This window comes from Pogoniulus pusillus, chromosome Z (assembly GCF_015220805.1).
Source record: "Pogoniulus pusillus isolate bPogPus1 chromosome Z, bPogPus1.pri, whole genome shotgun sequence".
Classification (NCBI taxonomy): Eukaryota; Metazoa; Chordata; class Aves; order Piciformes; family Lybiidae; genus Pogoniulus; species Pogoniulus pusillus.
Window position 1 is genome coordinate 11,701,652 of NC_087309.1, and position 243,793 is coordinate 11,945,444.

The following is a 243,793-nucleotide window of genomic DNA, read 5'->3' on the forward strand; positions in this document are numbered from 1 at the left end:
TGGGCTTGTTCAGGTGCAGAGAAGGAGGGTGCAAGAGGTGGCTGTCGAGTTCATGGCTTTTAATTTTGACAGATTAAAATTGCCTCACTCAATTTTAGTCAGAACAAATAGGATGGGAGGATGGGTGAGGGTGGCCTTAGGAAGCCTGCCGTGGAGGATGGAGGGATTCACTTATCTTCTCATATTCTCTCATCCTCAAATATGCTTCTGTTACTGGCATCTCATGAGAGATTTGGGGAGCACAGTTCGCTCCCTGTGATTCTGGGAGAGGAGCAGAACCATCCTCCCCTTCCATTGCCTCCATGGAGATGCAGAGACTGTGAGTGCCTTTCCCTGCCTTCTGCTGCCTCAGTCAGCAGGTCTGCCCACTTTCTTCATGCTGAAATCAGGTTTTCTCTCTGTTCTGCTGACCCACTTTAGGCTCTTTGAAGGCACAGCGGAGCTCCCCGGCGGCTGCAGTTCTGCCTTCAGGGGACATGGACGGGTGGTGGAGCTGAGCGGACAAAGCAGCAGCGGCATTCCCAAAGCGTACGGGAGGAGGGTGGCTTTGGAGGTGCCGTTTCCCTTGGTTTGCTCTCCTGTGTTTGGTCGCATGTTTTTCTCTCTTAACTGCTGCCTAGGGTGTGGGGTTTGTTTGTTTGGGGTTTTTTTTTGTTTGGTTTGGTTTGGGTTTTGTTTTAAGGAGGTTTTATTTCAGGGCTGCTGGAGCAGCCTGCAGTGGGATTTCAGACACAAGCACTCACGCTTCATGCCTTAATAGCACCTGACATAACCTGGTCATAGGCACGAGCAAGACACAGATCATCCATCCCCCACTGCTTCTCTGTCCCTATTCACTTCCCCTGTATGTAGGGCATTCTACATCCCAGGCAGCATCTGCTGCCTGAATCCCTTCAGGAGACCAGGGGGACTCCTCCCTACTTCCCCATCTTTTCCTGGGGTGTCAGTTTCACATTCAGCTGCTGAATTTGGGGCAAGGGTGGCTCTTTCTTAGTGTGTGGGTGTTGATGCCAGCTTTGCGCCAACTGTGCAGGGAAGATTGCAACTCTGTGGTAGTAATTATGTGAGCCCAGCCAAGGAGTGATGGTAGGGGAGAGGAGCTGCATAGTGAGATGACTCAGGGTTGGGATGATGCAAGTCTGGGGCCTGACTTTCTCTTTGCAGGCTGCAGAAACATCACTCAAAAAAGCTGGCGTCTAGGTTGGGGAATGATATACCGCAGGGCTGCAAGTCTTCATTCTCTGCTTGACACTGGCTCTGCTTCCCACTGCAAAGGCCTTCAGAAAAAGCGTGAGACCATTTGTTTTTACTGTTTTTCTTGGTATTTGGTGATTTCCTGCTTGGCTGGAGGATCTCAGGTTGTGTAGGAGTAAACCGAGAACTTCATGAAATGCTGTTTGTGGTGGTTGGACTCAATGACCTTAAAGGTCTTTTCCAACCTGAATGATTCTGTGATTCTGTGATGAATTCTCTGTCAGATGGCCTTTGTGAACTTCTATTACAAATTGTTTTTATTTCCTTCAGTTTCCCTTTAAACAAGAAAAGCAAATTTGTTTTGCATCCAGATTAACTTGAGTAAATATTCCTGTGTAGACATGCCTTGGGATGTCATAGGATCTGTGCCTGTGCAAAGCTGGTTTGGGGCTGTGGGAGCAAAGCTGCCTTTGACTGACCACCTCTGACCATACAGCACAGGAGATGGTAGCTTGTGTTTCACTGTCATACTTTTCCATGAGTGGTAAATTAAACTGTAAGGGCAGAAGGTCACCCAGAAAGGGGACTCATTGCAGCATTCCTTGTGATAATGCTCAAGGTCTTCTGCATGCAATTGTTTGATCTGTGGTTGTGATGCAGAGATGCTCATAGCCCATCCTTCCTTCTCCTAAATTCTATTTTGAGTCCAGCTACTCAATCATATAAGGAAAGGCACAAAAAGATGGATGAAGGTATTTCCCATACATGGGCATCGCTGTTCATGCTCTGTGTAAGGACAGTTGGATGCAGGTTTTGCCCTGTAGCAGATGACATCACTGTGTATTAAAGCAAAAAAAAAAAGTGCTTTAGTATCTGTTCTATGGACAAGATGTATTTCTACTTTTATAACATCCCTTGCTGCCCACCCCTTTTCTTCTGGCTTATCCTCATGGTGGCTACTCATAGCACAGGACTTCTTCCCTCTAAATCTCATTGCTGGTTTCCTCATTTAGCTTTATTACTCACTGAAGACAACAGGGAGCTTTTAAAAATTCTTAGAAACTGTATTTGGTGGAGTAAAAGTTTTCCCAAGGTAGTTATTTCAGTCCTGGCTCTTTGCAGAAAAGCTGCTGTTGGGACACCTGGCGGTTTATGGTGCACATGCAGAGGGTCTTCATCAGACCTGTGGTTTCATTTTTCTCACATGATCACTCCAGGACTGAAGCTTTGCAACGAAAGCAAGAGCAAAAACCCTTCTCCACACACAGTAGTAATACTTCATGTGTATTTATAGAAAGAACTACATGTTTTTTCCTGTTGTTCTTAAATTATTGGAATAAGGGTGATAAGAGTTACTCAAACATCATTCTTTCTCTCTGTGCATTTCTCCTCTGCTTTCTAGTAACTCTGTGTGATACTGAGATGGGGTGGTCGTTTTTGGATCATCATACTCCTGCTGATAGGGCAAAGATCCTGGAAAACCTCCTGCATCATCACGTTGCTGTGTTTGTGATGTTGTCAGTGGCATTTGTGCGTTTCTTGGACACTGGTTTCAGAGTTTGTGCTTTGCCCTGTGAGCATCAGAAATAAGACCTTGTGTCAGTTTTGAACTGATCCTGGACTAAATCCAGCAGAGCCAAGCCCTGAAAGTAGGCTTTTTCCTCTGCTTCCATGGCAGGAAAGGAATTGTACAAGAAGCTCAACATTTATGCTAGAAATAGAGTGGTTTAATCTTTAGTAGTTTCTCCATGAATTAGCTGCATATATTTTTCCCCTGTGCCACGACTGACTTGCTGGAGGCAGAGGCTAGATTTCTTGCAGGGTGTGGTTTTTCGTGATCTTATTAGTTTAAGCAGAAATCAGATGTCCAGGTTTCTTCTCATCTAAGTACAGATGCTCTCAAGAGTTTTCACTCTTGCATTCAGTGCATAAAAACTGGAAGTGCTTTGGCAGTTCAGGCAACCTTCAAGTAGATGTCTAGAAAAATCTAGTGAATTGTTCCTTAAAAAAAACAGCTTTTCACTGGTGCCTAAAAGCTGTATTTGAATGTATAATATAGGCAATAGAAGTGAGCTGAAATCAACCCACCTTGTAGTTCATATGGTGCCAAAATATCTAGATAATATAATATCAGGTTGCCCCAAGATGGCACTCTGTGTGCACATCACGTTAAAGTAATACTAGGGTTGCAAAAGGCCAACTTTACTATCTAGATACTGCATACTTCTTCTCCTGGGTAAGCCAGAGGTGACAGGTGTGTAAATGAGTATTGCTACACAGCCCTAGAGTGTTGATCAATGAGGGCAGCAAGAGCATTGTCACTGGTGACACAGGCAGGTCCATGACAGAAAGTGAACTAGTGGTTGGTGCCCAAACCATGACCAAACAAGGGGACACAGTCTCAAATTGTGCCAGGGGAAGTATAGGCTGGATGCTAGGAGGAAGTTCTTCACAGAGAGAGTGATTGGCATTGGAATGGGCTGCCCAGGAAGGTGGTGGAGTCACCGTCCCTGGAGGTGTTCAAGAAGAGCCTGGATGAGGCACTTAGTGCCATGGTCTAGTTGACTGGCTAGGGCTGGGTGCTAGGTTGGACTGGCTGATCTTGGAGGTCTCTTCCAACCTGGTTGATACTATGATTCTATGAAATGTTTTTATCCTTTCACATGCATCTTATGTATTGATAATGTGGTGTCATTGCCAGATACTCATAATACTTTACGCAATTGTTTTGCCATTCCTTTATCTCCTCCCAGAAAGATTAGTTGTGCAGGGCATACTCCTCCAACAGAGAAGGGAGTTGCACCCTAAGCAAAACCTGACTGCTGAGGAAGCAGAGTTTCCAAGAGGTAGGTCCAAAATAATGAAGTCCTTCCTTTTCCTGTGCTGGAGGAAAAAGTGCTGAAGTACTCAAAACAGTGTCAGGATAGTTAAGTGGTACCTTAACTCTGTGGTACAGACACATTTTGGAAAATCTTAAGCCCAAAGGGATTAACCAAAATGTATTCTTTAGTGGACAGAATATTGTCAAATATGTGTTTAATTTTGTTTGGTGTCTTAAGTTGCATGTGAGTGGCTTTTCCCCCCTCCCCCCTGCTTTCTCCTTGCAGTGCACTCTTTATGATTCTGCTTTAATAATTTTTCTTGTCTGTCTGGAAAACTGAAAAAGAAAATTTTTAAATAATTAAACTTTTCCCCTTATCCACATTCTCTGTGGCTGTCATCTGTAATTCTTTAACGATGTGCATGCTTTGAATAAACCATGTCTTTTTAAATGTCTTGTAGAAGGAAAAAAAATCTTCCTCTTTTTGCACTGTGTTTTTATAATAACTTTTATCGGACGATGACTGAAAATTTTTCACCACTTTTGAACTTTCTCTAATGAAATGAGATAAAATCTAATTCTGCATTTCACATTCTTCATGGGTCAGATTGATCCTTCATTTAATTAAACACAGTTGTGTTTTGTAGAAGAAGGAATACTGTACAGGAAGCACTTGGCCCCGAACCCTTTGCAAGTAGCTGGCAACTAGGTATAGTCCCAGGTGTGTGGATGGAGGTGGATCCTATTGCAGCCTTCTTCGTGTGGGTGCAAGATGAAACCTGTAATGGCAGAACCTTTTCTGGAGAAAGGTTGCTGGCTACAGATGCTGCAGCTCTGCTGAGTACTGTCAGTTTGCTCAGGATGCTCACCCACCTTTGCCTTCAAGTGTCACCTGAAGGACACTAGCTGCCTTGATTGCATTGCTCCACAGCTTTGACAGGATGCATTAACCTGAAATTTGATGTGGCATGACAAGACACCAGCTTCTGCTCCAGCAGCAAGACTGTTCACGTGCGAAACAGTCTGACAAAGTCTCCTAGGATGTTTGAATCATATCTGTGCGTAATGGCCTTGTGCAGTTAAATAGAGCACGCTGCCCAAGATGAAAGTCAAATTTAAGAGCAGACTTGTCTTCCTCTCCCCTCCTTCCTCCAGCATTGCCCGTTTCACCACCTCAATGGGATGTCTTCCCACCTGCCCATCACTCCTCAAAACACACAAGCCCTCCTCCTTGTGTGGTGTAACTAATTTGATCTGCTGACTGAGCTCTTCTGGGGCCTTTAAAGTGGTGCCAGCTACTATGTACTAAACGTAGCATGGCAGCATTTCAGAGTAAAGCTAAAACCCCAAATCCAATAAGCAAGGAAATAACCATAAAGATGAAGGCTTCCATTCTGTCCATCAGCTTGTGGCCTGATGGGGCAGCTCTGTGATAAAAATTGGCTGTGGACCATATGTTAGAAGTATGAAGACTTCTTTTTTTTGTTTTCCTTTTTAAGCTTAGATTCATGAATACATGCTTTTAAAGAAAATCTTACAGGAAAATCACATTATTTTCAGGGATGAGCTTTCAAGCAGTATGGATTCATTTCTTTTTCTGCTAGGATTAGCAAACAGCTCTTTCTAAATCCCTGTTAAAAATGGAAGGGTGGTTTCCCCATCTCAGATTTTTGTTCTTTTGAGATTTGCATGAAAGAGAAATTCAGTGTGTGTGTGTGTGGGGGGTTCTGATGGTGCAGGGTATCAGCTCTCTTGAAAACCAGCAGAGCATTTTTACTTTCAAAGACCCGAGCAGATGTAGATTTGTAAGGCTTTCATGGTGAAAATATTTTGTGAAAAGAATAGGCTAAATAATTTCCTATTTGTTTCTTATTGTTTGGTTTGTGGGGAGAAGAGGAAAAAAAAACCAAACCAACAAACTAAAAAATACTCCTCCAAAACACAGCTACTGTAGAACATGCTGGGGCACAGTGTGGATGTGGCCAAATTGAGGAAAAAAATAAAAGAACAAACATGGAGGAGTCCATCCATGATACTAGGAATGAGAGAAGCTAGTTTGTAGAAAAGAAGAAATGGATGTTCCCCAAGGATCAATGCTCGGCCCAGTCCCATTTAGTATCTTTATTGATGATCTGGACGAGGGGATTGAGTCCAGCATCAGTAAGTTTGCAGATGCCACCAAGCTAGGAGCAGGTGTGGAGCTGTTGGAAGGTAGGAGAGCCCTGCAGAGGGACCTGGCCAGGCTGGATGGGTGGGCAGAGGCCAATGGGATGAGATTGAACAAGGCCAAGTGCAGGGTTCTGCACTTTGGCCACAACAACCCCAAGCAGCGCTACAGGCTGGGGACAGAGTGTCTGGAGAGCAGCCAGGAGGAAAGGGACCTGGGGGTGCTGGCAGATAGTAGGCTGAAGATGAGGCAGCAGTGTGCCCAGGTGGCCAAGAGAGCCAATGGCATCCTGGCCTGCATCAGGAACAGTGTGGCCAGTAGGACAAGGGAGGTTATTCTTGCCCTGTACTCTGCACTGGTCAGGCCACACCTTGAGTGCTGTGTCCAGTTCTGGGCCCCTCAATTCAAGAGAGATGTTGAGGTGCTGGAACGTGTCCAGAGAAGGGCAACAAAGCTGGTGAGGGGCCTGGAACACAAACCCTATGAGGAGAGTCTGAGGGAGCTGGGGGTGTTTAGCCTGGAGAAGAGGAGGCTCAGGGGGGACCTTATTGCTGTCTACAACTACCTGAAGGGACATTGTAGCCAGGTGGGGTTGGTCTCTTCTGCCAGGCAACCAGCAACAGAACAAGGGGGCACAGTCTCAAGTTGTGCTTGGGGAGGTCTAGGCTGGATGTTAGGAGGAAGTTGTTGGCAGAGAGAGTGATTGGCATTGGAATGGGCTGCCCAGGGAGGTGGTGGAGTTGCCGTTCCTGGAGGTGTTCAGTCAAAGCCTGGATGAGGCACTTAGTGCCATGGTCTAGTTGATTGGCTAGGGCTGGGTGCTAGGTTGGACTGGCTGATCTTGGAGCTCTCTTCCAACCTGGATGATTCTATGATTCTATGACTCTATGAATGGGCGCGGGAAGGTCTGTGATACTCTAAAATGGCAAAGCAGTATTTCTTTTCTGCCAGGGCATCCTGAGGAAAAGCTGTTCTTACAAAGTTTCATCAGACCAATTTTAATTTTATTTTATCATTATTGAAGAAATAGTAATAATAAAAAAGGAGGTAATTCAGCAGTGTGAGGAGGATTAAGTATGGATAATCCATTTTTGTGACTCATTCTGATAAGGAAAGGCTCATCGGCTCCCTGTAGCCTTGCATCTGAAGACAGTTGCTGACAGATTGCACAAAGTATGTCTCCCCATTTTTAGGACCCTGAGACAGCATCTTGCAAGCAGATAAAACCAAATAAAACCTGACAAACCATCTTTGTACTGGAGAGATGAGAAGAAAGATGCAGATAGTTTCTGTTGCGGGATTTTAATGTGAAGCTCTGAGGAAAGGCATGGAGCTATAACTTAAGCTCTTTAAATGTTCTTTTAAACATAAAAGATCTCAGTTAATTAAAAGTTATTGCATAACTGTTGCTGGGGAGTGAAAAGTTTATTTTTAATTGTACTGCCTTACATAATGGCTGCACGATGACAGAGGCAACATGATGAAGTGATGGTGATTTAAGTATACCTTTTTTAATACACTGAAATTACAATGTGTGGTGTTGATGCATTCACTCATCCTTGACTTGTAGGGCTTGCCTGGACCTGTTCTGTGGCCTGTCTTTCAGCACTCAGCTTTTGAGGACAGTATCAGTCTGTTCCGTGCTTGTACAGCCCACAGCCATGGTGATGATTTCTTAAATGTGGTGTTCATCAAGTTAATAAGTACTCTTGTCCACTTTCAGCTTCTCCTTTGATCTTGAAGTGTTTTGGCCAGCAGACTGGGACACATGCATCTGTAACTGAGATGCCCCAAAATGACTTCTATGATATGTCATAATTGTGGATAACCTATTAAGCTGCATGATTTCCTAAATAATTTAGTTAACAGTATTAAAAAAAAAAATTAATTTATTTTCCTTGATACAGTAAACTGCTGGCTTTAAAAGGTGGTAATGCAACAAGATTAAGTAAATCAGGACAGTTAAAGGCTGAGAGACCTGGGGTTTGTTATTCTGGAAAGGAAAAGACTGAGAGGGAGTCTAATGTATATACTTACATGAGGGCTGGCTGTGAAGAAGGGAGGGACAGCCTCTTCTTACTTGCACCCTGTGATGGGACAAGGCGTAATGGATGTAAACTAAAGCACAGGAAATTCCATCTGAACATGAGAAAAAATTTCTTTACTGTGAGGGTCACAGAGCACTGGAACAGGCTTCTCAGAGAGGTGGTGGAGTCTCCTTCTCTGAAGAATTTTAAGACCTGTCTGGATGCATTCCTGTGTGACCTGAGCTAGATTGTATGGTCCTGCTCTGGCAGGGAGATTGAACTCGATGATCTATGGAGGTCTCTTGCAACTCCTAACATCCTGTGATCCTGTCAACTACAGAAGAGTTGCTAACACAATAAAGGAAAATGAGCTGGCCACTTCCATGAAAGATAATAAAAAGCACTTTTATAAATGTATCAATGCTAAAAGGAAGGGCAAGAAGAGCCTCCACTCCTTACTGGACCAGGAGAGGAACACTATAACTGATGACGAAGAAAAGGCTGAGGTCCTGAATGCCTTCTTTGCCTCAGTTTTCAACAGTAAGGAGGGAGGAGTTCAGGGCAAGTGGCCTCTTGAACTGGGGGATGGGGTCAGGGAGCGGTGTGTTCCCCTGGAAATTCATGAGGAATTAGTTCAGGACCTGCTGAGCCACCTGGACACCCACAAGTCCATGGGACCAGATGGGATCCATCCCAGGGTGCTGAGAGAGCTGGCAGCTGAGCTGGCCAAGCCGCTCTCCATCATTTTCCAGCAGTCCTGGCTCACCGGAGAGGTCCCAGGAGACTGGAAAATGGCCAACGTGGTCCCCATCCGCAAGAAGGGTCGGATGGAGGAACCTGGGAACTACAGACCTGTCAGCCTGACCTCAGTGCCAGGGAAACTGATGGAGGAGGTTAGCTTGGGGGTGATAAGAGTGCACCTAAGGGATGGCAAAGGGCTCAGGTCCAGCCAGCATGGGTTTAGGAAGGGCAGATCCTGCCTCTCCAACCTGATCTCCTTGTATGATCGGGTGACCCGCTTGGTGGATGTGGGGAGGCCTGTGGATGTGGTCTATCTGGACTTCAGCAAGGCCTTTGACACTGTCCCCCACAGCAAACTGCTGGCTAAGCTGTCAGCCCATGGCTTGGATGGTAACACTCTGTGCTGGGTTAGGAACTGGCTGGAGGGCCGGACCCAGAGAGTGGTGGTGAATGGTGCCACATCCAGCTGGTGGCTGTCACTAGTGGTGTCCCTCCGGGATCAGTGCTGGGCCCCATCCTCTTTAACATCTTCATAGGTGATCTGGATGAGGGCATGGAGTCAGTCATCAGCAAGTTTGCAGATGACACTAAGCTGGGGGCAGATGTGACTGAGTTGGAGGGCAGAAGGGCTCTGCAGCGGGACCTTGACCGCCTGTACAGATGGGCAGAGTCCAATGGGATGGGGTTCAATAGCTCCAAGTGCAGGGTGCTGCACTTTGGCCACAACAACCCCATGCAGAGATACAGGCTGGGGTCGGAGTGGCTGGAGAGCAGCCAGACAGAGAGGGATCTGGGGGTGCTGATTGATACCCACCTGAACATGAGCCAGCAGTGTGCCAGGTGGCCAAGAGAGCCAGTGGCATCCTGGCCTGCATCAGGAATGGTGTGGTCAGCAGGAGCAGGGAGGTCATTCTGCCTCTGTACTCTGCACTGGTTAGACCTCACCTTGAGTGCTGTGTTCAGTTCTGGGCCCCCCAGTTTAGGAGGGACATTGAGATGCTTGAGCGTGTCCAGAGAAGGGCAATGAGGCTGGTGAGAGGCCTTGAGCACAGCCCTACGAGGAGAGGCTGAGGGAGCTGGGATTGCTTAGCCTGGAGAAGAGGAGGCTCAGGGGTGACCTTATTGCTGTCTACAACTACCTGAGGGGAGGTTGTGGCCAGGAGGAGGTTGCTCTCTTCTCTCAGGTGGCCAGCACCAGAACGAGAGGACACAGCCTCAAGCTGTGCCAGGGGAGATTTAGGCTTGAGGTGAGGAGAAAGTTCTTCACTGAGAGAGTCATTGGACACTGGAATGGGAGGTGGTGGAGTCGCCGTCCCTGGAGCTGTTCAAGGCAGGATTTGGACGGGGCACTTGGTGCCATGGTCTAGCCCTGAGTTCTGTGGTAAAAGGTTGGACTTGATGATCTGTGAAGTCTCTTCCAACCCTGATAATACTGTGATACTGTGACTAGAAACTACATTTTTGTTTATGACTTAAGAAAAAAATGATTCCACTTACGTTTCACTTTAAAATACCTCCTATGAAATTGAACTATAAAACGCACTGGGTTGGAAGGCAAATTTAAAGGCCATCTAGTCTAATCCCCTTGCAGTAAGCAGGGATATCCCCAGCTAGATCAAGCTGCTCAGAGCCCTATCAAGCCTGACCTTGAATGTCTCCAGGGATGGGCCCTCTACCATCTCCCTGGGCAACCTGTCCCAGTGTTTCAGCACCCTCACAGTAAAGAACATCTTTCTAATCTGAATCTACCCTGCTCTACTTCAAAACCAGTGCTCCTTGTCCTAGTGCTACAGACCTTTGCAAATAATCCCTCCCCAGCTTTCTTGTAGGCCCCTTTCAGACACTGGAAGGCTGCTATAAGGTCTCCCTGGAGCCTTGTTTTCTCCAGCCTGAACAACTTCAAGTCTCTCAGCTTGTACTTGTAGGATAAGTGTTCTAGCCCTCTGATCATTTTTGTGGCCCTTGTCTAGACCTGCTTCATCAGGTCCATGTCCTTCCTGAGTTGAGGGTCTCAGTAGTCCAGATGAGGTCTCACCAGAGTAGAGTGGTGGAATCATCTCTCTTGATCTGCTGGCCACACTTCTTTTGATGTCGCCCAGGATACAACCAACCTTTTGGGCTGCAAGTGTGCATTTCTGAAAGAGGTGGTTGAGTCACCAACCCTGGATGTGTTTAAAAGCCATTTGGATGTGGTGCTTAGGGATATGGTTTAGAGTGCACCTTGTAGAGTAGGGCTATCGGTTGGACTTGGTGATCCTGAGGGTCTTTTCCAGCTGGAATGCTTCTGTGACTGATTGTTGGCTTGTGTTGAGCTTTTCGTCCCCCAGTACCCCCAAGTCCTTTTCTGCAGGGCTGCCTTCAGTTTCAGGACCTCTCAGCCTTTATTCGTAATGGGGATTGTTCTGACCCAGGTGCTCTTGCCCTTGGTGAACCTCATGAGGTTTGCCTGGGACCACCTCTCCAGCCTGTCTAGGTTATTTTGGATAACATCCTGTCCCTCAGGTATGTTCTCTACCACTCAGCTTGGTGTAATATGTACACTTGGAAACGGTACAGTTGTCTACATCACTGGTAGACTCCTGATGGACACTACTTCTCCATCTGTTAGCTACTAATGCCAGCAGTCATAGAATAGAATAGAATCATAGAATCAACCAGGTTGGAAGAGACCTCCAAGATCATCCAGTCCAACCTAGCACCCAGCCCTATCCAATCAACTAGACCATGGCACTAAGTGCCCCATCCAGTCTTTGTCTGAACACCTCCAGGGATGGCAACTCCACCACCTCCCTGGGCAGCCCACTCCAATGCCAATCACTCTCTCTGCCAACAACTTCCTCCTAACATCCAGCCTATACCTCCCCCAGCACAAGTTGAGACTGTGTCCCCTTGTTCTATTGCTGGTTGCCTGGGAGAAGAGGCCACCCACCCCCCCCACCCCCCCCCCCACCTGGCTACAATGTCCCTTCAGGTAGTTGTAGACAGCAATGAGGTCCCCCCTGAGCCTCCTCTTCTCCAGGCTAAACAATCCCAGCTCTCTCAGCCTCTCCTCATAGGGTTTGTGTTCCAGGCCCTTCACCAGCTTTGTTGCCCTACAGTCCACCCAATGAATCCCTATCTCTCCATCTTAGAGAGAAGGATTTTGTGGGAGATTGTGTCAAAGGCCTTACAAAAGTCCAGACAGATGACATCCATTGCCCTTTCCTTGTCCACTGATGTAGTCACTTGATTGTAGAAAGCCACTAGGTTGGTCAGGCAGGACTTGCCCCTAGGGAAGCAGTGCTCACTGTGCTGTATCACCTCCCTGGTCTCTATGTGCCTTATTAGATCTTCTAAGAGGGTCTGTTCCATGGTCTTCCCAGGCACAGAATTGAGACTGACAGGTCAGTAGTTCCAGGATCCTCCTTTCTACTCTTAAAAATGAGTGTTGTTTTTCTCTTCTTCCAAGTCACCAGGGACTGCCATGACTTTTCAAATGTCATGGAGTCTCTGTGTGTCTACTCTGTGTTTACCAGCAATGGAGAGGTGTCAGTGTCATACTTTGGGTCATTATAGAATTTGCCCTCTTCCAGCACCCTCTGAGATGAGGACTGCTAGTGGTGGCTGAACCCAGTGCTGGTCTATAGCCTGAACATTGAGCCCCAGTAGTGTGTTCTGAAGTGTGATGTTCAGTTTATCAAGCACAATTATTGATCTGGAGGAGCCATCACCAACAGATCAAGCTGAACAGACAACCAACAAGGAAATGGCAGCTTGTAGAGTGGTCCTGGCTTGACCCTTGTTTAGACTTAAAAAGGCTTGTTTCTAGCCATGAGCAAAGTACTGTCCCTTTGCTTTTGCTTTGACAAGCAGCTTTACTACAACAGGACTGCTGATGACAGTGATTACTGTTGAGCTGGCCTATGTTGTGAAGGATTTTTAAGCTAAATGATGATAGACACTTGTAATAGCTGCAAGGAAATCTAGTGTGAGGCTCCATGACTTTGTGGCCTCAGTCTGCCTTCCCCCTCTCCAAATTCTCTTATTTCTCTAAGTACCCAAGACTTTCTTGAGCTAGAGAGGAAAAGCTGGTATTGATTTGCAAGCTGACTCAACGTGGCTTTCAACAGAAACTCCTGGCTATAACGTATTTCTGACAAAATCTTGTTAGAGGTTGAGAGCCTGCTTCGTGAAGGCATTTGTTAATTAATACTTCCCTCTGTCTCTCACGGCTTTGATTTTTAATTATTATGTTTTTTATTTTTTTTTAATGGCAGCCATCACAAAGGATTTAATTTTACTGATTTTTAAACTCTTTTGTCTTAAAAAGTGTTTGCCTGGAAAAGCATATGAAATTGAGTGGCTGTAAAGACTAATAACCACAGATGTTTTCAGTAACAGGGAATTCACAGAATCACATCCATGTTCTATAATTCTGTGATTCAGTGCACTTACATATGATGTTGTGCTGGTTTGAAGCTAGATAGAATGTTTTGGGGAGAAGAACTAGATTACAGGCAGTGAAAAGAAAACAGAATGATGTCTACCTTACTCATAGGCTTGCTTAGAGATACAAGAGCAAGAATCGAAACATAGATAACTCACTTCTGCTGTGGAACTCCAAGCTGCATTTCTCTCTAGCCTATCTGCTGTCTCTCAGATTAATCCACTTTGCTTCCTAACCCCCTGGCTGAACCTCCATTCTTCCTTGGGACTGGGGTAAGGTTGATAGGGGTAGGGGGAAGGTGAAGGGGCAGTTGGGAGCCTCTCCTGGGGACTCAGGTTTCTGGGAGGGCTGTTGTGTTTCTGTATTACCTTTTACCTTGCACGTTTCTGTCTATAACTGTATATACTGTAAATATCTGCTTGTACATTCTGTTAAGCTGTAAATATAAAGCTTCATTCAATTTCCAGAGCCAGTTGAGTCTAGTCTGGGTGATTTCCAAAGTGTGGGGGCGCAGGCAACACCCAAACCATCACAGATGTTAGAAGTAGCACTGCCCTGATGAAGCCTGTCAATCCTTCAGCACACCAGAACCATTACCTCCTCAAAGGCTCTTAATCTCTTCTTTCCTCTCTGTGAATTAGTTGACCTTCCCTATCAGCAGGAAAAGAGCAAGTCTCTGTTACACAAACTCTGGTTTACTGAGCTCAGCCCTGAAAATGAAGGTCCGGGAATACACTGCTGACATTGCCTTGCTTGTGTATCTGTATCCCAGTGATGGGCAGAGCTTGGTGTCCTGCTTTGCACCTTGCCTTGATGATACTGAACTTGGGAGGTTTGTTAATTTGAGATCCGTTAGAAACCAAACCAAGGTAGAACTTAGATCCGTTTTTGTAAGGGAGCTTTTGTAAGATTAGCTTTTGCTAATCATTAGTTGTCTGGTTTGGCACTTCAAAGATCTTTTTCTCAGGAGCAGGAGACATTTTGTGGGTTGGGAGTGACCAATGATTTATTCTTTTGTTTTTCTAACTCATGTGTTTCCTCCCCCCCTAGACATAACCAGAAAGGAGGAGGCATCATCTGGCAAAGGCACACTTAGGTTAAGTTCCATTTTGCAGGAAATGTTTTTCCTCAGTTGTTAAAAACAGATTGAGGTTTTTTGACAGCACAATGTGGTGTCCAGCCCATGTGTGGGTGGCAGGGAAGACTTTTGTACAGGGGTACCAGATGTTTTCCTCTGCCTTGGGGAATTTCTTTGAAAATACTTATCCTTCTGGTGTGATCTGCTGCTGTACAAACTTCAGAAACATAGATGGGTGCAAGACATGCAAACTGCTTGTGAATGCTGAGCCATTACTTATATACATCTGGAGCTCAATAGGAAGCCAGGAGATCTCACTTGATCTGGGGCTCCGGGACCAGCCAGGTCTCTGAGTCATCATCTCTGATGCATCATTACTGCAACTGATCTGAGTTCATTGTCAGCCTGTGACCAATGCATGTGGTGCATGTGGTCACTGGTGGTGATGGCTGTTGTGTTTTGCTCATGAATTTTCTTGCCTGTAGTGGTACTATGGGAACAGTTGTTTAGAATCAGTCAGGGTTGGAAGGGACCACAAGGATCATCTAGTTCCAACCCCCCTGCCATGGGCAGGGACACCCTACCCTAGATCAGGCTGCCCACAGCCTCATCCAGCCTGGCCTTAAACACCTCCAGCCATGGGGCCTCAACCACTTTCCTGGGCAACCCATTCCAGGCTCTCACCGCTCTCATGCTCAACAGCTTCTTCCTCACTTCCAGTCTGACTCTCCCCACCTTCAGCTTTGCTCCATTCCCTGTAGTCCTGTCACTCCCTGATAGCATAAAAAGTCCCTCCCCAGCTTTTTTGCAGGCCCCCTTCAGACACTGGAAGGCCACAATAAGGTCACCTGGGAGCCTCCTCTTCTCCAGACTCAAGAGCCCCAACTCTTTCAGTCTGTCCTCATAGGAGAGGTGCTCCAGCCCTCTCCTCCCCATCCAGCCCTCAATTTCTGTCTGAATAGCATGATTTCTCCTAAGCCAGTTTGCTTGGGTACTAGAAGTATCTACTTTATCCTTGAAGTCAAGGCAGAAACTTTTCTTCCACTGATGTTTATTTTACCCATGCCTTAGTGTGAGTATCGAGTGCAACTTAAATGTCTGTTGTCTTCCTCTGGGGTTTGAGGTCAGTACAGAGAAAATATGTCTGCGTTTTTACTGAGGGTGCAGCATTCAATAGGAGTACACTCAGTCCTTGAGGGGAACTGTTTTATTTCTGCTGGGTATCTGATTTTACTCCAAGGAGACATATAGACCAGAAAGTCAACAAGGGATTTTTGGGAATTGTGGGATCCAACTGCCCTTCCTGGAGCAGGACCAATATGCTTAGGCCATCTCTGATGAATGGATCCTAGCATAGTTAGTCTGTCCTTTAAAAGACCTAAGAGGAGGACATCACACAAGATCTTTTACAGGCTTCTTCCTACGCACCCTGTCCTTGCAGCTTTTTTTGTTATGTGTAACCTAAATGTTCTGTGCTGACAATTAAGCTGATTAATTTTTGTTTTACTCTCAATGGGCATGGAGTACAATTGACTGCCGTCCTCTTTATAACCTTACACAGCTTTGAAGGCTGTTATTATGTCCAGACCTCTGTTTCTGAGAGTAATTTCTTTTTTTCTTCTAGCCTTTCATCAGAAACACACAGCTTTGCAGTAAAATCCAAAAAATGGAATATTTTTATTGGTCACCTATTAGGCTGTCTTAGAAGCTTTTTTGCTGTATACAGTGGAGATGATTCATGGAAAAATGCTGGTTATAATCTGAGATGGCCGTTGTTATTTCTGAGCCTCTTTATAAAGATGAATTTACCAGGTATGATTGCATGTGTAGCAAAATCCAGCCAACCAAATGAAAACTCCACAAAAGTTACAACACCCCCCCCAAAAAAAACCCCAAACAAACAAACAAACAAAAATCCTACAAAACCAGCAAAAAAACTCCTTTTAAGAAAAAACACTACTGAGATACTCTTCATACAATAGCAACTGTCAGCCTGACCGCAGTGCCAGGCAAGGTGATGGAACAGGTCATCTTGAGTGCCATCACAAAGCACCTACAGGATGGCCAAGGGATCAGGCCCAGCCAGCATGGGTTTAGGAAGGGCAGGTCCTGCCTCACCAACCTGATCTCCTTTTATGATCAGGTTCCCTGCCTGGTGAATATGGGGAAGGCTGTGGATGTAGTCTACCTGGACTGCAGCAAAGCCTTTGACACTGTCTGCCACAACAAGCTCCTGGCCAAGCTGGCAGCTCATGGTTTGGACAGATTCACTCTGTGCTGGATCAAGAACTGGCTGGAGGACTGGGCCCAGAGAGTGGTGGTGAATGGTGCCACATCCAGTTGGCAGCTGTCACTAGTGGTGATCCCCAGGGATCAGTGCTGGGCCCAGTCCTGTTCAATATCTTTATTGATGATCTGGACGAGGGCATTGAGTCCAGCATCAGTAAGTTTGCAGATGACACCAAGCTAGGAGTAGGTGTGGATCTGTTGGAAGGTAGGAGAGCCCTGCAGAGGGACCTGGACAGGCTGGATGGGTGGGCAGAGGCCAATGGGATGAGATTGAACAAGGCCAAGTGCAGGGTTCTGCACTTTGGCCACAACAACCCCAAGCAGCGCTACAGGCTGGGGACTGAGTGGCTGGAGAGCAGCCAGGAAGAAAGGGACCTGGGGGTACTGATAGATAGTAAGCTGAAGATGAGGCAGCAGTGTGCCCAGGTGGCCAAGAGAGCCAATGGCATCCTGGCCTGCATCAGGAACAGTGTGGCCAGTAGGACAAGGGAGGTTATTCTGTCCCTGTACTCAGCACTGGTCAGGCCACACCTTGAGTACTGTGTCCAGTTCTGGGCCACTCAATTCAAGAGAGATGTTGAGGTGCTGGAACATGTCCAGAGAAGGGCAACAAAGCTGGTGAGGGGCCTGGAACACAAACTCTATGAGGAGAGGCTGAGGGAGTTGGGGGTGTTTAGCCTGGAGAAGAGGAGGCTCAGGGCAGACCTCATTGCTGTCTACAACTACCTGAAGGGACATTGTAGCCAGGTGGGGGTTGGTCTCTTCTGCCAGGCAACCAGCAACAGAACAAGGGGACACAGTCTCAAGTTGTGCCGGGGAAAGTACAAGCTGGATGTTAGGAGGAATTTATTCACAGAGAGAGTGATTGGCATTGGAATGGGCTGCCCAGGGAGGTGGTGGAGTCACTGTCCCTGGAGGTGTTCAGTCAAAGCCTGGATGAGGCACTTAGTGCCATGGTCTAGTTGACTGGCTAGGGCTGGGTGCTAGGTTGAACTGGGTGATCTTGGAGGTTTCTTCCAACCTGGTTGATTCTATGATTCTATGAACTGAAGTTCTTGTTTTCAAAATCTAATATGCAATGATTCAGGGACTATTTTTCTCCCTTCTGACCTCAAACCCCTGCTGCAGAATTTGGGCTTTTCCAGAACACCCCCAGGCAGCTTTTCTAATGTTGAAGCAACCAATGAGAGCTGAGATTGCTCTGTGGATTTGAATTATTTCATGCTATTTTCTTGCACACCGTATGAGTGGGTTTTCTAGTTACTCTTTCCCAACAGCAATGTAAAAACAGAGGGGAAAAACCACAGTAGTACCAAATTTATTCAACAGCCTTTATAACGTGGATACTGACTATCTCACTAATATTTTCAGCAAAGAAAGGAGGCACCACCGCAGACCTGCAATTAATATTTCACTTGAGGAAAACATTGTGATGTAGCTGTCCCTGATCTCCATATGTGCAAAATCAGATTTTTCTCAAGCATTATTTTGCAGTCTGCTTTAGTTTCTTGGGAGAAGTGTTGCAGCAGCAGAAACTGGTATTTAGGTTATAAAAAGCACAGTTCTACCACATTGAGGGCCGTTTGTTCTGTGTGATGTGGTGTGGCCTATGCTCTCTTCAAATTATAGACAGCCAGAGTTGAATGCAATTGCAGTGCCAAGCTGTAGCCAAGTCAGTGGCTGCCTGGCCTGGCCTTTTGGTTGCCCTTCCATGCTATGTGCCCCAAAGCTTGGGCTTCTGCTATGAAAAATATGGGGTGGGCATCTACCTGACTGGGCTGTTGCTTTTACTTCTCATGGCATGGATCTGGGAGCTGCTGTGGAAGGATGTGGGTGCTCATGTCAACAGAATGGAAATGCTGTGAGTGGCCATGCAAGAAAAAACAAACGCTTGGGGTCTGGCCATTATGAAAGTGTACAGGCAGGATCTGCTCTTCCAGCTAAGTTAAACTGCAGTCTGACCTAAGGACATGCATATTTGGAGGGCAGGGCCTTTTTGTTTTCCTTTTTAGTCACTTTCCCCAAAAATCTTTCAAGTACTTTCTTCCAGAGACATATAGATGAAGAAAGCTCATAGACACTGCCTTGTTTGACACAAGTGCCTAGCAGAGCAATCCATTCGGGGTTGTAGCTTCTATGCAGAGAATATTGTACCTGTATTTGAGCCAGAGTGCTTTGTATACCAGAGCTCCTGCTGCCCAGAGATGCTGGAAGAAAACTTCATAACAGGTGGGGTGCTCAGAGTTTTGGATGAGGGCTTCTGTTCAGTACAGGCTGTGAACTCTGGATAATGAAATCAAAAAACTGTGTCTACTGAGAGATGCTTAGTATATGTACTTAGGTTTGCATTCCCACCTGTTTAGAAAAGTGAAATTATGCTTTGTAAGTCAGGGTGGGCTTTTTTAAACTTTTTTTTAACTTCTGTTTCCATCACTGTCATGTTGTGGATGCCACCAGGTGCAGGTGATCATCAAACCACCATCACATTCCCATCTGTGCAGCAGTGTACCCTCCTGTGTGTCAGGGACCCAAGAGGGTTGTTTTTGCACATGTGCTTCTTATTTAGGGAAGTACTTGAGATTTGCAGACCTGATGGGAATTGAAGTGTGCTTTCTCTCCTGTAGTAACCACCATTTTCTGTCAGCTAAGTCTGCAAATCACTGTCTTTCATAAGAAGACACATTTTTGTGGAGCAATAACTGCCAAAACCCCAGAGCTGCTCTGCACTTAGAGACAAAATATACCTTCGCTAATTCAGTGTTTCTAAAGTAGTTGTTTACTCAAGCTGGCACCCAGGCTGCCTTTCACCCTGACCAGCAATGGCCTCCCACCCCAAGAATCTGTCTGGAATTTGTTTTCTTAAGAAGTAATCCTTGCAAATCTTCATCTCAAATTGCAGTTTGCTCTTTCCCTGCTTTCCCTGATTTTGCTAAGCACAGGTATCCTTGGTATTCTTTTCCTGTCTGTCTTCCCTGTACTTCAGCCAATTCCCTGCATTCTGATCTGTAATCTTTTCTTTATCCCATGGTCTTGTGTTAGTTATTCTAGGTTCTGCACACGATTCATTTATCATGCAGAACAATTTTAATTTGGATCAAGAGTGAGCATATTGCTGCATCTGCTGAATTAGCATATGTGCTATGTAAGTTGTTCTCTGGCAGCCCAAGAGAGGGCAGCTCTTGTGTGCTCTGCTCTGGCACCCAGCATGTTCTGAGCCTCCCACTGATGGTCAGCTCCACCAGGGCAGAGGTATCTGCAGCTCTTCTTGATACAGGGGACACGCTGTTAAATTATGGCAGTGGGGACTTACATGTGATACAGATTACAGGGAATTATAGACTGATGCACCTTAGGACAGCTCAGAATTCTCCAGAATTGTGTTGGGAAACTGGTTGGACTGAACTTGGCACAGAAAACACCCAGTGTATGAGCACGGGGCTCAGCCTAGTACAGATGAGGGTTCTGCAGAGCAAAGCTGAAGATGTTTATTTCATTTGTGTGTTCATATATAATATTTTTGGCCAGAGTCCAGGCAATTCACCAAATTCTGTTAACAGTGTGATCCTAAGGGGATTAGCTAATGACTTTCCACAGTGATTGGGTAATGACTTTCTGGAAAGTGAGAGCTCAGCAGAAAACAATCCTGGCAATTACTGTCTGCTCATGTCAGTATCGCAAGTGCTGCAGAGCTGCCTCATGAATGAAATGGCTTAACTTTGCAAATTAAGCCTGTCTGTGTCTCCCCAGCCTCCCTACAGAGTCTGTTACTTTTGTCTGATATGGGAATACCTCTTATGCTCCAAACTCTTTGGCAGTGTGAGTGGTTATAACCTCTCTGAACAGATTCTAGCTTTGTCTGCTGTGAGAGTGTTTTTCATGGCATACCCTGGGATCTGTCAGCGTTTCAGGTGCTGTCCCATGGTGCAGCCAGGCCCTGCAATGGCTAGTGGTACATTCATGTCATCCCCAGGCTTTGCACTGAGAGTGATGCACAGTATGGTACTGAAAACAGCCAAAAAGCATCTTGGTTTAGAGGTCTGAATTTCTGCTCTGGGCATCTTACTCTGGGACTGGGGAGGCAGTGCTGCTGGCAGGGAGGTTGCTGGAAAGTTCCCCTTCCTGGCAGGACTTGGCTGCTGCACCACTGGAGGTGTTTTCCCCAGCTATGCTCTCTGCTCACAGATTTCACAGACTGCATGGGGTTAGAAGAAATCCTCAAAGATCATCTTGTCCAAGCCAACTATCAGTGAGCAGGTAAACCTCCCAACTAAATCAGACTGCCCAGGACCACATCAAATCATCTCTAGGGATGGAGCCTCAGCTACATCCCTGGGAAACCTGTCCCAGTATTTTACCGCTCTTGTAAAGAACTTCCTCCTCATGTCCAGTCTAAATCTGCCCAGGTCCAGTTTTAAACCACTGCTCCTCTTGCTATAACTACAAGCCCTTCTAAACAGTCCTTCCCCAGCCTTCCTGTAGGTCTCCTTCAGTACTGAAATGTGGCTGTAAGGTCTCCCCAGAGGCTTCTCTGCAAGCTGAACAGCTCCAATTCTTTCAGCCTGTCTTCATAGGAGAGGTGTTCCTGCCCTCTAATCATCTTTATGACTCACCTCCGGACCCGCTCCAGCAGGCTTATGTATTTCTTGTGCTGGGGACTCCAAAGCTGAACACAGTACTCTAGGTGAGGTCTCAAAAGAGCAGAGTAGAGTGGCAGAGTCACCCCTCTTGACCTGCTGCTCAGCCAAAGCCTCTGTCCCAAAGGTAAGTTTGCATGCACCATGGCAGCCCTGGGAGGGAGGGTGATGCTGTCAACCAGGGTGAGATGGCCAGAGGAGGGATTTTCAGAGGGCAAAACTTGCCTTGCTCTAGTGCCTTCTTCTAATCTTCTGCTGCTTGAGAGTGAAACTAAGTGGCCAGGCTTAGTAGGATTCTGCTGGAGAACAATTTAGAGCAACCTGGCTCTTGTGCTGGATGAGTGAATGAATTAGTTGAGGCAATTAAAGAGGCAGGAATTATAAAATATGTAGTTATTTTATTTCCAAAAAGCCCCACCCACAAAGTATATACAAGCCAGGTAAATTTGGGTTCTAATTCAGTTGGGAAAATCTTCACAAGTATTATTATGGGTAATTCTGTAATTTAGGAGAATCAGAAAATTGGAAAGGTTTAGCCACAAAATGGCTTCGCCCCACTTATAAATAGGCACCCTGAAACCCTAGGGAAAGTCTGTTCTCATGGCAGTGGAGTGGAATTCAGAGATAGTCCCTGACTCCTTTGCAGCAGCGTGCAAACTGCTTGGTGTCTTGGTAGCCATTGAGAGGCTTCTAGATCTTCCCAGACTCTAGCAGGGTTCTGGGAAAGAGGCAAACAATCTCTGACCTCATCCTGGTTCCTCTTGGCATGGAGGTTTGCAGAGGTGCAGGCAGAGATCTCTTGCAGATGTTCAGAGAGCACGGTGTCGGTGGCACTTCTCACCACGTTGTGAGGCACTTAATGCCTTCTCCTGGTAATCTTGAGGTACTTAAGTTTCCAAGTAGTTCAAGCCCAAAACATTAGGGCTAAACTGGTCTGAAGCACAAAGCAGAGCAGAACGCATTGTCCAAGCCAAGCGCATTGAAGCAGAACATGTTGCCTGAGCAGAGCAGAAAGTAAAGCAGAGCAGCACATGCCAAGGCAGAGCAGTGAGGCAGAAGCAGAACAACTACTTGCAATTTAGCTCCATTTATATTATTTCATAGAATCATAGAATCACAGAATCAACCAGGTTGGAAGAGACCTCCAAGATCATCCAGTCCAACCTAGCACCCAGCCCTATCCAATCAACTAGACCATGGCACTAAGTGCCTTACCCAGGCTTTTCTTGAACACCTCCAGGGAGAGTGACTCCACCACCTCCCTGGGCAGCCCATTCCAATTTGCCCGAGTGCAATGGCTGCTTTGGCCACAGAGATTCACCAATCAGAATGGCATTTGCAAAACTGACCATGGTAGGTGAAAGCAGGGCTTGCTCACCTTTATTTGGGCAAGACACCAGCAAGTACCTAAACACCTGTGGGTACCTGTTTATGGCTTTGGGAGGGGACATAGTGGCCCAAGCCTCTGTTTTCCTCCTGCCCTTGCTTCCCCCATCAGCAGAATAGTGGAGCAAGCCAGGACATGTTTTAGGCCTGTTAGCTTTCTACATCAGTGAGGATGCTGCCATTATTAAATTCACCATTTGGCCCTTTCATTTTTTGAAAGTAAAATCTTTTAATGTCTAAATTCCAGTAAAAGAAGGTATTTTCGGCATCCAAAAGCATCAGAGGTACCACTTGTGATGTGGCTGCCCAGGGAGGTGGTGGAGGCACTGTCCCTGGAGGTCTTCAAGAAAAGACTGGATGAGGCAGTTAGTGCCATGGTCTAGTTGACTGGCTAGGGCTGGGGGATAGGTTGGACTGGATGATCTTGGAGGTCTCTTCCAACCTGGTTCATTCTATGATTCTATGATTGTATGATTCCTGAAAGTGTGTGGTCAAGTTGTGAGGAAGTCTCTAAGCAGATCCCTGACTGAAGAGCTGGAAACAAAAGGAGAAATGTAGACTCTCACAGGTTAGCAAAGGGCAGAAAGAGAGGAAGTTTCCAGACAGAGGTCTAATCTCTCTTCCAGAAAGGTGAAGCATAATCTCACATTAGCCATTACCATATCTGGAGCAGAACAGTTATGCTACAAGAACAATGTGGTGAAAAACACATGTATATAGCCAGGAAATGACCTGACCCATATCAAAATACAGGGCTTTATTCTATCCTGTAAGCAAAGAAGAGTGTGCAGTCCAAGCTTCCGGGCATTTGCAGGAATTTGTTCTTCTCTGTGATGATTTGGGTGTTCTCCGCTCCCCCACACTTTAGAAATCACCCAGACTAAACTCATCCGGCTCTGGGAATGTGAATGCAGCTTATATTTACAGCTAGCACAAAATACAAGCAGATATTTACAGTATATACAGTTATAGACAGAAATATACAAGGTAAAAGGTAATACAGAAACACAACAGTCCTCCCAGAAACCTGAGTCCCCAGGAGGGGCTCCCAATCTCCCTTCCACCTTCTCCCACTCCTCTCTACCTTACCCCAGACATTGTCTTGTGCCCAAGGAAGAATGGAGGGTTGGTCAGGGGGCTTAGGAAGCAAAGTGAGATTAGTCTAACATGAAGGGTGGTTGTGGCCAGGAGGAGGTTGCTCTCTTCTCTCAGGTGGCCAGCACCAGAACGAGAGGACACAGCCTCAGGCTACAGCAGGGGAGATTTAGGCTGGAGGTGAGGAGAAAGTTCTTCACTGAGAGAGTCATTGGACACTGGAATGGGCTGCCCGGGGAGGTGGTGGAGTCGCTGTCCCTGGAGCTGTTCAAGGCAAGATTGGATGTGGCACTTGGTGCCATGGTCTGGCCTTGAGCTCTGTGGTAAAGGGTTGGACTTGATGATCTATGAGGTCTCTTCCAACCTTGGTAATACTGTGAATACTGTGAATACTGTAAATAGAGAGTAAGAAGCAGCTCAGCCAGTTCCCCAGCAGCAGCCCAAGCGAGAGTGGTTATCTGTGTTTTTATTTCTCATTCCTATACATCTCAGCAGGCCTATGAGGGAAGCAGACATCACCACTGTTTTCCTTTCACAGTCTGTAATCTAGTTCTTCTCACCAAAACATTCTAGCTAGCTTCAAACTAGCACATTTCCCTAAGCACCTGTTTTGCCAAGAAAGCAACATTTAAAGGATGTTTTCCAGCTGCATCTGCAACTGCATACTTCAGTCATTGTTAGGCATAATTACTCTATTTTACCATTTCTCTTATGCTCACAGTACTCATCTTTAAGAGTCAAAGCACATGACTGAGATACCTTCCTGGGTCCCATCCGAGGTACTGCTGATTGCTGTGTCCTGTTTGTTTTATCCCTGTTGGTTGATGCCTGGTGTGAAAACCAAGTAAAACCATCCAATCTGTAGATAGCAGGGTTTGTAAATAAGAGCAATGTGCCACAGTTTGCCTTTCAGTGTATGGACTGTATCACATATATCTTTAACAAATGTTTAGGAAGAGGAAAAATTGCAGGGATGCAGTATATAGGAGGTAACTCTATCTGTGCTGATAGAATCATAGAATCAACCAGGTTGGAAGAGACCTCCAAGATCATCCAGTCCAACCTAGCACCCAGCCCTAGCCAGTCAACTAAACCATGGCACTAAGTGCCTCATCCAGGCTTTTCTTGAACACCTCCAGGGACGATGACTCCACCACCTCCCTGGGCAGCCCATTCCTGCTCATTCCTGTTTCCCACTACTGTTGGACAGTCTGAAGCAGAGTTGGTAAGTTTAATTATAAAGGTATAAAATTAAAAAGTGTTAGTAGATCCTGATGGTGAGCCCAGAGAAACACATGATTAAGAAAATTCTCACGCTTGTTTTCACTTGTACATTTTGGAGAGTTATTTGTGGTGTGTACAAATATATCCTTCAAGTGGGAGTGAACTCACCTCTCCCATAGCTGCTCTATCCTCCTTCCCAGCTGTCAGGGACCTCCTTCCTTGCAGAGTATCACGTCTTTACCAGGTTTCAGGGGACTCTGTTAAACTGAAATGCAATTCTACCTCTTTGTTTTGACAACTCTGCTTTTTCCACTCATCTTCACTTACAATACAAAAGTAAATAGTTTTAAATGAAAACTATTTCTTCCTCCACAGAAAGAAATGTTTTTAAAACCCAGTGTCAGTTCTTTCTCTGAAGACCAAATATGATATTTTTGAACACACAAACCCAGGAGATTGTAATGCAGACTGATTTCCAGCCTTGGATTGTAGCAGCCATTGCCAGCTGTTGTCTGCAGAAACCTCCTATTGTGTCACCCTGTTGTGAGCCCACTGTCATCTCCAGTGATGCTGAGAATGGTGTCAAGTGCATCCCTTCACACCCTGCCTTGGAATCATAGAATCAGCCAGGTTGGAAGAGACCTCCAAGCTCATCCAGTCCAACCTAGCACCCAGCCCTACCCAGTGAACTAGACCATGGCACCAAGTGCCTCATCTAGGCTTTTCTTCAGCACTTCCAGGGACAGCGACTCTACTACCTCCCTGGGCAGCCCATTCCAGTGGCAAATCACTCTCTCAGTGAAGAACTTCCTCCTAACATCCAGCCTAGACTTCCCCCAGCACAACTTGAGACTGTGTCCCCTTGTTCTGTTGCTGGTTGCCTGGCAGAAGAGACTAACCCCCACCTGGCTACAGCCTCCCTTCAGGTAGTTGTAGACAGCAATGAGGTCAGCCCTGAGCCTCCTCTTCTCCAGGCTAAACAATCCCCTTTCTCACTTCTCCCAACTGTCCCCAGGAACAAGTCCCCACCTCTGCCACTCATCTTCCTGTGATCTGGCTGAGCATAGACACATTGGAAGCTGTCCCTTTCCCTGTGCTTCTTGTCACTCAGCTGATTTTGTCTTTCCCTGGTCTGGAGGCAGTCTATGCTGCCTTATGGCTCTCAATGTTGCATGTATTCCTCCAGCTGTTCAAGTTGCATGTCTCTCACATGCTTTTACAGATTGTGAGTCACCACCAGTGCTCCTGAGCTCTCCTGCACCTGCAGCATCTTATTGCTCGGGCTAATTTTTTGCTATTTGAATTCTTTGTCCTGATTTTGCAGATTATAAATTTAAATGAAGGGGCCTCTGATTTTCCACTCTTCACTGCTCCCAGCCTCTTACTGCATAGTAAGCGACCAGCTGACAAACACTGCTTGTAACATCATGCATATTCCTGCTAACATTGTTGACAGCAGAGCTCATGCATAAAAAAAAATATGCCATAAAGCATAGGTAGCTTTGCAGACTTCTGCTCTATTTAGTGCCCAATTCAGAACATTGGTCAAAGCTCCTCTAAGAACAAGAGATGACATTTTCCCATCTGCTAGCGTGAGGGGAGGAGTTTGTGCTTTGAAGAGCAGAATAATTGTTAGAAGGCAAATCATCAGGCTGAAATTCAGTATGGTCCACAGGTAATTGCTCCTGAGTTGCAAATGTGTCCAGTGGGTATGGGCTGTGTAGCAATGCTGACGGAAACATGTATGAAGGCTTTTTCATACAGCCATCAAAGCAGAATAGTAATTTTTCTGACCATGACACTAAGTAAGACAAGCACTTAATAATGCTTTAAAAATGATGAATAAGGAGAAAGTTGCCATGCTTCTTATTTAACCTATCTTCTTCTAAACCACTCCAGTTTGTAAAATCAGAGATTCAACTTTGGGGTCTGCAGCCATGATGGTCCTGTGGCAGGTAGCTGCTTTTCTGCTGTTTGTTGGAAAAATCCTAGAATGTTTTTTGTCTGGAAATGATATTTAGAAGACATCTAGTCCAGTGCCCATACAGTAAGCAGGGACATCATCAGATTGTTCAGAACACCATCTAGCTCGACCTGGAATGTTTCCAGGGATGAGGCCTCTACCACCCCTTTGGGCTACCTGTTCAAGTGTTTCATTGCCTTCTGTAACTTTTTTTCCCCCTTGTATCTAATCTAAATCTACCTCTTTTAGTTGCAAACCATTACCCCTGGGCTAGCTGCAACAGATGCTGCTAAACACTCTGTCCCCATCTTTTCTTATAGGACTCCTTTAAGTACTGAAAAGCCAGAACAAGGTCTCTCCAGAGCCTTCCCTTTTCCAGACTGAGCAACTCCAGCCCTCTGAAATTGGCATCATTGGCAAGCTGTTCCAGCCCTGTGATAGTTTTGGGGGCCCCTGTGGACCCATTCCACCAGGACCACATCTTTCTTGTGCTGAGGGCACCAGAGCTCAATGCGATCCTGCAGGTGGAGTCTCAGCAGAAGAGAGAGGTAGAATCACCTCCCTTGACCTGCTGGCCACGCTTCTTTTGATGCAGCCCAGGACAGGTTGGTCATCTGAGTGGTGTGCACATTTGTCAGCTTGTGTCCACCTTTCATACACTTGTACCCCTAAGGCCTTCTGTGTAGAACTGGTCTCAGTCCCTTCATGTCCCAGCCTGTGTTGATACTGGCAGTTACCCTGACCCAGGTGAAGAACCTTGGACTTAGCCTTGTAGAATCTCATAAGTCCACTTCTCCAGCTTGTCCAGGCCTCTTTGGATGGCATCCTGTCTCTTAGACATGTCAGCTGCACCAGTGACCTGTGAACCTGCTGAGGGTGCACTTGATCCAGCTATGTCATTGATGAATATATTGAACAGTACTGGTCCCAGTACGACCCCTGAGGGATGCCAATTGTTACTGAAATCCATCTGGAAATTGAGCCATGTATTCATTGCAAGATGTGACTTTGTGACGAGAGCTGCCTCTCAGTTTGGTAAACTATCCTCCTGAATCCAGGGTGGAACTTCTGCAGTCACATCATCAAATGACATCAGCACTCTCTGCACACTAGGGAGACCTGGTTTCCCCCTCTCTGGACAAGACCTCTCCCACTTTATGGGAGAAAACCACTATCACTTCAATGGGCAGAATTATGTTGGTCCTTTCAATGATATTGTGCCTCAGTATTCAGTGCAGCAGGGACCTACAGCCCAGGTCTTGGTTTACATTCCCTGCAGAACATAAATATTGAAAGTATCTGACACAAAAAAGATGAAAATGGGATCCATACAACAGGCCACATGCAATCCCCTTCCCTGTGAAGGATCTGAATTCAGTATGACAAACCTGTCATACTGCATTTAGAGAATGGCCCTCTACCATACATTCTAGGTGAAAGACAGGCAATTTTCTTGCTGATTTTGTGGACAAAGTCTAAGCCCAGTCTTCCTTTCCCATTGATCTTCATATGCTAAGGACATTCCCAGACAGAGACAATGTGGGAGTATGTGAACACATGAACGAAAAACCACATGCACACAACATGATTTTATTTTTGGCTAAGACAGACAAACCTCCTTTCTTTTTTAAGTTCAACTCTGTGTGTGACTTGTCCTGTGTTTGTTATGCATTTGTGGGTTGACAATGCAACTGGAAAAATCTTTTGTTTCTCAGTCTTTGCTGTCACTTGAGTAATTCGTTTCAGTTTGATAATGTGTGATGATAGACCTGTGTCAAATTTGAGCATGCAGATGCCTTAGTGTTGTGGCGGGGTTTCTCTATTCCTCCCCTGTTAGGGGGAGGTGAGAGATCAATTTGAGGCAGTTTTGATTTTTTATAAAATTATTTATTAAAATTAATATTTACAAATTTACACCACCCCCAACCACTATGAAATTCAAGTTCGTTATGCAAAGTTATGAAAATAGCTTTGGGATATATTTACAGGGATTGATTATTAAAGGGAAATATCAAAGTATTAACAATTATTGACAGAGAGAAAGATTTCTTAGGCTTAATGCCTCTTAACAGCTCTAGTGTTTGCCCAGCGAGGGCTGAAAATATGAGTGCTCCTCAGATAGAGGTAACTTATATTACAGAAGAATTGAAGCTTACTTACGTGTGCTGTTCTTAAGTATTAATCATTAAATCACCCTCCCGGGAATCTGTCTCAGTGTGTGCCCAGTACTGGGGTCTTGGTGAGCTGGAGTCTGTCCCGGCTTGCAAGGGATGACAAAGCTTTCCCAGTCTCTGGGGTAAATTGAGTTTTCTCTAACCTTCACTCCTGGGGTGATCTCTGCCTCGGAGCTGCTGCTTCTGGAAGCCGTGTGTCCAGGGGTGATCAGCTGGCAGGATTCCAGGTGCAGGAGAAGGATTTGCCTGTGTTGCTTCTGACACAGTGTGGAAGCTAGCAAGCTGTGTTTGCAGGTTTGCAGACTGTCTGAGGGTCTGCTGAGCTCTGGGTCTTTCCAGAGTTACAGGAGAGCTGGCAAGCAATATCTATGCCGTGCTGCAGGGAGATTTAACTCCACAGATGAATCAAGATAGCTCTGGGCTTTAGGCAGGGGGTCTCTTGGCTCCCCATATATGTATGGTGCAGGCATGAATGTGCTCTGCTTCTCAGAGGGCTTGCAGATAGCTTGGCTGTGCCTTGAGATCAATGCATGAGGTCTAAGCCTCTGTAACGCTTGCAAGTGAGCAAGGCCTGATCCTGTGTCTAGGCCAATGCAAGCAGGTCAGGGCAGCAGGATGCTGCTGTGGATCAGAGCTGAGTCTGCATGCTCTAAGCTTCTGAACTGGTAAACAGTCTGGATGGTCTGATCGGACTGACTGACTGAGCACGTGGTGCTGCTGTGCACCCCTCTTTATAGGCTCTGGGCCGAGATTCATGGCTCGTTGGACATCTAACATGACCAATCAGGTTGGCCATAAGACAAACCTTGCCCCAATAGGCAGTAGAGATATGCCTGGACCCTCCCAATAGGGGCTTACCTGCCCGGACCTCAGGGGCACACGGGCTGGGTGTGTGTGTGTTACACAATTTGTTTGCTGCCTCATGGGTCCTGGCAGAAGAGCATGTCTGGGCATGTAGAGGCATAGAAAAGCCTCAGTTTTGGGCTTAGACTGCATTGTGCATCAAACCTGTATGCCAAGTGATCAGCTTCTTCAGCTGCAGAATCTTAATCTTTTTAAATGAAAGCAGAGAATGTGGCATATTTGGAAGATATGGGCTGCATGCCCTGTGTCACCATCCACTTGCACAGGTTTGGATGTTTCATGGCACCATGCCACTGGTTACACAGAGCAGTGTCACTCAGCCATCTGTGCACACGTGTTTCCATCACTGACTACCCGAATTAGATTCATTCCAGAGGGTAAGGCCACATTTGGAGTACTGTGTCCAGTTCTGGGCCTCCTAGTTCAAGAGGGACATAGAATTACTTGAAAGAGTCCAAGATTGAGCCACAAAGATCATAAAGGGAATGGAACATCTCTCTTGTGAGGAGAGACTGAAGGAGCTGGGGCTCTTTAGCTTGGAGAAGAGGAGACTGAGAGGTGACCTCATCAATGTTCATGAATATGTACAGGGTGAGTGCCAGGAGGCTGAAGCCAGGCTCTGCTTGGTGATGCCTAATGACAGGACAAGGGGCAACGAGTGGAAGCTGAGGTATAGGAAATTGCAGTTGAACATGAGGAATTTTTTAACTGTGAGGGTGCCAAACTGGAAAAGGCTGCCCAAGGGGGTTGGTGTCTCCCTCTCTGGAGATACTCAAAACCTGGACGTGTTCCTGTGTGATCAGGTATAGGTGATCCTGCTCGGGTAGAGGGTTGGATTGGATGATCTTTGGAGGTCCCTTCCAGCCCTTAACATTCTGTGGTTCTGTGCATTTGATGGGATATACATGGTTGAGGGTGATGGCATTTAGTATTCCTAATATGTAATGTCACTTTGCACCAAGCTATTTCAAACACACTTACAAAGGTGATAGATCTGCAGAAGTGCTATACCAGTGAGTTTGGCTTATTAGTGCGTGCACTGGCTCTTCAGGGTATCCAGGCACCTGGCAGCAATGCCTTTTTCAGCAGAAAATATTTAAAGCAGGCATTTTAAATGCTCCAGTATGGGGCTGTCTTCTGGGAAGAAGATATTTATGCTGACCTGCCTCTGTGTGTCTATTGACTGCTCTTTGTGCTGTCAAAATACCAGCTGGCTTTGGGCATCTGCATTCAGTCCCACACCATGAATGAACAAGTGCCATTTGGTTGAGTCCCATAAACAGCTTTTTTTCATTCATGGAAAATACAGTAATTATAAACACACTAGTTTAATTAATGGCAGGTTAGTGATGACTTAATTAATGCCAGGTTAGTAAATGATGCATGGAGGAGAAGTTAAAATTTACTAGAGGCTGTTGTTGTCTAGCTTTTAATTGAATTAAGCATGAATTAAACTGTGCCTCTTCCCTGACCCTGGAGGAACAAGGTTGGTGCACTGGAGTGTATGGATGTTACTGATTTCAGAGAGCCTTGGTTAAAGGCAGTACCAAAATGCCCTGTGACCGAAGTCCACCCTACCATAGATCAGGCTGCCTAGAGCACCATCCAGCCTGGCCTTAAACATCTCCAGGAATGGGGCCTCAACCAGCTCCCTGGGTAACCCATTCCAGGCTATCACCACTCTCATGCTGAACAACTTCCTCCTCACATTGAGTCTGAACCTGTCCGTCTCCAGATTTGCTCCATTCCCCCTAGTCCTCTTACTCTGTGACATCCTAAACAGTCATAGAATCATAGAATCATAGAATCAACGAGGTTGGAAGTGACCTCCAAGATCATCCAGTCCAACCTAACACCCAGCCCTAGCCAGTCAACTAGACCATGGCACTAAGTGCCTCATCCAGGCTCTTCTTGAACACCTCCAGGCACAGTGACTCCACCACCTCCCTGGGCAGCCCATTCCAATGCCAATCACTCTCTCTGCAAACAACTTCCTCCTAACATCCAGCCTGTGCTTCCCTCGGCACAACTTGAGACTGTGTCCCCTTGTTCTGTTGCTGGTTGCCTGGGAGAAGAGACCAACCCCACCTGGCTACAACCTCCCTTCAGGTAGTTGTAGACAGACAGCAGTGAGGTCCCCCCTGAGCCTCCTCTTCTCCAGGCTAAACAGGCCCAGCTCCCTCAGCCTCTCCTCATAGGGTTTGTGTTCCAGGCCCCTCACCAGCTTTGTTACCCATCTCTGGACACCTTCCAGTACCTCAACATCTCTCTTGAATTGAGGGGCCCAGAACTGGACACAGCACTCAAGGTGTGGCCTGACCAGTGCTGAGTACAGGGCAAGAATAACCTCCCTTGTCCTACTGGCCACACTGTTTCTGGTGCAGGTCAGGATGCCATTGGCTCTCTTGGCCACCTGGGCACACTGCTGCCTCATCTTCAGCTACTATCTACCAGTACCCCCAGGTCCCTTTCCTCCTGGCTGCTCTCCAGCCACTCAGTCCCCAGCCTGTAGTGCTGCTTGGGGTTGTTGTGGCCAAAGTGCGGAACCCTGCACTTGGCCTTGTTAAACCTCATCCCATTGGCCTCTGCCCACCCATCCAGCCTGTCCAGGTCCCTCTGCAGGGCTCTCCTACCTTCCAACAGATCAACACCTGCTCCTAGCTTGGTGTCATCTGCAAACTTACTGATGCTGGACTCAATCTCCTTGTCCAGATCATCAATAAAGATATTGAACAGGACTGGGCCCAGCACTGATCCTTGGGGAACACCACTAGTGACAGCTGCCAACTGGATGTGGCACCATTCACCACCACTCTCTGGGCTCTGCCATCCAGCCAGTTCCTGACCCAGCACGGAGTGAATCTGTCCAAACCTTTAGCTGCCAGCTTGGCCAGGAGCTTGTTGTGGCAGACAGTGTCAAAGGCTTTGCTGCAGTCCAAGTAGACTACATCCACAGCCTGCCCCACATTCACCAGGCAGGGAACCTGATCATAAAAGGAGATCAGGTTGGTGAGACAGTACCTGCCCTTCCTAAACCCATGCTGGCTGGGCCTGATCCCTTGGCCATCCTGTAGGTGCTTTGTGATGGCACCCAAGATGACCTGTTCCATCACCTTGCCTGGCACTGAGGTCAGGCTCACAGGTCTGTAGTTTTCTGGCTCCTCCTTTCGACCTTTCTTGTGAATGGGTATCACATTGGCCAGCTTCCAGTCTTCAGGGACCTCTTCAGTGAGCCAGGACTGCTGATAAATGATGGAGAGTGGCTTGGCCAGCTCAGCTGCCAGCTCTCTCAGCACCCTAGGGTGGATCCCATCCGGTCCCATGGACTTTTGAGGATCGAAGTGGGTTTTTTTGTAGGCCCCCTTCAGACACTGGAAGGCCACAAGAAGGTCACCTGGGATCCTCCTCTTCTACAGGCTGAACAGCCCCAACTCTTTCAGTCTGTCCTCATAGCAGAGCTGCTGCAGCCCTCTGATCATCCTTGTGGCCCTTCTCTGGACACGCTCCAGCATCTCCACATGTTTCTTGTTTTGGGGGCTCCAGAACTGGATACAGTGCTCCAGGTGGGGTCTTACTAGAGCAGAGCAGAGGGGGAGAATCACCTCCCTCGAACTGCTGGCTACACTTCTCCTGAGCCCAGGATCTGGATGGTTTTCTGAGCTGCAAGTGCACACTGCTGGTTCCTGTTGAGCTTCTTGGCCACCAGCATGCCCAGGTCCCTCTCTTCAGGGCTGCTTTCCAGCCAGTGAAGTCGGTCACACTAGGGTGCAATGTTTCTTGCTGTGGCTTACAAACAAACAAAAAAATGTAACCATAGAAGGATGTGTTTTAATGAAATCATTAACAGGGGTATTTGTAAAAGCATTTGATGAATGTCAAGTTTCCAGGAAGCTAGGCAGTTTGGAGAAAGATCAGACTTTTGAAAGATTCAGTTACCTGCAACTATGCTTGAAACACATGAAGCGTCAACAAGAAAGAATAAGGTAACCTGAAAAGTCATTTACAAAAATGTGCAAAGAAATTTGAAGGTCTAGAAAAAAAAATAAAAATCGAGACACAATGGACAAAGAATTTAACAAGAAATTCTCAAAAAGAAAGCAACAGAATGTAGAGATCATTGGTCTTGGTGATGCTTATGCCCTTCACAGTGCAATGGGTGCTGGCGATGATCTTGCTGGTTGGACAGGTGGTGTTGCAACCCATATGAAGGCTTTGTTAGTTGTTGGAGCACTTTGCATGCCTGAATCTAAGTGTGATGTCTGTGCAAGAAGATGCTGATGTTCTCTTCAAAGCTCTAGTGCTAGCACTAGTTAAGGTACTGGAAGGTGTCCAGAGAAGGGCGACAAGGCTGGTGAGGGGCCTGGAACACAAAGCCTATGAGGAGAGGCTGAGGGAGCTGGGGGTGTTTAGCCTGGAGAAGAGGAGGCTCAGGGGGGACCTCATTGCTGTCTACAACTACCTGAAGGGAGGTTGTAGCCAGGTGGAGGTTGGTCTCTTCTCCCAGTCAACCATCAACAGAACAAGGGGACACAGTCTCAAGTTGTGCCAGGGGAAGTATAGGCTGGATGTTAGGAGGAAGCTGTTGGCAGAGAGAGTGATTGGCATTGGAATGGGCTGCCCAGGGAGGTGGTGGAGTCACCATCCTTGGGGGTGTTCAAGAAGAGCCTGGCTGAGGCACTTAGTGCCATGGTCTAGTTGACTGGCTAGGGCTGGGTGCTAGGTTGGACTGGATGATCTTGGAGGTCTCTTCCAACCTGGTTGATTCTAGGATTCTATTAAATATTAGTGCTAAGGGTGGTGACACTGTAATACTGTATGACATGCTTCTCTTTGGTTTCCTGTTGTAGGTGAGTGTTTTACCTCTGGTGCTTTCCTGGGAGAAATGCTGATGGCCAGAACTGAAGCAAGCTAAAACTATTAAGTCTTGCTTGTGTGTGGTGATGTTAATATCCTTGGTGGACTCTTGAATTAACACTACTCCTCTCCCACAGTATAATGCACTTGAATATAAGTTGCTGCTGATGTTACTGCTTGTTACACTAAAACATTTGCATTAAAATAGTGGGGAAGAAAGGGTGGCTTAGCTTTGATCTCTGATACCGTTAGGAGTCAGCTGCTCTTTCCTGCTTCAGAGAGCTTCTCACAGCTGTTGAGAGAAGTAGTACTTAGCCCTAAAATGCTAGACATATCCCCCAGGGCTGGTGGAGAAGAGGTTGTGAATAATTTGACTTGAAGTCAAGGTGGTGCTCGGTGGAGCAGGAAATTAGGAGTGCTATTTTTAAATGCTGAAGAACTTATTAAAAAGCAGTAATAGTTTTCATTAGACAAAGAGCTTTGAGTATGGGAGGCTTGTGATTTGAGGTAGCATCATTCATCAAGTGTTTCTTTGAAGACTGCCAAGTGAATCTGTCTTTCTTGAAGGGTTGGTGACTATCAGAAGAATTAAGTAATGGATGTGTATCTTAGTGACATAAATCCTGTCATGCAAAGTGTGTCTCTCTAAATTGGCAGCTGGTGTTGCCACACATTAACATTTAGAAGAAAATGAAAACGACAATTTTATTTAGTGTGAGAATAGAATCATAGAATCAACCAGGTTGGAAGAGACCTCCAAGATCATCCAGTCCAACCTAGCACCCAGCCCTATCCAGTCAACTAAACCATGGCACTAAGTGCCTCATCCAGGCTTTTCTTCAACATCTCCAGGGATGGTGACTCCACCACCTCCCTGGGCAGCCCATTCCAATGCCAATCACTCTCTCTGCCAACAACTTCCTCTTAACATCCAGCCTAGACCTCCCCAAGCATAACTTGAGACTGTGTCCCCTTGTTCTTTTGCTGCTTGCCTGGGAGAAGAGGCCAACCTCCACCTGGCTACAACCTCCCTTCAGGTAGTTGTAGACAGCAGTGAGGTCTGCCCTGAGCCTCCTCTTCTCCAGGCTAAACACCCCCAGCTCCCTCAGCCTCTCCTCATAGGCTTTGTGTTCCAGGCCCCTCACCAGCTTTGTTGCCCTTCTCTGGACACCTTCCAGCACCTCAACATCTCTCTTGAATTGAGGGGCCCAGAACTGGACACAGCACTCAAGGTGTGGCCTGACCAGTGCTGAGTACAGGGGCAGAATAACCTCCCTTGTCCTGCTGGCCACACTGTTCCTGATGCAGGCCAGGATGCCATTGGCTCTCTTGGCCACCTGGGCACACTGCTGGCTCATCTTCAGCCTACTATCTACCAGCACCCCCAGGTCTCTTTCTTCCTGGCTGCTTTCCAGCCACTTTGTCCCCACTAACTAACGTACTAATTTTGCCCAGTCTGTATCTTCTAGTCCTTTTTCTTTTGCTCTGTGTGAACTGTTTTCCAAGAATGTTGAAGATGAAAGATGTGGGCTCTCATAGCTATCCTCTTCTATCATCAGCTAGAAGATGGCCCATGGACATGGGTTTGCAACAAAGGAGGAATAACAAAGGAGGTGAGAGGTCTGAAACACAAACCCTATGAGGAGAAGCTGAGGGAACTGGGGTACTTTAGCCTGGAGAAGAGGAGGCTTAGGGGTGACCTCATTGCTGTCTACATCTACCTGAAGGGAGGCTGTAGCCAGGTGGGGGTTGGTCTCTTCTGCCAGGCAACCAGCAACTGAATAAAGAGATGCAGTCTCAAATTGTGCTGGGGAAGGTCTGGGCTTGATGTTAGGAGGAGTTCTTGCCAGAGAGAGTGATTTGCCATTGGACTGGGCTGCCCAGGGAGGTGGTGGAGGCACCGTCCCTGGAGGTGTTCAAGCAAAGCCTGGCTGAGGCACTTAGTGCCATGGTCTAGTTGACTGGACAGGGTGACTGCTAGGTTGGACTGGCTGATCTTGGAGGTCTCTTCCAACCTGGTTGATTCTACAATTCTGTGATCTCAGGCATTAGAGAAGAAAATTCAGACAGCTTGGGTAGAACTCACTGTGAGAATTTACAAACAGATTCTGGGCAACCCACATCAGTGGAGATTTAAAAAAAAAAAATGGTTGTGGAGGAACCTGCAGGGACATATTGGTTCAGTTCGACCCTATTTCAAGTAGGGAGATCAAGCAGAGGTCTGTTGAGGTACCTTCCAAACTAGGTTAATATGCCTCCTCTGACAGAAAAAGGGCAATCAACCTTCAAAGGTGGTTAGACTAGGTTAAAATCAAGAAAGCAGAAGTCCTACCTCCCTTTGTCTGTGCCCAAGACAGAGAAATGTGTTAATGCAAAGAATATTTGACATTAAAAAATTATGTACAACCAGAGCAGAGTAAGGTCCCGATCCCCATGGCTGCAGAAAGTCGCTTTGATTTTTTTCCAGACCTTTGGGTTTCTTAACAGCGAGTTCCTTGCCTCAGGGCTTTTCAGAGAATGGGAAGTCTGAAGCTAGCAGGTCTTGAGATTAATTTTATATTTTACAGCTTAATGTAAGTCTAAGAGATTTTCTTGGAAGATGTGAAGTAATCATGATAATGTCTACACAGCTCCGCTGAAATGCCTCGACCCTGAACAGGTCATAACCTTCAAAAAAGAACTGTTTTCCATTTTCTTAAGATATCTTTTATTCCTTAGCTTTGTGAGACTCTACAGTTCCCTAGAGTGTGAACAAAAGTTTTGTATTTGGTGCTTCAGGAAGATTTTTCTGTTTATTAGTGCTCAAGATCTCTCCAAAATGGGGATGATTTTTGAGGTGTCATCACTTTCATCACCTGATCATGCATGTTGCATAGGTCCATACATGAGAGATACTCTTCACTCTTCAGGCACTCTCACTGAAATTGTGGTATTATACATAAGTAAAACTAAGAAAGGTTTTTTTGTCACTGATTTTTCAATGGAAAGTTGATTTGGGAGACCTTGAAACCTAGTATCCCCAAAAGACAGTTACAGCACTGCATGGAACTTGGTTTGTAGCAGGAAATGAAAGATAGAGATGACCTAAGAGCAAGCTGTTGTAATATGTTTGGAGGGGAAATACAGGGTCAGGCACACAGTGGAGTTTGCAGAGGGTAAGTATTCATGAAGGTCAGCTGAGGTGTGATAATCAGGGCTCAGTGATTGCCACTGATGACCTAACAGAGCTTAAATCCAGTCTTTTGGAGGGCTCTTGTCCTGCCGACTGTTGATGAGTGGTCCTACAGCCTAATGCTTGCATGGCTGGGTTTCCAGCCTGGTTATGTGCAGCCATCAGCCCTCCATCCCATGGAACAGTGGGAGGTGATTGGCCTCCACCCAACTACTGTCTCCATCCTTGTCATGAGTACGGGCATGAGGACATAGAATCATAGAATCAACCAGGTTGGAAGAGACCTCCAAGATCATCCAGTCCAACCTAGCACCCAGCCCTAGCCAGTCAACTAGACCATGGCACCAAGTGCCTCATCGAGGCTTTTCTTCAACACCTCCAGGGACGGTGACTCCACCATCTCCCTGGGCAGCCCATTCCAATGCCAATCACTCTCTCTGCAAAGAACTTCCTCCTAACATCCAGCCTATACTTCCCCCTGCACAAGTTGAGACTGTGTCCCCTTGTTCTGTTGCTGGTTGCCAGGCAGAAGAGACCAACCCCCACCTGGCTACAGCCTCCCTTCAGGTAGTTGTAGACAGCAATGAGGTCCCCCCTGAGCCTCCTCTTCTCCAGGCTAAACACTCCCAGCTCCTTCAGCCTCTCCTCATAGGGTTTGTGTTCCAGGACAGTGTACATTCCTGAAGCTGCAACAAAAGGCCTGCTCAATTCTGATGACCTGTTTGGGCTCTGAGCTTTCTGGTAGCCAAATTGTCAGATTTTGAATTTCTGCATTCTCACCACCTACATTGTGTTTCCTCTTGCTTCCAATTAAAAAAAGCAAACTACTTCCCTGTGCCAGATCAGGTTTGTTTCTAATCTAGTACTTGAAAAAATAAGTCTAAAGTTTGCCGCCTATGGCTTTTGGAAACCATTGCTTTTAGAGTGAACCACTGCATTAGTTCAGAGTAATTTAGCGTTTTAGGCATGGAAAGCAGAGCAGGGCAGGTTTTGATAACAACACTCACAAACTAATGCTGTCAGGAATTGAGGGTAGAAGAGGAAAGGGCAGTGGGGAGATGGCTGAGAAGCAGGTGTTTGGTGTGTGCAAGGGGTAGGCTGAGACTTGTTTACTGGAGGAAGAAAGCAAACTCACTGCCTGAGAGCATGGTCCTACTCTTGATTCACTGTGTGCCAGTTGAAAAGCACAGCCTTGCTGGATTTCTGTCTGCTCTCTTAAATAAATATCCACTCTCCAAAGCCCTTACTGTGTTAAATGCAAAGGTTGGCATTGCAATCCACGTTCACAAGGTGTTTGAAGTAGTGAAAGATCGGTGCCTGCTTGCTTGACCTTCATTAAGACACACTGCAGTGATTTCACCTGAATGTAGTGTAGCTGCTTTGGGCTGTCACTGAGCTATTGCCCCTCATCAGGGGTCCTCAGTCCCTGATTTGAGTTGTGAGGTTGGTCAGCAGTTTGGGAAAGGAATCTGCACTTCTGCAACCCAGGAACTGGTTAGTGCCCATGTGTTGGGGTGGTGTCCTAATAAACTGTGTCCGTGTGCCTAATGAGGCTAAACCTAAGCCTTGGACATCTCCTTCCATCTTAAAATTATCAACAGCAACATAATGTATCTGGGCAAACTTATTCCTGGAAATTTTTTCCCTCTTGTTCTCCAAGTTTTGTACTTCTGCTTTGGAAGCTGGTCTGCTTTATTTTTATCTTTCTCATATGACAATCTTATGACAAAGGATGCTTGCCTTTATTTTTTTTTTCCTCCTTTTTTCCTTTTTTTTTTTTTTTTGGTGTATGTTAAATATAACATTTTTTAATGAAAGATGAGCATTTTTAAGATGCAATGGTACAAATACTGGTTTGGAGTGCAGAAGGAGAGCAACTGTCCTATCCCCAAGAGGACTTGGCAAGGCTGTAAGGTTGCAAGCCCCAGGGATAAGTAGCTGAGATGGCTTAAGCAAGAGCTTGATTTTCATTTATGTATCTATTTTTTAGCAGTCACAGAATCATAGAATCAACCAGGTTGGAAGAGACCTCCCACATCATCCAGTCCAATCTAGCACCCAGCCGTGTCCAATCAACTAGACCATGACACTAAGTGCCTCCTCCAGGCTTTTCTTCAACACCTCCAGGGACGGCAAATCCACCACCTCCCTGGGCAGCCCATTCCAACACCAATCATAGAATTTTCTTCATAGAATCATAGAATCAACCAGGTTGGAAGAGACCTCCAAGATCATTCAGTCCAACTCATCACTCTCTCTGGGAAGAACTTCCTCCTAACATCCAGCCTAAACCTCCCCCAGCACAACTTGAGACTGTGTCCCCTTGTTCTGTTGCTGGTTGCCTGGGAGAATAGATATTGTAACCCGGTTCACCAGGCCTGTTCAAAGAAAACCAATCCCAAATATCTCTTGCCAGGGTGTGGTTTTAAGAAATCCTGTTTTAATTCTGCTTCTTTTCCTACTGGATTCCTGTTACAGTTTGCACTTGCAAGCTTTTCATAGAAGTGGTGAGAAACTTCTATTGGTGTGTTTTGTCAGTGGAGAATAGTGAGTCCATAAAATAGCTGTTCCTTGTGGGAAAGCCTGCAGTGGGAACTCACACGGTGTGTTACTCTTCACGGCAGGCAACACCTCCTGTTCTGGCTTGCCTCCTGCGATGCACGTTGAGCGTGCACCCATGGAAGTGAGGACTGGCAGGATGGAAACGTGTGTTCAGCAGCCTTGTCTGAGGCAGCAGTGTCAGTCACTCAAGACACTTCAGCTTTTTAAGCCTGAAGACAGGGGACAAGGCAAAAGAAAAGGAAGCACTTGTGGATTTTCTGGTGTAGTTCTTGGAACTGTGCAAGTGTTTTAATCCAATTTTCCAGTCTCTTTAAAAGGCCGGGGATTTCCCAGCGGATGAGAATTCCAGTTTTCTACTAACTCTGATCTATTGTATTTTTAAGGGTTTTCCAACTTGAGTCTGGTGATCTGGCTTCAGTTTTCTTTTTCTGAGGGAAGCACTGGGACGCTTAAATAATTCAGGGGAGAAATTACACGCGCTCAGTGAACAGCTGCAAAAAAAAATAATGAAAGGAGCTTAAAATCTAGGCCTCCTATCTCACTGCAAGATATTTCCTTTTGAAGGAATGCATTTTTAATTAGCTTTTAGAAACCAGCTACCATGCTGACATACACATATTGCTTAGCGTTTCATCATGGGACAGAACAAAGAAAGTGAAACCAAAGTTACAAACTATTGTGCTAAAATTGCGAAACAGATGTTATGATACTAAATCAGTTCACCTGATAGAGCCCAGAGTTGCAAGACTGTCACACTGCTGTTTTCCAGATGACACGAAGATAACTGAATGAGTTTCTATGCTTTGCAGCAACAGAACTCCCATGTAAGAGCTCTCCTGGCTCTGGTAAAATGTTAAAAAGGGAATAAAGAGACAATTTCCCTTTCCAGGTAACAATTGTGCTGTGCCTGTTTAAATTTGTAGCCTTTTGTGGTCTCATTCAGCCTGTTTTCCTACCAAATTCCAGGGGTGGGGTTTGGATTGTGGTAGGTCTCTGCCACTCTCACAGTATCACAGTATCACCAAGGTTGGAAGAGACCTCACAGATCAAGTCCAACCCTTTACCACAGTGCCCAAGGCTAGACCATGGCACCAAGTGCCACATCCAACCTTGCCTTGAACTGCCCCAGGGACGACGACTCCACCACCTCCCCAGGCAGCCCATTCCAGTGTCCAATGACTCTCTCAGTGAAGAACTTTCTCCTCACCTCGAGCCGAAATTTCCCCTGGCACAGCCTGAGGCTGTGTCCTCTCATTCTGGAGCTGCACCTCTGACTCCTGCCCTTGGTATTATCTAAACTGTCAGCCAAAATATGAAGTAATGCAGTAATCTGAAGGGAGTCTTGTGTATTTTAGTAGAATTAGTGGAAGAAAAGTAGGTGAAGACAAACAGAGGAGGACTTTGCCCTTCTGAGGTTTGTGTTGGAGGGGTCAGCCCGGCTCATTTTGAGGCTGATGATGAATCTGCTATTGCTACATGGTTTCTTGATGCCGTCACATCATTAGTTTGAGTTTTAGGTGTTACAGTCCTTCTTTAGCACCTGAATGGAGCTCTGAGACCGACTGATCTCTGGTGGCTGCAGATTTGCTGGGGGAGAGCAGGGACAGAGATGTGTTACCATGGCGTTCTCTCCTCCCTGAGGAAATCCTTCCACATGTTGAGGTTTCTGTTGGGTTTTGAGCCAGTTTATGAACAGTTTTGAAGGTGACTGAATAAGACAGAGGTTGCTACACCTTCCATCTGCACCTCCCAAGGGCGGATCAGCTTCAGCAGAGCAAATCCTCATCTTCCACCTGCTGCCATCAAGATGCAGATGATTGTTTCTGACTTTATCCCATGCCCTCTTTTTTGTTTTGTTGTCGTTTTGGAGGAGGGTGCAGCTAAGGGTCTTTTAAAAGTTGTAACACCCTGCTTCTCCCTTCCTTACCCATCCTGTCCACACGGGGCTAGTTACCAACTACTTGAAGAGAGAATCTATTTAGTCAGGTCCGTGCTTGCTTGTTGCCAGAACAGGAGAACACGGGGCTAGCAAAGCAGAATAGGGTGTACCTGCTCTGTCTAGTAATGGCTGAAAACAACACTTAATCCTGCTCTGGCTCTCTTGCTGCCTGCTGGCAGCTACTTGGGAAGAGTTTCTTGCTGCAGTTTAAGAGTATTTCCATCTCTCTGTTGTTTTCCTTCTTGGTGCTGGGTCTTCCCTCCCTGGGGTTTGCTCCTGATGAAACATTTATCAACACAGCACTAGAACTGACTTTTTTTCCCCCCTTTGCTTAGCTACGTAGTGCAGTGGTGTGGCTATGAAATATCTCTGTTAATATCTTGCTTCGAATGCTGTAATGATTTTGAAAGCTGAAAGTGCTTGACAAAAGGTTTTTCAAGTATGGAGAGGTGGGCTGAATCTGGACTGTCTTGTGCTGAAATACAAGTGGAATATTGAATATGTTTCATAGAGTCTTTGGGAATATGCTGGTGACAGTACATACATATTTTAGCTCCTGATCCCAGAGTATCTCTAAGCACATGGTAAAAGAGATGCATTAAGAGCCTGACAATGTAAGCAATATTACGTAGCTGACTAAGTGTTTGAAGGATTAGTACTTTAGTTTTCACTATCTGGATTTTTGCTTATGCTTCTCTTGCTTTTTTTTCTTAAAACAAAACAAGATCAAGAATGGTGTGGTCAGCAGGAGCAGGGAGGTCATTCTGCCCCTGTACTCTGCACTGGTTAGACCACACCTTGAGTCCTGTGTTCAGTTCTGGGCCCCCCAGTTTAGGAGGCACATTGAGATGCTTGAGCGTGTCCAGAGAAGGGCGACGAGGCTGGGGAGAGGCCTTGAGCACAGCCCTACGAGGAGAGGCTGAGGGAGCTGGGATTGGTTAGCCTGGAGAAGAGGAGGCTCAGGGGAGACCTTATTGCTGTCTACAACTACCTGAGGGGAGGTTGTGGCCAGGAGGAGGTTGCTCTCTTCTCTCAGGTGGCCAGCACCAGAACAAGAGGACACAGCCTCAGGCTGTGCCAGGCGAAATTTAGGCTGGAGGTGAGGAGAAAGTTCTTCACTGAGAGAGTCATTGGACACTGGAATGGGCTGCCCGGGGCGGTGGTGGAGTCGCCGTCCCTGGGGCTGTTCAAGGCAGGATTGGACGTGGCACTTGGTGCCATGGTCTAGCCTTGAGCTCTGTGGTAAAGGGTTGGACTTGATGATCTGTGAGGTCTCTTCCAACCTTGGTGATACTGTGATACTGTGATATATGAGTGCTGTGTCCAGTTCTGGGCCCCTCAATTCAAGAGAGATGTTGAGGTGCTGGAACATGTCCAGAGAAGGGCGACAAAGCTGGTGAGGGGCCTGGAACACAAACCCTATGAGGAGAGGCTGAGGGAGCTGGGGATGTTTAGCCTGGAGAAGAGGAGGCTCAGGGGCGACCTCATTGCTGTCTACAACTACCTGAAGGGAGGCTGTAGCCAGGTGGGGGTTGGTCTCTTCTGCCTGGCAACCAGCAACAGAACAAGGGGACACAGTCTCAAGTTGTACTTGGGGAGGTCTAGGCTGGATGTTAGGAGGAAGTTGTTGGCAGAGAGTGATTGGCATTGGAATGGGCTGCCCAGGAAGGTGGTGGAGTCGGTGTGCCTGGAGGTGTTGAAGCAAAGCCTGGATGAGGCACTTAGTGCCATGGTCTAGTTGACTGGCTAGGGCTGGGTGCTAGGTTGGACTGGATGATCTTGGAGGTCTCTTCCAACCTGGTTGATTCTATGATTCTATTTGAGTCCAACATTGCAGCAGTGATTTGGTTTGTTTTTTGTTTTTTTTTTTAGTTTTGAAAAGTCTGTTTGGTTAAATGAGGATGACTTTGAAGATTAAGCTTAAGGATAGAAGGTTTTTGAGGAAAAGAAGGATGTGAGGTGATTTGGTTTGTGTCTTTTAGTGGTTATATCCCATTACAGATGAGACTACTTATGAAGAGAGTTTACATGGGGGAGTCAGACTGTCAAATGTTCTTAAATCTTTGGCATGGCTTTGAAAACTTGCCCAGATTCTTTTAAATATATTCTGTAATTACACACATGAAAGTGCTTACCATGCTTCTGTAGGTCCAATTTATGGTCATAAGCATACCAAGAGTATATGGGCTGGTAAAGATTATTATGTGCATTTGCTCTGAATGGACTTACTCTTTTGTTTCTTTCATCCCAGTGCAAACATTGGTTCAGAAATGTCAATATTTATAGTGCATGAAGGCAAGGCTTTACTTTCTAGGCTTTGCTCCTTGTCTTTGCAGAGACAGTGACTGCATGAAAACATATGATTAAGTAAAACATTGAATCATCATTTATAGACCTTAACATTTATTTATGCATTTTTAGTTGGCACTCAATTCAGCACTTGAAGTCTCTTTAAAGCACCAAAAAGATAAATAAGAGCAGCCACGACAGTAATTTCTGTGCTTGAAAACTTTGCCCCAGACTGTGTGAAGCTTTAGTGAGATCGTATGTGGTGTCAGTGGGTAAAAAATGGGTTTCCTAACCAATATGTACTGGTAACAGGAACCCTGAAGAGTGATGCTGATGTCTGCACAGTGTTTATTTGGGCTGTGGCATCTGAGGTCTGCTGAAGCTTGTATGGAGACTTCCAGACCAGCCCCTAAACTTCAGTGGTTCTGTGATCTCCTGAAGTTGTCCTGAGAGCACAGGCTCTGCTGGTTGGATGTAGGTCCTGAAGTCCTGAATGAAGATACTTTTAAAAATACTTTAAAATTGCCAAAAACATGGAAAAACTTACATTTCAAGAAGCTGAGCTTGCTCTGTTTCTAGGCTGTACTCTACCCTCCCTTACCTTAACAGATAATTTTACATCATCCAGAAAAAGCTTCTTGAGAGGAACTGGATCAAAAGCTGCAGTGTTCTATCCTGTCCAGCTATTGCTGAAACTAGAGGAACATCCTGGGCTTGGTTGTGTGAACCCTCAGAAGCAGTCATAAAATCTGAGTCCAAATGTATGATTTCATGTTGCCTTAGGAAAGAGAGAGGTGACTAAGGCTGGTTTCACACTGACTTTCTGTGTGAGCACTTGCTGAGCACTGCTTACGTCCTTGGTGTTGTTAAGGAGGCTGAACACACTGTGTTGGCTTCTGACAACCATATGATGGTTTGAGACTCCTGAATCCCTGCTGCAAAAGAGGTCTGGCCACAGAAGGAAATGGATGCTGTGGTTAGCATCAGCAGCATCTTGTCTCTGAGAGGTGACAGCTCATTGCTTCCAGCGAGCTTCTACCAGCAGGGTTAACCTTCAATTTGGGAAAGAAAAATGCAGTCTGGCATGCATGCTTTTGCTGTAGTTCAGCTGGAGTTTAAGAGGACAGAGACAGGAATGTCAGGCTCATGATTCAGTAGCTTGTGTCCTTCAGAGGTCACAGTTAAGCTCTTGTTGCCACAAAAACCTCTGTATTGACTTGAGAGGAGGAGTAGAAGCTAAACTAAAACTGAGGAGTGCAGAAACTGAGCCTCTGGCTACGGAAATCCTGCATTTCGGGTGCACCATGCTGCTAGCTATGGTCAGAGCAATGTCCTGATCTCAGAGACGCACTCCTTAAGATAGTGATGGATTGAAAGGAAATGCAGTTACTGCCTCATAGTAGACAACACTGATAGAGACATAAGTTGTTTTCTGGACATCATTAGGATAAAGAAGGTGCAGTTTACCAAGAAGTGAAAAAGACAGGGGAAAGATCTTCTCTGAAAGTCTTTTCTTAAACTCTTTTTGGCATAGTTGCCTGGAGCACTCACAGTAGGCTGCTAATTTTTTGCACTGATCAGGTCAGATTGGAGTTGATTAAAGGATTTTGGGAATAGTGATACAGATTTTTGTTTTGTTAAATCTGATGGTAATAATAATAATATTCAAGAGAGATGTAGAGGTGCTGGAACGTATCCAGAAAAGGGCAACAAGGCTGGTGAGGGGCCTGGAACACAAACCCTATGAGGAGAGGCTGAGGGAGCTGGGGGTGTTTAGCCTGGAGAAGAGGAGGCTCAGGGGTGACCTCATTGCTGTCGACAACTACCTGAAGGGAGGCTGTAGCCATGTGGGGGTTGGGCTCTTCTCCCAAGCAACCAGCAACAGAACAAGGGGACACAGTCTCAAGTCGTGCTTGAGGAGGTCTAGGCTGGATGTTAGGAGGAAGTTCTTCCCAGAGAGAGTGATTGGCATTGGAATGGGCTCCCCAGGGAGGTGGTGGAGTCATCAGCCCTGGAGGTGTTGAAGAAAAGCCTGGATGAGGCACTTAGTGCCATGTATTAGTTGATTGGGTAGGGCTGGGTGATTGGTTGGATGATCTTGGAGGTCTCTTGCAACCTGGTTGATTCTATGATTCTATGAATAATAATACTGCTGGTCTTAATTCAGAATTAGGAGGTAGTACAAAGCAGCTTCTTATCTATTAAAAAAAAAATTAAATGTGGAAGTAACACCATAAAATCACACCAGTCCATCTTCCAGCTGTATTCAGTTTGCACATTTTAAGCTCTTTATTTTCTTGGTACTTACCAAAACTTAATTTAAACAATTTGTTTGAAACATTCTTTTTTTTTTTTTTTTTTTAATGTAGTGTTGCAATATTAGAGTACCACACCTGTGGTTTGGGGAGTTTGTTTGGTTTTTTTTTTTTTTGTTATTGGGTGTTTTGATTTGGGGTTTTTATTTGGGATGTTTGTTTGTTTGTTTTCCGTTCAGTTCTGGATTCACAGAATCACAGAATTAACCAAGTTGGAAAAGACCTTTGAGATCATTGAGTCCAACCTATGATTCACAACTCCTGCAGACAAGGCAGTCCAAACTTAACATGTTATTTGCATCTTATGAATAATTATTGCAGAGGTCTTTCCCGCAGGAAGGTCTTGAGAAGGCTGAACTTGTTTAAAAATAATTACAGATCTACAAAGCCTTTTTGGTCTCTTATGTCAGTATTGTTTTCAGAAAGAACTGGAGTGTGGCAGTAAATTCCTATAGGAGTGTTCAAAATGTTCCACGGAAGCTCAGTTCTTTTCCTCAGAAAGCCTTGCAACTGAGAAATTTGGGGTTGTGGCTATTGAAGTGTAAGTAGATGAGTGCTTATTTCAAAGTCATGCAGGAGTAAGTGACAATAGTGAGGGCTTTTGAGAACTAGGTCACTTATTTAGGTGTCTAAATGTAAATTTGAAGCCTTGACTGTGTTACTTCTATGTAGCTTTGACTATTTCTCTGTGTGTGTGTGAGAGAGAGAGAACTGTGCTATTTTAAAACCTGGTAAGGAGAAATTTCTATGAATCTGCATACTTAAAATTAGATTTCCACTGTGGTTACACAACTGTGAAGTAAATTCCGGAAAGCATCACTTGGACCTAAATTATGTTACTCCAGAGTTTTGCTTCTGTATAAATGATGTCAGAAATTAATTCAAAATGCCCTGTGAGTTCACAGTGGTGCTTTTCAGCACGAGCTCTGAACTGTTCAGGAAGATCCAGAGAATGATTAGACACGTTGGTGTACAGAGGATGCTCAACAGCTGCAGAATTGTATGGGTGCCATACTTGGAGGAACTCTTTAAATACAGCTCTTCCATCATTCAGCAAGCTTACAATAACTTGTTCCTTAAGCAAGCTTTTTCTATTCTGCTACAGAAATGAGTCATCTTTAAGGTCTCATGGGTAGATATTTTTAAGTATCTAGAAGCTACAGAAGTTTGCTTTGATACAGTCTGGGACATTAGACCATGTGAGAATTAGCTGATTTCAAGTCTTGTCTTTGAAATAAGTAATTTCATTTGGATTTAAAAGAATGCAAGAAGGCAACCCTGTCTTCCTTCAATCCTAAAAGTATATTCAGCTTAAAAGAACACTGGAAAGATTTTAAAAGTCATAGAGAAGTCTCAAAGCTTTTCCCTTGTCCCACCTGACCTGGCCTTGGAGAAGAGGCTGGCTGCTGGAGACAGGCTCTGTAAAAAGAGGATGTGGACTAAAGAGAATAATTTGAACATACTAAAGGACTTCTGTATCGATATCAGAAAGATTTTTAGATTTGATGCTCTCATTAATAATGGATGACCAGACAGATGCTTCCTACCCTGCTGTCTTCTTTTTTGGTTTATCTGAATGATGGTGGAAAATAGTCTGTTATTTCAAGACAGGCAGTCTCTTGGTCTAAAAGCTTACTGTGTCCCTGAATCTCCTCTTGCACCCCAGCAATTTTAGCAGGTCAAAAAATACACTTGCTTGGTTTCCTCACCAAGCTGAGAAGTTGTTGTTTAATATGCAGAAAACCTAAATCATGAAGCTGAATCATTGTGGCCCTGGCTCCATAATTTCTTGCCACGTGCAGCACAACTGGCTTCTTCTTTACCTGCTTTCACACTGTTGCATGCCCACTTTAGTGTCCCAAAAGGCATCACACTTTCTCTCCCTAGAGACCCACCGAATGTAGGCTAGACTCCAGCATCATGCAGTGAGGGAAGGACTTGTACCGCCTGACCTGGCTTATTAACTGGAGCTTTTGGTCATCACCACACTTCTAAGTTTTACTGTTAGCTGCTAACACACAGCAAATGTTTTTGAGCATTCACCTATTCATACTATTAATGCAAATAAACTCCTGTCATATTGCTTATCCAGTGGAATTCCTTTCCAGAATATCATGAACCCTCAATTTTGGTATTCATCCAGTATGTTTTGGAAATGTGTCTCTTTGTAGGAACTTGGTCATGTTGTGTGGACATAGAAATAAAAGGGCAATGTTTGGTTTTGAGGGAGCTCAGGCTTTTTAGCTTGGAGAAGAGACAACTAAGGGGTGGCCTCATTCATGTTTATAAATATGTAAGGGGTGAGTGCCAGCAGGATGGAGCCAACATCTTCTCAGTGATGCCCAGTGACAGGACAAGGGGCAGTGGGTGGAAGTTGAGGTGTAGGAGGTTTCTTGTGAACCTGAGGAGGAACTTTTTCACTCTGAGTGTGACAAAGCACTGGAACAGGGTGCCCAGGGAGGTTGTGGAGTCTTCCTCTCTGGAGATTCAAGAACCATCTGGATGCAATCCAGTGTGGTCTGCTCTAGGTGATTCTGCTCTGGCAGGGAGGCTGGACCAGATGATCTTTCAAAGTCCTTTCCAGGCTCTGACATTCTATGATTCTGTGATTCTAAAGCAGCTTCTCCTGAGTGGTACTGCAAGAGAACATACCTAATATTGTTTTAGTGGTGGAAGCTTCTGCAGAGTTTACAGTGGTTTTAAAACAACTGTTCCTGGACTGAGAGTGATCCAGTGTGTTGCAGTGTTGTTATCTTGTGCTCAGATGATCCAACGTGAACATAGAAGGAATTACAGAAGCCTCCCTCCTCACCATCCAGAGGAGGATGGCTCCCTTCTGCCTATTCTGTGCCTAATAGAACAGCACAGACAATGGTGGGGGAATGGCAGTGCTGAAGGAAAAGAAGGGCTATTCATCACAAAATCACAACATGATAGGGGTTGGGGGTAGGGGAGATGTCTAGTCCAACTTCCCTGCTAAAGCATGTTTTCCTAGGTAAAATTGCAGAGGAACACATCCAGGTGGGTTTTTGAAAGTCTCAGGAGAAGGAGACTTCACAAGCTCTCTTGTTCTGCCACCTTCAAAGTAAAGAAGTTTATTCTCACGTTTAGATGGCACTTCCTGTGTTCTAATTTATGCCCATTACCCCTTATCCTATCTCTGGGTGCCACTGAAAAGAATCTGACCCCATCCTCTTGACACCTGCCCTTTAGATATTGATAAGGATTGATAAGATCCCCTCTCAGTCTTCTCTTCTCCAGGCTAAACAAGCATAGGTCTTTTAGCCTCTTGTAAGAGAGGTGGTCCAGTCCCCTGATCATCTTTGTAGCCCTCTGTTGGTCTCCTGTCAGTAGCTCCCTCTGAGGGTTTGGGTGTTCCCTGCCCCTTCCCCCCCCTCCCCTCCCACTTTGGAAATCACCCAGACTAGACTCAGCGGCTTTGGAAATTGCATGAAGCTTATATTTACAGCTTAGCTCAATATACAAGCAGATATTTACAATATATATACAGTCATATGCAGAAATACATAAGGTAAAAGGTAATACAGAAACACAACAGCCCTCCCAGAAACCTGAGTCCTCAGGAGGGGCTCCCAACCACCCTTCCACCTTCTCCCCACCCCTTTACCTTACCCCAGACTTGCCTTACATTCAAAGGTGAGTTTGGAAGATTGGCCAGGGGGATTAGGAAGCAGGTGGATTAGTCAGGCAGGTTAGAGGGAGAAGTGTATCCCAAAAAGCCCAGAGAGAGAGACTCTCATCTGTGTTTATATTCTTACACATCTCAGCAAGCCTATGAGTGAAGCAGACATCATCATTGTTTCCTTTTCACAGTCCATAATCTAATTCTCCTCACCAAAATATTCTATCTTCAAACTATCACATTCCCTGTCATTCTTGAACTGGGTAGTGCAGAATTGAGCAAAATACTGCAGATGTGGCCTCACTGGGGCAGAGTAGAGGGGCAGGAAAATATCCCTTGACCATTTGGTCATATTCTTCTTAATGCACCCCAGTATACCACTGTCCTTCTTGGCAACAAGACCACACTGCTGGTTCATGGTTAACTTGTTGTCCACCAGAATTCCCATACCCTCCTGTCCTGTATCTTTTGCCAGTGTTGACCCAGTGTGATGCTTGGCAGGGGTATATGTGGTACTTAAAGGTTTTCCAGTGGTGCTGTGGCAATGGGAAGACTTCAGATGAGGCTGCATGGGATGCATACATTTTTGCATCTCTGTTACCTCTTTATGAAAGTGGGGACAGTCCTGTTTCCTTAACTGAAGGTTTCACTAATCACCAGTGCTCTGGTGTGCTAGTTTGAAGCTAGCTAGAATGTTTTGGTGAGAAGAACTAGATTACAGGCTGTGAAAGGAAAACAGTGGTGATGTCTACTTCACTCATAGGCTTGCTGAGATGTATAAGAACAAGAAATAGAAACATAGATAACCACTTCTCCTGCTGGTGAGCTCCAAGCAACATCTCTTTCCCTAACCTCAACTTCCATTTCTTTGACTAATCCACTTTGCTTCCTAACCCCCCTGGCTGAACCTCCATTCTTCCTTGGGACTGGGGTAAGGTTGAGAGGGGTAGGGGGAAGGTGAAGGGCAGATTGGAAGCCCCTCCTGGGGACTCAGGTTTCTGGGAGGGGAGTTGTGTGTCTGTATCACCTTTTACCTTGTACATTTCTGTATATAACTGTATATACTGTAACTATCTGCTTGTTTATTGAGCTAAGCTGTAAATATAAGCTTCATTCAATTTCCAGAGCCAGCTGAGTCTAGTCTGGGTGATTTCCAAAGTTGGGGGGGGGGGGAGGCAGGGAACACCCAAACCATCACATCTGGACACTATGAGAGCACTTGGTAAGTAAGTATCTACTACAGGCAGCCCCTTGTGTGCATTGCTGTGCTGGTGGTGAGGTATCCCAGACAAACACACAGCTAAATTTTTACCTAACCGTTCTGCCCTTTCAGCTGTGTGACTTCTTCTCCACGCATTTTGCATTTTTGTATTTGGCTATTTCAGTGTCCTCTTGGTGAACTGTTCTCAGGGCTTGCTTGAGCTGACACTACAAACATCCTGTTAATTACCAGGTTTGATTTAGGAGGTCTGGATGTTTGCACAGGTCTTTTGATTTTTGATGTGGTTGATATAAATACCTGAAAATCAAAGCAGCTAGGAAAACATTGCAAGGAACCTTTCTCCAAGAGGTGATAGAAAGTTTGCCACTGTCTTTATGTAGCTATGCTATGTGAGATGTTTTTTTCACTTGTGCCAAAAATTTGTCTGTTTAACTGCATGTTTTATAGTAAGCTGCATCTGATCTTATTCAGATATCTCTGTTTGATGTAGCCACATATCTTTCAGGAAATAGAGAAAAAAGTGCACTTGAAAGATGTCATGCATCTAGTCTGAAAATGAAGATCTACAATAGGACAGATAAGTATTTCCTGAGAGTGCTTATGGAGGCCATGGTGACAAGCTCAGATGAGGATTCAGCTGATGTTAAGGAACAGAAATCTCAGCTTTCAAGTCTTTTTATTCCCTTTGGTCACTTGTGTTGAGGTCAAACCTAAGGCTGTGGTTTGACTGTGCAGCTCCTACAGCTGGATTAAAAGCACTGGGGCCATGAGATATAAAATGCTGACTGCTACAAAACTCATTGTCAATTGAAGTTTGTTTAAAATCTCTCAAAGCCTGCCAGTGTAAGATTTATTTTTTTATTGCCAAGTTAAACATCAGTAGTCTTCCTGTGGCTGGCATAAAGCTGGCCTGTAAATGTGCACTCTGGCTAATTCAGCAGAAATATTACCATGTGCCCAGGTGTGAGCTGTACCACTGGACAATCCAGAATACAACAGATTCACTACTGCTCTGGAGGATTTCATCCTTGGACCCTCAGAGCAAAACTGCCTTTTGTCAACAGTGTGTCATTTACTGGGAAAACTCAGTTCAGTTCTTTGATGTGTGTTTGGTTTGGCTTTTCTTTTCTTTTCTTTTCTTTTCTTTTCTTTTCTTTTCTTTTCTTTTCTTTTCTTTTCTTTTCTTTTCTTTTCTTTTCTTTTCTTTTCTTTTCTTTTCTTTTCTTTTCTTTTCTTCTCTTCTCTTCTCTTCTCTTCTCTTCTCTTCTCTTCTCCTCTTCTCTTCTCTTTTCTTCTCTTTTTCTCTTCTTTTCTTTTTCTTTTCTTTTCCTTTTCTTTTTTCTTTTCTTTTTTTCTTTTCTTTTTTTCTTTCCTTCTTTCTCTCTATCTTTCTTTCTTTCTCTCTCTCTTTCCCTCTTTCTTTCTTCTTTCCTTCTCTTTTCTCTTTCCCTCTTTCACTCTCTCTCTTTCTTTCTCTCTTTCTCTCTCTCTTTCCCTCTTTCTTTCCTCTTTCCTCTTTCCTTCTGTTTTCTCTTTACCTCTTTCACTCTTTCTCTCTCTCTTTCTCTCTCTCTTTCTCTCTCTCTTTCTTCCTGCATCTCCCCTCCCCTTCCTTCTTTCTCCTTTCCTTTCTTTATTTTCCATTGTTACTTTTCCACTATTAGTTGCTAACTAATAAGTAGAAGAAATGAAAGCCATACTGGGATGGGAATTTGGAAATGAACATCTTTTGCTGGTAGTGGATTTCTTCTTCTAGTGCTGAAATGCCCAGATGACTTTAGCAAAACAAGTACAATGCCTTCATCTATATATATAAGATTAACTGTATCTGTCAAACATAACCTTTAAAGCAATTATAAAGTGATCTCGCTCAGGGGATAAAAAGAATTTTTAGCATAACAGTATGTGTGTTTTTCTGGAGGTTTAGGCTAGGCTGGAAATGCCAGTGGGGTTATCCTGGAGGATTGTGTGTTGGTTGCTTGCACAAATCACCTTTTAAAATTCAGTAATGGGACATTTTAATGACCCTCAATATTTCCTTTCCCCACAGTGGGAAAGTGATTATCGAAATTCTTTACATCACTCCTTTGAGGATGATGTAGAAAGAAAAAGCTCAGTTTATCAGAAAAAAAATGAAACAAACCAATTCTGTTTATGCCATGAATATACATATAAGCTTTTTTGACAGCTCCAGCCTCAACTCCTATGAAGGAATTGCTCTTACTCTTCTGTAAGCAATAATGAAGATTGCTCTTCCTTAAGAAAGCCTAAAAGAGGCAACCTCTCTTCACCTATGTCACCCATGTTTAACTCAGTATTTCAAATTAAAAGTCTGGAAATGAAGAAAAAAGTGTGTTACTTCCTGAGCTGTAACTAAAAACTTTCACTGGGAAAGGGAGAATAAGATATCCAGTTCACTTAGGTGGGTGGTATTTCAGCCTTTGAGAGCACATCTTCTATGGAAGAAGAACAGGTGAAGGCTGGTTTTTTACTGTCTGTAAATACTCAAGCAGGAAGGTGAGAGAAGCTGATAAACACAAAGGAGAGCAGTGTGGGCATAAACTGATTACAAATACATTTAAGCTGGAACACAGACCATTTCCAAGTATGCAGTGTGGTGGGACAGCTTTCCAGAAAATTAAGAGATGCAAATCCTCCTTAATTTAAAAGTAAATCTGCCTTAGGTTGATGTTTGTAGACTTTATTGAAGGTGAAAATATTCCTGTGAGTGCTGGGGACCAGATTCGTTGTCAAACAGGATCCCTGATGGCTGATGACTGCTCAGGGAGGGACCAGGCTGCCCCAGTCACTGGATGGTGGTCACGCATCTTTGGGAAAAGGAACGTACCTGAGTTCAACAGAAAGTGGTTGTTTGTTCTGTGGTTGGATGGGGAGGAGTCATCATTGGCATTGCTGGGTGAGAAGGAGACATTATTTTTTCAAGGTGTTTGTGTCAGCACCCTTATTCTCCTCTGAGAGCACCTAACCCAAAAGGAGGATGCCCTTCGTGAACTAAAGATTGGCTGTGAGCCCCTGCAGCAGAGGAGTGTAAATCTGAGCACTACACCAAACACTCAGCATGGGGAGGGTCTTTCTAAACTGAGATCCTAAATAGAGGTAATCTCCTGGTTTACTCAAAGCAAGTATAAATGCCAGGGTGGGCATAAAACTAGAGTCTTTTGTACATAAGTCCTGTACTCCATGCAAGGCAATGGAGCAGTTTGGCAGGTCTGTCACCTGCAGAAAGTAAGCAAAGTGATTGTGACTCCACTAAATTTTCTCACGTGCTTCTTGAGCCTATGTTGGTGGAAGCCAAGAGGAAAAATCAATTTCATCTTAATGCTGAATTTGCCATTTTTATCAGGCAGGCCTATTTTTTCCCCTTGATGAACAATTTGCCACGTTTCTATTTTTTGCTTCTCTTGGCATTGGGCAGCTCGAGCTGTTCTTCTCACCAGCACAGAGGTGTTCTGCTCATTGCTGCATAGCCTGTTTCATCTAGAAGGAATATTTCCTATTTATGCTTGTCAGTATTTTTCCTGAAGCCAGAAGGTTTTGTTTGAGAAAACCAAATCCCTTGAAAGTACTGTATAATTATCTTCATTATTATCTTAAATGTTTGCCATGACTCTGCAGTGAGCTCAGGGGTGTAGATAGGCAACCCACAGTGTATTGATGCCTACACTCTTTCCTGTGGGGAGGAGGAATGGAGTTTTGAAGGCTCTCTGTCTCCAGCAGCATGGAACAAGCCTTCATCCTGTGTCTTTGGAGGGATGTGTATGCATGGAGGGGAGCCTTCCAGCAGTGCTGCTAAATGAATGAGGTTTTCTGGGGGATGCAGATGCTTCTGAATCCTGCCCATCTAACTGCAGGCTTGAAGATGAGGTCAGCATCAAGTGAACTTGGCCAACACAGGGGAGATTTGGAAATTCTGGACCTGAAACTGTGAGTTGCTTTCAAGGAGCCTCAAGTTCTCCAGAGACTAGGGTGGTGTGTTTGCTCTGGGGATAGTTTACAAAGGTCAGCTTACAACATGCCCACCCAATGTCAAAATTAACCACCTAAGAGCAAAACTCTTCAAATTATTAGGCCAAAAAAGGACTCAAAGTGTGATATAGTCTGATCACCTCCAGAGCTTGAATGGTTTTGAACCCTTTGTGGTTACTGGTTGCTGTACTGGTGCTTGCTCTTGAAGCAAATGATAAAGGTGTCTTTGTCATAACTCACTGGATATTGCTTACAGTACGACCTCTTATTATGCTCTCATCAAGACAAAAACGATGCTGACAACACAAAAGTAAGAGAGATTGAAATTCAGAGATCTCCTCTCTCCCACAGCCCAAGAGAGACTGTCTCTAATCATAGCTCCTGGCAGATATTTAACCCACTGCAGAGGTCATGAATGATGGAGACTCTATTCACTCCAGATAGTGTCCTCTAGTGCTTTGATATTCTTCATCCTTGTTAGCACTTCTTAGCTGCTTATGTAAACCTACCCTGGTGTGATTCAAATGCATTACTCCACCACAGGCAAGGGAAGTAGACTTCCTTTTTCCACTTGGTAACTGTGGGTTGGTTTTAAACATGTGAGGACCTTTATTCTGGCATCCCTAGCTGCAATGCTTTCTCCTTTTGAGACTAGAAGGCCCTGATTTCTCGAGTATTTCCTAGTAAGCCATGTTTTCTGGTCATGTCAGAGCTGTGTTCCAACTGGCTAGTTTTGCTGCTGAGATCTTCCTCCTACAAGGCCACAGAGATACTTCATGCACCTGGTAGGCTTTGTCTCTTTTGACACATCCTGAGACAATGACCCTTCCTTTTCCTCCAGCAGTCGGACTTCATTGACAGCAGTCATTCACTACAAACTCTGCATCTCTTCCTGAACGTTTGCCACTTAGCCAACTCAGTCTAGGTGTGATTAGATGGATAAAGAACTGGCTTGATGGCTGCACCCGAAGAGTGGCTGTCAATGGTTCCATGTCCCAGTGGAGGCAGTGACAAGTGAAGTCTCTCAGGGATCAGTCCTGGAACCACTCTTGTTCAACAGCTTTGTCAGCAACATGGACAGGGACGTTGAGTGCACTCTCAGCAAGTTTGCTCACGACACCAAGCTGTGTGTGTGGCTGACAGCTGGAGGGAAGGGATCCATCCAGAGGGACCTTGACAGGCTGCAGAGGTGGGAACAAGCCAACCTCATGAATTTCAACAAGGCCAAGTGCAAGGTTCTGCTTCTGGATCGAGGCAATCCCAAGCACCAATGCAGGCTGGGCAGTGACTGGCTTGAGAGCAGCCCTGAGGAGAGGGACCTGGGGGTGCTGGTGGATAAGAAGCTCAATATGAGCTGTCAGTGTGCTCTTGCAGCCCAGAAAGCCAACCAAATCCTGGGCTGCATCAAGAGAACTGTGGCCAGCAGGTCGAGGGAAGTGACCCACCCTCTCTACTCTGCTCTGGTGAGACCTCACCTGGAGTACTGCATCCAGTTCTGGAGCCCCTGTTACAAGAGGGATATGGCTGTGCTGGAAGGTGTCCAGAGAAGGGCCATGAGGATGATCAGAGGGCTGGGGCACCTCTCCTGTGAGGAGAGAATGAGGGAGTTGGGGTTGTTCAGTTTGGAGAGGAGAAGGCTCTGAGGTGACCTTATTGTGGCCTTTCAGTATCTTAAGGAGGCCTACAAGAAAGCTGGGGAGGGACTTTTTAGGATGTCAGGTAGTGATAGGACTAAGAGGAATGGGACAATGCTTGAAATGTGTAGATTCAGACTGGATGTCAGGAAGAAGTTATTCATCATGAGGATTGTGAGACCCTGCAACGGGTTACCCAGGGAGGTAGTTGAAGCCCCATCCTTGGAGGTGTTTAAGGCCAGGCTGGATGAGGCTCTGGCCAGCCTAATCTAGTGTGAGGTGTCCCTGCCCACGTCAGGGGGCTTGGAACTAGATGATCCTTGTGGTCCCTTATTCTATGATTCTATGACTTTGCAGTTGTCTTTGCTGAACTTTATCTCTTTTTTTTTTTTTTTTTACTTTTAATTTTATTTTTGCCAACATGATTTTAGATGCTAATCCTGTTCTCCAGTCTGTCTGCTTTGTGTAATCTGCAGATTTAATAAGTGTGCTCTCTTTCATCGTCTGGGTCACTAATGAATGTGCTGAGCAGAAAACTAGGCTATACAGATCCAACAGAGCTCCACTCACAGTGTCCTGTTTTCACAGAATATCATTAATAACTGCTCCCTGGATATGGCTTTATAGTAATCTCATTTAATCACCTTTTCCTGATTTATTTATGAGAAAGTTGTTTGAGATGGTGTCAAAAGCTACAATAAAGCCCAGATAAATGTTATCTAACAACTTCTCCATTACGAAAAGAAATTAATTTGATATGATACAATATCGTTCTTGTCTCTTCTGTATCTGCTGCTGGTTATATTTTTGTTATCTTCCACATACATTCCAGCTGTTTGTTTGCTTGTTTCAGAGCTTTTCAGAGGTTTAAAGGTAGACTGATGAATGTAGCATCCTTTTGCTGTTTCTTTTTCTTCTCCTGAAAACAGGCACTGAGCTTGCGTTCTTCCTGACTTCTGATTCTTTACCTGTCTGAGCTTTCAGTGGTGCAGGTCCTGCCTCACCAACCTGATCTCCTTTTATGATCAGGTTCCCTGCCTGGTGAATATGGGGCAGGCTGTGGATGTAGTCTACTTGGACTTCAGCAAAGCCTTTGACACTGTCTGCCACAAGAAGCTCCTGGCCAAGCTGGCAGCTCATGGTTTGGACAGATTCACTCTGTGCTGGGTCAAGAACTGGCTGGATGGCAGAGCCCAGAGAGTGGTGGTGAATGGTGCCACATCCAGTTGGCAGCTGTCACTAGTGGTGTTCCCCAAGGATCAGTGCTGGGCCCAGTCCTGTTCAATATCTTTATTGATGATCTGGACAAGGAGATTGAGTCCAGCATCAGTAAGTTTGCAGATGACACCAAGCTAGGAGCAGGTGTTGATCTGTTGGAAGGTAGGAGAGCCCTGCAGAGGGACCTGGACAGGCTGGATGGGTGGGCAGAGGCCAATGGGATGAGATTGAACAAGGCCAAGTGCAGGGTTCTGCACTTTGGCCACAACAACTCCAAGCAGCACTACAGGCTGGGGACTGAGTGGCTGGAGAGCAGCCAGGCAGAAAGGGACCTGGGGGTACTGATAGATAGTAGCTGAAGATGAGCCAGCAGTGTGCCCAGGTGGCCAAGAGAGCCAATGGCATCCTGGCCTGCATCAGGAACAGTGTGGCCAGTAGGACAAGGGAGGTTAATTTTTCTCTTGTACTCAGCACTGATCAGGCCACACCTTGAGTGCTGTGTCCAGTTCTGGGCCCCTCAATTCAAGAGAGATGTTGAGGTGCTGGAACATGTCCAGAGAAGGGCAACAAAGCTGGTGAGGGGCCTGGAACACAAATCCTATGAGGAGAGGTTGAGGGAGCTGGGGTTGTTTAGCCTGGAGAAGAGGAGGCTCAGGGGGGACCTCATTGCTGTCTACAACTACCTGAAGGGGCACTGTAGCCAGGTGGGGGGTGGCCTCTTCTGCCAGGCAACCAGCAATAGAACAAGGGGACACAGTCTCAAGTTGTGCCAGGGTAGGTATAGGCTGGATGTTAGGAAGAAGTTCTTCACAGAGAGAGTGATTTCCCATTGGAATGGGCTGCCCAGGGAGGTGGTGGAGGCACCGTCCCTGGGGGTCTTCAAGAAAAGCCTGGCTGAGGCACTTAGTGCCATGGTCTAGTTGACTGGCTAGGGATAGGTGCTAGGTTGGCCTGGCTGATCTTGGAGGTCTCTTCCAACCTGGTTGATTCTATGATTCTATGATTCTATGACACAGCTTCATCTGATTTTGTAGGGAATTAAAAAGGTGGTTTTGTTCCATCTTGCTAGTTTGAAAATATCTGACTTGGACAGAGGAGTGATTCTAACCTTGGCATGGGCAGAGAAGAGGACAGTACACCTTTGTAGACATAGTGTGTCACAGTATTTATTAACTGTGTTAATCCTCTGTGCATAGGAGGCAGTTTCAACAAGGACTAAGCAAAAATCAAACCAATGTTGCCTCTTTCAGTGTCATTTTTCAATAACTTTCTGTCTGAGTAACATTCTTAGAATCATAAAATCAGTCAGGGTTGGAAGGGAAAACAAGGGTCATCTAGTTCCAACCCTTCTGCTATTGGCAGGGACACCCTACCCTAGATCAGGCTGGCCACAGCCCCATCCCACCTGGCCTTAAACACCTCCAGCCATGGGGCCTCAACCACCTCCCTGGGCAACCCATTCCAGCCTCTCACCACTCTCATCACCAACAACTTCCTCCTCACCTCCAGGCTGACTCTCCCCACCTCCAGCTTAACTCCGTTCCCCCTAGTCCTGTCATTCCCTGATAGCCTAAAAAGTCCCTTGCCAGCTTTTTTGCAGGCCCCCTTCAGACACTGGAAGGCCACAATAAGGTTACCTGGGAGCCTCCTCTTCTCCAGGCTGAACAGCCCCAACTCTTTCAGTCTGTCCCTATAGGAGAGGTGCTCCACCCCTCTGATCATCTCCCTTCCAGGCAGTCTTCTTGGTATTAATATACATATAAATTTAGGATAACAAATGTTGGTGATTCTTTTCATATTCTCCAAGTTTAATTTCATTTTTTATGCCCTGATATTTCTAGTAGTTCTGCTTGTGTGACATACTGTCTTTTTAAACTGCTGTTCAGTAACCTTTCAGTGTTCTTTCTTCTTGTCTTTGAGGTAAATAAAAAGCTCATGATGCAGCCAAGTCTTCTGATGCTTCCTCTCAATTGAGATGTTATTGGTGCCTGTGCCTTTTAAGCACAAAATATTTTTTTTCCTTCTAGAAGCTATAGCTCACTTCAACTTCTTTTTAATTTAAACTCCCCTCCATGAATTCTTGCCTAGCAGGGTTTTCTGGTTTGTGGGGTTTTTTTTGCCTTTTTTTGTTTTGCTTGTTTGTTTTGTTTGTTTTTTGGTGGGTTAGTTGGAGGGTTTTTTTAATATGCTGCAGCCAGGCATTTCTGTTTTGCTGTCTCCAGTCTTTGCCTATGGCAGAGTTCATCATTTCACAGGTGCTGTTACGCTAATTTCCTTCCACCTTCCTACTTCAAACTCATCCCTCTCTGGAGACACTTAGCTACTTATTACTTGACTTATCAGTTATGTGAAAATATTGCTCCAAATGCACCAGGACTCTCTTTCCTGCTGCTTTCCTTTCCTAGCTGACATCTCACATGTGTATCATAGAATCACAGAATCAACCAGGTTGGAAAAGACCTCCAAGTCCAACCTAGCACCCAGCCCTATCCAGTCAACAAGACCATGGCACTAAGTGCCTCATCCAGTCTTGTCTTGAACACCTCCAGGGATGGTGACTCCATCACCTCCCTGGGCAGCCCATTCCAATGGCAAATCACTCTCTCAAATTACCATTACACTCCCATTACCATGCAATCATAGAATTGTCAGGGCTGGAAGTGACCTCAAGGATCATCTAGTTCCAGCCCCTCTGCCATGGAGTCAGTTATCCAATAGCCTAATCCATGGTCAATCTGTAACTATGTTATCACCTCTTCTTTTTAAACCTATGCAAGGAGGTGATGTGCAGCCCACAAGCTTGAAGCTTTGGACTTCTGCCTTCTCGGTGCACAGCTCAGTGAGCTGCATCTGCTACTAGAAAACAACTCCTGGAAAGAAACCAGTCGACCAGACTTGACTTGAGTCAGGGTTTTCCCTTGTTTCTCAGATCCTCATGATCCTAGGAGAAAAAAAACCCCACTCTTTCCTCACATCCTTTCTTGTGAACCTCTGGGCTGCCTCTGTGCTTCCCTCTCTGGATTGCAGGAAACTGGTGAATTCAGCTGCATAGGTCTTGTGCTGACAAACTGGGTAGGCACCTACCTGCAGGTAGCCCATCTCAAGCCACCACTGCCAGTAAGACGAGGGACCCCATTGCCTGTGCTAACCCTTTGTGTTTGCTGCTGCCTGTTGCTCCTGCAGCTTGGTGGGGATATAAGTCAAAGAAATGACTGAACTAAGCCTATCCCAGGGAAGAAAACAAAACACGGGCATGGAGAAAGGCAGACCTGTCTCCAGCATCAGCATTATCATCAAACAGCTTCAAGTAATGGTGAGGCCAGTGCCGCGCCATAACCCTTCAATGGTCTTTGGGGTCGATTGGGTTGAAATGTTTCCTTTGAGAGCATCCCTACGGCTCATCAAATCCCCTTTTTACGGGCAGGTCAGGAGCTAATGGTGACCTCTTATTCCCTTGCTGAGAAGAGCAGCTGGTGCCCCCAAGTGGTAAAGCGCAGGAGGAGAGGCGATCTGGCCGTGCAAGCCCGTCTCTGGGCTTGTCACCGGGGGGGGGGATGCTGGGCTGGGGCTGCTGGACGTCTGCGGTATTTTCTAACGATGCTGTTTCCCCTCCTCCCCCGCCCCTTTGCAGGACAAGATGATATGGTGAGCGTGGTGGCAAAGAATCATCATTCCCAGCGGAGCTGGGACCCTGACAGCAGGCGTCCCCGGACAGCAGTACGCGCTCCACACCGTTTCGTCCACTGACCTTTCTGCGGGGGCGGCTGAAGAGTGTTCACAACAGACATTCTGCCTTGGCTGTGCTTCTGATCAGCTCGAGTGCAGAAAAGGCTCCTGTGAGATTACATGGGGTTTACTTTGGATCTGCATCCCCTAATCAGCATGGCCCCAGAGACTGCAGGGGATCGCAGTGGGTGGCAGAGCCGAGGTGTGGGGAGCCGACTGGAGTCAGGGCTGCTGCTGTGAGGGGATGCACAGGGACGGCAATGCCCATCACACAGGACAACGCAGGGGTCTTCCTCCCCCTCCTGTGCCAGTGGCTGCAGAACAGTTGTCGCGAAGGGGCTGAGGGTGCAGAGCAGCAGCTCTGCCGCTCAGCTGTCCAGAAGCTGAGGGAGTACATCCAGCTCAACTTCTCTGTGGATGAGAGCAAACTGCAGCCAGGGAGCTGCGGGACTTCAGATACTGAGATCTGCACCATGTACCTGGCCCAGGAAATGCAAAAAAATGAGGTTCTTGGGTTGAGCTTTGGGAACATCCCTGCTCTGGGGGACTATGGGGAGAAGCGTCGGGGAGGGAAGAAGAGGAAGGGACATAAGGGGCCAGTGCTCGACGTTGGGTGCATCTGGGTGACAGACTTGAAGAAAAACAGCCCTGCCGGCAAGTGCGGGAGAGTGCGCCTGAAAGACGAGATACTTTCTCTGAACGGACAGCTGATGGTCGGCGTGGACGTTACTGGTGCAAGGTAAGGGTGAAAGAGCAGCCACCAGCGGCCGCTTCACACAGTGCGTGGCGCAGGTCACAACGGGTGATGCATTTATATCCGAGAGCAGAGGTTTAACCCTCTGCTTTAAAAGCCCGTGGGGGAGCTCTGGGCTCCTTCTTAAGGCCTGTAGAAAATAAGTTACAAAGGCAAATCAATAATTAGCCTACACCTTCTAATTGCAGACCCACAGGAAAAGTTTGAGGAGTCGTTATGTCAAAAAATAGTATGTCATGGTCATTGGAGGGTCTCCACTAAAACAGGAGTCTTCCTGGGTTTGGATAAAACTGTTTCCTTAAGTCAAAATAAACACAGGCTCAGCAGAGCTGGAAGATGTTTTGCAGGTGCATTTCATTTTTTGCTGAATCATTTGAATTGAGAGACACTTTTTTTTTTTTTTGACAGCTAAATGCTGCCTGAAACTTTTTCAAAGCAAGACACATTTGTGTTTTCCAGATTAGAACAACTTCATTTTTAATGAATTCCCTTTGATTTTACTGCATTTGCTCTATTTTGCTGTCTTCTGTCCCAGAAAACCTGAAATCTTTAGAAGTTCAAATAAGAAATGAAGGTTCTTACAAGGATATAGACTATCCCTGGGTTGTTGTTTTTTTTGGGGGGTTGGGGTTTTTGTTTGCTTGTTTTTTAATTTCAGCTACTGCATACTGTAAAATGAGTCACTGGCACAGCTTTGCCTTTTGTAGACCAGCAAACTTAACATTTCCTTTTGCAAAGGCAAAGATATTTCTCTTCTAAGAGATAAATCCACACATAGAATCCACATAAAATCAACCAGGTTGGAAGAGACCTCCAAGATCATCTAGTCCAACCTATCACCCACCCCTAACCAATCAACTAGACCATGGCACTAAGTGCCTTATCCAGTCTTTTCTTGAAGACCCCCAGGGACAGTGCCTCCACCTCCCTGGGCAGCCCATTCCAATGGGAAATCACTCTCTCTGTGAAGAACTTCTTCCTAATATCCAGCCTATATCTACCCTGGCACAACTTGAGACTGTGTCCCCTTCATTGATACCTGAGGTTGCAGCTTGCTGTGGAGCATGAAATCCTCCACATCTTGCCAAAGGGCTTCATTTTGGGGATAGACAGTTTTGGAAACCACTGGTGGAATAGCCTTTATTTATAGGAAGCTCTGTTATCTCCAGCCTGTGTAATCCAGTATGTTTTGTGTGCCTTAAGAGTAATACACAATTTTAGAGCAGCTGAGAAAGTACTCCAAAAAGTGAGATTTGCTGCAGAGACAAATAACAATACTTAGCTGAATTAAACTATATATTGAGAAAGAAAAAGAAAAAGAAGAGTTGGGTCTCACAGGACAAATCTGTAATGAATGTGGCATTGAGGGTTATTTATCTGCATCACTGACGGTTATTTATCTGCTGCTTTACTTGTTGGGTTTGCAAAACCCTCAATGCCCCTGGTAGGGTAACACTTGCGAATTATAATCCTGCAAAGTGCATGGATTTTGCTCCCAATTGGCGATTTGAGGTGACTACTGCTCCCAGTTCTGTGATGTGGCAGAATAAAAGCAGTAACTCCTGAATCTCTGGGTGCTGGACTCTTCCCCTTGTGATATTGCAGATGCAATAACAACTCCCTCTAATTTCAAGCCTGTAATTCCACGAGTGTATAAATAACAGTACTGTGGCAGTATCCACCAGTGACATAATACTCAATGGAGTCCAAAATGTTTGGATATCTGTACTTTATATCTCATCTATGAAGGCTTCACTTTGGCCTTGTTCCTTCTGGAGAGCGCCGTCATTAGACCAGCAAACTGTGGCTGCTACTAAAGAGACCAAAGTGCTCCATTTTCCTCAGTTGAATTTTGGGTTTGGCCATTATGAAGGCAGAGTTGTTGGTCGCAACAGCGACCAAAGCATCCTTGCCTAACTTACTGCCAACTGCTATTTGGCAAGGATTATGTTGATGGATGACAGACTGGGACCTTGAGGACATTCTCAGTTTGGAGTGCTTGGTTTTGGTTCTTGATGAGCTGACTGGTAGCTCCATACCCATGTTATCACTTTGTTCATCTGATTGTACCAGACTCTTCTGACAGTCATTCAGTAAGTTTCTTAGAAGGTGACCTTATTGTGGCCTTCCAGTGTCTGAAGGGGGCCTAAAAAGGGCTGGGGAGGGACCTTTTAGGCTATCAGGGGGTGATAGTACTGGGGGAATGGAGCGAAGCTGGAGGTGGGGAGATACTGTGTGTGATACTGTGATACTGTGATTTAGACTGGAAGTGAGGAGGAAGTTGTTGAGCATGAGAGTGGTGAGAGGCTGGAATGGGTTGCCCAGAGAGGTGGTTGAGGCCCCATGGCTGGAGGTGTTTAAGGCCAGGCTGGATGAGGCTGTGGGCAGCCCGATCTAGGGTAGGGTGTCCCTGCCTGTGGCAGGGGGGTTGGAACTAGCTGATCCTTGTAGTCCCTTCCAACCCTGACTGATTCTATGATTCTAAGGGACATAATGCAGTTGTGGTTTATATTAGGCTGAAGGGCAAGATCAACTTGTCTTCTGGGAAGAATGTGTTTCAAAGAAGCAGAGTATTTCCATATTGCTCCTGCAGTGGCAGTAGCAAAGCTGTTTCCCTTTTTGTTCCTTTCAAGGAACAGCACATTGTACAGTTTTTCTGGCTCGTTTTCTGCCTAATTATCTGCCTAGGGTGAGAAACTCTTCCAGGTGGGTACAAAGGAGTTTGAGTGCTGTGATTTGTGGTGTGACACACTTAGTGTAGCCTGTGCCTGGTCAGTGAAATTTAAAATACTGCCTTAGCTCCTGTACCACCAGGCTGGATTAGATAAGCAAAAACACTGCTTGCATGTTCCTCACCTGCCAAGGGTGCTAGGGCAGCCCCATCTTTTCTGGTGAATGTGTTGTCCATGCTGGTGCTTTCAGGTTGGCACTCACGATTTATTTCCAAACAACAGGATATTTTGCATGAGTCTCATGACTGCTGCTTACCTGGGGGTGATTATCATCTTTGCAGCAGGGTTGGTAGGAAGCATGCTCACATATCCTGAGCTTCACCTCACCTCCAGCTCAACCCCACCGAGCAAACTCTCTTTGTTCCAAGGACCTGAATCAATACACTGGATAAGAGAAGAGGAGAGGTAGGAGCATGCAGTCCATTCTGCTGGCTGTCATACGAATGTAGTCAGCCCCTAGAGGATGTGGGGACAGATGGCTGGAGCCATAACAAATCACACAGCCCTGGACAGTGTGTACTCTTTCAGCATCTACCTATGTAGGCCATATGCCTACTGGTCCTCAGGTCTTGGAATGGTGATGGGGTGAGACACAGTGCAGAAGAGCAGTGTGGCAATTCTGAGAGGAGCTGGCTGTGGATATCACTCATCTGTCTCTCCCTGCTAGGGAAATTGCATCCAATTTCTCTAAAGAAAAGTTATTTGTTTAAATTCCACCTGATTGCAATGTAAACAGCAAAACCAGATTGATTATTGCTGAGCTTGTTTCATCCCCCCCCCTTCTTTTTCATTTAGAGAAACATTATAGAGTAACATAATCATCAAAGCTCTTTACTTAACAGGGTATTATTACATTAGAGAGGAATGATGTAGGTGGTGGCATTTTTTTGTGATGTTAGTGACTGAGGGAAAATTATTGCTCTCTTCAGAGTTACGAAATTGTGTGTCTATCAAACACAATTGCAGGGAAATGAACAGTATTGGAGTGCTGAATAAAGGTTAGTCAAAACTCTGCATGTTTATTTTCCTTCTGTCTATACAACTGTATCTCCAAAACACGTGGGTTATGTTCCCCCAGACAACAACTTCTTATGTATTTTGGAACTACTCCTCTCATTTTGGGCTATTACTCATTTACTGGAGGGAGGCTGTTAGTATCCCTGCAGATGACAGATGAATCTCTCATTTCTGGAGCATGACCGAATGGGGCTCCATTGAGCAGGTCCTAGGAGGATTGCAAAAGGATTATTTTGTCATGAATATCATTCATTTTGAAATATTTGATAAAAAAAAAAATCCCATCAGGAATAGCTGCAGTGCTTGGACACAGCTTTTATATATACAGAAGATCATAGAGATCATAGAATCAACCAGGTGGGAAGAGACCTCCAAGATCAGCCAGTCCAACCTAGCACCCAGGGCTAGCCACTCAACTAGACCATGGCACTAAGTGCCTCATCCAGGCTTTGCTTGAACACCTCCAGGGATGGTGCCTCCACCACCTCCCTGGGCAGCCCATTCCAATGCCAATCACTTTCTCAACTTGAGACTGTGTCCCCTTGTTCTTTTGCTGGTTGCCTGGCAGAAGAGGCCACCCCCCCACCTGGCTACAGCCTCCCTTAAGGTAGTTGTAGACAGCAGCGAGGTCTGCCCTGAGCCTCCTCTTCTCCAGGCTAAACACCCCCAGCTCCCTCAGCCTCTCCTCACAGGGCTGTGCTCCAGGCCCCTCACCAGCTTTGTTGCCCTTCTCTGGACATGTTCCAGCACCTCAACATCTCTCTTGAATTGAGGGGCCGAGAACTGGACATAGGACTCAAGCTGTGGCCTGACCAGTGCTGAGTACAGGAGAAGAATAACCTCCCTTGTCCTACTGGCCACACTGTTCCTGATGCAGGCCAGGATGCCATTGGCTCTCTTGGCCACCTGGGCACACTGCTGCCTCATCTTCAGCCCACTATCAGTACCCCCAGGTCCCTTTCTTCCTGGCTGCTCTCCAGCCACTCAGTCCCCAGCCTGTAGAGCTGCTTGGGGTTGTTGTGGCCAAAGTGCAGAATCCTGCATTTGGCCTTGTTAATATATATTGTCACGGAGGAGTATTCTGCCACCTACACCGATTTTGGCAGAGGGGAGAAATTAATTGGTGTGAGATAATCTTCTATAAAAATAACATATTTATTAACTTCAGTGTTCTGAACTCTCGCCACTCCCAACCACTGTATATCAATATTAAAACAATTCTACATGGTTATGAAAACATTCTAGGATCAATACCTACAGTAACTTATTAATAACTAGCAAACAGTTCAAATTATAAAAAGAGAAAGGATTTTTCCCCGTGGCTTAATGCTGCTTGGGGTTTATATACTATTCGCCCAGCAGAGCGAGCTGGAAACTGTTTCTGCTCTATGGCAGAGGCAACAGATATTTACAGAGGCATTAAAGCCTTTACTTACAACTCTTATTAATCATCAATCACCCTCGAGGGCTATGTCACAGCCTATTACTAATGTCCAAACTTCAGGGGAGCTTTGCCTGTGGACTTTGAGGCTGGAATCCTCCTGGCTTCTGGGGAAATGATAGTCTCTGACCTTGTGCTACTGGGCTCTTCTGGGCGCTCTCTCCAGAGATTCTTAGGCAGGACCTCAGGAGCAGAGGCAGGATGCTGTGCTGTCTCAGCACAATGTAATGCTGGCTAGGCAGGCCGAAAGCTTGTGCAGACAATTCAGAGTCTGCTTCCTGGTAACTCAGCGGCAGAGGTGCTTACCAGGCAATGATAGGCAGTGGGCATGCAAGGTGTGCACGGCTGCTTGGGAGACTGCACTCTGTAGGCAAAGGCAGGCAATACAGGATCTGGTCCTGATAACACAGTGGCATGCAAGTGTGCACAGCTGGCTGGGAGACTGTGGGCTCCACGTATATATAGGCAGGCTTAAGTGAGCTCTGCAAGTGAGTACGCAGGCAGGGGAGCCCGAGCTATGCAGGGGAGTCCAAGCATGAGCAATGGAGTCCGAGCACATTGTTTACCTGTGTACCCCTATTTATTAAAGGTGGGCCAAGAATAATGGCCCTTTGGCCACTAGAATGACCAATCAGGTTGGCAGCCAGCCAAATCTTACCATAATAGGCAAAAGCCACAGGCCTGAACTTTCCCAAATATGGGGATCACATGGGCTTACACCAGGGAAGCACAAGCTGGGCGTGTGGGGGCTTACACAACATGTTTACAAACAGGGATCTTGGGCAGAAAACACGTCCAGGCAGGGCAAGGCATAAATAAGCCTATTTTGGGGCCTGCAGACCCTCCACAACACATATATGTATATGCACACACACACACACACACACACATAAATATAATCTTTAAAATCACTGCAGAATAATTTCCAAACCAAAATTGTTTTTGAAGAAAGCAGACTAAGATACATTATGATTGATGAGACTATAGTATAAACATGAGACCTTATGATAATTTTGTCATCGAGGAAGCCCAGCCACTGCTTCAAAACACCACATTTCTCTGCCAAAAATGACCAAACCTCACCACATGTGGGAATATAGTCTGAGAACTGGCTTCTTTTTAACTTACACCTTGGTGTCGCTTCCGAAAGATTAATAGAGAAAGAAAGGGGTTTGGGTTTTGTTTTGGTTTTTTTTATGCCCACACCTTTGCACAGTGTCTTCTTCAGCCAGTCTCCTGTGGGAGTTTTTAGGACTCCTCCTCAGCACAAGATACAGCATGCTGAATGTCAGGAAAATAAGTTTGTTTTCAAGGATGCTGACAAAGACATTCAGAAATCAAACGTGCAGTGCAGTGTGAACTTCAAGTGTCAGTACTGAAGGTGAAGCTTTTAGCCTGACCTGAAGCTGGGGGTTTCCAGCAAAGCCAAGATCATTCCTGAGTGCTTGTTGTTACTGCCTGTTGTGTCTATGTGCTTAAGGATAGCTGGAAGTATGAAGGGTAATGTCCTGGTCCTCCTAGCATGTCAATGCTATTAGTAGTTGTGTGATGTATGGACATTTCTAAACACAGTCCTGCATCTCTGTAAGTGCTAACAGATGATTACAGAGCACAATACTGAACGTCTAACCAAATTACAGGTCTCAAAATGTGCAAAGCACTTTGTGCTGCTTGCCTGTGGCAGTCAATAACAGTCTCAGGCTCAGCTGGATGAAATTTTGAGGTTCTGTATCAAATTAGTTCTTGCTGATGCGGGAAAGGCAACATGCAGTCCCTATCTGTATTTGGAGTTACATTCTGCTCTGAACAGCAGTCTTCAGGAGGGTGCTCTTTGCCACCTCGTTGGGAGCCCTGCAAGGCAAGGGCTGGAGAAGGTGAGGCTCAAGGGAGACCTTATTGCTCTCTTCAACAACCAAAAGGGAGGCTGTAGCCAGGTGGAGGGGGTGGTCTCTTTTCCCAGGCAACCAGTGACAGAACAAGAGGACATAATCTCAAGCTGCAACAGGGCAGGTTTAGGCTGCATGTTGGGAAGAAGTTCTTCTCAGAAAGCGTGATTGGCATTGGAATGGGCTGCCTGGAATGCTGATGGAGTCACCATTCCTGGAGATGTTTAAGAGGAGACTGCAGGAGGTATTTAGTGCCATGGTTTAGTTAATTAGATGATGTTGGGTGATAAGCTGGACTTGAAGATCTCGAAGGTCTTTTCCAGCTCGGTTAATTCTATGGTTCTATGAAATGCAGGGCGGTACATTTACTGAGGGTAGGGGAACAGAGAATGAGAACGGTTGCTGTGTCTGAGTAGAGCTGATTCAAAGTACGACAGCATGGTTGGACAAATGAAGTTTCAGATGAGCACATCTCTGAAGGCACATCTTACTGAGCTACTCTTTCCTCCAGAGTCTGAACTGAATGATTTTTATCATAAACTGCTTTGCCCCTGCAATAGGAAGATTTTCCTGTTGGAAAGAAATGTGGTGGGCAGAATGCTGTAATTGTGTGTTTTCCATGGGTCGCTGCTTCCTGCCACGACAGGAGGCTTGCTGTCCTTGCCACAGCTGCTTCATTCTGCCACAGGTGGTCTGCCGTTGTCACTGGAGCATCTGCAGGGTTTTGTAGGACCATGTTACTCAGCAGTGTGTTCAAACTGCTTCCAGGTGCTTCGACTGGCACATGAGGATGGCATGCTGTGGGAACAGGGAGCAGGAGTGGTTCTCCCTCTGCTCATCATCTGGGCCCCACAGTTTAAGTTTTTGGTAACAAATCCATTCTTTAGCAGGGTTGGGTGTGTGGGTGGTGGAATCCTCATGTTATGGTGGAATGGGAGGTTTTCAGTTTTCTGTGCTTGTCTTTCTCTGGAAGTTATCGTGGATTTATTTTCCACTTGACAGAGCAATCTCTTTTATGGATCCTCTTCCTTAGAGAAAAATCACCCCAAGAAAACTACCCATGGTCATCACAGAAAGCTGTGTCTCACCACACCCCTACCTCCTGGGCATGTCATGTTGCATGGATCAATTGCTCTCTTTTACTTTGTTTCCTCACCTCCTTGCTAAAGCAAAAGTGCTGCCAACACAAAGCACTGCTTGGTATAAGCAGCTGTTTTGCCTGGTGTTAGTAGGGCCTTCTCTTGGTTATGTTCATAAGAAAACATTTTTGTTTTAATAGGAAAACAAATGGAAATATATCCTGGCCCTTTGCCCTTGGCTATGGGGCAAACATTTCTGTGGGAGCTCCTCATTAAAATAGTATCAGCACTGACTACACAAAGGAAAATAAACACGGTGGTCCGGGAGGCTGTGGCCTCCAAATACAACCTCCAGGAGAAGATTTCTCATAACTGACCTCAAAAATACCCCCAGCCTACTGTGGAGCTGATTTAGTTTCCTTTTTTTAATATCATATTACCAATCTTCATGCTGTTCAGTGACGGATCAGGGCACAGAGGCTGGGACCTGGGGCTTGTTACCACAGGCACGGATGGGAAGCATATGCTGATGTGCCCTCTGAGCTGCCTGGTGCATGAGTCCCGAGGATGGAAATTAAGCGGCATGCAGGGATTTGGCTGATGGTTCTCTCCTCCAGTTGAGCTGCTGTGAGCAGGGCAACAGTGAACATGTGTGCTCAACCTATGGAAAATGAGAAGCAGCTTATGGTTGTCTAACTCATCTTGAACACAGTGTAAGTTTCACTGTGCTCCTGAAGTGGTGTATGCTGGAGCATGCAACCATTTCTGAAGGGCAGTTGCTGTATTTCACGCTAATAGTGGATATTAATACCCTCCTTAAAATGTAACTAGACTAAGAGATATTTTCCTTCTCTCTTTTTATGCCTTCAGGAAACGTATGATCAAACTTAACCATGTGTGTTGAGAAATAAATTGCTGTGAGGAAATAAGCTTTATCCCAAATCCTCTCTCAAGAGCCAGACTTAAGTAGAAGGTCACTAATCCTCAGAGTCAGCAGAGATCATTTAGCTTGTTTGTCCTCTTTGCTTTACTAATGTAAGCATGGATCTGCTCAGTTTTCTGTTCGAACCCTTTGGTTCCTGCTTTCCTTCTCAACCTTGCTACACTGAGCCCAGTGCCTGCAGAGGCAAAACTAATTCCCTTGTAGTGGTGGTCATTTGTAGCATCCCACCACTACAAGTGTCTCCTCAATAGGCTTTCCAAACCCACTGTCCTCCTCAGGTTTGCATCTTATTTGCATCTTCTTGCTTAGGAGAGTTTTGTCTAAAACCCACAAAAGACAATGCACAGTCTGTCACTGATTTAAATGGTTTGTATCCTATCTGTGCTTGCATGTTTTCCCCCAAATTTTGGGAGCAGTATGCTTGTCTTTGCCTTCTTCACAATGTTATCACTGAACAACAGAGCTGGCCTCTCTCCACGGAAAGCGTGATTCCCAATAGGCATACACTGTGTAATTGGGCAACATCTCCAGGGTGATCTGCAGCAAATGCTCTCCAGCTCTGGCTCTGCAAAGTTTCTTTCAAGAGAGGTTGCATCAGGCTTGAAAATACTTGGACAGAGGTTGGGGGTGTTGCCTCACAAGGTGTAAAAGCCTCAGAGTTTATAAAAATGGGTTGTCTTGAACTGTTTTTGTGTGCTTTGTTTTGTTCCATTAAATTGTGAAAGCTCTGCTTACAGGGATGTACTTTGTTGCTGTGATGTGCACGTCCATTTAATTTACAGTTCTGACTGTACTGTAGTTACAAGAGAAGAAGCCCACTGTTTGGAGTAGAGCCCTGCCCTCTCCACTCATCTACTGTGGTAACAGCTTGGTTTGCTGGAGCAGCCTCATGCCTTGTCATTTATTCTTCACACCAAAGTGCCAGCAGGACCCTTTTTCCATCCTGAGAGGGATTTTCAGCCTTGAGTTCAGCAAGCACCCCACACTCTCAGGTCATGTGGAAGCACAGCCAGGATGCAGCACAACTTAACTAATTGGCAAACTGCTGGAATGTACAAAATAGTATGACTTTTTCCTACCACCTAGCCAAGGTGCACATGTGGCCTTCAGCCATTGCAGCAGCTATTTTCACAGCCTCTCCAGCAGTGCATTTGCTAGCTCAGAGCAGTGTTTTAGCTATCAATAATTGAAAATAGAGACATTTAAAAACACGAGCAAGGGACATTTTGTGCCCGTTATTCTTGCTCTTTTTATCATGCTTGTGCCCTTACATGCCATGTTGCAACAAGTGTCTCTTCTAGTCTGTAAATGTAAATTTATCTTCATATGCTGAGAGTCCAAAAAGTGTGCTGATGGCTAAATACAGATTTCCATTAGACCTCAGCACCAAGCTGCTGCAGCACGAAGTGGTGACTGCAGACAGGTGTATGGCAGGTTGTCCTTTCCCACTCGTACTGACTGATGTGCCATGAGTCTTGGAAAGGCACAGCTTCTTCAGTCTTCATTGAATTGCCTTTTTCACTTAGTGTTGTACTAAGGAAGCAGCATTTCTCAGAATGGTTTTGGGAGTGCTCTGCAAAGAGGCTACGATCACATTCTCTGTACCTTTGAGGGTGATAGTTGCTGAGCTGGAAGACACTAGGACTGAACTATGACCCTCTACAGCTAAAGGCATTAACAATAGCAGCAGCTTAAAACCCACTTATCTCCTGTCACTAGGAATCAGGCCTGGTTTGGAAAGGGCAGGAGCAGGGAGGGTTGGAAGATGATGAACAGGAGGTGGTTCCACAAGCAGAGGGTATGCTCAACATCATCCTCAGATAGATGCCTAGTCAGCACTAACCTGCCATCTACAGACATAAGTGAGAGGATAAATATAAGACCCGTAGGTGCGATCAGCAGAGAGGAAGGAATATAGCTCCAGACACAACTGCTGTGGTAGATGGCTTTGGGAATGGGCTCTTTTTTTTTCACTGCAGAAAACTCATTGCTTTTCTTATCTGATGTGACACTTGCTTCCAGCACTGAGCAGTATCACATGCTCCTTGAAACTTATTTTTCTGTCTCCTTTCTATCAGATATGGGCTATGACAGCAAGGGCTTATGTATCAATCATAGGCTCTGCAGCATCACTCACCGTTCTTGCTGCTTTCTCTGGATGAAATGTGTGACATTCACCAAGATCACCTAGGTCTCAAAATGGAAACACTTTTAACAGACAAGTACCAGTTAAAAGGTAAGTTGGCAGACCCTGACAGAAGGTTTGGGGCAGCACAGGAAGACTCATACCTACTGAGACAGGACAAGAGTAAGGCAAATGTGATTATTAGCAGGGAACTTCACCCTGAAGACTCAGGAAGCTCAGCTAGACTGAAGGGTCTTTAAGAAGACCATGAAAAACTAGCAGTAGATGGAAAATAGACACAAGCTCTTTCAAAATGCAGAATTGCTGAAATGGGTCCAAAGGAGACTTTTGTTTCTGCTGACGCCTAAGATTCTTTTCTACTGTTTACAAAGGTGGCAAGATCTGGTTTTATTCTTCTCTGTAGTAGGTATTATAGGTAACTGTATGATCATCTGAAAAAAAAAAAAAGAAAGAAAGAAACCACCTTGCAAAACAAAACAATGACTTATAGAGCAATCATTTTGGCTGTGGTTTTCTAGTCCATTACTTGATCATTGGAATGGGTCAATTAAAGTAATTTTTGTCCTCCTTACACACGTTGACCAGCAGCAATTTGTGCCATGATAACTGAAGGATTGCTAAATGCTTGTCAATTTTCCATGGCCTAAGTTGGTTTTGTTCTGTCAGTGAGGAGAAGAACACAGATACCTGGTAACCAGTAAACTCTGTGATACCATCTATCTAAATGCAGTGTCATAAGGAAGATGTACTAGAGGTTGAGGAATTCCTTCTTGGAAGCTCATGTATGATAAATGGAGCCAAACCAGTGTGTGACATTCTCAATGAAAATGGTTTCTACAAAGACACTGCTTGTTCTGCTGAAAATGACATTTCCTATATTCATCTGCAGAAAAGTGTCTACTGAAACACAGATTTTTCTGTTTCCTCTAGAGGGCAATGTCATATAAATATTTTAAGCAATTTTTGGGTTGTGTCAACTGGGATTTTATCCAGCCTTATGCAAGAATTCATAAAGTGCAGTAAGAAGTGTTCTTTACATGTCTTTTAGGATGTATGTATATATATATATATATACCTAATATAATTACTAATATAATATGGTGGAAGAATTATAGTGGAGGTGTTTAAGGCCAGGCTGGATGAGGCTCTGGTCAGCCTGATCTAGGGTAGGGTGTCCCTGCAGGGGGTTGGAAGTGGATGATCCTTGTGGTCCCTTCCAACCCTGAATGATTCTATGACTGTGTGAAATTCCTTTAAGGAGCACAGAAACATGTTATGTGTTTTGGGCAGATTTGTCTGTGCTGGAATGCAGAGGGAACTCTTCATGAAGACCTGATTTTTACTGGTGCAGCTTCAGGGACTTTTAGCAGCCACACCTTTTAACCTTTTAGCAACTACACTCTTGTAAAAGATATTATAATCAAGTCTTCTGATAATGAAGTTACCATTTGTTGTAGTTTAGGTTGGTAGCTAGAACTTTACTGAGGAGAATAAATCTAAATATCAAAGCAAGGGGTCCATAGGACTTCAGAAATAGAAGTAGTTTGTGTTACTGCTCTTTTCTCTGTGAATTTAGGTATTCCTAAATTCATTAACTGCATTGCTTATTTTAATGGGTGTGACTAACAGCTCAAATTTCAGTGTAATTGGTCACATAAACAGCTGCTAAAACTAGTATGAACTGAAGTGGTACAGTCTGGACTGCAATAATTTTAACTTGAGGGATATTCTCTCCTATTTTCAGCCACTGTAGTGTTAAATATGGCAGCTATGGACAAAGGCTGTTTTCTTTTCCTTAAAGCCTAGATGTAAGCTGGATGTTAGGAGGAAGTTCTTGACAGAGAGAGTGATTTCCCACTGGAATGGGCTGCCCAGGGAGGTGGTGGAGGCACCGTCCCTGGAGGTCTTCAAGAAGAGACTGGATGAGGCACTTAGTGCCCTGGTCTAGTTGACTGGATAGGGCTGGGTGCAAGGTTGGACTGGATGATCTTGGAGGTCTCTTCCAACCTGGTTGATTCTATGATTCTATGATTCTATTTGAAGCATGTTTGCATGGGCACAAAGTTTCTATCATTATTTTACTCCTCTCCCTCAAACTGACACTATCGAAAGGGAAATTTGCTTTTGACTTCCTAACATTAAAATGCCTTTAGGGAAATGGTCATAGAATTAGACTCCATTCCCTTCCTGGTGGTGACTAGTCCACTGGAGCATCACCACAATGGTCTTACTGGATTAACTTGCATATCCCATATGTTTACTGAATTTGTGGGCTAACATTCTTTGTAAATACCACTTCCAAAAAAAGAAACAGGCAATCTGCAGTTGATAAATTCTCTAAATGAATAAACCTGTTTGTGTGCTTTTCCCCAAATAGGAAAAGCAATTAATTCAAGTTAAACCCTTGCTCCCAAAACTACTCTATTTGAAAACAATGGACTGTGAGTAAAAAGACATTAGGTAGCAAAGCAGTATTTGCCCTCTACTTTTGAGTAATGGGAGATCAAGAAAAATCTGAGGGTACAGTTCTTATGTAGCTTTTTCAAGTTAAATAGCTGAGAACTGCTTTTTAATTACTACTGCTGGCCAGGCAGGACTTTCTCTTAAACCATGTCTTAACAGAAATAGGATGGTGTTTGTAAATTCAAAGTTACTGGGAAAATGTTTAGATACACTAGTGGCAACTAAATGTTCTTAGCTTCATATCTCACTCTGCATGGATCTGATGAATGGCTTAGTGTTTGAACCACACGTTGATCTTTTATCTTGTCCTAGGACTTGTATTTGGATCTTGCTGGTTCTAAAGTATCTGACAGTTTAATGCCTAATCATGAGGGATTATTCTTTGTGTTTGGCTGGAAGGAGCTACATCTGAGTCTGTGGTTGTGTGTGTGAGGCTGATTCACCCTGAGCTGGGATCTCCATGCGTGGGTAGCCCTGGGAGTGTTTCACATGTAGGGTTGCAGGTACTGAAAGAACCACCAAGGGTTCACAACTCTACTTCCTCCTCTACAGCATGTCTTCCATTCTTGCTGGTGACTGGCCTGAAGCACAGCTTTTTCACAGAGAAAATCAAAGATAAGACCCAAGTTCCCTGACAATACCACAGTGCTGTGAGCTTCTGTGGAATTGCTTCCTGTCTGCCTCCATGAAAATGCAGAAACTGCCTCCCAAATTTCCTTCCACCACTGCATATCTGACACAGCAATACACATAATTATCTCCTCTCTGATCTGTTTTTCAATCATTGACTACATTCAGTAAGTAAGTGGTATGGACAGGAGAGCAGAAAATTATTTGGTAAACTAGCCAGTTTCATCAGGATGAACTATGTGACTAAAATAAATCATATTTCTGTAATTCACCAGTTATGGTCTGGAGAAACAAACAATAGCTAAAAAAGTGTACAGATGCCAACTGGATCAGAAGTCAGTGGCTAGTGTGTGGAATTCAAAGTCAATGAGGGTTTACTGCAGGGCTCTGCCTTTAAGCAGACTCTGTTTTAAGTAGTGTATGAGAAAGCCAGAATCTCTAATCTCCTTATTAGAATTATTTTATACCTCTGCTGACCCATTAATCAAATTATAAACTGTGGAAATGAGTGTAAGTAGCAGCACTGATAAAAAAAAAACCATGTGAGTTAGTAGAGTACTCAAACACAATGATCTCAAAGGTCTCTTCCCACCTTGATGATTCTGTATTTCTAAGCATCTATTTTGGGAGAGGTGGGTTTCAGAAGAGCTTGAAAACAAAAGGTAAGAGAGTACACAAAATTCAGGATGAAAGGTAGACTTAGAAATTAATTAATTGTGGCTGGATGAATAATAATATTTGTCTAATATGTAATTAAATTAGGTACCATTATTTGTTAAAACAGGTCAGCCAGCTCTAATAATGAAGGAATGCAATCCTGAGTCCAGGGGTCAGCTGATCACATATTCTCTGAGGTTTTCCTAGCCTCAAGGATATTCTCTCTTTAATGATAGTATTAATAGCATTAAATAATATGAGGAGGCATAGCCTGAAATGTTGAGGTACCGGAATGTGTCCAGAGAAGGGCAACAAATCTGGTGAGAGGCCTGGAACACAAACCCTCTGAGGAGAGGCTGAGGGAGCTGGGGTTGTTTAGCCTGGAGAAGAGGAGGCTCAGGGGGGACCTCATTGCTGTCTGCAACTACCTGCCTTTGCAGGTTGTAGCCAGGTGGGGATTGGTCTCTTCTGCCAGGCAACCAGCAACATAACAAGGGGACACAGAATCTCAAGTTGTGCCAGGGCAGGTCTAGGCTGGATGTTAGGAGGAAGTTGTTGGCAGAGAGAGTGATTGGCATTGGAATGGGCTGCCCAGGGAGGTGGTGGAGTCGCCATCCTTGGAGGTGTTCAAGCAAAGCCTGGATGAGGCACTTAGTGCCATGGTCTAGTTGACTGGCTAGGGCTGGGTGCTAGGTTGGACTGGATGATCTTGGATGTCTCTTCCAACCTGGTGGAGTCTATGGTTCTGTGGTTGTGCACTTGGGACCTATTTGCCACATACTCCATTTGTACTGCATTAGAGGAATCATGCATGACTTGGTGAAGCCAGGTCAAGATCTTCCTTACATTAAAAAATGTCTTATACTTTAGTATAAGACATAAGCATAAACTCAGTGTAAAGAACTAGTTGAAATTCCTTATAAAGTTTCACCTTCCTCATGTGTTGCTAACATTATCTACTTTTTTATCATTTGTGCTGCTTTCTGCAGTGAGGCCATGCTGGTTGCCTGCTTTACCTTCCATTTCTCTTCCGTGTGCTTCTAGCTGAAATAATTTTTTGTGTAAGTTATGTTTGCATAAACTGTGCATGACTTAGAGCTGCATATCTAACTCCTGTCAGAGTTTTACAGCCTAATGGATAGCATGTGTGGACTTAAGAAGCTGTTGGGTCCTGTGCAGGCCTTTTCCCCACACTGTGAACAAGTCATGGCACCAATGACAGGAAGGTGATAACAGCAGCTCACTTTCTACAGATGCCTGAGGTCTCCTGGGCAAAAACACATAATTAACTGCTGGATTTGTACTATGGAACATTTCTTTCCAGGAACCTGCCTGTCTGTTGGAGGGTTATAAAGTCAGAGCAACTTCACAAGGGCTAAAATACTTTGAAATACCTGTTTCTGTAGAAGTACATTTGACCAATACAAGTAAGCCCCAGCTTATGAGATACCTGCCTGGGTATGAATTTAGCCATTATCCAGTCTTCCCAAGTGTGTCCAGGAGGCATCACTGTAAACAAGTGAGACTTATTTACCTGTAGGGTTTTTGCTGGAATGATGACAGAATGAAAAAAAAACACCTTAATTCTGTTTCTCTGAGACCTTGGAGCCAAAACACTTTTCTTTTCTACACCTAGTGCAGGCTTTGAGAAAAAGAAAACCATCAAAGAAAAAAACAAACCCCAAAGCCCAAACCAACCAAACAAAAAAAAAAACAATAAAAAACACCTCAAACCCAACCAACCAAACAAAAAAAACCCACTTTTTTTTCCCCTTTTTTTCCTCTCGTGGTGCTCCAGGCACCAGCTGAAAAATGATTTCTAGATACAGTATTTGATGTTGGTAGCGAAGTGAGAAGGGCCAGCTCTAAGCCTGATGGAGGTGCCAGTTTTCTGCTTGGAGTCAGCACTCCAGTTTATAAATCTTAGCATATTATAACTTCACTAGGTTATCTTTGAGAGCTGAAAATCTAGTAAGATAGCTCTGGGTGTCAAAAGTGGGTTTATTGAGGAAAAAGGAAGCAGTCTGGGGCTTTGCAGGGAAAATGATTTCCCATTGGAATGGGCTGCCCAGGGAGGTGGTGGAGTCACCATCCCTGGAGGTGTTCAATAAAAGCCTGGATGAGGCACTTAGTGCCATGGTCTAGTTGACTGGCTAGGGCTGGGGGATAGGTTGGACTGGATGATCTTGGAGGTCTCTTCCAACCTGGTTGATTCTATGATTCTATTCTATGATTCTTTCCTCTTGAATGTAGTTCTTCTTGGGTGACAACTCACTTGCTAGTATAAACAGGGTCCTTGGGAAATGGCTGAGTTGATGAGAAGCTAGTATCAGTGTCAAGCTAATCATGTGAGCAAAAGAAATATAAGCTTTAGTGTAACCATATAATTAATCTCATGGCTGTATGGCTACAAACTAGGAGCAACCTGGTAGTGTTGGGAGCATCCTCCTACCCTGGCCCCTGAACATAACCCTCTCTCATGCTCACTTGACAAAGGTCCCTTTTGTTTTTTGGTCCCCAGTTTGGCAGTCAGGGAGTCCATGGAAAATGTGCTGGGGCAATGCAGGAGTTACAGGTGTGGACACAGGGAGGAGGTTTGTGCTGCTGTTCATGTTGTCCAGGGGCTTCTCTTTCTTAGGCTCCCCATACTGCTCTTCAGGGGACTAAATTTATGCATGGAATAAAACAAAATCAAACCCAGGTCTCTCAATCTTTCTTCATAGGAGAGATGTTCAAGTTCTGCAGTCATCCTTGTAGCTCTCCATTGGACTCTCCTCAGCAGATCTCTGTTTCTCTTAAACTGGGGAGCCCAAAACTAAACACAGTATTCCAGGTGTAGTCTCACTAGGGCAAAGTAGAGGAGAATAACCTCCCTAGGCCTGCTAGACACACTTTTCCTAATGCATCCCAGGATACCACTGTCCCTCTCGGCTGCAAGGGCACATTACTGTCTCGTGGATAACTTGCTGTCCACTAGGACTCCAAGGTCTTGCTCCATTGAGCTGCCTTCCAGTAGGATGACTCCTAGTCCATATTGGTGCTTGCTGTTATTCCTCCCCAGATGCAGGACTATGAATTTGTCCTTGTTGAACCTCATGAGGTTTGCCTTTGCCCAGCTCTCGGCCTGTCCAGATCTCACTGGATGGCAGCAGATCCTTCCAGTGTGTTGCCACCCCCACCCCCATGCCCCGTCCATGCCCTGTCCATTTTTGTATCATCAGCAAACTTGCTGAGGGTACACTCAATCCCCTCATCCCACTCAATTAACCAAAGAGGTGACTCTTGGTGTATGATTATGTAAAAGAAGAACTGGACCTGCAGGATGAGTTCTACAGTGTGGTCAGCTGCCACAGACTGTTCAAAAAGGAAACTTCACATCTCCAAAAAAAACTAACATGAAGCTAAGGATAAGTAATCTCTAATCCACAAATGCAGGGATATCCTAGTGAAAAATCCAAAATGGATCAGAAATCCAAGACAGATCCTGACCATGTAGCCTATAAACACGATGACTGAGATCTAAAATGAGTACCAGATGCTACTGATAGGTGGTGCCTACAATGAAGACATGCTGAACCCATCCAGCCCAAGCAAAACACCTTGTAGATTAAATTTGTATTAGCTGAAGCCTGTAGATTGCTTTAGCAAGAAAAATTGAGCCTGGGTGTTAAGATGATCTGGATCAAAAGAAATCCACATTAGGTTTCCTTCTTAAAGAGCGCTGAGCACGTTTTGGCACTGTTTTTTGTAATGGTTTTAGAAAGAAAGTATTTGGAAACAGATGCAGCATGTTTCTTTGTATTAAATCCAGGCTGTGGAATAAAACTATGCTTTCTGACTGCACAGAATGGTCAGAAGATTCCTGGATCAAAATCCTTCCTAAATCTCATGCATGTTTTAAGGAAGGCTCTTGAAACATTAATAAGTGGCGAGCGGACGGCACGTTCTGACACACGCTGGGAAGTACGTACAGATAAAATGCAGGATGGCTGGTGATGTGTAGAAAGCAAACAAGATCTGGGCTTCCACTTTGAATATCATAAGGTACAGACCACAGCTTTAATGGAGGCTATTCTAGCATAAAATGAAATACACATCTGAAACAATCTCTGCAGTCCTGGTTTAGGGCACTGGGGAGAGTAATATAAAATGACTCCAGGGTGGAGCACAGGTTGCTGGAGGGGCAGCCTCTGCTGTAACCTACATTATTTTTGTAGTTAAAGAGAAGGGGAAAATGACAGGAAATCCTATTAAGCAGGTACACGTGGGCAGTGCCTTTGCCAGGGGGCGTTAACCCCTGAGCACACAGCTTGTGCAGCCCTCCATGCCACACAACTCCCATTAGCTGGTGTGCTGGTAGTGCAAGTAGTGCCTGAGCATGCTGCTAGTTGTTTGCAGAGGAGTAAAATGTTCTGTCTTCTTGGATGTTCTGAATATGCACCACACCAAGGCTTGCATTGCTCCTGACGAAGGTGTGTTTAAGCAGCATTGTGCTCCTGCATCATCAGCAGAGGGTCTGGCCTTGTTCTCCTGTCCCATGGTCATAGGATCATAGAATGGTTTAGGTTGGAAAAGACCTCAAAGCTCATCCAATTCCAACCCCCCACCATAGGCAGGGACACCTCTCACTAGCACAGGTCACTTAAGGCCTCATCCAACCTGGCCTTGAACACCTCCAGGGAGGGAGCATCCACAGCCTCCCTGGGCAACCTGTGCCAGTGTCTCACCACCCTCACTGGAAAGAACTTCTTCCTAACATCTAGTTTAAATCTGCCCTCTGCCAATTTAAACCCATTACCCCTTGTCCTGTCATCATGCAGTTGAGGTTGGGGTCTGTGGCTGTGAAATGGCACCAGCCTTTCTATCCTCTGGCCCTTCTCTCCTTTACATCCTTCTCACGCTCTTTTTGGGAATGTGTCACAGCTAAATTGCTTCCAGTAGAGCAAGTGGAGCAAAACAAGGGGAGCACCTGGAGACACCACCCTGGATCAGATTGCCAGCAGCATCCTGATGAGGTAGATGACCTCCTGGCAGATCTGAAAATCCCAATCTGAGAGACAGGCAGCAGTAGATGTGCAGTGCCCTCCCAGACTGCAGCAGTGCCTTGCTGCCTCTAGCTATGAACTAGTCAGTGTGAAGTACATTTTCCCCTTATTTGTTGACCCTTCAGACTTGTAATGAGATGTACATCATGTACTGTGTGTACAAAGTCTTGCTGCTGGACGGTTCAGATTGCTGTTATCATGCAGAGAAAACAAAACCCATCAATAGCTGCGCTCCCCTAGGCTGCTGAGCACCCTGTGCAACATTTTACACTCAGCAGAGCCTAGCCAAGTTAAAAATAGTTCTTGTTGTCGAAATACCTCTTGGTAGTGAAAAATGTCCTTAAGACATTTTGTTAAATGGTAACCTTTGGACCAAGCAGAGTAAGGAAAAATCAGAACATAGTCTTCAGCAGTGAAAAAAAAAAATTGTCTTAATTGTGCAATACAGGAGAAAGGTTAAGTGCACAGAAAACTGGCATCATCTCAGGGATAGAAGGAATGGAATTTAAATAGAGATCTAAGGGTGAGTACATAATGTAAGATATTATATCTTTGTGAAGTATTTTTCCCTTGGTGCCTGAAAGATTATCTGAGAGAAAATGTCTAGCTTATGTAGTGGATGGAGGTCTTGCTGGGAGTCTGAATTCAAGGCAGGGTAAAACCTAGCCTTTTACTTATTTTTGTTTGCTTGTTTCTGAGAGGTAATGGAAACTCTGAATTTGGCCACCAAGTTATAATTTCTGAAAACAAGCTTAGATGGGTGTTTCTGCCCTGGGGAGGGGGGGGGGACATGTTAATGATAACAGATTGATTTGAGCAAATATATCATCCTGTGTAAAATCTCAAACCTGGGCCATACACTGTAAAGAAGTAATTGTATTAAGTCAACAGAAATCAAAATTGAACAGAGGACGTTACCAAGACAAAAGCAAACAGCAAATAAAGATTGAGAGGTGAAAGATGGCTTCATTTATTTCTTTCATTTTGATAACTGTTAGCTGGTGTTAAATGTAGCAGATAAGACAAATTACTTTAAGACTGTGTGAACTTGAGGTTATTATTCTTGTTTTATTTTAGCAGTGCTAACAGATTTTCATTTATCTGTTTTCTGCTTTCCAGTCTTGAGTTACTGCTTTGTATCTTGAAGTTAGATACAGTATATTTAATGCCATTCAAATCCTCACTGTTGGGCACGAACTGATACTTTATTATTCTGGCAGTGCATACTTAGTGAATAGGAGAACAGCAGGGTGAGAAGGATTTATCCCCTACAGATTTGTAGTAAACACTTAATAAATTCCATGATCACATAAAATAAGTTAAATATGAAGTGATGTCAGAGCTACAAAACGTAGGCACATTGCATCACTGTTTGGAGTCCTGTGGAATATTCTCTCAAAATTAGTTTCAGTTTTTTGTTTGTTTTGTTTTTTTTTTTTTTTTCATGCATGTAGTAGATTTTAAAAATAATCAGCTTATAAAAACTGTAAATGCATAAAATAAGCTCTAATATGGCTGCTTATGAAGCAGAAATGCTTTGCAAACAGCTATCCACCCACAAAGCCCAACCTCTGGCTACAGGGGTACATATGGAATATACATTCCAGTAGAGGGCTTGCGGGAAGCAGTGGAAGAGAGTTAACAATAGAGTCAGTCTTGCCTCTCCCCTGGCAAGGAAACCCCCAAGCAAGCAAGCAAACAAACAAAAAAAAACCAAAAAAACCCCAAACCAGGCCACTGGAGATATTTTGGTTTTAATTCTGTTTCAGTGACTACTGAGCTTTCATATTTGAAACATCAGTTAGCCTTAACAGAGGAAGTTTGAGCATAAGCTGCTTGGGACGCAGACCCCATAGCCTTATTTTGCATATAAATTACTGATAGTATTTTAAGTGTTATAAAAATAATCATTATGGATAAATGGAGTAATACAATTGAGAGGCAGACTTTCCCAACAGCTCTCAGTACTGCTTATGACTTGTTTTTCATATTCTACCCAAGAAACTTGGCCTTCTGTAATAGGAGAAAGTATTCCTGACTATAGCCCATGTAAGTAAGAAGCACAGATGAAGAGTTTGCTTATGCTCAGGGACAAGATGGTGTGGTCAGCAGGAGCAGGGAGGTCATTCTGCCCCTGTACTCTGCACTGGTTAGACCACACCTTGAGTACTGTGTTCAGTTCTGGGCCCCCCAGTTTAGGAGGGACATTGAGATGCTTGAGCGTGTCCAGAGAAGGGCGACGAGGCTGGTGAGAGGCCTTGAGCACAGCCCTACGAGGAGAGGCTGAGGGAGCTGGGATTGGTTAGCCTGGAGAAGAGGAGGCTCAGGGGTGACCTTATTGCTGTCTACAACTGCCTGAGGGGTGGTTGTGGCCAGGAGGAGGTTGCTCTCTTCTCTCAGATGGCCAGCACCAGAACGAGAGGACACAGCCTCAGGCTGCGCCAGGGGAGATTTAGGCTGGAGCTGAGGAGAAAGTTCTTCACTGAGAGAGTCATTGGGCACTGGAATGGGCTGCCCGGGGAGGTGGTGGAGTCGCCGTCCCTGGAGCTGTTCAAGGCAGGATTGGACGTGGCACTTGGTGCCATGGTCTAGCCTTGAGCTCTGTGGTAAAGGGTTGGACTTGATGATCTGTGAGGTCTCTTCCAACCTTGGTGATACTGTGATACTGTGATACTGTGAAGACACCAGAACTCTTGAAGGTCTTGTCTGCCTGCAATTTGCACATAAAACCCCACTAAAGATTAAGGGCTGCAATGTTTTCCATCAAGCCTGGAGCCGTTTGGAATGTTTTTGGTCTTGGGCACTTTTCTGTATGCCCTATGAACTTGCAGTGGGTTTGCAGCCAGCACAAAAGGATGAGGGAGTTAACTCCTAGCTGACCCCCCCCCGGATGGCTCTGGGGTATGCTGACTGTGGGCTGTGGTATTCAGCTTTCCAGGGCTCATTGTGATCATTGTGTGTTGGAACTATTAGACTTGCTTCCTTGCTTCTTCTTCTTCTTTTTTAAAGCAAGCAAACGAATAAATCAACACAAAAATAAACCAAAACTCCCATTTTGTTCTGATGTGCAAAAGAAATCGTAAGGGAAAAGTTTTCCCTTCAGCATTCATCCCATAGTGTGTGATGCAGGAATGGGGCTATCAGGAGGTGGTATTTGCAGAAGCTTAGGGAACCTGATGGTCTAAGTGCAAACTGTGGAGAGATCCATTTGGAGGTCAGGGAGGGATTTTTGTATTTACACTGGCATGGCTGGGAGCAGAACATGGCCTTTGCAGTCTCTGGCTCTGCCTTGGCGTGCAGAACTCCTGTGCAGTGTTAACCCTCTTTTATGTAATTTTTGTGGTATCTGGCTATGTTCTGAATTTTGCTGTTTTCTTTCAGGGAAAAAAAGTGGAACATCATACTGTTTTTCTGGGTTATGTGCAGTCTTGGATGCCTATTGTGTTTTCAAAGGAATTTCACTTAAATCTGTATATTCATTTTGCTGCCCATCAGATCCACTGAAGTCTGGGATCTTGGAAACATGTACCATATAATTGACTTTACCTCTGTTTGTTTTGTGTTCAGGGAATCAGACATCTGTTGCCCAGGGCACAGGACCATTGGGAGAATGTAAATCATAGACTCATAAAATCAGTCAGGGTTGGGAGGGACCACAAGGATCATCTAGTTCCAATGCCCCTGCCATGGGCAGGGACACCCTACCCTAGATCAGGCTGGCCACAGCCTCCTCCCACCTGGCCTTAAACACCTCCAGCCATGGGGCCTCAACCACCTCCCTGGGCAACCCATTCCAGCCTCTCACCACTCTCACGCTCAACAACTTCCTCCTCACCTCCAGTCTGAATCTCCCCACCTCCAGCTTTGCTCCATTCCCCCTAGTCCTGTCACTCCCTGAGAGCCTAAAAGGTCCCTCTCCAGCTCTTTTGTAGGCCCCCTTCAGATACTGGAAGGCCATAAGAAGGTCACCTGAGAGCCTCCTCTTCTCCAGACTGAACAGCCCCAACTCTTTCAGTCTGTGCTCATAGCAGAGCTGCTCCAGCCCTCTGAGCATCCTTGTGGCCCTTCTCTGGACATGCTCCAGTATGTCCACATCCCTCTTGTAATAGGAGCTCCAGAACTAGATGCAGTATTGCAGGTGGGATCTCACCAGAGAGGAGTAGAGAAGAAGAATCACAGAATCATAGAATGGTCTAGGTTGGAAGTGACCTCAAGGATCATCCAGCTCCAACCCCCCTGCCATAGGCAGGGACATCTCCCACTAGAGCAAGTTGCTAAAGGCCTCATCCAACCTGGCCTTAAACACCTCCAGAGAGGAAGCAACCACAACCCGTTCCAGTGTCTCACCACCCTCACTGGAAAGAACTTCTTCCTAACATCTAGTCTAAACTCCCCTCTTCCAATTTAAACCCACTACCACTTGTCCTGTCATTACAAGACCTTGTAAATAGTTCCTCACCTCCCTCAACCTGCTGGTCACAGTTCTCCTGATGCAGCCCAGGATCTGGCTGGCCCTTCGGGCTACAAATGCATGGTGCTGGCTCATGTTGAGCTTCTCATCCAATAGCACCCCCAAGTCCCTCTCCTCTGGGCTTCTCTCCAGCCTGTCACTGCCCAGGCTATATTTGTGCTTGGGATTGCCTCTACCCAGACGCAGGACCTTGCACTTGGTCTTGTTGAAGCTCCTGAAGTTGGCTTCTGCCCACATCTCCAGCCTGTCCAGGTCCCTCTGGATGGCATCCCTTCCCTCCAGCATGTCTGCTGCACCACACAGCTTGGTGTCAGCAAGCTTGCTGTGTCTATGTCTTTTGTAAAAAACAAATGTTTCTGGTGCTTCCAGCTTTGGAAGGTAATGGTTGGAATAAGGCTTAAAAGCAGTGCAGTTCTAGGTGCTTGGAAACAGACCTAGGACTTGTGAACTCTCCTCCTTTGCTTCCTCAAAGTGTTCACTTCTAATCCTAACACGTTACTGAAACTCAGTTCGGTGACATTCAGTTTGTCTAAGTGTGGCTCTGAGGTGATTTGTATCGTTGCTCTTTTTCTGAGTGTGAATCAAGAATTTATGTGTGCAAAGATGATGACAAGTTAAAAAAAAAAATAACACCAGTCCCCAAAATGCCATGTAGCATTTTCCCTGTGCAGTGGCATGAGATGCAACTGCAACTTTATTTATCGACTGCTGTGCAAAATTGTTTCATCAGACCACAGTGCCTCCATCCTTAATTTTCTCTGTCCTTCATTTCATACTCCTGAAAATCAAGCTAGAAAGGAATTTAATGTCTGACTCTGTGGGGCAGTAGAGGATGGTCTGTTCTAAGAAATTCTTGTTGCTTGCATATGTATGAAGCCAATTTTCCTTTGATAGAGTTGTTCTACATATTTATAAATCAGTGCTCTATCTGTAAAAAAATCATATGACTCATATCTTGTTTTGGCTTATATCAACAGATTAGAGAGCAGCCAGGAAGAAAGGGACCTGGGGGTACTGGCAGATAGTAGGCTGAAGATGAGCCAGCAGTGTGCCCAGGTAGCCAAGAGAGCCAATGGCATCCTGGCCTGCATCAGGAACAGTGTGGCCAGTAGGACAAGGGAGGTTATTCTTGCCCTGTACTCAGCACTGGTCAGGCCACACATGAATGCTGTGTCCAGTTCTGGGCCACTCAATTCAAGAGAGATGTTGAGGTGCTGGAATGTGTCCAGAGAGGGGTGACAAAGCTGGTGAGGGGCCTGGAACACAAACTCTATGAGGAGAGGCTGAGGGAGCTGGGATTGTTTAGCCTGGAGAAGAGGAGGCTCAGGGCTGACCTCATTGCTGTCTACAACTACCTGAAGGGACATTGTAGCCAGGTGGGGGTTGGTCTCTTCTGCCAGGCAACCAGCAACAGAACAAGGGGACACAGTCTCAAGTTGTGCTGGGGGAAGTCTAGGCTGGATGTTAGGAGGAAGTTGTTGGCAGAGAGAGTGATTGGCATTGGAATGGGCTGCCCAGGAAGGTGGTGGAGTCGGTGTGCCTGGAGGTGTTCAAGAAGAGACTGGCTGAGGCACTTAGTGCCATGGTCTAGTTGACTGGCTAGGGCTGGGTGCTAGGTTAGGCTGGATGATCTTGGAAGTCTCTTCCAACCTCGTTGATTCTATGATTCTACTCTGAAGTGCACATCTGCATGTGTGTGTATAACATCTATAAATGCTATCAATATTTTAAAAAATAAGAGCTGAGAATATTCCCCAAAATATCAATGGGTTGTTAGCTCCTAAACAGACCTAGAGAAGCTCTGTGCAGCTGTCACCAAGCTGGAGAGTGACCGACAGGTTTGGACCTTCCTGATTCCCAAGAGCCTGCATCTGTGCTCTTGTCCAGGGCACTTGGTCCTTGCCTGAACCTAAGTAGCTCATATGCATCCTTGTGCCGTGGGGACCCTCCATGCCATTTCCCTCTCTGCTGTGCCTCCTCATGCCAGCCTGGGGGAGAAACCACCTTCTCACATTCTCTGCCTGCTTCTGCCTAAATTTTACCAGACAGGACTTAGAATTTTCCTTTGCATTTGCATAAGAAGTTAAGTCATATTTTGTGGCCCATAGGATAAACATTACACGGAGCTCTCTGAACTTCCAGTATCACAGAGGACTGGCAGGATAACCCCTGCGGTCTGTCTTCCCCTCTGGGTTTATGACTGTAGACTAGTTAGGGAGACAAAAGGAGGCATCCCAGTGTGTGATTCCTGCTCCAAAACTCTTTTGTATTATTATAATAAACAGTTTATGGGCACAACACAGGCAATTTTTAGAGCAGAGACTCAGGACAACCTCTCCTCCCAGATGAGTGTCCTGAATTTTGGATTCTGTATTGCACAGAGGAATACCATAAAAAGAAAAGGTGACAGGGCTTTAGGCAGGAGTCATTTGGAGACTATTCATTTTTCTAGACAAGTAATATGGGTGGGCATTTTTCTCCTCTTGAACAGAGGCTGCTAAACTTGCTGTCTATATCCTGGATGAACTCCCCAGTCCCAGTACAGAGGATGGATGTACCCATCACACACTCCTCTCACTGTGCTCAAAATCTGATCTCCACTTTTTAAAATGAAGGAGCTCGTGAGTTTTTTTTTTTTTTTCCCTCGGGAGATGTCAGGCCATGAATCACTGTTGGAAGGGAGGTATTTCCTGGTTAGCAGCACTGAGCCCCAGAAAGAGGCACATCCCAAGGTTTGAAAGCCTCCCTTTGGGTATGTTAACTATTGGTGTGTTTAGTTTTGGCACCTAATTAACTACCTGTGCTGCCTGGAAACTAAGGCACTGACACCAGGCTATGCATTTTGCTCTAAGGAACAAAGCTGAATCTTTTCTATCTCCTCTGAACTCCTCTTTCCCTCTAAGCTCCTGAAAGCTTGAAAATCATGCTGGAAATCCTGAAAAACAGGAGGGACTGTTCTTTGCATGTAGGGTAGCCACATCTCCCGTGAGCAAAGCTAAGATGTTAAAAGCTAGCTTCAACACAGCATGGGACTTAGTGGAAGAGTTTCATCCTTGTCTATCTTGATTAAAGCCTCACCTGTTCACTTCTTGGGCAACTATAATTTTGAATTTACTTCTTTTTAGTAAAGTTACAGCAGTGGATTGCTCCTGGTATATAAGGTCAGAACTTCTGTCATCAAAATTCGACTGTGACTGTAGTTGTGTACTTGAGTCTTCAGACGTGAAAAATGCAATATTGTGTATAACCTGACTGCTGTTAGGCCTGCCGGGAACTGTCTGCCATGCACCTGAAAAATGGCCCATAGACGTTAAATGACAGCCTGTGATAAAGACATTTGGCTTTGGTGCATCAGACCACACTCCAGGGAAGAAAAGAAGCCCTGGTCCTTGTGTGGAGGCAGCTGTGGAGATTTTCATTTGGATGCCTCGAGTGGATACATTTTCAAAGCAGGGAAAAGTATGCAGGATGCCTTTCAACGGGAGCGTGGTTTGCATGGAGCAAGCGTGCAGAAGGGAAAAACACCGAGCGCCCCTGGGAAGCGACCTGCTGAGGTCCCCCAAGGCAGCGCCGGGCTGCCCTGATCTCCCCCCGCTATACCCCGAGGCTTTTACGTGACAGCTTCGGGGAGAGGGTGGGAGGCAGAGGCGAGGGGCCGGAGCCGGCAATAGGCATTGAGTCGAGGGGGCGGGGACGACACTCCGGTGCTGTGCCCCGCAGCCTCTGCCCCCGTCAGTGCTCGGCATTCCCGCCTGCACGGCGCGGCGGGGCGGCCGGGGCGCGGAGCGGGGCGGGGCGGCGGCGCGGGGCCGTGCGTGGCAGCCTGCAGCCGCGCCCCGCGCTCGGGAGGCGGCGGCGCCGCTGCCGAAGGTGCCTTCTCGCCGGCGGCAGCAGCAGCAGCAGGAGCAGCCGCCGAGCAGCCGCCGCCGCCGGCGCGCAGCGGCTCCGCGGCTGAGTGCCGGCAGGTGATTAAGCGCATGAGCGAGGGGCTGCCGGCGGGGATTAGCTGCGGCCAGCGGCTGCTGCGAGGAGGCTGAGCCCGGCGCGGGGACAGGAGAGGCAGAGAGGTGCGCGGGGCGCGGAAGCCGCAGTCACAAGTTGTGTTAGCGGCTGGTGCGGGGGCGGGTGCACGGCTGCCAGGCGGCTCTGAGCGGGTCCGGGCGGACGGCGGGTGCTTGGGGTGCCTCGCGGGATCCGCCGCGGCCCCGGAGCCGCAGCGCAGGCGCTGGGCGGCTGCCGAGTCGGGGGCTGCGGGAGGCTAGAGGTGCGGGAAGCCCTCCAGACCCGAGCTGGGGGCTCCTGACTCGGAGCTGGGCAGAAACTTTAGTTCTGGTCTGGCATGAGGGGGCGCTTCCCCGTGGGGAGAGCGCTCTGTCCAAACCCTCCGCGCGGTTTGCCTATAGAAAATCTCAGCGACTCAAGTCACAAAATGCTTTCCTGTAGGACATATGAATAACAGATTCTTAAAATGAAAGCACTGCTGAAAACCTTGCAGAGGAGCTTCGCTTGGCAAGCGTGTATACCGAAGGCTTTTAATTAAAAAAAAATATATTGTCTTCCAGCTGGTTGCAAAAAATAGACCTGAGTTATCACTTCCTAAATATGATTCCTGGCTTTCAGTTAGGATGGCTTTTGATCTCATTCAAGTGCCACAGCCATGATGTTCTCTAAATATCTCCTAATCCTCAGGCAAACAGAAGTCTGTCGTTGTTTAGTAGGGTTTTGTACATGTAGGGCATAGGCGTAGTTCATTCTTACTTCTTATTTACTTTACCTTGATACGGATTCAATGCTTCTGCTCAGCCCTGTGTTTTGGCAGGGTCTTCTCTTGCAGCGGAACTAGGGGGACCTCCTAAATAAAGCTAACAAGTAAAATATGCTTTGAAATGGAGTGCAGACGGGAAGCATGCTAAGTATTGTGTTGCACAACAGCTCACATTTTGTGTGTGCCGTTCAGCTCACAAGACTCAGGATTTTGTGAATTCATGCACAGTCTAAACTGGACCCTGTGCTCTTTGGAAATAACCGTCTCGAACAGCGGCGACTGTCATGACACAGGTCAATTCCGCTGTCTCCCAGCAGTGGTTGTGATGCCTGACACCTCTGGTCAGGTTATTGGTTAGAAACATGGATATGTCCTAAGTTTATGGTTCCAAAATATTTTCAGATTACTGAATTACGAAGAATTAGTGGGGTTTCCTGGCTCATGTGAGTGTCTTCCCGGCTTCTCTAGAGGTGTTTTGTGAGTTAGGCTTTCGTCTGAAGCATTCTAAATCATTGTTCGTGGGTGGCCAGCCTTTACAGTAAAAACTGGGGGTCCCTACCTAGTTTCTTCACCTTCCCCTCCCAACCTTCGCACCCTTTCTTCACGGTAGGGAGCGTCTCTTTGGCTCCATCTCCTGGCTCTAAAAGAGGATCCCCCTTCGCAGATGGTATGGAGGGATGGGAAGCCTCCCGGTGGTACTAGTAAAAGGTGGGTGAGAAAGATGATGAAGGTTTCTTATTGGACTTGAACTGTAATCTTGAGACCTCTTACAGCAGGATACTTCCACTTCCCAGCTGGAGTGAGCATTAGATCCTTTTTTTTTTTTTTTTGGTGGGAAGAGGGTGTATTTCTCATGTTACTTCTTTTGTTTTTCTTACATTTTGGCAAGACTTTAGATATTGTGACTAAATATTATCACAGTATTTAAAAAACTCATAATTCAGGCTTTCATTCCTTGCGTGGATCTGCTGTAAGGGTTAGTCATCTCAAATGGTGTATCTCTGTGTGCGCTGCTGCGGTGGAAGTTTGTTAGTGGCATGTCCTTTATGTCATGATTTTTCTTTGTGGTCGGGGAAGTGTGGCGCCCACAATTTACTAAGCCACTTAAAATAGAAAACCTGTGGCAGTATGGAGGGATCCTGCTGTGATTTAGCAGGTGTGTGGCTGCATGGACTTTGAGTGTGAGCAGAAGGAATCCTGTGCCAGAGACTAATTGATAGGAATCTTCCTTTGTGAGGTATCTTCAGAATGCCCTGGTTTTAGCGAAGAACAACTTTTTTCAAGTGCAGAAGACAGGAGGAAAAGAGTCTTAACTGGACTGTAGAGGCAGGGTGCCTCTTCTGCCTGTGGCAGCCAATCTTTTGTGTCTACCCAGCATACCTTAAAGTGAAAGAAGAAGGTGGCAGGGTTTGTTCTGACACTGATCATCAGGCCTGTTTGAGGGAGCAGAGCAATAAGCTGTAACTTTCTGAAACTGTCAGGTATGTGAAATTTCCAAGATACTATTTTTTAGCTTCTGTGTGAGTGTTCTGTTTAGTATACCAGATGCCAAACAGGCCTATGTACGTCAGTGCCATTTAATGCTTCATTAAGTGTGATAAATCATGTGGTCTTAGGGTAAGGACTGACAAAAGCAGCCTGGTGTCATGTCAGTGTTATCTGTTTTCATTTATTTGTCATTCGCACTCAAAGCAGTTATAGCCCTCCCTATGGACACTGTTTTTACCTGTGTTACTGTAGTGTCCCCTCTTTCATGTAAAGATATTCCTCCTTACACATGCAGTCTGGCATCAGGGGAGCTGTGGGAAGGAGGATAGCCGCAGGAGGGATATGAAGGCCCACTGCTTCTCTGTGATCATCCCGAACCTCTCCCTTGAGGCTGAACATTGGTAAGCCCACAGAGACCACAGTAGAGGGGGGGGAAAAAAGATACTTTTTAGTACATTTGCTCTGCTTACCTTCTGAAGTCAATGCCTAGCTTTTTACCATGCATTGTGCCTGCTACAACTATAGAGTCACCACCACCAGCCCTCCAAGGCTGAGCTATTTTCTGGCTTAGGTATCACCAAGAGACACGCAAGCTACATTCTAGCTACGAAACTTGTGTGTGTGGTGCGTGTCTTATTCAGATGTTATTTCCTTAATAAAATTGTTTATTTGGTGTAAAGAGTTGTTGGCTGTTTAGGGTCTTAGAATCATAGAATCAGCCAGGTTGGAAGAGACCTCCAAGATCAGCCAGTCCAACCGATCCCCCAGCCCTAGCCAGTCAACTAGACCATGGCACTGAGTGCCTCATCCAGTCTTTTCTTGAAGACCTCACTGGATGGTGCCTCCATCACCTCCCTGGGCAGCCCATTCCAATGCCAATCACTCTCTCTGGCAACAACTTCCTCCTAACATCCAGCCTAGACTTTCCCTGGCACAACTTGAGACTGTGTCCCCTTGTTCTGTTGCTGGTTGCCTGGGAGAAGAGGCCACCCCCCACCTGGCTACAGTGTGTAGTCTTGTTCCCTGTCCCCCTCTAGCTGTAGGATAGAACAATTCTGTTCTCTCTAGCTTGTTTTTTAAAGTTAATTTAAGGTACAGTCCGTAGAGATGTGATTGCAGAGAATTGAGGGGATAGCCTGTTTAATATGTGTGAGTAGAAATGCATGCTTTTGTGGGTACTGTGTGTTTCTGAAGGAGAGGAATGCTTCAGAGAATTTGATTGGGATGCTGCCTACAGTCAGCCTTGTGAAAATGCTGGCTGCAGGAGCTCTAGTGAAGTCTGAGCTAGCTGAGTATGTCCCAACAAACTCATGCATGTACGCATTTATTCATCATAGACAGAAACATGTGTCTTGAGTCCTGTCACTTCTGTTCTTCTCCATCCTTCCTCCTTCTCCAGACCTTGCCCTGTGGTAGCTGTTACTTGGGCAGAGAGGGTCAATTCACTGTGAAGCTGATGCTGCCTGTGAGGGTATGTCCAGTGTGTTCAGCAGGACTCAGTACCTCCGTTCTACCTGAGAGACAGGAAACATTTTGCTTGTTGTAGGAATGCCATTAGTTCTGGAGTAAATGCATTTCCTGTTTTCCTAGGCTAAGGACTTGTAACAGCCTGAGGTTGCTAATGAGAAGTAGTAAGTTCAGTTAAAACACACAGTGGAATTCCATTATTGTAGCCCAAAATGTAATAAATGAACAAGAGCTTAACCCAGGATTCAGGGGAAAAACTCAGGGAAGCTTTACACAGGGATTTAGGACTCATTCACTTCTGCAGAGTGCTCCTTAAATGCTCATAGTGTTCAGTGATTGAAGTCACTTGTTACTTGAGCCAAAAGCATCAATGCCCTGATCCATTTTTCTAGAGCTGTAAAAAAACTGTGGTGTGTTGAAACATTTTGGCTTCAGGATCATCTTGACTAGTCTTGATTGCTCTGGCATTCCAGAGGTCCATCTCCAGGTCTTCTTATTGTAGAAAGGTGGTTGTAGCACTTTGATTGTCTCAGTGCAGGAGCAGCTTAGGTCAAGTAGGTCCCTAGAGCATTAAGAGAACATGGCTCTGCTGCTTCTTGACCTGCACTGGGTGCAGCATGCCTGTGCTGGCTTAGCCTTGTGCTGGAATGAGCTGACCCAGGTGTGCTGACTTTGAGGTATGTCATACTCATGTTTTAATAGTTCATAGACACTCTCCTCCTGACAGTGGGTGATGGACTAATTATAATTTTATGTGAATCTAATGAAAATCTGAAACATGAGTTGAATAATGCAAGGAAAGGTCTGTTTGCATAGCTGCCAGCATTGCTTTCTGGAGACTTAGGTTCACATTGGCATAGTTCACTAGATTTGCCCCACAGCATCTCAAACACTTCCTGTGCTCCTGGCTCCAGATGAACTATGCTGGAGCAGAAGATTCGCAGTAACTTACAAAATATGACCTTTTGTCTCAAGAAACTGTGGCACAGCTTCCAAATACTACTGTATGTACAAAATTGACAGGGAATGTGGCTGAAAATCCCTGCAGCTGCTGGTGAGCTGGGAGGGCAGCAGGGCAGTGTCAGTGTTGCTGACACAGGAGCTGAATAAAGGACCAAGAATCTCACTCTAGTGAACAGGAAGGAAACACATTTTCAAGTTCTTGGTGATAATCCAGGATGGCCAGGAATTTCTTGGTAGAGTCAAACTTCTGTACTGCTTGTTCACAGATGATCACGCAGTCTGAGGAGGGAGTAATGATATCAGGCAAAAGATCTTTGTCCTATGCCGTTGAACTCTGACCTTCCTTTTTTGGGGACAGGATGTTTTGCGATTTGGGCTGATGCAGTTGTGGGGTTTCTGTGTGCTTCTAGGTCAAAGCTGAAAGAGTAGAGAGGAGGATGCAACAGCCAAAGCAAAAAAAACATTGTAGAGATCCTTGAACACACTGACATGTAGGAAACACCTTTTGAAAGAGCTGTTTGAAATATGAGTAGCATGAGATGTAAATTACTTGCTAAGAGTTCAGCTTCAGAGACAGGATAACCATAGGGGACAGCTTGGATTGTACTGGGTATTCATCTGTCTGTCTGAAGTTTCTGGCTCTTTCCCAGATTCTTTAATGTGAAAATGTTTATTGAAAGTGACTTCTTGATTTCATGGGTCTTGACCAGTGGTCTAGGGATAAGTGTGATTTGCTGAGCTGATACTCAGTAAGATTCTTTGGGTTTGAGCATAGAACAGATTTGTTTATTGACTATGAGGCATCTCTGCTGTGAATTCCCCATTGCTTGGTTGATGATGAGCCAACTGATAAAAAAGTGGGGAAAGCTGGTTTCTTCAGCAAGGGGAAGTTATTTCTTGTGGATCTCCTGGACACAGGGCTGCAAAGGATGTAGGAATGTTTTCTGTGTGAAGTCACCTCATTTTTTTGATGTTATTTATGAAATGCAAGAGCAAAGAAAGTAAAATTGTTTTGATAGGCACCACTAGACACCACCTGCCTGACAAAACCCAATAGTGATGAAGCAGCAGTAAAACTATGCTGCCCTGTTGAATTCCCTATGCTGGTGTATGAATAGCAGAGTAAGGAGGAAAGAGTGAGAAAGGGCTTGTAAATGGAAAGCTTCTCTGGAGAGGTGAATTCATCTACAAGAGGTAGCAAAGGAAAAGCTCTGCAAAGTGCCCATTGGAAGGGGAAGTGAACTGAGATAGACAGGTTGCATCCTGTAGAAAAAGCATATGTATGTCTGGCTGCTTGAGGTGTCCCTGAGCCCTGTAAAGGAAGTTCTGAAGTTACAGGGCTTCAAAGGGAAGCCTCTCCACAGGCCACTCTTTCCATCTGGACTTAAATTATTTGTGACTTGCACCAATCTACAGTAATGTGGCTGTTGTCTTCTAGCTGTAAGCCCCATTTTAAACTTTGGATAAAGATAGACAGTCTCTCATGCCTTTTCAATCCCAGCTGCTGCAACCCTTTTAAAGTCTAGCTTTCACATAACTATGAAGGGCTTTCCAATGCAGCTTCTAAAGCAGAAGTTTAGACCAGCCAAATGTGTTTTCTGAAGTTATCCTTCTTCCCCTCCAGGGAAGAAACTTCTAAAGAAGCCACCATGCAACCACAGTACTTGAGCAGCCTTGTGGAAACAGCTGTTGGGGGTGGTGAACTGGAATCTGGATCATGGCTGAAAAGTTAATTTTGCCATTAAAATAAAATTTAAGAGAGTCCAGCTGCCTGCAAAATGCAGCAGCTGTGTTGAGCAGCCAGGAAGCTCCTGGAGGAAAAGAGGAAAATATGTTTTATATTGTCTTTCATGAGCTCATCTGGCCTTTAAAAACAAACATGAAGTCAGCCAGAGGCAGTTGTTTGTGTTGCAGGTGAATTGCAAGAGTGTGCCTGGGAGATGTGGGGACACGTGCTGCTAGTTTTAAGGACACTGCATAGAGCTGCTTATAACTTATTCAAGTCTCAAAAGCAATAATGTAAGAGTAGCTTCCACTGTGCAATCCCATTGTTTAGCAAAATTTCCTGCCAGTAGTAAGAGTAGGAAATCATTGTCTTTGGTGTGGCAATGAAGATTTTATTCTATCTAATAAATGGGGTGTTGAGAGTACTAATTCCCAAAGTTGCACCCAGGTGAAAGCAACCTGCCAGAGTCAAAGGATGGAGGGAAACTGGTTGTTTCTCTTTCTATCAATGAATCACCTAAAATGACTGTACACTTCATTGTAAGGTTTCAAGAATGAGTAGATTACAGCAACCACAAAGATAGTACATGTGAAGCCTCTCTGTGGGGAAAAAATAGTTGATGGGGGAGAAAAAAGCCTTGAATGAGCTAGTAGTATTGTTTTAGGCTTCGCTGCATTTATGGTAGCAGTGAGATGGTGGATTCACAGAAGTCATCCTCCTTCCTTGCACTTGCACTGCGTTCATAGGAATTGTGCGTGGAAGGAACGTGGAGTGTAGTTTGTACTTAGCCTGATGCAGAAGCATTCCAAACCTTTGCTGTTGAGATGGGCCAGGAGGCATAAACATCCAAAAACTTTGCCACAACATCTGGAAAAGCTATTTGTATGTAAGTATCTGAGCAAGATGGTTTTGTGTCGGGTGGATTGCCAGCCAGCCCCTGCATAATCGCACTTCTGATGCAGCACTCTTGTACTCGTCTCACGATCGCTCAGCTGTCTGCAGAAACACTCTCAAAGGGTCGTGTCAAAAGCATCAGTCATGGGGTTTTGCAGTGACTGACATTAATTAGCCTCTGTGTTTTCCTTCTCTCACTCCCATCCCCTTTTTAACTTCTTGTTTTTCCTTTGAAGTAGAGATTAATTTGGAGTAGCAAGATTGTAGTTAAACTGTCCTCGTTTGAACCTCCCTGCGCTGTTAATTTTATTGGGCAATGTTGGGGAACAGTGGAGGAATTGAGCCATGATAGTGAATCACTTGCTATCATTGATAGTTCCTAAAGCCTTCAACCGTAACTATCTCATCTCTTCCTTCTGACGTACTGTTTCTCTTCTACCCTGAGCCATTTTGAGTGAAACGCTGTGCTCTTCCACAGCATCCCTTCCATCATTTTCTTTGGACTTAATTTGGAAGCCTCCAATTTTTGGGAGGAAAGTAATCTTCTTTTTCCTGTGTAGTGACTCAGAAAGCAAATCTAAATCCAAAGTAGCTTTTACTGTGTGTCAGTACTGTGAGTCTGGGCTTCCTATATACTTCGTCCCCATGTGCCCCTGGTGATAGTAAAGGACGTGGTGGCAAGTGAGGGAAGGTCTGGGAGGTTCTGGGGCAGCAGTACAGCTCCTACATCTTGTTTGCTGGGCTCATTGGGCTGTGTATGGTGAGGAGAGACATAACCAGGACCAGGTCTGGACTTCTCACTTGGTCAGTCTTGTTTCGGGCTATCTCAGGCAACCATGCTGTAGAATTTTGTGCATTGAACAGTCAGCCTTCTGCCTAAGTTTTTCTTTTGGTAACATCTTTTCAAACAGTAATGTTTTGGTGGATATAAGCCTCCTTTTGAGGCCCACAATAAACCTATTTATGCTTGGTTTATATGCCTTTATATTTATTTTCTGTCTCTCCAAAGAGAACCTCCATTTTGCTGCAGCAAAGCCAACATTTTTTTGTCTCATGAGAGAGGTCATCCTGCTGACCTTCTCTTGCACTATTCCAGTTTCAGTTAACCTTTCTTGAACTCAGTAACCTGAAATTGCATATCGTTCCAGCTGAGACCTTACTGGTGTCTTGTATGTTTTCCCATCCCTCACTGAGACCTTGAGTAACATCTGGCTTTTCTATGCTCTTGCCATGAGCCATTAAACCACCAGTCTCTTTCTCGATCACTTCCAAGTGTTGAGCTCCCAAACTGCAGAACATATTTCTTTAATCCCAAAGTACATGACTGTACTTGGCTTTATTACAAACTGTACCTTCTGTCAGTTGTTTTAGTCCTAAAATGTTCTGAATAAACTTCTGCCCATCCTCTCAGTTGACAGACTTTCCCAGCTATCTGTTGTCTGCAGATTTAATTCATGCTTCTCTACTTTCTCTATCAAGGGAATTGGCAGAACTGCTAGATAAGACTGTCCCAAGGCAGATCTTTAAGAAAATGTGGTTTTAGTTTGTCTTTCTCACCAGAATTTCAACATCTTCACAAGCTTCTCTTCTGGATTTTGGGAGGTGGAGCTTGGTTAGGCTCTATAATTTGTCCTAAATAGTGAATACTATGGACCATGAAGCTGGGCTGGTGGGTGATTCACACACAGGGAAGTGCTCCATTTGCAGGTTGTTGACAACAAGCATACATGTGTCAGAGCCATGATGCTAAATATTTCCACTTGGAGAGTGATAAATGTCTTTATATTATGGTCTGATATTATCAACACTTAGTATTTCCTGGAGAAGTTTGTTGTTAATCATTAAAAAAAAAAAAAAAAAGAAAAATTATAGATAGATGAAACAAATGATTTGAGTGAGAAGGCATTTTTAATTTTATTAGCTGTAGGAATGACTGGAGATGAAAATTGTCAATTCTGTCACCTCTAAGCATTGAAGGTGGTACTAAAGTGGTATTGTCACTGTCTTCTATGATTCTCTGTGTGTTAGCTGGCACAAACGGTCTTGAAAAACATCATCTGTGTTCTCTTCTGGCTAGTGACAAAACACCAGAATAGATCATCTTCATGTACCCCATCCAGGCTCAGTTCCAGTTGGGAGACAAGTACTGTGGTCTCCCAGAGCTTTGAGCAAGCACAATCCTTTCTAGAAACAGCACATACATCAAGTGGGTCATTAAAAAAAAAAAAAGGGCTAAATTTTAAAGTATACATTGTGTATGCCTAAAATGGCCAATAACCTGAATTATTAATGGAGACCATGACAGATCTAGGGCGTTAGTTTATACATTTCATGAGCACATATATGTGTATTAGAGAGGGAAGGCTGTACTTGTGTGATGTTCATTAAAATTAGCATTTGAGAGAGATGAAGTACTCCAAATCCTCTTATAACTGCTATGATTCCTTTGTTCAGTCTCTTAAAAGCTCACCTGGAGAATTCTAGGCGGTGAAATGAACAAGCAAGCCATTTGTGATGGCTCAGTGGGAGAGTGGCTACTCAGTGATATCTGCAAGATGTTCGGCTGAGGCAGTGAGAGTTCAGATTGTGCTGTTTTGGAAATTAACAGCATTTTCTGCCCAGCCACAAAAATCCACATGTGACAATTTGCTCTGTCTGTGCACACTTGAAGAGACAATTTAGAATTTTACCCTTGTGTTAATCAGTGGAGGAGGAGTGTGTGTTCAACTGATTGTTTGTTTGTTTAAGAATCATGTAAAGGTAGGATTTAAACATAAATGAAAAACAAAACAAAGCACCACTTTATTACTTATTTATTTAATGCCTGGCATTTGCTCCTTGCTGCCAATCTGCACATCTTTGCTCTTTGGGATGCTGGTGTTGTGTTAAGAGAGTCTCTGGTAAGGTCATAGAAAAGGCATATGACTGAGTCATTGCTGTTCAGGCATTTGTACATCAGTAATTCAGTGTATGGTTTTTCTCCTTGTTTTACTGGCTCTCAGATTGGTGGAGGCTGATCCATTAAAGCTGTATGTGTGCCAGTTTGAAGCTAGTTAGAATTGTTTTGGTGAGAAGGATTATAGGCTGTGAAAAGGAAACAATGGTGATGTCTGCTTCACTCATAGACTTGCTGAGATGTATAAGAACAAGAACAAAACCATATTTAACAGAGTCTTCCTCTGTCTCTGGAGCTGCATGAACTTCTCTCTAACCTAACCTGACCTGCCGTCTGTGCGACTAATCTTTCTGCTTCCTAACCCCTGTGGCTGACCCTCCAAACTCACCTTGAACATAAGGCAAGGTCTGGGGTAAGGTAAAGGGGTGGGGAGAAGGTGGAAGGGTGGTTGAGAGCCCCTCCTGAGGACTCAGGTTTCTGGGAGGGCTGTTGTGTTTCTGTATTACTTTTAAACTTGTATATTTCTGCTTATAGCTGTATATACTGTAAATACCTGTTTGTATATTGTGCTAAGATGTAAATATAAAGCTTCATTCACTTTCCAGATTGACGGAGTCTAGTCTGGGTGATTTTCTGAAGGGGGGGGGGGGGGGGGGGGGGGCAGGTAACAGTCAAACCATCACAGTATGGTAGAGGGTTTTTATCACTTAATTACAAAATGCCTGCTTGAAAGTCCAATTCCTTTCCACAAAGGTGTGGAAACCTCTTGTTCTCAACAAGGGTTATTTAAGGTTACGTTTGTACTTTGGGTGGCCGGTGTAAGAGGCTTTGAGCCACAAGCCTTAGATCTGCTGAACCGTGAAACTTGTGCAAGAAATCCTTCCCAAGCAGCAGGCCAGTTTTTGTCCTGCCGCCTGGATACAGCTGGGATGGAACTGATGGTGTGAACAGGAAAGGCTGAGTTGGGATGATTGCAGCAGACTGTGTGAGTGTTGACCTCATTTTTTGGTTCTGGTGCTTTCTCTTATCCATTTGAGAAGATTTTCAGGACCTTGCTACCACAGCTGTGGTGTTGCGTGGGTTTCACAGTTGCATACCAGCCTGGGAATGTTAAACAGGCTTATAATGTATTCTTATTTTCACCCCCTGATTTAAAACAGACTCTTTAACATGTGGTTGTGGCTTACGTGCTGTCACTTTACAGCACTTGCAGTTTCAAAACAGATGATTTAAATTGCAGTGGTTTTTAAGAGCACACTCTTGCTGTCTCCCCAAGGTCTTTGTCCTTGCGGCACAGTTCCTGTCTCTGGTGCCTCCAGTCCCACAAGGACCCAAGCAGTCGCTCTGCACGTGTGGTGCCTCCATTCCCCAGAATCTCTGCAGCAGAACTGCTGCTGAAGAATCAAATGTTTCAAATATTTACATTGCTGCAAATGAGTTTCCTGTGTTGTTTAGCCTGAGCTTGAGTGAGGTTAACGGTCCCGTTGCAGCACATGGGGAAGAGGCAGCAAAGCTCGAGGAGAGCAGCGGAAACAGCGAATTTGTCTTATTGTGCTGAGATTTATAGAGTTTGCTGTCTTGTGTCTTAGCCTCATTAGAAGTACACACTTAGGTATGGCTTGTTGATGTAGAACATGCCAAATCTCCGTCACTGAATTTATGGGTGATACACAGGGCCAGAGTCCTGTCTTAGCTCTTTGTATAGGATTTTCCATTAATAAGAGTCGTGAAGCAATGGCTTATTGGGACTTTGGGGCCAGATCTTCTTCTAGAATAAATAAAGCTAAGCTCATTTACAGCAATTGAGCATTAATCTCTATAAGACTTATCTGAGGAAGAGAGCTCATTATTTTCCAAGGGAAGTGACAGATGAGAGCACATTTCCACTGTGCAATTACCATTGCTCTTTCTTTCTAATCACATCACTGAAGGCGTCTAGTGGCCACTGCAGTGGCAGTATTTGTGAACGGAAGCTGGATGTACTCAAAACAGTATGAGTCCAGCAATTTTCCTTTCTTACAGTAAATCTTGCCAAATACCTAATTTTCGAAGATTAGACTCTTGAAGCGCAGAGCTGAGGTTGTGATTGGCTGGAGGACGTTCATGGCTTAGTAATGAAACCCTGATGTATAAAATGGTAATTGATCCCGGGAGCACCGTGAGCGCTGAGCCAGATCACATTATGTGCAGATTCCAGCACAGAAATGGAAACTATACAAATGTTGGCACAGAGGGTTAAATGTGAAAATAACTAACCACCTTCTGCAGAGATAGTACTGAAAAAAACTACACTGTATTAAAAATCTTGGGAGTGGTTCTTTGGAGGAGTGGTCTAACCTCTATCCATTTGTTTCACAGATGTAGCTAGTGGCATTTTTGTCCTTAGAAAGGACTGCTGGAATTTACTGGTGGTAAGTCCAAGCCTGACTTGTTCACAAAAAGTTGCATTGAAAGCTAATGGTGTTTTTTTTTTTGTTTTTTTTTTTTGGTACCTATAGATGCTTTTTTAGTTGTGTAGTGGAAAACCTTTTATTTTTCCTCCCCCCTAACCCCCGCCTCCCCCGTGTCAAAAAGGCTGCCACAGCAATTCAGTTCCAAAATAATAAAGTGATCCCCACCCTGCTGCTGTTTTTAGATACTTGCCTTTGGCCTGCATGACTTGTCTCTCCACACAGTCCTAACAAAACTGGTTCTGTGTAGCTATTTAAGCAAACAAGACATAGCAGTTGTGATGATGGATTTCGTGCCCTAGGTATGCTGTAGGGCTGGGCTGGAGCTCATCTGTGGTGTCTGATCTACCTGAAGTGATGATGGCTCTGCTGTCCCCACAGGCTGCTGTAATTGTAGGTTCCTGTGTGTGCTGGCTTGTTTGAAGAGTTTCAAGAGTCCTTTCTGCTATTCTGAGGGTGGGATGCTCCCTTTAAGACACTCTTATTCCAGAGGATAGCATCTGTGGCTTCTGTATGGAGACATCTAAACTCTGCATGTCTTAATCTAGGATTAGATTACAGAGGCTATATGAGAGCATGCTCACTGCAGACCGGACCTCACCATGCCTCTGCCATATTCTTTATCTGGTGTGTGTGATTGGTGGTGCTTACAGAATAGTTCTTAAGCTCTTGCAAGGCAGTAAAAATCATTGCTTTGGATGGAATAAATACCCTTCATCAAAAACTTGGAGAAGTTGAAGCTAGGGTGGTAGCTGTCTCCTGGTGCAGGAGGAAGCAGAATGCCTGGGACAATTAGCTAATCTTTGCTCCACCAATGCCCTGTGCCACTTTGGAGAAAACAAACCAGCAAAACTCTTTTGCCTGCAGAGTTTTTATCTGAAAGAAATCTCCTTGTAATGGCAGTTTTGGAAAATTTGCAGGTGAAATGTTCAGAGTTTAGGTGAAACTTTCTGATTTTGAGAAAACAAAGGCATCAGTCCTGCCCCCAGCCAGCTGTGTTCATCTTCTTGCCAGCTGGTCAGTAGAAATTCCTGAAGTGACAGACAGTTTCCCAAGCTGTAGGGTAGTTGTTGAGATGGGTCACAGGATCTTCTTCCCTTGATTTCTTTCAACAGTTGCATATTGTGTCTGAAAACGGTTGCTTGGTTCTTCATCTTAACCATGGTAGGACTGCAGATAGGGCTACCTTTTAATTCTTTCCTGTTTTCTGCATAGCCGAATTCTAAAGCTGGTGAACTTGGTAGCTCTGCCCCCACTGCTGAAGTTGGGACCCTGCACTTACATCTGCATTGGGTTTGGAATACACAGTGATGAGGGTGGAAGGGTGGATGGTGGGGCAGTGAAGGCACAATGGGGTGGCATGAATGTTCTCATCTGCTCAGGCAAGATCCAGCCAACTCCAGTGACATAGGGTGACAGTAAGGACACTGAGCCTTTGTGTGTTTTAGGTTAACCTTGCAAGAGTTTGGATGTATTTGTAGATACCTTGTGAAATTATAAGATGCTGCTGCTGTATAGCATGTATCTGTCCAGTGTGTAACACAATCCACAAATGCAGCATCCTGAGCTTCAGTCGTTTCAGACAGTAATAGTTGTATGCTGCTGCAGAGTTTCTTGGTGGTCTGAGTGTTGCTTATGCCATTCTAAACTAACATTGCAGAGAAACATGGATTTTAAATGCACTGCAGGTAATGCTAGTGTCCTGTGAAGCTGTTTAGTGATTGGTATTTATGAGCACAGTTGGAAGCACCATTTTAATGGTATACTGCAGTAGATTGTTGGTTAATCAGTGTGCCTTCCATGAGCCCTGGAAGCACACAAATTGTTTATTTTGGTTTGATTCTTGGTCTCCCTGTATTTTTCATTACAGGTGATGCTTGTGAGTTCTGTGTTACTTGGTTTGGGCAAGAATTAGCCAAATGAGTGTCTTGCTGGCGCTCCCTTTCCCATTCTGCATTGCTACGTTGCACTGTTTGCATTATAAGCATCCTGGAATGATGTTTAAAATCCAAATAAAACAGAGCCGTCATGGCAATTAAAAGAAAATTGGGGAAGTGCTTTAGTTCTTGTATGATGCCATGTACATATAAACTTAAACTGTAGGTGGGATAATACAACTTCTTTGAGAAGAAATAATGAAATCTGAGTTTGGTGGATTACCTGCTAGTGGTCTTAAAGTCATTGCACTATGTACTTTTAGCCTTCTGATACCTCGCAGTCACCAGGAGCTCTGAGTGTACAAGGCAGGGCAGTCTCTGAAGTCTCCTTGGACATTTGTTTTGGAAGTTGTGGGTTTTGTTTATTTGTTTGTTGATTGGTTGGTTGGTTTTTTGTTTGTTTGTTTGTTTTTTTCACCCTCCAGACTGTGTCAGCCTCTCTGACTACCGCTCTAGTGAATGAGCAGAGTCACTGTTTTCTTCTCCTGACAGTACTGTGGCCATCATCAGCTGATACATTCCTGTGAAGTTAGGTCAGTGGTGCTCCACTGCCAGATGATTGTACTTGAAAAAAGTATTTATAACTGGATAGGGCCTTCTCATTTTTATTATTATTATTCATTGGGTATTGATTGACTGACTTTTAGTTGAAGCCAGTACATTTTTTGAACAGATGCAAAACAGATTTTTTTTTTGGTGAAAATTATTGTGTCTGTTTGCTCTAAGAATGCTTTTAATACTTGGCTCAAAGGAATTGAATATTTTTTTTTTCTTCAGAAGATGATCATTTTATAGCATATTGCACATTGAGGTTAATACAGGTATTCAGGGTGTATGAAAGGTTTTTGTGTATATATGTTTTTAACACAAAAATGCCTTGCATGCCAACAATGCCATTGACTCAATCTCCTCTCTTTTTTTCCTCAGGTTCTTTCAATTCTTTAATCTTTCACAGAAGCATTGTTGTAAAAGCAGGGTTCTATCTCTGGTTTGTATTACAGGTCTATTTTTTTTCGAACAAGTCTTATCACAGCACAAGTACATTAAATATAAACTGAGTAAATGCTAAGTATAAGTCATAGAATCAGTCAGGGTTGGAAGGGACCACAAGTATCATCTAGTTCCAAACCCCCTGCCATTGGCAGGGACACCCTACCCTAGATCAGGCTGGCCACAGCCTCATCCAGTCTGGCCTTAAACACCTCCAGCCATGGGGCCTCAACCACCTCCCTGGGCAACCCATTCCAGGCTCTCACCACTCTCATGCTCAACAACTTCCTCCTCACCTGCATTCTGAATCTCCCCACCTCCACTTTTCTCCATTCCCCCCAGTCCTGGCACTCCCTGAGAGCCTAAAAAGTCCCTCCCCAGCTTTTGTGTAGGCCTCCTTCAGATCCTGGAAGGCCACAAGAAGGTCACCTGAGAGCCTCCTCTCCTCCAGACTGAACAGCCCCAACTCTTTCAGTCTGTCCTCATAGCAGAGCTGCTCCAGCCCTCTGATCATCCTCGTGGCCCTTCTCTGGACACACTCCAGCATCTCCACATTCCTCTTGTAATGGGTGCTCCAGAACTGGATGCAGTACTCCAGGTGGGGTTTCAGCAGAGCAGAGTAGAGGGGGAGAATCATCTCCCTCGACCTGCTGGCCACACTTCTTCTTGTGCAGCCCAGGCTCCGGTTGGCCCCCTCGGGCTGCAAGTGCCCACTGCTGGCTCGTGTTCAGCTTCTTGTCCAGCAGCACCTCCATTTCCCTCTCCCCAAGGATGCTCTCCAGCCAGTCACTGCCCAACTGTTGTAGTGCAGACATCATGGAAGTAAGGTATGCCTGTGTTGTAGAATGTCTCCTAAAGCAGGAACATGGGCTTAATTTCTGAAAGCATCGGAAGGTTTTGAATATGAAGGGCAGAAGCACTAAATGTGTACCTCAGGCCGGGGAAAGCACAAAATCCCAAGGTGTGGTGATCATCATCTGTTAGCATCATAGCTCCATGAGGATATCAGGAGCTTAATGCAGAAGTCAATGAAGTATGTTTTGTGGTAGGCCAAAAGGTCAGAGTAGATAATTGCAGTGCTGTCTTCTAGCCTTAGAAGCTGAGTCAGGTAGTGCCAGCCATGTATTTCCAGCAGTATAGTACACAAAAAGTGGAAAGTCCTTACTCTGAAGAGTTTCTAATCCAGACAAGATAGATGCAGAATAAACAGGACGCACCAGAGAACTCCAGAGGGGAAATGACTGGGTTTTGATTTTTTGTGAAAATGTAGTCTCTGAGAGAGCTTTGGAGATTTATAACCTCTGAGCATTGTGTAAGAAACGAGCAGAGAGGAGGACTCTGAATGGGCAAATAGTGCATATAAGAAAACATTATGAAAGGCATTTTATACACTGAGGGAAGAGGGAATGGAAAAAGATGACAAGGATCTGTCAATGTGTGGTGGAAAGGAGAGAATAATGAATAAAGACTGTGTGGACCTCAAGTAAGGCTACCTCAGTCTGGATTTTTAAGGCAAGGCTTCTGAGAGTTGTTTACACCCAAAGGTGTCTGTGATTCTGCAGTGTCTGGTTAACAGCCTGGTGGAGGTGCTGAGCATTAGTATGCTTAAGTCAGCACCTGCAGAAATGTAGGTATGTGTGTATGTGAGCAGGCAGGGAAGGTTTAGATAAATAGTTCCTGAAGGGGGGGTCTGTGAAGTCTGCTTTGTGTTTCTAATAACAGTCTCTGATTGAGGTGAGCCACTGCAAAACTCACATAATCTCTGCTGTGACTTTCTGACTGGTCTCCTCTGCTGCCACTTAGAGGGTCCCTTTTGAGACAGGATTTTTTTTTTTTTGTTGGCTTGTACCAAAATTAATTAAATTTCATCCATTATTGATCCAAAGTACAAAATTATTTTCCCAGACCTTTTTATCACCCTTTCAAGTAAAGGACATCTATTAATTACTGCATTATTCATGTTCTGCCCCTCACTGCAGTGGAGAGTATGGTTACTTAGTGTTTGCTGATCTTTTGAAGTCCTACACCCTGGAAGACTGAAATCAGTTAACTGGTCCTAATCCAGAATGTTGGGTTGAAGTCCCATGGTGTTGCTCAGTTATGTTTCTGTGGGGCTGTGATGGTTTGGGTATTCCCCACCCCCCCACACTTTAGAAATCACCCAGACTAGTCTCAGCCAGCTCTGGGAATATAAATGAAGCTATTTATTTACAGCTAGCACAATACACAAGCAGATATTTACAGTATATACAGTTATATACAGAAATGTACAAGGTAAAAGGTAATACAGAAACACAACTCCCCTCCCAGAAACCTGCGTCCCCAGGAGGGGCTCTCAACCACCCCTCACCTGCCCCCTGCCCCTCTCTACCTTACTCCAGTCCTAAGGAAGAATAAAGGTTTGGCCAAGAGGTTAAGAAGCAAAGCTTAGTCCAAATGGAAAGTGAGGTTAGGGACTAAGGTGTTGCTCAGCCAGCAGCCCAGGGCAGAGTGTGAAAGGAAAATGGCCAGAGTGTTATCTAATGTTTTTGTTTCTTCTTCAGCTGGACTCTGAGGGGAGTAGACATCACCATTGTTTTTCTTTCACAGCCTATGATCTAGTTCTTCTCACCAAAACATTCTAGCTAGCTTCAAACTAGCACAGGGACATGGGTTAAATATATGGTGCAGCTGCAGCTGACAAGGAAAGCTGTGGAGGATCCCTTTCTCTGGGTGCAGGTTCATTGGAAGAAGCAGCAGAAGTAAGCTAAAGTAGGGACAGATTTTTCCTCAAAGCACTGGAGAAGACCATTGTGTTGGCTAAGGTTCCTTAACTAAAGGGAAATCATTCTTCTTTTTGGCAAGGTCAGAAGTCCCATGAAACTGGTCAGATCAATCCACCTGTTTTTTACTAGAAAAGGCAAAATTGAGATGAGGTTCATTATCTGCATGGTTTGTATATTTAGGAGTTGCATTAATTATGCTCATTATCTTCCTTTCTTGAAAGAAATACTCTTGATCTTACCCCTTCTCCCCTAAATGCAATCTGGGACAAGACTATGAAAGTAAATCACATACTGATAATGTCCATGCAATGACTTCTGAGTACTCTGGTTTTGCTTCATCTGTCACTGTGACCATTCCTCTCTCACCTTGTTGGAACCTTTCAGATTATCTTTCTTGAACCTCAGCTGGTAGGACCTACCACTGAATAAGGCAGTTCACACGATTAAGAGGTACTGTGCTCTCTGATAGTATTGGGTGCAACTTACACTTGTCAAAACAGTGAAATCTATTTACTGAATTCTTTTCAGACAAGTTGTTTTTGGCACTTTGTGAAGTTCCATTCCATGTTATCCACACTGACTGAATGCTGGTCTAACAGAAAAGCTCAGCTCCAGATACATGAGACAGTGTTTTCAATGTTCCCTACTGTCTGGACAGCACTGTCTTTGGAGAATTCATGCATCCTTTCTCCTTTCTGCCCTTAATTTCCTTTGGTAAGTGTGATGAGGTGACACAGATAGTCTGCATACTTACATTAAATGACCTTGTACTGTAACGGGAAAATGGATCTTTGTTGATAGCTTCTCCATCAGGAAACACCTGATAAGATCATTGTATCAATACAATAAATACAGCCAAAGTGCCTTTGACAAATGACATCTCTGAATTTTTAGCCCTTAGTGATTCCTCTAGCCCAGGGGATACAATGAAGTGGATGGTCTAAGCTGACTTGTCCTAAATATCCTGATTATTTATTGCGTCTGAACTAGTAGCAGAAGCAGAGGATAATTATAAGGAGAAAGGCATAGAAATTATAGGGTGTGCAAAAAAAAAAAAAGAGGTTATGAGGTCTGAAGGACAGTTGCTTCCATTTAGTCTGACCTTGCATGTAAAAAGAAGATGGAGACCTTTTTGAATGATGTTTGAAACATGTAATCACTTAGTTCAGGCTTGGTTTCCCTTTCGTTGAAACACTGTACAGCTCTGATACCTATATGTGTGCGGCTCAGATACCTCTATGTGTGGCTCTCAGCATCACAGAACCTGATTGTTCATGGCAGGTTGGTGAGATGTAGAAATTAAGGAAATGGTTTTGATCTCCTTTACAGTCTAGGAAAGAAGGCATAGTGTTCCCCGATCCCTTCCCCATGGAAACTGCTTAGTTTGAGTGAAAGTCACATTAAAATGTGTCAGCACCAAAAAATGCTTATGGGCTTTGTCAGCAGGGAGATCTGCTCTGCTCTAGCAGCAGGCATACTTCACAGAACAACATACCCGTACAGCCTGGCTTCAGCTGGCGTTTTCCAAGGCTCCCCAGCATCTGCAAACACCACGTACTCAATGCCAGTGCCCTCGTGTTTGGGCTGGGAAGCTTGCTGCTGATCTCACGTTGTTGTAATTCACGAACTTCATGTTCTTAGACCTAATTCCCCACAAGTCTGATGGGTGAGGTGATCTTAGGGCGTGCCAAGCAGTCATGCTCTTGCGCGTAACAGGGACTGTGCACAGGTAAACTCCAGTGGCCACTGTTTAATTAAAACAAACAAACAACAAAACTCCCCAACAAAAACAAACCCGCCTCCAACCAATGAAACTGAAAAAAACACAACAGAACGGTAGGGGGCCTGGCTTTCTGTGGAGTAGCTTTCTGGTGGGTTACTTACGCATGAGCTGTTCCGGGAGAGGATGTTAATGCCTCAGTCTTAACTGTTTTCTGGTTTGTAATATAGATGTTTCCTTTTTTTAATGACAGGAAAGATAGCTGAATCTTACTGATTAGCTGTTTGTAGTCTTTTGCTGCATCTGTTGAGGTACTGGAGTGTGCCCAGAGAAGGGTGATGAAGCTAGTGAGGGGCCCAGAGCACAGTCCTATGAGGAGAGGCTGTGTGAGCTGGGGTTGTTTAGCCTGGAGAGGAGGAGGCTCAGGGGTGACCTCATTGCTGTCTACAACTACCTGAAGGGAGGCTGTTGCCAAGTGGAGGTTGGTCTCTTCTCTCAGGCAACCGGCAACAGAACAAGGGGATGCAATCTCAAGTTGTGCCGAGGGAGGTCTTGGCTGGATGTTAGGAGGAAGTTCTTGCCAGAGAGAGTGATTGGCATTGGAATGGGCTGCCCAGGGAGGTGGTGGAGTCACTGCCCCTGGAGGTGTTCAAGAAGAGACTGGATGAGGCACTTGGTGCCATGGTCTAGTTGACTGGCTAGGGCTGGGTGCTAGGTTGGACTGGATGATCTTGGATGTCTCTTCCAACCTCATTGATTCTATGATGCCTCCTTGGTCCACATTGAGACCTTTCACAATAAAGGTTTTCTTGGCAAAGACAAGCTCTTACTTCCTGAGAAGCAAATTATTCATATCAGTTAGGAAGGGGAGCACACCAAAGCTTTTGATTTTAAAGAACACCTCCAAGTTGCCTTGCCTTTCACAGCGTGATGTCTTAGACAGGTAACATACATTACTAAATCTGCCTTTGGGGTTTGGTAATCCTTGTGAGTTCCTACTAGTCAACCAGGTTTGAGTTTGGAGAAAAACAGGCAATTAAGTGGGGAGGCATTGGTTTCACCTGCCAGTAAATTACAGCTTGCAGGAGGCAGTGATTCATCTTTACATAGCACACTTGTTTCGAAAAAACAATATTGAGGCCTGTTTGCACACTTAGTATTTTCCTTTGGAAACTCAGAAATGAATTAGCACATTTCTCCTGAAGTGTCCAGATAACTCTTCCAGAGGAAAACAGGAATGTCGTGTTTCTCCTCCCTTTCCTTTGGTTGTGGCTGTGCTTTCTCATCCCTTGTGCTGGTGTTTTTGTGGGCACATGGTCAAACAGGTTAAGGGTGCAGTGCTGCTGAAAACAAATCCTTCTCACTGCACTCCCAGGTTGGTTTTTCATAGGATTACCCAGATTGGCAGGAATCATAGAATCATAGAAACAGCCAGGTTGGAAGAGACCTCCAAGATCATCCAGTCCAACCTAGCAACCAGCCCTATCCAATCAACTAGACCATGGCACCAAGTGCCTCATCCAGGCTTTTCTTGAACACCTCCAGGGACAGTGCCTCCACCACCTCCCTGGGCAGCCCATTCCAATGCCAATCACTCTCTTTGTGAAAAACTTCCTCCTAACATGCAGCCTATACTTTCCCCGGAACAACTTGAGACTGTCCCCCCTTGTTCTATTGCTGGAACCTCAAAAGATCATCCCAGCCAACCTTTCATGGGAAGGGGAGCCCAGATGATGTTCTACAACTACCTTCCCAGTCATATCATGAAAACCTTCAGCAATAAAAACTTTCCCACATCCCTGAGGAGGCTGTAATTCTCAGTTGCATCACTTCACTGGTTTGCTTATGTAGTGGCTGCCTGTACTGTGGTCTGGGCACATGGATCAGAGTGCAAAAACATGTAGACACAAAACCTTGGTGGCATTGATTGACATTGCTCTCTGCTCTGGATTTGCCGTATGGCCTCAGGCAATCGTCTTAATCCCATTGCAGGTTTCTCCGTGTCACAATGGGGATAATGCTGGTGACCTGTGTGGAGCACAGGGATGCATCAGGCTTTAGGTAATCCAGTTTAGCATGTGGATTAATAAGGGATGAAAGCTGACCCCAGTTTATTGGTGAAATACTTGTTTGTTTCTTGTGACTCTGGATCCGCTGGGGAGCCCACATCTATGTACACCGAAACCTGGAGCAGTCAGGGTTGTCATTTACATCCCTGTGGGGACCCCAAGCCTAGGGCTTTTTGAATGGTCTGCACTGGTGAGAAGGACATCACAGAAACCGTGTATGACCGTGAACTGAGTGAGGCTGTTGTGAAAATAGCCACAACAAATTGGATTAAACTGAAGAGGAAAGCACTCTTATTCGCTGCTGGGTGATGCACAGAGGGAATTCTGGCCTGTGACTATCATGATGTGATTTATTGGTAATCACATCCATACTGTTTCTCATCAGTAGATCTTAAGTGGCAATTAGCATGAAGGCAAGAAAGTATTCTTACTTTACTGAGGCACAGAAACATCAAATGACCTGCTGCGGGGCATTTCATGAGTCAGTGTTAGGGCTGGGCATAGTGCCTGCTTTGAGGAGGATAATTTTGGTACAATCAGTTTGTGTCTGTGAGTGCCAGTTGTGTATGTGATTCAGTTAGTAATTGTGAACATGACTTGAAGTTTTATGGAGCTGCTCACGAGCGGCGGATCGGAATATTGCCAGGACTCGCTGACAGTAGAGGCTGATTCATGTTAATTTTCACAGAATCACAAAATCAATCAGGTTGGAAGAGACCTCCAAGATCATCCAGTCCAACCTAGCACCCAGCCCTAACCAATCAACTAGACCATGGCACTAAGTGCCTCATCCAGTCTTTTCTTGAAGACCCCCAGGGACAGTGCCTCCACCACCTCCCTGGGCAGCCCATTCCAATGGGAAATCACTCTCTCTGGGAAGAACTTCCTAATATCCAGCCTATACCTACCCTGGCACAACTTGAGACTGTGTCCCCTTGTTCTATTGCTGGTTACCTGGGAGAAGAGGCCAACCCTCACCTGGCTACAATGCCCCTTCAGGTAGTTGTAGACAGTAATAAGATCACCCCTGAGCCTCCTCTTCTCCAGGCTAAACACCCCCAGCTCCCTCAGCCTCTCCTCATAGGATTTGTGCTCCAGGCCCCTCACCAGCTTCGTTGCCCTTCTCTGGACATGTTCCAGCACCTCAACATCATCAAGTCAAACCTATTGCCAGCATTAGCTAATCAACTAAATCATGGCACTAAGCACCACATCCAGTCTTTTTTTTAAGCACTTCCAGGGATAGTTACTCTAACTGTCTTCCCGGGCAGCCCATTCCAATGCCAATCCCTCTCTCTGCCAAGAACTTCTTCCTAACGTCCAGCCTAAACCTGCCTTGGTGCAGCTTGGGACTGTGTCCCCTCATTCTGTTCCTGGTTGTCTGGGAGAAGAGACCAATCCCCACCTTGCTACAGCCTCTCTTTGGGTAGTTGTAGGGAGCAATGAAGTCTCCACTCAGCCTCTTCTCCAGGCTGAACACCTCCAGCTCCCTCAGCCTCTCCTCACAGGGCTATGCTCCAGCCTCCTCACCAGCCTTGCTGCCCTTCTCTGGGTGTGTTCAAGCACCTCAACATCTTTCTTAATCTGAAAACCCGACACAATACTCAAGGTGTGGCCTAACCACTGCTGATTCCAGGGACAGGATGACTTACCTGGTCCTGCTGGCCACACTACTCGTGACACAGGCCAGGATGCCGTTGGCCTTCTTGGCTGCCTGGGCACACTGCTGGATCACATTCAGCCAGCTGTCAACCAAAACATACATGGTATAGTTTGATCCAATCCATCTTGGGTAACATGTTTCCCCTGTTTCCATTGCCTTATTTGATGAATCAGATACCTGTACATTTTATTGGGAGATATGGAAAACCCTTCAACTCTTAACAGCTCTGCTGGTGTCCCAGCTCTTGCTGAAATAGTCTGTTGCCTTTTGAAGCTGGAGCTGGTTTTCCTCTTTGTCCAATTAAGCTAGATAATTAAATCTCCCTTTTTAGTCATAGCCTTCATTCTTAATCCTGTAACCGAGCTTGGCCTGCCAGAGGAAGTTCTCTGCATTTCTCAGCACAGCAGATCCCTAGTAAACATGGCATTAAGTCCAATCCCATGCTGCTTCTCTGTATTAATGTGTCTTTTCTCGACCCAGTCCTTTTATGCTGGGTGTTTCCTGTGCTAATAGTTTTTTTATTTAAATGCCAGATGCACTGTGATTATACTTTTAGTTCTAAGTATAGGGAGAGATTTTTTAAGTGTTAGATTTAGTTACATGTACTTGATATTTAGAGTACAAGCACAAAGATGTTTTGACTGAAGCTGCCTAGACCAAATTTGACAATCAAATAAAAAGCTGGAGGCTTCAGGAGTGAAATGGCAGCAATACTAATTGGTTCCTCACTTCTGTATTCGTTGCATGTCCTTCGTTTGATGGTGGAAGCTTTTGAATCAGCCACTGTATCTTAACTGAAGGACGTTTTGCTGTTCTGGAGCATAGGTGCAGGGGATGACATGACAAGGAGCTGAGCTGAAGAACTTGCAGCCCTGTGAGGCTTTACATGGTGGTGCATGGCAACTTTGCTGTACCAGACAAAGTTTGAAGGCACTGCAAGCAACCCTTCACTTCATGTGCAAAGAAATTACAGAGATCTCTTCCCATTTCAGTGTTTGCCTTGAACTGGAATACAGAAATGGGGATGAGTGAGGATTTCCAAATGGTTTCCTTATCCATACCTGTATTATTACTTTAAGGAAGTTGCTTTTGGAACTAAATTCAAATAGTTCTTTTCTGATTTAATTTTTCAGCTGAATTTCCTGTGTGAGAGGGGTAGAGCTGTACACAAGAGACTACTTAAATGGAGGAGCGCAAAAAAACCCAACCCCCATGCAATATTTGGATTGCTTTTTAACACTTGAAGACTGAGATTCCTTAGTTCTTATTTGAGCTCAATGCTCAGGTCAAATTGAGGCCATGAAACTGATATTGGTAGGATTTTTCCATGTCCATACAGAAGAGACAGAGCTGTCAGCAGAGCACATTTTTGAGCAGCAGTAGTTCTTTATCATGCATTGGATTGTTAGGTGTAACCTCTGGCATTTGTGTCATTCCTGAAGCATCTGGAGATCTCATCTGGTGTTACTGCTATTGGGGCTGCAAAAATGCTTTGGTGAATGTGTGAATCCTCACATTAAGGCCATGGAAGACACGTTTGGGGACAGACATTGCTGATCAGTAATGCTGAATCTGTGCATGCTTTCATCATATATAGACGTTTGTTACGCTAACTAGTGTACATGATCTACACTGGATTTGTACCATATGCAGAAGGACAAGTGATAAGGTGATACCTGACATCATGTCCTTGTGTCTCTCAGCATATGGGTAACCCTTCAGCTTTTTTTTCTTCTTTTGGTTCACACATGCACACACATATTATTAACCTGTCAGGAGCTGTAGTAGCTTTGCCCCTTGTGTTTGTTGTGTGGTTGGCACAAGTGAAACCCCATTTCATGGGCTCTAAGGGTAGAAATTATTTTTTTTTCCTAAACTGTGGTCTGAGAGGAAAGTAAATTATGATGTGAGTGATTCCATACACTTGTGAGTGACATCTACAACACTTCAACATGCAGTGAAGCTGTATCTGAGATCTCTGTATCATAGTGTTTCTGCTCCCAGTTGTGTCATCAGAAGCACTTTTGCCACCATCCATATGACAGTGGCTGTGATGTAAGGGTTTTTGTGTGTTTATTAGCTCTTGTTGATTAGTGACTGTTCTGATGACAGATTATTAATTAGCACACAACAAATTGCTTGAGAGGAGGTGTGTGTAGGGAGTGGTGCTGGTACTATCGCATCCGGAAGAGATTCAACAAGAGATGCAGCTGTCTGTTGTGTAGTTAGGAATGAGGCCACATCAGTGGTGCAGAGTGAGACTTCTTGTCTAGTACAGGAAAAACATGAGAATTTAGACCGAGGAGAGAAATACCAATAAGAAAGCCAAAAAAAATCCCCTGGTTTTTAGGATGTTGTTCCAAATGGGCAGTGCTACTGGAGGTGGCTCCTGTGTTATGTGTATTGGGAGGGAGCTTTCAAGCAACTGTGTGGTGTCTCGTGCTGTCAGAGTTGGAAGGGACCACAAAGATCATCTAGTTCCAACCTCCCTGCCATGCCCAGGGACACCCTACCATAGAGCAGGCTGCCCACATCCTCATCCAACCTGGCCTTAAACACCTCCAGCCATGGGGCCTCAACCACCTCCCTGGGCAACCCATTCCAGGCTCTCACCACTCTTTTGGTCTTTTTAAGGGGATGCTGCATTTCCCTTCTCCACTTGCTAACTATTTTCTGTGAGGAAAAACCTCCAAGTACATCAGTAGCTAAAAAAACCCGAGTTTTGCCAAATTATAACTTAAAGAGATTGGATGCTGGGGATTAGGATTTTGCTTTCCACCTACAGTGATATCAGTGCTTGGAGATACCATGGTACTCCAGTCGAAGGAAGCCCTGATATCTGGTTATTCAGGTATGCAGGGAGCAAGGCACTTGATAAAAGCCTTGTCTGTGTATGTGCACTGCTGCAGCTGTGCAGCATAGCTGTACCAGGTGCTGCCTAGAAATGACACTGCACTAATGAGGAATTATTTGGGTTACAGAAATGAAGATTTCTGGGGCTGGACTGTACTGTGAAGGAAGGAGAAAACAGGGAACTAACTCCACAGGGGCTTTTTTCCACACTGTATTTTCTGCAAGAGAAAGGCAGATATGAAGCGTAGCTGGGACTAATGGGATCCTGAGCTGAACTCTGCAGCTTTCCTCTACTTCTGCAGCAGACTGACTTAAGCTCTGCTCTTGGAGTTGCCTGATTTCAGGGTGTGTCATTGATTTGTTCTGGATGGTGGCAGTTCCTCTGACTTCACTGCAGTTTTTGAAAGAGGAGGCAGTTTGTGGTTTTCATCCATTGCAAAACTGTGTTGATTACTTTGTCACTAAATAATCCTTCTCCATTTTTTTTGTTGAGGAGAAGGCTAATCTGACTGCTCTTTAATTCAGGCACTAGTAACATCCTCTCCTCTTATTCCTTTGCAAAAAGTTAGTGAGTTCTGATTTTACAGAATCAGACTTAAATTTTGGTTTTAAATTTTGGAGCTAAAATTCTACCATTTCAGTTACATAAACACTGTTCATGTCATGCTATAAAGAAAATGCAAGAATTTGAGTGTGTCCCTGTAGTTACTAAACATTTGCTGTTGTATATAAAATTGGAGGGAGGAGGAAAAGCCAGACTGAGCTGGAGGATGATCAAAGGTCCAAAGGGTCTCAGAAGCCTGTGTGCCTGGGAGAGTTTAAAAATGGGACACCAATGTCAAAGTCACTTTGTTGCTTTCAGATGTGCTATCCCCAGAGTTCAAAGGACCCCGGAACCGCAGATGAAGCAGGCCAAAGCCAGGAATGATGTGGGTTAGAAACAGTTTATAACTGAAGATTGTCACTTAATTCTCTTGTTGTTATTGTCATGCAATTAAAGTCATGGCCAATGAGCTAAAAGATGAGGGTTTTGCTTGGATTTTGGGATCTGTAATCACTGTTCTGATGTTGCTGCCTGGAGGCAGGGACTTGCAAACTAGTCTTTCCAATAGGAGGATTATAGCTGAGGAGGGAGTGCTGGATTTAAAGAGAGGGGGAAAAAAAAAAAGTTTAAAGCTGTCATATAGTGCTTTCCACTCAGATGAAAAAGCAGAGGATTATAAAGCTTATGTAAAAAAATAATAGGGGAAAAAAAAGGGCATTGTTAGAGGACTGACAATAGAAGAGTTGCTCTTGGGAAAAGAAGGCTCTTGGGATTGTTCCCTCCAAGTATGGGGTGAAGTGATATCCCAAAAGACATGGCAGGCAGCTCTAAAGTCTGCATCTCTGAGTTTTTATCAGCCAGACCAGTGGTTAAGTTGCTGTGGTATGGGACCGCGCTCAGGAACCTCCACAGCAGTGTAGCCCCTCCAGGGTCAGTCTGACACCCGGGACTTTATGCACTTTGTGGGTAGGGTATTTTGTCATCAGCTGTGTTTTGGACCCGTATGCTTTATGCAGAAAGTCCTCTCCTTCCATCCCTGTCAAGGTTGGAGGTATTTTTCTGCAGCTGGAGGGTGAGTGTTGGGGATGGGGGAGTCATGGCTTGGGGAGACAAGCAAGGAAATAAGATGGAGAATATGGAACCTCAAGAAGAATGAGAAAAGTTAACGTCTTTCTGTGCTCCCATGCATTGAACTTGATGTGCTGTAAGGAGCTAGCCAAGTAGCAGAGTGCTCAGGTGAGACAGGGAACCACAGATTTGTTTTCTTGCCCTTTTGAGGCCTTCTCCTTTGCTTTATCCAGGCTAATTTGGGCTCTGGCTTTCTAAGAATCAATGGTATTGAGGCTTCTGACGATTTTTCACTGTTATGTTCCTTTGGGTCTCTCTGTCTGAGTAGCCTGTATTTGACAGGGATCAAAAGACAAAGCAGTGTTAGAAGTTCCAGTAATCCCTGACAAGGGCTGATGTATCTCGTCATGGAAACTGTGAAACATCTCAATTTCGTGATTAAATTTGATTTCTGGTTATGGTAGAATTTAAAAATACCACCTTTGTGGAAAGGTTTTCTTTCAGGAGCACATTTGCCTCAGGACATAAGGATTTAAGGATGCCTGTAGAGCACTGTGATCTTGAAGGGTAGTGTCTCTAAGTATTAATTGTTACAGAAGGAAGTGGTTTTTTGCTAGCTGGCAGAAATGGTTTAACGAGTTATGGCCGAGTCAGACTACTGCATAGCACGCCTGAGGACAAGTGATAACCCCTTGCATAAAACACACACATCTAATTTTGAGGTGCAAAACCAGAAGATGATGCTTTGCTAAATGGTTAATTTTTTTTTTTTCCCAATGGAGGATGGTGAAAACCTGTGGAAGACTACTGGGGAGCAGTAAGAGCTGCATGGCTGAAAGACCTAAGCCAGCCAGCGTTGCCAGGCATTGGTGATTCTGAAGAGGCTGGAATTTCTAGGAGTTTGTGGTGGCTGAGCCAAGTGCAGTTGAAGGACCAAACCAGTGTGGGAGTCCTACTTGGCAGGCAGCTGCAGGATGCTCTGTGAGTTTACATTGGCCAGGTCATGGAGCAGACTGCTAAAATCCTTGAGACTGCAGGAATGGTTCAGTTGATACCTGTCTTCATGCTGCTGGCAAGGAAGCAGTAACATTGACCCAAACAAACCTGAACCCTGCACTTTGCTTTCAGATCAAGGATCACCACTGTGCAGCTGCCTGTTGGTTTTTTTTTTTTCCCTTTGTATTCAGCTTTTGAAAGTCAGCAGCTTTGGGCAGAGATATTATAGCATGAGTCTGTGTCTCTGAGGATATTAGGCTGTTGAGACACTTGGCAGGAGTGCAGGATATCTGAATGTGGATGAACTTTTTTCACTTTATAAACCCTTCTGCGAGCACATTGTTTGGGTCATTGGGAGCCAATTGTTTAACTTTTCTGTCTATGGCTTGGAAAACAACAACAAAAGCCCAAAAAGAAAGAGAAACAAAACACTACTTATTTTCCTAGTACGTTTCTGTAGCACTTTCCAAATGCAAAAGCCTCTTAAGATATGGAAAAGGAGCAATACTATTTATACTGCCTTTATGAAAATACTGATCAAAGGAACACAGCTGCACTTGGCTTTATTTAGTGCCGATGCCTGCGTTAATGTCAGGGTGCTTATTATCTTATTGAACTCAGAAGTTGTGGACTCTGCAAAGCACAAAGCTGGCTAAGGCTCTGGTGTGTGCTCGATTTGTGTCGTATTATGTGCTGCACTATCACAACACATTTTGTGCTCTGGTGGCTGCATTTCTTTCTCAGCCATTTGGAAAATTTACTTTGCGTTTGGGGCTTGTCTCTTATTTTTCCTTCTTTCTCCTTCTTTCCCCCCCCCTTCTTTCCCCCCCCCCTTCTTTCCCCCCCCCCTTCTTTCCCCCCCCCTTCTTTCCCCCCCCCTTCTTTCCCCCCCCCTTCTGTCCCCCCCCCTTCTTTCCCCCCCCTTCTTTCCCCCCCCCTTCTTTCCCCCCCCCTTCTTTCCCCCCCCTTCTTTCCCCCCCCTTCTTTCCCCCCCTTCTTTCCCCCCCCTTCTTTCCCCCCCCTTCTTTCCCCCCCTTCTTTCCCCCCCCTTCTTTCCCCCCCCTTCTTTCCCCCCCCTTCTTTCCCCCCCCTTCTTTTTCCCCCCCCTTCTTTTTTCCCCCCCTTCTTTTTTCCCCCCCTTCTTTTTTCCCCCCCTTCTTTTTTCCCCCCCTTCTTTTTTCCCCCCTTCTTTTTTCCCCCCTTCTTTTTTCCCCCCTTCTTTTTTCCCCCCCTTCTTTTTTCCCCCCCTTCTTTTTTCCCCCCCTTCTTTTTTCCCCCCCTTCTTTTTTCCCCCCCTTCTTTTTTCCCCCCCTTCTTTTTTCCCCCCCTTCTTTTTTCCCCCCCTTCTTTTTCCCCCCCCTTCTTTTCCCCCCCCTTCTATTCCCCCCCCTTCTATTCCCCCCCCTTCTTTTCCCCCCCCTTCTATTCCCCCCCCTTCTTTTCCCCCTCCCCTTCTTTTCCCCCTCCCCTTCTTCCCCAAATTGTGAGGGTTTAACCTTGCTCTGCAGAGCAGAGCTCATCCAAGCTGTGTTCAGCTGTGCAGCCAATACTCCCAGGTCCCAGGTGGAAAGAGGTTAAAAGACATTCATGTGTCCTGACTCATCATGCATGCCCAGCTGCCATGGCCAGGCAGCTTTGTTGGCCACAAACAAGGCTGTGAAGAGGCCAAGTGAAAACAGACCCACAAGAAAGCCTTAACAGATGTGTCAAGGGCAGTTTCTGCTGATTCCCCTAGAGGAATTATACCTTATGCCAAAATGTTTTGGTCTTGTACACTTGTATGGGACAGAGTGTGGGGTCAGTGGGGAGAGGGTGGAGACGAGGATGCAGCAAGCATGTTCAGATAGGTAATTTAAAGGGTTAATAATGATGTGATAGTATGCCAACAGACTGTACAGATAGTTAAAGCTGGACTTCAAGGGGCAAACCAGATCAGATTCCAGACCAGAAATCTCGCTAGAAAGCTTTACATGGGTTTTTGTGAGCTCTATTGTCTCTCTTTCTGCATACACGGTAGGCTTTTGTTCTGTCCTGCGGTCAGTGGCTGTGGATGCGAATGGAGAGCACAGTCCAGCTCTGAATATTGCTGGCGTGGGACAGCAGCCTTTTGACATGGCATAGTTCAGCATTTTGTTTTTCAGATTTCTCCTTTTGTAACTGCTGGTCACGTTGGTGGTGAAAGCAATGCTGCTTTTAAAGCAGAAATAAAGCAATTCTTATGTGCTAGGCAAGTTTGAAATAGTTGGGTTTTTCCCACATTCTCTGGACTTCAGAAGTTGCCTGTGATTTGCCTCCCTCTAGATGGTACATTTCTCACTTTATGAATTAGATACTGTTCTTACCACCTTCCTTTGGTTACCACAGAGGGTCTTCTTGTTTCTGTTATCTTGGACTACTTTTTTCCTAGTCATAGTTTGACCGTACCACCTGCTTGGAAGTAAAAGTGGTGTGTGAGTCTGGAAATAAAAAGATGACTCATCCTTTCCCAGTCCCCTCTTCTTCAGTCAGCTTTAGGCAGCAGTAGGCATGGCAGGTCTCCTGCCTGCAGTCAGGTTGGCTGCTTTCCAGAGCTCCCCTGACGTAGGTACTGGCTTTGGTGAGAGCAGGGCCCACAACCTTACTACATTAGGCCTGGGCAGATCATTGGGAGATGCTTAGACATGGTTTCCAAACACTGAAAAAGCTGAAAAGCAAAACTGGCAGATAGTTCCAGTACACTTCATATAACATGCACTCTCCAGGGGTTTTCCCATTGTTCTCTTGGGCACAGAGCTGGTGGTCAGGTCCCTTGTGGAGCTGTAGGTGTCCCTGTGTTTTCTGTTTTTGCATCTCTGCAGTGGTCTTTTTAAGACTAGAGCTGCTGACAGTGCCATACTCACACTTTGCTTGCCTCTGTGCAAGAAGATTAAAGGGCAGCCCTGCATGCTAGGAGCTGTGAGTGCTCCTCAGATGGTGTTGAAGCTGAAATATGGAGCTGAATTTCAAGGATACGGGTTGTGTGCAGACCCAGCTGCTGCAGAGTGGAGCGTGTCCAAAAGCTGGGCTTGCCCTCTGTGTCTCCAGGGGAGTTCTCAGCAGTCAGTGTCTGGAGAGGCTCTGGTTTTCCAGCTGCATTCTTGTACTGCTTTGGTGTAAGATATTAATTCACTGTCAGTGCTCTAAGATTGTGGTTTGAATTAATTTGTTTCACATTGAAGTCATTAAGTGCCCTCCATCATGCATATTTTTGACCAGCCTAGAGAGACCTCTGTGATGTGGGTGCCAAGGATGTGTTAGCAGACAATGAGTAGTGTGTAACAAGGTACAATGGGATGAGTGGAGGGACCCTTGCCAGCTCCTAACTCCACCAAGTTTCCACTGCAGGCTTCACTGCTCATTTGGGAATGAAATGCAGGGTCCGGCACAGAAGCTTTCAGGGATGATCAAACCCTCTGTGATACAGAGCAAGTATTGAACTGCAGTCATCATTTCCCTAGATTAAGGACCTCCTTTCTGGATCCTTTGTGATGGAGTCAGTTAATGTACTAAAGACATTAGTAAACCAAGTAAGTTATTAAGTCAGTAAATCTAATAGGGATCTAGTGTCTGCCCTCCTTTCCTTGGGTTTGAATAAAGATGGTTATATATCTAAGCTTAAACTGCCACATTGTAACTTCTATCTAGACTGGTATTTCATAGAATCAGCCAGGTTGGAAGCGACCTCCAAGATCATCCAGTCCAACTTATCGCCCAGCTCTATCCAATCAACTCAACCATGTTGAGTGCCTCATCCAGTCTTTAATGGGGAAGCATTTATCTCTGGAGTTCAATGGGAATGTCATAGAATCAGGGTTGGAAGGGACCACAAGAATCATCTAGTTCTAACCCCCCTGCCATGTGCAGGGACACCCTACCCTAGATCAGACTGGCCAGAGTCTCATCCAGCCTGGCCTTAAACACCTAGCAGTAACTTGTCCCCATCACCCCTTTTCTTCTCATTTGTCCCCTCTCCGTTCATCCTCCTAGCACCAATCCTTTCTGCCCTGGTCCATGCCCTTAATCCTCCTCTTCTGCAGGCTGCACAAACCCAGCTCTCAGCCCTTCCTCACACAGAGGTCCTCCAGTCCTCAGGTCACTCTCCTGGCCCTTCTCTGGACAGCACAAGACACTGTCTTTAGAAATGGCCTTGGAGCTTCCCTTGGATCAGATGTCCTGGCTTTTAGCTTCTGGTATAGACCTAATACATACTCATAAGAGTAAATAAAACTTAAAATATGGTAGATATTAATGAGATATTGCTGTGTCCTGTTGATGTTTATGCTTAGAGGTCTTGATTTTTAGATAAAATTTAATAAACCAGAGGAGATGATAGGCTTTTATGTGCAGCAAATGGCTTTTCTGACCAATTCCAGAGAGAGAAGGAAGTTTATGCAGAAGTGTGCTGAACAGCACTGCCAAGGCCCTAACTCTGCCTCCTTATCCAAAGAACTGGTACAGATGGAAAACAAGAAGAGTGTATGAACAAAGCTGAAATGTGAAACTGACATGGCACAAAATACATCAGTACATTTGATGTGATAGCTGTTTGCTTTGTGGGAGTTGAGCTATCAGGTAAGTCAGCCAACTGCTGCTTTGCTGAAGGCAAGCCTCTCTAGGTGTTTATGTCTTTTTTTCAAATTTCTCAGATGGAAACTGAATTTTGCCTGTGATGACTCTTCTTAGGCATCATCTTTGAGCATGGTCCAAAACTAATTACATCAAAGAGCACTGATCAAATAGTTGGCTTCATGCTTTGACTTTGTGTTCTCCTCACTTGAACAAGGAGCTGCCTTGCTTCCCAACATCTGTTTATGTGGAAAAACAGGATGAGGGAAGAACTTTTGCCTCTCTTCCTCTGTAAAAGATGTGAAAATAATGGGAGGATGGAGCAAAAAACCTTTTTGAGTGGAATGGTAACCTCTAAGCTGGAAGATATGTTGGTGTTTTCAAGGGGCAGGAACATCTGGAGAGCTGATAACATCTCCCTGTGCAGTCTGCTAGCACATTTCTACAGGGTCCTTGCCAAAAACTTACCCAAAGTGAGGGTCTTTAGTCAAAGTCCCTGCAAGGAGGGCTTTGTGAGGGCAGTGCTGCCCCTTGTCCCCGTCTTGCCTTCTGATGACACAGGCAGCTGGGCCATCTCTGGTGTTGGTAACACATGGAGAGTGTTGCATGAAAAATACAGTAGCTGCCATTAGGAATGGTAATTCTGTTTGCTCAAATGAAACCTGAGTTTGCAAGCAACAGGATGAGATGACAACACTGGTCAGGCCACACCTTGAGTACTGTGTCCAGTTCTGGGCTCCTCAATTCAAGAGAGATGTTGAGGTGCTGGAAGGTGTCCAGAGAAGGGCAATAAAGCTGGTGAGAGGCCTGGAACATAAGCCCTATGAGGAGAGGCTGAGGGAGCTGGGGGTGTTTAGCCTGGAGAAGAGGAGGCTCAGGGGAGACCTCATTGCTGTCTGCAACTACCTAAAGGCAGGTTGTAGCCAGGTGGGGGTTGGTCTCTTCTCCCAGGCAACCAGCAACAGAACAAGGGGACACAGTCTCAAGTTGTGCTGTGGGAGGTCTAGGCTGGATGTGAGGAGGAAGTTGTTGGCAGAGAGAGTGATTGGCATTGGAATGGGCTGCCCAGGGAGGTGGTGGAGTCACCATCCCTGGAGGTGTTGAAGCAAAGCCTGGCTGAGGCACTTAGTGCCATGGTCTAGTTGACTGGCTAGGGCTGGGTGCTAGGTTGGAGTGGCTGATCTTGGAGGTCTCTTTCAACCTGTTTGATTCTATGATTCTGTTCTATGATTTCTTACTGGCCCAGTTGTATTGTAAGGTGAAAGGCTTTGTATTTCACTGCATGGAGTATGCATGTGTTTTCTGTGTATAGGGGATAGGTGCAAAAATCCAGATGTAATAAAAAGTTTGGAATTTGATAACCATTTTGGTAGATCCTGTAGCATTTATTAATATATGTACTGTTGTACTACATTAAATGCCAAATCCTGTGTCCTCTACTGCCTTAGATTTAACAGCTATTCTGTTAAGCATCTCCAAACTTTGTCCTGGCACCTCCAGCAGGTTCGTGGACAACACCAAGATGTATTGTGGAGCAGACATGCTGGAGGGAAAGGATGTCATCCAGAGGGACCTGGACAGGCTGGAGAGGTGGGCACAAGCCAACCTCATGAGCTTCAACAAGACCAAGTGCAAGGTGCTGCATCTAGGTCAAGGTGATCCCAAGCACAACTGCAGACTGGGCAGTGAGTGGCTGGAGAGCAGCCCTGAGGAGAGGGACTTGGGGATGCTGGTGGATGAGAAGCTCAACATGACCCAAAAGTGTGCACTTGCAGCCTGGAGGGCCAACCAGATCCTGGGCTGCATCAGGAGAAGTGTGGCTAGTAGGGTGAGGGAGGCGATTCTCCCCCTCTACTCTGCTCTGGTAAGACCCCACCTGGGGTCCTGCATCCAGTTCTGGAGCCTCTGTTGAGGACTCCTGTCTTGTCCTTCCCTATGAGTGGTGTCATGTGTCTGAAAAAAAAAAAAAGACTCTGTGTTCTTCTGGCAAAGTTTCCCAAAGGGTGATGAAAGAGCAGACATAGACTCATAGAAAGGTTTGGGTTGGAAGGTACCTCCAAAGGTTGTCAAGTCCAAACTGCCCTGCAGTCAGCAGGGGCATCTTGAAATAGATCAGGCTGCTGAGAGCCCTGTTGAGCCTCTCTTTGAATATCTACAGGGACGAGGCCCCAGTGACCATCCTGGGCAATCATAGAATCAACCAGGTTGGAAGAGACCTCCAAGGTCATCCAGGCCAACCTAGCACCCAGCCCTATCCAGTCAACTAGACCATGGCACTAAGTGCCTCATCCAGGCTTTTCTTGAACACCTCCAGGGATGGTGCCTCCACCACCTCCCTGGGCAGCCCATTCCAATGCCAATCACTCTCTCTGGGAAGAACTTCCTCCTACCATCCAGCCTATACTTCCCCCAGCACAACTTGAGACTGTGTCCCCTTGTTCTGTTGCTGGTTGCCTGGGAGCAGAGACCAACCCCCACCTGGCTACAATGTCCTTTCAGGTAGTTGCAGACAGCAATGAGGTCACCCCTGAGCCTCCTCTTCTCCAGGCTAAACACCCCCAGCTCCCTCAGCCTCTCCTCACAGGGTTTGTGCTCCAGACCCCTCACCAGCTTTATTGCCCTTCTCTGGACACGTTCCAGCACCTCAACATCTCTCTTGAATTGAGGAACCCAGAACTGGACACAGCACTCAAGGTGTGGCCTGACCAGTGCTGAGTACAGGGCAAGAATAACCTCCCTTGTCCTGTTCCAGTGTTCCACCACACTCGTAGGAAAGAACTTGTTCCTAATGTCCAATCTAAATCTGCTCTTCTCTAGTTTGAAGCCGTTGTCCCTCATCCTAGGGGGACCACAGCCCTTTGTAAATAGTCTGTCTCTATCCTTCTTGTAGCCTTCTTCAGGTACTGAAGGGCTGCTATTAGGTCTGTCTGGATCCTCTTCTTCTCCAGTCTGAACAACTCCAGCTCTCTCAGTCTATCCTCATAGCAGAGGTGCTCCATTTTCATCACCCTCCTCTGGACCTGCTCCATTAGGTCCATATCCTTACTGTGCTGAGGGTTCCAGACTTGGACTCAGTACTCCAGGTGAGGTCTCACCAGAGCAAAGTGGCAGAATCACCTCTCAGGGTCTGCTGCCAATGTATTTGTTGATGCAGCGCAGGATGTGATTTGCCTTCTGGGCTGCAAGCTCACACTGCCTGCTCATGTCCAGCTTCTCATCAATCAGCACCCCCAGGTCCTTCTCCACAGGGCTGCTTTCTATCACCTCATGCCCGAGGCTGTATTGATTGGCATTTTTCTGACTCAGGTGCAGAACCTTGCACTTGCTTTCGTTGAACCTCATGAGGTTCACCTGGGCTCACCTCTCCAGCTTGTCCCGGTGCCTCTGGATGCCATCCTGTCCCTCTGGCATATTGACAGCACCACTCAGCTTGGTGTCCTGTGCACCCTTGCTGATGGTGCACTCGATCCCATGTCTGTATCACTGATAGAAGTATTAAACAGCACAGGTCCCAGTACAGACCCCTGAGGGACAGCACTTGTCACTGCTCTCCATCTGGACTTCAAGCCAGTGAGCACCACCCTCTGGAAGTGACCATCCAGCCAATTCCTTATCCAATTCCTTGCAGAAGTCCAAATAGATCACATCTATTTCCTGGGAAGGAAATCACAGCCTGGTGGGATTTGGGGGAGGATAAGGGGTTATTGTTAATGTTTTGCTGCTGGACATTTAGGTGGATTAGGACACCTTAAGGGCTGCTACAGGGTTAAAATGGCTGCTTTGGGGAAATTGAAAATAGCATTAGGTTAAAGGGCCCTTTGCAGAGTTGCTTGATGTATACCTGTAAGAGTAATATTTTTCTGATGTTGCACGTGGGGTGTCTAATGCCCTTCTGTGATGCGTGAGGAGAAGAAACATCCTGCCACAGGAATATACTGCACCCCTTGCTTGTCCACCAAGGAAAATCTTGTCACTAAACAAAAAGTTTTCTTAAGGAACATAAGGATTTATGCTCCTCTTCATGGGATGAGTTACTGCACTGGCTTTTAATAGAGCCCTTCTGGATTTACGTGGCCACTGCTCAGATTAAACTCTGATCCAGCATGTAAAATAAGATTCAGTAGTTGTGCCCTGCTTCTGTCCTGCTGTTGCAGGCAGTTGCTGCTTAAAGTCTGCCTCTGGCATTTTTTTATTCAGTTAAAAGGTATGCTACAGAGCATCCTCCTTTTAGGTGAGCATGTTGCAACTTGTTACTTTTAAGCAGACATCCAGTGCGTGTGTTTTGTTTAACTGCATTTGGTTTTATGTGAGAACATGCTGACAAGTCTAATCAATGCCTTCAGTGAAAGTTTAGCAAGGGGAAGTGAAGGAAATTAACTATATGACATGTTATAAGCTAATAATGAAGTAGTTGTGGTGATTTGTAATGGGAATTTTTAGTTTTCTCCCTCTGTTGTGGTTTACATCTTTTACCCTGCAGCAGCTGAGAGCTTCTGCTCTGAAATTCAAAAATAGAATTTGTAAGACCTTTGGAGGAAGAGATAGTGATTCCTTTGGGGAGGGAAGTGTGCTGGAAGAGCTTGTGGAAGAGTTGGGTTGCTGTGGATAAGGCAGGCAGTAGAGGAGGAGAGGAAGAAGGAGCTGGTTTGGAGGGAGTGGGAGCAGCGCCGAGCTCTTGGATGCATACCTGCTGGTATCTGCTGTAAGTAAGCCTGCACATAGAGCAGATGAATGGAAGTCAAAAGGGGAAAGGAAATTTCTTTTCCTGTGATGCTGTTGCCTTTGATTTTTTTTTTTTCCTCCTGAAGTAGCAAAGGCTTACCTGCCAAATAAATCCGCTTTGTAAGAAGCAAAGATGGGCAGCAACTCTTGGAATTAAAATTTGTGAGCCTTGCAGCCTGCTTCTCTGGCTTTGCATATCTTGTGGAGGTTTGTAAACTTTGTTTTGCTTGACAGCATATCTGCATCTATGAGGGAGAGTTTGCCTCTGGCTAGTGTGCCTTTTGCATTAAATTAAGCACAAGCCACCACCCACACCACCATCCCTCCACCACTTCCCCCCGTAGAAGTAGATATAGAGCAACTGTATGCTTCATCTGTAGTACAGCAACTGTTTTTTTACCATCTTTATTTTTTCACTGCAGGTTTTGGTTTTGTTTCCACTATCTTCTCTTGTGTGTCTGTCTCCCATCCCCTTGTGCTGCCTCTCACTGTTGAATATTCAAACTCTTGATCTGCACGTGGGCTAAAAACTGTTATTGCTTTGAACTTGAAAATGAATCAAATTAATTCCCACATCCACCACAAGAAAGGAAAATATTCAGTTTGAAATAGAATTTGGAGCCTATAGGAAAATGCATGCATTTGATAAAGTTTGTGCTAATTCTAGAGCTTTGGTGCCAAGGCACCACCAGCACTGTTATTGTCAAGAGTATTGCATGTAAGCTCTGTGTTTTAATAGTAACTCAGTATGGCTAATTAGTTTGAAGATCCTTTGAAGAAGCCCATGTACTGACTAAATAAGCTCATATTTTTCAAAGCAACTAAAAGCACTCTTAATTTACAGAGCAGATAGTTGTAAAATGGTCTTCAGTTTGCATGCTAAGAGCTAGTGCAGAGCATGAGCATGCTTGCAGTCAAGCTTACTCCAACGCAGTTTGCTAGAATTGGTGTCAGTGTGCTCGAGGGAGGTTTCTGGGTCTTTGGCACAGTAGTGCAGCATAAATCTGTGCCACTGGGCTTGGTGTATCCAGGAGGAAGATGCTATGTAATGAATGCTCCTGCACCATTGAAATCAGTGGCAGTCATTATCAATCTCTTCTGTGTTTGCTGTCAGGTTCAATCCAATAATGAAGAGCAGCTTTGACTTTCTAACTAGATGACATAGCTAATCCTGAAGCATGTATAAAGTGGCTGTAGTTATTAGGAGATTTAAGGCTTTGAAATTCGGATTCCCTTAGTGCAGTTTGTTAATGGCAAGGATTTGTGGTAAGTGAATAATAGATGAAAGTCATCAAAAGGCTTACAGGGGATTTCTTGTGACGTGGTGCTGGTCTGTTTCCTGCCAGAACTGAAGAATTCTGGGTGGATTCTAGAAATAAAAGTAATTATAAAAAAAAAACCCCAGCAAACAACAAACCAACCACCCCTGTCCCCCCGCCAAAAGTGAGGTCAGTTGTTCTGTATTTTGTATTGCTCTGGGAAGTCAAGTCAGTGGTGTGGCGTATGGGGAACTATAGCCACAGTGCTGAACAACACATGCTAAGTTCTCAGTTTCCCTGGCTCTACTTTTCTCATGTACTGGAAGTGTTCTGACACAGAGCAGACACTTCATAGTCCTAGGATATAGCAGGTGAAGTGGGAGAGGTGCCAATGGACATCTGCTTTTCTGCACTGTGCAAGGTGAGCAGAGCTGGTGCTGTACCTCCTCACCATACAGCATGCCTCTTGACTGGGTCTCACTCTCTGCTTTTCTCCTGGTGGGGCATTTTCACTTGTAAACCCCTGGGGCCACTGCACCAAGTGTGTCCTGCAAGCCAGAAACTTGCCAGATGACAACTCCAGTAAGCTCTGTAGTTCTGGATGATGGAGTGGGATCCCTTCCACAACATGCCAGTTCTGTGAGACTGACCCACACTTGGCAGGAGCATGCCCTGGGATTTGTGCTGGAACACTTCTGTCAACCTGGGAAGTGGCTGGTGATGTGTGCCCTGACCTGCTTCTGCATTAGCAGATTCAAGCCTGACCTGGGGTCCTTGCAGTCAGTGGTTGGGTGTCAGCATCAGTCATTGCTGGGAGGCTGGGTCTGGCAAGGGGGGCTGTATTTGAGTGGAAGCACCAGTCTGTTTGCAGGGGCAGTGGGAAGCTCCTTTCCAAGCTTGCAAGAAGGAGAAATTGATGAATAACCATTATGGTGGAGGAGTAAAGAGTCTCAAAGCCATCCTTAGGCAGAAGTATTGTGGGGAGATATCCCAGCAGAGGGTGGAGGGTGAGAGCTTGCAATCTTCTTTTATTTGTTTTAATTAAAACAGGTAAATAAAAACTTTATTTAAATAAAAGGTAAATTAGTTTATATTTTTCCCCTCTACTGTCATGCCCCATGTTGGATCATTAATGGTATTGTGTCTGACAGCATCTAATGAAGATGCGACTTGGGGCAAATGCTCATGAATTTTGGCAGCAGATTACAGGCCCTGATTTGCTGCTGGGAAAAACCTTGCTATGTGAAGAGATGCAGAAGGCAGAGTCCCATCCATTTTCCTAACTGTTAAAGTAGTGTTCTCATTCAGGGATGCTGCTGGGAGCTATCGCCTTACTGAGGCAGTTTCTGGGGTTGCAGCCCCCGTTTCGCCCTCCTGGAGGATGTTCCTATCTTTTGTGGCTGTCGAAGTGGTTGCAAAATATGTGCTGAATGCAGAAACTTCACTGTGTGTGAAGTGTTTGTTGGGTAGTTGAAAGTGATTACAAGCAGTAGTGCACTGTCCCTCTGAGGAGGGCATGTCTCTTTCGGTTTTGTTGCAAACTAAGTGAAAGTTAGGAAACGTTTGTGGTCACTGCCATGCATTGCATCAAGTCCTTCTCCCTTTTGGTCTCATCCAAACTTGCTGTGGTAAAAACAGAAAGTGAGAATGTGATTGAAAGCTGATTTAGAAGGTGAGCATCCAGGAAAGAGGCAAGCATATTTGTGTGTTGGGTATGGCCTTTGCAGACTGTTTTGTTGCAGAGTCCTGTCTTTAGTTCTTGGTTTGGGTCGTGCATTTTCAATGAGAAAGCATTACCCAGGCAGAGGTGCTTTTCTCTGCCTGGATTGGTGCCAATCTCAGCAAGTTGGTAGTTGCTTTTGTTTTGCTGATGATCTGCCTCTGCCTGGGAATCTCTGACATCCACGAGTGAAGTACTCAAATTCAAAGCAATGCACTTGTCTGGGCAAACACACCACCAGCCCCATCGCCAGGGAGCTGAGGTGGGATGGGAGGTGTTACTGCTCATAGGGAATTTTAAAACTGAATGGATATCGTCATGGTTTGCTTGTTTTAAAGAGGGAGAGTCCTTTATTCTGGCCAAATGTTAGGAATATCAAAGATGCAGTGGGAGAGGGAAGTTTTGGTGTGACTGACAAACACTGTTGAGCAAGAGAGACTGTGCTTTGTGCAGGGTTATTATGGTTAGAAACCTGTCACAGCATGCAGGGGAAGCATGGTTCAGCAAGCCCATCATCAGAGACGAAAGCACTTCGTCTCCAGGGTTTACTGTATGTGCAGCCTGTTGTTGAGGCCAAGAACAAAGTAGCAATGTTAAGTAGCTAAATAAACCTTCTGCCCCCTCAGGTGGTGGTCCTCAAAGACAAAAATGTCTTTGTGAGACTTGCTGCAAGTGATGTGAAGCACTGTTGGCCTTGCTAGAAGGAGAGAGCTTTGGCTTGGTCTGGTGCAGCCCATAAGGATGGGTAGCATGGTCTTGTGCACCCTGTGAGCACAGTGGTGGGCAATGGAAATTGCACAGGGTGCATTGAGAGCCTCTCCATGCTGAACACACTTGTGCAAAAGGCACTCCTCTTGTCCTTTAGACCTCCTGCAGACTGAAATCTGTCCTAAAATCACAAGAAGTAATGTGTGTGGGGAGGTGCATTTGTGTGTACAAGTTTAGGGTCTGGCTTTCCCTTGATAAAAGTTCTGTTACCGGGGGTTGTCAGGTCAGACTTTCAGAATTTTGCCCTGCTTTGACAAAATGTTAGGTTTTCTTTTATTTTATTTATTTATTTTTTAATCTAGTAGGGAGCTGAATTTCTCCTGTCAAATAATTTGTTTCTGGCTTTGTGAGCATCGTAGTCATGTCACAGCATCTAAGAATGCTGAATGATGGATGTCCTTCCCCTTTGTAAGGAAGGAGCAGCTGGAGTAAGTACTGTTTTCACTACTAAGAAGAATCCTGGAAAATACTCAAAACCAAGAAGTCTTTTGAAGGCAAGTAACTCCTGTTGCTAAAATTAGCTCCCCTTGAATAAATCTGAGAGCCATGAGCTTGTGGTTCCGTATCTGCCCTCCAACAGTAGTGGGGTTATTGGAAGCATAACATCTCTCTGTCTGTAGGGCTCCTCTCATGAGCTCAAGTGAGCTTGCAAAAGCTTTAGCAGTAAGTCTTTTCTAACCCCACATATAATTTCCTGCTGTAAAATAGACTTGATTAAATTTTCTGTCTCTCCCATTCGTTGCTCACATTGCTCGCCCCCTTCTCACGGGAAGGGGCTACTTCAGGAATGACAGCTAATGCTGAAACCTCAAGAATGTGGTTTGCCAAAGCAATGTGGCAGAGCTTTTAATATATATTTATTTTCATTTAAATCATCATTGTAAAGCTTCTCTGCTAGAATAAAAATCCCTTTCAGTACGCTGTGTGGGTTTTGTTTGTTTGTTTGTTTGCCTTCTTCCATTTGGGCATTTGCAACAGTCATTTCTGCACAGGGAGAAAATAGGAAGTCCTATCCAAAAGAGATGGCTTCACTGCTGTGGTGGAGGGTTGCACAGGCGTCAAATGTGTATGTTTACGAACCTATTCATGCCTGGACATGTTGTCCCCCCCGAAGGGTGTTGTCCTGCCTGTACTTGGGGTAAGCAAGTTAAGGGGGACAATGGGACACAATGGCCTTGGTGCCTTCCAGTCTGGATTGCCTCCTCAAGGTTGAAGTAAACACATTACATAAGCTCACGCGCCCAGAGGAGGAACCCACCTGAGCCCTCTCCATATTTGGGGGTACCGGACCCTCGGACCTCACCTTATTTGGTATGTTTTGGCTTGTTGCCCAGCCCTCATTGGACAGAATTGTGGCCCAAGGACCATCAATCGCGGGGTCAAAACTCATAAAAGGGGCCAATACAGCGTCCCTGCTACCTGCCTACCTCGCATCTTGCCTCTCGCTCCTGGCCACCTGCTCATCTGCTGCTTCTAGCTGCTTTTGGGGACCATTGCCGCTGCATGACTCCAGCCCACGCCACCAGCCCAGGGAACCGACTGAGGCGCTCCCAGTCAGCCACTGCTCCCTGCTTAACCGTGCCCATAGAAGCTTCAGACAGCACGCTGCAATGACCCTTGAATTATCCAAACCCATGATAGGGTAGGTATAGGCTGGATATTAGGAAGAAGTTCTTCACAGAGAGAGTGATTTCCCATTGGAATGGGCTGCCCAGGGAGGTGGTGGAGGCACCGTCCCTGGGGGTCTTCAAGAAAAGACTGGATGAGGCACTTAGTGCCATGGTCTAGTTGATTGGATAGGGCTGGGTGCTAGGTTGGACAGGATGATCTTGGAGGTCTCTTCCAACCTGGTTGATTCTATGATTTGGGACCCTCAAAACTGACTCCGACCAGTGAGTAACTGAGAAACTCGATCTAAGCCAGAATAATCTCACAATAACTTAACCAGTGGCACTTTCATGCCACAGACTCTCTTCCTAAATCCTTTCAAACTTTTGCTAAACATCTAATTTGTTGTACATAGACATTCTGTAATATAATCTCGAAACCGCATATAAAGGACTTGTGTGGGGTAGCTGTAAATAAGTTTGGGGAGGGAGGATTCCTTGTGTATATAATACTAAATTATTTAAACCCTTTTAAAATTCGGCCTCATATTTCATTCCCCCCCAAAACCCAAACGAACCCCCCACGACAATTGCTCAGGAATACTTTGGGCCTGCCACCAGCACTGCTATGCCAATGCTGACTGGGGATATGATCCAGCCTCTGTGGGTGCAGAGACCTCCCACTGGCAAGCTGTGCACCTGGGGGCAGGGTCATCACAGTCACTCATGGAATGTTTTTGTGGCACCTTCCCACAGATGTGTATCTGTGCAAAAATTCTGGATTCTGATACAGAACGTCTGCCATGCTGACTGCATTCAGTCTTGAGTGCAAACCGTTTCTCTTAGGTTCTACTCCCAGCTATCACTGCTGCTTGGTGTGATGGGAAACCGGAGGAGGCAGAGATATGTGAGCTATGTAAATGATCGCTGTATGCTTAGAAAGAAGTTGCTTTACAGGGGTGATCCTAAAGTATACTGGATGAAAGGTGGAGAGCCCTGGTGGTGAGGTGTGAAACAGAATGACAAGATTGTCTCTTCCAACCTGGTTGATTCTATGATTCTATGTGCCCAGGTGGCCAAGAGAGCCAATGGCATCCTGGCCTGCATCAGGAACAGTGTGGTCAGTAGGACAAGGGAGGTTATTCTTCCCCTGTACTCAGCACTGGTCAGGCCACACCTTGAGTACTGTGTCCAGTTCTGGGCCCCTCAATTCAAAAAAGATGTTGAGGTGCTGGAACATGTCCAGAGAAGGGCAACAAAGCTGGTGAGGGGCCTGGAACACAAATCCTATGAGGAGAGGTTGAGGGAGCTGGGCCTGTTTAGCCTGGAGAAGAGGAGGCTCAGGGGTGATCTTATTACTGTCTACAACTACCTGAAGGGGCATTGTAGCCAAGTGGGGGTTGGCCTCTTCTGCCAGGCAACCAGCAATAGAACAAGGGGACACAGTCTCAAGTTGTGCCAGGGTAGGTATAGGCTGGATGTTAGGAGGAAGTTCTTCCCAGAGAGAGTGATTGGCATTGGAATGGGCTGCCCAGGGAGGTGGTGGAGGCACCGTCCCTGGGGGTGTTCAAGACTGGATGAGGCACTCAGTGCCATGGTCTAGTTGACTGGCTAGGGCTGGGTGCTAGGTTGGCCTGGATGACCTTGGAGGTCTCTTCCAACCTGGTTGATTCTATGATTCTATGATTCAAGCACTCTGGTGAAGTGGACGAAGTGTTACATACTGCGTACACTTTGTAGATGGGTCACGCATGGATATCTTGTGACCCCTTTCATGTTTCTTTGTGTGGGGCACACGTGGATATACTTGGGTGGTTTATTTTGTGTTTTGCAAGTGGGAGCTTGTTTGGGCTTCCTGATATGGAGCAAGTCCTACACCTCAGGAGGAACAGTGTGAGGAAGCAAAGCTGCTACCAGAGAAGACCAAAGAGTTTCAAACAGAGCTCAGTGCAAGTCAGTCTTCAGTAAAGTAAATTATTTTGCCATATTCTCTAGATTGAAAGTCTAAGCTTCAGTCTTTCTTCATTTTGTTTATTAAATCTGGTTCAAATATTGTTTCCAAAGGCACTGAGTACCTGAACTAATGATAACAAACTCGTGTCTCTGCAATTAAGCCACATCAGTGAGAAAACTCTGAGTGCTGCTCTGTATCTTACAGCAACTACTGAAAAATATATGTTTGCATTCTGGTGTGTGTGTTGGGCATGCCTACAAACAAGTCTTGTCTGGCTGGGTCCTTGCACGTCTCATGAAACAGAAAATTATGCAGAGTCCTGCACCTGGGGAGGAATAATAACCTGCACCAGTACAGGCTGGGAGGTGATCTGCTGGAGAGCAGCCCTGTGGAGAGGGACCTGGGAGTGCTGGTGGCTAACAAGTTACCCATGGCACAGCAATGTGCTCTTGTGGCCAAAAAGGCCAATGTGATCCCGGGGTGTATTAAGAAGAGTGTGTCCAGCAGATCAAGGGAGGTTCTCCTCCCCCTCTACTCTGCCCTGGTGAGACTTCATCTTGAGTACTGCAATCAATTTGGGCCCCCCCAGTTTAAGAAGGACAGGGATCTGCTGGAGAAGGGTCTAGTGGAGGGATACAAGGGACTGGAGCACTGCCTGATGATGAGAGGCTAATGGACCTGGGGCTTTTAGTCTGGAGAAGAGAAGACTGAGAGGGAATTTAATAAATGTTTATAAATATCCAAGGGTTGGGGGTCAGGAGTAGGGGGGACAGGCTCTGCTCACTTGTTCCCTGTGATAGGACAAGGAGCAATGGGTGTAAGCTGCAGCACAGGAGGTTCCAGCTCAACACAAGGGGAAACATCTTGACTGTAAGGGTCACAGAACATGGGAACAGGCTTCCCAGAGAGGTTGTGGAGTCTTCTGGAGACTTTCAAGGCCTGTCTGGATGTGTTGCTCTGTGATCTGAGCTAGATTGTACGATTGGAGTGGGCTGCCCAGGATGGTGGTGGAAGCACTGTCCCTGGAGGTGTTCAAGAAAAGCCTGGATGAGGCACTTAGTGCCATGGTCTAGTTGACTGGCTAGGGCTGGGTGCTAGGTTGGACTGGATGATCTTGGAGGTCTCTTACAATCTGGTTTATTCTATTCAGTTCTGCTCTGGCAGAGGACTTGGACTCGATGATCTCTTTGAGTCTCTTCCAACCCCTGACATCCTGTGAGCCTGTGACCTAATAGGTAATAACTTTGGTCTTTGTACAGTTCTTGTAGATGAATAAATTGGGAGATACTCTTGTCAGGGACATGGACCAATTACCCCTTATCTGTGTTAGGCTGTAGCGTAGCCTGAAAGGTAGTAGATCTGTAGGAGGAAACTGTTAAGCTGTGACCTGACTTGCACAGTATGGTTATTTGGGGGATTACTTTGGACTAGTTGTAGTGCAGACTTACGGGCTGAACACTGATGGGTGTTCAGCTGGAGCATCGAGCACAGTAACCAGAGTGCATTGGTATGGATCTGCCACTTGGATTTCATCTGAGAAGAACCTGGTGGGTGCTTGGAGACTGCCTGGGCATGCAAACCAAAGCACAGTAATAGGGAAAAAGAAATTTGCTTCAGAACTGTTCTCTTCACTTGTACTAAAGTGATATGATAGATGCTCTTGGTGATGACCCTTGATCATAGGGATAATGGGAGGGACACAGAATCATAGAATCAACTAGGTTGGAAGAGACCTTCAAGGTCATCCAGTCCAACCTAGCACCCAGCCCTATCCAGTCAACTAGACCATGGTACCAAGTGCCTCATCCAGGCTTTTCTTCAACACCTTCAGGGACAGTGCCTCCACCACCTCCCTGGGCAGCCCATTCCAATGCCAATCACTCTCTCTGGCAAGAACTTCCTCCTAACATCCAGCCTAGACCTCCCTGGCACAACTTGAGACTGTGTCCCCTTGTTCTATTGCTGGTTGCCTGGGAGAAGAGGCCACCCCCCAGCTAGCTACAATGTCCCTTCAGGTAGTTGTAGACAGCAATGAGGTCATTCAGTCCAACCTGTCCCTCAGCCCTCTCCAGTCACCTAGACCATGGCACTAAGCTCCCTGCAGATTGAAGTCATTTGAAGTTTTGGGGCATTTTTTCCTTTCTGTGCATCCTGCAGTAACAGGACTGTATAGTTAATTTTCTCATGCCACATTTTAGAGTCTGGTAAAACATTGCTTGAGTTAAAGCAAAATCAAGACATTTTGGAAAATATAATTGATTAAAATGGAGTAAGGGATATATTCCTCCATTGCTGACAGTGCTGGTGTTTGGATATCAGTGTGAATTCAGGGGATGACTCTACTTCTTCAGCTCTGTGTGGTAGTTAAGACACGTGAAGCTACTGAGTGTGTGTAGCTTTGACCTGTTCTCCAGGGGAAGGAGTGTCCACCCCTAGGCCCTTGGAGTGAGACAAATTGATGCCTTCTTTGGGGATAGTGTAGAGGTGTAAAATTTGACCTGTCTCCAAATTCATTTTCAGTTGCTTCCATAAGAAGATGCAACTGGAAATAAACAGCAATTACATAGGACACCAAAGAAAAAAAACTTATGCTTGTGTGGCCCAGAGCTTCAGGGGTGTGAGTATCTTCAGAGAGGCAGGATATGGTATCACTGTGGTTGTAGAGACATCTGAACAGCAGGAGCATGCATGGATCGAGCAGTAATTGAAGGTGCTGATGCCCAGCTGTAACTTCATACCATTTTGGCCTGCTGCAGCAAAGGTAGACATCTAGTATATATAGTTTTTAAACTGTAAGTAGTGATTTTAAATTGCTTAGTTTTCATGTTACTGGAAACAACGTCTGTTGAGTGTCACCAGTGAGCTATTCATTAATGAGTTGTACCATGTGGTGCCTTGATGGTTTTACTGGAGGAGAACACCTCTTTTTGTGCAGTCTGCTGCTGACCAAGGACAAACAGACTCTGTCTCCTTTACTCTCCATTACTTGGTCTCTAGGACCCAAACCCAAAAGTACTCTCTATGTCTGTCCCTCAGGGGACTTTGAGATGCAGTTATGGGAGTTGCATGTTTAGTTACATCAGTTTTTTGCAAAGCTTGAGTCCAAAATCTCTGCAGTCTAAATGCAGTGTCACTACTCTGTTCAGCTGGAATAGCCAATCAATCAACAAATCCCAGAGGGTGTCATGATTACTACAGTCTTATGCTCTTTTAGGTTTAAGATATCTGTCAGAGCTTGGGAGGCTCTTTAGATGTAGAGAAGCTGTGCAGCACCCTTCTGGGGAGATGGCTCAATGTGGCTGTTCACATCCCTCATTCATATATTAGGGTGTTTTGGCAGTCCCTGCACTGCTTATCACTCTCCTGACACCCTGGACGTGTTTCTGAGGTGTCTCTACAACATGGAAGGCAGAAATAACCTTCTTGTGCTGTGCCAGCATAATTGCAGCGATCTCTCCTGTCATCTTTCCACACCTGTGATGGGGATGCACTTCAGCTGGACATCTTGGTCTGTGGTGAGGATGCCTGCTCCTTCAGTTTTAGAAACTGGAGGTACAAATGCTGTTCAGCTAGAGCCAGCCAGTACTTCTGTCTGCGTCATGTGTGCAACTCCCTTCCCTTAGGCTGCAGCTGCATGTGTTTCTCAGCCATATCTACCACATGTAGGTGGGACTTGCTGTCAGGAGCAGTGGTGTGGTTCTTTACCACTGACAGCCTCTTTCGTCCCTGCCCCTGCGCTGCTGTGACAAGATCAGAGTATTGGGCTGGGTTTAAATGCCCCATCTTGAGGTCTGCATTTTTCAGACTCTGCCTTGACTTGGCTAAGTTAAAGGTGGATCAGTTCCGTTATTATTTGGTTCTTTCATACTGTTCCTTAATTTCATACTGTTCCTTAAATGACTGTGCCAGCACCTAAGCAGGATTCAGGGTGGGAGGAAAGCTGTGTTGGAGTTTGGTGTTTCCTGATCCCAGATGTAAGGTGTTTTTGAAACTCAAACACTTGGAGCCAGTGGCTTCACCGCCTTAGTCCTTGCAGCAACTCTGTGGGATAAGACATGTTACTGGCCCTGTCATTTTGGTGGAAAGACTTGCCTGGGGTGCTGCAAGGGATCTGTAGCACAGCAATAGAAAAGGAATTCAGTTCTCCCAAACTCAAAGACACACCATTGCATCAATACCAGACAGAATGAGATGCCTTACCAGGATTTGATCACCATCCTGTGTTGCACAGCTGAGATGAATCTCATCTCCCAGCAAAAGCTGCAAGCAGTCAATGAGTCCACAAAATAACAGCAATAGTCCTCCCTCCACTCCCTTTTCACAGGATTTCACAGTGGGCAAAGAAGCCATGGCCAGGGCCTCCTGCCAGCCTTGCCAGAGGTGTTCACCTAGGGACTTTTGCAGGCTTCAGTGCTGAAGCATTTGTTCCTGTTGGTCTTAAACTCCCCCGCAGCAGAGAGGTTGTAATTAGATAATCTTTACAAGGTTCTTTTCCAACCCAAACCATTTTATGATTCTGTGAAAATTAATAGTGGAAAATGCACCATAGGAAAAAAAAACCAACAACCTAATTCAGAGTTTTGTTCTCCAGAAAACCACCATTCTAGCTATCCTGGGAAAAACTTGGTATGGCATACAGCCCCTGTAAAACCTGGAGAGGTGTTCTGTAACCTTGGCTACAAGTTGAGGATTTTGTTCCCAAAAAGGAGACTGTAGCCCTCTTGGATGCCCCAGGCTGGTTAAATGCATCCCTGGGTGTTCCTAGTCTCTCAGCTCCATGACTGACTTTCCCCTTGTCCTTTCTGCCTTTCCTCCAGTTTATTAAGCAGGCAAAGAACATTGTGTCCTTTGTGTGTACCATCGCCCACAGAGCTTGGGGCAGGAAAGGGCTTGCCAGTTATGAGATGCTGGATCGAGCTTGTTCCTGGTGTGCTCTAGATCCATACCCACAATAATATGTTGAAGTAGAAGGCAGGTTTACCAGCACCATTACTTTGTGCTGAGGTAAGTTTGTGGATGGAGAGTTTAAGTCCTTTGGGTAGGCGGAGGAGTGGCTCACCTTGGGATGGCCTTGGAGAAGGGATGGAACACGTAGGAGGTGAAACCTCTTGCACACTCAGCGGCAGCAAGGTTGGCTCAAGTGTTTGCCTGCATGCATTAGAGAAGACTTGAGGCCTGCCTGAAAACATGGTACTCTGTGAAAAGTAATCCCCCAGTGCTTGCTGGAATCTGTCATCAGGAGGCTGGGCGTTCTCACACAGTGAGAGCAGCAAGGTGAGGGTTTCTTGAAGAGCCATGCACCCCTCCACCAGTCACTATCTGTTAGTCATTAGTTTGACTGGCCTTACCTGAAAAGCAGGTTAGGTCATTTGTCAGTGTTGTGGAGAGATGGTTTGGTAAGTTTAGCTTTTAAATTGTTCTTGGTTTGGACATTTTCAGTTCTGCAAGGATCTGGGCTGTCCATCTTTCCAAGACCTTTTACCATGTCAGAGTCTTTCAGAGAAGAGCATGGAAATTAGTGGTCTGTCTCTTCTTTTAAGGACGTTGCAGTTCTAAGGGGTGTGGGGACCCAGAAAGCAGTTTCTTGGCTGAGGTTTCTCTTCCATGCCCTTGTGAGATGCATGATAGGCAAGATACCACTTATGCTCTGTTTGTATTATTTCCGAGGCACTTTCTGATGTATCAGGATGAAAGATTCTGGAAAAATGCTGAATAGTACTATTAGTGTAAAATAAACATACTTCTTCAATGCTTCTGATGCTAAAATGGATCCAGATGCTTCCTATAGCTGCTGGCTCTGCTTTGGTTTTTTTGTAGCTCAGTGTGGCCATCTGCATTTGTTCAAGTGAGATGGGATGTGACGGAGAGCTCCTCACAACATGCTCTTGTCAAGTCTGTAAAGTTTTTTATTTATACATACACACATAAATATACATAAATGAAAAAATTACTGACTTACTCTAAGACACTATTTCTGAGTCTGACACTTCACACATATGCCAAGGAGCTGGGAACAAACTCAGCAAGTTTATCAGTTTTTATGATCGCAGCAATCAGTTCAGCTTTGTAGGAGAGAAATGGGATTTGGCTGTGTAACTCAAAATAGTCTCTGAAGGAAGTGGACATGTCCATCTCTTCAGAGCTCTGATACAAAAAGACTGTTAAGTGCTCTTTGATGCAAATCACCATCTGCGTTTTCCAACCTGTGATTGAGCTTTGCAAGAGGTAACCTCCCAGCTCTTTTTCAAGTGTGAAATAATCACAGTATCACAGTATCACAGTATCATCAGGGTTGAAAAAGACCTCACAGATCATCAAGTCCAACCCTTTACACAGAGCTCAAGGCTAGACCACGGCACCAAGTGCCACGTCCAATCTTGCCTTGAACGGCCCCAGGGACGGCGACTCCACCACCTCCCCGGGCAGCCCATTCCAGTGTCCAATGACTCTCTCAGTGAAGAACTTTCTCCTCACCTCCAGCCTAAATTTCCCCTGGCATAGCTTGAGGCTGTGTCCTCTTGTTCTGGTGCTGGCCACCTGAGAGAAGAGAGCAACCTCCTCCTGGCCACAACCACCCCTCAGGTAGTTGTAGACAGCAATAAGGTCACCCCTGAGCCTCCTCTTCTCCAGGCTAACCAATCCCAGCTCCCTCAGCCTCTCCTCGTAGGGCTGTGCTCAAGGCCTCTCCCCAGCCTCGTCGCCCTTCTCTGGACACGCTCAAGCATCTCAATGTCCCTCCTAAACTGGGGGGCCCAGAACTGAACACAGTACTCAAGGTGTGGTCTAACCAGTGCAGAGTACAGGGGCAGAATGACCTCCCTGCTCCTGCTGACCACACCATTGCTGATGCAGGCCAGGATGCCACTGGCTCTCTTGGCCACCTGGGCACACTGCTGGCTCATGTTCAGGCGGGTATCAATCAGCACCCCCAGATCCCTCTCTGTCTGGCTGCTCTCCAGCCACTCCGACCCCAGCCTGTATCTCTGCATGGGGTTGTTGTGGCCAAAGTGCAGCACCCTGCACTTGGAGCTATTGAACCCCATCCCATTGGACTCTGCCCATCTGTCCAGGTGGTCAAGGTCCTGCTGCAGAGCCCTTCTGCCCTCCAAAGGGCAGAATTTTGCTCTGTTTTAAAGGATTGTCAGCATTTTCGTGGTTTCTCTCCCACAGAGAAGGAGAAGTGTGCCCCACTGCTTAAGGGTGGTTGCAGTTTTACCAGTGCTGGTATCATGGTGAGAGGAAAGCAGTAGGAGCATCCAGGTTGCCCTTCCATCTGAGCTTGCCAGTGGGAAATGGCTTCAAGACAATATTTCAGTGATGTTTTAGACCCCGCCTGGGGAGATAATACTGCGGTGTCTCAGGGGACACCCAGCTGTGCTGAGGGGACTAACACTACCTTGCAAAAACTGACAAATGCAGAAAGCATGGATGGATGTTTTGTAGGTAAAATGTTTCAGGTTTGGTTACTAGTATTAGTGGATGCATGATCAGATGGTAAAATCTCTACCATTCTTACAGTCAGTTACAATATGACCTGTTCTGTGTCATCATTCACTAGCCCAAGATGTCTTACCTGGTGTATGAGATCCAGGACTCTGACTGAATCCTGTTCCATCCCCTGACAACTAAAATGAAGAACAGTAGATTTTAGAGTCTCAGTTCAATAAATTTGTGTCAATCAAAGATGTGTTAGGGATATTTTTACTCCACATGCCTTCTTCATCCAAGCTGAAGACCATATTCAAACTAAGCAACAACTCAGAGGTTGCAGCTGATTGCCCACATCTGTGCTGCGAGTCTTACATGCTCATCAGCTCTGATCCTGCTCTGCATAGAGATCACAGAATGTTAGGGGATGGAATGGACCTCCTGAGATCATCCAGTCCAAACCCTTGCCACAGCGGGATCACCTGTACCAGGTCACACAGGAATGCATCTGGGCAGGTCTTGAATATCTACAGAGAGGGAGACTCCACAGCCCCTCCCCAGGCAGCCTGTGCCAGTGTTCTGGCACCCTCACAGTGAAAAAAATTCCTCCTCATGTTTCTATGGAACTTCCTATGCCTCAATTTCCACCTATTGCCCCTTGTCCTGTTGTTAGGCATCACCAAGCAGATTCTGGCTCCAGCCTCTTGGCGCTCACCCTTTACATATTTATAGACATGAATGAGGTCACCTCTCAGTCTCCTCCTATCAAAACTAAAGAGTCCCAGCTCCCTCAGTTTCTCCTCATAAGGAAGATGTTCCGCTCCCTTAATAATTTTTGTGACTCTACACTTGGTGTATTGATTGCTAAAATCTCTCTGAGTGCTCTACAGGGGCCTAATCTATAAAAAGATATGTCTGCATCATATACATTAAATCCCCTGAGGAGTAGAATTTTTGATCCTTCGAGCTTTTGCAGTTTTCTGAAGCCTAGAGGCTATATAATTACATTTTATTTAATCTATCCCATTAGTCTCTCCTGGAATGGGATACCCTTCAATTAATAAAAAGTAATTAAATATCTGAATGTTCTTACTCGTTCAATACGGTATTTCTTGTGTTTCATCCATGTGTTGAGAACTCGCTGTGATGTTGTGGGTTGTTGGGTTTTGTTGGGCTGGTTGTTGGTTGGTTGAGTGGTTTGGTTTTTTGATTCATCTTTGGCAAAGGAAAAAGAAGCCAGCTAATCAGGCAGCCATATACCTAGCAGAACTTAAAGGTGACTCAGGCTCAGTGCTGTCTTGGGAGTGCAGTAGAACAAAAAAACTGCGAATTGATGTATTAGTTTCCTATCTTGTCCTGTGAGTTTGGTGTTACGCTAGTGCTGGCTTTCCAGCGCAGGATGCCTGGCCTGTGGTTTGAGACAGGCTCTGAGGTAATGATGCCAATTACTGCATCACTGATACCAGCTGGTTTTGCCCTGTCTAGAAATACCTGATACCATCTGGTGTATGTGATCACTTACTGTCATGCAAAGGTAATTACTCATTCCCCTAGCAACCTTTTTTTTTTCCCCTTTCCCCTGGAAACTTACTATGGCTTTGAACCGCTGAGAAGAACTCAGGAAGACATAAACCCATGAGTTACTACAGGCTGCATGTCTGGAATTTGTAGGGCATCTCAACATATGGAGTAAATCAGAACAGCTATGCTGGTTTCACTAAATCATGGAATTGTTTTGGTTGGGAAAGGCCTGTAAGATTGTTGGGACCAAACATCATCTAACTCAACCAAGTCTAGTGCCAACCCATCTTCCTTAGCACCACATTTCTGCACCTTTTAAGCACCTCCGGGTATGGGGGAGTCAACCATTTCCCTGGGGAGGCTATTCCAGTGTTTGATAATCCTTTCAGTGAAGTTCTTTCTAATGTCAGATCTTAACCTCTCCTAGTGCAACTGGAAGTAATTTCCTCTCATTCTGCGGCTTTGGACTAGAGTTAAGAGGCCAACCCCCAGCTCACCTCAACCTCCCTCCAAGCATCTGTAAAGCAAGGTCTCCTCTTAGCCTCCTATTCTTCAGGCTGAACAACCCCAGTCACTTGGTCACTCCTCATTAGACCTGTGTCTTCTAAAGAAAGGCTGAAGGACTTGGGGCTCCTTATCCTGGAGAAGAGAATGAGTGGGGATCTGGTCCATGGTTATAAGTATTTAAATAGTGGGTATCAGGAGACTGGAACCGGGCTTTTTTAATGGTGCCCAGCAACAGAACAAGAGGGAATGGCCACAAACTTGAACATAGAGGATCCAGCTAAGCATAAGGAGGAACTTCTTTATGATAAGAGTAGTGAAGCACTGGAACAGGCTGCCCAAAGACATAGTAGAGTTATTCAAAGCCTGTTTGGGTGTCATCCTGTGCAGCTTACTCTAGGTGAACTTGCTCTGGCAGGTGCTCCATTCCAAGCAGTATCATTCTGCAATTCTGTGGCAATCATTTCCCCAGTCCTGCTTGTCACACTTTTCCTGACACAGCTCAGGATGCTGTTTGTCTTCTTGACTAACTGGGAACACTGCTGACTCACATTCAGAGGGCTGTCAGTCAGCACCCCCAGGTCACTCTTCCCCAGGCTTGTCACATTGCCTGGGGTTGTTGTGACCCAAGTGCAACACCTGGCACTTGGCCTTGTTGAATCTCATGCAGTCAGCCTTGGATCATTGATGTAGTTTGTCATAGAATCATAGAATCAACCAGGTTGGAAGAGACCTCCAAGATCAGCCAGTCCAACCTAGCACCCAGCCCTAGCCAGTCAACTAGACCATGGCACTAAGTGCCTCAGCCAGGCTTTTCTTGAACACCTCCAGGGATGGTGACTCCACCACCTCCCTGGGCAGCCCATTCCAATCCCAATCACTCTCTCTGCCAACAACTTCCTCCTCACATCCAGCCTATACTTTCCCCGGCACAACTTGAGGCTGTGTCCCCTTGTTCTGTTGCTGGTTGCCTGGGAGAAAAGACCAACCCCCACCTGGCTACAACCTCCCTTCAGGTAGTTGCAGACAGCAGTGAGATCCCCCCAGAGCCTCCTCTTCTCCAGGCTAAACAACCCCAGCTCCCTCAGCCTCTCCTCATAGGGTTTGTTCTTTCACAGAGTTTTCCTACCCTCAAGCCTCCCTCCCATCTTAGTGTCATCTGCAGAGTTACTGAGAGTGCCCTCAATACCCTAGTCCAGACCATTGATAAATATTAAAGAGAACTGTCCCCAAAACTGAGCCATAGAGCAAGCCACTTGTGATCAGCTGCCAACTGGATTTAAAACTCTTTTCACCACCACTCTTTGAGACTGGACATCCAGACAGATTTTTGCCCATGAAGTGTCACAGAATCACAGAAACATTCGGGTTGGAAAAGACCCTCAGGATCATCAAGTCCAACCGATACTCCTGCTCTACAAGGTTCCCCCTAAACCATTTCCCTAAGTGCCACATCCAGACAACTTTTAGACACACCCAGGGTTAGTGACTCAGCCACCTCCATTGGTGACTCAACCACCTTCCCGCACAGCCCATTCCAATGCCTGACCACTCATAAACCCATGCTGACTAGGTTGTGTCTCTCTACCCAAGCCACAAGCAGCTAGGATGGTGCTGTTGGAGACAGTGTCAAATGCTTTAAGTCCAGGTAAACAACATCCACAGCCTTTCCCTCATTCACTGCAAGGATCACCTTGTCATAGAGGGAAATCAGGTTTGTCATACAGACTTGTATATGTCTAAGCAGGTCACTAGCTGTCTCTGCTTGGATTATGGGGCCTTCATTCTGCTCCCCATCCCTGTCTTTCAGCTAGGGGCTGTGTATCTAGCCAAGAACTGGTCTTACCATTGAAGACTGAGGCAAAAAAGGTTTTGAGCACCTCAGCCTTTTCCTCATCCTTGACCACTACATTCCATTCCACTCTGCATCCAACAAAGGACAGAGATTCTCCTTAGTAGTACTCATTTTGTTGCTAATGTGTTTAACATCTGAACCCAGGTTAGTTTCCAGTTGGGCTTTCGACCGCCTAATTTTCCCTCTCTATAGCTTCACAACAATTTTGTAGTCCTTTCTGAGGGTCTTGCCCTTTCCAATAACTGTAAACTTTCATTTTCTCCATAAGTTGTAACTAAATGTCTCTATTTGGCCAGGCCAAATAGAGACATTTAGTTTCCCACTGACTTGTCTTGTGGCACATGGGGCAGCCTGTTTCTGTACCTTTAAGACTTCCCTCTTGAGCAATGTCCAATATTCTTGGACTCCTTGGCCCCTCAGGGCTGCTTCCAAAGGGACTCTGTAGACCAGTCTCTGAAGCAGTCCAAAGCCTGCCTGCCAGCAGCCCAAATTCTCAGTTTTGCTGACCTCTCTCTTCTCAGAGTCTTAAGAACTCTATCATTTTGTCATTGCTGCACCCGAGACAGCCTCAAGACTGTGATCTTAGCACAACTGCATCTATTACCGCTCCATATAAGCCCACTCCAGATTTTAAGGATGGTTATTTGTGAACAGTGGATAGAAAGAAAGCTTCTTCTGTTTTTCTTCCCTGTATGAACAGAATAAATGTGCTACAAGTGGAGGTGAAATAGTAAATTGGTTTGGGCTGTGTAAAACTACTTTGTTTGGACACATGTGAAGTTCCATCTCATTCCGCTTGGTTCCTAAATCAGGTGGTTGATTGATGCATGCATTTTGTTACTGGCATTCAAAAATACATCAGTGATTAGTTCTGAGGCAGAGATTTGTGTTTAAAAAAAACAACAAACCCCAAACAAAACCCCCAAATAAATCAAACCAACCAAAAAAAAAAAAAAAAACACCCAGAACAAAACCCCAGGCAACCCCCACATACATGCACCTGCACAAAACCAAGTCAAGCAGAATTGACTCTGCATAAAAAAGAGGATAAGCAACACCTGAGTCAAGTGTAGGATTATGGGAAGAGGAACTGCTTTTCTGTTTCCATGTGCCAGAAGAAGCAATGCTATCAGGCTTATATGTGATGGATCAGAGTGCAGTGATATTGCTGCAAGCAAAAATCATAAATTTTAATCAACTCTACTGGCTGCCTTGAAATTTGAGTCAAAAGATTAATGTGAAAAACAGGCAGCCCATATTGTTCCTGGAACAAAATCCCTGTTTTCTGTTGATGAAAAGACTTTTTTCTTTGAACTTGATAATAAAAAACACTTCCATCTTAGTTCCAGGTTTTTGGTTTGTTGGGTTTTTTTGCTAACCCTTCAGGTCCTACCAGTCCTGGGTGCCTCCCTGGGCCAAGCATCACCTTGTGACCACCCAGACAGCTGACCTTGGCTACAGAGACTTTCCAGCAGTGGGGCTTGTTGGCTTTCTACCTTCAATTTTTTTCATTAAAAAAATATTATTTTAGGGCTTTATTAAAATGTTCTGAATGATTAAAATACAAACACCACCACCCCCCCCCAAGAACACAAAACAATAACAAGCGAAAAACAAACAAACAAACACAACCCAACCCTCCCACAAAGTAGAATCATAGAATCATAGAATCAACCAGGTTGGAAGAGACCTCCAAGATCATCCAGTCCAACCTATCCCCCAGCCCTAGCCAGTCAACTAGACCATGGCACTAAGTGCCTCATCCAGGCTTTTCTTGAACACTTCCAGGGACGGTGCCTCCACCACCTCCCTGGGCAGCCCATTCCAATGCCAATCACTCTCTCTGTGAAGTACTTCCTCCTAACATCCAGCCTATACTTTCCCCGGCACAGCTTGAGACTGTGTCCCCTTGTTCTGTTGCTGGTTGCCTGGGAGAAGAGGCCAACCCCCACCTGGCTACAACCTCCCTCCAGGTGGTTGTAGGCAGCAATGAGGTCACCCCTGAGCCTCCTCTTCTCCAGGCTAAACACCCCCAGCTCCCTCAGCCTCTCCTCATAGGGTTTGTGTTCCAGGCCCCTCACCAGCTTTGTCGCCCTTCTCTGGACACCTTCCAGCACCTCAACATCTCTCTTGAATTGAGGGGCCCAGAACTGGACACAGGACTCAAGGTGTGGCCTGACCAGTGCTGAGTACAGGGGAAGAATAACCTCCCTTGTCCTACTGGCCACACTGTTCCTGATGCAGGCCAGGATGCCATTGGCTCTCTTGGCCACCTGGGCACACTGCTGGCTCATCTTCAGCTACTATCTACCAATACCCCCAGGTCTCTTTCTTCCTGGCTGCTTTCCAACCACTCAGTCCTCAGCCTGTAGTGCTGCTTGGGGCTGTTGTGGCCAAAGTGCAGAACCCTGCACTTGGCCTTGTTCAGTTTCATCCCATTGGCCTGTCCAGGTCCCTCTGCAGGGCTCTCCTACCTTCCAACAGCTCCACAGCTGCTGCTAGCTTGGTGTCATCTGCAAACTTACTGATGCTGGACTCAATCCCCTCGTCCGGATCATCAGTAAAGATATTGAACAGGACTGGGCCCAGCACTGATCCCTGGAGAACACAGTAGTACACAATATCAATGGCAACAAAGGAAAGTGGGGGCAGGGTGGGGGGGAGAGGAAGACTTGCTGGGTGAAAACTGCTGAGTGAACCTTCCAAGGAGTCCATTTTATGTTAATTGAGGAAATCTGGCACAGAGAATGTACTTGTCCTTCCTCTGTGTTCCTTTGGGGCTGCTTTTACAGTTATGTAGTTGCAGTATTAATTTGGTCATCAGTCTTAATTAAGTGAAGTTATTTCAATGTCAGTGTTTTCTGCAGGGGGATATCTAAGCTTGGGGAAAAAGTGGACTGAAACTCGCAGCTCATGTCCCTGGACAGAATCTCACACCCATTGTGTTCTTTCCAGCCTCTGCTAGGCTGGAACCAGATTAGAGTAATTGAGACTGCTTTCCTCTTTGTACTGAAGTTTGCTTCAGAGGTTATCGTAGCCACTTTTCCTGTTTTGGCATTGAGTCACCTCTGTGCAGGAGTAAGTCTGAAGGCTTACATTTAAGGTCAAACAACTTTTAAGAAAGGGAAGGAAAGAAAAAAAAAATCACATTGGATGACTCCCGAGTCTCTAGTCCTCTCTCAACCACAAGCACTGTGTTATTTTTTCTTGGGGTCTTCTATGGTTCAGCTTCACACCTAGTTTCTCATCTCTGATAGCTGCATGCTCATCAGCTGCTCAGTACCAGTGAAGCAGCTGCAGCAGAAGCTTATTTGATGCTCTGGGAGACTCTTACTGCTTTCACTAGTGAGCAGAGCAATGTATTTGGGGATGTGAATTAGTGTGAAAGGGCACATACAAACCTGCTTAGTACAGATTCCATCTTGTTTGTACTCTCAGTTGGTTACACCCTTGGCTCAGAACCCAGATATTTCAAGAATTTGGGTTGAGGTGTATCCTTTCCCAAAAGGGGCATGAAATTACATTCCCCGTTTGTATCAGTGGGTGCAATTTCACCAAGTACTTGCTTGAAGCAGGAATGTTAGTTCCTTGGAGGCACGTCCAGAGACTTTGAGAGGGAAGCTGATGCTCTTCTGTGTTACCTGAACCTGAGGGCTGCACCTTGTGCAGCTGAAGTGACTTGCCTCTTGCTTTGAGTGCAATATACTTACTGTACTTATTTCCATGTTCCTTTATGGGAGCCAAAATTCCTTATGGTGCAGTACTGAGGCTGTTGGTGCTATTCCTGCTTACCCCAGTGGCTGATTTTTCTTTTTTGTGTAGTGGTGGTTTTTGGTTGTTTGTTTTTTTTTCCCTGAGGCCTTCTAAGCATTTGTGTATGCTGAGATAGAAGATGATCATAGAATCAACCAGGTTGGAAGAGACCTCCAACATCACCCAGTCCAACCTAGCACCCAGCCCTAGCCAGTCAACTGGACCATGGCACTAAGTGCCTCATCCAGGCTTTTCTTCAACACCTCCAGGGACTTTGACTCCACCACCTCCCTGGGCAGCCCATTCCAATGCCAATCACTCCCTCTGTGAAGAACTTCCTCCTAACATGCAGCCTAGACCTCCCCTGGCACAACTTGAGACTGTGTCCCCTTGTTCTGTTGCTGGTTGCCTGGGAGAAGAGACCAATCCCTACCTGGCTACAATGTCCCTTCAGGTAGTTGTAGACAGCAATGAGGTCCCCCCAGAGCCTCCTCTTCTCCAGGCTAAACACCCCCAGCTCCCTCAGCCTCTCCTCACAGGGCTGTGTTCCAGGCCTCTCACCAACTTCATTGCCCTTCTCTGGACACCTTCCAGTATCTCAACATCTCTCCTGAAATGAGGAGCCCACAATTGGACACAGTACTCAAGGTGTGGGCTTCATTTCACTAAGGAGGCTCATTTCACATGCAAATGCTCTGTGGGCTGCTGCACAAATGAAGTCTCTCTGATTTTGAATTTTTTAATTAAAAAAAAAATTATTCATTTCAAAACATTTTTTTGCTTTGCTTAATCCACCTTTCCACATTGCTCTGCTGCTGTGCCAGAGGCTGAGGTCATGGGAACCCATTTGGTAGCGTTTACCAGTTGTAATATCACACTGTGGTGAAATCAGCCTGGTAAGGCTGTTACTATTCCTGGTATTCTCCTTGGTATTTTTTCCCTCCAGTAATGAAGGAAGAGAACATTTGTCAATGCCTCAAGATGTCCTAACTTACCCAGAAATTGGATAACCATCTGCACAAGGTGCACAGACATCTGTCTCAATCCACTTTTTGTGGAAGGAATGGTTCTTTTATGGATCCCTCAAATGAAACCAAGAAGGAACTAAGTAGTTGGTTTGAGAAAAACACTTGAATTTATTTTGAGTATATGTATGTAGGAGGAAAAGTTCAAGAAGGACATAGAACTGCTTGAGAGAGTCCAGTGCACAGCCACAAAGATGGTTAAAGGAATGGAACATCACTCTTATGAGGAGAGACTGAGGGAGCTGGGGCTCTTTAGCTTGGAGAAAAGGAGACTGAGAGGCCACTGTTTATAAATATGTAAAGGGTGAGTGCCAAGAGGCTGGAGTCAGGCTCTGCTTGGTGATGCCAAATGGTAGGAGAAAGGGCAATGGATAGAAGCTGAGGCATAGGAAGTTCCATGGAGACATGAGGAGAAATTTTTTCACTGTGAGGGTGCCAGAACACTGGCACAGGATGCCTAAGGGGGTTATGGAGGCTCCCTCTCTGGAGATGTTTAGGACCTGCCTGGACATGTTCTTGTGTGATCTGATATAGGTGGTCCTGCTGTGACGGGGCAGGGGGGTTGGACTGGATGCTCTTTGGAAGTCCCTTCCAGCCCCTGACATTCTGTGATTCTGTGAAATATAAAAAAAGGAGGATGAAATAATCAAGGGATGGCAAAGCAAAAAAAATAATTACCACTGTGGATCCAGATGAGGCCTCGCTGATCCCTGTGAAGGTCTTGATTGGTGGGGAAGCTTCAGACTCTGGCTGTTGCTTCTGGGGTTTTGTACCCTTTCCAGTCCCATGCGTAGCCACACTGTACTATTACTGGTGTCAACACCAGTCCCATGGTTAGTTACCTGTGCTAGCTCCGGTCTCACAGTCACATTCCTGAAAGCAAAACTTGTGGCCTTGTCTGGTTATCAGCTGCTGTTGTCACATAGCTTGTGGTAATGGTGTGAAATCAATTGGGAAAATGCTGTGTCAGTGACCTTTTGAGAGTCCTGTCCATGAGAAGGTCCACGAAAACCTGTCCCAGTGAGTCCCAGCATTGCTGGCTATCAGCATGGAGTTTGTGGGTTTGTAGATAAGCAGAGATTCCTCTTGAGACAATAGTGTGACGGAAAACATGAGGATATGCTATTTTGGCAAGAGTCCTCTTTACAGTGAGACATCAGCACAGAACTTCATTCCTCGGGGACAATGGTGTGAAACACTTTGGGAAGGCAAACAGTGCTGGGGCAATTAGAGTGAGACAAACTTGAGTCCTTACAACAGCATCATGGAGTGCTCCTTGTTGGAGTGCCAGAACAGGACGTGCACACCACGAGACAAGCAGTCCAGTAATCGTTGTGCATCGCTTTCCTTGCAGTTACCTGGCCGAGCAGTGCTGGAATGGCGGCTTCGTCTACCTGATCATGTTGCGCCGCATCAAGCGCAAAGCCCCTCTTCCTCCCTCCAACGGCAACAACAGCAACAGCTGTGACCCCAAAGCCAAGCCCAGTCCTGAACCCAGCGACAGAGCTGCTCAGAATGGGAAAAGGACCAGAAAGTTTGGCGTCATCACCAGAACACCGGGCAGCAAGGACGGCAAAGAAAAGCTGGCCTTGGAGCATGGGAATGGGCACTGCACTCCAATGGAAGTAGAAGTTGCTCAGCCAGAGACGTCCGAAACAGAAAGTAATGGGGAAGAGCAGCTCCAGGGTACCAGGGGACAGTACCTGTGCCGGCTGTCAGATGGTGGTGTGCCAGATCTTGGTGACCAGTCTGCCCTGGTAAGTCTGTGTTGAGTTTTAATAGAGAAGGAGGCAACTGCCGTGTGAGCAAGTTAAGTGTGTCTCAAGTGGCTTTCTTGGTTTCAGCACTTCATCCCCAGGTTGAGCCTTCAAGTGATAATCCAAGCTGTTGGGGCACCAGTCTGTGGGGAATGGGGTCCAAACAGAGGGGCAGGATGACTGAATGGTAATTGTGATTAAACTCTGTCGTGCTTCATCTGTGGTAAAGAGGTCCTTGTATCTCTCTCCTGTCAGGTTTGGCCTCAGGATTTCTTTTGCTGATGAATTTATGACACCAAGGCTGGAGGTTTCGTTGGGCAATGGTCTTTTTGCCCTGTGGGACTTAATGTTTAGCTAAGTCTGATCTTAAGAGCACCTGAAGTGAGGTTGTAGCCAGGCAACCAGCAATAGAACAAGGGGAGGACACAGTCTCAAGTTGTGCTGGGGGAGGTCTAGGCTGGATGGTAGGAGGAAGTTGTTGCCAGAGAGAGTGATTGGCATTGGAATGGGCTGCCCAGGGAGGTGGTGGAGTCACCGTCACTGGAGGTGTTGAAGAAAAGCCTGCATGAGGCACTTAGTGTCATGGTGTAGCTAATTGGCTGGGGCTGGGTGCTAGGTTGGACTGGATGATCTTGGAGGTCTCTTCCAACCTGGTTGATGCTATGATTCTGTGATAACTTAAAGCTCATATTAACGTTGGAATTGAAACTTCCTTTTATGATGCAGCAAATGACAGTGCATTTATTTCTGCTACGGAACTTGTTTGGCCTGTGTTTCAGGACCACATGGAAGTTACTGTGAATTTTGCTGTGAGTTGATGAGATGGACAATTTGTTAGTGTTTGAGATGATGATGTGATTGGGGCTTTCATTGCTTCTGTCTTCATCCTAGTGGAGATCTTGCTGTTTGTTGCCTGGCTAGAGTTGCAGTGTTGCTGTATGGAGAAAAACAACCCAAGGCCTTAATCAGGTTTCAGTATTCATCTGTCACCCGAAGAGCTGTCTGCCAGTCTTCCCAGAGACAGTGATAGTATAAACAGATGAGTGCTGCTTTGTTGGGCTTGAAGCATGCTGCAGCAGCTGGTTTTGGTTTTAAGACTTCAAAGCTGGTAACAAAGCAGTATGAGTGGACATCTCATCACGAAATTCTCTTGAGGAAGGTACGGGTTTAAACGTGTCTTCTGAATTAAATGCTCCCCGATGCAGGAAGGTGGTGATAGTGGTTGTGAACTTAAACTGGTTTAATTTAAAGGACATTGGAGGGGCCAAACCAGGTTTTAAAAAGCTGGTGGCATTAAAGAAGCGTAATTGAGGAAAACCTGCTTTTCCCATCAGTGAGACATGCTGAATTTCATGGTGCAAGAGGAAAGGGCAGATACTTGTGTATTGTTTTTGCAAGCCTTGTAGTTGCAGTGGCTTTCTGAAAGAAAATGTCAGAAGCCTGAAAATAAATAAACAAATAAACCCATCAGCATTTTGAAAGCTTTGGTCCAAATGAAAACTTCTTGAATCTGTTCTGAAAATGCCTAACGAAGCATATGCTATAAATTAAGATGATCAGAGTTTGTTTGAGAAAGGGGAAAGCCAATATGTATGTAAAGGTACTCTTAAAGCAGAGCTGTTCTGTGCTAGTGTTACCTTAACGTTTTGAGTAAGTTTGTTCTGAGGAAGAAATTGTTTAATTCAGAACAGATATGTGTCAATGTGAGCAGTGAATAAATTCTTAACGCAGAGCACGTAGAAGGTGGCTTTGTAAAATGTAAAAGTGTAGTTGAGCCACTGGAAATTCAAGAGATGTAATCTGCTGAGTTGTGGTGTATCTGTCATGGAGCCTGTTGGGAGCCACAGCTTTTTAATAAAATTGCTTCTTTTGCTCTCTTGGTTTCCACCCACCTTGTAATACTTTGCTTAGAAATCTGACCTCTGTGTGTGTCAGTATTAATTACATTTTCCTGACATCTGAATAAGGAGAACCTGAAGAGCATGCCTGCTCATCCTTCGCTTTTTAAAGACAAGGGGGCCTTATTAGAAATCCATCTCTTTAGCAACCATGGGAGGTTGCTGCTATCATAGTAATGAGAGGCTTAATTCAGTTTCTTAATAAGTACTGAATAGGGACAGTGAATAAATTTTTCAAAATTGTATGAATCCTGTTTAAAAAAAGCAAGGAAGAAAGACACTTGGGAGCCTTAAATCTCACTTCCATCTCCAGTTTCTAAGCGTGGCCTGTCACTCAGGTATGTGAGATCCAGTTGTGTCAGGACCCTTGTGAAAACAATGTTGAGAATATCAAAATCCAGTCTTCTTCCAGGCTTCAAAGAGCGAGCCAAACCTTGCTGTGGGATGAGTTACCTCCTCCCAGGCAGGGGTAGGGTGCATCAACAGGGCACCCTCTCCACCGGAACCCATGCAACTCCATGCCCACTGCCCACCCCATATTTGCTGTCTCCTCCACATGTCCACTAATTGAATATCCAGGACTGTCAGCTCTGAGCCTTTGGGGAACAGTACCTTCACTTCAGGAAAATGAGAGCCACCCCACAGTGGGCTGGAGGTCTGCTGCAGGTTGGGGGAAAGGCTTCAAGAAATGGCTCAGCAACAGACATGGCTGCAGGACCTTGCTGTGCCTCCCCACCGCTCATTCTCCCTCTCCTGCCCCAGGCTGCAGATTGAATTACTGAAACTGGAATATAGAGCCAGAGAACATCTCTTTCTCTCCCTAGAGAAAGTTAGTTTGAAGTAGTCGTAATGAAAGCCAAGAAGAAGAAGTTGGGTTGCATTCACTTGCTGTACTGAATTTGCCTGCCAGCTCATGGTTGGTGCCTTGAGGATGTTGTGCTGAGAGTGCTTTTGAGGCATCGGTGTGTCTTAAGTGTCATTTGATTTTAGGCTAGGTGTTCTCCCATGACTGTGGAGTTGTTCTCTGGTATTCTCATTGCATGCTGAGTCGTAAAGTGAGAGGCAAGACAAATTTTTCTTGTCAACTGAACCTTCCAGGAGATTCTTGTATTACTGGTTTGTGCGCATGTGTCAGTCCCCTTCTCAAGGCTTGCTTTCATCTCCTAGATCTTGCTCTGTCTCTCCTGCACATTTGGCATTGCTTTGCAATGTATAAACAAATCTGCCAGGCTGTTTGCTGGTAAGTAACCTTCAGTAAATATTGTACCTGTCAATTAGCAGGCAGCATTTCATGTTTACCAGTGGTTAAGTTATGCTGCAGTATTCTTAGGATGAACCTAAATGGTCTCTAAAATGTGTGGATTCAAAGCAGAAAGGCTCAGTATGCCTGGCAAGAAGACCTCAAAGGTCTGGAAATGAGACCTGACCTTGGAGGGACTCAGAACTGGCTGCAGTGGGAGTCGTGGGCAGTGATTTAAGACCAGGCGATCTTGGACACAGAGTAATTATCCATCACATCCTGGGAAGATTGGGGAGCTTATGTACAGAAGTTAAAGTTTACTTCTTATATTCTGTGGCCTGAGACAGGGCAATGTTTTGTAGGCTTATAAAGGCACAGAATGAAAGAGCAGCATGGAGAGGGACTGCTGGAGTCAGCTGAAAAATGATATAAAGGTTTCCTCGCAATATACCAATTTTGTGGTTTCACTGCATTTATTAGTAGAGAAAAGTCCCTCAGGTTAGTTCTTATTTAATCTGTCATAGTATTTTTGGCAGAACTGTGGACCACTTCCTTAGCTCCTGAAAAGAGCCCAGACGTGTCTTGGTACGGCTGCTATAGACAGGGATCAGAAGTAGGACTGTGAAGGCTGAAGATGCCAGGGTTAGAAGTGGAAGGACTACAAGTGTAGTTTCTAAGAGTAACTTGGACTGATTCAGATTTCACTGGCATGACAGGAGGCTTTTGTTGATGCAGACAGGAGATGGTTGGTTGGAGATGAAGTGCACCAGAGTAAACTGGCTGCCTTCTCTTTCTAAGGCCCTAGCAGGATGCTCTGAAAAGTCCTTGAAGCACCAGCCATCAGAAGAAATAAAAAAGCAGCAGAAGACCTAAAATACCTTCAGAACCCCCTTAGATTCTCTTGCTTCTAAATAAGTATGCAGATTAATAGCATATTGAAATCCTCATCCAAATTTAGTACTGACCAGTGAAAGCTGTGTAAAGGAGACTGGACGGAATAAAAGTGCTTTTAACAATGAAGGAAAGGAGATGGAGAGGAACTGGGGTGCTGCATTCGGACCTTGGGATTGAGACCTGATTGAGTCCTGCCAGCAGTGTGCCCAGGTGGCCAAGAGAGCCAGTGGCATCCTGGCCTGCATCAGGAATGGTGTGGCCAGCAGGAGCAGGGAGGTCATTCTGCCCCTGTACTCTGCACTGGTTAGACCACACCTTGAGTACTGTGTTCAGTTCTGGGCCCCCCAGTTTAGGAGGGACATTGAGATGCTTGAGCGTGTCCAGAGAAGGGCGACGAGGCTGGGGAGAGGCCTTGAGCACAGCCCTACGAGGAGAGGCTGAGGGAGCTGGGATTGGTTAGCCTGGAGAAGAGGAGGCTCAGGGGTGACCTTATTGCTGTCTACAACTACCTGAGGGGTGGTTGTGGCCAGGAGGAGGTTGCTCTCTTCTCCCTGGTGGCCAGCACCAGAACGAGAGGACACAGCCTCAGGCTGCGCCAGGCTCAAGGTGAGGAGAAAGTTCTTCCCTGAGAGAGTCATTGGACACTGGAATGGGCTGCCCGGGGAGGTGGTGGAGTCGCCGTCCCTGGGGCTGTTCAAGGCAAGATTGGACTTGGTGCCATGGTCTGGCCTTGAGCTCTGTGGTAAAGGGTTGGACTTGATGATCTATAAGGTCTCTTCCAAACTTGATGATACTGTGATACTGTGATTTCTCCACTGGATGAAGTACATGGCATAGGACGAGTGCAGGGTATGCACCAGGTCTACCAGGCTGTTTGCTGCACCAGGACTGTGGTAGGATGCCTTTCCAGAATGGAAATGTCAAAGCCTAGTGGCCTCATAAGGTGTGCAGTCAGCATACCATCTATTTAAAAAGGGGAAGGAGGAGGGCAAAAGGCTTTTTTGAGGAAGTCTGGTTTACAGTAGTGCTTCAAGATCTTGGCTCCATATTAAGTACCCCAGCCACTCTACAGTGAGCTGCAGCTGCCAAAGTCTGCTTTGCTGTCTTATACACTACCTAAGCCCAGCTTAGGTAGAAGATGAACCCCTCCATGCTGGTGAGTATGAAAGAGCAGCCATGTCTCTGCCAGCCAGCATTTCCTTTTGTGTCGCTACAACTGCATGGTACTTGATTTTCTTTCGTCAGCAAATTCTCCTTTGTTTGGGCCTGTTACAGCTGTCTTATTAAGATGGCCTGTGTTGAGAAAAGGTGAATGCTCTGGAGCTGCATTTTGCTTTGCAATTAGGAAAGGCTGACCACCATACTTTAGTAGCACTTGCCAACAAGCAGTGGTAAATGTCAGCCTTACCTTGCGTTTCGGTTAATGGAAAATGTTCCTTATCTTTCTGAGCAGAAGAGGAAGCTTAATAGCACGTTACAGGAATCAAAACATGAGGCTTTGAAATAATGTAATGGCTTTAAGCATTTTACTACTTTCAAAAAACATGATGCAGAAAAAAACCACAAACTCTCATCCACTTGCTGTACAAAAATGAAAACCTTGCTGTTAGCAAGGTGCTGCTCTGAAGCTAAGTTGCTTTACATCAGTTTTTATTTTTTCTTTTTTGGCAACCTAAGCAGTAATTATTGTTTCATCAAGGCTTTTATGGGACCCTTACGTGATGCATGTTTTGGGCATAAATAACTCTTACTTTTAGCTTTTAATGTAGATACCTTTAGTCATGTGAAGGCGTTCCTCATAATCTGTTCTGTTCTTAATGTCTTTTTATCTGTTGTGTCTGCTTCCAACTTTCATTAACATGAATCCTGAGGCTATCTACTGTCTTGAAGTTTTAATATGCACTGTGATAAGCACGTCTTCCTTGTCTCTTGCCTGTTTTGGGTTGTGAACTCTCTTAGGGATAAGGGCTGTCTTTTAATTGTGGCTGTACAGCACTGACAAAACTTGGCCTTGCTTTTGCTTGAGGTTTTAGGAAGTACTTTGATGTAACTAGCAGTGAAATTACAGTTAATTATTATTTTTTTTTTGCTGGTGGTAATGTTCCACCTTGCCATGAAACAACTGTCACAACTTTCTGCTATGAAACCAATTTTTTTTCAAATTACTTAAGGTTTTACCTTTGTTTGCTGTGTTTTAAGCAATAGCTACAGCTGTGGCAGCTATAGATTTAATTTCGTATGGCAGCCTGTCCTTCTGGTTTTGGATTGAATTTTCCAAGTCTCTGGTGGAGGGTTAGGCACAAAGATAGTTTGGTAATGAGTAAGTGTGATGATTTGGGTGTTACACCCTCCCTCCCCTTTAAGAAAATCACCCAGACTGGACTCAGCCGAGCTGGAAATTAGAATGGAGCTTTGTATTTACAATTTAGCACAATATACAAGTAGGTATTTACAATATATACAGCTATATACAGAAATATACAGGTTAAAAAGGTAATACAGAAACACAACAGCCCTCCCAGAAACCTGAGTCCCCGGGAGGGGCTCCCAACCACCCTTCCACCTCCTTTCCACCTCTCTACCTTATCCCAGACTTTGCCTTATGTTCAAGATGAGTTTGGAGAATTGTCCAGGGGGATTAGGAAGCAGACAGATTAGTTAGACAGCAGGTTAGAGAGAGAAGAGAGGCAGCCAAAGCCAGAGAGCAATTCTGTTACCTATGTTTGTGTTCTTGTTTTTATACATCTCAGCAAGCCTATAAGTGAAGTAGCCATCACCGTTGTTTCCCTTTCACAGCCTGTAGTCTAATTCCTCTCATTAAAATATCCCAGCTAGGATCAAACTAGCACAGTAAGTTGTAATAAGTTCATTTCAATGCGTCATCTTGAAATGGAGTGCTCTTGGAAATGAGCTGCTACCCTCAAAGGCATCCAAGATATGCACAAGGCTGTGTTACAGGTCTCAGCCATGCCCAGCTATTATAAACCCTAGGTGAGAGCATCCATGTGAAAGTGTTTCCCACCTACAGAGAAAGTGGGGTCTGTTTTGGTTTTTTTTTAATAGTTTGCATATGACATTAAAGATGTAGCAGGCTGTATCTTTAATGGAATGTGATGGGCTGGCTTTAGCTGAAATGTTAAGTTCACACCATTTTGTGTTTTAATCCTTAAGTGTGAATGTTTGAAACTAAGGGGACATGCCTAAAAATAGGCTATGTTGCCTGCTAAGGTGCTGGAATGTTTCAGGTGTTAGTGGGGATTATAAAGCCACATGCACTTAATTTTTGAGGCAGGGTGACAAAACCACTGATTAAACGCAAAGGATTCCTGATGCTGAGAGCTGTAATGCTTGTCTCCATGAGCAAACCCTCTTTGGCTGACATGGAAGCATAGAAGGGTGTTTTCTGAGGAACTTGAAACCAACTAACCAGCTATTCCCAGTAACTCAGCAAGACAATGAGATTGGACGAAATACTTAAGGGAATGCGGACACCTTGTAACCCTTGAAAGCCTGAGCTCACTGGAGTCAGGGATAGCTGAAAAATCCTTGGGTTGATCTATCCATAAAGCTTCAGTTCATGGCAAGAGGGGAGCAGCCCAGAAAGGTGCAAACCAGATGGTGATGGCTCAGGATGACAAATTACTCCAGCAGATTTCTGTAAGGGGTTGTGATGTAGTTCAGGTGCTTGCAATGACTGATAAAATGTTTAAAGCCCTTGCCAAGGAAATGATGTCAGCAAGCATCCTGCCTCGGGAGATGGATCCCTGGGGGACAGTCTGCTTTAAGTCACCGAACTTTCATGCACTCTGCTGTGATGCCTGTTTTGTGTATTTTAATTCTGTGCTTGTGTGAGGGTATGCCATTGCTTTTGACTGTTCCACAGGCTTTATCCCCTAGGATGCTTCTCTTTCCATGGGGAAAGCACTCACATTTTTCACTGAAAGATGTCAAGTGCCTGGTGGCTGTTTGTCCAAACACAAGAACTTTTTTACATCAGCATTGGACACTTGAATGCAGTTGCAATTGTGCCTGTGCTGCTGTTTCCTACTTATTTTGAGGAGGTGGAAAGTTAATGTGGCCAATTGGTGTAATCAGTTGTAAGATCTACCTGGGTTTTGATTTTTTTTCCTTCTGTCAAGTGGTGATGGGGACACCAGTCACTCAGAAGCAGAAGTCAAAGGCTTCAGTGTCTCAGTGCTAAGAAGCTTTCACAGGCAGTAGAGCTGGAAAAAAAATCTTGTCTTGGAGTAACTTATTGATAAAGTAATTTAGGTTCCTTTCCCCTACTTTTCATTTGTCCTGGAGTTGTTTAGCTTGTTTGTACAATAATAAAACCAAATCAGCAGATGAAAGCATGGGGCCTGCTGTCAAATCAGCCTTAAAATAACCTGCTTAAGATCAGGTGGAAATACATTCATTATCCACTAAGGAAATAACTGCTTTGTTAAGAATCTGCAGAAATCAGATTTTGGCATGATCTTCTGGTACCCATTCATGCTAATATTTGTGATGTGAAGAGTGGTGACTTTTGATTTAATCTTGAGACTGACATGTTTGAGCTGCTCAGCTGGTATGTGATCATGCAAGTTAATTCCCCAGCTAGTGATCTGTCTTTCCCACCTGCCTGCTGGGTACAAGAGATAGTAGGAGGAGGCATGATTTGATCCAAGGTGGAGCAGGCAGCTGGAAGCAGTATGTTAAACTTATCCCACATCAGTGAAAGGTACTGGGGAATGGTGTGCTGGTAGAGCCATCCATATGTGCTCCCTTCCTCTGTAGAGGAGGATGCTGTGCTGGTTGCTGCTTGAACACTGGTCTGAATGTGATGCATTTCTCTTTGGGGTATTTTCTGCTGGTTTTGCGCTGATTTTCAGCTGTGTGCAATCAGTACATCAGCTGCCAGCACTTAATGAAGCCAATTGAAATACATTATTCTTATCCATGCAACTTAAAACTTCCTCTTAAGTCTCCCATTTTCAAAGTGGCTTCATGGCTGGTGAGGAGGAGCTCACTGGTTGTTGCCCCTGTAGCCAAAACCTGTGAAGCTTTAAGTCAGAATCAGTCCCTACAAACAGATGGGAAAAATCCATGTCAAATTGAGGAGGGAAGGATTATATCCTGTGGGCTGCGTTTGGGCTCGTGGCAGTCAGCGTGTGCGTACAGACCTTGTGTAGTTATTGGCATTCCCATCAGGGCTTGTATCTGTTTTTGTTTTAAAGTGGTTACATATTTACACCGGGTTCAGCTGAATTGCTGCTATGACAGGGAGTGCTTTTTCATAGACAGCTATTTTACATTTTCCATTTTACTGTCTGGCTTTTTAACTACTTACCGCGTTTCTGTTTTCCATTTGTTTACACCTTGCTCCTGCCAAGCTTTTCTTTAATACAACATTTCAAAGCAATTTTTCCTTTGTATATGTAGATTTGAAGCTTCTTGAACATGGCACAGTCAAAATCAGTCAAACCCCTTTAAACTCCCCTGCAATTAGCAGTGAAAAAAACGGGAGGAAGGAGAAGGGGTGGAAGAAGAGGGAGGGGGGTGTGTGTGAAGAATGTCTCCAGTGCCTTTTATTAATTTATTTATTTTCCTCAACACTCAGAGGAAAAAAAAAAATGTTTCTTTTTGTTTTATTAATGATGTGCTTATGATAGCGAGCGTTTGATGGTATGCGCTTGGAGCAGGCAGAAGGCGAGCTTCCCCACATCGCACTGGCAGCGTGCTTCCTTTCTAATCTGCGGCACGCTAGTTTGTTCCAGATGTAGGCTCTCTCTGAACAGAGGCTGCCTGATGTACAATGGCTTCACGTTGGAGAAAAGTGGCCTGCAGGGGCCCTCTTGAAGCTGCCAGCTGTGTTCTCTATTCTCACTTGTGGTCTGTTACATAAGATGACCCAATTTTTTTCGCTGGTGATTAATCCAAGTAAGAATATTCATGCTGTCTTTGAAAGCTTTTTAATTATTTGTAGCTCAGGCACTTTGAAGTTGGTCAGCTTCAACTGGAAAGATCAGGTCAAAAGGGCTGCCTGCTTGAAAGAGCCAAGTTAGGAGGAAGGTTGAGTCACCTATCAGTGACTGCACAGAACGAAAGTTAGCCATTAGCCCAACTCCAGCGTGGCACAACCATTTGTGTTTCTGCTTGCTATGTGAGATGAGTCAAAAAATGTAGGTCTGAAAGGGACTCCATGAGGTGACCCAGTCTCACCTCCTTCTCTGAGACCATCTTTGACACATATTGGTCTGTTGTACTCATTAAATCCTTCTGTCAAGAGGAATCCACATTTCCTCTGTATATGCAGGTGTGTTCCTGCTCTGGGTTTTAAAGGGATGTTCATGGAGTGGCTCCAGGTAGAGTTATTGTTTGCTCCCAGGAGATGGGGAACAAATCTCTAATGAGAAATTTTGTCTTCTTGTTCCTTTTGACAGTCTCAAAACAAATATGGATGTCTTTCTGAGTGTCTGTTTTTTCCCAAATCTCAAGTGGATTTCATAAAGTTTTCTGTCTAGTCAAATACCAGTATTCAGTCTATGCTGCCTGGCGAGCCCTTTCCACCTGGGTTCTCAAGTGCTCATCTTTGTTACTGTGACCTACCTTTGGTTAAGGGATTTAAGTTGTACTTACAATTCTTAGGAGTGCCCAGAGGTGGGTATTGCCTAGTCCCTGTCTATGACAGAATCTGGCAGTGCCTCTCTCGGTCCTCACAGAGGATGTCTGGAGTTTGAGATACCTAGCAGGACTGTTAGGAAGGGGAAATTAATTAATGTGAGATTATATTTTTTCCAAAATTAATATTGTTTATCAATTTTGATACTTAGAACTCTCACCACCCCCGACTACTAATTTTAGTAATAATCAGTTCTTTGCACAGTCATGGAAATATTTGACAGATAATAACTAGATCTAGAAATAACTTACAAAAATATATACATTGACTGAACTGGAAGAGAAGATTCTTGCCTCCAAATACCACTTGTGGTCAGTACACTGCTTGCCCTCTAGATGGACTCAAGGAGCTCCTTTCTGCTTATGGCAGAAGGCAGTGGTGAATCACAAAGAGGCTTTAAGTATTTACTCTGAAAATATTATTACCCTACTCACAGGGCAAACTACAGGTTCAGACAGTATCCAAACACTTTTTTGTCTTTCTTGTAAACCACTGAGTCTTCTGATTCTTCCCAGGCTCCAGAGTGCTGGGGAAAGGAGGCAACAATCTCTGACCTGATCCTCTGGCTAATTTGTGTATCTCCAGGACTTCCCCTCTTGGCAGGAGACTTTCAGGTGCAGGCAGGATGTCTTGCAATGTGCAGTCTCAGCACAATATCACACTGGCTATGTAGGCCAATCACATGGAGGCATTTAGAGCCTGTCCTTGGTAAACTTGCGACAGTGGAGTTTTAAGGCAAAACAATAAGGCAGTAAGGAATGGCAGCAGGCAGCAGCAGGCACGAATAGAACGGCAGAGCACACTGCGTTTACCTGCATATTTCTTTTAGCAGTGTGGGCTGAGACTAATGGGCCTGTGGACACAGAATAGCCAATCAGAATGGCAGTTATCCAAGCCTGAGCATATTAGGTGAAACCATAGTCTTTCTTTACCCAAATTTGGCAAAAGCATAGGCCTTGCACAAGTCAGGCACAAGCTAAGTGTGTGTACCTTGTTTACTACAGGAGAAGAGCATGCCTGGGCAAGCCAGTACATGTATAAGCCTATTTCTGGACCATCAGGCCTACCACGAGAAGCTTTAGGCATGAAATGCTTTTTCACCAAGAGCCGTGGGTGCATGTGTACAGATTTATTGTGTCACTTGTGAACAAAGCTGAGGGGATTATTCTGAGTCGTTTATAAATGAAGCTATGTGAATTATTCTGAGAGGATGGAGAAGTTAATAGCAATGTGAAACTGGCAGCAGCCAAGCAGCAACCAGAATTGTGCAGCCCAGCAGGGAGACTAGTCAGCAATTAAATTCTTCTTCCTCTGGGCAGGGATTATGCAGGCTCCAAGGACAGTGGCATCAGACCTGCAAACTGTCAAATCTAACTACACTTAGAGTTTCCCCTGGGTATTGTAAGTCTCTGGAGTGGAACGAATACACCAAAACCCTAACTTTCTTTAAAGACTTAAGTGAGCTTAGTCTTTTTGTTTATGAAGTAAAACTTGAAAATGTGATCCTAAAAATATATATATAATTAAGGCACACATCATTCTGCTTTTCTTTATTTTCTTCTTCTATTTAAAGCATTTGTCTTTGTGTTCTTTGAAAATTCCAAAGCCCCAAGAAAACTGGAAAAAAAAAAAAAAAAAACAAAACCCAAGAAAAATAAAATTAATTTACAAATGCTTGGAACTGTCAGGGAGGTTACTCTTCCCCTGTACTCCACACTGGTCAGGCCACACCTTGAGTGCTGTGTCCAGTTCTGGGCCCCTCAATTCAAGAGAGATGTTGAGGTGCTGGAAGGTGTCCAGAGAAGGGCAACAAAGCTGGTGAGGGGCCTGGAACACAAACCCTTATAAGGAGAGGCTGAGGGAGCTGGGGGTGTTTAGCCTGGAGAAGAGGAGGTTCAGGGGTGACCTCATTGCTACCTACAACCACCTGAAGGGAGGTTGTAGCCAGGTGGGGGTTGGTCTCTTCTGCCAGGCAACCAGCAACAGAACAAGGGGACACAGTCTGAAGTTGTGCAGGGGGAAGTCTAGGCTGGATGTTAGGAGGAAGTTGTTGGCAGAGAGAGTGATTGGCATTGGAATGGGCTGCCCAGGGAGGTGGTGGAGGCACGGTCCGTGGGGGTCTTGAAGCAAAGCCTGGCTGAGCCACTCAGTGCCATGGTCTAGTTGACTGGCTAGGGCTGGGTGCTAGGTTGGACTGGGTGATCTTGGAGGTCTCTTCCAACCTGATTGATTCTATGATTCCATGATTCCATTAAGGCTTTCCTGTCATGGAGTCACATAAGATGCACATTGAAAGCGAAGGCATTTCCTAGCTGGTCGCGAAGCATCATTTTGCTTCTCCAGCAGCTTCAGAGGGAGTAGGTGAGCATTCTGCTGGACACCCCTTTTCTCCTAGAGGCCTCAAACAAAGACTAGCAATCAAAATTAGCTTAGCTTTCAACATCTTGGTGTGACGTACCTGGGAGGGACATGTGTATTTGTAGGTTGTGCTTTGTAGCACGAGGCTAAAAGAGAAGTTACGAATGTTTTATGAAGAAGGGGGAGGGAGCAGCGAGTGGATCTGATTTCCAGTCCACACTGTTTTACAAAGCTGGTGAGGGGCCTGGAGCACAAATCCTATGAGGAGAGGTTGAGGGAGCTGGGGTTGTTTAGCCTGGAGAAGAGGAGGCTCAGGGGTGATCTTATTACTGTCTACAACTACCTGAAAGGGCATTGTAGCCAGGTGGGGGGTGGCCTCTTCTCCCAGGCAACCAGCAATAGAACAAGGGGACACAGTCTCAAGTTGTGCCAGGGTAGGTATAGGCTGGATATTAGGAAGAAGTTCTTCACAGAGAGAGTGATTGGCATTGGAATGGGCTGCCCAGGGAGGTGGTGGAGGCACCGTCCCTGGGGGTGTTCAAGAAAAGACTGGATGAGGCACTTAGTGCCATGGTCTAGTTGACTGGCTAGGGCTGGGTGCTAGGTTGGCCTGGCTGATCTTGGAGGTCTCTTCCAACCTGGTTGATTCTATGATTCTATGATTCTATGATTCTATGATTTATTCCCAGTGAAATGCACACAGCTGATCAGCAGGGGCTCGAGGGACAGCCTTTTCTGACATGGGAGGTGGTAACCATGTCATTTGAAAATTTAGTGAAAGAAATACTTATTTGAGTATATGCCACGTGGTTTTGCTGTCTTTATTGTGGCTATATTCTGTTGTCCGTGTTTGGACTGAGTAACACTTTATTTTGCAAGCACTTTTGATTTCAGTGGGAGTTTGATGGAAATAAGATGGTTCTTTCATTAAGACGACTGGAGTGTTGCCATTTACTGCTAAGTGTTTTGCTATGTGAGTGAATATCTGGGAGTGGGTCAGTTAAGAATAAGTTAGGGAATTTTTTTGTTGTTAATGAGATGTGCGATAGTGAAGAGTGCTGAGGAGTGCAAGCTAGGGCACTGCACATTGTGGGCCCTTGCATAACTTGAATTCCAGAAAGCTTTTGCAGATCATTAAATGCAATTTGATGTCTGCATTGTTAAACTTTACTGGGGGGGGTCTGCTTCCCAACTGGATTTAACAGTGGGACACTTGGAGTGTGTGGTGGTTCGGGACTTTCCTTCCCCCCACTTTGAATCACCAGACTAACTCAGATGGCTGGAAGTTAGGATGAAGCAGTATTTACAGCTCCACACATATTTACAAGCATATGTATAGGTATTTAAAATTATGTACATCTTGTGAGGAGAATAGATGGTCATTGTTTCAGCTGAGCTTGCTGGAGGGAGGCAGAGACTGTAATTCTCTCTTACACTGTTTTCATAATGGGTGCAAGGTACTTTATGGCAATAAAACCCCTCTGGAGCATTTTCATGCTGTAACTCAGTCCTGGTTTTAAAGCAGATAAATATAGTTGGCTCTTGCCCCTGCATTTAACACAGTATCTCATGTATCACTCTAATTTATCTCAATGTATTCTCTGTCCTGACATGTCCTGTTAGTTAGCAGGAGACTGAGCTTTTATCGATGTGTTGAAGATCCCTGTTGGGACATTACCTGTGTGTGTGACTTTCAAGTTAACAAACTAACCACAGGTGTATATGTTTTCAGACTTATTTTTTTGGTGCTACCTCTTAAGACACCTGGTTTGTTTTTCCTGTTTCTTCTACCTGTGGTCTAGAGGCTGTGCAAATGATTACTTTTCACTTTAACTGGTATGGATACTGACCTCTTTGTTCCTGTGTCTGAAAATCTTGTCCTGCATTGCATTTAAAATCCCTGGTGATCAAGTTGGGAGGGGGGAGGGAAAGAAAAGACCACACAAAAAAAAACCCCAAAACAAACCAGGCACATTTTCTTCACTTAATAAAGGCTTTTATAAACAACACTGACCTAAAATCTGCAGGTTGTTGACACAACCCTTGTGTTTGCTGATATATTTAGCAGTTCATCTTCTCAGAAACAAGCACCAATTTGTACACGCTCTTCACAGTTTGGCATGAAATTTTAATCATCTCTGCTGCCTGAGTGTTTGCGTACTGCGAGAACGTTACTTGTGTGCAGAACAGTCAGAAATAGCTGACCTGGTGCCTGGTGGCTGCAACACATGGCCTAAAAATTGCCTCCGAATTGTGCATTTTACTGTCTTCCAAGCTTGAAAGCTTCCTAGGGTTTTTCATAATTCTCTTCTCCTCGTTCTTCCCCTCTGAGACAATCCTGGCAATTGCCTTACCTCTCTTGCTTGCTTGTGTGCATTTCTCTTTCCTTTTCCTCGCGTTGCTGATAGCTGCCACACTTGCATTTCCTTGTGCCTACTGGTAGGGAACTAGTGTAGTTTTTTTGTTTGCTTGCATTTCAGATCGCTCTGGAGTTTGTAAAAGCATGTTTTGGATAAATATTTGTAATCATTAAAAATAAACAAATAAATAAATGTGTCCCAAACTTTGCTTATGACTGAAAAGTTGCTCTCTGTGGTGGATAAATTTGTAATTTACAATCTGTACAGCAGCTGTACAGTAAGAAATATTTGATTGGCAGATGATGATTTGAAACTGAAGGAGTTTTTTTCCTATATCTCAAATCCTGCAAACCACTCCGGAGAGGAGAATGCTGCCATGTGATGACAGTCTGGTTCCTGCTGCAATAACAGCTGCCCTGCCTGGTGTTTGAACAACAGCTTGCTTCTCTGCAGCCCTGCACAGCTCATCCTTGAGTTTTGGCGGAGGAGTGTGAGGCCACAGGTTGCTTCAGGAAGGATTAGGGCATTGAGAGCAGCACCTCTGTGGGGCTCAAGAAAAGCTGCAAACAGCCCTGCAAGGAAACCTCTGTGTGCTGATTCTGCTCTGTGCTGCTTCCTTCTTTCTGCCTCCTTTGCTTGGACCACAGCTAACATGGCAAAGCTCAGCAAAAAGGCCTGTATAGCTTGAGCTATACACATGTGTGGTGATGGGTAGCAAGGTGCTAAACAGCTCCCACCTGTACTCTCCCAGCCCTCTCTCAGTGTCCAAATCCAAATTCAAGGACTCTCTGCACATTTTCTCTCAGCGAGAAGGTTGCCGCATATGGAAGATGCACATCCTGAAGGGGACAGATGGGCTTGGAATCCAGATAACAGGAGGCAGAGGATCAAAGCGGTCCCCTCACAGCATCATCATCACCCACGTGGAAGAAGGTGGCTCTGCACACAGGTGAGCAATGGTAGTGCCTTCGTGGGAGTGGGTGTGATGGAGCATTTGTGGCCACCACTGTTAATCAGACTGTTAAGACAGCTGGGGGAATTTTCCTCTCCAGTTGTATGAGGATTATAACATGGGATTCTGAGCTTGAAAACTTATTTTCAAGAGACTGGTCACTGGAGCTTCTTTCAGCATGTATAGTCCAAACTGCAGACAGGTTAAACACTTGCTTAGTGATGGAGCATAAACCAAGGAATCTGGTGGCTCATAGGGCTTTTTATCCAAGTTCACTTTTGGAAACTGAGCCTTTTCCGTGGGACCAACAGTGAATGAGTGAGTGAGTTGCATGGCCTGGGGTCCTCCCTGCCAGCCCTGACCCTAATCTCTGATAGGAGGGAGCTGGAGCTCACTGCTGCTCTCTGACCATCTCCTGTGCAGCACAGAGAAGATTTGAATGGCTTCAGAATCATAGAATGGTTTAGGTTGGAAGAGACCTCAAAAGTTCATCTAGTTCCAACCCCCCACCATAGGCAGGGACACCTCCCACTAGAACAGGTCACTCAAGGCCTCAACTGACCTAGCCTTGAACACCTCCAGGGAGGGAACATCTACAACCTCCCTGGGCAATCTGCTCCAGTGTCTCATCACCCTCACTGTAAAGAACTTCTTCCTAACATGTAATTTAAATCTCCCCTCTGCCAGTTTAATCCCATTACTCCTCATCCTATCATTACAAGACCTTGTAAATAGTCACTCTCTAGCTCTCCTATAGGCCCCCTTCAGATACTGTAAGGCTACTCCAAGGTCTCCTCAAAGCCTTCTCCTCTCCAGGCTGAAGAGCCCTGCAAAGAGAGTGAAATGGCTTTGATTATACCAATTATTTCCCGAGGTGCCTTTGTAAGCCATTTATTTATTTTGGCAAATAACACTGCAACCTCAGCGTCAGCCAGATCATGAGTTCCATGCCTGTGTGTCCCACTGCGTGCCACTGGAAAATGGCACCAGAGGACTGCCCAGCAGCTCTGTGTTCCCACTCTGTTTCCACAGGGACGGCAGGCTGACAGCAGGTGATGAGCTCCTCATGATCAATGGGCAGTCACTGGTTGGGCTTTCCCACCAAGACGCTGTGGCTCTCCTTCGCTCAGCTGCTGGTCTGGTGCAGCTGGTGGTCGCAAGCAAGGTACAGTCGTCTCCTTGATGGTCTCCTGAATGTACATCTACAAGAGTTTGTGCAAGTGCTTCATGGAAAGGGTGTATTTTTAATATGGAATGACATGTGCACATTTGCTCCCCGAAATTTAACACACAGCTAGGAGAAATAAATCAGCAGGGTATAGACCAACTTAATGATTTGCCACTGTCGTTAACTGCGCAAATGAGTCTGTGTTTATTTGTGCAGATGTTAGTTAAATTTTGACCACAACCATTTCTTAAAATATGTGCTAAACAAAGCAGGTTGTTCTCAGCCTCTTCTGCTTCCTGCCTGCTTAGCCTCCGTCACTCTCATCTCTTGTCCTATCTGTATGCCTGAGGTCTCTTGATGATAATCTCTTGGCTTGAGTTCCTTATTTTGCCCTTGTTAATAGCTTAGAGTGGAGCTCTTGCAGATAAAGCAGCATGAAATTTCAGGGAAATGAGAGTGGAACTCATTTATGAATCAAACTCTTCATTCTGTTGTCGTCTCAGGAGAGGCTGAGGGGATGTTACACTCCTATTAGAAAATTCTGCCCACTGTTGTCCTCCCAGGACCACAGCCTGCTCCTCCTCATCTTGGGCTGATGTAGGTGTTTGATGGGTGGCTGACTAGTTCTCAAAAGTGCCAAGGATTTCAAAGAGAGACTTGTCAGCTGTGGGCCATCGTGGCCTTTGGGAAAGGGTGTATTTTTGATACAGAACCACAGATGCACATTTGCTGCTCTAGATTTAGCACACAGCTATGGGAAATACCTGTGGGATTTCTGGCAGGTGGGGGCCATCAGGGCCTTTGGGCTGGTTTCAGGAACATAGTGAGCCAAAGGGATTACTCTTGAAGCTGCATTTCCAGGTGGAGCGTGAAGTGTCAGCAAGCCACTGTCAGTATTGAAAACATTTTTCTTAGCTTCATCTTCAGGTTGCCCCAGTCAACCTGGTGCAGATTTCTGGAGGATTAATGCCTAGATGCTTTTATGGCTTTACCAGGATGCTTTATGCTCATGTTTTTTCAAGATGAGGCTCTTTTCCACCATATTCAAAGTGAAGAGCTTGTAGCTTCTGTCATTTTTCAGTTAAAGGGTGAAGTTTGTTGGTGACCTTCTGTCAGCTCATAGCCTGTTAATAACCCCATTGGTGTTTACTCTGGAAACAGCATGTTTTGACTAGAAGTGGGTACATTTTGTGTTTACTTTAAACAATTGGACTCCCTGCCAAAAGCACAAGGCAGTAAACTGCATAAATTTCTCATTAAAATTATTTGCTTGCTCATGTGATGACTGCATCGAAATAATCGTGAATAAGCTTGCAGCATGAAACATGTTGATGAACATGCTGTGAATGCTTGGCCCATCTTTGCGCATTTGGACAGCTTTCAGGTCCCTGGGAGGAGGACTTGGAAAGGCAAGTGGTGAGAAATCATCCTGTGCTGTGTTTCAGGCAGTCTCAAAAAAGGTGTAAATAGGTGAAGTGTTCCCCAGCAGCTCCCTCTGGGCATTATTTGTTGTTACGGGAAAGCAACCTCGCAATTTGGCCTGGTGTGCGCTCTTGAATGAAGGATTTGTTCCGAAAGCAATAAAATGAGAGTCTGGCCACTGCTTCCAGCTGGTGCGTCTGCTTGCCTTCTGGAAAAGGTGCCAAGGACTGGAAACTGATCTTGAAACATCAGGACTGAGCTGGTAGAGGATCTGTGCGTCAGTTTTCATTTTGCCCTCCTAAGTAGAATTGTTGACGTATGATTGTTACGCATGTAGACAAAGAAACCTATGAAGCAGATATCCTCAGGGAGAGAGCAGGAGCACAGAGTGTGATCTGGGATGCAATGAAATGAGTAATGAGGTCTGCAAACCCTGGGTCTGCTCACAGTGACGTTTGATAAACCCAAAGTAAGGAGGAGAAGGCTGCTGGGAAAGCATTTAAATGCTGCTTTATGAAGTGTAAATGTTTCAGATGTGTATTGGCCTGTATTTACTATATGTGCACTTTAAAAACAGGTCTGCTTTTTGTAATTAGACTATCAGTCTTAGAGCACACTGAAGTGTGTGACAAGGGGAGGCTCACCAGGGAGCTGTCATTGGGCAGGTAAAAGGGAGCAGTGTCATGTGCATGTGAGGTAACATATTTTGTTGTCTTTTGGGTAGGAATCTGCTGAAGGGGATTTTCTGAAGTACCCATCTACCAGTTTGCCAGACTTGCTTAGCACATGCTCAGTCCAAGACTCTGGCTCTTGCACTGACAATAAGGAAAATGAAGAACCAGAAGACGACGTGAAAGGAGTGAAAGTGTCTCCTGAAAAACTGGTCACTGTAAGTGTGGCTTTGGTGTGGCGTTTTTGCACTCTTCCTTGGCGTCCATTTGCATCTGTCACATTCTTCTGCAACCTGACCTGGAGCAGGTCCTCAGGATGGGGTGATCCCACCCATCCTTCCTTTACATGGGTGACAGGCTGAAATGGGGATTGGCATCTACCACAGAGCGTCTCTGCCACTGTGCTGCAGCAAAACAGTGGCACAGGGAGCAGAAGCTCTCTTGTCCTCCAAGCTATGTGGCAGTCACGGCTTTGTTTTTCTCTCTGCCGCTGGATCATTTTCCACCCGCTGCACTGCTTCTGCTGGATCTGATGCAGTCTCTCACAGTGCTTTTGCAGTAACACGCTCTTCTTTCCTCTCCTTTTGTAACTAAACTTCTTTAAGAGTTTGTGATCCAAGTCTTCAAGCTTTTATTGGCTCTGTTGAAGCCAACAGGCGCTTTTGCGAGGAGGGACACGAATTTCTGGCTGCGAACCATAACTGAAGTTCTGCTGAATGAATGCTGCTGGTTGATAATCGTGCTCGCCTTCCCTTTAGGGCTGCATTAAGCAGAGATTAAGTGGATTACTGTTATTTATTGGTAATGTAGCAGCTCTCCGAAACTTCATCAGTGTTCTAGGCCTGTGTTGTATTATATAGACAAAGAATAAAACGGTATTTGCCGCTTGGAAGAGCTTGCAGGCAGGTTTCCACTGAGGGAAAGAGGGTGGATTCACTTGAAGCTTTTATCTCTTCTTTATTATTTATTTTTCTTTAACTTTCTTGTATATTACCCCCTCCCTCCCCCTTGTTTTCTGCAGCAATTATAATAAATCCCTCTAACTTTTGAATGACTCAGATGTGATACTGGTTTGGTGGTTTGTTTTGATTTTGTATTCTTGCACTTTGCCATTTCTGATCAAAAGACTACTCATGCCAGGATAAATCTGCTGGGGTCTAGCTGGTGCTGGTGTTCACTTCATACCTGCTTGTTATCTCTGACTTTCTTTGAGACCGTGCTTCTAACAGCCCTCACTCTCGCACATGCCTTTACTGTGTTATTTCTACATTGTATCTCTCCTGTGTGCCAGGATGTCTTTTTCGGTGGGAGGGAGAGGAAAAACAAATACATCAGGGATGCTTACCATGCTGATGACAGCAGTGCAGTGTTTGTGTGCTAGCTTGAGTGGGCACCTAAGCATTCTTTTGGCTATCAAAGTACTTTGAGTTCTTCTCTATGTCGTATTTCAAATTCTGGTGATTTTTTTGTAGCTTACCCATTGCAATCAAATTGTTAAAAACTAATTACCTCTGGCTTCAGAATGCAGCACCCCGGTGTTCCAGTGCCTCTTTTGTCAGACACTAGGAGCTATTTGTTACTTGATTTCCTCCTGACTTTACAGCAAGGCTCTGCCTCATTTCCAGTGATGGCTTTTTTTTGTTTTTAGTGGAGTTTCCTTTCCACACTGTCATAACATTATGGTGGAGAAAGCTCAAGGTGCTGAGGGCACTCAGTCATGAAGACCCAGCTGCACGAGTGTGCCCTTCAACATGGACCCGAGTTTGGAGCCTGCCTCAATGTCTGTTCCAGTGGCTCTACAGCAGACAGGGGTGGTAGCCTAATTCAGAGCCAGTTTGATTTGCCTGACTGGCTTTCCCCTGATGGCTATAGCTCTGTGTGTACATAATGCATTGCTGGGGGCTGGATGGGCAATCACAGAAATTTTTATATAATAAATACATTAGAAGAATAGCAACAATTTTTATTTTTCTTCTTTGTTTCTGTTTCTTTCTTTCTTTTTCTTTTTTTCTTTTTTTTTTTTTTTGAGGATGTAATTTGGAGGGATGTCATAAATTACTAGCAACTCTCAGGACCTCTTCTCATTTTGCTTGAGCAGCACATCACATCCTTTTGCTTCTAATCTAAAGCAGAGGATGTCTTTCCATTTGCCTTGTAATTGCTGTCTCTGCCTCAGGGGTGCACACAGGGATATCTGCAGAGCAGACTGGGCAGTCTGTGCAATGTAAACCCCTTGGCTCTACCTGCAGCCTGATCCATCCTCATCAGATAAGGGCAACCTACCAGGAGAGCTGATCTGGGCTATGAAAATCCTTCTTGCCACTGGGCAAGACATAGGAAGGTAAACATAGGGATAATATACACTTCACAAGTGGCTTTTTCTCACCTGGCAAGATGGAGAACATTTTTGTAGCAAAGCTTAGAAGCTGATTTCAAGGTGAGTATGAACATGAAGTGTCACATGATTTTATTTTAAAATAAAATGTGTGTGTGTGTGTGTAGTCATGTAGATTATTACAAAATTGCCTTATAAATACTCTACTGCTGCTATATTCTCTTGATGGTACTTGCCTTCTCCTTCACTCATATATAATCTATTTATACTTTAGGTAAGGGGTGACAGTGTGACTGATGATTGAACCAGGAACTAAGCTGAACTATTTTTAGTTAGTGCAACTATAACTGGTTTATACCTCCAAGATGGGTGGTACTCAAGGTCTGGACCAGGTAACTGAGAATGTTATCTCAGCCTAAGTGTCAGACTTCTTGGAGTCTCAACCAAGCTCTGACCAGGAGTTACCTTTCTCACCACTGGTTTCTCACCTCTGACAAGCAGTTAATGACTTTTCTTGTTTGCTATGCATGGCATTGTAGAGACTTAAAGGGATGCTGTCAGGTGCTGTACAGCTAGGTCACATGTAACTGAGTGCTTTGCTGTCATCTGAAGCTTCACTGTTGCTTTTCTGACCAGCTTAGTATATATCTAATTTTTGAGTAAAAGTAGAAGATACTGCAAAAGTGGCAGGAGCTCAGAAGGTTGTCTGAAGTCTTCTTTAATTACCTTTGCTGTGAATATAGTACAGTGATGAGTATTCAGAATGATAATTTATAGACCTGATAGACTTGCTGTTAATGACTTCACAGCTGATTTTGTAAAGGCTGAACCAGGCAGAAAAAGTAATTACTTGGAACTAAGGTGTGTATTCAAATCTTCCTTTTTATACATATCTTCATCTTGATATGTATTTAGAACTCAGCTAGATCTGGCCCTGAGGAGCATAATCTAAGCTGTACCTGCTTTGATATGAGAGCTGGACCAGGGATCCTCAAATGTCCCTTCCAGCATTCTCTGTAAGTCTGTGAAGAGAAAAAAGGGGGGAAAAAAAGAAAGTAAAAACAAGAAAGAAATCTCTTTTTTATGGGTTGGATGTTAAAATTTTATTTGTGAGTAAGTTCTTTAAAACTCCCAAGTTCTGCTCCACTGTTTCTGGCCAGAGGAATGTCATCTGAGCTGTTCTCCATCCTCAGGACACAGCAGAATTGTTTAGTGACACTTGAAAACTGTAATTCAGGAGAAATATGACTTGTAAGTCTTACTCAAAAGTCCACTTATTTTGCTTCATTAATTAAAAAAGCATGATACAATTTAACTGGAGCTATGTTTTTACAGGCTTCTCATATAGAGCCCTATTTAACATGAAACATCATTTAAAGTTCTGATTTTAATAAAACTTGTGCTACCAAGACAGAAAAAGGATTACATTAATATCCTTAAAGTGCATTTCATTCGGAGTGAGTTTGTCCAAAGTGGTCTTTAACTTCAGATGTGAAATATCAGGCCAGTAGGATGATACGATAGCATTTGCCTTAGATGATTTATTTTTAATTCTAATTCACTTTTCCTAGTGTTTCTGTTGCTCAAAATTGAATCTGTCACTGTATTATTGACTGGTGAAGCAAGCTGGGAAATGAGCTGTAAAGAGAAAGTGGATCTGCCAAGAGTTTGCAAAATGTCTGATGGATTGGGGTGTTTTGGGTCCCCAGACAGAGGCATGTGCCACTCTCAGTTGCTTCAAAAGGCTTTTGCTTTCGTTTCTGGTATGTTGTTCAATATATGATGATCTGAGTACTTTGTTTTTTGAAGTGTTCAACTTCAGTAACAAGTTTCATTCTAATGGCTTGAAATTCCACAAAATTACTAAGTACACAAGAGGGTATCTGCCTTAAGAGGTTTGGATCTGTAGTTGCTGGAGGCAGAGTGGGAAAGCTGGGAACTTACATTTATGCTTACATTTGATACAGGAGGTCATTGTTATCCCTACCTCTTCCAGGGTATCTGGGAAGGGAGGTGATTTGCCTTCCCATATCCAAGCTCACCATGCAGGCAAGTCCTAGGGACACAGCCTTTGTCCGCATCCCTGGCTATGTAACGATCTGCTGTGGGGTGGCAAGTCCATTTTGCCTGTGCTTAATCACTTTGCATTGACTTGATGTGCACCTTCACATGAGCTGTGGGTCTATTGCATGTGGAGGTGAACATTGGCCAGCAAGGTTTTGATCTTCCTAGAGGTAACAAAACCAGGATGTCCCAGGTTAAAGGTTTGTTGCATGAGCTGAGTTTCCTTATCCCTGGAACCCACTTGTGTTATTTTTTTTCAAGACTAGTGGAAGTGGACAAGTGAAATAGTTTTGTGGATATGAAGAAATGCATTTGTTTAACCCCATCCTTCCTTTCCATTTTTGTTTTGTATCTGAGCTGCAGGAGTGCTTAGTTATTTTCTGTTGTGAGCCTTCCTGTCTTACCAGGGAATCTATATATAATTACCTGTAGCCATGCAAGCATAATAAGGAAAAGGATAACAATGACATAAGTTTAAAAACACTCTTGGGGTCAAAAGTTCTCCTGGAAACATTGGAAGAGAATTTCAGAGAAAGCATTAGCATTGAGAAGGAGCAGGAAGCATAACTCAACAATTAGATGTGTGCAAAGCGCAGGGAGGGACCCTCATTACTTGGAGGACTTGAGCATTCGTTACCATTAGGGCACTGCCATCTTCAAAGAGATTGTTCAAACACAACTCACTCCAAAAAAAAAAAAATCCTGCACTCCTAAATGGCTGGGGAAAAAAAAACAAAAAAAAACCCAAAAAAGAGCTTTTGCTGGCTGAAATCTGCTTTGCAGTGAAATGCTTTACTAGGCAGTGGGGAGAAGATTAAGAGCCTGGTGTGAGGCTCAATTGTGGCCAGTCCTTCTCCTGGAGAAGGGTTTTAATAACTCCTTTCCTCTTCGTAGTGAGGACTACCAATGTTTGCAGATCCTGCCTTGTGCCAGGTCACTCTGATAAGGGACAGGCAGGGGCAGAGTCCAGCTGCACCTTTAGCATGGCTTGGAGCTTGTGCACAGCTGTAAATGCTGCATTTGTTGGAAGTCTGTTGGACTGCACCTTTCTGAGATACTACAGTATCTGAGATACTGTACTCAGATGCTCCAGTCTTGAGTAGCTTATCCATAGGTCTGTGCCTGTGCAGTGCTCTTCATTCATGCTGTAGCTGAGCAGACACACTGGGTCTTACAGTGACTCCATATGCAAGTTTTTAGAATAAATATTGTTAGGAATTTGGGCAAGAGGTAATGATAAAATATTTAGGGATTAAGTCCTATTCTTCCACTTTGGATGTTGTTCTTGTGTGATTTCCAGAAGCTGTATCACATTGAAATAAGGAATTGCAACTCATCTTATTGCCAAGGGGGTGCCCGGTGATGATGGTAATGTAGCAGCCTGGTTCGGCAAGAGAGCAGGACCGAGGCTAGCTCAGCTGAAACGCGCTTTCTCGAAGCTTTTTTCTCCTCCGTTTTGCGGCTCTCTCGATCTGAGGAGCCCAGGAGGGGGCAGGGAGCGGCAGGCAGGCGCTAAGTGCTCGCTGGAAGGCGAGGCAGGGGCGGTGCCTGGCGAGCGGCAGATTCAAACGAGGAGCAGCCACCTCTGCTGAGCCCAGCGCAGTGCGCCGGGGGAAAAGAACAACCAAACAACTCCCATCGGACTTCCAAGAAAGCCAGACGTGGTGCAAACTAGGTCCAAGCTGTACAATGCTTGTAAAACTGTGGGCACCCAAACAGAGCCCACCTGTAGGAATGCAGGTGTGCAGACGACTGGATGTGAGGAGTGCTGGAGCCTGGCACTCGGAGTCGAGGGGACACAGGCAATGGCTGCATTAGGTGTGAGCAGATTAATAGTCTGCTTAACCTGGTGGCTGACCTCAGGGGAGAGGTGGAATGCCTGAAGGCTGAAAGGGAATGTAAAAGAGAGCACCATGCTCTGCAGTCCCCCTTGCCAGAGGGAGATGAACTAACCAATCAAGGAGAATGGATGCAGGTGCCTGCCAGAAGAGGCAAGGGAAAACCCTTCCAGCCATCCTCACATCCCCAGCTGCCCTTACACAACAGATATAGGGCACTAGAGGTTGAGGATGAGGTGATCCTGGAGCAGGCAGAAGCATCACCAGCTGGGAGGGCAACTGAGACAAATCAGTTGCCCCCTCGCATCAGAACAAGTACCCAGAAGAAAAAGAGGAGGGTAATTGTTATTGGTGACTCCCTTCTGCAGGGAACAGAGGGCCCCATATGCCGGCCAGACCCCTTCCACAGGGAGCTCTGCTGCCTCCCTGGAGCCTGGGTCAGGGATGTTACCAGGAGGCTGCCTACTGTAGTGCAGCCCTCTGATTGCTATCCCTTATTAGTTATACAGGCAGGGAATGATGAGATTAATAACAGAGGGCTAAAAGCTATCAAAAGGGACTTCAAGGCACTGGGGAAAGCAGTTGACGGAGCAGGGGCACAAGTAGTCTTCTCACTGGCAAGGGCTTGGGGAAAGTGTGGGCACACATCACATGAGTTCAGTAAGGAGAAAGAGTGGTGAAGGGCCCCTGGGGGAATAGTTTTTCACACATTCTAAAATTAACCTGTCAAGGAGACATTAATGTGTGTGTGTTCTTCAGGTCAGGAGGTAGTTCCTCAGCAGCAGTCACAATCTCCCAGCCCTTCTGAGCAACCTGCTACTGCCTCCATGTTAAAGGCAAGCCCAGAGAAAACTGCCTCACCCAGAGGCCAGTACTCTGAAGGCTGCCTGTAGACTTGATGCACTCTACAAACTGTGAAATATCTCATGTTGCATGGGCTGGTGCAAGATAACCTTTTTGACTTGATCATAAATATCACTGTAGACAATGCCTAGTTAAATTTTTGCTCTTCCTTTGTGACACGCTTGAAAACTAAGTCAGCAGAGTAACAGAAGCACAAGTTTATCTGCAGTACAGCTTCTGCATGGTCTTTGTTTTTGTGAATGAGGGTTTTTCCCATAAAGCATCAGATACGGTACAGCCTGTCTCTCCTTTGGCTGTTTGGATAACTGCCCAGTTTTGAATGAGATGAACTGCCTCATACAAGCTAAAAATAACCCTCTCATGGCACCAAAACAAGAGAGATGCTGTCACAGCCATGCAGTTCACTTACATTAACAGCAGGATGATAAAGGCTGTAGGATTTGAGAGCTGGTGTCAATGTCGTATCATCACATCTGCAGTGTGTTTATGTGCAGATTCTCGAGCATATGTGCACACAGTCCAGTCCTGTTTGGGCTCAGCTAAAACTCGTTTGAGATACTCTGTGTTTAAACAAGTGCAGCCTGTGTAATGCATAAGGCTTCAGCTCCTTGATACAGCTGTGCAAGACACTTCATGCTTACGTATTCCGTATCCTCTCATGTACTTAAGATGACATAAAACGCAGGTTTGGAGCTGAAATACAAAGCTCTCCACCAGCTGTGCCATGGGAGTTCTCTGTTCAGCTGCTTATTGACGCTGGCCTTAGGAAGGTCTTGCTTTGTTCTCAGGAGAGTTGTGTGTTTTGAGGACTGTTTATTGCTTGCTTTGTCCCTCACAGTGAGTGAAGGGTTGTAATTTTAGAACAGAATTTGACAGAACCAGAAGCAATGTATTGGTTGCCATGATGCATTGGCTCTGGATTTTTGCTGAGCCGCGAACTGAGCTGATACTAAAGTGAATAATCAAGGAGCGGGACCAGCTTTCGCACCACTTGAGTTCCACTTTGGTCTCCTCCGTTCCCAGACCGATCCTCAGGGACCTCTTTGCAGCACATGGAGACATCTCGTGGGCAGCGAATGAACTGCATGCAAACATGGCCTGGTTTTTGACGTTTCGAAAGGGAAAAGAAAGGATAAAGCATAAAAACAGTAGCAGTCTGCTTGTGCTCCATTCCAGAGATGTATGTGTTTGATTTCCTTTAGGTAGGAGCTGCTTCTAGGGAAAACCTTACTAGACCACAGAAGAGGAGTAAACGGGTCCAAAAAAGGATTCTGAGCTGTTTAACTGGGAGCATCTTGCTATTTCTAAGGCATGTGTCTGTGTGGCATGTGTCCCACACAGCCAGTGCGAGAACAAGAGGATGCAGTCTCGAACTGCAACAGGGCAGGTTTAGACTGGACTGCCCCGGGGAGGTGCTGAAGTCATCATCCCTGGAGGTGTTTAAGAGGAGGCTGGGTGAGGCACTTAGTGCCATGGTTTAGTTAATTAGAAGTGTTAGGTGATAGGCTGGACTCGATGATTGCAGAAGTCTTTTCCAGCCTGATTAATTCTGATTCTGTGATCCTGTGTGGTGGGTTAGGAACTTTCCTTCCCCCACTACTGAAATTTACCAGACTAGCTCAGATGGCTTGGGAGTAAGATGAAGCTATATTTACAGCAAAGCTAAATTTACAAGCATATTTGCATAATACATTACAAGTATTTACAATTATATACAAATAAAAAATAACACAGAAATCCAAACTCCATCCTGGGCAAAGGAAACTACCCACAAGGAGCTCAAAGCCACCCTCTCTTTCTCCCTCTGCTCTCACAGACAGACAATCAAAACAACCATCAAAGCTTACGTTGTTTTCTGTTAGCCAAGATTAGTGTTGTGGAGGCAGGAATTAATGTGTGGCCGAGTTGGGAATTTTTATACAAAAATAGAGTTATTTTATTTTCCCAAAAACCTGCCCCCAAAACTATATATATATATATAAAGATTAATTTAGTTTAATTAGCAGATTCAGTTGCTTGAGAATTATCTACAAGGATACCATCGATAGTCTGACTATTTTGGAAGTCTGAAGTTGGAAAAGGCTTTAGCTATTAATTAATAGAGTTTTTTCTTACTAATAAAGTTGAGCCAAAATCACTCACGATCAGGCTGATTTGCTCGTGGTCTGTCTCTCTTTCTCGTTCCCTTTTCAGTGGCTACAGGTGGACCATTAAGGGTCGTTAGGCTTACAAAGGGTGTCAATAGGTGAAGCAGTCTTTGAAGATCTCTCTGCATCCAAGGCAAGGCGAGAGAGGTTGGGGAGCATGAAGGTTCAGGCAGTAACTAACTCCAAGCAGGACGAACTCCAAGGCGGGAACCCCAAAGGCGGGAAGCCCCCCAGTATTTATACCCTCGCTAGACAAAGGGCAGAGTTACCACACCTTAGGCGCGAAAGGCACAGCCAATCCCAGCCCGATTCCAGCGTGGGCACTGCACAGGGCACTCCTTGTGTGGGCAGGACCCCTTTGCTCACCCCCTTCACTCCCGCAGGGCAGGCAAGGGGGGGGGAACCAGGCAGCTTTCCCTCTCCCCTGAAGTCACAGCAGGAGAGGAATTTAGGGGTATACAGGACTCCAGGACAATTAGTAGAAAAGATATTAAAGCAGAGTGAAGGAGAACTGAACAGGGAAACATCCCAGACCAGAGTGGGAGAGGTTGTATACATTTTGACTGTTTATCCCTCTCAGCAAACCAATGAATGATACAGACGTCATCATTATTTTCTTTTTACAACCAATGATCTAATTTCTGTCATTAAAATATTCCAATTAGCCTCAAACCAGCACTCTGTGATACGTGCTTTTAAGAGAATTTAGCTGCATTAGCCATTTCCAGTGTTTTCCTGGCCTGTATCAGGAAAAGAGTGGGCAGCAGGACAAGGGCGGTTACTCTTCCCCTGTACTCAACATTGGGCAGGCCACACCTTGAGTACTGTGTCCACTTCTGGGCCCCTCAATTCAAGAGAGATGTTGAGATACTGGAACATGTCCAGAGAAGGGCGACAAAGCCTGGAACACAAACCCTATGAGGAGAGGCTGAGGGAGCTGGGGGTGTGCAGCCTGCAAAAGAGGAGGCTCAGGGCAGAGCTCATTGCTGTCTACAACTACCTGAAGGGAAGTTGTAGCCAGGTGGGGGTTGGTCTCGTCTCCCAGACAACCAGCAATAGAACAAGGGGACACAGTCTCAAGTTGTGCCGAGGGAAGTATAGGCTGGATGTTAGGAGGAAGTTGTTGGCAGAAAGAGTGATTTGCATTGGAATGGGCTGCCCAGGGAGTTGCTGTCCCTGGAGGTGTTGAAGGAAAGCCTGGATGAGGCACTTAGTGCCATGGTTTAGTTGACTGGCTAGGGCTGGGTGCTAGGTTGGCCTGGATGATCTTGGAGGTCTCTTCCAAGCTGTTTGATCCTGTGATCCCTGCATTCCTTCCTATTTGAAAGGATATTTTTAATGTTTTATTTCTTCCAAACACATTGATAGTAATTTTGCACCTGAACATGAAACCTGGCCATATATATAAAAAACATGTGCCAGTCAGTTTTTTGGAGCCAGCACAGTTGAGACCCTGCTACATCAAGAGCCTGTTAGCATCCTCTGGGCCATGGTCAGTGCTTTGGGGGCTTCTGGTATCCAACACACTGAAGAGGGTTTTTGTACAAAATGCATAGAGCCTCTTGTACAAAATAGAGCATTCTGGAAGATGAGACAAACTCAGCTCTGCAGTAATGCATTTCCAGTTTATTTGAGGGTCCATGGGCTAATACTACTGCTGATTTTCTGCTGGTTAGTGCTAAGATAGATTTCACATGAAGGTTTCATGTGAACTACTCTCTAGACTTGGTAAGGAGCAGCAAAAATAACTGTTGGGGAGTTTGTGCCTCCTGAAGCTGACAGTAAGGTCCTTCATAGTGACTAGTGCATTATGTTGAAGGCTTAGGATGGCTTTTGAATGCAGGCGTTTGCTAGACTGACAGCCCAGGCATTCTTAGAGACCACATTAGAAGGCTTTTGTTTTGTTTATTTGGCATTTCCACCTATTCAGAAGGCAGGGCAGCTCCAGTTCTAGACAGTTTATCAGATTTCCTCATCTCTGTCTGCATATGAACCCAGAGTTTTACAGCACTGTATTTGTAATTAGGCAATGAAGGGCTCAGATTCCCACCCTCTTTGCCCAGGCTGCACAGGGTGCACCTGGTGGTACTGGCACAGGTAATTCCCAGATGAGCTGCTGGGCAAGTAGACAGGTGCTTTGTTTAACCAGCAGTGCTAAATATAGCCCAAATCTGAGCTCTTCTGGAACCTCACCGGTGGAGCTTGCTCCAGCCAATTTGCAGAGCTGCTGTCTGCTCTGGCAGCTTTGTGCTGGGGGAAAAAAAAAACAGGACACCATTTTTTTCTAAGATACCTGTTAAGGCACTGAATTAATGCTGACATGCAGGTGACATGGTGACATACCTTCTATTTTCCTCCATCCATGGCTCCATTTGGATCTCTGCATTTTTAACCAGGAACAGTGCGATGCAGTGCCCTTTAAAAGAGGGGTGCTGTGTAGCTTGCACCAAAACCAACTAAATGTGGGTTTAATTTGGACATGTTGTGAACTGAGGGAGCTCCTTGAGCGTTGGGAGGTGCTGTGTTTTGCAAAGATGCCCCTTGGGCCTGCAGCCCCTGATGTGGGGCATCCTGGCTTTATCCAGCTCTTTCCAGCATCTGGGCATCTTTGCACATATCCTGAAACAGAGCAGTAAGCCGTGGAAAACTCAGTGCTGCTCAAGATGAGAAAACCCACGTTCTCTGCATCATTTGCAGTGTTAATTCTGTTAAATTATAGTACTGCAGTTAGTAATTTATCTGGGAGATGGATTCAATTAAATTGAAGGTATTTTAGTTTCTGTGCAAGGTAGAGGGGCCTGTGGAGTTCCTTGCCTACCAGATACATTTATAGCTTAAAGCGTGCTGTGCTCCGTAAAGCAATAAATAATTGCACAAATAACTGGAGCAACTAGAATTACAATAGACATTGGAAGAAAATATCCAAAACTTCTGGAAACATTAAAGCCTTTAAAGTATCAGCCAGTCTTGAGGGACTAGGAGGAAAAGTCTTTGTGCAGGGACCAAGTGAGGCCAGGTCAGCATCAAATGTTTTGCACCTTTCTCTGAAGGGTCTCGTGCTGACTTCTCTTGCTGACTTGCTGGATTCATCCTGCTAATAGCTCTACAGACAGAGGTGTTGGGATATTTAAATATGTTTGGTCATATGAAGCTTGTACAGAGTTGGTGTGTGCAGGAGCATGGCCATTGCTTTTCAAAGATAGGCAGTGGAGTTAGTGGTGGACGTGCCCTGCCAGTGCAAGAATTGTGCTGCTGACAGCCTGGTCTGAGTCTTGCTGTTTCACTACCTAACAATCAGGTTAAACTTGTCTATATATTGCCAGCGCTCCTCAGCAGAGACAGCTGGCAGGCTGTGCCGTGGGGAGTTGAATAGGCTTGCTGATGGGAAAGGCAGCAGCTTAGGAGCTCCCCAGCAGCAGCAGTGAGGCAGTTTGCTTATTAAATTGTATCATCCCCTGTGTGCTGCCTTGTTTTCGTAGATCAGTGATGATTGCCAGGCTGTTTGCAGTTAAACAATGCAGGCTTTCGTAATCCTGCTCCTTATCTTGACTAATTAAGGGCCAGGTCACACTGGAGCGTTGCCCACATGAGGACTCTGGGGCAATTGTTCGTTCTGGTTTGGTGCCAGGACCACGTGTCTGTGGTACTGCTGTTCCCTTTGAAATCAATTGAGATGTCACCATTGCTTGATCCTAGAGCTACTTAATGAGCTGGCAAAATGGGCTCTATTTTTAGATCTTCCTTCAAACTACTGTGTGTGTTAAAGCTCCTCTTGTCCTTAATGCCAGAACGGCATTGGTCAGGATTTATTGGTTTAGTTTAATAAGGGGCATAAAGAGATGAAATAATAAGCTCCATTTCCTTGAAAGTGAGGAAAATTAAAATGGCATGGTTAAATCTGGGCAGCCGCCTTGAGACAGTAAAGTGATATGTTCACGTGTGGCCAGAAGGATAAGGTGGAGCTGAATTTTTCTCCATGTCTGAGTTAGAAGAAAGCCAAAGATTACAGACACACAACTTCAGGGAGTTCTCACGAGTTTAGTGGATTGGATTTCTAAGTGTTTTCTGAATAGGGTAGAAGTCTTGGTGGTTTATTAGGCAAGCTTAACAACATAACAAACACTACTTCAATGCAAATGTTACGAGTGTCTTTCCCTACATACTTATGATGAGTGTCAGAAAAGTATTCTTACTAAAGTAAAGAAATTAACACTGACATAAGCAATTTAGATGTTTTCAGTTCTTACTGTAGTCTGAAAACTAGTTGGGTAAAATGTCTTTTCTGGAGGATATCGTGAATGTCTTTAGGTTTCTCCTGCTGTTATCAGTTTGCACTCAGATGCCGTTCTGCAGATTGTATGTGGGGCCTGGGGGGTTGCTGCCTGTATTCTCACAGGATCCAGGGTTGTGCAGTGGTGAGGTGAAGGAATGGGGTACCTGGCTTTAATGCAAGTGGTGATTGTCTTCTGTTTTGCCTTTCACTTCACTAGACGGAAATGTGTGTAGTTGCAGAATGCATCTGTACTTCGCTTCCATGTCAGTCAAAACAGAAGCAAGAAATCCTCCAAATCCTGTGTGACGGAAACACAAGATGTACCACATCACTCACCCCTCATCCCAGATTTGGGTTGGAAATTGGTCATGTCAGTGATGATTGCAGCTGCAAACTACCTCAATTTTCAGTCCGGTGATCTGAGGTGAAGAAAGTAGTCCAGCTTTGAACTGAGTTGTGTGGTCTCCTTAGGTGTAACTGCCCATGCCTGGGCACAGGGCAGAAACGAAACAGCTCTGCAGCTCAGTACCCAAGCTGAGTTGTGCACAGCTCCAGTAAAGTGAGCTTAGACCCATGTTAACAGCAAGTCAGTGTGCTTTGGTGAGCCATTCTTGTTTTTCCCCTTCATCCTTAAGGTTAAAGTGTTTCCCCACCATGGTTACACTACCCCTGGGTGCAGATCGTTTTGCGCAGTTATAAAACCATCAGGTACGTGATTTTTCTGTGTTTATGCAAATTATTTATGCCCCTCTGCAAGGGAGTCATTCTTATTTAATAAAGAGTGGGTTTGCTTTTATGGTACATTTCAAGTTTCCTTTATTGATCACTGGAGTCCTGGCTTACTTCCAAACATTTCCACTGTCTTCTGGGTATCCCTGCGTCTCCTAGGGTGTGCTCGCAATACTTTGTCCTAATAAATGACAGCTTAGGTCTCTTGGGTGGGTTTTTGGATCTGATTTCTTACATCTTTTCTGGAATGAATCCCTCATTAGGATGACCAAATCGAGCCAGGATGGCACTGAGGTGTTTTTTTTTTTCAGACTGATGTAGTTATTTTTCAGGTGAATTTGATGTCATGGAGATGTGAACTGCAAAGCTTTCGATGCTAGAGGTGGACTCTGAAGTAGTTGCTACAATGTTCAAGCTATGTGTAAACTATGTGTAGCTGTTCATATTGAGAAAAAGCATTTTCATGTCAGCTTCCTATTACCTGCCAGTTCTGTGCTTTCCATAATTTCTTACTCTTGGAATTGTGCAAAATACAAACTGGCTTTCTTGCTTTTGAAATAAGAAGAGCTATGGAATGTGAGGCAGGCTCTGGGGAGGATTCTGATGTTTTTAAGCTTGACTACTGGTGGAATTCTAAATTATTTTAACAGTAGAAGTGTTTGGTCATTTGAGTGGCATTCTTTTTTTTTTTTAAACTGACTTCTAGCATTTCACTTAATACTTTAATAATATAATGCAACCAGTAAGTGGCTGTACTGGAAATTTTGTTGTCTTTGACACTAGCTGCCTGAATAATGGTGCAGAAAATATGTGATGGATGATGAGGTGGAGTTGTAACAGAATTAGGGTGTGTATGGGGAGCACGTGGAGGATCAATGTGTAGTAGTGCACCTAGGAAAATGTGACTGCTGCAGCTTGGTAAAGGAAGCAGCAAGTGAAGAAGGAGGTCACCAGCATCTGCTACAATAGATGGGCTAGAGAGAGCCTTTGTGGGCTTTGCATGTGAGCAACTCTGCTCATTCCAGACCCTGTGGAAGCAGGACACGAAGTGCATGTGGCCATTCTGATGTGCGTCATCAACTTGTACTATCATCTGCATCTAGGCAAACACTGCAGCTAAACAGACTCCTCTTGTCTTGGTGCATTTACCTAGGGTGGTAGGTAAATATATGTGTGTTTAAGTTGAGTATTACATTTAATATATGTAAATTTGAGTATTTCCAGGCTTTTCGATGCTGGAGAGACATTCCTCTCTGGACACTAACATTAAAATAGCACCTTTTAAGCAGTGGTTTTCTCTATGAAGTTGTGATGTCTTTGGAAGCTTACTGAGCTGAACAAAGTGCAATAAAAGCTACACTGAAATCAGAGCTTTTTTTAATTGTGGTTAAGATGCATGTAGAAGAACAACCTGAAGGAGGTTCTGTGGATCCTGGAGATGATCCCCAAGCAGCACTACAGGCTGAGGACAGAGTGGCTGGAGAGGAGCCAGGATGAAAGGGACCTGGGGGTACTGATAGATAGCAGGCTGAAGATGAGCCAGCAGTGTGCCCAGGTGGCCAAGAGAGCCAATGGCATCCTGGCCTGGATCAAGACCAGTGTGGCCAGTAGGACAAGGGAGGTTATTCTTCCTCTGCACTCAGCACTGGTCAGGCCACACCTTGAGTGCTGTGTCCAGTTCTGGGACCCTCAATTCAAGAGAGATGTTGAGATACTGGAATGTGTCCAGAGATGGGTGACAAAGATCATGAAAGGCCTGGAACACAGCCCTGTGAGGAGAGGCTGAGGGAGCTGGAGTTGTTTAGCCTAGAGAAGAGGAGGCTCAGGGGGGACCTCATTGCCTCATTGGTGTAGCCAGGTGGGGGTTGGTCTCTTCTCCCGGGCAAGCAGTCTCAGGTTGTGTCGGGGGAGGTATAGGCTGGTTGTTAGGAGGAAGTTCTTGACAGAGAGAGTGATTTGCATTGGAATGGGCTGCCCAGGGAGGTGGTGGAGTCACCATCCCTGGAGGTGTTGAAGCAAAGCCTGGATGTGGCACTTAGTGCATGGTCTAGTTGACTGGCTTGGGCTGGGTGCTAGGTTGGACTGGGTGATGTTGGAGGTCTCTTCCAACCTGGTTGATTCTATGATTCTATGACTCTTTGATCAGGGAGCATTGATGTGATACCCTGCAGAGAGTCCCTGGAGATACTGTACTTAACACCTATTGGTAGGGTTTGCAAGAACATCCAAAGGCATTGCTGTAAATGACTTACAGAAATGTGTGCTGGCTCCATACAATGGCCTATTCTGGAGAAAAAAAAATAACATGGAGTGAATTTTTTCTGTCCTTTAGTAAAATGAGAGGAATTCCATAAACTTCTTTGGTTTACAAGTAAATACTTTTTTTAATTTATAAAACTTTTTTTAGATGATGGAAACAGAGAAGTCTCAAGATGCAGCTTGTACAGAAATGTCCAAAGGAAACAACCAGAACCCAACCCAGGGAAGTGGCATACTGAAATACAGAAGTCGATCCCAAGGTAAAGCTGGGTTGAGGAAAGATAACAAGAGTATAATTGTTATGTTGTATGTTTATATTAGCTCTCTAAAAATGAGATAGGATTTCTTTCCTTTCAGGTCATCTTAATTTAATATGGAATGAAAATCCTAGCTGTACCAAGTTTGTGTTCAGCCTCTTTGAGTTGATCTACTGTATAGTCAGAAAGACAAAGCAAAGCTTTGGAAGCTTCTTTCTTTTTTTTTTTTTTTTTTTTTTTGCCTCCCCTCTCCTGCCCTCTCCCCTCTCTCCCCTCTCCCCTCTCCCCTCTCCCCTCTCCCCTCTCCCCTCTCCCCTCTCTCCCCCCTCTCCTCTCTCCCCTCTCTACCCTCTCCTCTCTCCCCTCTTCCCTTTCCCCTCTCCCCTCTCCCCTCTCCCCTCTCCCCTCTCCCCTCTCCCCTCTCCCCTCTCCCCTCTCCCCTCTCCCCTCTCCCCTCTCCCCTCTCCCCTCTCCTCTCCTCTCCTCTCCTCTCCTCTCCTCTCCTCTCCTCTCCTCTCCTCTCCTCTTTTGAATATTCACAACATTGTCTATCGTGTTGTCCCCAAGTCTTCATAGTAACCTGTGTGCAGATCTGGATAATGTTCCCATCCATAATGCTTCCTAAAGCTCCCTCCCTACCATGTTCACCTTAATTTCCATCTACTGGGTTATTTTTAGCATCCTCCAGGGAACTACTCTGCCTGTACCCTTGCAGCTGTGTCTTGATTGTTCACTGGGGATCCAGCCCCATTCCAGTGAGCACTGAAGCCCCTGAGCTTTGAGTGAGGCTTCAGGGATGCCCTGCCTGGGCTGCAGCATGGGAAAGGAAGCCACTTCTAGAGATAGGCAGAAAACACAGAAATATAACTGTTCTCCTAGGGCAGATGATGAGAAAGGATTAGTTGTTAGGTGCCAAGAGGTTTTGGGAGTGAAAGAAGTGCCAGAATGCTGGGTCCTACCAAGACAGCTGTCCTGGCTGTGTGCAGAAGCAGCAGTACTCTCTGCGTCAAGGGAAGAGGATCTTTAACACCAGAAGTAATTTCACATTCTAAAGCAAGAAGCAGCTTTAAATTGCACTGTGGGCAGTGCAGATTATACCTATGGGTGGGGCAGCAGAACTGCTTTAACACTGGATGAAAACAAGCAGCTGCCTCGGGTTTGTGCTCCATCCTTGCCTGGCAGCAGTGCTTCCACAGCCTCCAGGCAAGGAGGAGCTGCCATAAAACAGGTTTGGGGCTCTTGTGGACAAATTCATAGTGGGTCAGCCTATGGCTTCTAAGTCACATCCCTGGAGAAAGGGATGGGGTAATGAGGATGAAAGAAAAACAGAGCTTCTGCTTCAAACCGTGTTGTAAAGTCCAACTTAGGCAAATGTGGCCTGCCCATATCTTGGCTTTTTGTCTTTAAAATAGGGATTAATGGCCCTTCTGTGCATAGTGGTGAAGTGCCTAAGGATAAATGTGTGGGAACTGCTGTAGCTGGGGTTCCTGTGGGGTCCTTGAAGAAAATGAGCGAGGTACTCTGTGGCTAATTACAGGAGGTCCTTCAAAACAAATGATTCTGTTTTTTAACATAAACTCTGCACTCTTCCCTAAGACAGCTGGGATCGTTGCCAGAAGGAAAGAAAATAGCATTTATTTGGCACATTTTTCTTTCTTCCATTCCAGAAAAATTTCCCTCAAAGTGACATGACACCTCCAGAAATGAATAGTGCTACAGTGTCAGGCCTTTTAATTTTAAATAAATGAAGCTTGAGAGCTTAGCATGCTGGCAAGTGCCGTTGGGTGAGAACAGCTGAATTTCCTTTCTGTCCCTGAGCTACTGGCTCAATTATCTTCTACTTTTCCTTACTACCACAAGTGACAGTGCAGAGGAATTCAACATCACTGAAAGATCACAGAAAAACCCATGACAGCAGGAAGAGTTGTCGGTGGAGGATGACAAAAACTAGCTTCTAACAGCCCATTTGAGAACTGCACAGCGTTGTTTTAAGGCACTGTTTGAGCTGGGATTCACAGGAGGTTATTATTGTGAGCTGGCGAGAGGATAAAGCAGCTCTGAGATGTTTGCAAGATGTGTTTCTGTGGTTCTCCCTAGGTGCTGCATCCCGGTTGGAGTCTGTGGGAGAAGATGATGAGCTGACGGTGGAAAACGGCGAATCACATTATGAAATAGCAGTGAAGTACTCCCGGGGTGGAAGGAAGCACTCTCTGCCCCAGCAGCTGGAGTCAGCGGGAGCCAGGCAGGTGGGTGGAAAGGCAGGGCTGGCTCTGAGCACTTTGCTGTGCTCTGTCCTTTGAGATGTGCCTAGCGCTCATAGAAGTGAGAGTAGTGAAACAGGGCCGTGTAGGTACATCATATGGATTAAAACTACGCTTGGAGACTGTTGGAGAAATTCTTGCTAGCAGAGGACACAGAAATGATAAACATGAGCAACCCATGCTGGGAGTGACCTTGAGTCCATCTTGAGAGTTAGATACCAGGCACAGGGTAGCACTCCCCACATGCAGCTGCAGGGGGTGGAGTGCAGCTGCAGGTGGGCAGAGTTTAGCCAGCCCCAGAGGCTGACCCTCAGATTGTTATGGCATACTGACCTATCCATGCCTTACATGTAACCCTGTACCCTCTGATTGTAACCAATCTTGGTGGAGCACACCTCTTGCAAGAACGCATATAAGTCTCTGCATCACGGAAATAAAGCGAATTATGACCATATTGGTGAACAAAGAGTCATTGTACCCAGGTGCTCCACCAGTTATATGCCAATAGGAGGCCAATAGTGGGATGCGCTGGTGACCTATGGAGAACTTTGTGCAGAGGATGGTGGAGGAAGGTTCCACAGACGGGATGGGAAAGCCAGGAGACGACTCAATATGAGTTAGCTAGCCAGGCAATCCAAAACTTTATTGAGAGCATCAGGCTTCAAGTTACAAAGCATACACTTTTCAGTTAGGGTGAGTAAAGTGAGTGCACCCAGCATGCAATGTGGTACATCTAGAGATTGGAATTTGCATGGTCCTCCTGTTTCCCTTGTAATCTGGACACAGTCCTACAGAAGCTGCTTATCAGAAGGCTCAAGGACAAATTCCTTTGAGCTTCTTCACACACAACACTGTGGCTTAACTGTGCTTCAGTATTCAAACCTCACATCAAGGGCTTGATTGTACAAGCTTCTAGGAGCTTGTGTCCCCTCTTCTTCAGCCAGTTCTCAACAAGGCTCTTCCAACTGTGACAGAAACACCAAAGACTGATCTTGTGAGTTGCAGTTCTAGAGATCTCAGGACTGTGATGGTTTGGGTGTTACCCACCCTCCACCCACCCACACTTTGGAAAATCACACAGCCTAGAGTCAGTGGCTCTGGGAATTGAATGAAGCTTGTATTTACAGCTTAGCACAATATGCAAGCAGATATTTACAGTATATACAGTTACATACAGAAATATGCAAGGTGAAAGGTAATCCAGAAAGACAACAGCCCTCCCACAAACCTAAGTCTTCAGGAGAGGCTCTCAACCACCCTTCCACCTTCTCCCACCCCTCTCCCTTACCCTCTATCTTGCCTTATGTTTAAGGTAGCTTGGAGACTCGGCCAGGGGGTTAGGAAGCAGGTGGATTAGTCACAGAGATGGCAGGTTAGATTAGAGAGAGAGAGAAGAAGCAGCCCAAAGCCCAGACAGCGACTGCCTTATCTATGTTTTTGTTCTTGTTCTTATACATCTCAGCAAGCCTATGAGTGAAGTGGACATCACCGTTGTTTTCTTTTCACAGCCTGTAATCTAATTCTTCTCACCCAACACATTCTAGCTAGGCTCAAACTAGCACAAGGACTTAAACAAGAAAACTATCCTGCCTTTCTTAGGGGGTTTTATGTTGTTTTTGGGGGGTTGGTTTTTTTTGTCAGACCAAGGACTTCAGTGTATCATGAAGCTACCCTTAATCTTTTTAATTTGAGTGGTGACTGGGACGTTACAAAATCATCCTACTGTGCAAAATGCAGGAAAATTGCTGTGGCAAGATCCAGTTTGGCTGTAATGAGCTAGGATTTTATCCCTTGAACATTTTCTGAATGTACCTGTAAGATCCCTCCTGCCTTCTTCCCTAACACATGCAGTTTTCCCAATATGACATCCCACTACCTGTGCAAAGAAATCAGAGCAACTCCCTTTGTTTGCTGATGTTTGTTAGGACTACCACATCGTGAAGAAATCCACCCGTTCCTTCAGTGCTGCCCAGGTGGAATCTCCATGGAGGCTGACCCAGCCATCCATCATTTCCAACATTGTCCTGATGAAGGGGCAAGGCAAGGTGAGGATTTTCTGCATGTGTCTGGTTTCTCACCAGCAAGATGATGTCTCCCATAGCCAGCAGCATTCAAGGTAGTTGACAGTGATGATGGTGGCGATAATAATAACAACAGCAATAATAATAATAATGGAAAAGGACCTGGGGGTCTTGGTTGATGAAAAGTTCAGCATGAGCTGTCAGTGTGTGCATGCAGCCCAGACAGCAACCGCATCCTGGGCTGCATCAAGAGAAGCATGGCCAGAAGGTCTCAGTGCTTTCCTGAGACCCCAGCTGGAGTACTGTGTGCAGTTCTGGAGCCCCTAACACAAGAAGGACGTCAGACTGTCAGAGTGAGGCCACGAATATGATCAGAGGGCTGGAGTTACTCTGCTATGAGGACAAGCTATCAGAGTTGGGGCTCTTCAGCCTGGAAGGCTTCAAGGAGACCTTATAATGGCCTTACAGTATCTGAAGGGGACTACAGGAGGGCTGGGGAGGAACTATTTGCAAGGTCTTATAAGGACAGGACAATGAGTAATGGGTTTAAACTGGCAGAGGGGAGGTTCAAAGTGGATGTTAGGAAGAAGTTCTTTACAGTGAGGTTGGCGAGACACTGGAACAGGTTGCCCAGGGAGGTTGTGGATGCTCCCTCCCTCGAGGTGTTCAAGGCTAGGTTGGATGAGGCCTTGAGCAACCTGTTCTAGTGGGAGGTGTCCCTGCCTTGTGGCAGGGGATTGAAACTGGATGATCTTTGAGGTCACTTCCAGCCTAAACCATTCTAATGTTGTTGTTGTGGAAGTGGATGATCTTTGAGGTAATTTCAACCTAAAACATGCTATTGTTGTTGTTGTTGTTAATAATAATAATAATAATAATAATAATAATAATAATAATATCATCTCCCTTTCAAATGTAAATGCCAAAGTTACACCTGAAAACTACAGGGGAAGCTATATTTGTGTCACACTTGAGAGGAAGTGGCTTTCATTCTAGTTTGGTGTATCTGGTCATTACTGAAATACCAAATATTAATAATAGATCTGTAAGTACACATGTTTATCCAGAGTTGGTGCAGCTACAGAACACTACCTGCTGGCATGCATATTTATGGACAAACATATTTTATCTCTGTGAAATCCAGATACTTCAGAAAAAAAGAAAAGTTGCTGCAGATTAAGGGTTAAACCTAAAGACAAGTTCCTGGTTGATTGCTTATCTGAGACAACTGAGTTCTCTGGGTCAGAGAGTCCTTATTTCTCACCCCAATAATGCTTTTGCACATTTTCTAGGTACAAACTGGCTGAATGACAGAGGAAAATAGACAGTTATTAGTCTAGCTGTATGTTGTTTTTCTTAATGCAATCCACAGCAGTATTGGAGCTGTCCTTGAAAATATTAATGCCTTAATCTGAAGTAGTCTTTAAATTCATCACATTGATACATTTTGGGCTGAAAAGGCTGGTTTTGACTTCCAGGCTCAAATACAAAACAAATAGTTGTTGTTCTTTAGGTTTAGCAAAGAGTTAGAAATAATGACTTCCGTGTGTAGACTGACTCAGGGTTGCTATAACTGTCCTTGTTTTGTGAGCTTCATGTCTTGCATGACGTTTCCAAGTGAATATTTCTTCATTTTCCACATAATACTTTTATGACCCTACTTTTCTCATAAGAATTAGATTATTTCTCCCGTAGGCATAAGCTACCCTCTCCTGTCTTTCTGCAGCTGGATCCATAGTGTTAGGAAGCAGTTAGAGATCATGTAGATTCTAGTGATTGTAACCAGCTTAATCAGCTGCCATTTTGGGTGCCTTCCACCCACGCTTTTAGTGATCACCACTCTTAAGGGTTGCACTGGTAACAATTTGCGCAGTAGCGTTTGCTTTATTATCTCTCTGCAGACCTGGAACTTAAAAGTATTTCCATGCAGTTGCCATGTTGGTGATTGGAAAGTCAGGTTTTTGCCCTTAGTTTTTCATCTGTTGGTATTTAAGATGTGGTTTTCTTCTATAGATTGGCAGTGCTTCTCCAGGAAGGTGGGCTAATGTGGGAACTGCTGTACTTTGCAGCCATATTTCTCCTAACCCACCAGATGGAACCCCTGGGGAGAACTGCTGTGTCCGTGCAAGGGAAAGGTGTAAGGAGCCTCCTGCTTTCTGTAGGTTACCTTGCAGTTGATAACTGCACAGTAAACAGTTGAGTTATTTTGTGTTGCATGTAGGAGCTAGAATGGTTCCTTTCTGGAATTCAGTAATGTCCTACCAAATCAGTAAAAGGTGGCAACTGTGTCAGTCTGCTTTACATTTGTGAAGTAAACTGAAGGAGATAGTAGTTGCATCAAGTTGTAAACACAGTGTTAGTGCCTGCCCTGGCAGCATCTCTCAGCTGGAGAGCACTTCCTGAGGCAGTAGTAATAAACTGTGGCTTCAGATCACTGAAGCACAGGTTTTCCACTTCCCTCATCCACCTTGCCAGTGACTTTAATCTGTAGAACACAGTACTGGCAAGAGGAGAGAAGTACGGGGGCAGGAGTGAATGGATCAAGGAAGTGACTTGTTGGGGAAATAACTCTGCAGAAGTGGGTGAGATTCGTTCTGCTGGGCTCATTCATTCCCTGATCATCTTTGCAAGGCATTCCTGCAGCCAGCTGGGAAGCACAGGGACAAGAGCTAACAGATGGAATGTATTGATCTAGATATATTTAAATACAAAGTGGTACATGTCTGCGGAATAATTAAAAATGTACACGTGCATGGCAGCCCCCTGAAGCCAGCCCCCTTCCTAGCCACACTCCTGACATTACAGCACTGACCTCATGTCGTGTTCTTCAGGTTTTCTTTTTCCTAAGGAAATGCAGGATCTATGGCAAGAGAGAAGGCTGCAGTTAATCCTGGATATAGATCTCAGGAGTGGGAATCGTTTGTTGTCAATTTAAAAGAAGTATGTTACAGTTAAAATGTGAACAGAGTCGCCTGAAGCCACTGACACAGCATCTTAAAAAGTAAATCTTGAAATAGCATTTTGGATATTTCAGCTTAAGGTGCCTGCTGCTAATTTTGGGGCTAATTAGCGTGTTGATTTTAGAGTGAAAGTAAATGACAGGATGCAAGCAGAGAGCAAAATGGCAGTGCAGTTCATCGGAAGCTTTTAGGTTTTAATCTTTGCTTTTTCTTCCGTGTTATCAGCAGTCTGCCTCACACAGGTGATCATAGAGTAAGGTGCCAGGTGTATGCCTTCTCCTCCCTTTTTTGTAGGGGCTTGGATTCAGCATCGTGGGAGGTCAGGATTCTGCTCGTGGGCGCATGGGAATTTTTGTGAAGACTATATTCCCGAATGGAGCAGCAGCTGCTGATGGAAGACTTAAAGAAGGTATGGTAGAGAGTATCCAACTGCATATAAAGAACCACAGTGGGATACTGTTTCAGTCCACCAGAAAAAATCAAGTACAGCTTTCTTTATGCAGCTAACCATCAGCAAGAGACCGTGGAGGATGTAATACACCCTGTGGTGTGTCCATCCTGAAGAAGATCATTCATAGCACTTAACTTGATTATATGGCATATTGAGGAGAGGAAATGACAGTATGATGTTGATTGTTTTTTTCCTTTCTGTTTCACTGAACTTTATTTGTCCAAGCCATAAGGTGCAATTCTTCAGCTGGAAAGGGTCAGTGATAGCAGAGAAGCCTATCTATCCAACCAGCACCTGTCTTAAAGATGCTTGTCCAAGTAGTTATTCTGAGAGACTCTTCCAGGCCTTTGTGCTCTCTGAATATCTTGATATGATTTTGGTATGAATCAAGGAAGAGTCATAACCAGAAAAAAGGGAAGAATGGCATTGGCAGTAAGATCATGTCCAGAGAAGGGCAACAAATCTGGTGAGGGGCCTGGAGCACAAATCCTATGAGGAGAGGTTGAGGGAGCTGGGCCTGTTTAGCCTGGAGAAGAGGAGGCTCAGGGGTGATCTTATTACTGTCTACAACTACCTGAAGGGGCATTGTAGCCAGGTGGGGGGTGGCCTCTTCTCCCAGGCAACCAGCAATAGAACAAGGGGACACAGTCTCAAGTTGTGCCAGGGTAGGTATAGGCTGGATATTAGGAAGAAGTTCTTCCCAGAGAGAGTGATTTCCCATTGGAATGGGCTGCCCAGGGAGGTGGTGGAGGCACCGTCCCTGGGGGTCTTCAAGAAAAGCCTGGCTGAGGCACTTAGTGCCATGGTCTAGTTGATTGGCTAGGGCTGGGTGATAGGTTGGACTGGATGATCTTGGAGGTCTCTTCCAACCTGGTTGATTCTATGATTCTATGATTCTAATCAACCATTTGGTTAGAGAAACAGCTGTATCCTGATTCTATTACTGCTGGTCCAGTCTAAATTTCTGAGCTGGACATAGAGCCCAATCTGTGATTTGCACCCTGCTTAGAGTGCTGTGCCAAACAAATGGAGTCGTGTGCACTATTGAAAATACAAAGTGACTATGAGCTTAGAGAAGATGTTTACACTTCTGCAAGGACTGAATTACTTCTCTTCCACAGAGAGCTTCTCTGGTGTTACTTCTTTCCTTCGCTTATCATCGTTCCCCTCTTTACATCTCATCATGCCTCTTGTACTGGAGGCTGCTTTTGGTGCCATCTCTCACACTTGCTGCCAGAGGGAAGCCTCTGTCCCTGCAATTGTGCACTCATCATGGAAAGCCAATATGTGACAGTTGTCCCATAAACCCTGCCAGCCTTTACAGGCTGTTCTGAGCTTTGCATATTGTTTTTTCCTTTTTTATTTTCCTTTTTCACTGAGGCTAGAAAAAGAAAGAAGGGCAGGACTCGGCCAATAGCATTACCCCATCTAATTTTGCACAAATGCAAGTAAAAATTGCAGAAAGTGGACTTGGATCATGCCGACCCTTCTTTTAGTGAAATGAAGGTAGGTTAAAGCCTGGATGTAAGTGGTAAAACCCAAAGCCTCAAAGCAGGTAGAACTTTGATGGGATGTGTTGTTGGGGTGAGAAGAGAATTTGCTGGTGCAGTGTGTGAGCACTTCTTCCTCCACAGGTGTTTAGTAAGAAGATACATTTGCTTTCTGTATGTTCATTTCTCTGAACAGGCTCTGAACAGGCGATGTGCTGCAGTGTTTCACTCAGGTTTTCATTTCTCCTGTTGATACTCACAACAGATAGGGATTTTTGTAATCCCTTTGGACTTGATGTTATCAGCTTTTCAAGATTTAGTTAAAACACGTAATGTTTTCAGCTTGTTAGTATGACAATGCCAATTTAAGGGTCCCTACAGAAGAGCAATCTTTACTGATTCATCACCACTAACTTGTAAAAGCATTGGGACAAGTGAAAATAAACAGACAACACTAAAAGGTTTTTACTAAGCAGTTAACTGGAATCATAGCAGCAGGTTGCCTTAAGTATAGGAAAAGTTTTTTACATCTTTGCATACTGTTGACATAATTTTCTGTATCTCTTTACCAGGAGATGAGATCCTAGAAGTTAATGGAGAGTCTCTACAAGGACTGACCCATCAGGAGGCGATTCAGAGGTTTAAGGTGATGTAGTTGGGGCAATCAACAAGGCAGGAATTAAAAATGTGTAGTTGTTTTATTTCTGAAAATCTCCACCCACAAACTGTTTACAAACCAGATAAATTTGGGGTGTATCTCAGTTGGAAAAATCTTGACAGGGATGCTTATGGGCAATTCAATAATGTAGGAGGATCAGAAAACTGGAAAAGGTTTAGCCACAAAACAGCTGTGCCTCACTGGGGCAGCCTGGAGTCCTTGAGACAGTCTGTTCTACTTATGGTGGTGGAATAGAAAATTCGAGATAGTCCCTGGCTCCTTTGCAGCAGTGTTGGAACTTCTTGGTGTCTTGATAGCCATTAAGAGGGGCTTCTAGATCTTCCCAGGCTCTAGTAGGGTGCTGGGAAGGAGTCAGATGATGTCTGACCTGATCTTGGTTCCTCTTGACATGGTGGTTTGCAGAGGTGCAGGCAGAGATCTCTTGCAGATGTGCAGAGAGCACGATGTCGGTGGCACTTCTCACCACATTGTGAGGCACTTAATGCCTTCTCCTGATAAACTTGAGGCACTTAAGTTTCCAGGTAGGTCAAGCCCAAAACATCAGGGCTAAAATGGTCTGAAGCACAAAGCAAAGCAGAACATTGTCCAAGCTGAGAGCATTGAGGCAGAGCATGTTGTGTGAGCAGAGCAGCACACACCGAGGCAGAGCAGTGAGGCAGAAGCAGCTCAACTGCTTGCAGCTTAGTTCCATTTATATTATTTGCCTGACTGCAGTGGCTGCTTTGTCCACAGAGATTCACCAATCAGAATGGCATTAGCAAAACTGACCATATTAGGTGAAAGCAGGGCTTGCTCACCCTTATTTGGGCAAGACACTCACAAATACACCTGTGGGTACCTGTTTATGACTTTGGGAGGGAACATAATGTCCCAGCCCTTCGTTTTCCTCCTGTCTTTGCTTCCCCTACCAGCAGAAGGCTGGGGCAAGCTAGGATGTGTTTTAGGCCTGTTAGCTTTCCACGACATAAGGTAACGTGGATGCAGTACAGGAGAGATTAATGCTCCTCTCTCTTCAGTGGTGTTTTGTATCCTTGGCTTTATATGTTATTGCTGCCACAAGTTACTGTGTGCAGGTGTACTGGCAAATGTTGTTGTATCATATTACCTTATTGGGGTTCTCTTACATCTCTCCAGCAACTCAAGAAAGGTGTGGTGACACTGACGGTGCGCACTCGACTGCGCAGCCCAAGCCTCACACCTTGTGTGACTCCCACCTTGCTGAGCCGCTCCAGCTCCCCTAGCTCCAGTGCTAGTGGAGGTTTGCTGGTCCCTGGCCCTGACGAGACAGACAGTTCCTCTTCTAGCCGTAAAGGACCTGGCCCGAAGGACAGGATTGTCATGGATGTAACACTCAATAAAGGTAAAGCTCCACTGAAATGGGCTTGGAGAATGAATCCCAGCTTCTTGAAGCAAGTTTTTGGTAATTGACCAGAGACTTAAATATCCAGGGCACCTACCTGTGTTCATCTGATCTTGAACCACAGGATGTACTCAGCCTGGTGAGGCCACGCCTCAAGTACTGTGTTTAGTTTTGGGTACCTCATTACAAAAGGGATGTGGAGGTGGTGCTGGAGTGAGTGCAGAGGAGGGCAGTGAAGCTGGTAAAAGGCCTGGATAATAAATATGATGAGGAGCAACTGAGAGAGCTGGGGATGGTTAGTTTGAGAAAGAGAAGACTGAGGGGAGACGTCATTGCTGTCTACAGCTACCTGAAAGGAGGCTGTGGAGAATCTGCTGCTGGTCTCTTCTCACTGGTATTTAGTAATAAAACAAGAGGGAATGGCCTTAAGCTGCCACTGGGTAGGTTTAGACTGGACATTAGGAATATTTTTTCCCAGCAAGAGTGGTCAGGCTGGAATGGGCTACCCAGGAAGGTGGCTGAGTCACTGGGCCTGGATGTGTTTGAAAGTCATTTGGATGTGGTGCTTGAGGATATGGTTTAAAGGTGAGCTTTGTGAAGCAGGGATATTGTTTTGACTTGATGATTTGGGGGGGGGTGGTTCTTTCCAACTGAATGTTTCTCTGTGATTCTGTGATGGGGGAGAAAAACATCCTCTAATGCAAGAACTTCTGAAGAGTTTCCCTATACACACCTTTCTGCTCCAGAGTGAGCAGACTCATTAGGAGTAGAAATCGGTGTTCATGCTGCCAAAAGAAGGAGGCTATGAGATAGCAGACAAAACTAGGGGGAATGGAGCGAACCTGGAGATGGGTAGGTTCAGACTGGAAGTGAGGAGGAAATTCTTCACCATGAGAGTGGTGAGAGCCTGGAATGGGTTGCCCAAGGAGGCATTTGAGGCCACATCCCTGGAGGTGTTTAAGGCCAGGCTGGATGAGGCTGTGGCCAGCCTGCCCTAGGGTAGGGTGTCCCTGCATGTGGCAGGGGGGTTGGAACTAGGTGAGCCTTGTGGTCCCTTCCAACCCCGACTGATTCTATGATTCTATGGTCTTGCTTGGCATTAGCCCGAATGGCCATGCCCTTGTTGCTAAAGGCAGCTATCGGGGAAGGCAAAGCCATGCAGAGTACCCAGATTTGCCCAGATGAGCTGTTTGGACTCCTACCTGAGGGTTGTTTTCATTGTCAACAATTGAACAAGATAATCTTAGAGCATACACTGCATGTGGCAGAACAAACAGACATATTTTAAAGGTTTAAAACATGCTGATTTTAAGGACTGGATTGAAAGTTTGGAGAGGAAACTTAAGATGTCTAACAATTGCTAAAATGCTGTTACCTGGAGGAATGCAAATGTGAGGGTGGACAGAGGTAATCACTGAACCATGGACAATACTTCACTTTTGTTCCTAGGTCTTTGCTGAGGAATGCCATGCAGATATCTAATGAAAAATGAAGAGCACAGTTGGCAGCATCTCAGCTGCTCAGCTTTTTCTGCAATAAGCTTAAGTGACATCTTTATTGAATTGCTGCCCCTACTCCTTTGTGCCTTGGACCAGACCAGACCTTGTGCAACATTTTCAGGCAGTTCCCACGGCATGCAGAAAATTTGGTGGGAGTGATGGATTTTAGGAAACAGGATCAGATATTTTCAGTCTTGATTTCCATTATTGGTCTTGGCTTCCTGACTTACTGCACCTAAGGCCAGCCCTGAAACAATGCATGAGTCTCGATCTCACATGAGATGTGGGAACACAAACACTTTTGTGTCCTGTGTGATTACAATCTGCTACTTTACTTTGTACTTTTTGTTTGTTTTTTTTTCACAGAGCCAGGGGTTGGGCTCGGCATTGGTGCCTGTTGTCTTACACTGGAAAACAGTTCTCCAGGGATATATATTCACAGCCTGGCCCCAGGATCAGTGGCCAAAATGGATGGCAGATTAAGGTTAGTTAAAGCAGAAATGTACTGGAGCAGTTTTGCCATAAAATCAGTTGAGACTTTGTATTCACCAATTGGTTGATGTGGCATCGAAGGGATTCATACTGAAGGATGAACCACAAAGTAAACATTTAAGTGAAGGCATTCCAAAGGAGTATTAAATACCCAGGAAACATTAATCCCCCTGCTGGAAGCACCACAATCATTAAAATTTGGTTGTGTTTTGGCAGATTTGGTTTGTTTAGTTTGTTTCTTTTGTGTGTACGTGTTTGGGCTTTTTTGTTGTTGTTGAGTTTTGGGTTTGGTTTGGTTTTAACTCTTTATAGAAAGAGGCAAGCCTAATAGCACCCCTTGAAAAAGAGCAGCAGTTAGAGATGCAGCCTCTTATCTTTTCATCAGAGCTGCAGCCAGAGACCCCAGACTGGGAAGAAATTTGCAGAGCTCTGCTAAAAGCCCACTCACCTGAAACTCTCTTTAAAAGTGCTGGGCAAGATTTTCTTGCATCTGGCTTTGCCCATGGCTGCAGCCCTTACTGTCTTGTTAGAATCACTGCAGACTGACTTGCCTATCTCATTTACTCTGCCATGGAGTTTGCTTGTCTTTATGTTTCCATAAGAGAGAGAAGCAGTAATTCCTAGGGTTCCCTTGTGCTTTATGCTGGATTAAGTAACAGAAAGCTATTTGATATTCCCCTCCTGGAAGCTTCATATTAAAAAAAGCAGGAGGAAATCTTTCACCTGCATCAATGGTGGTGGGTGCTGGGAGCATGGCTCAGGAGAGGAGGTTGCGCTGTAGACTCATCAGGACTGTGTGATCCACACTGAGTGTGTGCAGGTGTGAGTGCTAGTGCATAGAGGCAGAGCAAATGCCTTGCTTTCACATGCATTGCTTTCCTTCCTCACTAGAGAAAAGTGACAGAGAGCAACTAATTTTTTTTTAATAAGGGAAGAAGATAATTTTGTGATGACATCTTTGCCAAAATCCTTGAAACTTCCTGCCATATAGAAATGTCTATAGGACACAGTGATTAATGGTAACTTGCTTTCTTGTAAGCCTCTTTGGAAAAGACTACAGTGCTCTGCAACTGTATGCAACAGCTGTATCATTTCTTGGTTTAAGTGATTGATTATATCCAGGCATATTTCCAGGATTTCTAGCTTGCATCTGAGACATTGCTTCTGTTGTCCCTTTGGTGGTTCATGGCTCCATAAGCCATAACTTAAAGGATGGTTTTGATTTTTGGAAAATTTTCTTAATCAAATACTGGCTTTGCAATACCAGGAGAGGTTTGAATTCAGCTGCTCCATATCTGAGCTCACTCTCTCCATCATGTGATGTGTAAGTGGCTCCTATTTATGTGTGTGCTAATAGTCATGTAAATATAAAAGTTGAGTGGAGTAGCAGCATGACTGCACAGCCAGTGGGCCTCCCTTTGCTTTCACGAGCGTGTAGGAGAAGGAGAGGTTACTGAAGGCTGCCATGTGCAGTTGCAATCTTGTCTTTGGCGAGTGAACTCACAGTACAAACTCACTTTCATTGTCATAAGTAGCGTAACTTCAGAAAGCAGTAGTAGACTGTTGGGGAGTGTCTTTTTAAAGCAAGTGTTTTAATAACTAAGGAGAATGCTTTAATGATATCCCTTGTTGATGAGCTTTTCTTTTGAATAGTTCCAGATGTCTGAGCACCATGAGCAAGAGTTAAGAAACTGGGAAAACAAAACTAAACAATCTGTGCTTTCCTTTCAGGAGAGGTTTGGTTCTGTTGGGGTTTTTTGATGTTTTGTTTTGTATTCTCTTGGTTTTCTCTTGGGTTCTTTGTGTTTTTTTCTTACTTTTCCTTTTTTTAATGGGTTCTATATGTTAATTTTAAGTAAATACAGGCTTAATAGGCTCATTTTTTTCCCCCTGGAAACATTTCATAAAACAATTCTTAAACCATGAATTTCTTATAATTTCTTATATTAAGTAATTCAATATGATGGGAAGGAACATCCCATCTGAATGTAATTTTTTCCTCTTCTGCACTAAACAAGTATCTGACTGCAGAGCTGGAACTGAAGTTTATTTTCCCCCTGATTCAAACGCAGCCAGCTTTCTCTGTTGACTTCATAGGGTTTGTAGCACTGACAGTAAGTGCAAAAGGGATCTCTGGACCTCCTTCCCAAAGTCAACAGGACATAAAGCATTCATGTTACTGGCAGCAAGAGCAAGACTGGCTTCTTTGTGAGACAGATCATTGTTCCAGACACTTTGAAAAAGCTCAGCCCTCAGCTGAAAGCACAAATGTTTTTGTAAAAGGCAGTTGTGATTAACTGGCTCTGTGTCTCCCTGCAGTCGAGGTGACCAGATCCTGGAGGCAGATTCAGTGAGTCTGCGTCATGCAGCATTAAGTGAAGCCTACGCCATCCTGAGTGAATGTGGTCCAGGTCCAGTCAGCCTAATCATTAGTCGGCATCCTAACCCGAAGGTGAGGAGAAAATGTGCTGTTGTAGCTGGACTGTTTTCATCTGGTCCTGTAATTTGTGCCTTGCTGTTGTGAAAGCCACAAATGAAGAATATTGGATTTTTCTTTCTATGGCATGTGTTGTGCAAGAAGGATTGTAATTTCGTCTTCCAGTTTTGCAGGTTGTAGCAGTGCTGCACTGTCCCTGCTGCTTTTCATTTAGTCACCTACTGATCAAATGCAATTTTCCTGGAACTGCTTGAGTAACGTGTTTCTGTCTTTCTTGGTACTTGAACCAAGTGGCAGCACAAATAATGGCACAAATCCTTTTCTTCCTGAAGGTTATTTTGTGGTTAGTTTGTCTTTGAGTGGAATATAATTTAGGGCCAGGACTATAAATTATCAACAGATTGAACTGATCAACTATAACAAAGTAGCAAGAATGCTGTTTTTAAGAAAGTAAAATCTATCCAAAGATCAAAGTTTTCCTTCAGGAATTAACATGTGAGAATCTGGAACATAACGGCTACTGTGAAATCTGTGTAAGGGCAATTTGGAAATGAGGCTATGTTTATAAAGTGAGTATTTTCAAGGAATTTCAAGGGAAAAAAAACTGATGGTAGAAGATGAAAGCCTTTTAACCAAGCTATAGGGAATAACAACATCTTTTATTTCGCTATTTCAAAGAATTTCATAAGTGCACAAACCCTTCCTGTTTAAACAGGAATGAAACTGTAAAAATATTTGCGTTAGTGAGTGCACAGAGTTCTGACTTTTGAACGTGTGAGTACAACTGGATGCCTTAGTCAATACATATCTGGGAGAACTCAGGTTTCTTATTTTGTAATTAATTGCATATTTTCTGCTGAATCCAATATACAAACAATAGACAAACAGGAGTCTGCTGCAGAGAGTTTATTATCGTTGCTGCAAGGCCTTGTGCTGTTAAAAAGAGAGAGGCTGTGGTTGAGTTACTTAAAGGTAAGCATGGAGGGGGTAAGAATTGGGCTTATAGCCTAAAATAACAGCATTTCTAGGGAGTCTGTGTGCTGTGCTGAACCAGCACGATGGCTCAATTTGATTTCATTATTAAACCATACAGAGGTTCTGGAGAGTCTGTAAGCAGCGTGAAATAAAACTTCATGGAGTGGACTCTGCCCTCTTTCCACCGCCTTTCATATTGCTGTGGTGATGGCTTGAAAGCTGATGAGTGACCTAGCCAGGTGTCTGCTGAGATGAACTGAGTTAAGCTAATGCTTGCTATTACTCAGTAACAGAGGGAAACTATGAAGTAGCTCCTATTACAGTTTTCCGTAAGTGGTATTTGAAGCAAATCCTTTGCCAAGACATGCTAACAAAAGCTAAAAGCTGAGCTGGAGAGATGCTAAAGCACTTTTTTTCCCCTCCCAGGCAGTGTTGAACCTCTGTATCTTTGAAGGAGTGGATAAACATGAGGACCTGTGTTTACCATTATGTCACTGTTACCCTTTTTCTGACAGCACTAGGGGATGTACAGAATTGTGTGTGGTTTGGGTTTGGTTGAGTTTTTTTTGTTGTTGTTGTTCTGTTTGGTTGGTTTTGTCGTTGTTTTTAAACCACTTTTATTTCATTTTATCTGCTCTTACTAATACCCCAGCTTGCAGACTGTAGTTAGCAATTAGCTTGTCCTTCTCCACTCAATGCCTGAGGCATTGAGGATGCTTAAAATCAAAACTGGCAGAGCACTTGCAGAAGTTGGGATTTTTGGTTAGCTTTAACAAATACCGAAGTCTGCCTGGCACCTAATTTTACTTCTGGGACATCCTGTACCCAAAGTTTTGTGTAAAGGTCCTAAATGTGCTCTCAGGGCTTGGTCTGTGTCCTGTAGGAGTTCTTTGTGACCCAGGAGCCCCAGAGGCTTTTGGTTTGCTGCAAGGTCATGCTACAGGCTGAAGACAGAAAGTCATTTCTGCAAAGGCTCGTGTTGGTTTGGGCATTTATGTACTTGATGTCTGATTTTATGACACAAAAGGTCCATGGTACATTTTGTTACTGAATATGTTCACTCTAGTGTTTTCATGTACTTCCAAGAGAAATAACCACAAAATTTTCTTTCTTCATGTTATTCTGAGTGAATGTGGCATTTAAACTATGTTTAAACTGCTGTGTTTGCTTAGCAATATTTAAAATCTTCATGGTTCAGGAAGATTTGAGTTTCTAGACTCTGTTTATGCTGAATTCTAATTCATGTAAGGCAACATGCATAGAAATTACTTTTGACAGAATTAACTTACTTGCTGTTTGAAAATACACATTCCCACAGACTAGTTGTTCCTGTTGTAAATTTATATGGAGAGTTTTCCAGCAATAAAAATTAAGTGCATGGCAATAATTCAGGATACAGTTAGCAAATAGGGTAATCCAGCATTTACTCTTAAACCAGAGAAACATTAATTACCAATTGCTGACTTAGGTTTTCTTCTTCAAAGCAGGGAGGAAAGAAATTAAAAAGACAGCTAATATCTCAGGAAGTCTGTTGTTCTTCCGGTAGGTTAAGTGTAGGATATTTTCTGTTGCTGATATATGCTTGTACAACACAGTCTTTGTCTATTGTAGAGTAATATTTTCTTGTAGAGCCCTTAATTAAGTTAAAATTGTGCAGTAATGCCTTCATTTGATTTCTTGAAGTCTGCTGCAGTTTCATTTGCTTGTGTAATATGGCACTTGGACATGGTCTTTGTGAGGTCTGCAGGTTTCTTCATCCTGGTTTCTGCAGAAGAATGGCATGAAAGGAGTTTCAATCAGAGGACCAGTACGTAGGAGCTCTTAGACAGGTCTTCTTTACCTGCACCATTAGAAATACAAGCATACCTGAAATGAGTCATGTGTTTGTGCTGGTAAGTGGTCAGACTTTGTTCTTACATCTCATCTACTCAGTTTGATCTCTGTCTTCCCCTTGACTTTAGGTTTCGGAGCAGGAGATGGACGAAGCAATTGCACGTACTACCCACCGAGAGAGCAAGGATGCCAGCTCTTCTCACATCACAGGTAGCAGCATGTTCTCTCCTAATATGTACCCTTTTTAAGTTGCTGGAATGTTTAAGGACATGCTCTTGAGTTCCCCAACATCAGTACTTTGCAGGCCTTCAAAACAGCAGAACAGTTTAGGGTTTGTAATCACTCTGCCCACTGCAGACGTTTTAGCCAAAACATGCACTTCAGAGGAATGAACTCCATAGCTTGTGTTACTGCCTCTGTTTTTCTAGACTGCCATGATCTGAAAGCAGATTTGCCAAGAAGTATTTTCTTTGCCCAGTCCTCCCTTCAGAAAGAATGGGAAGCTGACTGTCCCACTAGGGAAAGGACAAGAATAAACTCCATAAAAGTGTTGTTGTGTCCATTTGAAGAAGTCCTGCATCTGAGTTGAGGCAATCCCAAGCACAAATACAGGCTGGGCAGAGGGTGGCTGGAGAGCAGCCCTGAGGAGAGGGACTTGGGGGTGCTGGTGGATGAGAAGCTCAACATGAGCCAGCAGTGTGCAGTTGCAGACCGGAGGGCCCACCAGAGCCTGAGCTGCATCAGGAGAAATGTAGCCAGCAGGGTGATAGAGGTGATTCTCCCCCTCTACTCCACTCTGGTGAGACCCCCATCCAGCTCTGGAGCCCCTATTACAACAGGGATGTGGAGATGCTGGAGCGTGTCCAGAGAAGGACCACTGGGATCATCAGAGAGCTGGAGCAGCTCTGCTATGAGGACAGACTGAAAGAGTTGGGGCTGTTCACTCTGGAGAAGAGGAGGCTCCCAGGTGACCTTCTTGTGGCCTTCCAGGATCTGAAGGGGGACTACAAAAAGCTGGGGAGGGACTTTTTAGGCTATCAGAGAGTGACAGGACCAGGGGAAATGGAGCAAAGCTGGAGGTGGGGAGAGTCAGAGTGGATGTGAGGAGGGAATTGTTGAGCATGAGAATGGTGAGAGGCTGGGTTGGGTTGCCCAGGGAGATGGTTGAGGCCCCATCCCTGGAGGCATTTAAGGCCAGGCTGGATGAGGCTGTGGGCAGCCTGATCTAGGGTAGGGTGTCCCTGCCCATGGCAGGGGGGCTGGAACTGGATGATCCTTGTGGTCCCTTCCAACCCTGACTGATTCTATGATTCTAAGTCCAGATATTGCATACTGAACTATTTGTTTTAATTCTTATTGTAATCTTTGGGATCATATAAAATTGTGTGTTCTGGCACTTGTTTGATGTTTTCAAACTCTAGACTTAGCACTTACTAAAATCACACAGATGAAAGCAAACTCTTGGCAATGGCAGAATGACTAGTAAGGTGATTTTTAGAATGAAATGTTAGATTTGTAGTAATCTTCTTTATATTTGTGTCAGCTAAGACATTTTTTGAAGTAGACCTTGCCAATGGCTGCTAATTTGTCTTTTGAGGCTGCACTTGGTCAGGAGCATGCTTCAGCAGGTGGAGCAACCATTTCCTGCTTGTGTGTTGTTTATAGGCATTGAGGGCATTGAGTTCATGGGCATTGAGGGCATTGAGTGTACCATCAGCAAGTTCCTGTTATGAAATGGGGGAGTTACTGTCATCCAATGATATCTGGACAGGCTGATAGCTCGGTGAAGGCAAATCTTCATGAAGCTCAATAAGAACAAGTGCATGGTCCTGCATCTAGGGAGGAATAACAACAGGCAATAGTACAGGTTCAGGGCTGCCCTACTGGAAAGCAGGTCGGTGGAGAAAGACCTTGGAGTGCTGGTGTTCAGCAAGTTCTGCATGGGCCAGCAATGTGCCTTTGTGGCCAAGACTGCCGATGGCATCCAGGGGTGCATCAGGAAAAGTGTGGCCAGCAGGTCTAGGGAGGTTCTTCTCCCCCTCTACTCTGCCCTGGTGAGACCACACCTGGAATGCTGTGTCCAGTTTGGGGCTCCCCAGTTCAAGAGAGACAGGAACCTGCTGGAAGGAGTCCAGAGTAGAGTCATAAACATGACTGGGGGACTTGAGCATCTGCCTTATGAAGGGAGACAGAGAATCCTGAGGCTGTTTAGTCTGGAGAAGAGAAGTCTGAGAGGAGATCTGATCAATGTACACAAATATCTGAGGGGTGGATGTCAAGTGGCTGGATTCTATGATTCTTTTTGCTGGTCAGCAGTAATAAGCCAAGGAGCAACAGCTACAAACTGGAACATAAAAGGTTTCAGCTCAACACGAAAAGAAACTTCTTTACAGTGAGGGTGACAGAGCACTGGAACAGGCTGCCCAGAGGGGCTGTGGACTCTCCTTCTCTGGAGACTTTCGAAACCCAACTGGATGCATTCCTGTATGAACAACCCTAGGAGACCCTGTCTTGGCAGGGAGGTTGGGCTCTGGAGCTCCCTTCCAACCTGTAAAGTTTTGTGAATCTTTGGTAGCTCTGTCCTGGGCCTGACTGGCACCATGTTTGTGTTGTAAATGGAGAGCTTGTGAAATGTTAAATGAATCTTACTATAGGAAAGAAATATGTATGGTCAGCAGGATTAAATAGAGCTCTCAGCTCCAAAGGTGAATGAGGAATGCGGATATATGGACCACAACTTGTAATTTTCAGCACCTAACTCATCTGTGTCTCAACAGGAGCCATGCAAAAAAGTCCATCTCCTAGTGTGAAGGCCAAGCAAGGAGAGACCTCATCTCCCCTCAGCTGGACCATGAAGCGATTCCTGGAGCCAGCAAGCCGGGTAAAAAGATCAGATGTGATAAAAAACGTGTCTTCTTTAAATTCTTCTTTTACTGAAGCTTTTCTTTGGTGAAAGAGTTCACAACCAAACCTTTATGCTGCTTCCCTGTCTCGTGGGCTCCATAAGAGGATTAATTTCTTATGTCACAGGTTTTAATCATGACAGCAGCAAGCTTCTTTTTGCCTGTGTGGCTGTAACCTTTGGGAGTGATGTGCAGAGCATGGTTGAGAAAGCTGTGGTCTCCCACCTCCTGCCACCTCAAAGACACCCCTGCTCTATGGGACTCTGAGATGAAGTTAAGCGGGAGATATCTGAGCCTGTGAGCAGAAGGCTGAGTGCTTGGTCTCTCTCTGTAGCCATTGTGGTGGAAGAATCTCTGGTTTTCCTGGGAAAGATGTACAAACCCTTTCCTTTTCTCAGCAAGGAAGGTGCACAAAGGGAATGAGTGGTTTCATCCCTTGTTTCTGTGAACCACATCCAGGTAGTGGTGGAAGTCTGAATCCTTTTTTGGTTATTACACTGGCTAAAAATACATTGATGTGCAGCATTTCAGCCATCCAAGGTTGACAGTTTGAGTATACAGGCAAGTGCTCTATTTTGAAAACTGGTTTTAAACTTGGTTTATTGACATGGCAACATGAGTGGAGTTTGTGTTGCTTGCATGCAGGCAGGGGCTTTAAGCAGCAACGGTGGCCTGTCACCAGACTCACTTCTTTTCAGCAGGGATCTGTCAGCTCTGAGGCAGAGCTTTCCCAGTACTTCTCACACGATGGTACGAGCCAGCTCCCGTTTTCTGACGCTGTAACCAGCTCCTGTGATGAAGAGCAGCTCCGTCAGAAGAACAGAAATGCTTTTTTGGATGATGGCTCTCTTTTTCCTGGCAACCTGAGTAAGTGACAGAAACGTGTCTGGTCTTTTGGCTAACGCAGGGTGGAGTCCCTGAGCACTGGTTTGTGCTACAGGAGAGCTACCCGGATTCCTGTGCTGCTAACAAGTGATGGGCAGCACAGTGTAAGCCGAGGCTAATAATATGAAATGCTGGGAAGTGAGGGGACTTACAACAATGCACATAAATGCTCTTTTACTTGGTGTTTTGTCCCAGTTGCTGCTCTGATTATGTGACAGTGACTCTATTTGATTGGCTTGGCCAAAACTAGATTGACATGTTTGTTTGTTTGTTTTTCAAATGTCTGGGGAGCATCTGATGGATTACATTTAAACAGAAGTGTTGTGGCTATTTCAAGTGTGCTATTTCAAAACGTCACACATCATGGTCTAGAAATAATCTGATGTTCGATTTGATGTCAGATATTTTACAGTCACAGAATCAGACAGGGTTGGAAGGGACCGCAAGGATCATCCAGTTCCAACCCCTCTGCCACATGCAGGGACACCCTACCCTAGATCAGGCTGCCCACAACCTCATCCAGCCTGGCCTTAAATGTTTTCCTCCAGGGGTGAGGCCTCAACCACCTCCCTGGGCAACCCATTCCAGCCTCTCACCGCTCTCATGCTCAACAACTTCCTCCTTACATCCACTCTGAATCTCCCCACCTCCAGCTTCGCTCCATTCCCCCTAGTCCTGTCACTCCCTGACAGCCTAAAAAGTCCCTCCCCAGCTTTTTGTAGTCTCCCTTCAGATCCTGGAAGGCCACGAGAAGGTCACCTCAGAGCTTCGTCTTCTCCAGAGTGAACAGCCCCAACTCTTTCAGTCTGTCCTCATAGCAGAGGTGCTCCAGCCCTGATCATCCTCGTGGCCCTTCTCTGGACACACTCCAGCATCTCCACATCCTTCTTGTAATGAGGCCTCCAGAACTGGATGCAGTACTCCAGGTGCGGTCTGACCAGAGCGGAGTAGAGGGGGAGAATCACCTCCCTCACCCTGCTGGCCACACTTCTGATGCAGCCCAGGATCCGGCTGGCTTTCTGGGCTGCAGGTGCACACTGCTGGCTCACGTTGAGCTTCTCGTCCACCAGCACCCCCAAGTCCCTCTCCTCAGGGCTGCTCTCCAGCCACTCACTGCCCAGTCTGTATCTGTGACCTTGCACTTGGTCTTGTTGAACCTCATGAGGTTGGCTTGTGCCCACCTCTGCAGCCTGTCCAGGTCCCTCTGGATGGATCCCTGCCCTCCAGCATGTCTGCTGCACCACACAGCTTGGTGGCATCAGCAAACTTGCTGAGGCTGCACTCAGTGCCTCTGTCCATGTCACCGACAAAGGTGTTGAACAAGACTGGTCTCAGGACTGATACCTGAGGGACTCTACTTGTCACTGGCCTCCACTTGGACATGGATGCATTGACAGCCACTCTCTGGTTGTGGCCATCAAGCCAGTTCTTTATCCATCTAGTGGCCCACCCATCAAACCCATGTGTCACCAGCTTGGAGACCAGAGTGTGTTGTGGGACAGTGTCAAAGGCCTTGCTCAGGTCCAGTATATGCGTATATGTCTTTCTCCCCGATAGTAATAGACTGAAAGAATCTTGCATTGCCTTCCTGACATGCATCTGATCTCCAATTCAAAGAATATTAACATTTGTTCTCTCTTTCCTGTGCTTCTTGAGTACTGCCTTGGTCTATATTTTATTTTGCTCTAGAAATTCAGTATTTAGAGCTTAAAAGCATTTTTACATTATAAAACACCCACAATGTAAAATAGAACAGAACAAAACAAGGGATTTTTTGGTTTATTGGTCTTTAATTTGAAACTGGTTGTTGTGTGGTTTGTGTTTTAGTTCAGGAAAGCATTTTTCATTTTCTGTAAGTTTATGCAGGTGGTCCTGGGCATAGATTTGAGCATAATGTGAAAGAAATTACGTGTAAAGCACATATATGAATTTGCATCCCTTTCTTCTCTGGGTCATAGTCTGAAATAAGTGGAAAATAGAAACAGATGTGCTGTGAACTGATTTCAGGAACTGCCTATAAATTGCAGAGCTCTCTGCTGTTCCTCTTGCTGTTGTTTACTGTAGTTAGAGGGAGGACACAAACAAAATGCTTTTCGCAGTGTAAGGAGAGATGAAGCTTCCCCTGCAAACAGAGCTTCATGTACTCTACTGCAGTCAGATACACAGTGTTAAAAACTGCCTATAAATGCAAATAATGATAACTTTTTTGTTTGGTTGGTTTTGTTTTAATAGCTGCTAGAGAAGCAGGGGTGGCAAAAGCAAATGGCCTGGCTTCTTCAGCTAGTGGGAGATCGTCCAGCCTTCACAACAAGCATGTGGAGTCTGTCCGACCTGGCATCCTCAGCGACAGCCCCAAATCTAGCCGCAGCCCCTTTCATCGACAGAGAAGGGTTGTTTTCTATGATGGTGATGTTAGTGATGATGATGAGAATTCTCACTTGCAAAGAAGCCTCAGCGCCAAGAGCCAGGAGGATGCTGGCATTGTCGTTACAACCTCGTCTGTAGAAATTGACGATGAGAGCCAGGACAGTGAGTCGCCTAGATACAGTGGCACAGAGACATCTTCCCCTGTCTTCAGCAACAGTGTGGAGTCAGCAGACAGCACGCTGGAGCAAATTGACTCTCCTTTCTTCCCCATCATAGCATTTGATTACTCAAGTGTGCCCGAAGTTCGTCTTGGCAGCCTGAGTTTGAAGGAGCTCCGAGAAGCACAACTCGAATCCAAGAGGTCACCAAAACTTGAGCACAGAGCAGTCACAAGAGTGAAAAGCATGATGAGCACTGAGTGCCGAAGTCTTCAGAAGCAGAGGGCAGAAGAGCATGGCTCTTACAACAAGCCTATTGCGAGAACACTTCCTCACAGCAAGAAGTGTGAACCGCTTGATGGGACCGGGCAGGGCCAGGGTGAAACAGTCACTCTGGTTCGCAATGAGCACGAGTCATTTGGCCTGGATTTGGAAATACAGGCCATGCCCTTAAAGGTTGTTGTCACAGGGCTGCGGCCAGGTGGAGCAGCAGAAATGGTAACTAACTTTTTTTAACGTGGGTTGCCAAGCTGTCATTTGCTTTCACTCTGCAGGGATTCTCTTACTATCGTTGTTATTATTATTCTTAAACAAGTAATCTGTTGAGAGTAAGTGCAAAGGAGATGTTTGTCTCAGCTGGGCAAGATGTCTCATCCCATATTGCTCTGAAGCTGCTGTTGAATTAAATGTTTCTGATTCAGAGGCATGCTCTGGACAGCTCAAAACTTAAGAAAGTCTAAAAGGCAGATCTGCAGAACTAGATTCATTCCTACTAAGGGGCCTGGAACACAGCCCTATGAGGAGAGGCTGAGAGAGATGGGGTTGTTTAGCCTGGAGAAGAGGAGGCTCAGGGGGGACCTCACTGCTGTCTACAACTACCTGAAGGGAGGATGTAGCCTGGTGGGGGTTGGTCTCAAGATGTGCCGGGAGAGGTACAGGCTGGATGTTAGGAGGAAGTTGTTGGCAGAGAGAGTGATTAGCATTGGAATGGGCTGCCCAGGGAGGTGGTGGAGTCACTGTCCCTGGAGGTGCCCTCAGAAGACTGGATAGTCAGGTTGATTGGCTAGGGCTGGGTGCTAGGTTGGACTGTCTGATCTTGGAGGTCTCTTCCAACCTGGTTGATTCTATGATTCTATACTTACAGTCACAGTTTTGAGGGAATGCTTATCCTCTTTTTAGCAGAAGAAAGGATAAAATATGTAAATCCTGATGGTAAAACTGTTTACATGCTCTATCATTTTATATGTGTACCACAAATCTGATACCAGGAGGCCTTAGATGCTGTCCAGGTTTGCCAGGTGCCACAGTAGTACCAGTAACACATTGCTCTTCTGCATCTCCTATGTGCACATACTAGTGTGGATAATTGCTTCATGCTAGATGTGGAACTGCTGACATAGACACAAAAGTGCAGAAAGAGTAAGGAAGGAGCACAATTCTGGGTGTAGCATTTTTAATTCAGTTAGGGGCTACTAGGGTAAGAGGTGTGTTGCACTTGCTCAAACTGATCTGTGAGAGATGGGGATTTGAGTTCTTTGCCTGCCTTTTTCTCTGATCTGCTGTGCAGTGTTTAGAAACATATTTAGGCTTTTACATTAGGAGCTGAGTCCCATTCCAATTTAGCTGTTCGTGGGAGTCTCATTAGTCCAGTGGATGGTTGTGACCAAGAATGTAATGCATACATGAAGTGCAGACATGATAGGCAGCATTCCAGTCTAGGGATGATTTGTCCTAATTAATTTAAATGGAGAGGGCTGTGTCTTCCACCCTGACAGTGATCTCTCAGAGAAACCAGCAGCTCTTCTGCCTTCCTGTTTGACACTGATCATTAATTCCTCTATTGGCAAAAGCACAGTATGATGTTTCTTTACCTGTTTGCAAACTGACAGCAGTGGTACCTGTACTCTGCCACGATGCTAAATAGGAAATGTTGCTCTGCAATCTTTGCCCTTGTGGCAGGGTTTCTGGTATGTATTTATAATTTCCTTGAATCTGTCATTGCATCAGGGATCAATGGGCAAGATGGCTGTAGGAGATGAGATTACCACCATCAACAGTATTCCAGTCAGTAAGATGACGTATGAGGAAATCTGCTTGCTTATGCAGTGTCTCCCCACATCTGTCACCCTGGAGATCCAGAAAGCAGCACCAGGTGAGAGAGTAGTTTTTCTTTCATAACATTTATCTTGAGTTCCCTTGGATCAGCTCAGTCTGCTGCTGTCCCAGCTTCTCACATCGATTCAGAGGGAGAAGCAGGATGCATTTTGAGAATCAGGCTACATTCAGAGACAAAACCAGGATATTGTCTGCATCAGTGAGCCAGGCAAAGCACATCATTACCAATCAGGCTTCAGGGTCCTCCCTAGCCTATGATGAGGGCAGCAAACTTGCTCCTGTGTGAAGCACTCAACGGTCATACTTAGAGTGTGTCCCTCCTGCCAACATTTGCAGAATTCCAAGTCATTTCATGCATACTTGGAGCTAACTTGGCAGTGACCTGTCCTGTCAACGCATTTTACTGCTCTGCCTTTACTGCTTTACCTATTTGTAAGCACATCTGTCTGTCTTTAATTTTAACTAACGTTTTTTATGAGTGGGCAACGAGGTAATAAAAGGTTCTTTTATTTCTTTCTTTCCTTCCCTTTCATGTGTCAGAATTCTCTAATGTGCAGAAAGATGAAAGGGAAAACCCAAGAAAACAAAAATCTTATCAAAATGTTTATTTGCTTTTTTCTTCTAAAGATTTTTCTAGCCTGAATTGAAATGTTTGATACCTCCTTAGTTTCTGCTCAGGGGCGATTTATGCTGCTACAGCAATATATTCATCCCCACAGACTGTACAAATTACGTGGGGTGGAAATGAGTGTTTTGAAATTCAAGAAGAACATAGTATTTTGCTTCATTCTAGCGTGTGATCTTCTTTATGTGCTTACTAATACCTGGGAGCCTAAAGTGCTTCCAGATGCTTCAGTGCTAGTTGTTGTTTAAGGAATTCCTGGCTTATTAAGAGTCCTGTCCTTGTTCCCTTAGATTGCTGTGGCTTTTGCAAGCTGGTAGCACTGAGGTAGAGGCACACTGGCTCTCCTTTATCAGGCAGCTCTTCTGCTTTATGCTTCACCTCGCCCTGTGCCACTGGCAGTCAAGAGGATCTCTTCAGTGTGTGATTCAGCGTGCTGAAGCACGGCAGTACTTCTCCTCCTAACCTAGTTGTTTCAAATGGCCCTTCTGAGATGTCTTCCGCTTTACTGACTGTAGGAGGACTTCTTAAGATGGCTACCTGTGTGGATAATCCTGCAGGCTTGTGCAGGGATTAGAAAGATGTGCTGGCACATTTGAATGTGCAGGAGAGGATGCTGATTCTGTGAGTGCACCTCTCCTTCTCCGTGTACCTTTTGAGCGTCATCTGTAGTTGGTGGCCTCTGGAATACAGCTTGGACTAGGACAACTATCCCAGAAACAGTGTGAAAAAGTGCTTAGGGTGACGTGCTGAAACTCCCAAGAGCTGGAGAACAGTGTGAATGGGAATGTGTCATAGTGCATCAGTGACAGGGAGCCCAGTGTGTTGCCCAGGAGTGGGTTAAACGTGTATTGGAAGCAAGGAAAGGTCTCTGCCAGCAATCCTGTAGAGCCCATATGCGTAATGTGTGTATAAAATCACCCATGCATGTCACATTAAGCACCTGCAGAAGTGCCATAGGGATCAGAGTCAAGTTGTTTATACACAGTTTGTCACTGTGTTATCCGTTCACCTTTGCTTGCTACACCAGGGTTTTGCATACTCTCTGCAAACTCTTGGAGACATCTTCGATGAAATAGGTAATGAGAGGCAGTGCAGCTCAGCCTGATTTACTGCACACTGACTCTTTAGTAGTTGGCTGCTTGACTGCTGCGATTCCCAAGATGAGAATTAAACAAATCTTGCCTATTCACTTTGGATAAGTGGATTGCTCCATCCTGTGTGCTACTCAAATATGATCGATTTCAGTTGTGGTAAATATCATTACAGAAGAGGAAGAGTGCAGAGCAAAAGGAAAATAACGTGTCTGACTGGTGGGTGTCTGTTTTTGCAGTAAAGCCTGATGTTCTGTATATCACTTCCTATATCTGACAATATTATGCCTTCTTTTTACATCTGTTTTTATGGTGATGCAGCTGTCAGCAGATTTACAAACCTCATCCTGTCTCCAGGGGTAGACAGTCAAAACCAGGCCGATGCCAACAGTATCCTCGCAACCGATGAAGAACCGAGTCCTGAGAAGAGAGAAGGAGCGGGTCCGCAGAGTGCTGGTGGTGCCTGCGCGGTGGAGAGAGCAACACTGCCACCTGATGCCACAAGCAGAGACGTGCGAAGAGGTACCACGAAAAGCAGCCGTGCCGGGGACTGCGCCGCCATCCCGGTCACTGATATCGACGACTTGCTCAGCCAGATGGGTGCTCCTGAGAGCAGGGCTCCGCGCACCCCATCGCGAGCAGAAAGCCCCCTCCGAGATGAATACACCACCATGTGCTGCTGCGGGACTGACGAAGGCTGCCCTGGATCTGAGCCACGGCCAGCCAAGGAGGAGCCGACGGAAAAAACTGTGAGTTGTGGACCTAATGCACAAGGAGTTTTGAGGCTGTCTGTGTTGGACTCCATTAACACGGGCAAGCTTTTTACTGTGAATAAAAACTCTTTAAATAACTATTCTCGGAATTTCAGCAGCTTAAATGAGGATGAGTTGCCTGCCTCAGACTGTCTGGAAGGTAAAAAAAGCGACCAGTTTCCAAAGTCGATGTATGGTGCTGCAGAAGATTCTCACTCAGATGCAGAGTCTGTGACAGAAACCCTTGATAATGCTAATGAGGCGTTGCTTGGGCCATGCACTTCTGCAAATGCCCTTTCAGCCTGTGCTGTAACAGAATCAGATGAGGAGCAAATTGAGATTTGTTGTGTGAACGATGAGCCACAAAAGCCCACACAGGAGCAGCATCTCACACCTGCCACAAGCTCATCCTCTCTGTCCAAGCTGCGCTCTTACAGTGGCAAAGTTTTGCAAACTGAAGGCTGTGCAATGTATGGGTCCCTGGAGACAAGCATCAACAAACTAGGTTTGGAAGATTACGGGCGTGCCTCTCCATGTCCCTCACAGTGCTCAGATGTGTCCTCTGCACCCTTGTGTACTCCATCCTCGGTTTTCCTGCCAGAGAAAGACATCCTGAAGAATTCAGTCAGTACCCCTGAAGTTTACTCTTTCTGTAACAATGGTGCCTTAAGTACAGAAGAACGAGTGGGATTGGGGAACAGTAATGGACACACAAAATGCTGTGAATCCAGTGAAGAGGAAGGGTCTCTGCACTGCAAAAAGATAAGCTTTTTCTCTGCTAGAAATGGCAATGGCTTGGAGAGCAACTTGCTTGGGAAAGAAGGATGTCATGATGAGCAGACATCCAAATCTGAAAGTGAAGCAGTTGTTGATGACTGTAATCATGCTGTTAGCTACTGCTTAGTGAAGAAAGAAAACAACAGTTTGTCAAGCTGCTGTAAAACAGACAGCAATAATGTGAATGCATCATCATCATCAAGAGCAATATCACTCAGGTCTCCCTTTCCTACTAGATCTAAAGATCCAAAGGCTAATTCAAGTCATGACTTGCCAGGGAAAAATGAGAAAAATAACTCTGTAACTTCAGGAAGGACTTCAAATGGAAAAGTCCAAAGCTCAGGCACAAATCACTGCAAAGGAGCTGCCGTACCGCACAGTCCATCCTCACAGAAGAAATCCTGCCAGGAGTCTAAGGGAATGGCACAAAAGAGTATAATGGACACCCTTTTAAATAATCAGAAATCCAAAGTAGGACCAAAGCTAAAAGGGTTCACCATCAAAAGCAAGGCAAAGTCAAATTCAGACTCTTCTGGCACTATCCCTACAAAAGTCAGTGGGGCTGATCAGAAAAGGGCTTTTGTTTCTCCACAGCTGTCCCCCAAACTTCTGGGAAAGAAAACGCCGTTGTCCCGTAATTCACCTACAAATCCAGAACCTGGCAAGAACTTTTCAGCAGCCTCAAGGACTCCAAAGTCAGAGCTGGAAGATAAAACATCTTTGACAGTTTCTGAAGACTCAATTCTGCCTCTCTTAAATGGCACCAGCAGCCCAACAGCAAGTGATGAAATGAAATGTGGTTGTGGGGAGCTAACAGATCTGCAGGAGGCATGGGGAAAGGCCAAAGAAAAGCAAGTTTCCATGCAGCCTGTGGTGTGTCCAGGTAAGAGTGCTAAGGTGGATGACTGCAGAGCTAGAGATGGTCAGTCCCAAGTCACTTCATCTCCACATGGGCTACCAAAAGTTGAATATATGAAGGGGCGGATTGAGAACCCTGGAACAGGCCTGGATGCAGTCAAGAGCATCTATACTGCAGATGACAGTCAGCAATTAGATCTGCACAGCATAGGACCATCTGCTGGAGGCTCTTCTTCATTGAGGTCCCCCTTGGTTCAGCAGGATCAGCTGGAAGGGCAGGAGATCCAACGCACTTTCATTGAGGTAAAGCTTTCCTCCTCATCATCCTCTTCCTCCGCTTCTTCCTCACCAGCATCATTTTTGCAGCTGCCATTGCTCGAGAAAACAGAAGAGGTGAGCACAGAAGTGCCTCAGATGGCCGAGGAGATGGGGACCGTGCAGTGTTTTTCAAAGCCAAATGCTCCTGGAGACAGAAATCTCTGTGGCTTGTCAAAACCTGTGACGAGGACTTACTCAATGCCAGCACAGTTAGCAGGTCACGTGAGGGAGGGCTGCCACATTGCGGAGGTTCATCCTGTGCGAGGTCCCCAGAGCCATGCTGCAGAGGAGAGATACCCCCAAGCAGTGACAGGGGTGTTGAAGATGGTCCATCTGAATCTGCCAAATGGCCAGAGTGGGAAGGAGCAGACATACACCTCCAAAAGCACACACAAAGTCCATGACAACACCTCCTCATCCCATGATGTTAGCTGCCCTGCCACCAATAAACTGAGGAGCTTCAGGAGGAATTATTACTACTATGAGCTGAACTGGCCGCATGAACCTACCTCATCCTTCTCTGTCAAGCAGAGGATAAAATCCTTTGAAAACTTAGCCAATTTTGACCGTCCCATCGTGAAGGCCATCGATATACATTCAGCTGCGAGGTCCCCCCTTGCCAGGAGGTCGTGTGGTGGAATGCCTTCTGCAGCCAGCCCCACCGAGACGCCACGGGCTTTGCGGCGGAGCCTGAGTTCCTATGGTGGCAGCTCGAGCCCAGCCAGTGCCGTGGCCAAGTCTCTCATCAGCACAGAGCCCAAGCGTGTGGCAGAGGACCGCAGAGGGGAGGGAAAGCCCCAGAGGAGCGAGGAGGGCAGCACTGGGGCAGATGCGCCTGCCTTTCCCCCCTCAGCCTCGCAGGCACGCCGCAGCCGGGGCCTGGGGCGTCCACTGCTGTCCCGCTCCCGGCTGCGGGAGCTGAGAGCCCTCAGCATGCCCGACCTGGACAAGTTATGTGGAGAGGGCTTCTCGGGACCACTGCAGCCCACGTGTTTCAAGACAGAACTGGAAATCACACCTCGCAGAACCCTCGACATGCCCACCCAGAGAGACACAGCCCTGCCAACCCGCTGCAACCCTGCTGAGGCGAGTGGGATGGCAGTGGGCAACAGCAGCCCTCGGAACAGTGGCTCAGGGACACCAGTGTCTGCCTCAGATGACGATGTGCCCCATGGCAGCTCTCCAGATGGGGAGTGCTCAGGAAACAGCTGGTCCATCAGGTTGGTGTTGGTTTGCTGCCACTGTCTTATTTTAAACTCCACAGTCCTCTCAGACTTTCTCCACTGCCCCATGTCCACCTCAAAGTGTATTTCAGCCTCAGCTCCCGTTCCCCTTGTGATCTAGAGTGCCATTCTTCACAGTCTTGATCACTCAGAGCTGCCATGCTGCTGTCTGGAGGCAGCCACGGGGTGAGACATTTCATCCTGGCAGGGCCAGACACCTCTCTGTCCTCTCCAGATGGTTTGGGTCAGCTTTTGGCCATATTAACAGCACAGCGGCCGCTGCCAGCACAGCCTGCAATGACAAATGAGCTTGTCCTGCCAGAAGCAATCTTCAGATGTGGCTGTTTCCATGGTTCTTTTCAATGTCTGATGCTAAAACTATTGGAGAAGGCAGGGGGAAACAGAATGGGGGCTGATTTTCAGGCTAATTTTTAAGTTGCTTTCTCTGTCCTTTCCCATTCTCCCAACATGCACCATTTCTTACCTGTTTTCAAGGTTTGTACTTGTTAATGAGATGATCCTTCATCATGAAGGATCCACCCTCATGAAACCTACATTGCATACTTAATGCAGAAATCTAAAGCTGTTCTTTTTATGTTTTTCTGTTCATTTTAGCTTGGATCAGCTTCTCATCTCAAGCCTGGACCAGCAAAAACTGCAGTCTGTTTTGTCAGCAGTAGTACCAAAATGTGATGTTGATGCTATGCTGCAAGAAGTCAAAGCACAAGTAAAGGTGAAAACTCATAAGATGAAACTAGATTATCAGTGACATTTGCAAGGGTTTTCTTAGTGGCAGTTAAACAGTTGATGGCAGTTTTACTACTGCTCTTTTTTGAATGCCTGCTATAAACTCCTAATAAATTTGAGTGGGTTTTGTGTAATAAAGGGTCTTGTTTGTCCAGTAGGAAAGCAGATTTGAGCCACAATAAATTTAAGTGGAGAACTATGCCTTCATTTGAGTCATTATTACAGCTGAGTCTCTTATTACAGCTGAGTTTGCCAATGAGAATTTTAACTTTTCACTAACTGTCTGGGTCAGGCTCGCTCATGCCACTGTACAAGACAAGCTTTGCTCCTCTCTGTGCCTAGAATCACTTACCTTTTGCTAGAAATGGCAGTGATGGAAATTGGAATTACTTCATTTAATGCTGAACTGGTGACTTGAACACCAGAGAGTTTGTGGGAAACTCCTGTAACCTTTTCATTCTCTCCTATGGAAACTGCTTATTGCATTAAGATAGCCTGCTTCATTATCTGGGTGTTAAGAGAAGGCCTCCAAGTCTAATGACTACCAGAATATTACTTCTTTGTTTGCAGTGTTTGTGTTGGTGAGATAAATCCATGTCCTTCTTAAATCAGAACATAAGCTGATAAAATAATGGCAACACTATCAGGTCTGCTTAACTGCTGGGTGAGCTGCATTTACAGTATTGCTGAGTCTTACTCACAAAGATTGCTATGTCCAGTGCAGAACAGTCTGAGAAGAACAGGACCCTCCCAAAATACTCCACTTTACCAGGGGCAGCATAGTGAAGTCTTGCAAGTCCCAGGATCTTGATAAGTCAAGAGGCTTTGATAGGCTTATTCATAGAATCATAGAATCATAGAATCAGCCAGGTTGGAAGAGACCTCCAAGATCATCCAGTCCAACCTATCCCCCAGCCCTAACCAATCAACTAGACCATGGCACTAAGTGCCTCATCCAGTCTTTTCTTGAAGACCCCCAGGGACGGTGCCTCCACCACCTCCCTGGGCAGCCCATTCCAATGCCAATCACTCTCTCCATGAAGAACTTCTTCCTAACATCCAGCCTATACCTACCCTGGCACAACTTGAGACTGTGTCCCCTTGTTCTATTGCTGGTTGCCTGGCAGAAGAGGCCACCCCCCACCTGGCTACAATGCCCCTTCAGGTAGTTGTAGACAGTAATAAGATCACCCCTGAGCCTCCTCTTCTCCAGGCTAAACACCCCCAGCTCCCTCAACCTCTCCTCATAGGATTTGTGCTCCAGGCCCCTCACCAGATTTGTTGCCCTTCTCTGGACATGTTCCAGCACCTCAACATCTTTCTTGAATTGAGGGGCCCAGAACTGGACACAGTACTCAAGGTGTGGCCTGACCAGTGCTGAGTACAGGGCAAGAATAACCTCCCTTGTCCTACTGGCCACACTGTTCCTGATGCAGGCCAGGATGCCATTGGCTCTCTTGGCCACCTGGGCACACTGCTGGCTCATCTTCATCTTACTATCTATCAGTACCCCCAGGTCCCTTTCCTCCTGGCTGCTCTCCAGCCACTCTGTCCCCAGCCTGTAGTGCTGCTTGGGGTTGTTGTGACCCAGGTGCAGAACCCTGCACTTGGCCTTGTTCAATCTCATCCCATTGGCCTCTGCCCACCCATCCAGCCTGATAAAACTAGGATTGGATTGTACTTCTGGCATGGAGTCTTGGAAAGGTTATTTATTTGCACCCTTTGTCAAAGGCCAAGAACTCAAATATTTATGAAGCTGAATGTGTTTTGTAATGCAGTCCTTGTCTGCATAGTTTCTTACCAGCACTTAAGCCCAGCATGGCACTCTGGAAAGTTTTATTTCAGTCAGATGCTGCATTTAAATGTACAATAGGACAGTTCTTCATAGTTACACAATTTCTGAACAATGTCATGGACTGCCTGATTTGGACTGAGAGCTTCCCTGGAAAGAGTTTGTCATCATCTTTTTCTCTGAACAGTGATGAATTTACTCCTAGGATTTAATAACTGCTATTAGTTTGGAGGTTTTTTTTAAGTAAATATACAGACATTTTGTTGCGTAAATCTCTACATACAGTGACCTTTGGCTAACAGGATGAATGGAGGTGATCACCAGGCAGCCTTGTGTGTCTCCTTGTGTGGCCAAACAAAGCAACAAGCACCTTCAGCCACGTCTCTGTGCCCCATAGGACACATGCTGGCTGAGGAGACCATTGAGAGCTGGAGAGGAAGGAAATGTGTGACCTCACAGAATCACTGAACTTTAGACATTGGAAGGGAGCTCCAGAGATCATCAAGTCCAACCTCCCTGCCAAGGCAGGATCCCCTAGGGTAGTTCACACAGGAATGCATCCAGGAAGAGTTTGAAAATCTTCAGAGAAGGAGACTCCACAATGTCTCTAGGCAGCCTGTTCCAGTGCTCAGTCAATCTCACTGTAAAGAAGTTTCTCCTCAGGTTGAGGAGAAACCTTCTATGCTCCAGATTGTAGCTGTTGCTCCTGGTCTTACTGCTGCTGGCCAGTGAAAACAGATTGGTCCCATCCACTTGACACCCACCCCACAGATGTTTGTACACACTGATCAGATCTCCTCTCAGTCTTCTCTTCTCCAGACTAAACAGTGCCAGGGCTCTGAGCCTCTCTCCATGGGGCAGATGTTCAAGTGCCCCAGTCATCCTCATGACTCTCCTCTGGACTCTTTCCAGCAGGTCCCTGTTTCTCTTGAACTGGGGAGCCCAAAACTGGACACAGTATTCCAGGTGTGGTCTCACCACGGGAGAGTAGAGTAACATCTTGAGCTTCTGATAGTTTGTTTTTTTTTCTTATCCAGTGTAAGCAAAATTAGTTGTGATAGCAAGGGTTGGAAAGAACATGATCTCTTAAACAAAAATGTTGCTACAATGAACTCAACTTTGACTGTCATTAGTTCAGTCAAAGGTATATACATGTCTTCATTACTCTCGTTGCACTTTAAAAGGAGAAAGCCTAGGTACTTAACTGATTTTGTTATTGCTAGCTAGTACAGAGCCCATTCTCACTTGAGCACAGGACAGAAGAGTCTTAACATCTACACAAGACCTGTGGGCTGAGATGTTCAGCCCTGACTTCTCTCTCCTCAAGTAGTGATGGGTCATTGATGCAGGTTGGCATCAGTTTCTGACTTTGGCTTTTTGCATCAGAAGGATGCCTCCCTCTAATGAAGAATGTCTTCCCAAGCCACTGTTTGGTAAAAAAACAGTGATACCAAAAACTTGACTGTTGTCTCACCAGAAGTCAGTACAAGCCTGTGGTTCTCTGTGGCTTTTGAAACAAAAACAGAAACAAAAGGCAAATGATCACAGAATCACAAAATCACAGTCTTGCTGAGGCTGGAATAGAGCTCTGGGATCATCAGATCAAGCCTATGATGTAATACCACTACATCAACCAGACCGGGTCACTAAGTGCCACATCCAGCCTTTCCTTAAACTCCTTCAGGGACAGCAATTCCACCACTTCCCTGAGCAGTCCATTCCAGTGTCTAATTACCCTTTACATGAGGAAGTGCTTCCCAACATCTAACCTAAACCTCCCCATGCACAGCTTCAGGCCATGCCGTATCATCTCATCATGAGCTGCCTGGCAGAAGAGCCAAATCTCCACCCAAATACAACTTCCTTTTCCTTGCCCGAGTGCAATGGCTGCTTTGGCCACAGAGGTTCACCAATCAGAATGGCATTTGCCAAACTGACCATATTAGGTGAAAGCAGGGCTTGCTCACTCTTATTTGGGTAAGACACCAACAAGTACCTAAACACCTGTGGGTACCTGTCTATGACTTTGGGAGGGGACATAATGGCCCAAACCTTTGTTTTCCTCCTGCCCTTGCTTCCCCCACCAGCAGAAGGGTGGGGCAAGCCAGGACATCTAATAGGCCTATTAGCCTTCCAGGACAGGGGTTTAATACCCTTCCACTATATTCATTTCAGTTTTGCTTTCTAGCCTTGGACTGATTGAGTTAATCTTTGCTATCACCTGAGTTCTCTTTTCTGGAGAACTTCTGCAGCCTAAAGACAAATGCATTTAATGTCTTGGATTTAATTCCTTGAATTGCTTCTTTTTAGCTGCTATAATCTGAGGATATGGGAATTTGTGCAGGAATTTGGTCTCGGTCTTTGGTTTTATTTGTCATCTTCTTCCTCTTTCCCTCCATTTCTCTGCTAGAATAAAGAAGACACGTACTTTGTAGTCTTACACAAAGAAGAAGGAGCTGGCCTGGGATTTAGTGTTGCTGGAGGAATAGATTTGGAACAGAAATCAGTCACAGTAAGTGATAGCTCTAAGTGTTTTGTTGTTGGGTTTTTTTTTTTGTTGTTGTTGGTCAGGAGTTCTTTGGGGCTTTTGTTGGTTTGAGTTTGGGTGGTTTTGGGGGGTGGGGTTTTTTGTTTGTTAATTTGCTTAGGGGTTCCCCCCCCAAGGCTTGCTCTAAATCAGGCTGTGATTAGATCAAGTTTTTGTTTATCAAGACTCAATGCAAGTTGCTAACAGTCATATAGCAGCATATCTCAGAGGTGGCTGCATTGTCACCTGAAATCAGAGTGTCTGGGAAGCTTAATTCTTATTATTGGACATGGAGGCCAATTATGTTTTCAATCTGGTAAAGGTCTGTTACTGAATGAGATTGGCCAGATCCCATTGAATCCTATGTATGTAAATAGTGTGTGCAGCTGCAGTTCATGCAGCCTTTTAGTGGAAATTCTTATCCCTAGCCCCTGAAAAATTATCTGTGCAGCAAATTTCTGTAAGTATTTTGCAAATCCTGAGAGTGACTGTTTCAGACCTCAGGGAGCATTCTAGATTTCAGCTCACAATTTATGTTTTGGTGTTATCTAAGACCTTTGGGTGGTCAGTAAATGAGGAGCTTGATTTAAAAAAAAAATAAAAATTACAGAGCATTCTGTATGATACAAAAATACTGTGTGGCATTAAATGACACTGGTGTGTAAAAAAGTGATAGCAAGCAACTGATGCACCGTTGAAAAACAGATATGTGAGATTAAAATACGGGACAGCCAGTGTTGCAAGTGTCAGTTTCATTGCACAAGATGGACATTTAAATTCTGCCCATAAAGATTCATTGGGTGCTGACATTAGAAGAAGTTTAGTTTTCAGCCTTTGAGGCCTGCAGCACCCTTTGCAGGAATCTGGGTTTTGCTCCTAGACAGGGGCAGTCTCCTTTTATGATCAGGTTCCCTGCCTGGTGAATGTGGGGCAGGCTGTGGATGTAGTCTGCCTGGACTTCAGCAAAGCCTTTGACACTGTCTGCCACAAGAAGCTCCTGGCCAAGCTGGCAGCTCATGGCTTGGACAGATTCACTCTGTGCTGGATCAAAAACTGGCTGGAAGGCTGAGCCCAGAGAGTGGTGGTGAATGGTGCCACATCCAGTTGGCAGCTGCCACTAGTGGTGTGCCCCAGGGGTCAGTGCTGGGCCCCGTCCTGTTCAAGATCTTTATTGATGACCTGGACGAGGGGATTGAGACTGGCATCAGTAAGTTTGCAGATGCCACCAAGCTAGGAGCAGCTGTGGAGCTGTTGGAAGGTAGGAGAGCCCTGCAGAGGGACCTGGCCAGGCTGGATGGGTGGGCAGAGGCCAATGGGATGAGATTGAACAAGGCCAAGTGCAGGGTTCTGCACTTGGGTCACAACAACCCCAAGCAGCACTACAGGCTGGGGACAGAGTGGCTGGAGAGCAGCCAGGAGGAAAGGGACCTGGGGGTACTGGTAGATAGTAGCTGAAGATGAGGCAGCAGTGTGCCCAGGTGGCCAAGAGAGCCAATGGCATCCTGGCCTGCATCAGGAACAGTGTGGCCAGTAGGACAAGGGAGGTTATTCTGCCCCTGTACTCAGCACTGGTCAGGCCACACCTTGAGTACTGTGTCCAGTTCTGGGCTCCTCAATTCAAGAGAGATGTTGAGGTGCTGGAAGGTGTCCAGAGAAGGGCAACAAAGCTGGTGAGGGGCCTGGAACACAAACCCTATGAGAAGAGGCTGAGGGTTGGACTGGATGATCATCTTCGAGGTCTCTTCCAACCTGGTTGATTCTATCATTCTATCAATGTAATAGTCTATTTCAGCTAGATGGGACCTGCAGTGATCATCTAGTCCAACTTCCTGACCACTTCAGGGCTGACCAAACATGAAGACATGTTTTTGTAGGGTGTTATGCAAATGTCTCTCAAACATTTAGCAGGCTTGGAGCATTGGCCACATCTCTAGAAAGCCTTTGTCAATGTTTGGCCACCCTCTTGGTAAGGGAATGTTTCCTGATGGTACATCACCAGATGTCTTGGACATGACCTCTGTATTCCACTATCCTCTTGCAGTTAGATGCCTTCATCTATCATTGAGGCCATTATTCCAGTTTGGAATGCCTGCTTAGACTCCCTGGAAATATATCTCCTTGGATCTGTGTAGAGTTCTGGCAGGTGCTGATCTCTGCGGCCCTGCAGTGAGAGGGAATGAGAACTAAAAGGCATCTGTTTCCTTGCTGTTATTCTAGGTATTAAGAGAAATTCCAAGTGAAAATGCCACACAGAAATGTGTGCATGTGTCCAGGTTTGCTGCCTTGGATCTAGACCTGTGTGCTTGGGAAACCATATTCTGGCTGCTAAAATTACAGTGCATGATAGGCAAGTCTATGAACATTGGGTTGTCAGGGTTTGAGCAGAATTGAGCAGTCTGAAAACAAGGAGAACAGGCAGGGTAACGTTGGGTTGTTCTGATAAGGAGGCACAGCTGCAGAAAAGAGGCCTTGGGAGGGCTGGCAGAGAAGCTGCCAGCTGAAAGTTAGCTGTTGTCTGTAGGTAGCTGCGTGAGGAGGACTTAGAGGGGGCTGGTTGGTTAGTTCTGTCTCTGTGCATATGGACAGCCCTTATTCTGCTATGTCACTTATCAGAATTATGCACGTTGTGCTGAGCCATTATATAAGCATCACTCTTAGCTTCAGTACATGGAATTGACAAACCCTATGAGGAGAGGCTGAGGGAGCTGGGGGAGTTCAGCCTGGAGAAGAGGAGGCTCAGGGGGGACCTCATTGCTGTCTACAACTACCTGAAGGGACACTGTAGCCAGGTGGGGGTTGGCCTCTTCTCCCAGGCAACCAGCAATAGAACAAGGGACACAGTCTCAAGTTGTGCCGAGGTAGGTCTAGGCTGGATGTTAGGAGGAAGTTGTTGCCAGAGAGAGTGATTGGCATTGGAATGGGCTGCCCAGGGAGGTGGTGAAGGCACCATCCCTGGAGGTGTTCAAGAAAAGCCTGGATGAGGCACTTAGTGCCATGGTCTAGTTGACTGGCTAGGGCTGGGTGATAGGTTGGACTGGATGATCTTGGAGGTCTCTTCCAACCTGGTTGATTCTATGATTCTGTGACTTTATCCACCATATTGGTGAGGCTGTGTCATTCTGGTTCCCTGCATGGATCCTGAAGAGAGGAATGCATGTGGCACTGGGTCTTGAGTCTTGCAGTCAGTTCCTTTCTGTACATGGCACATATCTAAGTCTCAGATGCACTTGCTGGAATTTACTCAAAAGATTAATTGACTCTGAATAGAGATTGGTGGTTTGTTTTTTTTTCTCTAGGAGAAATGTATTTCAAGCCAGTAAATCATCACTTTACATCTGTTTGCATGCTGTTTGATCAGCCAAATTGTAATGGACAATTAAATTCTTGTTCAGCCTTTCTGTGCACAGGTGCTGCACACTGCTTAGAAGCATGCCTTTGAAAACAGCACAGAATGCATGTCCCAGTCAGTGTGAATTTGGAAAGTGGCTGTCACACATCACAAAGTTCTTCATGTTCACTGTGGCATGGATGTGGATTTAACCTGTGTGCCACGTGAAATATGTTAATTGAAGACCTCTGAGGAGTTCAGGATGGCATAAATGATTGCTCGTATTACTTATCTGGTCTTGGTTGTCTTTGTCTTAGAAGTGACCATGCAATAATAGCATTTTTTGCTCTGTTTTCTCCCCATCTCTAACTGCAGTTCTTGTGTAGTCACTTGGTCTCTAGTATTTCAGAGAGTTCATTAGAGCAAATATATTGTGCCTGATACCTGGGCAATGCCTACTGATTGGAAACTTTGGTGGGCTCTCCGTGTTCACTTTGGTTTACAGAGCACTCTGTGGTCATGAGGCTAAGGCAACTTGAAGTTAAAATCTTTCTTGCAGGTTCACAGAGTGTTTTCCAAGGGAGTGGCATCTCAAGAAGGCACTATTCAGCGAGGAGATCTTGTTCTGTCAATCAATGGCAAGTCTCTTGCAAGTTCAGTCCATGGGGATGTTCTGAACACTCTTCATCAGGCAAGACTCTACAAATATGCAGTCATTGTCATCCAGAAGGAAAAGGACAAAGCAAATAATTCCTCCAGACTTGAGATACCAGCTACTGGCAGAAAATGTGTGGGGTCTGGAAAAAATGTTTCCATGGAGATAGGAACAGGTATGATCTTTGTCCAAGAACAGTTGGAAGGATTCTCTAGCAGAGCAGGCTGAAGGGGAAGATGTCTGTGTGTTTTAGATTGTCTGTGCCTTATGTCATTGAAGAGAGCAAACGAAATAACCTTGATATTTTATTTGTTCCTACATTTTATTTGAGCCTAAATTCAATTTGGGGTGAGGTTTTGGGTTTTGGTGGTGGTGGTTTGTTTGGTGGGATTTTTTTTTTTTTAATCTTAACTGTCCAGAAACTTAGAAGGACATTTAGGGGGCCTAATCCAATTTCTAATAAAGTTAGTGAGTCCACATATTCTTCCAATCCAGGATAAACTCATTTGAAGTCATAATAGTGGTCAGTGCAAGAAAGCAAACAAGAGGAAAAGAAAAGAAAAAAAAAGCCCAACAAACCTAAACCTCAAACAAAGCCCCAGGCCCTGCAGTTTGTTGTGCATTGGAACATTGGAATTGAGCTTGCTCTTTATAGTATCAGATTCTGTACTGTTCCTATTAAAACTGCTGCTATTAAGAGTAAGTAGAGCTAAGTCAAATCCAAGGCAGCCATCCCATAAGAAGCTAGGGATAAATGGTTTAAGGGGAATTCTGTCAGTGGAATGTCAAGTCCCTATTTGGAACCAAGACAGCATTTCAGTGTGAAGATTGGACTTGAAGTGTTACAAAGAGATCTCTCAAATATTTTTTTGTAGAACTAAGACACCTGTTTGTATACAGCTGCTTTGGGAGCATGGGATGACTTGCTTCAGTCCTTTGCACTGTCCGTGGGAGAGGGTGTACAGTGGTTGTGGCTCCCTGTTGAGAGATTTGGTGATGTGACTTCCCCTGGCTTCCTGGGCAATATAAGGCATACCCCAAAACGGGGACATGAAGCTGCCACTCACCCATTTTTAACCCATTGGTTGTAACCTTTAAAAGTGAGGGTTCTTTTTTTCTCTCTCTGTAGCAGTTCTTATAGGTTTGTGCTTTCACAGGATAATAGGATGTTAGGGGTTGGAAGGGACCCAAAGTGACCATCAAGTCCAACCCCCCTGCCAGAGCAGGACAATCCTATCTAACACAGATCACAGAGGAACACATCCAGACAGGCCTTGAAAGGCTCCAGAGAAGGAGACCCCACGACCTCCCTGGGAAACCTGTTCCAGTGCTCTGGGACCCTTACAGTAAAGAAGTTCCCCCTTGTGTTGAGGCAGAATCTCTTTTGCTGCAACTTAACACCCATTGCTCCTTGTTCTGTCACAGGGAGCAAGTGAGCAGAGCCTGTTCCCCACTCCTGCCCAGCCTTCAGATACTTACAGACATTTATCAAATCCCCTCTAAGTCTTCTCTTCTCCAGACTAAAAAGCCCCAGGTCCCTCAGCCTCTCCTCATAAGCCATGCCCTCCTGTCCCCTAATCATCCTCCTAGCCCTCTGCTGGACCCTCTCAGCAGATCCCTGTGCCTCTTCAACTGGGGAGCCCAAAACTGAACACAGTATTCAATATGAGGTTGGAAAGGACCTCAAAGGGCATCTAGTTCCAATCCCCTGCCATAGGCAGGGACACCTCCACTAGAATAGGTCGTTCAAGGCCTCATCTAACCTAGCTTTGAACACATCCAGGAAGGGAACATCCACAACCTCCCTGGGTAACCTGTTCCAGTGTTTCACTGGCTTTTATAGCACAGTTTTGTAATACAGCTTAGAAGAAGTACAGAATGCTTTGTACAGTCATGGATCAACCTTTCTGGAGCTTCTTCCATGAATGTAACATAAAAGTAATTACTTCAGAGTCCCTTTTTCTACCCTGAGCTCCCTCGTGCCCTGCAGTTGACAAGTGCAGAGTGTTTGCTGGGAGCATCCACTAGAGGGCAACCTTGTCTCGTAAAGAGCATAGCATTGAGTTAACGAAAAGCATCCATCCTGCGGGGCAAAGAACATCTTCTAACGCCTCACATTTAAACATTTGCAGTTGTTTGAGGTAATCCGCGGTAATGCAGACTGTGTCATTGTTGCGTTCGTACAGGACAGAGAGCATCCTCTCTCCAAAACTACAGATTGATTTCCTGCTGAGAAAAATCACATATTTTATGTCAACTACAGCAATATTGCATTCTAAAAATGTCTGCCATGTAGGAGGCAGAATGCACTCACCAGTAATCACGGTTATTTCCGTAGATGGGAGGCCAGAAGCAATTATTCACACTTGTGAATGAGCACAGACTTGTCCTTAAGAGGATTCATTCAATGTAACATTCATTACTGCTGATTTAAAAGATGCAGATCATCAATAAGCAGATGTTACAAATGAAAGAAAAAGAAATGCTCTCCAGCCACTATTTTTGTTAAGTTTTTCAGTTATTTTTGTTGATGCTTAGATTCTGTGGTAAGTCTGCCAAGGTTTAATTTTGCCCCAAAATTTTGTTGAACATGCAAAATGAGAATGTCTCTGTGCATAAATACATTTTGTACTGCCTTCTGCTTGCAGCTGCAATAATACACATTCACTGGGTGACAGCATGTTCAGCATGTTCTGGTCTGAATCTGAGGTGGACTCTGAACTGCTTTGTCACCACAGCAAAAACAACCTCAACCAAAGACTTCTTGCCATTTGCTATCGACTGCCTAACAAGATGCTGTCTATATTCTGTCACAGATCCAAACCTGGATATGAATGATGTCATCTGCGTTGAATTATTGAAAACCTCTGCTGGCTTGGGATTCAGTCTTGATGGTGGGAAAGCTTCCATTGCTGGAGACAGGCCCTTACTTGTAAAAAGAATATTTAAAGGTACTACAAGCATGCAGTGGATATTATCCCACAGCAGTGGATAATTTAAGCAGGGATGTTTTTGTGGTCCTACTTGTTAGTCATAGTGGTCAGTGAAAAAAACACTCTTGAGAATGGCTAGAAATTGCATCTGCTGGTAAATGTTTATGGAGTTATCTGATGTACTGAATGTGATAGAATCATAGAATCAACCAGGTTGGAAGAGACCTCCAAGATCAGCCAGTCCAACCTAGCACCCAGCCCTAGCTAGTCAACTAGACCACGGCACTAAGTGCCTCAGCCAGGCTTTTCTTGAACACCTCCAGGGACGGTGCCTCCACCACCTCCCTGGGCAGCCCATTCCAATGCCAATCACTCTCTCTGGCAACAACTTCCTCCTAACATCCAGCCTAGACTTCCCCCGGCACAACTTGAGACTGTGTCCCCTTGTTCTGCTGCTGGTTGCCTGGGAGAAGAGGCCAACCCCCACCTGGCTACAATGTCCCTTCAGGTAGTTGTAGACAGCAATGAGGTCACCCCTGACCCTCTTCTGCAGGCTAAACACCCCCAGCTCCCTCAGCCTCCCCTCATAGGGTTTGTGTTCCAGGCCCCTCACCAGCTTTGTTGCCCTTCTCTGGACACCTTCCAGCACCTCAACATCTCTCTTGAATTGAGGAGCCCAGAACTGGACACAGCACTCAAGGTGTGGCCTGAGCAGTGCTGAGTACAGGAGAAGAATAACCTCCCTTGTCCTACTGGCCACACTCTTCCTGATGCAGGCCAGGATGCCATTGGCTCTCTTGGCCACCTGGGCACACTGCTGCCTCATCTTCAGCTACTATCTATCAGTACCCCCAGGTCCCTTTCCTCCTGGCTGCTCTCCAGCCACTCTATCCCCAGCCTGTATCTCTGCATGGGGTTGTTGTGGCCAAAGTGCAGAACCCTGCAGTTGCTTCCTGAGTTTGTCCACTATTCTATAGACATAAAGTTACAGCAGTCTACTGCAAATAACATTTGAAAAGTTTATGCCTCATCTGATTCTCTTTTCTAAAGAGAAGTACTATGCAGGTAATCAGTGTGGTTCCAAAGCACAATCCTGTGTTATTCCCAATCAAAATTTTAGTATTTTGTATTTTTGTTTGGTTTGGGGTTGTTTTGATTTTTTTTGAGTTGGTTGACTGGGTTTTATTAGATGTCAGTATTAGCTTTTGCCAAGAATATGTACTGTTTGTATTCAAAACCTGCCTGTCTTGGATGCTTTGTGAGTATAGGCAACTATACCTAACAAGTAGGTATAGTAAAATTTATATGAAACACATAGAAAAGAAGCAAATCCCACAACTGAAGATGAGGCAGCAGTGTGCCCAGGTGGCCAAGAGAGCCAATGGCATCCTGGCCTGCATCAGGAACAGTGTGGCCAGTAGGACGAGGGAGGTTATTCTTGCCCTGTACTCAGCACTGGTCAGGCCACACCTTGAGTGCTGTGTCCAGTTCTGGGCCACTCAATACAAGAAAGATGTTGAGGTGCTGGAATATGTCCAGAGAAGGGCAACAAAGCTGGTGAGAGGCCTGGAACACAAACCCTATGAGGAGAGGCTGAGGGAGCTGGGGTTGTTTAGCCTGGAGAAGAAGAGGGTCAGGGGGGACCTCATTGCTGTCTACAACTACCTGAAGGGACATTGTAGCCAGGTGGGGATTGGCCTCTTCTCCCAGGCAACCAGCAATAGAACAAGGGGACACAGTCTCAAGTTGTGCTGGGGGAGGTCTAGGCTGGATGTTAGGAGGAAGTTGTTGCCAGAGAGAGTGATTGGCATTGGAATGGGCTGCCCAGGGAGGTGGTGGAGGCACCGTCCCTGGAGGTGTTCAAGAAAAGCCTGGCTGAGGCACTTAGTGCCATGGTCTAGTTGACTGACTAGGGCTGGGTGCTAGGTTGGACTGGATGATCTTGGAGGTCTCTTCCAACCTGGTTGATTCTATGATTCTATGACATGCACTGAAGTAGTCACTACTGCAAAAATGGTTTATTTACTCTTCATCACAGGTAGAAAGCAGATTTCTGTGGTTTTACTGCACTTGGGGTTTTTGTTTACACTGACTTTCTCCCTTTTGCTCCAAGGTGGTGCTGCAGAGCAGTCTGGAGACATAGAAACTGGAGACGAAATTCTTGCTGTTAGTGGAAAGTCATTACTTGGCCTCATGCATTACGATGCCTGGAACATTATCAAATCTGTGCCAGAGGGCCCTGTTCAGCTGCTGATCAGAAAACACAGAACTTCAGTATGATGGAAGCACTACATCAAATCACACTTGCTAAGACAAAACGTGTAAAAATTGGCTACAAGCTATCTTTGTTTCTAAAGTCACACAAAAGTGTCTTAATGTTCTACAGAGAGGTGCTAAGAGCCTTGAAGAACCACTGGGCAAGCATGTGATGAGCATCATAAAATCTTACTTAATTATTGGGGATAAAAAAAGCCAAATGTTAAAGACATTTTTGTATCACGTGGCAATTTTAATGGATCTTCAAGACTTCTCCTGGGTTTGATTTAAACTATTTTGACTGAGACACTGTGCCTGTCCCTGATTATTTTTAGTGTCTGCAGAGCGCTGGGATTATAAATTGTTGGTTGCCATCCTGTTGACAAGGATGAGTATTTAGACTGTACTATATTACTTAGTTGTAATAAGACTTTAGGACAACTTGCTTAGGGTCTGATCTTTTTTTTGTTGCTGTTGTAATAAGAGAATGTCTGGAACAATCTCACTTTATTCTTCTAAGTGCAGTTTTGCTAAAAAATGTGTGAGAAATGTGTAATTTTGCACAAGTTTTATGCCTAAAACATGAGCAGTTTGTTGCAAATCTGAAAAAATCCTCTGATTAAACTGATGAACTGACTCAGCATCCACCATAACTGAAGCTGCCCTTAGATGCAACTTAAATCTGAAAGCACTTGGCATTAATGCAAATGGAAATCTATGAGCAAGAAAATGGTATCCAAATAATAGTTAATTGTCCACCCAGGGGTAGACTGAGTTGTTAGTTATGATTAAAATGGGAGCGATAAAAATTGGGGTCCAGATCTTCAAATTTAGGCTTCTAATATTAGGCACCTTAAAAAAAAAAACAAACACAAAAAACACATATATATATATTTTTAAAGAAGGATAATTTCAAGTGCTGAGCACTTGCAGAGCCTACAGACTTCAGCGACTACTAAGTACGTCTGAAAGCTGGGCTGCTTTTATTTGGCTACAAGAGGTTTTTTAGGCTGCCTGGCTTGAAATACTCAAGCTGGAAAACAGTGGTCTGACAACGGGGATTACAACAGATTAAATCTGAACAGGCCATACTTGTGGTGGCTTTTAATTGCTCTTTTTTGTTTTCTCCTGGTTGCTTGTGTGAGAGTGGGTGAGGATGTGTGTGAAAGATACAAGTATGCCCAGCTGCATCAGCAATGGGTTGACGCTGAGGGTTCTGGATGATGAAACTGAAACCTGTATAGATGGGAGAAACCATGGTCATAGATACAGCAACATTCAAAGGGGTGTAGTGCTGCAGGCACTTAGTTTGGATTTTCTCACCTCTACTCACAGTAGAGGTATCAGGAGCTGGCCATGCTGCTGAGTGTTGTTTATAATCTGCTGTGTTGCGAGGAGAGTGTATGGGTGCAAGAGATTAGACTCTGTTGTTTCTCTTCATACATCGAGGATAGCTAAACAACATAAAAGAGATACAGGAGGAAGAGGGCCTGTGTCCTTATCAGCTGAGAACAAGCTGTTTGTTCCAGAGTGCCCAGGTTGTTCATCACGTTAGACTGGAAGCTGCTTGCAGGCAACACGCCCAGGGTGAAGAGCTCTCAGCCTGGAACCAGTCCAAATCTGAAGTGCTGCCTGTGTTTATAGTGAGCTAACACATTGCGTAGCTATTACAAAAAGGTCTGAGCTTGTCACTTGGTGCTACTCCAAGATAGCACTGTAGTTCAGTTGATTCACATTTATTCCACAGTGCTTGGAGCAATTGTGCCCAGGTTAGCGGAGTGCTCACTTTGGTTCATTTCTGTGACAGTTTCATTAGACTGCAGCTCATAGCGTGCAGAGGAATATTCAGTTCTGCAAAGGCAACTGAAGACCAGGTGAGCAGAAAAACTGTGCAAGGTTTGCCTAAAAGTTAGAATAGATTTCATTCTTTTTTTTAGTGACATATTAGCATGTGAGGCTGGGGAGAGTCACATCTTTTTGGCTACAGGAAAGGCAATACTTTACATAGTCCTGCAGCTGTTTTGCCTGCAGGATTTCTGCTGAAAAAAATTCAGGTTCAGTGCTGTGAACTGACTGTGGAGTTGGGTCCTCTGTGACCCCAAAGCTCAGCCGCTCTGTCAGGACCAGTCCTTGCCTCCAGTCACCTCAGTGGTGGGAGAGTCTTCAGGAGAATGCAGCACTTGTGATCAGAGGACCCCACTAAAGTTGCAGGCCTGTGCTGGAATAAAAGAGGTTACCCCTGCATATTTGCTGAAAAGCATGGAGAAGACATTTGGCAATGACAATTAAATGGTGAAGCCTTGTTCAGGAATGACCAAAATCTGACCGTAACAGTGTGTATAATAGGTACATAAAATGCATGTGGAGTTTAATGCAGCGTAGTGAATACATACCTGTATGCGTATAGTATGTACAAGTGCAGTACTGACTTTCTGCTGCTTCAATGTGGTAAATCACAGTCGTGTTTTAGGAGATGGCATTTTTGTTCAGTCCAGTTTAAAATTTTGGAGGTGCCAGTGCAGGGGGGGCATGTATCTCCCTCGCTTCTAAACCGGTATGAGCTCAAAGGTTAAAGTCTTCATTTTGTAAATTTAAGTTTAATTTGAAGTGTCTTGAGATGATAGGTGGTGAATATTTTCAGACACTTAACTTGCAGGTACTGTTCATTGTGAGTGATTTAGAAGGCTTTAATTTTTCAGTAATCAGATACTGTTGAGTATTTTGTTTTACATGCACGTAGATATGTGTTGGATGAGTAACAGCAAAGAGAGGCGGGGATTTTTTGTGCGTGATTCAGTAGTGGCTATAATTTAAGAGATAGGTTTAATGTTTTAAATCTGATAGTTGCTATGGGTAGAATGATACACTACTAACATTACAGAAAGAAGTATTTAACCCTGATCGTTTCTGTACCTGAAAATACTCTCTTATTTTTTTTTGGTGAAAGAACAGGAAACACTTCTGTTGATGCTGCCGGTGTTGTTGTGATTACAGTAGCATTTCTTGATGTCTCTGCTGGGGTGACATTCCCCATAAAAGCCCCAGGATTTATGCAGTGTAGGTGTCTGCTTTATTACAGGATGGGTAGACCAAACAGATGTAGTGAACCTTTGGTTATGCACCTGGAAAGTATATGTTGTTTTCCTGAGAGCCTGGCTGCACGAAAATGACAGAGGGCATTGCATTAGTCCATCAGAATTCAGTAGTTGTGCAAGTAAGTTTGGCCTGTCAGTCCCCATGGTGATTCTTTGCCAAGCTGGATGGTTGACCAAGCTCTAGGAGTGCAGTGACTCTCCAGAGGCTTGCAGCTGCATCTCGAAAGAACAAGAAAATCAAGATGAAATTACGCACTTGGTCTGTAAGTTGTCACTGGGGACCTGAAGGCATTCCATATAAGGTGAAATTGTTCATAGATGGAGAAGGTCTGGTGAAGGGTTTTGTTGCTTCCAGGCCTGGAGCACCACCGGGGTGCACATCCTGAATATGAGAGTGGCCTCTGAATATGAGAGTGCAGCCTTTTGTACTGGGAAGCTCTTTCCAGCTTCTGTGGGGACTGCATCTGTATTAAAAACTGTGAGATTAGGCCTAAAGTAGGGAGGGAGCAACATGGTATTCTTTTCTTGCTAAAAATAATGAAGGTAGATAAATATTAAGAAACTGTTGAGTGATAAATATCTTCTAATGACTCTCACTTAAAATTAACCCTGGTTAATGTTCTGCAGTGGTTCTTGTGAAAATCTGAAGGAACTGTTCCCAGGTGGGAATGTTAACCTGCTTCTACATTTAGGGTATGTAAATGTACAAGTGAAAATATTGATGAAGAGTAGACTAGATCATGTGAGTAATGGGGATCCCACTTCAAGTAGGTTTTGTGTGTTATGCTGATACACTTATTGTATGATACTGTATATTTACACTTTTATTTATATAAATAAAACTTCTTTTAATGAAAACTCTTTAATATGCCTTGTATATTAAGAAAAGGTGAGTGCAATAACATGAAATAGCTTGTACATTTTCCAATTTGCTGTCTCTGTTATGTAAATCTGTATTGCCATAAACTGTTTTTGTTTGGGTTTTTTAGTGATTTTGAAAATAAATGGTATCCTTAGTACTCCTCTAGGTATTTATTTCTGTTGTACCAAAGTCTGTCAGGTCCACAGTTGGAACTGGCATCACAGGGACAAAGTTGTCAGGGTGTCAGTGTCATCAAGGGGTATTCTGCCACCTACGCTGATTTTGGTGGAGGGGAGAAATTAATTGGTGCGAGGTTATATTCTATAAAAATACATATTTATTAAACTCAATATTCTGAACTCTGGCCAGCCCCAACCACTGTATATTAAAATTAAAAATGGATTCTACACGGTTATGAAAACATTCTAGGATAAATATCTACAGTAACTTATTAATAACTAGCAAACATTTAAACTATAAACAGAGAGAGGATTTTTCCCTGCAGCAAATACCGTTTGGGGTCTGTATGCTATTTGCCCAGCAGAGTGGGCTGGAAACTGATTCTGCTCTATGGCAGAGACAACAGATAATGACAGAGGCACAAAAACCTTTACTCACAATTCTTATTAATCAATAATCACCCTCCGGAGTTATGTCACAGCCTACGCCTTGTGTCCAAACTTCAAGGGAGCTTTGCCCGTGGACTTTGAGGCTGGAATCCTCCCGGCTTCTGGGGAAATGACAGTCTCTGACCTTGTTCTCCAGGCGAAGGATGCAAACTCTGCCTTTGTGCTGCTGGACCCAGAGGTCCAGGGATTCTTAGCAGGCAGGATCTCAGGTGCAGGAGTTGGATGTTGTGCAGTCTCAGCACTGTCTAAAGCTGGCTAGGCAGGCCGACCACGTGCAGACAACTCAGAGTCTGCTTCCTGGTAACTCGGTGACCATGGTGCTTACCAGGCACTGATAGGCAGTGGGTGCGCAAGGTGTGCACAGCTGCTTGGGAGTCTGCGCTCTGTAGGTAAAGGCAGGCAATGCAGCATCTAGTCCTGATAACAC

The 243,793-nt window shown here is 45.3% G+C and overlaps 1 protein-coding gene across 4 annotated transcripts; it reads left to right on the forward strand.

The window, feature by feature from the left end:
• The first annotated feature begins 62,810 nt into the window (after positions 1-62,810).
• PDZD2 (PDZ domain containing 2) lies at positions 62,811-242,894 on the forward strand. 4 transcript variants are annotated; one of them, XM_064176630.1, is made up of 24 exons: positions 62,811-63,383; positions 155,217-155,619; positions 171,840-171,982; positions 173,018-173,150; positions 175,300-175,464; positions 191,904-192,015; positions 194,110-194,258; positions 196,199-196,318; positions 199,549-199,663; positions 201,768-201,841; positions 203,009-203,234; positions 205,100-205,217; positions 207,545-207,677; positions 210,599-210,680; positions 213,248-213,351; positions 214,072-214,240; positions 216,491-217,281; positions 218,791-218,935; positions 220,936-224,539; positions 225,158-225,275; positions 229,492-229,593; positions 233,496-233,766; positions 236,408-236,542; positions 238,638-242,894. In XM_064176630.1, exons 1-24 carry the CDS (start codon positions 62,905-62,907, stop codon positions 238,802-238,804), a joined length of 8,058 nt encoding a protein of 2,685 aa, XP_064032700.1. In that variant the 5' UTR covers positions 62,811-62,904; the 3' UTR covers positions 238,805-242,894. The 4 variants fall into 4 exon arrangements, with proteins under 4 accessions (XP_064032700.1, XP_064032698.1, XP_064032699.1 ...); XM_064176628.1 differs by having other exon boundaries at positions 62,842-63,383; positions 214,075-214,240; XM_064176632.1 differs by lacking the exon at positions 62,811-63,383 and adding an exon at positions 91,807-91,975.
• The last annotated feature ends 899 nt before the right edge of the window (positions 242,895-243,793 follow it).

What these genes read in the sequence shown, in the direction of transcription:
- PDZD2 (XM_064176630.1), top strand. Translation starts at nt 62,905, where the DNA reads ATGCCCATCACACAGGACAACGCAGGGGTCTTCCTCCCCCTCCTGTGC. An exon ending in TCCTGGAGCCAGCAAGCCGG is followed by an intron (nt 213,352 to 214,071) that starts GTAAAAAGATCA and finishes ACTTCTTTTCAG; the next exon opens with CAGGGATCTGTCAGCTCTGA. An exon ending in GGAAACAGCTGGTCCATCAG is followed by an intron (nt 224,540 to 225,157) that starts GTTGGTGTTGGT and finishes TGTTCATTTTAG; the next exon opens with CTTGGATCAGCTTCTCATCT.